Below are 278133 nucleotides of genomic sequence, written 5' to 3' on the forward strand. Positions count from 1 at the left end.
ATTTCACTGAATGCTTTTAAATAAAGGTAGATCTCACTTAACGACAGCTGCGCTTAGTGACTGTTTGAAGTTACAAAAACACTGAAAAAGTGACTTTACGACCCGTCCTTGCATTTATGACCGTCGTAGCATCCGATAGTCACATGATCAACATCTGGGGGCTTCCAATAAGCAGATTCAATGGAGAAGCTGGCAGTAAAATTACAAGTTGCGGTCATGTGAAGTTTTGCTTAGCGACCACAGGTGATTCGCTTAACAACTGAAGGGGAAGTGATGTAAGTCTGTTGTGGTCACGTTTCGTTTAGTGACCACTTTGTTTAGCGATGGAATTGCTGGTCCCAATTGTGGTTGCTAAGTGAGGACTACCTGCAGAGAGGCTGTGCTGTTTTCAAGAATGCCTTCTTCCTGTGCTGATTGAATGTTGCTGGTTGATGATCACGTTTTACAGTATTTTCAAAGCGTTGAGTTCTGGTGACTCCAAATGTTATAAATCAATAGTGGGATCAATCTATCTCTCACCTTTACTTCCCCCTCCCCAGTTTATTCCACAGAATCACAGAGTCCTGGGCTTGGAGGGGACTTTGGAGGTCTTCTAGTCCAGCCCCTTGCCCAGGGCAGGATCAGCGCAACACAGAGTGCAGTATCACTTCCTGCGATCTTGGCATTATCCTGCTGTTGACGTAGCCCCAAATTGCATTGGCCTTTTGGCCGATGGTGGAGGGAACTGGAGGAGACAGACACAGGCAGGAGACTCCAAAGCCAGACCTTAAATTAGGGGCACTCCAAAAAAGGTATTAACCATGTTTAGTTTATCTTCTGGGCCCAGACAGTGTCAGCCAAGTGCCACCCCAAGCAGAGGCTCAAAAGATGAGAGCAAAGCTGTTCTGAGCCACACCCAGAATGCTTATTGAAGTACAAGGTAGCATCCAAACGCCTGGATATGGACCCCAGGGGTTTGGCTTTGTCCCCCACCCAAACAGAAACCCTGGAATTTTATGGTAAACCATCTAATAAGAGCAACCCAATTTGGGATGTGAAATAAAACAAGGAGGCGATCAGGGAAAAAAGTCTATTTTTTTGATCACTGCTACCAAGAGCTTATAGCCTGTGGGAAATGATTCCCTCCTGCAAAAGCGTGCTCTCAGTTAACCAAGTTTGTTCCATGCTTGATTGTTCCATAATCCAAATTAAAAGCGTAAGCAAGAGGGTTTGGAAACTGTTATGAACCTTTTTCTGCATCGAAAAATAAACTTTTCATGGTCCCATATTTCATAAACAGTCCTGACCAGCTTTCCAAGCCACACACTGCAGAGGTCAGAGTTTTCAAAGAACATCAATCCTGGCTTTTCTCATAAATGGAAGGTATGACAGCCCTAGTGCTGAATTCTTGCCTACGGATTCAGGAAGCAACCTGCGTAACTTGCACCCAGAACCAAACCACTTTGGAAGGTTTATCTGTACAAGAAGAAATGCTGTCAATTAAAACACCCAACATTTCTGCTGCTCCTCTTTCTTCCACCTGCATGTCAAAAGTTCACCGCTGGTTAATGCAAAGTTGGAATGTTTATAATCATGCCATAACCTTGCAGTGGGAACGGGGCAATGGAAAAACGAGGGAGAAACAGAATCCACTAAGTCCAACCCCTTGCTCACTACGGGGATCCAAATTACGCATCCCGTTCAGATGACTCTCCATCCCCCTTTCAGATGCGCTCCACCACCTCCCAGGGTCACTGGTTCCAAACTAAACTCATCGTCCTATTAAGATTGTTCTAACTTTCAGCTGAAATCTGCCTTAGCTTCTGGTAACTATTCCTCCCTCCTTTTATCGTCTGATAATAACTTGTGAGGAAAGCCCTAGAGCCCTAAACTCAAACCCTTGAAGACATCTAAACCAGTGTTTCTCAACCTCAGCAATATTAAGATGTTTAGACTTCAATTCCCAGAATTCCCCAGCCAGCATGCTAAACATCTTAACGTTGCTAAGGTTGAGAAACACTGATCTAAACCAATCCAGTGTTCAGGATAGGAATCCAAGGTAAGGCAACCACAACAGATGGTTGACTGGCCTTCATTTGAACCCAGCCAATGAGGGGGACCTACTTGGGGGTTCCGTTGTGAGACTGTGTTGTAGGTCAGGATATTTTCCTAATATTCAAGCAGAATCTACCTTCCAAAATTCTATGCCGTGTGCTCTGGATGGAGAATGAAGAAGTCTTCACCATCTCTGCGTGACCTCCCACCAGGTATTTGAGAAGGACTATCATCTTCCCTCTTAGTCATCTTCTCTCAAGGCTAAACCTGTTCTTTGGGGGTCATTTTGAATCCTCCAATCCTCCTATTTGTCCTTCTCTGAACCTCTTCCAACTTCTTTGAATCCTTCTCAAGTCTGGGGCCCACAACTGGGCACACCTCTGGTTACAATGAACCCCATCTCAAAACCAACAGCCGATTCCTACCCCAGTTTCCAAATCCACAACCTGCATTGATCAGTAAGTTCTTGGGTCCTTGAGGCAAACGAGTAACTCTCTTGGCTCGCAAATCCATACATTCCAACTTTAATTTGATAACATGGTCAAGAGATGGGACCCAACCACTTTATCCCAAACTCACGTTGACTTTCACAAAGAGAGAAAGTGAGAGCCCAGACAGTTTGATGAACAATTAGCCTCTCTGGTGGCTCTTTTATAACCCTGATGGAAACAGGGCTGTTCTCTGCAAAGGAGTACCGAGATATTCCTGCTAGATGGCAAGAGAACGCAAAACTGCTTCAGTTGGTTTCATTTCACAAGGTCCTTGATGTATTTCCATCCTTGCTGTGTGAGGTCACAGCCCTTGGTGGGGGCTACTGAAAGAGCGTTTATGACAGTACGAACCCCTGTGAAAAAAGAAATAAATGTGAGAGTTCAACCAACACCCTCAGGAATCAGTGACCTGTTCCATGAACTTGTGATTTATGGGTCTGATGATTAGAAAGGGTAGAATATGGAAGAAAGGGAGCCGTGATGTAACCTTAGAGAGAAAGGATAAAATATAAATGCATTTATAACTGCTGTAAAGAAGATTGGAGGTCCCTTCCTTCCTTCCTTCCTTCCTTCCTTCCTTCCTTCCTTCCTTCCTTCCTTCCTCTTTCCTTCCTTCTTTCTCCATTTCCTTCCTCCCTCCCTTTCTCCATTTCCTTCCTTCCTTCTCTCTTTTCTCCATTTCCTCCCTCCCTCCCTTCCCTGCTCTTTCTCCATTTCCTTCCTTCCTTCCTTCCTTCCTTCCTTCCTTCCTTCCTTCCTTCCTTCCTCCCTCCCACCCTCCCTCCCTCCCTATCACTTTTCTTTTACTTTCTTTTCTTTTTTCTTTAAATGTGCATAGTTTTTATTTTGTAAAAAAACTTCTTTAATGAAAATTATTTTTTTTTTTCAAAAAAGGAATCAATGACCTGTTCCATTTCAACTCTGGATTTCTCCATATCATCAAAGACATTGCGTTTTTAAAATTCCGGCTCAACATCAGCCCCTTCCACTGACAGTATGAATCATAGACCTCAAATTCCAATTCTTAACAGTATTCTTTTCTTTTCCTTCCTCTTCATGCAGGCAAAAGCTTCATTCTCTTGGAGAACTTACCATATATACTCGGGGATAAGCCGACCCTTGAAATTTCAAGCGAAATACCATGAAAAATGGGTCACCTGCGGATAAACCGATCCTCGAATTTTTAACATCTTTTGTTCCTGCTAAACGTTTGGCTGGTGTATGCGTGGTTGAGCCATGATGAGTTTTAAAAATGTATTACTATATACACTCGTGGATAAGCTCCTCCACAGATAAGCCAAACCAATTTTGGGGGTGTATTTTGGAACCTAAAATCCTCGGCTTATCCACGAGTATGAACGGGAGCAGCTTCCGGCCACCTGATTCCACCACAGTGCTGTGCCTCTTCTTTCCAGCCTCCTGAGCAATGGGTCAGTTTCTTGTCCTTTTGGAAATAGGAAATGTGCCAAAAACTAACCGCTTAAAAAAACACAGTTTAAGAATAGTTAGAATTCTAACTCAAAGCCAGGAAAATAGAAGAACCTGGTTGCATGCGCACGTGTGACAAAGCACCATAGATTTGGTGCGACTGTCATATTCATTGCGCGTCTTGCTCCCCACAAAATGTTCAGTGGCAGCTGCTGGCCCCCAAAATATTGCTTGTCTTTGGTTTGTACCGAGAGGCAGCAGTGAGGAATGGATAACACTACGGGAAGACAGAATCGAGTCTGCCAGGAGCTGGAGAATGGCCCTGAAGGACAGGAGGAAGACAATGGACAGATAAGAGGGTTCTGAGCCCCGGCCAAGAAAGTAACTTGAGAAAACGTCTCAAACAAGCCCCTCCCTAGACAAAGGGAGGGAGGGGGAAGCCCATTCAGACTTGCAAGTTTCTGCTATTACAGCTGTTACAATAAAAGCAGTGCTGATTTACATGGCACTAACCCAGTTTCTGTACCTGGATTATAAATTTTGGGGAGTTCAGATTATGGGAAGTAATTGATCCCCTTTCCTTTGCCCTGATCTATCAGCCCCTCAAGGTAGACCAGACTAGGAAATCAAAGTTATGAATGCTAATACTACTTTTATTTTAAGGTTACAATAACAGAATCTTGCCAGTCTGAATACGCTTCTCCCATTCCCTCCTTTTATCTTCATGAGAACTAGGGAGGGTCAAGTTTGAGATGCTTTCTCACATTAGATTTTTGCCCTGGACTCAGATTTCTTTTATCTAACCACTGTCTTAGTTGCAGCTCTTCCTCCTGTTCCTCAAGGTTGTTCCTACCACCCATTACATGATCAGACCTCACTTGTATCCTTGTGTCCAGTTCTGGGCATCAGAATTCAGAAAGAACAGGGACAAATTGGAGCCAGTTCCGAGGAGATCTACCAAGAGGGTGAGAGGTCTGGAAACCTAAGAAGATCTGGGAATGTTTAGCCTAGAAAAGAGAACCATGGGGAATAATGAGTGTGGTACTGAAATATCAGAAGGACTTCTCTATTACTCCAAAGGGCAGAAGCAGAACCAATGGATGAAAACTCCAAGGAAGAACATTCAGGCTGGACATCAGGAGGAACTTCCTGACTGTAAGAGCTGCCAATGAGTAGAAAAGGTTAACCCATGAAGTGGTATGTTCCCAGAAGACTCCAGAGTCTGGATAGCCATCTCTCTAAAATCCTTTCCTAGACCCTGCACTAAGCAGGAGGTTGACGTAAATGGCTTCTATCATTTCTTTCAACTCCATGATGCTAAGAAGGATCTCTTGTGCTTTGTCTCAAGGAGCAAAAAGTCTCTGACTAGACTTGGTTGGGAGTTACCTTTGCCCTGCATGAACCAGTTGGTCCATACTAAATCGTGATTTGCTTAAGCATGGTTATGGAATAAGCCATAATTGGCTGCCTTCACACTCATCAAGCAATACATCATATTAGAGGTCATCACACCTGGCGGTTGGCTGCTAGGATAACACCAAACAAGGTGAATAACAGCGGTGCACGTGTGCAAGAACACTACCCTCACATCCTTGATCATCTTTCTCCAGCCGCACTTTTAACACAGTCCCCACTGTGGGCACACTTGCAAAGAAACCCAATTTTAAAAAGGCTGCAATCCAGATCAGAAAAGGATTGGTCCGAAAGGTCCATCGTACCTGAATTCCAGGCACTGCAGAGGGAAAATTCCGTTTTTGGAACCGCTGGAAGCTGCAGAACGAAAGACATAAATATATCGAGGTATTTACCGGAAAAGGGTTACGTCAGCAAAGAGCTAACTAAGGATGAGGGAAAGTCCTGTGTTCAAATTCCACTTCACCCACCAGTTGAACACAGGAAAAAATCAAAGTTCAGTGCAAAACATCCACACTGCTGGCACAAGATTCCACTAACAGAGAATCATAGCCTACAGGGTTAGAAGGGGTTTTCTAGCCCAACCCTCTGCCCAGTTCAAGAATCCTCCTGCCACCCTAGAGAAATGGCTTTCCCACCTTGACTTGAGAAGCTGCACGGATGGAGCCCCCGGGACTTCAGAAGGCAGGCCGCCCCGCTCCTTCATCGCTCTCAAGATCAGGAAGTTCCTCCTTACAGTATTTTGAATTTGGGCCTCTATCTGCCAAGCTTCCACCCGCTGGTTGTTCTTGTGCCACTGGGCACTACAGAGAATAACCCCACCTCCCCTGGGCAGCCCTTCAAGTATTGGAAGACTGTGATCCTCTCAACCTTGTCTTCTTCAGGCTAAACCAGTGTTTCTCAAGCTTGGCCACTTTAAGATGTGTGGACTTCAATTCCCAGAATTCCCCAGCCAGCATGGCTGGCTAGGGAATTCTGGGAATTGAAGTCCACACATCTTAAAGTGGCTAAGGTTGAGAAACACTGATGTAGAGTAAGGTGACGGAAATATGCAGGATCTGTTCCCTAGGCAAAAGGGGCTAGTTTGGTCCACCTAGTGGGGCTGACAGGGCATTACAGGGAGTCCTCGGTTAACAACCACTTGTTCAGCGACTGTTCAAACTTATGACGGCGCTGAACGAGGGGGACTTACAACCGGTCCTTGAAGTTCCAGCCAGCGCGGCATCCTTGCAGTCAAATGATTGCAATCAGGGTGACTCTGCAACCAGCCTGGATTTCCCACCGTCGCAGCATTCCACGATCACGTGAACATGGTTTGTGACTTTCCCTGCTGGCTTCCCACAAGTAAAATCCATGAGGAAGCCAGCAGGAAATCGCAAATGGTAACCACGTGACATCACACTTAAAGACGGCACAGGATCCGCTTAAGAACGGCAACCAGAAGTGCCAGAACTGCTGCTGCTAAGCGATGCAGTCACGTGACGTCCCACTTTATGACCGCATCGCTCAGCAACAGAAATGTTGGTCCCAACTGCCATTGTTAACTGAGGACTACCTGTATAACACCCTCCAAATTAAAAATTAAAGAAGGATGAGTTAAAGGGCAAAGGAACAATATTCTAATATTTTCTTCCTATACTCCAATGGATCATCTTGCAAACCCTGGCAGTGGGTACACCCCACTTTGAAGACCCCACTCCTAGATCAGCAGGCCCTGAGCTGATTCCACGACCTGTGTCAGGCCAGATGATGAACCGACGCGATGCTCTGGGCTCACCTGCCAGCCGAAATACGTTGTCCATTCTTCCACAGCTGGAGGAACAGCTGCTTTGACTTTACCGAGAGCTCGGGCACCCTGATCACTGCCGCTCAGCAGCCCCTGGGAGTAAACCACGTAAAGGGCACCGCCAGCCAAGCCTCCTTTGGCCATCCACCTGTGCAAGAAGAGAGAGAGGCCCCTTGGAAGTCCGCTCAGGCCTGGGCAGCGGCAAGGTGACCCCCTCCCAGACCCCCCTGTCCAAAGTTGCCAACCCGTTGAACCTTTTAATATGAAAGAAGGGGGGAATGATGTTGTAGCCGCCCAGAAACTTTTGGAGTAAGGCGACTATAACAAACATAATAAATAAGAATAACCACCACCACAATACCCAGGAGCGACAGACAGCTAGCCAGCCTTTGGCGGACTCTGAACAGAAGCTGAACTGCACCAGGCCTGGTTAATGGTTGGAAAGGAGACCACAAGGAAATCCCACAGCGTTTGGCTGACGGGGAATCTCAAAAGCAGCCCAGCTAAAGACAAGCACAAGCTAGTTTGAAATGGCTGCTGAGAAATCTCCACGGATGTTTGAAGTCAGGAGCGGAACTTGACTCCCAGGTAGGTTGATCTTTAGCTGATCTGTTTTCAAATAATTTAATTATAATGACATGCAAATTTGGAGGCTGGGGAGGGCCCTGCAATGTTTGGGATCCACATAGATGGGCAAAGACTATCAATACTGAAACTGCTGCCATCGTAGCATTGCTCCACAGGCTTTGGGAACAAGGCTGGCAGCATCGGTGCCCACCAGAAAGGAAAAGGGGCTACTTTGGGGGCCGTGATCGGTCGGAGAAGGCCGGAAGGCTGGAGGCATCGGGGGCAGACCCAAGGATGGCTGATAGAGCAGGGAAGGAAGGAGGGAAAAACACCCCTCCTGCCCCACTCACCGATGGCCCTCTCCCCCGCTCTGCCACGCATGCCCTGAGCTCTGCCAGGATTTGCAGCGATGGGTAACCGGGGCACTCCGGCAAAAAGAAAGCCTCCTTCAGTGTCAGTGGATCACCAGGATGCAAAATGCTGTTTGTCACATGCCAGGGCAAAAAAGGAATAAATCCACAACCGAAGCAAGAGGGAAGATAGGAAAAGCGGCCACAGTATTCCATCACTCACAAAACAGAAACAAGTCAGTCTAATTCAGTGTTTCTCAACCTTGGCAACCTTAAGACAGGTAGACTTCAACTCCCAGAATTCCCCAGCCAGCGGAGGAATTCTGGGAGTTAGAGTCCACACATCTTAAAATTGCCAAGGTTGAGAAACACTGAGCTAGCCCATCTTAAAAAGCTAAAGAAAGTCGGACTTGCATGGGGCACTACCAGGAAGCCTCAGGCTGGACTCAGCTTAAAAACTACCCTGGAAAATAACAACGGCAAACCACGTGCACGCAGCTGCTGAAAGTTCAAGGCAAGACCACCACGAGTCCCCCTGACTCAAAGGAGACATTTCTTGAGCAAGAGTGAGGAGGCAGGACCTAGCTGTTCTCAAAGAAATCTCAGCCACGTTGGTGGTTGGAGGGGGGACCACCAGGTGATCCCAAGGCTGTTGAGAAATGAAGAAAACCGTGCCAAGCCACTTCAGTGTTACTCCCATGAAAACTGTACGGCAGCGTCTTTGTGTATTTCACCCTGCAGGGTGCTTGTAAGGAGGACGCAAACCGGGAAGAAGGGATAACCGATGCAGACGGCTATGCTGGTCCATCCTGGCCCCAAATTAGGAGCCTGGTAGGATTAGGCTTTACCTGGTGTGGTTTAACACAGCCTGCGTCCTGGAAATTTCGTTAACGGAGGGCAGCAAACCCGCTTGGTGAGAAGCGGGCGCACATTCAACAGGGAAAGCTCTCCCCGCCTGCTAACGCAGCGCGACCTGAACCCGCTGGATCCTTCGCCCAGGCTCCGTCCCCGCCGGCTCTTCCCTGGCCAGGAGGAAGCTGCACCGGAGGAGCACATCCAGCCCGCAGCCCGGGCGCCCGGCCCGCGGCAGCCGCCGGCTGGGCACCGAACGGGCGCGGGGCCGCGCGAGGGGGGCATCTGCGCGCTGCCCTGCAGCCCGTCCTCCCGTGCATGGGGCGGGGGCGGGGGCGGGACTCAGCGCCGGTCTGCAGCAGGGGCCACTCGCAGGGCTCCCGGCACTTCCGCGCTCCGGATGAAGCGAGCCCGCGTTTGGAAGGCAGGGCGCCCTTCTGCCCAACAGCCGTGGACGGGATGGGGCGGAGGGGGCTCAGCCGAGCCCGGAGGGGCTTCCAGACCGAGGGCGCCCCCGGACCGACGCTGGGGAAGGGTCGGTCGCCTCGCGCCCCGCCCCGCCCCGCGCCCCGTCTGTCCCACTACAGGACCATCATCGGCCCGCCCGACTCACTTGACCAAAGGGAACGCGCGGGGCGCCATGACTGAGCGACGCCTCTCCCAAGGGCAGCCCTGCGCCCGACCGCGCCGCTTCCAGCGAGGGACCGCCTCCTCTCGCGGGACCTTTCGGGAATTGTAGGCTGAAGGGGCCGGCGGGCGGCGCGGCGGCCGCCGAGGTTGCCGGGGCAACGCTTTTGATTGCCCGCCCCTCCCCAACCTGGCGCCCGGGAGCTCACTCTCTCCAAACTGGAGATCCCTCTGCATTGCTCGTCTTCCTTTCTACCGCTCGCTAAGGAACACACCCTGGTTCATACGGCGCGTTTGACCTGGGTTGGGTCGGCTGGCGTTCAGGGTGTCGTGGGAACCCTGCCCAGGTGTTAGCACGGGTGAGCCAACGTGAAACTACCGTTGGCTGGCATGGTTGGCTCGCTTGCTGGGGTACAGCATGCAACGTTTAGTCCCCTTAACCATTTAAACGAGTAACATTTTGAAACGAAGAGACCAGCGTCCTTCGGATGCGGGCTCCCTCCCCTAACTCAGCTTCCCACCTCGACAGAGCATGCTCGGACTGCATTTCTGCAGGGGAAGTCAAAAAAGTCAGGATGGCGGCCACAAGCATGCAATCGAAGCCCCGCCCTTTTTAGGTATGTCAAAAAGGTCAAGGTGGCAGGGGCGACATCCGACTGAAGACCTGCCCTTTTTTACAGGCATTGTGACAAAATAGAAGTGGGGCTTCCGTTGCATGCGTGTGGCCGCCATCTTGACTTTTTTGACCCCCCGGAGCTCTTTGTTGCGCTTGGCTGATTGCGTGCCCGTTCCTCCCCCCACACCTTTGTTTCTGTCCTACTGCAGTCCTGAATTTCCCTAGATTTCCCTTGGGTGCCTGCGGGGGGGGGGGAGATGGCGGGGGGGAGGAAGAATGGGGCACGTGACATCACCCATGTCATGACATCATTGCGCACATGATGTAAATCAGTGTTTCTCCACCTTGGCAAATTTAAGATGCGCGGACTTCAACTCCCAGAATTCCCCAGCCAGCATGGCTGGCTGGGGAATTCTGGGAGTTGAAGTCCGCGCATCTTAAATTTGCCAAGGTGGAGAAACACTGGCATAAACTGCTGCACCCCTGTAAATTTGCACAGCCTGCAATCTCATCTTGGTTCCAGCCTCATCGTACGCACCTTCCCTAACCCCAAACTGTCATCACCAACATTTGGTGGCAAATCACAGATTTTGGGTGGCCCAATTCTTTGCCGCGTCTGGCCTAAAGTTGACGTGTTGAGCCTTGGAGACGCGTAATACGATTTTTTTTTTCCCAGTCTCTTGCCCCACAACCCTGGGGATATCCCTGGCTTCAGGTCCTGTCCTTGCAGGCTGGGAAAATCACAATTCAAAGGGCGCTAGCAGCAAAACACTTTTCACTTTTTAGACGGTCTTACCGGAGCTCCCTTTTGTATTACTCCCGTCTCAAATCCCAGGAAGCTTTGTGGTTTTTTAGCAGCTGAGCTAAGGGGCATCAAGGATTTACCAAAATAAAAAAATGAGTTAATCTCTGATCTAATCCAGGTTTTTGCTCTGTGGAAAATGCAATCTTAATCCAATACTTCTGACACGGAAAAATCTAGTCTTTGCTTGGATTCGGGACATGTGAAATTTATCCGTTTTTTAAAAAGCAATCTTTTCTACTAAGCATCAAATGATGTAATATGTCTCCCTTTGGCACAGATTTCTGGACATTTTACAAGAGTTTTTTTTTTTTAATCATTCTGGTTTTTTTTTTTACATTTTGTATCACTTGATCAACAGGTGATATGCTTCGATTGCTTATAATTTTCTTTTTTCTGTTTCGTTTGCTGTTGTGGGTCATTATATTTTTCTTTTCTCTATTTTTTGTTCGTTTATAGGGGGGTTTTTTGTTTTGTTTTTCTGCTGTGAGAAGCAGAGTCACCCATGGACTTTTATCTAAGACAATGTTGTCCAAACTTGGCCACTTTAAGATGAGTGGACTTCAACTCCCAGAATTCCCCAGCCAGCAGGGCTGGCTGGGGAATTCTGGGAGTTGAAGTCCACTCATCTTAAAGTGGCCAAGTTTGGACAACACTGATCTAAGATAATGTTTCTTCAACTTTTTGCTCTCAAGACCCCTTCCCACTTCTAAAAATTATGGAGGACCCAAAAGAGCTTTGGCTTGTATGGGTTATATTTATTGAGAGATTTACCATATTCAAAATGAAAATGGACTTATTCACTGCTGCTATTGCTTCTCACGATCATTGGATGGGATTTTAATACGGTTTTATTTTTCAACATAGGCTGGCAAATCATTTTGATTTTGCGGACCCCCGAGCGGGTCTTGAGGAACCCACGGGGGTCCTAGGACCGCCCTTTAAGAAACACTGATCTAAAACAAACTTGGAAATGTCATTTGCGGATAAAGCTGGGAACGTCCGTAACATCTGCAGGATTTGGACTGTCCAATGCACCCTTCTAATTTATTTTTATCATTCTCATCAGGTGGACACAAGTCCATTAACTTTAATCTCCCGTTACAGAGTTCGACTGATTTGGGGACAGAAGACCTTTTCTTTGGGATTTTCTTTGTGTGCTCTGGAATTCAAGCATTCGAAAGAAAATGGTAGCTGTCGGTTTTTCGACATTACTGGGTATTTACAGAAGCTGGAGAAGATCAGGAGTACGTGTACCGTTTAACTATCTTTATGACAGTTTCTGTAAACTGAGACTGCCTTCTTTTGCCCCCCAAAACAGAAGGTCACAAGCTGGTTTAGTTGGGAATAAATCTCATTAAATTCCTTTCAAGGCCCATCAGTTATGGGAGCACAGACGTGTCCCTGTATAATTAAAAAAAAAAAATTGGCCGTTCGTTTTGTGAGCTAACCAAATGAAACCTCTCTATTTAACGAAATAGGGTGAACCGGCACCCCGGTCCTAAATTTGGTGCAGCTTGAAGATTGGCCAGATGATAGAAAGAGAATCTGCATCATTGTCTTCTGAAAGTGCTTCTAGACAATTTCACACCTACAACGTCCATGCTGGTTCTTTGGGGCTATTATCATGCCTAGATAGGCTGTTTTTCTCAGGTTTTGCTCTTTTTCTTGTTTGCTAAAATGGATTTTTCAGTTTGGGTTTTCTAAACTGGGCACTGAATAATCTCAAAATAAAGAGAGACCCATTTCGAGTTGAACTTGGTCCCTGGTGCCTTCATGGACACATGCCTTTTTTTGGTAACAGTATGAGGGAGGCTTTCTTTTAGCTTCTTCTAGGACCGATTTCTCAACCTCGTCAACTTTAAGATGGGTGGACTTCAACTCCCAGAATTCCCCAGCCAGCTTAAGATGTGTGGACACCTTAAGCTGGCTAGGGAATTCTGGGAGTTGAGGTCCACCCATCTTAAAGTTGACGAGGTTGAGAAACGCGGTTCTAGGATATTTGTTCAACTTTTCAGCCTAGCCTACAATCCTGGGAATTCTGGTGGTCTCCCATCCAAGGACTAACCAGGTAACAGACGGTCTACCTTTCTGAGAGCAGCCAAGGTCAGCTAGATGTTGCCACCTCATTATTTTGCAAAAGGGAAAACTTCCTGGAGTCAACCTTGATTCTGGATGACTTCATGGAAAGATCTGCATCCTCTTGAACAACTATCATTTTGTGGTCTCCCATCCAAGCACGAATCTTGACCGCTTTTCAAGTACAACCAAGGTTAACCAGTGGTTGCTGCAGATACCCATAGAGCTTTGAAACACAAGGAAGGGGAAAAGTCACCACATCTCCAGAGGAATATCGTGGAGCTGATGAAGGGGCAGAAAGAGGCAATGAAGATGATCAAGGGGGCTTGGAGACCTTCTGTACGAGGAACAGGATGCATCCGTTGGGGCAGTTTTACTCAGAGAAAAGTTATTGACCAGGATATGATGAGGTTTATAAAAGGATGCATAGTAAAGAAGGAGTGAACAAGAAGAGTGAAAATTGATAATGGGGAATATTTCTTCATGTAATATATAATCTGCCTTTGGAACTTGCTACATCAAGGTGTAACTAGACCGTTATGCCTCTACAAACTAGGTGCGTGGAAGCAATAGAGGGAGAAGAGAGATGCCTTAAAGTCTGATTTGTGGACTTCCTAGATCAGTGTTTCTAGCCTTGGCCACTTTAAGATGGCTGGCTGGCATGGCTGGCTGGGGAATTCTGGGAGTTGAAGTCCACACATCTTAAAGTGGCCAAGGCTAGAAACACTGTCCTAGTTGCATCTGATGGGCCACCCTGTGTGATTGAATCCTGGCTAGATCCATCAGGGTTCTTCTCATGTTCTCAAGCTCTCCTCTTCCACTTAGAAGAAACTTTGAACTGGCTTCTAAAAAGATTATCCTTGTTGTTCTTCAAGGATGAGCTAGACTTTCTCAAAAGCAGGCGCTTTAATCAGTCCACCACTGTCATCAAAAAGAGGAGCCCATGTTTAGGCATTGCTGTCGCAATTAGTAGAAAAGAGAAAGCCACCCTTGAGCTGAAGTCACCTTCTGAGTCAAGCTTGACTCTGGGTGGCTACCTCAATATCTCCAAGGGTTTTCTCAGGAGCAACACAGAAGTAATTGGTCATGGCTGTCTTCTGAGATCCTAGCTAGCCTTCTGCCCTGGGCTTTTCTGGTGGATCCAAGGCTAATTAAGTTGGATTCTGCTGCAGGTAGTCCATGTTTAGCAACCACAATTGGGACCATCAACTTGGTAGTTAAGTGAAGTGACTATACTTATGATCTGACTTCAGCATTCCTTTGCTTTACAGACCTGCATAGGTCATACATGTGAGGACCAGTCACAAAGTTACTTTTTGGTCACTGTCATAACTGTGAACAGTCACTGTACGAGGCGGTCACTAAATGAGGACGACCTGTATTTAGCTTTTGAGGATCAGCCAAGATGCTACCACCTTATTGGGCTATTCCAGATTTAGTCTACCATTTCAACTGTAAGGTGGGGGCACTGAAAAACCCTTAAGCTTAGAGGCCGGTGAGGGCAGGGAATTTAAACTGAAGCAAATAAAATGTTTTACCAGTCTGGATTTATTCCAATAAGTTCCAGTTTATTCAATAAAAGTCATCAGATTGTTAAGACCACAGCAAGGAGCTGGACACCAGAGGGATTCTGGCATATTTCAACCTGCAAATATTTGAAACCATTGCAGTGATAAATTTAAATGGAAGCCGGAGGACAAGTCTGGGCAGTGAAATACCTCATCTCATCATGTGCTTACAGTATTTTCCTCTTCATTTCGTTCGGCAGTATTTGAAATGTCCTTTTAAGTCAGCAACGGGGAGGAAATTATAGGTGGATATATAGATATAGATATATATTTATTTTTCAAATTCAAAATTAAGGTTCGGCCATCATGAAAGTACTCCATAGCAGAATAGAACGACATTGTACAAATCACGTACGGAATTGACGGTTAAGTATAAAAGACCTGTATTTACAACTGTAAACGTGGACTTCAGGGAAGAAAAAAAAAAAAAAACAGGACTAAATAGCAGTCTCACGTCATTCATACTGTTCATACAGTTTCTCTCTTTCTGCCTTGTACTTCTGCAAAGCCGTAGTGCCAAATAGACGCATTCACCTCCAGGTGATCAATAAACGGGTGTAACAGAGCTGGTGGGCGCTGACTTGCAGTGTGCGTTCTCACTGAGATCTAGCAGCTTGGGAGATTTTAATCCTTTCTGAAATTTCCTTCGGCATGGCGCACGAAACCAACCATTTTTCTTTCGGCTAGACCTCACAAAGACCCGGTCTGGGCAATACACTAAGCTGCTACTTATCTGCTTAACCGTGGTTTAAAGAATCAGTCGCAATCAGTTGAATCTGAACAGCCCACTAACTAGAAATGATGGTTTGCAAGCCACCATGCTGGGTTCCATAAGTTACAACCACACAAACCTGTTGTGTGAACAGATCAAAATTTAACTGGCCTTGGGGTTTTTTTATTGGCATGTATTTTGACTCAGCATTGCCATTTTCCCCCCCCATTTTATGTACCCAAAGTCCCTCCCTGCTATCAGAGTGGGAGCAAAAATCTTCTTTTCAAGTTGATCCATACAAATTAAACGATTCACAATAGATCGACTATATTGATGCAAGCCTATCGACTCAGAAGTAGCTGCACGCCATTAGAATTTTCCCAAGCTTGTGTGCATAGACAGGCCTTTTTTTCTCACCATGGATCAGTGTTTGACACAAACCGAAATGCTTCTGTTCAAAATAATAATAATAATAATAATAATAATAATAATAATAATAATATCTGAAAACATTATCTCTTGCTTCCGGTGCCACAGGAACAATGGACTTGCTTGGTCCAGCCCCATCCCGTCTCACTAACTCTCCTGCCTAGGAAACGTTTGATAAAAAAGGCACTTCCAAAAACTGATTCTAGTGGGTGGGTGGAAAAAAGGCGCTTTAAAAAAATCCAAGTTGAGAATTCCACCAGATTGGTTCCTGGCAGAGATCAGTTTGGAGCCCAGCCCACCTCACAGGGTTGTTGTTGGGAAAATGGGAGGCAGGAGTATTACGTAGATTCACCATCTTGAGTTGACTCTATGTGTGTGTGTATGGAATTATTATTCTAATTAATAATTAATAATTAATAATTAATAATAATGCTAGCAATGAAAAATTGGTGGGAACGTAGAGTTGAAAAAGTAGTCGACAATCCCACAGAATTTTAACTTAGCCAGCCATGCTGGCTGGGGAATTCTGGGAGTTGAAGTCCACGCGTCTTAAAGCGGCCAAGGTTGAGAAACACTGACCTAGGTTTTTGAGAAGTTGATGTGAATGAAAGCCAACCCCAGCTAAGAACTGGTAGCTGTGATTTCACACTGTTGTGTATAGAAACAACAACGACGTTGCTGCAGAGCAGAGTTTTTCAAACTTTTTCAGGCCAAGGAACCCGTGAAAAATATTCCGGGACTTCTGATCCGGAGGCAAGATCTAGTGATAGAATCTTGCTCCTTAAACTTTCACCAAACCCCATCCCATTCTCGCAGCATCCTGTTTGAAACACCCTGTTCATCTCACTGATGGAAAAACTGGAACTGGGGCCCGTGTCCTGGGCTAAACTGGGGCTACCAAAGGTTGTAAGAATGAATAAGTTTGAACCAAGGGGGTGGAGGGGGGAACAATTTCACGCGGTGCAAGCCCCTCTGACAGATATTTTTTCCTCTTTTTTTTTTTTGCATAGTTTTTTTTTCTCCTGCCATTTAAAAATGATTTTGCACAATGTTATTAACCTAGGAGGAGAAAGGAGGCTAGAGCTGAAATCCTACATGCACCCTGATTTAGAAGGCAGTACCCCAAATGTTGTAGGTTTGTATCACTGAGTAAAATACAGAGGATTGTCCCAGAAAGGAGAACCTCAGTCAATCAAACTTTGCATGACAATGGTTCTGGCTTTTCCCATGGTCTTCCTCCTGCAAGTGTAAAATTTGCAATTGAAGGGCCAGAAACTTGCGTAACGTTGGATTTTTTTTTTTTTAACAGCATTTCATTTCCCACCACATTTTCTGCAGCTCCGCAGAACCGCCTTAAGCTCTAGGCTAGGACTGCGGCTTGCATTTATAGGGAAAAGCAGCCCTCCCAAAAACAATACCATCGCAGTCATGCGTAAGGCTGGTGCTAAAATGTAATGTGGACCCCAAACTCAGATGGCTTACCTACTCTGGGTCGGAAAAAAGGTCTCGTTGGGATACTACGATTGTTCAAGAGAGTGCCGAAACAGCCTGCCATCCTACTTCTGAACAGACGTGTGTAGGGGGCCCTGCCAGCTTCCCACTTGGGTCACAAGGTCCTGTTTTGAGATGCGAGTCTGCCTCACAGTTGGATGCCCGAGGAAGACAGAATTATTCTGAGTTACGTGTCCAGTACCTCTTGCTGAGCTATATGCGTGCAGTTACACCAGCAGGAGTCACATAACTCAGAGCACCATAAAGGGCCAACCACGTTCTACCCTAGTGTGTCTGGCAAACCCAGACGATCTGCTTAGTTTATGGTTAAATGTGCCGTGCGAACCCCAGCAACAGAACTGGTTACATCAGGGTTCAGTTACATTACGGGTAAGTGCATCATGGAAACACAACACCAGGTTTCCATCTTTTCCACCCTATCTAGAGATAACCAAGATTTCACTGGGGAGACCTTTTACCTGCCAAGCAGATCACCTATGCCCGAGCAACGCTCTTTTTCCCAAATTGAATTAAGCTTCCAGTCCTCCTGAAGTGGGAAAAACAGGGGTATGTGGTTAATATAGGGCCACTAAGCCTATCCTAGTGCAAGAGAGTCTAATTCTCAAACCCAGCACCAAAAGCAAAGAGGAGAAATGTTGCCCCCAGATCAGCTACTTGACTGAATCTGAACCATCAGCAGGGAAACCACGTGCCCTGCCAAAGACGAGATCGCCTTTCCTCTCTCAAGAGGGAGATGCGTTAGAAATAAGACAAAAGTACAGGTAGTCCTCGCTTAACAACCATTCCTTTAGTGACCGTTTGAAGTTACAACGGTGCTAAAAAAAGTGCCTGAAGTTACGACTGTCCCAGCAACCCCATGGTCATGTGATTGAGATCCAGGCGCTTGGCAACCAGCTTGCACTTATGACGATTGCAGTGTCCCAGGATCATGTGATCACCATTTGTGACCTTCCCAGGGGGCTTCCAACAAAGTCAATGGGAGAAGCTGGATTCACTTAATGACCACGTGATTTGCTTAATGACCACCATGACTCACTTAATGACCACCACAAAAAGGTTGTAAAATCAAATCCGATTCACTTAACAACCACCCCGCTTAACAACCAATTTTCCAGTCCTTATTGTGGTCATTAAGCGAGGACTACCTGTAATGCAGAATGTCCATTTCCCACTTCTGGCTTTGCAACCTTCCTTTCTAACAGTGGGCGAGATAGAGGAATTCAAGGCCATCACTGATGGGGTTCACCCCACCTGCTTGACTAGGCTAAAATGAGGGGGTTGACTTTGTGGTTCAACATCCCATAGGAACAGTTGTCAGAATGCAGCCACTGGTCGCTGGAGCTTGCTGGCAGAGCCTGTTTTCAAAGTGCTCAGTGCTCAGCTTCAGAATATATGCTCCAATACCTGTGGAATTTTTTTTTTTTCTTTTCCTGCAAGAGACCTCAAAAATAACACCTCCTAAAGCAGTGTTTCGCAACCTCAGCAACTTGAAGTTGTGAGGACTTCAGTGCCCAGAATGCTGGGAGTTGGAGTCCTCACATCTTCAAGTTGCTGAGGTTGAGATACACTGTGCTAAGGAAACCACCAGCTTCAGCTGGAGGGTTCTCCTTCTCTAAGGCGTTGCTGTCCAAACTGTGTCGGATTTCTGATGATGTTACCTAGTGGGGTCATGAAACGTCTGCAAACCACCGACCAAGCTCAGAGAGCACCAAAGACTCCACAGATCATTACATCATCCTCATCCTCATCGTCATCTGTTCCAATTCCCCACAGTGCTTTGCAGCCACCTTCCATCTGGGGCATTATGGGAAATGCAAGGCGGAGCTCGACTCCCACTCTTCAGAGGTAAGTGCCAGAGCTAAGGATTAGGGACCCTCCCTTGAGCCCCCTTGTCTCCCAAGCCGAACCTTGTCCAGTCCTGGATGCGAAACCCTCACCTACAGTTGGACTCGGAGCACCATTGCAAGTCAGCACACCAGACCCAACATCCAAATTTTGAAGCCAATCGCTTTGCAAGTCTTCTTTGCCCTCTACAGATCCTCGGAGCTTCCGAATGTGGCCTTTCATACTCAGCGATACCACCGTTATTCTCTCCCCTCCATGCAGACGTCCACCCAAACACACATATACACACCCAATATAACAGGAATGTCTTAAGTATATAGTTCAATTCTGGCATACTTCAGACCAGCTCAACAGGAGATCATGTATCGCAATTAAAGGAAGGAAGGAAGGAAGGAAGGAAGGAAGGAAGGAAGGAAGGAAGGAAGGAAGGAAGGAAGGAAGGAAGGAAGGAAGGAAGGAAGGAAGGAAGGAAAAAAGAAAGAGAAACTTTTTTTGGTCAAATGGCTCCCCTTGGTTTGTCAGATGAGATCTCCTGCAGTAGACGCTAAGTTCTATTTTTAATGTGCTTTACATCTGAAATCAGTCTTGGGGATGAGAAGTGAGGAGTGGGGGAGAGCTAGGGAGAGGAAAAATGGGTTCAGGTCTATTGTCCCCATAGAGCAGTGTTGTCCAAACTTGGCCACTTTAAGATGAGTGGACTTCAACTCCCAGAATTCTCCAGCCATAGAGAATTCTGGGAGTTGAAGTCCACTCATCTTAAAGTGGCCAAGTTTGGACAACACTGCCATAGAGGGAGAGAGGCCAATGGGAATAACAAGATAGCAAAAATGCATGCTTAGAGATGGGACAGGATGGAAAAACCCTCCGGGGAAGCAGCGGTGCGGATAAAAAAGAATCAACATTTCATCCATTTCTCTCACGTCCCTTTTAGGGTTAGCCAAACCCTTTACGTGATCCAGCTGATCATTTAGGCTGGCCACACTGCACAATTAGATTTAAGAGGTGGATCCAAGGGTTTAAAAAAAAAAAGGAGAAGAAGAAAAAGGATTGCAGAGTTGTTGTTTGCTTGGGAAAAAAAGGGATTGGGACATATTTACGGAAAAGGGGTGTTCACAGCTCTTGGGCCCGCCAGCTAAACAGAACCTCCAGGGCAGAGGCACTCTACCTCTGGGTAGCTGAGCCAGAAGGGAGGCCTCATCCTTTGGCGTCCTGCTGTTTGCGCACATCCCCAAAGTGGGCTTCGTTGGAAACTGGCTGGACCTTGGGACAATGGGATATTGAAGGAGGAGGGGGCCGGAATGAAAGCCAAAAGTGGGGAATGGGAATGGGGGGTAGAGCCAGAAGTGAGCAGGAAGAAGGTGCAGCGTGCAATTAAAATGGGGAGGAACATGGGGAGGGTGGGGGGAGTTTCTGTCATTTCAGTCCTCGATTTCCAAAGAACCTGTGCAAAGTCTCTATGCTGTGTTGTGTGGATAGATACATACGTACATATATCATCTGTTGCATACTGTTAACTCATCCGTTGAAGAGCAGAAGTGGTGTGTGGCCCTTTTGCTTGCATCTTCTCGGATTAAGGAGTTTGCACATGCGCACGCACACGCACCGGAAATGCGGGACGATCCGCGGAACAGTCCCCAAAGTTCAGCGCCTGTTCCTCGAGGCAGTGTTATGAGTCTTGAGAGTCTGGTTTGCGTTTGTTTCCTGTCGCGCTGAAAGAGTTTAGCGGTTAGCCCTCCATTTGGTCAGGAATATTTGGCTACTGAGAAAAACGGAGCCTTTTAAAAAAAAAAAAAATCTGTTTGGGCAAAGCCACAATTTTGCTGCCGCAAAGGCACTTTCTTCCCATCTGCAAAGCTTTTGAAACTACTAAGCCAGGCATCGTCCAATTTTCGTTGAGACAGAGAAAGCGATGCTGCGTTTGCCATGTCCTGGCCCCTGGCGAGATGCAAGGGCCTGGGGAAAGAGCTGGGGAAAGGGTTCCCCTCCGTTCTGAAGCTGCAGAAATATCCTTTTTCCAAGAACAGGCCAGCCTCGGTGTTGTGCAAAGGCTGAGCGCTAACCATGGTCCCATTTCCACCTTACCGGTCCTCAGCTGGCTGCTGAAGAAAAATGAAGTTTGGTCCCTGTGATGGTTGGTTTTTGTGTTTTTTTTTTTTTGTTTCCAACGTTTAAAAAAAATAGAGCGACTGTAATATATATTTATATATGCTATATATGTATATATATAATCTTTCTATTCCTATATACATTTGTTTTAAATTAATAGGCTGGCATTCAAGGACTGCTCAGATTGGTCCAGCAAAATGTCCGATTGGTCCAAACGCTTCGCTCCCGGCAGGGAGGAGCTCTTTGCAACGTCGAATGACCCTGTTTTCACGCCCCTGCGGATTGATTTACTTCTTTTATTTTCCCCAGTAGATGCTGGCGGTGGTGACTGGTGTGTTCTCGCCCTCCCTCCCTCCCACAGCCCCCCACACACCCCCCCCACTTGGCACAAAGAAGATGAGAAGCAACTCTTGAAAGCTCTTCTTGCAATCAAAAGAAAGAAAAGAACTGGAGGCCAGACCCCTGGAAAAGAAGAAGAGGAAACAAGGTTCAGGGCTGACCCTTGTGGGTTCAACACGGCCATCGTCGAGCGCAATGCTCGAGATCACAGCTTCTCTCGTGGATAAAGGTCCGATCGCTCCTTCGTCCCTGTGGCAGGGAGAAAATTCAGCAAGATCAGCCACATGCAGACCATCTGGGGCGGCTGGAGGCTTTGGGCCACAGCTCTAAGGGGGGGCCGTGGGGGCAGGGACTTGTGGGTGCTGAGTTATTCATGGGGGTGCCGGGGGGCCCTATTCCTGGGGCTGAGTTTCATTCATTCATTCATTCATTCATTCATTCATTCATTCATTCATCCATTCATTCATTGTGTTTATATAGCCGCCCATCTCACCTAAAACTGACTTCTTAAATAATATATGACATTTCTATCCCGCCTTTCATTCAGGCGTTCAAGGCGGTACATACCTAGTTCTGCCTCCTGCTCTTTTCCATCACCGTAACCATTTTGTGAGGTGGGCTGAGCTGAGAGGGAGGGGCTGGCCCAAAGTCTCCCAGGGGACCTCCTTGGCTGAGGATGGATTTGAACCTGGGTCCCCCTTGCTTCTTGTCCAGCACCTTCCCCAAGAATGGCTCTTGGGCCGAGAGGGAGGGACTGGCCCAGGATCCAGGTGAGGGCATATCCTTTGTGAATGGCAAGGTCTACCTGTATGGAAACGTCAACCGGCCTCCTGTCCCACGATGGCTTTATTTATTTGTTTATTTGTATTTCAAATTTAGATACCGCCCATCTCACCAAAAAGTGACTCTGATGGCTTTGATGGTGGTGCGTTGGAGCGATCGCAGCTCCTGTGTGCCGCTGATCACAGTGGGTTTAAAACTGTGATATTAACAGTGGCATTTCTGCCAGGCCATCAGCGCAAGGTGTGCGTTCTCAGAGAAGCAGGGGGAGTCGAGCTGAGGTTGAAGGGAACTGAAACTCACTAAAGGAGGCAGAAGGGGGACAAGATTTGCTTGGGAAACTGACGAAGGAGTGTGTAGGTAGGAGGAAGATGGAGGCGGACTGGTATTTAGGAATGTTTAAAAGAAAGAAAGAAAAACTGTGTAAAATGTACAGAAACAAATACAGATTAGCTTGACGCTTGCTTACATTTGCAGAAAACTGGAGTAAAAACTGAACACGTGCACCAGAGGCCAGGGCTATCAACCGCAAGGCGACTGGACTGCTAAAACATACAGCTGGGGGTTTTTTGCACCCAACGGCAATTGCACGCTCTAGGTGTGCCTCGCGCTCACTTTCAAAACAGCAGGTATTCAGCGGCATGGTTTGCCACAGACGGCCGCGCTCTGGACAACAACTGGCAAGGGAGGGTCAGAAGCACATTGAAGGGAGATCAGGGAAGACCGATCCCCATGTGGGTATAAATGTTCTTAAAATACGTGCACATCGCTGACAGCCACCAGAGGGGGCCGGGGTGAGAGGAATATGGGGGAGGAAGGAAAGAGCAGTGAACAAACAGGGGAGGGAGGGAGGGAAGGAAGGAAGGGGAGAGGGAGGGAGGACAGACGGCGGGAGGGAGGGAGGAAGGAAAGGAAGAAAGGAAGGACAGACGGACAGATGCAGGGAGGGAGGGAGGGATAAGGAAAGAGGGAGGGGGAGGGAGAGAGGGAGGAAGGAAGGACCGACGGAGGGGGAGGGAGGGAGGAAGGAGGGAGGGAGGAAGGAAGGAAAGAAGGAAGGACAGACGGACAGAGGGAGGGAGGGATAAGGAAAGAAGGAGGGAGGGGGAGGGAGGGAGGGAGGAAGGAAGGAGGGAGGGAGGAAGGAAGGACAGATGGAGGGGGAGGGAGGGAGGAAGGAAGGAGGGAGGGAGGGAGGGAGGGATAAGGAAAGAGGGAGGGGGAGGGAGGGAGGAAGGAAGGAGGGAGGGATAGGGAAAGAGGGAGGGGGAGGGAGGGAGGAAGGATGGAAGGAAGGAAGGAAGGAAGGAAAGAAGGACAGACGGAGGGGGAGGGAGGGAGGAAGGAGGGAGGGAGGAAGGAAGGAAGGACAGACGGACAGATGCAGGGAGGGAGGGAGGGATAAGGAAAGAGGGAGGGAGGGAGGGAGAGAGGGAGGAAGGAAGGACAGACGGAGGGGGGAGGGAGGAAGGAGGGAGGGAGGAAGGAAGGAAGGACAGACGGACAGAGGGAGGGAGGGAGGGATAAGGAAAGAAGGAGGGGAGGGAGGGAGGAGGGAGGAGGGAGGGAGGGAGGAGGAGGAAGGAAGGACAGACGGAGGGAGGGAGGGAGGGAGGGAGGAAGGAGGGAGGGAGGAAGGAAGGAGGGAGGAAGGAAGGAAGGAAGGACAGACGGACAGAGGGAGGGAGGGAGGAGGATAAGGAAAGAAGGAGGGGAGGGGGAGGGAGAGGGGGAGGGAGGGAGGAAGGACAGATGGAGGGGGAGGGAGGGAGGAGGAAGGAAGGGAGGGAGGGAGGGATAAGGAAAGAGGGAGGGAGGGAGGGAGGGAGGGAGGAAGGAAGGAAGGAAGGAAGGAAGGAAGGAAGGAAGGAAGGAAGGAAGGAAGGAAGGAAGGAAGGAAGGAAGGAAGGAAGGATGGAAGGAAGGAAGGAAGGAAGGAAAGAAGGACAGACGGAGGGGGGAGGGAGGGAGGAAGGAGGGAGGGAGGGAGGGAGGGAGGGAGGGAGGAAGGAAGGAAGGAAGGAAGGACAGACAGAGGGAGGGAGGGAGGGATAAGGAAAGAAGGAGGGGAGGGAGGGAGAGGGGAGGGAGGGAGGAAGGACAGATGGAGGGGGAGGGAGGGAGGAAGGAAGGAGGGAGGGAGGGAGGGATAAGGAAAGAGGGAGGGAGGGAGGGAGGAAGGAAGGAGGGAGGGAGGGAAGGAAAGAGGGAAGGAGGGAGGGAGGGAAGGAAGGAAGGAAGGAAGGAAGGAAGGACAGACGGAGGGAGGGAGGGAGGAAGGAGGGAGGGAGGAAGGAAGGAAGGACAGACGGATAAAGGGAGGGAGGGAAGGATAAGGAGGGAGGGAGGGAGGGAGGAAGCAAGCGAGCGAGCGAGCAAGCAATGTGACGTAAAGCTGGTTAGGTTAAGTAACTCAGAGTAGGATTCTCACCCAGGACTGCTAACGGCACAGACTGGGGAAAAGAGGTTCGACGTAAAAGGCAAGACTCTCTCCAGCTTTCCCCGGGAGGGGTGGGGAGCAACCAGCCATTCCGGCTGCAAAGGCACGCCAGCAGAGCCTGTGGAGGCTGGTGCAGGGAAGGCATCAGGGCAGAAGGAAAGCAACTGACCCGCAGAGAGGCCCTTTTCAGCACGGGGCTCCCTGGGAAAAGCACCGGCAATCACAGCGCCCGGATCCTGGGGCTCTGCCACCGCCTTCCTCGGGCTGGGACCGCCGTTCGGGTAAAGGGCACTGATGCGGCACTGCTCTGGTCCCGGGACTCAGGAAGGCACCGGAAGGACCAGGAAAAGTGCTGAGAAGAGCTGAAGCGTCAGAAGCAGCTGCTCCGTGCAAAGGAAGCGAGAGTGCTCGGGAGGTTTCGTCTTAAGGGGGAAAAAGGCATTTAAGGAAAGGCAGGATGGAGATTTGTGAAATCACAACGTGCACGGCCCGGGGAAAATGAGGACAGCAATGGAGCTGAGTGGCGAGCGGCTCAAGGAGCGCTTCGTCATCCTCGCTCAGGAATTGCAAACCCATTTACCCTCATTTATTCACGCTTATCTTCCATTTTGTACAACGTTCCAGTTTGTCTTATCCCAGTGTTGTCCAAACTTGGCCACTTTAAGATGAGTGGACTTCAACTCCCAGAATTCCCCAGCCAGCATGGCTGGCTGGGGAATTCTGGGAGTTGAAGTCCACTCATCTTAAAGTGGCCAAGTTTGGACAACACTGTCTTATCCTAACTGCCTTAAAACCGGACTCCGCGTCGGTCACTGAGCAGAATAACAAAGGAACAAAACCTGGCTTCGTCCTGAACGTAATTTTTTAACCACAATAGGTCTCAGCTGGTTGCAGCACTTGGATAACCTGGTCTAAGTGAATCCTACTTCCGAGCTGGAGAATTCACGAGAAAATCTCAAAACTGCAAATGAGACGGGGAAGTAAAAGCGTGGGAAGTCAAAAGGAGTCAAGGGTGACTCAAGAGGACGGTCGAGATAGCAACCAACAGAGAAGGTGGAACAGAGGCATCGATTTATTCTCAAGGAAGGTGCTAATGTATTGGAAATACATATGCATTTGAATAATATTTGCATTAGATAAATATAGATAGTTGTGTAACTATTTACTGTATAATAGTATACCGTACTACGCTAAGTTTTAATTTTTTAATTTTTTATTTTTTTGTTCTGGTACTTTTGCCACTTTTTTGTAATACCACCTTTTAATGTTTGCTTTCTCCTCTTCTCGTGTATTACTATTATTTCTCTGTTTTTTCCTTTTTGTTATTAATTAAGAAGCAATTTAAAATTGGTATATATAAAAAAGGAAGGTGCTGATGGCTAGGAGGAGGACATTTTAGATGTTAGGATGGTGTAGATGATCATAATTACTAAAGGCACTATTCATGGAAAAAATCTATGTCATTGTTTTTCAAACTTGGCCACTTTAAGGTGTGTGGACTTCAACTCCCAGAATTCTGAGAGTTGAAGTCCACACATCTTAAAGCACGCTGGCTGTGGAATTCTGGGAGTTGAAGTCCGCAAATGCTGGCTGGGGAATTCTGGGAGTTGAAGTCCACACATCTTAAAGTTGGCAACGTTGAGAAACACTCATAGGGTCATAGAATCATTGAGGTGGAAGGGACCCTGAGGATCATCTCATCCAACCCTCTGCAATGAGCAGGAAAGCTAATTGTGGGTTGCTAATCCAAGTATTTAAAAACAAGGCCTTCCAGTTCTTGGTGGATCTAGAGGGTTAGAGGCTGGTTTGGGAAGGAAACGCGTTATATTCAAGGAACAGGTTAACCGATTGCCTTCAAAGTCATAGGTCGCTCTCCAGAAGGTCATGCAACTGTTGAAAACCCATTTTTTAAGCCCCATTCCTTTGCTTCCCTTGTGTGCAAACGTTAGGGGCAGGGAAAAAAATTTCAGCAGCTTTGTCGGGGCATTAAAGCTCCTTGTTTTACCTGCAGGAGCACCGGTTTCCTTGCATATACCAACCCATTCACCTGTCAGTACGGCTGGCCGGCATCCTTCGGCCGTTTCAACTGCACCTTTAGCCTTTTCATACCAATCTGGAATCCGTTCATGGCCTGGATGGCTGTCTGGGCACTGGAGGGATTGTCGAAACTCACAAAGCCTTGAGAGAAGGAAAGGACCGGTTTAGCAACACCCTGGGGGCTTGTGTGTGTGTGCGTGTGTGCATGTGTGTCTGGGTGTTTGCAGGCATTCACCGGACGATTTCAAAAATGGCAAACCCCTTCTCTCCCAGGCAGGAGTGTTTGCAGGAGAAGGGGGGGGTGTCACAAAAGTCAAGACTGAATGCAATCTTGCAACCATGCAAGAGAACCCCTGCCCTATTTTTTCCATGCATCTTGACTTTTTTGACCCCACAGCAGACACCCCTGCTCCCAAGCCAGGTCTATTCTGAACGGGAATTTACTTTTTCTGTCTATTTCTACTCCAAACAAGGCCAAAATTTATATCCCGCTCCAATCTGGAAAACACTGGTGCGACTGAACAAGGGTGACACCTCCACCGACCCTCTTTTTCTGTTTTCGGTTTATATCCCATGTAATACTAAGGGTGGGATCTATTCTCCAAATATTATTCCTTAGCTGGGAGAAAGTGCAAAGTTTACGAAAATGCAAAATGCTGAAGGGGAGGAGGGGAATCTCTCTAAAGCCTTTAACATGCCCCAATATGGACAAAATATGGTTTGTGCGAGATTATTGCCTGGCTGTTGGGAAGCAATTGGAAAATGAATTGTGGGTACAGTAGAAAAATGCATGCTTGTCTAGCCAACTGATGGGATCCCTGAGTAGGAAAACTGAATACGCTCCTTATTCAGCACCTTTTTTGCATTTTACTATAGTATTTATGTGGTCACTAAGAGTCAGATCGACTCAACGGCACATAATCAATGTTTTACTCTGCTGGAGGTAGATCAAAGGAGAAGTGGCCCATTTTTAGCTAGGTTCCAACTAAGTTTTGTTTTGTTTCAAGAACCTGGCAAGCCCATTTTGAACAGGGGGGAGCGTAATGCATAAAAGAGGAGGAGTAGGCCGTAAATGAGAGGATTGGTTGTAAAGTTACTTTTTCATCACTGTCGTAACTATGAACGGTTGCTAAATGAGGACTGCCTGTATGGAATATGGTCAATCCTCATGGGAGGATTTTTTTCCTATCTGTGCACGGATCTAAAGGCTGCTCAGAGTTTTATTACCGGCCCTTATCACCGTCTTAATAGTGGAAATGATATTGTGGGTAGCAAAATCAGAATTTGAATGTATCCCCCTCTAATATTGCACTGCGATATAGTGCTAAGTCAAATGTTTTTCTACACAAGTCACCACAAAGCAAGCAACAAAATATAGTTTTCCTATGTTTTGATCTGGTACAAGTCAATTGTGTCTTGATTTCCAGAAACACATTTTTTGTTCAAAGAATTCACGTTAGAGACACGTAAAAGGTCGTTGAGGTGGGGACGTGACAACTCCAAGACATCCTGATCTGAACCCAACCCCGCTTCTCGTTCCAACTTCGTCAGAATGGATTTGTCTGATGGCAGGGTTTGGACTTCAGATGGGCCACTCCAACTGCGAGATGCAGGTTGGAGCAACTCATTTTGAGGCTGGGTGCTGCTAGATAGGTCAGAACCTCTGGATGGCTGTTCTGAAGCCAGAATAGGAGGTTCTTCAGAGGGCTGGTTGTGAAGCTGTGGAACTCACTGCCACAGGATATGGTGATGGTCACTAACTTGGATGGCTTTCAAAGGGCATTGGATAGATTCATGGAGGACAGGTCTGCCAAGGGCCATTGGTCTTGGAGAGTCAATATCATCTCAGAGTAGAAATCAACATACTTCCAGATACCAGTTGTAGGAGAACAGTGGTGGGAGCGGGATTAAGCTTCCATCCCTTGCTGGCAAGCACCCAGAGGGATCTGGTTGGCCCTTGGGATAAACAAAGCCGGAGTAAGATGGACCTTGGCCAACCCAACAGGGCTATGCTTATGTTCCAAAGTTGGACATTCTGACCTCAAAATACTTAGCACACCTCTAGTTTCATCTCTCTTTTTAATGGTATGCCCAGATTTTGTTTTTCAAAGCTACACAACACACCCTTAACGTTATTCCCCACAGAAGAACCCAGTTTCCTACTTTTCCCCCACAGCACCAAAGACCCTTCCCTCTTTTCTCGCGGCTCACTCACCGAAACATTTGCTCTGGTTCGTGGCCCGATCCATAAACACTTTGGAGGAGATGATGTTCCCAAAGGGAAGAAACATTTGCATCAGTTCATTGTCCCCAAACTCTTGAGGCAGATGGTAGATGAAGAGATTGCACCCTTCTGGACCTGTCGTTGGAAAGGCAGCATGGATTATTGGTTAGAATTGAGTAGGCTTAGCCTGGAGAGGAGAAGATGGCATCAAGATATGGTTTAAAGCAGTGTTTCTCAACCTTGGCCACTTTAAGATGTGTGGACTTCAACTCCCAGAATTCCCCAGCCAGCATGGTTCCAAGGGATGGTCAAAAAAGTCAAGATGGTGACTGCAGCAGTGCCATTGAAGCTCTGACTGGTTTTTATGTGCATTTCATCTGCAAAGTACATAAAAAAGCAGGTGGAGCTTTGATTGCACCACCGAGATCACCATCTTGACTTTTTTGACCATCCCTTGCAGACACACCTGTTAAAAATGATGGGTAAATGGTTATACAGGAATACTCTTAATTTAAAGAAAAGCCCCCTCCAACATACTCCCTAAAATCTAAGCTCCACCACTTTCATGATGCCACGGCATCTTTACCTTTGTAGCTTTTGGCCACCCAAATTATCAAACATAGAAAAGGCACGGGGAAGGGTGCCTTGTGCCCCTCAAAATATTAGCTAAACCCACAGGGGAACATTTTGATGTAAACTTCAACCATCAGTCCTATTTCTATGTTACTCGTTACCTGCCTTTGCACAACATTAAACCTGGATTGGCAAGACCTTCTGACTTCACATAACGTATTCTCCCCAGACAAACAAAACCATAACCGTAGCTTAATATGACAGCCTGGTTCCTTCAGCACACTAAGGTAAGAGCATGAATAACAATCTATCCACCTCCATTTTTACCTAGTCTACCTAATCTAGGAGTTGGGAGACTCAGGTTCAGATCCCTGTTTGCCCATTAAGATGAGAAGATGACTATGGATTGCCCTCTAAGATCTTCTTCAGAACTTAAAGTTCTGGAGAAATGTTGCCCAGATATATTGTTCAGTCATAACAACATGGCAATATGGAGTTGGAAGGGGGTACTGAGACCAACCCACTGGTCAGAGCAGAAATCCACACTGAAGCACCTGAGGCAGGTGTCTGTCCAGCCTCTGCTCAGACACATCCAAGACACAGGAGTCTACCCCCTCTCTGGATCACTGGTCTCACAGTCAAACCACTCTTACTGTGAGGAAGATCCTTCTTACAATCCAACAGGAATTTCCCAAATATATGGCACTCTCTTGCCTAGAGAGGGGCTAGCCCAAACTCATGCATCTGAGGACTTTGTCCTTGGCCCATCCATTTCTGGGAAAGGAAGGTATCTTGCCACCTCCAGATGCTCTGAACATTAACTCCCACCATCAGTCAATGCCATGGCGTCGTGGGAAATGTAGTTCAAAACATCTTAGAAACAGCACAAATTTAGGGGAATTATATCCAGTGGAGCTCTGCCATATAACTGCTCAGATTCAGATCACTTCCAGCAATCGCAGGAGTTGCAGTGGTCATCTAATAGAATCTGGTCATCTATCTTGAGTTCTACTCAAGGAATCTCTCTGCTGACCCAACAGAACCAGCTCAAAGTTGGCTCCGTTAGTGCCCAAAAGTTGCTGATGCAACAGCTCCAATCCCATATTTCTTTAAATCATCTTCCCCCAACTGGATGCCCTTCCTACTTGGTAGGACTTCCAATTCCATCATTATCAGTTGGGAAGGCTGCCTAGATAGGTCTCCTGCTTTGTAAGAGGCCTCAGTCCAGGACACCTCGCGGGCCACCCTTTTTCCATGAGTATTGAAGAGGTAGGTTGCCTGCTCTTCTTCTCCCATCATGTCCATGCAGGAGAAGACTTACTTACCCTCTCGCTGTTGCTGCTGAATTATTGGAAGAGGCTGAGGGATCGCCTGCGCAACTGGGGTGATGGCAGTGGTAGGATAGACAGCTGCAAGGGGTGAAAGGAACAGACTGAGGTCACAAAGTGAATATATTCCCATTTCCTTTTTAGCTCCATAAAGCTTCTTAATGAAGGCTGCATGAGAACCTTCATGAGAACCTTCATGAATCTTCAAGAACCTTCATGAGAATCTCCATCTTCATGGAGAAAATCTATCAATGGGGTCGCTACAGGTTGAAAACAACTTGATGGCACATAATCAATCATTCAATCAATGGGAATCCTTGCTGGAAGAGTCACTTTTGCTCCTGAGACAGAGCAGCAAAGTCTTCTACAAGCTAAGGTTTACAAACACGTCTCCCTTCCTTGCTGGCTTAGCAGAACATCTCGCCTATGCTCCAGATCTCAACTGTTTAGCTCCAGCGGGTATAAATGGGTAGGTGCTCTGGTTTTAGTGTCCGAGGAAGGTGTGCTAAAGTCTCTGGAGATCTGGCTAGCTGTTGGGAAAGTACCACTAGAAGAGAAAGTCTTCTTATTGGTCTTCTTTTGGGGAAAGTCTTGGGTTGATGGAAACCCAATCTACCTCTCTGGACCGGGTAGAGGTATTCCAGCCACTCTGATACCCTCACCTTGTTTGAACGGTTAGACTCAAGACACTGATATATTTTGGGCCTTCATGTTGGTTTTGACTCCTGGCAGCTGCCTGGAGAAGTCCCTGCAGTTTTCTTGGCGACATTTTTGGACATGATTTGCTTCTTCTTTGGGTTGCGACAGAGGGACTGGTCCAAATTCACCCAGCTAGCTTTGTGCCTAAGGCAGGACTAGAACTCACAGCCTTCTGGTTTCTAGTCCAGTGCCCTAATCTACTGCTCCAAACCAGCTCTCTTTATATAATGATGGAGCTGAATTGAAGAAATATGTTCCCTTTAATATCCTGCTTAAACCATGTTTTTCAGACTTGACAACATTAAGATGTGTGGACTTCAACTCCCAGAATTCCCCAGCCAGCCATGCTGGCTGGGGAATTCTGGGAGTTGAAGTCCACACATCTGAAAGTTGCCAACACAAAGAGTTGACTTGAACAGTAACTTCCAGGTATTTAAATTGCCTGCTCCCTGGATGTGCTTGAATCACAAAAACAGGACTCGTCCAACCTCCCTGCCATTGTTATGAAAGCTACATTTCCCCCCATAATATAAGTCTGTGAAAAGGGAAGCGCCTAGTCAACTTTAGCCGATGTTGAAAAAGCTAAACAGGGTCAAACTTGGCAAGACCTGGGATGGGAGACCACTAGGCAATCACAGGGTTAGACTGCGAGGTTGAAAAACTATTATGGAAGAAGGCAGTGACAAAGCCACTTCCATGTTGGGCCGAGAAAACCTCCAGGATGCATCCAGGGAGTCTCCAAGTATTGAGCTCAGCTGAAGGGAGTCTTTCTAAACACTCGGCGAGCTCAGATCTGCTTGGATGGGAGACCACCAGGAGACTCCTCCAGGGTCACAACCCAGGAAAAGGTTATGACCAGCGACGTCTGTACCATTGCCAAGATCAATGCCAGGGCAGGCCCCTATCCTTACCAGGGGTCAAACTCAACTTGAAGGGAACTCCACACAACCGCTTCTCATGCCTGCTCGCTCCCATTCTCGGCTGTCCATCTTGCCTTCCAGACTGTTGGTGAACATTCTGTGACACCCAGAGTTCAAGCAGCAGATTCAGTCCTCCACCAGATAATCGGGGTAGGGGTAGGCTCTTGTGTTTCAGCATAACGGAGCTCCCCCAAGCCTAGGATCGCCCCATCTTGCTTCTCAGAGGCCTCACGTTGTCTGTAATCCTGCCCTCTAAACCGTCTGAGTTTACCATTACGAAACGTTGCGCCACTCCTCTAAAAGTGATGCTCCCTCCAGGGTTGCATCCAACCTGCCCGGAGCTTTGGCCAAGACATTTCACACTTTCCCTTCATTTTCCTATTTCTTATTCCTTAACCATTCAGAAATGATCTAAATTCTCTGTGGGCTCCTTTTATGGTCATTCTTTAAAAAAGGGGCTTGCTCTTTCCTTAAACATTTCTGCCAATTCTGCAAATTTCCAAGTTCCCCCAGAAGAGCCTGAAATCCTCCCCTTGTTTCTTTGCAGACTGTTTTGATCCCATCCGACCGGTACTTGACCACTTACCCATCTCCCCCCACCCCAAAAAAAATTACAGCCAGAGGAAATCATCGGAGAGGATTACTTCAGCAAAGGTACCTGCATATTGTTGGACTCCAGTGAAAGTTGGGTGCAAGGTCTCTGCAACCGATGAGTTTTGGGCTAAAACAAGAGAGATTTTGTTTCTGTTTTTTTTTTCAAGGATTAGAGAAATGGCAAAAACAGGGGGAAGAAGAAAATGAAGGAGGGAAATCCAAACCAATGAGTTTGGAATTCCAACACTTTATGTTATTTTTTTTAAAGTCTTGAACAACAAAACACTGCAAATTAAAAATAACACAAACAAAACCAAAATAGAAATAGAAGCTAGGCGAAAACAAAAATGCACCCATCATTTGGGAGGATACAGAAATACCGTTGCTTTGTTAGGAACAGATACACAATTTTAAACATCCCTGTCTGATATTTCTCTCCAAAAGGATATTTGCAAAGATAGAGGTAATTACTATTCCTATTAGGAATTAACTTGTTGATACAATTTAAAACACTGAAGACCAAAGGTGAACAAAACAATCTTTAATTTAATTTTTTTTTCAAGATTATTTGCTACGCCGTTCATTTTTCAACCTGTACTTTAGCTTTATAGTGTTTTGCTATAGTCTAAAAGTGAACATTAACATTTTGATGCACTACACAGTTTTATGCATCTTGGGGAAAATGGACATTAAAGTGTATCCTGCCATTACTTATTAAAAAGACTGTTGTGTAATATTTCCAGTTTTTCCCAATCACTAACAACAAAAACAGGTAATTAAATGGAGACTCCCATCAAATGATGATTTGATTATTACCCCTCCAATACTTTTAAAAAGTCTTCGATTCGTATCATCCAATATCAAGGGGCAACGTTTTATGGCATCGCTCAAACTAACCTATGAGCCACACTTCTATTTAAAGACTTTTTGCTAAGAATAAAGGACAGGATTTATTGTCTTTGGACGCTATTTATCCCCTGTCCGGTCCGGTCCCCCTTAGCCGGCTCCCGCTTCATGGGCGCGAATGTCTGCGAACAAACATTCTCTGACCTCGCAGCGGCTCAGCCAATGGGATTCGCTCACCGGCTCGGTTCCGCCAACCCGCTTCTGCCTGGGCGCTCCCATCAGCCCTGCAGAGCCAGCCCGGCCCCCTCCAGACTCGGGACTCCGCTCTCCCGGATTCCCCGCAACAGCCGAGCTGGCCGAGTCCCCAGGCGGGAGCGGCTCTTCCCGGCCGGCTTAAGGGGGTTGCAGCTGGTGCAGCTGGAGAGGGCCCCGAAAAGTGGGTCCCCCTAGCAAGGGCTCTCCCCACATCTCCTCCCCACACTCTGCTCACGGATGCCCTGGCCCACGGGGTCTCGGGCACTCTCCTGCTCCGCTGCTTCTCCATCCCGGCTGGGCCAGAGGGGCACATTCCCAGGACACGGGGGGGGGGCGTCGGAGGAGGGCGGGACCTGCGAGTGACGGAGACCAGGACCGCCCTCCAGCAGCCAGGGAGCAAAGGGGGAAGGGGCCCTCCTGCCTGCTGGGCTGAGGGTCCACGGCAGCCCTGGGCAAGGAGTCTCCGCTCCCCTCAGGGCCAGGAGGGCCAGGCTGGCTGCGCCACGGAGGGGGCAGCAGAGAGACCAGGACCTCCTGCCTGTCTGCATCTTGGCAGAACGAAGAACCTGGCCCCAAATCCCACGCGTGTGGGTGTGCACGCACATGCGGAGAGAGGAGGCTGTGGGCATCAGAGACAGGCCTGTGGCTTGCTTTGATCAGGTGCCTTGAGGCGTTTTGCCCAGAGACCAAGGGGGACTCTCGCTGGGCACAGCCCTGGTTCCTCCAGAATGCAAAGCTCCGTCTGGTTCTGGGGGGTCAGCAGAGGAGAAAGGGCGTTGCTGTGATGCGCCAGGAGTGCCTGGGACCCACGGAGTGGCTCTTCTCCTTATTTCAATGGCCGCCTTGGCCCTGGGGCTGCTGCCAACCTGCCCAATGCCCAGCCGTGCCAAGTCACCCCAATGCCCAGACCAGACCCCTCTCACCATGATGCCCTGCGGCCCTGGGCCACCACCATTGCCCAAGGAAGGCTGCTACTAGCAAGCCCGCCATTCCCCGTGTGCTGTGAGGCCACAGAGGTGGGGAGGGCAGGCATTCAACATCTTTTCCCAGAATCCCCCTGCTTGTTAGTCCAGGGCTGCACATAAGCTCCAAACCTGTGCTGCATTGGGCCTCCAACTCCCTCATGTGAGAAGGCAGGGAGAAGTGAGGGCCTCAAACGAACCATGTTTGCTAAGGGAGAGCGCTGTGCACCATGGGGCAGCCTTGGGGGGACGGCAGGAGGGAGGATGGGCAGAAGGCACACTCGCATCAGAGTGGAGAAGGACGGCAGGAGGGAGGAAAGACTGCAGGCAAGAGGCACGTTCGCACCAGAGTGAAGAGAAACGGCAGGGGGCGGCTGTCGGGTCAAGTGGGGATTGGAATGTGTATTGCGCTGATTGGATTCGGAAAGTGGAATGTCTGCGGTTTTGCGGTTAATTAGCGGCGCTCCGGGGCGGTAAAAAAGGTGAGATTGTGAGCCAAGCCCTCGTAGGAGGGGGAGGACAGATAGGGGGTATAAAAACCTGTCAGACCTTGCTTCGGGGTTCCTCCATTGCTGCGGGAGGGACCCACCTTTGCAAACGTGCCCAATAAAAACTTCTGTCTACTGGATAACCGAACCCGTGTCTGTCGTTTTCTGACAAAATTGGCGAGCCAGCCAGGAGTCCTCGACGTGGACCGGACTGTGGGGAACCGGTGAGTAATCGGCCGTAACACCCCGTTGAGGTGTCTCCCGTTTTCCCCGGAGTCGGGTCCAGGACGGGACTCCAATCGCCAGTCAGACAGAAGTAAAGAGGAAGTCGGCCGACGAGGAGACCTCCGGGAGGTCTGGTGAGTACAGCCTACCCATAATCTCGGGGAGATTAGCGTGGTTACGAGGCGTTGGACGCCGCAAGGGGACAGAAGAGTCCGGGACCTTCTGTAAGGTGGGAAACGTAGTCAGGAAGGATGGGTAAGGCGCAGAGTAAGAGTGTAAGGCCAGGGGCCAGTGGGAAAAACGCAGTAGGGGAATCCCCACGGATTCTCCATTAGGACAATTGTTGCAACAATGGGAGACACCCTGGTTGTGTCCATTCACCAGGGGTCTGGAAAAACCAACCATGATAACTTTGTGCACTAAAGAATGGCCAAAATATCCACTAGTGGACCCCGAATTCCCCTACCATTGGGATACTCTTGGAATCCCCAGTAATTACTGGGTGACCCAACTAAAAAAAAAAAAAAAAAAACTACATTGTGGAGCATAAAATGTTAACACAGGAACCCTATGTGGAAGTCTGGTTCCATGTTCATTGGGAGGGGCCTCGACCCAAGTTAGCCAAAATTTTTGTCCAAAAAGAACAGGAAGATGAGGAGGACCTCTGGCTGACTGGACCTCAATGGGGGCCGCCACCTCCTCCTCCTCCTCCTCTTCCTACCGCTCCCCCTCCGGCGCCCCCACCCTATCCCGGGCTGCGGAAAGAGCTGGACCAGCTGAACCAAGACATTCAGAACTTGCCCTTTAGTCTAAGGTCGGCCAGTGCCTTCCCCGTCCGGGAAGTCCCGAACGGAACGAACGCACAGGGGGTGACCGTCACCAGTTACGTAACAGTTCCCATCAAACCCAGTGAGTTGAGGGAATTAAAAAAAAAAAGAAAAAAAAGACCCTCCCTCGTATGCAAGAGAACGCCCATACCACCGCCGAACAATTGGAACTTTTTCTCGGCCCGGTGGAATACTCCTGGGGGAACTGAATTACATTTTAGCCCACCTCTATACGCCAGAAGAGAGGGGCCAGATTTGGCGAGCTGCGCTCGGGGCTTGGGAGCGAAGGAATGCAAATGTCCCAAATGCCCCGGCCGCAGATACTAAATTCCCTCTGGCAGACCCAAATTGGGATCCCAATAATGCTGAACATCGGGAGAACATGAGAGGAGTTTCCCCCTGTACGACTAGGGGGGTCATGGTTCCCCAACCGGGACCCACGGGGAACCCTTGGTAAACATCACGGTGGGTCCCACTGGCGAGGAACAGCAGTTCCTCGTGGACACCGGAGCCTCTCGAACATCGCTGTGCCAACCAATCCCAGGGATTGCGAAATCCCGGGGCGCGTCGGTATCGGTGATGGGGGTGGGAGGTTCTCCGGTCAAGGCAGACGTACTGGAGGGAGTGAGACTGGAGTGGAATGGGAAGGAGGTAACTGCAGATGTGTTACTGATCCCACAGGCGAGAGTGAACTTGCTGGGAAGGGATCTAATGGGTAGTCTAGTAGTGGAGCTGTGGAATGTGGAACAGGCAGAAAGGATGTGTTTGTTGCGAGAGGCGGACGTGGAGGTTGTGAACCCTGAGGTATGGGCAGGGGAGGGGGGGGCGGGTCGGTTTCGCATCGCCCCAATTAGCATCCCCTTGAAACCAGGGGTGACGGGTTTGCGGCAAGCCCAATACCCGCTGTCCCGGGATGGGAGGCGTGGGCTGAAGCAACAACTGAGATGGACGGTGCTGCCCCAGAGGTACACCGAGAGCCCCTCTTGTTTGGACAGGCATTGGAAGAGAAACTCCAGGGGTTCCGGGCCCCTGGGGGTTCTCGGGTGCTGCAGTATGTGGATGATTTGTTGGTGTCTGGAGAGAAGGAAGTAAAGGTGAGAGAAGACTCAGTGGCTTTATTGAACTGGTTGGCTGAGGAAGGATTGAAGGTGTCAAAAGGGAAGGTCCAATTTGTGGAAAGGGAGGTCAAGTATTTAGAACATGTACTCCGGAAGGGCGAGAAGTTGATTGATCCTTCTCGGATACAGGGGATAATGCAGTTGAAGCCCCCTCATACTAAAACGGAGGTGCGGCGGTTTCTGGGTCTAGTAGGATATTGCAGGCTATGGATAGATGAGTACATGAGCAAGGCTCAGTTTCTGTATGAGAAGTTGAAAGGATCATCTGACAGGGTAGAATGGACAGACGGGGACACAGAGAAGTGGGGAGAATTACGAAGGAGCCTGGTGACGGCCCCGGCTCTGGCTCTACCGAACTTGGCCCCCCCTTTCACCTATACGTTACAGCCCATGGGGGAACTGCCATTGGAGTGCTGACTCAGAGATGGGCTGGGAAATATCAACCAGTGGCCTTCCTGAGCAAAGCCCTAGAACCAGTGGTGAGGGGATGGCCGACTTGTGTGCAGGCAGTGGCTGCCGCTGCTGTGCTAGTGACAGAAGGGAAAAAACTCACTTTTGGGAGCCCCGTGATTGTCCATTCAACCCATCAGATCTTAAGTGTGCTTAGTCAGCAGGCGGCTGCTTGGATGACAGAAGGAAGGATGTTGAAATATGAGACAGTTCTCCGGATAAGTCCTGATGTGGTGGTAGGAACAGACAGGAATTTGAACCCAGCGGAGTTTCTTGCGGGGGAGCGGAAAGAATGGGAGCCGGCGGAGCACGAGTGCTCCACCCTGTTGCAGCTGCAAACAAAGACCCGGGAGGACCTGCAGGAGGTCCCGCTGGAGGAGGGTGAGGTCTGGTTTGTGGATGGGTCTAGCCGAGTAGAGCAGGGACAAAGGAAGTCAGGATATGCGATAGTGACGGCGGAGGGAGAGACAATAGAGAAGGGGGCACTACCAGCGGACTGGTCGGCTCAGCTGTGTGAAGTGCACGCTTTGAAACGGGCACTAGAGTTGGGAAAGGGAGTGTCCCTCACTGTCTACACAGACTCGCGATACGCCTGGGGAGTAGTGCACACTTTCGGGAAAATTTGGCTGGAACGGGGTTTACTCACAGCTGCTGGAAAGGGAAGGTTGCAGGGAGGAAGCAGGTCATTGGGTTACAATTGAGGGGACCCCAGTAGTGAGCTGTGCTGACATGAGGGGGATGGTGGAGAAACTGCACGAAGGGTCTCACTGGGGGTGCAGGCTTTGATAGACACTGTAAAGCCGTGGTACTGGAGCCTGGGGGTTCGATGGGAACTCCACACCCCTTGGCATCCTGACTCCAGTGGGAAAGTGGGAAGGGCCAACGGGGTGTTGAAGCAACATCTCACCAAACTGGGATTGGAAACAGGGCTACCTTGGACAAAGACACTTCCGGTTGCCCTGCTTCGAATGCGGACAGCCCCTCGCAAGGATGTGGGGGTCTCCCCATTCGAGCTGATGATGGGAAGACCTTTCCTGGCTCCAATGGGAGAGCCTATCCCCGAGCTAAAGGATGCCTTCCTGAGAAAGTATCTCTTGGTACTGTCACAATCTCTCTTGTCTCTAAGAAAACAGGGACTCCTCGCTCAACGGCCCCCCTTGCTGAAAGACCAACACCCCCACAAGCCAGAGGATTGGGTCCTGATAAAGACGTGGAAGGATGAGAAGCTGAAGCCATCTTGGGAGGGACCATACCAAGTTCTCCTGACAACTGAATCAGCGGTTCGGACCTGACAGGGGGGTTGGACCCACTACCATCGGGTTAAGCGAGCTCCCGACCCCCGACCATGGACTGCCCAACCGGGAGACGGACTCAAAGTAAAACTTAAAAGGAACTGAACTAAGGGAGGGGAGGAGATGACCAACATAAAGGCGTAGAATTGGCACAGACAGCTTTGATCACTGGGGATGATCCCCGTGGGGGGGGGATGTTCTATCATTTTGGGTCTTCTCCCATACCAAGACCCTGGACTAATCAAAGGCAAATGGCTCTAAATCTCTTGGGGATAACCAATGCAACTCAATGTGTATATTTCAACAATACCCAGAACCGTACCCCCCCATTGCCCTCAAAAGGTCCTGCTTTCACTTGTGGAGGTGTCTATAATATCCCTTACGCCTCAACCCCTCTATACCTACCTAAAGGTTTCTTTTTGTTATGTGGACATGAAGCTTACACCTATGTTCCAGCCTATAGTTCAGGGGCCCTTGTGCCATAGGGCGCCTGACCTCTCTATATGCCCTGCCTCCAATACAAGCGCACCCATCAAAAGAAAAAGGGAGCTGCCATCTGATTGTGAGAGTGATGTGACACTCTTGTCCAAAACAGAAGCCATGGCTCTGGCCCTCTCCTTAGTAGGGGTTCCTGCACTAAGTGGAAGGGCTTACCTGGACCTAAGGAAGGTGGCCTGCCTCCTGGCTAAAAGTGTCAACCTTACATCCTCTCTCATTGCAGCCCTCACTGAAGAAGTCACTGAGATCAGGAGGGCGGTCATTCAAAATCGGATAGCTATAGACTATCTCCTATTAAGGGCAGGACAAGGCTGTGAATCTTTTCAAGGTCTTTGTTGCTTTAACCTAACCAACAATAAGAATTATGTTGAAGCAAAACTAGCCAAGTTGAAGACCTTAGCCTCTCGCATATCCGAGGATCCAGAGGGATGGAATTGGTCGTGGCTCACTAGTTGGTTACCTAACTTTGCTTGGTTAAAACAACTTTCTGTACTAGCCATTGGCTTCATTGCCTTACTGGTCCTAGTATGTTGCTTAATGCAATGCCTCCCTGCTTGTGGGAATTACCTGTCCCAGTGTGTGAAGCCCCGGGTCCGGGACGAGGGAGCAATCCTGTTAGCCAGGTTTGAGGCCCGACAGAGGCGTGAAAAGAAAAAGGGGGGATTGTGAGAAGGCAGGGAGAAGTGAGGGCCTCAAACGAACCATGTTTGCTAAGGGAGAGCGCTGTGCACCATGGGGCAGCCTTGGGGGGACGGCAGGAGGGAGGATGGGCAGAAGGCACACTCGCACCAGAGTGGAGAGGGACGGCAGGAGGGAGGAAAGACTGCAGGCAAGAGGCACGTTCGCACCAGAGTGAAGAGAAACGGCAGGGGGCGGCTGTCGGGTCAAGTGGGGATTGGAATGTGTATGGCGCTGATTGGATTCGGAAAGTGGAATGTCTGCGGTTTTGCGGTTAATTAGCGGCGCTCCGGGGCGGTAAAAAAGGTGAGATTGTGAGCCAAGCCCTCGCAGGAGGGGGAGGACAGATAGGGGGTATAAAAACCTGCCAGACCTTGCTTCGGGGTTCCTCCATTGCTGCGGGAGGGACCCACCTTTGCAAACGTGCCCAATAAAAACTTCTGTCTACTGGATAACCGAACCCGTGTCTGTCGTTTTCTGACACTCACATGTGGCCTTCTCCTTTTATGAAAAGCAGCTGTTCCAAAACTCCTCAGAGGGCTTCTGTGGCTGAGGGAGAACTAGAACCCAGGTCCCCCCACTCCTAGTCTGGCCCCTTCCCCATTTCACCACCCCATCGGTCAAGAAGCAAACACGCTGCGTTTGATGGGGCTTCTCCTTTATAAATACATTTAGGACCATCAAAGACGAAAACCTCCGGGGACCAGGTTAGCCACGACCCCCTGCCCAGAGCTGTACGCAAAAGGCCTTCGCAGCGGGCCCTCCGAGTGAAGCCAGGCTGGGGGAAACGCCCGGCAGCCTCTCCTGCTCGGCCATACCTGTGCAGGGGACAAGCCCGTTTGCATAGACCGTCTCCAGGGTCGGATGGCCGCTCGGAATGGCCACCATTCCTGCAAAGCTGTTGCTGAGGGGAGTGACCAGTCCGGGGACAGCAGCTGTGCCCAGCAGAGGAGGTGAGTGTAATCCTGCAGAACGGAGACAGAAAGGGAAAGGAGGAAGAGGAGGATCCTCTCTCTCTCTCTCTCTCCCCCTCCTTCCTCCCTCCCTCCCTCCCCTCCCCTTTCTTTCCTCTTTCTCTCCTTCCTTCCATCCTTCCTCTCTCCTTCCTTCCATCCTTCCTCTTTCCTTTCCTTTCCTTTCCTTTCCTTTCCTTTCCTTTCCTTTCCTTTCCTTTCCTTTCCTTTCCTTTTCTCTTTCTCTCCTCCCTCCCTCCCTCCCTCCTTCCTTCCCTTCCCTTCCCTTCCCTTCCCTTCCCTTCCCTTCCCTTCCCTTCCCTTCCCTTCCCTTCCGTTCTTCTCCTTCCCGTTCCTTCCTTCCTTCCATCCACCCCATCTCTATCTTCCCTGCCTGCCTGCCTGCCTGCCTGCCTGCCTGCCTTCCTTTTTCCCTCCCTCCCTCCTTCCCTTCCACCTGTGGGGCTGATCTGGAATCTGGCAAATGTCTCTTTCCTCCTTGGGGAGGCTCTTCTACCAGATGGAATCTCTCTCTCACCAAAGGGCAGGGAATCTTTTTACTTTTAAAAGCACACATCCCAGCCCACATGGGCATGCACACACACACACACACACACACACACACACACACACACACACAGAGGAGGAGAAGTGCAGAAAAGGCATCTAAGGGGGAAAAAACTTTTTAGTGGTCTCTCTGTTCTGCCCTTTTGGCCCTCCAAAAAATTATGCTTCACTTGCTTGGAGGGAGCCAACAGCCTTGCGCAAAGGCTTCCTGTATTCTTATTTATAGCAATAGTTTTCTTCTTCCAAAACCACAAGCATTAGAACCTGTGTTTTCTAAGGAAAGGCCCCTATCTGGGTGTCCTGCATACAGAAAAGCATCCATTTACTCCTGGCGGGCATGGAAGGGCCCTGCTCCAAAAGCCTAGAAAACACCTCCTCTGCTCTGCTCAAACAGAGGTTTCTAAATCAAATCAAATCAAATCAGTGAAATGAAAACCTGCCGCCTTCTTCCCCTGGGCAAGCCTATTTCAGCACCCGCCCACCCCTGAAGCCGCGTACCTGAGGTTGGAGCAATCGGAGTGGCCGGCAGGCCGTTCAAGCTGACGGTGCCAATTTGCTGGATGTGGCATGGTGAAAAGGTGAGGCTGGGGCTGAGGAAGCTGCCGTGGGATGCCGAGAGGACCGTCTGCTGCTGCATCAGCTGCCGGAGGGAGAAATAAGCCGTCCCAAAGCAAATGGTGAGCTTGGATCTGGGGGGCTGCTCTACCCACCAAGGGACTGGGAGAACTCAGCGGTGTGTAGAAATGAAAAACCAACTTTGCCAAGAAGATGCTAAGGGGGGGGCGGGGAAAGGAGTCGGCATAATACCATGAGGATGCAGCATGTTTGGGGGTGCAAAAGGGAGCAGAGGGGCAGTTTGGTGCAGTGGTGAAGGCCCCAGGCTAGAAACCGGGAGACCGTGAGTTTGAGTCCTGCCTTAGGTGCGAAGCCAGCTGGGTGACCTTGGGCCAGTCCCTCTCTCTCAGCTCTAGGAAGCAGGCGAGGGCAAACCGCTTCTGAAATCTTGCCAAGGAAACTGCAGGGACTTATCCAGGTAATCACCAGGAGTCAACACTGACTCGAAGGCACCAAAAAGAAAAAGAAAAAAGGGATTATGTCTGCTTGGCATGGCTGGCTGTGAACAGAATGGCGTTCAGGGCTACAATTGGGTTTGGTTTACCCCAGTGTTTCTCCACCTTGGGAACTTGAAGATGGGTGGACTTCAGCTCCCAGAATTCACAGCTTAAAGTGGCCAAGGTTGAGAAATGCTGCGGTAGAATTTGCGGAAAAAAAACCCCAAAAGAGGGGAAAGAATGCAATAAATGTGGCAGTCTTTAAAGCTCCTGTTTAGAATGCCAGCTTCACCCTCTTCCACAGTACACCTTTTGGCACCCGTTTCCACCATTTTGAAAATTTCAGAATTTCACAGTTTTGGAGTCCGCACAGCTTAAAGTGGCCGAGGTGGGGAAACGCCACTCTACAGTCTTGCTGCAAAGCCTCTTCTCACGCACCAAGCCGACACCGGCAGCCCGACAGGAGCCCCCGCTTCCCAGTTCCGACGGGAAGAAGGCTGGGCTGGCTTTCATCCCGTCGATACTCACCGCCTGAGCATATGCGCTGTACGGGCTGAACGGCAAGGCGAAGGAGGGGGTAAGGATGCCAAGCTGCCCCACCATCTGCTGCACGCGACGCAGCGTCCGCTCCTTGTCCGTGTCGGCGAATTTCACCACGAGGCTGGAAGAGGCACCCTGGTGGGCAGAAAGGCGAGCTTGGGGTGGGGAAAAAGAGGACCCTCTGGGGGCCGTTTGGTGCGCAGAATTCTGCAATCGTGTACACGTTTGTCCCTCCTTTGCCGCAGGGTGTGGTCAAAAAAGTCAAGATGGCAGCCCCGACTGTGGGATTGAAGGAACCTATGAAGCTGCGTTAGAACAAGGCAGACCATGGCATGGCTTCTTCCGGATTATTTATACGCAGGAAGCAATTTATGTTCCATGGAGACCTTGGGGGTTGAATCTGCAACCCTCTGCATGCCAAGGAGGTGTTTTCTCCTGGGCTTTTTTCCTTTCTCTTCAAGCAAGAGCAATGAGGGCTGGGGTGCCTGCAGGGTGTGGTCAAAAAAGTAAAGATGGTGGCCACCACGGTGGAATCAAAGTTCTGCCTCTTTTTTATGTGCAATGCACACAGTGCCCCCCCAAAAATTCACCCAATGCACATAGAAACCAGGGAGAGCTTTTATCACACTGTTGTGGCCGCCATTTTGACTCTTTTGACCACCCCTCGGGGACACCCCAGCCCTCATTGCCCTTGCTTGAAGAGAAAGGGAAAGAACCCAGGAGAAAACACCTCTTTGGCAGGGAGAGGGTTGCAGATTCAACCCCCAAGGTCCCAATGGAAGGCAAATTGCTTCCTGCATATAAATAATCCGGAACGAGACCGTCCAGGGGTCTGACTTGCTCTGATGCAGCCTCATAGGTTCCTGATTTTTTTAAAAAAATTATTCAACACACAAGGACAAGAATCTTAGTTTCTTCTCTCTGTCTTTTTTCTCTCAGTGCTATGTACCAACTTGCGCCTGCAGAAAGTCCCAGATTTTAAGGCTAACTTTGCTCCTTGTGGTTACAAAGAACAGGGTGAAGGAGAAGGAATTATTTCCATCAGCTCCAGATACTAATTCTCCTTTTAGGGAGTGAGTTCTATCCAGGGAGTCTGCAGGGTATGGTCAGAAAAGTCAAGATGGTGGCCCCAATGGTGGGACCACAGCTCCAATTGCAGGCAGTTCCTCCAATTTTTGACAACTTCCTACCCACATCCCTACTCTTACCCCACCCTCCATGGCCCCTCTGAGATTGGGGAAGGCCAGAGTGCACCTTGACCCAAAGCTCTCTGTCTAAACCCAAAGACAGAAAGGGACCTTTCAAGGAAAGAACAACGACAGCAGGAAAGTTACTGAGCAGAAATAAAGATTCCAAACAGGAGCAGCTGCCAAGGTGGGGTAGCCCCCCAGGGGTTTATTTGCCAAAATAAAAAAGTGAAGGTCTCTATTTAGACCAGGGGAGAAGGTTTTGATGGACTTCTGCTAGAGAACTGCTTGATGGCTGTTGATTTTCTCTTTTCGTTTAAAATTACAGCATGTCCCCAGAGTTTGCGTGACAGTTTAAAATGGAATTAAAAATCACACAATGTTTCACTGGATTTAATGTCAAGCAATTAAATCACTTGAAATGTATTAGGGTCCCATGATTTGGGCCCAGGTGGTTTGGTGTTAAATCTCTCTTCTCTGAGGTCTTTAAGCCCCCTAACCACAAAGTTTCAAGCCATGACTCCACTTTCAAATCGGGGGACAGGGCAGAATTGACTCAGCTACACCCACAGCCTGAGTTCCCCTTCCAAATTTCCTATGGTCTCCCTGCATTTTGAAGCCCAGAGCAAGCTATTGACATCCATCAATGACTGGAAACCCCTTAGGGGCTTTTTGCGTAAGAAAGAAAATGATTTTGTGACTTATGGTTTTGAAGATTGGAAAGAATAGGTTATAGAAAGAAGAGAATTATGATGAAATCTTAGAGGGAGAAGTTTCATTAGAACTGTATGTATAACTGGTGAAAGGAAGATCGGAAGCCAGATGTACTGTATGTATGTACATCTCTGTGTGTGTGTGTGTGTGTGTGTGTGTGTGTGCGTGTATAATCACAAGGACTGGATACGGATACAAGTTCAAGAGTGGAACAACCATCAGCCACCTCCTCTACATGGATGACATCAAGCTGTACGCAAAGAGCAAATGAGACATCAACTCACTGATCCACCTGACAAGGATCTACAGTGGACATTGGGATGTCATTCGGACTGGAAAAGTGTGATTGGATGGTAGTAAAGAGAGGGAAGGTAGTTAAGACTGATGGGGTGGAACTACTGGCGGGCCACATAGCAGACATACAGACCAGTTACAAGTACCTTGGTGTCCCACAGTCACATGGGAATCACGATGAGGAGGCAAGGAAGACAGCAACGTCCAAGTACCATCAAAGGATAAGGCAGATCCTGAAGAGCTACCTCAGTGGGAAGAACAAGATCCACGCCATCAACACGTACGCCCTGCCAGTCTTCAGATACCCTGCTGTATAGTGAGCTGGCCAAAGGAGGACTTGGAGGCTGTTGATGTGAAGACCTGGAAGCTCCCACAATGTATGGAGGTTTCCACCCCACGCCCAGCACCCAGAGACTGTACACCAGCTAAAAAGAGGGCAGGCAGGGTCTGGTGAGTGTCAAAGCCACTGTCCTGGATGAAACCCGGAGCATCCAGGAGTATACCAGTAAGATGGCAGCCAAAGATGAGCTGCTGAGATAATGCCTGAGGCAGCAGCAGACATGGAGGAAGTTCAAGCAGAGGAAGTGCCGTGGCAAGACGAGACCATCCATGGGACGGACCATCGGCAGATAGCTGAGGTGGCTGACACTGGGAAATCCTGCCAGTGGCTGGAAAGGGCTGGGCTGGAAGACAGCCCGGAGGCACTGATCATAGCCGCACAAGACCTGGCACTAAGCACCAGATCCATAGAAGCAGGGTCTGCCACACTAGGCAGCACCCAAGGGGCAGAGACAGCCCAACACAGAGTGGCAGGCTGTCAGATGCAGGCAGGAACAGCATACACTGAATGGCACAGCCAAGGAGCTAGCATTGTGTGCAGGAACATCTGCACGGTGTATGAGCTAGACCCTCCCAAGTCCAGATGGGAGACTCCACAGAAGGTGGTGGAGAATAACAGGGCTAAGATCCTGTGGGACTTCCAGACCCAGACGGACAGGCAGGTACTGGCCAATCCACCAGCCATTGTGGTAGTAGAGAAGGACCAGAAGACAGCGGTGGTGATAGAAGTAGCGGTGCCAACTGACAGCAACCTCAGGAAGAAGGAGAAGGACCAGGGCCTGAAGGAGGAACTGGAGAGGATGTGGAAAGTCAAGGGCAAAGGGGTCCCTGTGGTGGTGGGAGCACTGGGGGCTGTGACTCCTAAGCTGGGCGAGGAGCTCCCAGAGGTCCCAGGAGCAACCTCAGAGCTCTGTGCCGAGAAGAGCGCAGGGCTAGGAACCGCTCAGATCCTGCGCAGGACCCTCCAACTCCCAGGCCTCTGGTGGAGGACCCAGGATTGAGGAAGACACAGACCACCCATAGGAGGGTGAGAGGTGATTAGATAGATAGATAGATAGATAGATAGATAGATAGATAGATAGATAGATAGATAGATAGATAGATAGATAGATTTCTGTTCTGTTCTGTTCTGTTCTTTTCTTTTCTTTTTTCCCTTTATCTTCCTTTCTCTTCTTCTTTTCCTTTTTTTCTTTTTTCACATTTATGATGTATTTTTCTTTTCTTTGAATGTATTTCTTATTATCTATGTAACATCTTTTAATAAAAAATATTTTAAAAGAAGCAAGCACGGTTCCTACGTTGCGGCCACGATCCCACTCAGCTCCCTAGCTGGATGTTTGCCACTGTCCAATTTCAATTCTCCCAGATGGCAGAGAGGCTAAACGATCCATCTGGCACGCCAATTTCCCTTCTCTGACTTGTGACAACACCTTGGATTTTTACTCACGGGCATGGTTTGGCTGCCGTGGAGAGCATGGATCGCTGCTTGGGCCTCGTTGTGCGAGGAAAATTTAACAAAGGCACAACCTGGAAAGGGACAGAATTAAACAAGGATTAAGACAGAGAAGCAGCAAATGAAAAAGCGGAAGAGGATCCCAAATCTCCCTGTGCACTTTGACTTGGCAAGAATTTTCCCTCTGCACTTTTGTACACCTTCCCAATGTGAGAGCAGAGAGGGGCCATGGTGGGACATGAGAGGCAACAGGGGTCAAAAAAGTCAAAATGGCAGCCACAACTGTGCAATCAAAGCCTCGCCCCTTTTCTGGATGGGTCATGTACCCATAAAAAGAACCATCTTTATTTTTCAATAAGCTCACTGTTTCCACACTCGAAACAACCACAGAGTAGAATGTGGAACACCTGAGTGCAAATCTATGTGCTTCAAGTAAAACTCAAAGAAAAGAGGGGTTGTTGTTTTTAATCACCCGTAAGAGTTATCATTATGCAATATCGTTTTAAGCATAGAAAGAGAAGTCACTCGGCAATTGGCTGCCCCACCAATCACATCTGATTATGGATTATTCCTGTGCAACTGCAAAATGAAATAAGCCATTTGGTGGCCAAGAGGTGAGACCTTGAAAACGGCTGTGCTTGGGGTGAGGCCAACACTTCACACCAATTTCAGACCTGTTTAATTTTCTCCGTCTCCAACAAAGTAGCCTTGGGAATTGTTGGAAGGGCTGAACCAGGAACCTCTGAGTTAAGGAGAATAGAAAAACATAGCCCATGAATTCTGCAAGGTTTCTGAAGGATCTGTTAGTCTTGCTGCCTCCAGTAACCTTTTTCTGGATTTAGAAATTGTTTTCTTTTCCTCCTTCATCCCTTTATGTCTCTGAAGTAACGTGACTAGCTGAAACATGGGGAAGATACAGGACAGCACAGTCACTTGGTTAACAAACAGAAAAATGAAGGCTGATCCAATAACTTAAAAGGGGTTGTAAACAGAGTTGCTTAATATTAGAATGTAATAATACTAATAATAATAACATATAAAAATGCCAAATCCAGTCTAAACATCTGGCTGACTCTGTGACCAACAGCAACAATAATAACAGAAGCAGAACAACTGTGGCAAAAGAAAGCAAAGAGAGTCCCAATAGTCACAGGCACCTTGGGTGCCAGCCCAAAACATCTGGAGACCCTCGGCATTGGCAAAATCACCGTCAGTCAATTGCAAAAGGCAGCTTGACTTGGAACAGCTTCCATCCTGCGACGATCCCTTTAACCCCATCAGACACCAACATCTCCCTATCCCAGGTCCTTGGGAAGGACTCGATCGGTGGATCAAAATGCCAAATCCAGTCTAAACATCTGGCTGACTATGCAAATAACAACAATAATGTTGCTAACCCTTACTAAATATTCATAGACCAGCAGCTCTGACCAAGGGAGGTTTTCCTGGGGTTAGACCCTGCGGTCCCTCTAAGCCCTCCCTCCACTCAATATCCCAGATCCCCCACTCCTCAGTCTTCCCCACCCGCCCCCAGAACATAAACTGGGAGGAGGTGCCATGAATGGTCATGCTTTGATGGACAATCCCAATGCCCAATCATCCTAGATGGCTTGAGAATTAAACCACTTTGAAAAGGGATCGGATTTGCAGTGTAGACAGAAGCAGATTAAGTTGCTCCCAGGAAATGGCATCTAATGGGGGGGGGGGCAAGGGAAGACAGGCTGATAAAAGGAACTTCGCACCATTGCAATGCAAACCTCACTCCTTTTCTGTGTTGTTGCAGGACTGTACACACGCCCTAAAGTGACAAAGCTGACACACAACGGCAGGACACTACTTCCATCATGCCAATGCGATCAGCGTGGGCCTGGGGCAAGCCACTGGTCCCAGCTGCAGCGGGATCGAAGACATCAAACTGACCTTTGCTGTTGCCATCTGGACCTCTAAGCACTGTGCATTCATCGATGACCCCAAAAGGCTCAAAGAGGCAGAGAATGTCTTCTTCAGACTGCTGTTTATTCAACATGCCCACGAAGAGCTTCCTATCTCCTAGAAGAAAACAATGACACAGAACCATCAACTTTCTGTAGGTCACTGAAGGCTGGGAAAAACAGAAAGGGGAAAATCTAATCCTTAAATTAACTTAGGAGAGCCTGTCTGGTGCTGTGATGAAGGCCCCAGGCTAGAAACCAGGAGACTGTGAGTTCTAGTCCTGCCTTAGGTGCGAAGCCAGCTGGGTGACCTTGGGCCAGTCACTCTCTCTCAGCCCTAGGAAGGAAACAATGGCAAACCACTTCTGAAATCTTGCCAAGAAAACTTTGGGGACTGGTCCAGGCAGTTGCCAGGAGTCAACAAAAGAACGATTCCCAAGGTTCCTTCAGGCAATATAAAAGGAACCCAGGAGTAAATGACCTTTATATACACTAATGCAGACACCCAAGGGTGCCCTTAGCAGCGTGGTCTATTAACCCATGAAACCTCAGAGGAGAGATTATTGGATAAGGTTTGCGCTAGCTACAGTTTAGGGCTGCTTCCCACACCCTTTGCAATTGGAAGAAAAGAATTTCCTTCTTGCAATGTGCCCCGAAGAAGAAAGGATGCCAACGTGGTGATGCAAAAACTCACGGACGCATCACAGAGAACTGCTTCATTTCCACAATTCTTTGTCCTAAAAGTGAGGTTGCCTTTCCACCAGACTTTTAGAACCGTATTGGGCAGACTGGGCCAGAATGGCCTTTCCAGTGATAATATGTGGCTAGAAAAGATCAACACTGAGAAACAGTGAGGGAAAGATGATGTGGTACAGTGTGGGGTTCCTCAACCTTGGCAACGTTAAGACGGGTGGATTTCAACTCCCAGAATTCCCCAGCCAGCTGGCTGGGGAATTCTGGGAGTTGAAGTCCACCCGTCTTAACGTTGCCAAGGTTGAGGAACCCTGGTGTAGTGGGCCAGTCCCTCCCTCTCAGCCCAAGAGCCAATCAGATGCAGTGGGGAAGGGGCCAGATTAGGAGCAGGGAGACCCGGGTTCTAGTCCTCCCTCAGCCACAGAAGCTCTTTGGCTGAGTTTGGGCCAGTCCCTCCCTCTCAGCCTAAGAGCCAGGATGGTCCAGTGGTGAAGGTGCTGGACCAGGAATGGGAAGATCCAGATTCTAATCCTCCCTCAGCCACAACATGTCCCTTTTGGGTCCTTTGGATTATTCTGTCCTCACAGGGTTATACTTGAGAAAAATGAGCCGATGGAGTATTTTTATGGGTTCTCAATCTCACAAGTAAAAGTAAATGTTAAAAACTGGAGTTGGTTACTAAGTGGACCATAGACTGCAAGAAAGATCTCTGAAGTGAAGGTTGACTGTTTGCCTGAAGTGATCATCAGCAAACAGAAACTCACATACTTTGGGTTCGGGATGTTAGCAGCAAAAAATGACTGTGCTTGGCAAGCTTGAGGGAAGCAGAAGAAGGGGAAGACATCGGATAAGGTGGATGGACAGTTTCAAAGGACAGTTTCAAATCCTTGGAAGACCTCCAAGGAGACAGACTAAGACGGTGAGAATTTGTCCATGGGGTCACCAGGACTGGAAACCTGACTTGGTCGCCCTACAAAAAATATGATAGCTTAGCTTTTAGAGATCCCATGACAGTTTTATAGAATCACAGTTCCTTCCTAAGGTTTTGTAGGGGCCATAGGAATTAAATGGGTGGTGGCTGTCTTCGGATGACAACACTTTTTCATTGAAGTCCATGTTTCCAGCAAAGTTTTGGATTTACACCTCCATACAAACACCTCTGTCGTTCTCGACACATTTACATGAGACTAAGTGTTCAGCTGGAGTTTCATCTTGGTAAGCACTCACTGATTTACAAGGGGCCATATTGTCAGCCCTATGAGGTATACCAGACCAGAAAACCGATTCTACAGGAAGACTAGAACTCTACTTTATTGAAATAGGCTATAACAACTGTATCTTGCACATCTGAGGGGTCTTCCCTTCCCTCCCACTTCTACTCCAAGAAATATGCCACAGATTAGCATTTGGTGCTAGCAGCCATGAAGGCCTTGAAAAAGATATTCAAATGCCATGATGTGTCCGTACCTACAAAGATCAGAATCGTCTTTCTGGTAACCCTCTATGGAAGCAAAAGTTGGACTTTCTTTAAAAGAAGAAATCCTATCCTTTAAAAGCAGGATAGGAAGAATATTGACACCTTTGAACTTCAGCGTTGGAGAAGACTTCTGAGAATACCATGGACAGCCAAGAAAACAAACTGATGGATCATCAAACAAATCAACCCAGAGTACTTACTAGAGTCACAAACAACCAGGCTCAAATTATCCTACTTTGGACATGTTATGCAAAGATCCAGCTCTCTGGAGAAGGCTCTGATGCTGGGAAAGGTGGAAGGGAAAAGAAGAGGAGGGTGACCAGCAGCAAGGAGGATAGACTCAGTTACTGTAGTGATGGGGGCACCATTGGAAGACCTAAAGGACCAGGTTAAGAAGATCATCATAGAGAAAAGCTAAGATCATCATGGAGAAAATCTATCTGTGTGGTTGCTAAGAGTTGACAGTGACCTGATGGTACATAATCAATCAATCAATCAATCAGTCTACCCCAGGGAGTGAGGATGTGGGGGGAATAATCTATTTGTAACATTTTCCCACCACTCTGGACTTAACGTTACTTGTGCACCTGATGTTATCCTACAGCTGCTGGATTCCTCCTCCAAGATCATCTCCTGGCTCCCTACACATATGGACCCAAACTTTCAGTGGCTTACAGTCTCTCTATGAGACCAGTGAGAGCGACTACAGATTTCCCAACCTCTTGGAAGCTGCTATGACCCACCAAGGTAAAATGGGCACACTTAAATTCTGAACTTCCAACGCGTTTGTTTTCCTTGATGAATAAGAGCATGTTGCAAGGCAGTAACCTATCTTTGTACTATAGAATAAAGACTTTATTTCCTGAGTAAATTCTAGTGGAAACTAGCAGGGTTCACAGAGGTGTCGTGACCCACATAAAAAGGGGGCAGGGCTTTGATCATGTGATGGTGGACGCCACCTTGATTTTTTGACTTTCCCCTGCAGACCCTCCTGTTGAAACCTCCCTCTGAAACATACATTTTGATTCTTAGATTATAAGCAGATTTGGAGAAAGGACTTCTGTGTCTTTTGCTGGAATTATGGCACTCACTTTTCCCTGCAATAGTCAACGGCTTAACGCTTTGTAAAAGCCGAGTCTCCGATCAAACTACAGCTGCCTGCTAAATGTCCTCCGTGTTGTATTAATAAAGAGACTTTTGTTTTTGTAAGCCCTCTGGATTTCTGCTTTTGACTTTTTCCAAAAGGAGCTCCAACTGTTACTCCTAAGCAAGATTGAAGCCAAACGTCCTGAGATTTCAAGGCACGTGACAACCCACAAGGGAGGACCATTTTTTTCCAAATGGAGGGGTCATCTTAATGTGAAGGATTAAATGTGAAATGTCACAGACCTGAAAGGAGATCTCATAGGGCCCCTGGGTGGTGAGGATTGCCAAGACCGTGCCAATCCGTAGCTTTTAAATGGCTTCATGAGAAGCGTCCTTATTGTAAATGACAGGATCAGAGGGATTTGCTCACAAGGGAAAGTAATTTAACCTGACATGTCTCAGAAGCCGTTTGAGGATGGCATTATGTGCTGGAGAATGCAATCATCTGAAAATCCTTTCTCGGGAAGAAGACTACGAAAGACGAAAAACAGACAGTGGCCATTCCCAAATGTCATCCTGCAAGGAATGTAGTTTGCAAAAATTATAAAGCCTCTTTTGATCCAACAGGGCTGAATCACAGAAAAAGGTGCGTAGGATTCCTCTGTATGATTTCATCTACTGATTGTCCTACATTTGATGGTTTGGGTGGGACATGTTTGTGTCTGTCAATACAAAGGAATCGCCTAATTTCAATGTTTCTGTCATGTCAAAGCACCCCAAAAGCAACTTGGCACAACTTTTTACTATAAACTTGGGGGAGGCAGGCTGTTCTGCTGGATCTCCTTGCAGAACTGGAGTGGACCAAGTGAGTTGCTTTTCAAATGCAGTAGAATGATGTATCTTCAGAGAAGCTCATTTGAAACTCTTTTTCCGATCACGAGACACACCTTGGGTGATTTGTACCGAAAGATAGGGAAGCTGGTTCCATACTGGAAGGATAATTCTGTGTGACTGGTTTCTACTCTGGTGTCCCCCTATCTTTAATAGAGCAAATCTAGAGAAATGAGACACAGAAGAGCTTCAAGTCATGGAGCAGGCAGTGGGAAAGATGAATGCTAAAGTTCTCAGAGATCAATTCAGAAATGAGGGAATTTAATGATGGACTAACTCCTAAGGTATCATAAAAAGTAGCATCAAATGTATGTTTACCTTCCAGTAGGTGGACACCAAAAATTACATTGGTGGCCCTCCAATTATACACACCTTCTTGGACAACTTCCTACAAGATGGAGAGATGGACTATGAAATTATCTCGGTCCCAACTGAACATCACAGCAAAAGACTGAATGAACTAAAAGTATCTGTTGAAGTTGCCATTTTGGATATCCGCCCTATCCGGATGAATGTTTAGATCAGTGTTTTTCAAACTTGGCAACTGGATGGGGAATTCTGGGAGTTGAACTCCATACATCTTAAAGTTGCCAAGTTTGAAAAACACTGATCTAGAGCTTGCTATCTATGTCCTAATCCTACATAAGGTAAATATCTCCATCTTTTGGATGATGATGGGGTAAATCTGAAAGGATCACTTCTAGGGAATGGATTTCCTTTCCAAGTCTGCTCTTCTCTGCTTGAAGTCCCTTTGAATTAGGATCCCAAATTGCTGCCCCCCTGTAGGCTGAAGAGCTTGTTCAACCAACCTCTAAGAGAACCACGATTATCCTGCAACAAGGATAACTGCAGGAGACGGGCAGAGCTGACCTCAAAGCTGATCTCTGCTCAGAATTGCCTGTTGCTAAAGCAAGAATAGATCCTGCTTGTAGGACTCTCCAGCCTGAACTTCATATGGAGCTGTCCAGGGTGCTAGCTGATCACTGGCCTTCTGCAGCCAATCTTGTATAAGTAGTCCTCACTTACCAACCACTCATTTAGCAACCGTTCAAAGTTGTGACAGCACTGAACAATGGTACTTATGACCGGTCCTGAAAGTTCTGGCTGTCGCAGCACCCCGCGGTCATGTGATTGCGATTTGTGTGCTTGGCAACCGGCTCGCACTTATGACAGTTGCAGTGTCCCATGGTCACATGATCACTATTTGCAACCTTCCCTGCCAGTTTCCCACAAGCAAAGTCAATGGGGAAATGGCAGGGAAGGTTGCAAGTCATCTAGTAAGTCCCCCTGGCTTCCTTGTGTTTGCGCAAGGCCTCCCTCGACTCACACACAGCCTGCACCAGGCCTCCTACAGCACCTCTGCACTCCTTACCTGGGAATCCTACCGCTTCCTGCTTAATGACCCATGCATCTTGGGGCTATGACAGCAACTGGGACTGTCATCACTAAGCGATGCGGTCACATGATGTCAGGCTTTATGACTGCATCACTTAGCGACGGAAATCCTGGCCCCAATTGCAGTCGTAGCCCGAGGACTACCTGTATAAGCCCAAGACACTGTGACTACCTAGCCCTACCATGTCCACCTGGCAAAAACCTGGATGTTCACTAGAAAGCGCCAAAGAGTTACAGTATTCTATACTTCTTTATTGCCCTGTGGGATCCTAGAATCCTTGAATGGAAGCCTTGGAGACCATCTAGTCCAGTGTTGTCCAAACTTGGCCACTTTAAGATGAGTGGACTTCAACTCCCAGAATTCCCCAGCCAGCATGGCTGGCTGGGGAATTCTGGGAGTTGAAGTCCACTCATCTTAAAGTGGCCAAGTTTGGACGACACTGATCTAGTCCAACCCAGAGCAGAAATGTACCACTACAGCGCCTCCCAAGGCAGTCTGTTCCCCGCAGAACAGCTCATACTGCTAGGAAATTCTTCATAAAGTCCAACCAAAATCTATTTCCTTGTCATTTCATAGACTCCTAAGGTGTCAGGTTTGGAGAAACCTTGGAGGTCATCTAGTCTGACTTCCTAGTGCAGGAATCCACCACTCCAACTAAGGACTAGAACCTGGGTCTCCCCACTCCTAGTCTTGCACTTTCCCCACTACCCAACCCTGGGCTGAGAGGGAGAGACTGGTCCAAAGTCACCCAGCTGGCTTCTATGGCTGAGGGTGGACTAGAACCCGGCTCTCCCCCGTCTGAATGTAACAACAATCTTACAAGGTAGTCTGAGAGGGAGGGACTGAGAGGGAAGGAACTTGGGTTTCACTTCTTCTGGTCCAGCACCTTCACTAGGTGGTAGGATTGGAAAAGGTACAGTGGAAGGTCCCTTCTAACAACAGCTGGTGAAAAAAACCTGGAAGCATTGTGGTTTTATTTTCTATGCAAATAGAAATCTCCTCCATGAGAAAGTTGAGGGTAAGCCAGAAATAAGCCGTGTGGTGCCCAGAGTCCCTTAGATACCCCCAGACACTTCCCTTGGTGCCAATCAACTTCCTTGCCTGACAATTTTAATTAAAAACATGAAGATAGAAAGGAAGCTGGCATGCTGCAAGAGAAATATCAATCTTTATCTTCATATTTAGTTGCAGTGCTGGATCTCAGTAATAGCTACCTAAGAACTAATTTGCCTTCTAGCAAATGGGTATTTCTGTGCCTGGCCACACCATCCCCTGGCAGCCATTTTGTGAATGCACCCACTGCAGAATCTCAAAATTCCCCAACTATCTCATCTCAACACCCTCCCATAACATTTAGACCTTTAATATTCTGAACGGAATTGCCCGTGTTTCTACTTCGTATGTTTTACGTTGGATAGCAGGTCAGGTCAGTTAAACAGAACTGTGCCAGCCGTGTGTCGCCAACAGCGAGTTAAGACAGCCGGAAAGTGCCAGAAGCCAAAGAGAAAAAGGGAAAAAAAGCTTCAGAAAAGATGGTTCTAGTTGAACGCTGGCTTGTGGCTGGCGTGCCAGGAACAGGCAAGGCAGATCTGATGTAGGGGTGTGGGCGGCAGGCAGGCAGGCAGGGAGGAAGAACACCGTCTGTATCCTTCTTGGCAAGGCTGGGGTAGGGCTGAAGCACCAGGAGGAACTTAAAATCTCAAGTGAGATTTTCTTCTTTGAAAAGCCCCACGGGGGTGTTCGGTTTGGCTGGAAACACGAATGCTTTTTTCCTTAGCCCAATTGAAATGACTTCCTTCGCCTGTTTGAAGAACCAGGAGATTCCCATGATATTAAGCTGATAAGATTTGGCTTCTGGATAAAGGAATCTGAACCTTCTCTCTCCATCACCTCCCCCCTTCAATGTAATTTTTTTCCCCAGCTGGGTCTACATGCTGAATCAACCGTGATGGTTAAGAAACTGGGGAATTGCACTCCTGGATCCTCTGGAAACAGCCAAGGGAGTGACTTTGCCATGAATGAAATTTCTCACAGGCAGATGCTTTCAGAAGAAAAAAACACAGGGTGAATCTTTTGCACAACTCCCAAGCAGAAATCTTTCTAAGTAAAATGTAATCTGCAGCATGCTGGATCAGAGTGGATTCTTGATCTAGTTCTTGGTAAGACCGACCACGGGGAGCTTTAAGAAACAGGGATCCAGTGCTGTAAACAGTTTTATGAAGGTCAGGTCACACAGGAACCTAGGTCTGTTGCACTGCAGCCAGACTCTTTCTTGGACCCGTGTAAAATATTGGCACTAATCCACATTTTGACTACTTTGGATCCAAAGTTGCTATAGGAAAGCCTTCTTTTTATCTGCCTGCTCGTGTACTTGGGCTATTTTTGGACACTCTCCTCTGATGAACACCACTAAGAGAAGCAGGTAGACTAAGGAAAAGAATTTTCTCCGTTGCTATAGAGGAGTACAGAATTACCTTGAAGAAGGAATTCAAGATTTTTTTTAACTGATTATGTACCATCAAGTTGTTGTCAACTCTTAGCAACCACATAGATAGATCCATGAGGATCTGTCCCTAATCTGGTCCTTCAGGTCTTCCAAGGGTGCAACCATCATCACTATAACTGAATCCATCCCCCTTGTTGCTGGTCATCCTCTTCTTTTCTTTCATTCCACCTTTCCAATCATTATAGACTTCTCAACAGAGCGAGGTATTTATACTGATTGATTAGGTGCCATCAGGTTGGTGGTCATTCTTAGAGGCCACATAGATAGACCTTCTCCAAGGTTATCTGTCCCTTCAGATCTTGCTATAACTGAGTCCCTCCAACCAGCTGCTGGTCGTCCTCTTCTTCTCTTTCCTTCCACTTTTCCCAGCATCAGAGCTTCTCCGGAGAGCCCGGTCTTCACATCATATGTCCAAGATAGTACAATTTGAGCCCAGTCATTGGTGCCCCAAATGAGAACTTGAGTTCATTTGTTTGATGATCCATCGGGTTGTTTTCTTGGCTATTCATGGTCTTCTCAGGAGTCTTCTCCAACACCAAAGTTCAGAAGCATCAATACTTTCCTATCCTTTTTCTTCAAAGTCTCAAGGAATGCAAGAACTGTTAAGTAAATGTCAGCTAAGTCCTGGGAATTAACAAGGCGCGAGAAAGAAAGCGAAGAAAATCCCATCTTGATTCTGTATGATATAAGAGGGGGCATAGGAAAACTTTGACAGGCTTCCAAGTTTTGGTTATTATACCCTACAACAATGAAGTAGAGTTTCAGTAATGCTAGCCTCCTTCCTGGTCTGGTCTACCTCAACAGGCTGAGAGATGCAGGCCCTCCTCGTGGAACGTCCTCCCAGGATCTTCTGGGGATGGACAGGCTAAAAAACAAAGTCAAATCCACCACCCAGCAGGGCCATCCTCCGGTGGCAGAGGGGGGGGGGCTGGGAATATGTGTCAAAAAATTAAGATGGCAGCTATGGCCGTTATATTGTATTTTAATTGATTTTATCTCTTCTGTAAACCGCCCAGAGCCACTTTCAACGAGATGGGCAGTGACAAATTTGAGATATAGATACACGCACACACACATACTGGATATAAATGAATGAATGAATGAATGGCTGGGTATACACATGCCAGCTTCAAAGCACTTTTACAAACTTCTACAAAGCACTTTAACTTACAAACCCCGTAAGGTTAAATTCATTTAAATGAGAATTTTTTAAAACATGGTGAAAAGGAGACGAACCCCCAGAATTTTGGGAACTGCCCCGTTGCTCAAACGAACGCTTTGTTGTTTTTCTCTCTGATGAAGGCCAACCGCGGTGGGTGCTCGGCTGCTCCGTGCCCCGGGCTGAAAGGCCTGCCTGAAATGATCACCGTCACCCGATTTGACAACTAAGCTTCTTCCTGCAGGAGTTGCCAGGCTGATCCGTGCACCCATCAAGGGCACCCTCCCCTGGCCTCTTCCTTGATGGTTTAGGATTAGCACAATGCCCCTTGGCGAGGAGAGTCAGAGAGGGAGGTTGGATCCATATGGTCTAGGAACTCAGTGGGTGGTACATCTTTCTACAGGAAGGCACGAAGCTTCACCTCCAGGCTCCCCCAATTGGGGAGCAGACGTCTCCGGTGTAAAGCAACGGATGGCTTTCCTCCATAATAATGAAGGGGGGAGGATTTTTGTATAATCCACTTGATTGGGAATCATCCTTCTATCTCAGTGTTTCTCAACCCTGACCACTTGAAGATGGGTGGACTTCGACTCCCAGAATTCCCCAGCCAGCCATGCTGGCTGGGGAATTCTGGGAGTCGAAGTCCACCCATATTTAAGAGGCCAAGGTTGAGAAACACTATTCTATCTACTCCAGATGGATTAATTATGTGCCATGCTGTCGTTGCCAACAGCTAGCAACCCCATAGATAGATATTCCCCATGATGATCTGTCCCTAACCTGGTCTTTCAGGTCTTCCAGTGGTGCACAAGTACCCCAAAAAGTTATACCGTAAGTTTCAGCTTCTCTCTCTCCATTAGCCCGGGGGCGGTGGGGGGAGACTTCTGGGAGTTGTAGTTTCCCAGCCTTGCAGCAGATTCCTCCATTACAGGCTAGCCCAGGGTTTCTCAACCTTGGCCACTTTAAGATCAGGGGACTTCAACTCCCAGAATTCTCCAGCCAGCACTGAAGTTGTCAAGGTTGAGAAACACTGACCTAGCCACTGAGATGGGAGTCGATCCAATTTGCATAGCCCCGCCCCTTTTCCCCTGTTGTGTCCAGTCAGGGAGGTAGAATCCTCCCCCATTTGTCCTCTGATGTGGCGAGGTTGGGCAATCCCCCAAATAGGTGGAGACATGAGAAAAGTGGGCGGAGCTATTCCAGAAGCCAAGCTTGAATTTAGGAAGTTTGGTTTTTCAGTGTGTTTTAATTAATTAACTAATGTTTATCTATTTTGATTAAGGTTTGTCCTGTTTTTCCTGCAAAGAGCCCAGAGTCACTCCGCAGTAAGATGGGCGGTGGCAGATTTGAAATATAGATTAAATAAATAAATAAATTTTAGTTTATAATTATCACGGCTATTTCTCAAACATTTAGACAGGCTGGAAGATTTCAGAAGTTGTCACATCCCTTGTCACTGGGAGGGAAAACAATCTGGTTACAGAGAGGGAGGGGAAGCTACACAACACGCAAAAGGATGATTGTAAAATGATCACTAGCACCAATGAGAAGCACACCGTCAAGAAGATTGTACAAGAAAGAGCATGGGGTGGATTCTGGGGTTTCTAAGTTCAGTTGGAAGCTAATTTTGATCAGGCCTGGTTACTACTTGGATGGGAGGCCATCAGGAGATCCCAGTGTGGACAGCTAGACTGAGAAATTGAAGAAGACGAGGGAAAACTCCTTGCTTTCTGAAAATTAACGGATGGGTCCACAAAGTCACCAGGAGTCAAGAGTGACTAAAAGCGGGCTTTCCTCTCCTAGCTCACCTAAAAAAAACCCAAACAGTTTCAAACCTGGTTGGATAGGAGGTCACTAGGAGATCCCACGGAGTCTAGACTGAGAAGTCAGGGGAAAAAATCCTTTCAGGTAGGAGGCAAAGGCCAACCACTTCCATATTATTGCTGAATCAGCTGCACAGGTGCATCCGCGAAGGCTCCAGGGGAGTTACAGTTTCAGGATGGGAACTGAAAGCAAAACGCCTAATTCAAAACAGGCCCCGGAAGGACTCTCAACCACTGGTTCTCCACACTACTTTTTTTCCTGTTCTCGTTTCAAGATCCTCGGCTCCTTCGTTCTTCCACACCCTCCCTTCCGATTTCAGTCTGTCCATCTGGTCCTGAGTTAGAATCACCTCCGGGAAAGGGTGGGTTGCCATAGAAACGCTGCTCCGACCATCAGAGCAAGAGATATTTTATCCTTGGAGGAAAAGGATCAATTCACCTCCTTGGCGGAAGGAAGGAGCACCGTCTTGGACCTCCTGGCGATGTTCAAAGGTGCAGCTGGAGAGAAATCCAATCAAGGGCTTTTTTGGAATAGCCCGGAGATGATTTCTGGGGATGCTGGCACTCCTTTGGGGGTCCGGAGTTCGGGTGCTGGGGGCCGATCACAGCCTGAAATGCTCTCATGGGTGAACCAGGCAAGACCGTAGCCACCCTGCTGTTCGAAAGCTAGGGCTTCAGGGTCCTTGACACTGCTACGCTAGCTAGCTAGGTGCAAGGAGAGGTTTGAAAAATGGAAACAAACAAACATGGGCAAGGAGAGAGGGGAGCCTTGATAAGAAGGAAAGGAAGGACGAGGGTGCATCCACTCCAACCAGATGCTTTGGGAAGCCTCAAAAAATTGATATAGAGCAGCTATTTCCAAGCAACTAGTATTCAAACCTTTGACAGCAAAGCCCACTTTTAAAACCCTTTAAACTTGTCTTCTTCTTCTTCTTCTTCTTCTTCTTCTTCTTCTTCTTCTTCTTCTTCTTCTTCTTCTTCTTCTTCTTCTTCTTCCTCCTCCTCCTCCTCCTCCTCCTCCTCCTCCTCTTTTCCTCTTCTTCTTCCTCCTCCTCCTCTTCTTCTTCTTTTTCCTCTTCCTCCGCCTCTTATTCTTATTCTTCCTCTTCCTCCTCCTCCTCTTCTTCTTCTTCCTCCTCCTCCTCCTCTTCTTCTTCCTCTTCCTCTTTTTCCTCCTCCTCCTCCTCTTCCTCCTCCTCCTCTTCTTCTTTTTCTTCCTCTTCCTCTTCTTCCTCCTCCTATTCTTCTTCCTCCTCCTCCTCCTCTCCTCCTTCTCCTATTATTGTTGTTGTTGTTGTTGTTGTTGTTGTTGTTATTATTATTATTATTTCTTGCTTTTTCTTCAGGAGCCCTGAACAACTGACCTTGGGGTCTCTATTGTATCGCCACAGCCCTGTGAGGTAGGCAGGGCTTAGAGACCGTGACTAATCCAAGGTCACCCAGTGAATTTCCATGGTTGAGGGTGGGGGTGCATTTGAGCCTTGGTTCCGGGGCTGAGCGGGAGGGACTGGCCCAGAATCAGCCCATGAGCTTCTGGGGCTGAAGATGGACTAGACTCCGGGTCTCCCCCCTCCTAGTCCAGCCCCTTCCCCACGGGAGACGCACTGTCTCTCCTGATCTAAGGAACTCCAAAACCTTTCCGTGTCTAGGTTCAAGGGGTGGCCCCATGTTCAACTTCCATAAGAATTTTATCCACCCTCCTTTTCACACCTGGCAAGTCTTTGTGGATTTCCGTCACATCCCCCTTAACGTACAATCCAATATGCATTTGTGAACAGCTGTTTCAAAGTACCATGGGAGTTTGTCCACCTTCTAGAACAGCTACGGACAACGTGGGACGCCAAGGCTGCGTCAGATCTCTGGAGCTCCTTTTTTGCTCAACACTGGTGGCATATTTTCACCCCATTTTCAGACCGGGAGCTCATGAAAACAGGGGTGCCTTAAGTAGCCTTGACAGAATTTTTTAAAATAAATTTTATTAATTTTGCAAAAGGTTAAAAATACAGAAAAATAATTTTAAAAGGGAGGAGAGAGAGAGAGAGAGAGAGAGAGAGAGAGAAGGCATAGGAAAAAAAAGAGTAGCTTCCAACCTTCCTCGGTACAGGTATAAATATAAAATATATTCACCTCTTACTCTAGTATCTAATCTTAACAGAATTTTTAAAGCTGAGATCTCTCTCCCAAACCAGGGAAAAATTACCTCCACCCACTCAGCCTCAATGCCTCAACAACCTGTAGCCTTTGGCCACCAAAAACCAGAGAACAGTTTTACTAAAGGATCACCCCCAAGATAACAGTTTTTATGGAATTAGGAAGAACAGCTTTAAATGGACTCTGCCTGGCATCTTTTCTAGCATTTCAAGCAGCGGAAAAAAACTTTCCTGTTCATTTTCTGCTTTTTGATTTCATTTTTTTTTTAAAAATGGCAGGAAGTGATAGGATTAAACATGGAACTTTCCATTTGCAAAGCAGATGCCCCACACCTGTGCTGACTTCGGGCCTAAAAAAAAAGCCTGCTAAAAGACAGAATTTGCATTCTAATCTTTCTGTTTTTGCAGTCCCCGGAGCTCATTCAGAATTGCTGAAAAGGGGTTGCGTGGTGTGCAGTAAATAATAGTGTTGCTGCTAAAATAAACTCTTCCTGTTTTTTTAAAGAAATGAATGAAACACCAAACTTTTCCCCAACTAACAGAAAATGCCAGCTCTTCATCTAAATTCAGTTTATATCATGATCCTGAGAAACGTTAAGTGCAACCCCCCCAGTCCTAAATGATTGAATCCCCCCCACCAAAAAAACACAGAGTATTAACATCAGCTTTGCCAGTGTTTCTCAACCTTGGCAACTTGAAGATGGGTGGACTTCAACTCCCAAGATTCCCCAGCCAGCCTGGCTGGCTGGGGAATCTTGGGAGTTGAAGTCCACCCATCTTCAAGCTGCCAAGGTTGAGAAACATTGGCTTAGACAATAGCAATGGCGTTTTGGTAAGCTCAAGAATTCAGAGGAATACAATGCTTTGTAGCAGGTACAAAATGATGCCCAATAGACTGAGATGGCATTTTAAAAAAATCAAACAAATTGAGGGAAGAGAGGTCAACTTTCGAACGGTCACTCATGCCCTTGTTATCTCCCAGATAGACTACTGCAATGCGCTCTACGTGGGGCTACCCTTGAAGAGTATCCGGAAGCTTCAGCTGGTCCAGAATGCAGCCGCGCGAGCTATTTTTGGGGTCCGAAGAAGGACCCATATAACACCTTTGCTCCGTGAGCTGCATTGGGTATCAGTTTGCTTCCGGGTCCAATTCAAGGTGTTGGCTATCACCTTTAAAGCCCTACATGGCATGGGGCCAGGCTACCTGAGGGGCTGCCTCGCCCCCATGAGCTCATCCTGTCCCACCCGATCCCACAGAGAGGGCATGCTCCGGACCCCCTCAGCAAAAGAACTCCGACTGGCGGGGTCCAGAAGGCGGGCCTTCTCGGCTGTGGCCCCCGCCCTTTGGAACATATTGCCCCCGGAGGTGAGGCAGGCCCCCCCACTCCCGGCCTTTCGGAGGGATCTGAAGACCTGGCTCTGCCATCTGACCTGGGGCGGGGAGGGAGGTTGTCAGAAATGGGGTCGGCTAGCCCCATAGTGGCCTGGTGTGGCCTCCATCGGCCTCTTGGATTTTTTATCTTTTTTCTATCTGTGTAAGTGTGGTTCTTTTTTATAACTTTTAATTATGTATTTATGGTTTTAATTTGATGTAAACCACCCAGAGTCCCCCATTGCGTGGAGATGGGCAGGGATAAGCCTATGTATGTATGTATGTATGTATGTATGTATGTATGTATGTATGTATAAATAAATAAATACCCTGAGCTTATTCCAAGATGTCGTTTGGCAAGGATTTCCCCCTCCCCACCACTGCCCCAGCATTTTTCAAAGTAGAAAGTGATAAATGGCTTAGATATTTTTTTATTATTATTATTTTCGTCCCAAGACATGAAAAATTGAATGAACGTAAAGACTACTGCAATGACTGATGGACAAGGTTAGGGAAAAATTATGAGAAATAATTGCATTAAGAAAAATAGATGTGACTTATAATGCAGAATGAAGTGGGGCTTGGGGGGCTGTTCTGATTGTTTATAAATTCCAAATGTGCTTGGGCATTATACACATAATCATAAATATTCCATACATGGGCACATAGACATACACACACACACGCACACACAGAGGCAGGTAATTATGCATTAATTATATCTCCCCTCCCTCCTTTCTTCCATTCACATTTATTGCAATGTTCTGATTTTTCTCCCCATCCACATTTTCCCTTAAGAACAAATCTGTGAAGTAGGTCAAGCTGAGAGAAGGGAGGGGGTTGGTTTTGCACACCCAGACAAGCCATAATTTAACCATGGTTTATTGAATAAACCACATTAGGTGGCTGCAAACTGGCCAAATAAATGACACACCAGAATGCTTCGTTCATATCACACCCTCTGGGACAAATATACATCTAATATTTTGGCTTAGTGTGACATGTCCCTCTCTCTCTCTGCCCCTCCCATCGATTCCAGTATTTCAATTCAAGTTTGTTTGGAACTTATCTGTCCACTACCGGTCATTCTATCTTGGTCCATCCCAAATACTCTTGGATGCTCCATTGGGTCCTGAACTTTGCAAATCAGAGCTTAAGCAACCCTACAGAGCAGTGTTTCTCAACCTTGGCCGCTTGAAGATGTGTGGACTTCAACTCCCAGAATTCCCCAGCCAGCATGGCTGGCTGGGGAATTCTGGGAATTGAAGTCCTCACATCTTCAAGCAGCCAAGGTTGAGATGCACTGCTACAGAGGATTTTCCAACAGGAGGACCATCAAAAATAAGGAGAGATGACAACTACCTCCACGGCTCTCGCTGTCTGCAGGCTTCACCTGGATCGGCCGGGCCATCTGCAGGGAGCAAGAAAGAGAAATGCCAAAGGTTAGCCATGCTTTGGGCATTCTGCAACCTTACGGAAATGCTCAGAAAGTGATTGTGTTATTTATAATAAGTAGATCGCAGCAACTGGGGCCTGAAACAAAATGCTACGGTCAGAATTTCCTTGGTTCAGGCTTCCAGAACAGTGTTTCTCAACCTTGGCCACTTGGAGGGATGTGGACTTCCACTCCCAGAATTCCCCAGCCAGCCATGCTGGCTGGGGAATTCTGGGAGTTGAAGCCCACACATCTTCAAGCTGGGGAATTCTGGGAGCGGAAGTCCACATCTCTCCAAGTGGCCAAGGCTGAGGCACACTGTTTCAGAATGCCCCATCCCAGAATACTCCATTCCACCTCTCCCATCCGTTTCCTCCAGGTTTTTATTTACTTGATTGATGGATATGGCCACCCGTCTTATCAAAAACAGTTCAGGGCAGCTCACGAAATAATAAAAGCATAAACAAGAGAAACCAAGTGCGCGCTCCATCATCTCTGTCCATTCATCAGTGCCGTCCCCAGGTGCCAACCTTACTATTCCAGGGGCCTGGAGGAAAAGCCAGCTCTTTACCGCTTTCCAGGATGGGGGGCTGATGAATTTCAAGGGGAAGAGCAGGGGCTGCGTTGGAAAAGCTCCGTCCGAGGTCCCACGAGATGGCAACATTTAAGGGAAGGGAGCTGGAGCGTGCCCCCCATCCGATCCCTCCCAAGGGAAAGACGCTCCTGCAGATAACCTGGCCCTGTGCCATTCAGGTCTTTGAAAGTGATAACCAGCCCTCTGGATTGCCCCCCAAAAGAAACTAGATGCCAGCACAATTCATGCAGCAATCTTACTATTCTACCGTATAGAATAGTATATTCTATATAAACCTGGAGGAAACGGATGGGAGAGGTGGAATGGAGTATTCTGGGATGGGGCATTCTGGAACAGTGTGCCTCAACCGTGGCCACTTGAAGAGATGTGGACTTCCACTCCCAGAATTCCCCAGCTTGAAGATGTGTGGACTTCAACTCCCAGAATTCCCCAGCCAGCATGCCATTTCTATGTGGTGGTTTGGGGTCTTCTTCGGTAACAAACCCCTCATTCTTGGCACAGCCCAAGAGTGCCCCTTAAAAGGCATGGTGAGTTGGCTCCATACTTAGAGGTCTGAATAAATGGAGTTTTGTATGCTGGTCTACGACTGTAATAAGGACTGGTTTGATCTGAATGGAGTTTAACATCTCCTATATAATCCCATTTCTACAATAGGCCAGCTGAGGAATACTAAGTTGTGTATTTATCATTCGTCCGGAAGGCTTAGGAAGCTGGACTCAGGCACTAGATAATTTTTGATTTGCCAGCTAGACCCTGGTCATCAGCAAAGGAGCACCTTCCTTAATTGGGTAAAGCATCTTGCCATAGAGCAGTGTTTCTCAACCTTGACCACTTGAAGATGCGTGGACTTCAACTCCCAGAATTCCTCAGCCAGCATGGTTGGCTGGGGAATTCTGGGAGTTGAAGCCCACCCATCCTCAAGTGGTCAAGGTTGAGAAACACCGCCATAGAGTCTGGCTTTCACTTATCTTTCACATTTTATGAAACTAAATTTAGAGGAAGGAAGGAAGGAAGGAAGGAAGGAAGGAAGGAAGGAAGGAAGGAAGGAAGGAAGGAAGGAAGGAAGGAAGGAAGGAAGGAAGGAAGGAGAGAAAGAGGGAGCAAGGGAGGAAGGGAGGAGAAAAAGAGGAAGGAAGGAGGGAGGGAGGAAGGAAGGAGGGAGAGAAAGAGGAAGGAAGGAAGGAAGGCAGGAAGGAAGGAAGGAAGGAAGGAAGGAAGGAAGGAAGGGAGGGAGGGAGGGAGGGAGGGAGGGAGGGAGGGAGGGAGGGAGGAAGGAGAGAAAGAGGAAGGAGGGAGGGAGGAGGGAGGAAGGAAAGAGGAGGGAGGAAGGAAGGAAGGAAGGAAGGAAGGAAGGAAGGAGAGAAAGAGGGAGCAAGGGAGGAAGGGAGGAGAAAAGAAGAAGGAAGGAGGGAGGGAGGAGGGAGGGAGGAAGGAGGGAGAGAAAGAGGAAGGAAGGAAGGAGGGAGGGAGGGAGGGAGGAAGGAAGGAGAGAAAGAGGAAGGAGGGAGGGAGGAAGGAAAGAGGAGGGAGGGAGGGAGGGAGGGAGGGAGGGAGGGAGGGAGGAAGGAAGGAAGGAAGGAAGGAAGGAAGGAAGGAAGGAAGGAAGGAAGGAAGGAAAGGAGTGAGTGAGTGAGTGAGTGAGTGAGTGAGTGAGTGAGTGAGTGCCAAAGGAGTCTTATTGTGGCTTACTGGCATAGTTTGGCTCTAGCAAATCAAGAAAAGGAGGCGGTACCCTCCACTTTGGAGCAGCCATGGGAATTTTACTGGAGGGGGGAGAAAGAAGATATTTAATATTCATGTACAATCCAGATGTTAGGAGTTGGCAGAATCACCTCAACCATATTAAATTTTAAAATTTGGCAGTCAGGCCACATATAAGGAAGGTTGAGCAGTTCTGCCCTCACGTGATATGGGTGAGTTTTGACTACTCTCGCGGATGACCCTCCTCTGAGAGCTGAAAATGCAAACGAACTTTAAGCCGTACTTGTGAAAGTCAAGGAGCACAGTGAAAAAGTGGGATGGGTGACAACCAATACAGCAACCAGCCTTAGAAATGACAATGAAGATACCGAAGTGGTGGACAACTTCTGCCTTTTAGGATCAACCATCAAGAGTAAAGGAACCAGCAGTCAAGAAATATGCCGTAGATTAACACTTGGCAGAGCAGCCATGAATGGAAAAGATATTCAGATGCCAGCATGTGTCTCTACTTGCAAAGATCAGAATCACGCAAGCCGTAGTCTTCCCCGTGACCATCTATGGAAGCAAAAGTTGGACTCTGAACAAGCAGGATAGGAGGACCATTGATGGCTTTGAACTTTGGTGTTGGAGAAGACCCTGAGAATCCTGCGGATGGCCAAGAAAACAAGCCGATGGATCATCAAACAAACCAGCTCAGGGTTCTTACTCGAGGCACTGATGACCGGGCTCAAATTATCCTACTTCTGACACATGATGTGAAGACCCAGCTCTCTGGAGGGGGTTCAGATGCTGGGAAAGGTGGAAGGAAAAAGAAGAAGAGGATGACCAGCAGCAAGGTGGACGGACTCAGTTACAGCTGTGATGGGTGCATTGGTGGAAGGACCAAGCTGAAGAAGGTCTTAAATAGAGTTGACACCAACTTAATGGCACATAATAAATCGATCAAAAACTATATCTGTCCCCAAGCTATGTAAAAATTGTGCGCACAAATGAATGCAACTTCAGAAGATTTCAAACTACAGTACCCATCATCCCTAGCCACTGTCAGTGCTGGATCAGCCTGATAGGAATTGGAGTCCAAAACCTACCTGGAACGCAGGATGTCCCTCTGCATGCATGAGATATTCTTTTAGAGATTTTGATTCTAGAGAGAGCAAATCACAATGTTGCCACAATTCCACCACATCTCTCGGTGCGCAAGGACACCTTGTCAGCCATCCCCCCCCACAAGGGAGGGGCCACTTAACCAAATGTTGACCTCTATTTGTCAAGGCATTTTGAGGAGAGCTTGGAAATTTAGATTGGCAAAGTTGAATTCCGTTTGGCCAGTTTCTGGTCCAGCTGGTCTGCCCATTGCAATCTTTCCTGGACCTGGAGATGCTGAAGTCAATGATTTGCACCCTGGCCACCTTCCAGTTAGACTACTGCAATTGGCTGTATGTGGGGCTGCCCTTGGAGAGGACTCTAAAGCTGCGGCTGGCACAGAACGTGCCTTCTGTTCTGCTGAGTGACATTAGCTGTCTTAGGAGAACAACCCCTTCAGAGGGGGGCCTTTACTATGGTAGCCCCCTCCCCATTATGGAAGAGCTTGTCCTCTAAGTCAGCTGGGCACCCCTTGATATCCTTTAGAAGAAAACAGTCCTCCAGGAAGGGTTTTCTTCATGGAGACTGGCATAGGGGCTACCAAGTTTTAATTTAAATTTAATTCATCGTTGAGGTCAGTGTCTCTCAATCTCAGCCACTTTAAGACGGGTGGACTCCAACTCCCAGAATTCCCCCAGCTGGGGAATTCTGGGAGTTGGCGTCCACCCGTCTTAAAGTGGCTGAGATTGAGAAACCCTGATTTAGGTTGTTGCTACAATGCTACTCTTTTCTCTGTGCAAGCTGTGTAGAGTCAGGTGAATCAGGCCAGCTGCAAATCTTTGCCATCCATCAGTCGGGTTGCTGTGGTTTTAGGTCGCCTGGGTGCACGTTTTGGGTTTTAAGGCTTTCCCTGGTTTTGTTTGACGCGTGCCTATGTTTGGGGGTGCACGCAGCACCCGCAACATACACACACCAATGCGTTCATGTACAGTCCACAGGTCCCCGGGGTGTCTCTGGTGTCCAACACACTACATAGACACCCTACATAATAGCATTCTCTGCTATCATCCCAGAAGGAAAAAAAAGCGAGGATTTTTGCCAGGGACAAATTGTGGAAAATGGGGCTGGGGGGGAGGGAGCTCCCAGTTAAACAGAAACCCCTGGCAATAATGCTCCTGATTTTTTCTTTCTTCCTTTCTTTCTTTGCTAAAATGCATATGCCGTTCCATCATTTCCTTTTTCCCTGAACAAATTGCCGGACTCCCCCACCCCCCCCAAAAAACCTGAGCCCATCTCTGCCCTCTCTTCAAGAAGGCCTCTCTTTCTGCTGGGTAAAAACCCGAAAAGAGAAACGGTTTCCTTGGCAACAGCTATGCACCACATGGCGCTTGACATTTGTGGTTGCCGTGGCAACTGGATTTTCTTGGGGAGGGGGGAACCTTCCCCTCTGGAGCTGCGGGGGGAGCGATGGGGGGAAGGACCGAAGATGGGGTCAAATATTCAGGTTTGATCCAGGACGATGTCGGTTTGGAATCCCCTGGACTGTTTTTAAATTTCCGATTTTGCAATCCTTCCAATTTGCAAAGCGGTTTTCCCCGTGTGGGTTGCAACCCTTGTACGCGTCAGATCAAACAGGAGGCCTCCTCTGACTACCTGTGGTGCAAAAGTTGTGCATCCCACTAAGGCAGCTTTGGAATGTCCTAGACTACAACATCCATCACTCTTGGCTAGTGTCCAGGGAGAGGAAACGGAGTCCAAAAGGCTTATGGACATCAGGTTTGGCAAAGCTGATCTTCACCCACACAACTTGACTAGGTTTTGCCCAGTATGAGTTACTTTAAGTAGAGAAATCTCTCCAAGGCTGAAACAGACCCTGGATGGTAGACCACCAGGAGATCCAGGGGTCTGGAAACTGAAGACAAGAAAAAGACCGAAGAAGCCCACAAGAGAACCACTTCCTAAATCCAGATTAGCAAACTGCAACACATAACACCCAAGAAACCTATTGTGGTATTTGTCCTTCGCGGAAAACTTTTCCATGCCTTCTTGCCTGCTATAAAAACTTGAACAGCGGAGGATGGGGGGCATGGAAAACACGCCTAAAAATTACTTGTTCTCTTTTTTGTAATGACCCCCCCCCCCCCTTGCTGGATTCCTGGATTCTCCTCAAGGAACAGACCAACGCCAGACAAACAGAAGAAAAACAGAAAATGAAATATAAGGGCCATCTGTAGCCCCCAGCTCAAAAATTTAACTCCATCAAAACTCAACCAATCCCTTTTCCAAAGAAAACGTATTTAGGATGGGAATTATAACAGGAGAAACGACACGATGTCTATTTTGACATTCTAGCATCTGGGATAAAACTCATCCCTGTGGCCTTACATTTATCTGAGCCCCTCTAAGCCCCCCATTTTTTTTCTCCTGCCGGCACTGTTCACTTGCAAAAGAGGGAGAAAGAAAAGAAAAACAGCATTGCCGTAACTCACAAACTGCCCCTCGACCTCATGAGCCGTTTCGTACAACATGCGTGTTCACGGTCAGTTTAACCATCGTAACCTCAGCCCAGTTTTCTGGTTCACTCGATGCGCTTGAGCCATGAACTAACCTCATCTAACAAAGTGGGATCAAGGGTGGACACCAATCAGCCCTTCAGAGTAGGCCAGGTCAAGGAGCAGACACAGCAGGGACTCCGGAAAAGCTAGTTTTAGCTGTAGGGTAGAATAGCAGAATCTCGGAAGCCCATCCGAGTTTCTCTCTGTCCCATCTTATATTAAGCAAAATCAAGAAGGGATTATTCTAAGTTTCTTTCTCATGCTTGCTTCAATCCCTGGATGACGTAATCTCTTATCCAAGTCTGTCCTTAATGGCTCATTCATATCTTCCCCAACATCTGCTCTAAACGTCTACACCACCAGTCCAAAAAATATGGGTTGATCTCTTACAGGTGTAAATGGATCACACCAGCTATATCTGCCAAAGGAGATACATAACCATCACTTCAAATAACCATCACAAACACCTCTTTCTCCAGAAGCCCTTTTCTTTCCTGGCCACAAACCACATGTTTGGCCCTGAAGACTCCCAACCATCAATGATTTAAAGGAGAATTAAAGATTAAACTGGCTATTTATTCTATGGAGGCCCTTCAATGAGGATTTTCCTTGCCTATAGCTAGTGGAGAAGGCCATAATGCTGGGAAAGGTGGAAGGGAAGAGAAGAAGAAGAGGACGACCAGCAACAAGGAGGATGGACTCAGTGACAATGGTGATGGGGCACGTTGGAAGACCTGAAAGGCCAGGACGGGGGCAGATCATCCTGGAGAAAACCCATCTACGCGGTCGCTAAGAGTCAACAACAACTTGATAGCACGTCGTCATCATCATCATCATCATCGCTAGTAGAAGAAAGATACACCTCTCAGAACTTCTATCCCCGACTCCTCAGATTTTGGCCCTAACCACCTTGCCAAAGCCTGCCAGCCAGTAGCATTGGCAGAAGGAAGGGTAGACGTTTACATTTGAAGGTCACGTGTTTGCTAGTTTGAACCAGGGCCCTGATACCAGAGCTGTCACTCTCCAAATTCAAAAGGGGATTTGCAACCCTGGCGGAGGGGGGCATTCATCTACCATCTCTCTGCATCCCCTAAAACCAAATGCACCTTTTCCCAGGATGGCCATGATCCTCCCCACCCCCCCCAAAGGCACATTGGGTTTAAATGGTGGCTGACAGATACTACGTGAACTCCCGCGTGTGCTCCGTAGCATCCGAGAGTCCTTAACTGGATTACAGCAAGATGCAAATGTAATTACAACACAGGAGTATCTCCTGCTTAGCTCAGTAACTGTAAAATGATTTTTGCCTAATAATTTTGAAGCATATTATTTGAAAAGTTCTCTTCAGCTGTATCAGCCTCTCTGGGCTAAGATGTTTTTGCATATTTATCTTCAAGAAGTATTACGCTAAATTCGAAGCTTCGGACTTTGCTGTAATTGCACCCCTCTCAACATCCCCACCATATACCAGCCTGGCCTCCTATTTCTCCAAAACAGGCCTTAAAATTTTACTTACTCCAAGATTCTTTGGAAAAGTATTTATAGCTGGCATTTAGCAGCTGTTGGCTTTAATTGCTGATACTGGTAGGTTTTTTCCCTTTTATTTCCCAGTAACATATGTTTTACTTTGCTGCTATAATATTTTTAGATGTCCTAGTATATTTCAGATTATGGTTTTAATGTTTTAATAGTTTGTAATGTACATTGCCATAAATAGTTTTCATACGTTCTGAGGAATTTTCGATGTGGGACAAATTTGGGATAGATATTTATTCTTCAGAGGTGGGCTGGACAACTTACCTGTCCTACTGCAAAGGTGAGCCCCAGCTGGGTGACTTTGGGACCAACCAAGTAAAGGGATAAGGACTTAAAAAAAAAGCTTCTGTATTTGCTTGCATTAAATGCTTTGGAGGGGGAAGGAGGAGAAAGAAGGAGAGTATTGGATAATACATTGGACAGAATGACCCTTGTGATCAGACCACCATCGGTCTGAACAGTCACCTGACATCTGTCAGTCGTAATAGTCACCCCACTACCATTGGTCACCCCAATCACCCAACCATCAAACACAATGGTCATCCCACCGCCATTGGTCACTCTAGTCACCAACTATCAGTCATCCCAGTTCACCCAACCACCAGCCACTTCAGTCACCCACCATCAGATACAGCAGTCACCCTTGGTCACCCCAGTCACCCAACTTCCAGACAGAACAGTCCCCCCACCACCACTGATCACCTTAATCACCCAACCATCAAACACAACGGTCACCCCATCACCATTGATCACCCCAGTCACCCAACCATCAGTCATTCCAATCACCCAGACATCAAACACAGCAGTAATCTGACCACCACTGTCCCCCAGCTGTAGAGGGAAGAGGGAATGGCCTTGAGGGGTAGGAGGAAGAGATGCTGCCAAGACAATGGTCAGATAAAAGAAACCTGAGTCGGAAGCAGGACCGTAACCCGAGAAAGAGTCTCAGACAAGACCCTCCCTAGTTCTCATGAAGACAAAGGGAGGGATGGGGAAGGCACATTCAGTCCTGCAAGATTCTATGGCTACAACTTTACAATAAAGGTAATGTTAGTCTACATCAGTGTTTCTCAGCCTCAGCAACTTTCAGATGTGTGGACGTCAACTCCCAGAATTCCCCAGCCAGCTGGATGGAGGACTTGAAGACAAAAAGGACATCTCCTTTTGTTGGGCATCTGGTAACCCTAGTCCCGGGAAGAGTTTTTATTCTAAGTATTTTATCCCATGCTTACTCTGTTCCTCTTTCTTGGCATAATGTTTTAATTTATATATTTCATTTTTGTTTAATCGATTTATATAGCTTTGCCGCCAAGCGTTTGGGAAGGGGGAATAACGTCCCCAATTCTATCCTTGCACTGAAGACATCGCTGAATTAACTCTTACGTTCTGCTGAGTTGTCCATTGTTGTTGTAGTTGTTTAGTCGTTAAGTCGTGTCCGACTCTTTGTGATCCCATGAACCATATTGCGCCATCTGCAAATTAATTTCCCCCATCCTTGTAAATCGGTCCAACTCTACTATGGAAGAGAATACAATATTTTTTGCTGTTGGCAGGGAATTCCTTAGAAATCTCCAAAATATTGGCAAAATAGTGCTCGGTCATGATTGCTGCAGGGAAACTCTGGGTATAATGAAGTTCTAATAGATTGTTTCCCATCAGAAGACCATTCTCCCTCTCTTTTTAATATTCTAGTTTTATTGCATTGATTGTTTGCTGTTGGGTTTTTTAGAGAGGGAGAATTCTGGTCTGTAAATAAAATGTGACCGATTTCTAGGAAGCAGATAACAGACAGATACAGGCCAACGGTAATGTTCAAAATCCAAGCAGAGGATTAGAATAGCAGCAACATGAAGCCTATTTTAGGGTTCCCATTACCATTTGTATGACTTTTCATGTGAAAAAAAATGGTGCTGGCAATTTGAAGATAGAGGATGCTGGAATAGGGGGGAGAGAAAGTTTGTTGCCCAAACTGAGATCTAAAGGCCTGAATGCTTTTAATTTTATTCATTAGAGGTATATCTTGCCTTTCCTTCTGGAGTTCAAGGTCACATTCACCATATTTTAATATAGAAATTAATTAATAAATGAATGAATGAATTTCCTCACCAAAAAATCCCTCCGCAATTTTTCTCACCAAAAACAACCCTATTTTATTCATTTATCAAATCTGTATGTTGCCCGACTCCCCACATGGTTCTTCCATCCACCCCAGGAAACTCATGGCGAAGTGGTCATATGACACTAAATGACGGCTGTTCTCCCGCTCTCTTGGGGTTCTTTTAGGTTTTTATTCTTTTAGGTTTTTATGTTTGTTGTTATCGACGTTGGATGTTTTTTAGATGGCGATATGGTTTGAATTGCTATTCTGCTTGCAAAAAGTCACTTTTTGTGAGGTGGGTGGCTATATAAATTTGCTAAATAAATAAATTTTAAAAACCCTATCAGATAGGTTGGATTGAGAGAGAATAACTGCCCCTAAGTCACCCAGTAAATTTCCATGACTCATGGTAGAATTGAACCTGAGTCTTCATAGTCCTAGCATAACACCTTAACCACTATACCAGGATTTCTCAACCTTATCAACTTGAAGATGGGTGGACTTCAACTCCCAGAATTCCACAGCCAGCCATGTTGGCTGTGGAATTCTGGGAGTTGAAGTCCACCCATCTTCAAGTTGATAAGGTTGAGAAGCCCTGCGCTGTACTGTGCTGGCTTTACAAGACCTCCACCATCTCTTCCAACACTGACAATCCAGATACATCCACCACCAACTGATTTCACTCAATCCCTTAACCTTATTTCCTGCAACCACCATTTTCTGGCTTTGCAAAATATATAACTTACAGTAAACCACAAAACATTAACCTGGGTTGGTTTAACATCCTGTATGAACACCCTTGCTGAGTTCGCATCAGAGGAAGCCTGTTGGGGGAATGCAATTGATAGCTAAGATAGGCCCTCTCTTGCAGGACAAGCCAGCATGTGTGTATGGGCTACGCTGCTCCGGGATCACCCTGCCATTGCGCACAAAGTCACACAGGGCATGCTACGAAACATAGACCCCCTTCCCAGACCCCCTTCTCAGGCACATGGCCATGCTGTAACAACAACCTACGTTCTACTACGGCAAGTTCCAGTCACGATCTGGTATTTGCTTCCTCGTTACATAAGTTGGACTCTGACAATACAGGCAGACGCACTATTAAAAAACAGCCACCGTCTCTGTGCTGCCTTAAGGCTCACGCCAACACGCCAGCAAAATGCATGTTTGCTTTGCAGCTGCAGAATGCATGCATCTCTTCCCCTCCTTCTGTGTGGGTGTTTTTTTAATAGGTGATTAAGTTTAATAAGGTGACACCACATGGACAACACTTGGAAAAAATCGGCTGACTCTGTGCTGCTTTAACACCAGGTCAGAACTACAACAACACCCCAAATATAGAACATATAACATACAACATAAAATGCTGCTTGCTCTGTCTTTCTGTCTGTCTGTCTGTCTATGTCTGTCTGTCTGTCTATGTCTGTCTGTCTGTCTATGTCTGTCTGTCTGTCTTCCATCCATTCTATATCTATCTATCTATCTATCTATCTATCTATCTATCTATCTATCTATCTATCTATCTATCTATCTCTGTTATCTATTATCTACCATCCTTAACTATCCATCTCTCTCCCCATTATCCATCCATCCATCCATCCATCCATCCATCCATCCATCCATCCATCCATTAAATTTATAGACCACCCAATCCATATGAGTCCGGGCAGCTTACAGGATGGAACAATAAAGCCTTATAAAAACACAGAATATATAAGCCAAAAGAACATGTAGAACAGAGTTTCTTAAAGGGTGGTCTTAGGACCCCTGCAGTCCCCAAGACCCTCTCGGGGGTCCTCAAAATCAAAATTATTTGCCAGCCTATGTTGAAAAATAACACCATATTAAAATCCCGTCAAACAATCATGAGGAGTGGTAGCGCTAACGAACGCATCCATTTTAATTTTCAATATGGTAAAGACTGTACTGATAAATATGATCCGTGCAAAGGAACGCTCTTCTGGGGTCCTCCATGAGAACACGGGGCCAACCTTTCCTCTACCGTCCTCTTTGCTTCTTTCTCTGCACTGCCTTCCTTTCTCCAGCAAGTGATGCTCAGCGCATAAGCCAAGGCAACGCCCCATCCTTTGGGGTCCAACGCACCATTAGGAACGTGTGCAAGAGGTAGCCCTCTTGTTCTGTGTTTGTGCACTCAAACTGAGTGTGTAACGTCGGTGGCCGACGTCAGACGTTACACGTCACAATGTTTTGCACCAGCCCGATTCATCGATTCTGTTTTTCGTTCAGCATTCAGCAGCCGCAAGCGCTTTCGGGAAGCGAAGCAAAGTCGAGGATAAAAATTGGGCAAGCTGAAATATGTGCCCAGAGGCAACCCAGACCTTCACACACACACACACACACATGGATTCGCAGGGTGCCCTGAGAAAACCACTGCACCGTCACTCAGGCGGGGAGGGAAATGCAGGGTGCCGGGTTGCCATGAGAACCGTGGTGTGAATTAAGGGCCGTGCAAGGCCAAGCGGAGAATGCCAGCACCTTCCCTTCCCTTGACAAGAGAGAACATTCAATTAGCCGAGCCCCGTTTTGTCATCCCCAAATTACGGTAATTAAGCCAGAGAGGAGGCTGTTGCAAGCCTGCTTCCTTGCTCAGTGAGGAACCAGGAGCCTGAATCCCGGCTGACATCCGAAGAACTGTTCGGGGGGTGGGGGGGGCAAGGCAGTTCCTCCCCTCGGAAAAAGTGAATGACCCTAACTTATAAGCATGGGGGGTTATAATCTGGGGGCTTAGCTGGGCTCCCAGGGTTTTTAAGGAGTTGTCCGTGGTGTTTTTTTTACCTGCAAAAATAGCTCAGCTGCTTTATTTAGGGTTGTTTTCTGCCAAATCCCAGCCCAGCCTATAGGTCTAGGCTCTCCTGGTGGCCTCCTATCCACATACTAACCCATCCTGGCGCTGCTCAGCTTTTTGAGATCAGCCAAGACCGATTAGGGCCTGCCGCTTGTTTTACTGAAGTTAAAAATCCCCAAAGTCAAGCTTGTGACTGTCTGGAGAGATACAGACAATGTCCTTGGAAGTGGTTGGCCAATGTCTTCTTCTCCACTCCTGGTCTTACCTCCAGCCCTGATGGGACAGGCCATTTCAAATTCCTGAAGGAAAGATCATCACAAAGAGGGCAAAATATATATTTTTTTACTGCCCTAGGCAGCAGGCTCAGAGTGACTATAAGTCACAGGATGGCAGATTTGGGTTGAACATTAGGAGAAAACTCTTCAGTCGTTAGAGCAATTTGACAGGAGAGCCAATTATCTTGGGGAGGCTAGGCTTTTTTTCCTTGGGGGGGCCACTCGATGGCTGAGGTTGGGAGTTGGAAAGATGATCTCAAGGTACCTCCCTCTCGATGGTCCTTTGAGTGTCAAACTGGAGAAGCTCCAAGTTCTAATTACTCAGACACGATGTTCGCTAGGTGCCCTTTCATCCAGCTTCTCTTCATTTGCTTAACACTCCAGGCCGGGCCTAAAGGCCTTAAACTTAACCATTTTCTTAACATGTTGCATGAATCAAGCCAGCATGTTAAACCACATGCTTTGGGCATTGCGCAACACAGCAACCCAGGTTCAAGGTTAGCCACGATGGGTGAACCTGGCGAATCTCGCTCAGCTAAACCAGCATTTTTCAACCTCAGCAACTTGAAGATGGGCGGACTTCAACTCCCAGAATTCCCCAGCCAGCCATGCTGGCTGGGGAATTCTGGGAGTTGAAGTCCACCCATCTTCAAGTTGCTGAGGTTGAGAAGCCCTGCGCTAAACAACCTCACAGGGTCGTTGTGAAGTTAAAATGAGGACACAGGGAACAGGGGGCCTTGTGCAATTAGAGAAATAAACTCTCCGGGTTTCAAAAAGGATCCTTATCATTTGTGTGCCTGCGTGCATGGGAGTTGAAAAGAAGATGCACCCACACACACAAACTCAGAGGTTTTATTTTTAAAACCACGGAACGTGGATCTGACATTTTCCATGTCCCCGGTGCCCCCAGGGCTGGCATCTCCGCGAAGTTGCACTGATGATTTTCAATGGATACGGGAGAACGACGCCAGCAACGAAGTATTTAGAAACAGGGGAGGGGAAAGGTTAATTGTCTTCCTTCTTGTCTATTTTACCTGAACAAATAGCGGTGGATGGAACTGAACTTCAGAAGGAAAAAAATATATATATTTGATATTTCTGCATAAGGCGGAAGGAGTTTCTACGCAACTGTTGCAAGAAACAGCCAGCTGCTTTGGGACGGCCCTTCCCAGACCAGATCCTGGCCAAGTAGGTTGGACTACAATTCCCATCAGCTTTAGTTATCGCAATTACTGTAGTGGGTAAGGATGCTGAATTTGTGCCGCAGATCAGAACAGGGAAGGGGGTAGATTAGGAGGGGAATGCAAACTGCAGGGGAAAAGAAGGGCCAAATCCTCTTGCTAGATGACGATGATGATTAGATAAATGATCCACCTCCCGTACAGACTGAACAATTAGGAAAAAATGATCTTTACACAAACAGGAAATCAGGAACACAGTAATCTATGCCAGGAAGGCATCTAGTACAGGTAGCCCTCACTTAACAACCACAATTGGGACCAGCAACTTGTTGCTAAGCAACACCGTCACTAAGCAAAACATCACATAACCGTGCCCGACTTATGACATCATTCCCATCATGGTCGTTAAACGATTCACCTGTGGTCATTAAGCGAGACATCACATGACCATGACTTGCAATTTTACTACTGACATCTCCATTGACCCTGTTTATTGGAAGATGGCTGTGAAGTGCGGAAATGGCGATCACGTGACTGCAGGATGCTGTGACCGTCCTAAATGCGCGCCTGTTGTGAAGCACCCGAATCGCTATCACATGACCGCAGGGACACTGGGACAGTCGTAAGTGCAAGGACTGGTTGTAAAGTTACTTTTTCAGCACCACTGTAATTTTGAATGGTGGCTAAGCAGGGCAGTCATTAACCGAGGACCACCTGTAATTGTCCAGATGTTGTCATACTACAAACCCCATGCTCCTTAGGGCACTGGAAGATATGTTACTTTGAAGGTATGCAGCAGAAACTGGAAGCAGCCGCTCTCCCTCTCCCTCGCTGAAGGCCAGGATGAAGAGCTGGGTCTTCACAGCTCTTCTGAACAACAGCAGAGTGGGGGCTGTTTGGATCTTGGGGGGGAAACCTTGTCCCAGAGGGCAGGTGCTGCCACAGAGAAGGCACACTGCTGGGTTCCTGATAGATGGCCTTGTTTAATTGAAGCAACCTGGAGCGCACCAACCCTGCAGGGTTGAATCAGCTGAGGAGAATATTATGGAGGCAGGCGGTCCCACAAGGCCCTATGTCATGGAGAGCTTTATAGGTAACAACCAGCACCTTGAATCGCACCCAGAAGCAAACCGGCAACCAGTGCAGCTTGCGAAGCGGAGGTGTTACTGGCATGCCCATCACTGCCTGCACCACTGCATTCTGGACCTTCTGGGTAGTCTTCAAGGGCAGCCCCATGTAAAGCACATTGCAGTAGTCAAACCACAAGGGGACCAGGGCATGAGTGACTGTCCGAAGAGCCCCCCGATCTAGGAAAGAGCGCAACTGGTGCACCAGATGAAGCTGTGCAAAGGCCTTCCTGGCCACAGCTGCCACTTGCTCTTCAATCAAGAGCTGCGAGTCCAGGAAGACCCTCAGATTGCACACCAGCCTCGAGAAGGGAAGTGCAATGCCATCCGGCGTCAAAGACAGAATATCCTCAGATCTGGGTGGCCCAAACACCTACAGCCACTCCTTAGAAACCCAATTAGAAACGACCCTGTGTGGGCACAAGACTTCTTAGATTCTCCTTTGGACAGAAAACTGTCAGGAACTACAGTCTGGGGGCTCTGATCAACAGTCTTTATTCAAGGGAAGATAAAGATTGCCGTACAAGAATTCCAGCAAGTGTCTGCTTTCAAATGGGAAACCTATATATATACACAGTCAAGACCAGGCAGCCAAACTCTTATTAGTTCCTGCTTTTCCAATTTTCGGGGGAAAGAAGGTTGTCTCTTTTGTGAAAGAAAGGAGCTGATTCAATCTGTTGATCGTCCTTTCATCTGGATGAGAAGCAACTCTCACAACAGTTTTCTTCCACGCTTTCACTGAAAGCTGGGGCGCACACGCACACACACACACATTTTCACACTGCAGGAAGGTTTCTCCCATCCTGGTGGAGATCCATCCTGGCCTGTCCTCTGCACAGCTTTGAGAGGAGAAAGACAACCTGGTTCCTGGATCCCAGAAATGTTTCTTCATTGACTATTTCCATTAATAGCCTGTTTTTCTGTCCACCAGGGCTCTCATCACCTCTAACAATCAAAAACAAAGCAAAACTAAAATACTGTAAGACCATCCACACGGGGAAAAAAAAGCTAAAATCATGGCTGGGGAGGAATTCTGGATAAAAGCGGTTCTGTGGACTTGGTTTTATGTATCTGCTTTACTGTAAATCAGGTAAAACAAAGGTACGAGCAGGCTACACTCCAAAAAGTAGGTGGGTCCAAAAAAAGTGGGTGGGGCCAGGCTAAAACGAAATGACGCTATTAAAATTGAAACTGATTTAAGATAATTAAATTAAGTGATGAGAATCTAGCCTATAGCTGTAGGATCTCCTAGTGGTCTCCCTTCTAAATAACTGGCCCAATTTAACTTTATGAGCTCAACTAGGTGCTGTCACCAGCTGAGGCTTTATTCATTATTCATATTAAATATTACAATTGGGGGGGGGGAATTGGAGCAGTTCTTGGAAACAGACTAATCATTTGAGGGGAGGTGTACACACTCCTAAAATAAAGTTTGCTAAGTTCTTAATTTACATTGATTCAGTAGGCTTTCTACAACATTCCACTGGTCCTGAAGGCAGCCTCTGCTATGCAGTATTTATAAAGGAGGGGGAGGAGAGGGAAAGGAAAAATGAAGGAAGTGTGAAGGGTTTCTTTCTTGTTCCATCTGCTGAAAAAAGTGATATTCTTCTCAATCTACGTGCTTGAAAAAGAGGGCAAAAGAGGATACAGGACCAGTCTGACATTTATTTCTGGAAACATTATAAAGTGGGTCCAGAACAGATCTATAAGTACTTGAAAACAAGAATTTGTCAAGACTAAGAATTTAGTCTTACTAAATTAACCTTACCTCATTTTTTTAAAATAAAGTAACTTCCTAAGTAGATGGTGGGAATGCTGTTGATGTAATATATCTTGTCTTCAACAAAACAGCTGACACAGGACTTTTTGATTAGCAAGCTTGTTAAACAGAGCTGGATTATATCCACTGCAAACTTGAAAAACGCATTTAAAGAATGCTTATCAACTGTTCTTCATCCAATTGAAATGAGGTATCAATAAGGTTAGGGACAGATCATCACGGAGAAAACCCATCTATGTGGTCACTAAGAGTCAGCGCCAACTTTATCATAATCAACCAACCAACCTGAATAACACAGAATTTGTGTCTGATCCTTGAACTCTTTAACATTTTCATTAACGATGTGGATGAAGAGATGGTGAGAACTCTGACCAGATTTGCAGAAAAACAGGATAGGATAGAAAAGGCAGATACAAAATTCGAAATTACCTCTCTAGGCTGGAGGCACTGCCTGAAAATAACAGAATGAAACTGAACAGGGATAAATGCCAAGGCAGGAGAAATCAGAGGCATGCTGTGCATAGGAGATGCCTGGCTCAGTAACAGTGTGTGTAAAAAAGAATTTGGGATTGTACCTGATCACAAGCTGACCATGAGTCAGCAGTGTGACGAGGCTGCTAAAAACCAAATGCAGTTTTAGGCAGCATCAACAGTGGTTTCATTCCCAAATCATAGGAAGCAATAGGGCCACTCCATTCTGCATGGGTCAGGCCCCAATGTCTGGCCCGGGTCTGCAAAGGAATTTAGAGCTGACCATGAGGAAGGGATGGGAGAGACCTGTTAAGAAGGGGCTTGGAGGAAAGGTTACATCATCCAGGGGCTGAAGCACATGTGAGAAAGAAAGTCAAAATAACCCCTCCTTGACTTCCTTTTGTGTAAGATGGAACAGAGAAAAAGTTGGGCAGGCTTTCAAGATTCTGTTATTCTTTCTCAGCCCTTCAAGGTAGGCCAAGTCAGGAATGAGACTCCTCAAGGAATATTGGAATTCTGCTTTACTGATATAGGTCAGTGCTTCTCAACCTTGGCAACTTTAAGATGTGTGGACTTCAACTCCCAGAATTCCCCAGGCTGGCTGGGGAATTCTGGGAGTTGAAGTCCACAGAGTTGCTGAGGCTGAGAAACACTGATCTGTATCATTAGAGTTCCAATATTCCTTGAAAGCCTGACAGCATTTCCCCTTCCATCTCTCTTACGCCAAAGAGAGCCAAGGCCAGCCATCTTGAGTTTCTTTCTCACACTTTCTTCCATTCCTGAGCTTAATTTGTGTTTTGCTATTTCAACTCCCAGAATTCCCCAGGCTGGCTAGGGAATTCTGGGAGTTGAAGTCCACAGAGTTGCTGAGGTTGAGAAACACTGACCTATATCAATAAAGTAGAGTTCCAATATTCCTTGAAAGCCTGACAGCATTTCTCCTTCCATCTATCTTACGCCAAAGAGAGTCAAGGCCAGCCATCTTGAGTTTCTTTCTCACACTTTCTTCCATTCCTGAGCTTAATTTGTGTTTTGCTAACCATCTCAGTATTTGTTCTCCAAGGTCACCTCTGTATTTCTCCCTACAACAATACAGGAGCATTGCTGGAAACCCTGCACCGTCTCTTTCTTAGCTTGGCCTAATTTGAAGGGCTGACATCAATCTTAAAAGAGCAGAAGTCACCACCCTCCAGCTGAGCAAGAGAGATATTGCGTTACGAGTACGATTTCTAAATCTGCCTTTCGACATCTAAATTATCAGCTGGCGAAACAGAACCACAAAGACACCAAAGGGAAGATTTGGAAAACTCCAAGAAGTTTTCTTTGGCTGTGGGGGGCGGGCGGACGACAACAGGAGAAAATCTCACAGCAAAACAGCCCAAGAAAACCTGGGCATGCTCAGAGGGCCAGGGTGACAGAAGAGGATAATGGTCTGACTAGCTGGAATGGAGTGTCTTCAGAAAGGGCACGGATGGTGGACTCGAAATGCTTCAGAAAAGAAGGCTTTCAAGCCGTAACATCAACAGCCTACAAACATTATTCTGGAAGGAAATGAGCAAGTTGTAATGGTATGTGGGAATGACCTTGGGAGACAGGAGGAAGAGCTGCAGACGAGACAACCGGCGTGTAAAAGGTGTCTCAGCCCACAGAAGGAAAAGGGGCGTGGGAAGCATCTCAGAAGGGACCCTCCCGAGTTTTCCAGAGAGCAAAAAGAAAGGAGCGGAGAAATACTTTCAGTCTTGCAAGATTCTGTTAATGCAACCTTACAATAAAGGTAGAGCTAGGACTCCTGGCTGTGCTTGTTGCCTGGACTACCTCGCAGGGCTAACACAAAAAGCATCCCAGGGTCTTTCTTCTGTTCTCCCAGCACACTTTGGCACATGGCACAAAACAGAATCTTTCCAAGACGGGAGGGACCCCTTTGGCTTCAGCGCAAAGTTATCGGATGCCGACACTTACCCCTGGCAGCGTTTTCTGTTCATGTAAGGCTGTCTGAGCTTTGATAGCAGAATCTCGGGCGCAGTAAGTAAGAAAAGCACAGCCTGGAATGGAAGCAGAATGAACGTCAAGCGCATCATCTCGTCTCTATCTGCAGAAAGCATTTCACCCTGGCGGTGACTCTAAGGACCGTCCTCTGTTTTTAATCCCCTTCTCCACCAACCCAGGAGAATCTACGCGGTCTCTGCCTTGTAGGAAGAGACTCGTGTTAGCAAATATCAGGAGGAGCCTAGGAAGCCCTGTTCCAACCAAGGTGTTTTACTAAAAGGTACAAGCTTTCAGGACCCGCTGAAAGAAATCTACCTTCTTCAGAAGCCCCAATTGTCACCTTGTGTTACACCACCAAGCCCTAAAAAAAAACCCCTGGAAAGTCTCCAGGAGGATTCATCCTTGCACAGCCCCTCCATCCAAATTCCAAATCCTTCATCCCTCCATTAACCTGGCCTGGTAAAAACCTAGCAGACATCTATGTACGGTAAACCTCGGTTAGAGTTCATCCCGGTTAATTTTTATGCCTTCTGGAAGCCAGCCTGTTTTTTTTAAGCTTGTGGCTCAGTGTCTTGCAAAACTCAGAGAAAAGGTGACGTCCTCGGTGCTCTCTGAGCTTGGAGAGTTGCTTGTAGACGTTTCACGACCCGACTAGGTAACATCATCAGTGCCAGATGATGTTATCTAGTTCAATAACCATGAAATATGGTGGGGAAAGGGGAATAAATCTGGAGATGGAATGGACCTTCTATACAAAGGCCATATCTGACTGGCAATGATGATGTTAGCTAGTTGGGTCATGAAACGTCTGCAAGCAAGCCACCAAGCTCAGAGAGCACCGAGGACTCCACAGTCCAACCCTGAGTTATAAATCTTCTCTTTTATTTGAATTAGAAAAAAAGATTAACTCAATAGCCATGTTCAAGTGGGCGTTTAAAGGCAGCACCCAACGCTGTAGCCCAGTGTTCCTCAACCGTGTTGACTTTAAGACAGGTGGACTTCAACTCCCAGAATTCCCCAGCCAGCATAGCTGGCTGGGGAATTCTGGGAGTTGAAGTCCACCTGTCTTAAAGTCGACATGGTTGAGGAACACTGCTGTAGCTGAACAACCTGCTATAGATTTGATATTATTCCAACTGGGGAGCGCAACACCTCTTCCAATTTTTTGATGCTAGGACCCTTCCCACAGCCATCCGCTTAACTGCCCAACCCCAGAGATATTCGTGGCCCTCTGATTGAAATCCTGAACTCTGATTATTCCTAGGCCCCCTGACACCCTGGGCATTTCTAATTCAAGTTCCCCCACTGATCCTTTTAGCCATAAGCGAGACTGTTTTCGTGTGAAATCCCCGGGGCCTTGCAGAGGGCAAAGGAGATGTCTCCGTGAAGCCCCTTCTTGAGGTCTCCAGAACCTGACTTCCTCCTTTCCTGAAATCCACTTTGAACAGGCCCATTTTGATCATCCGACGTCTCCTGTCATAGAAAGCAGCCCATTTGCACACAACACAGCTCTGCTCGTTCCCCGTTTGCTGAACGGGCAATAGGTGCATGAACTCAAAGCAGCACCGTTGTCCTGCAGGCCAAGAATATCCCTATTTTTTATACTTGAATGTGGCCTCCTGGCTGAAGTGCAAGGAGCATTTGCAACAACATTCTTATGGGGTAGATGGTTTTACACACTGTGCCAGCCAGTCAGGTGTGCCCTTTTTATAGAAAGTCCATTCCATCTCCAATTTTTTCCCCTTCCCCCAACAGATACACTATTTTTCATGGTTACCGGGCAGGTTTACGCTTTATTTCCATGTCTGGCGAGCTTCATCTCCATCCCATTTGTTTACGTTTCCCTCGTTCTACCTAATACCTTCTCCGAGACAGAGGGAATATTTGCTCACAACAGAATCAAAGGAATTTCTCTATTAGAACGGAAAACAATTCATTACCGAAATAATTCCACGTCTACTCTTTTTTAACCGTTGAACTAATTCATGGACAGGCGTGACGATCAGTTTTTCCTGCACTGTTTTTTCCCATTACTTTTCATCCAATCTGAGGAGGAGAAATTTCTTCCCAACTTCCTGGCAGAGAGAACTTTGGTGACATTCTCACAGGTGACTGGGGTAGTGTCAGCCCTGCGAGGTAGGCCAGGTCAGGAAACAGGATGCACAAGGAACTCTATTGTTGGCGGGTATAATAACAGAAAGTCAAAAGCCTAGCACAGGGTCTTTATCCCCCTTCTTATACTAAAGAAAATCAAGATGGGACAATCTTGAGTTTCTTCCTCACTCCCTCCTCAGTGTTTCTCAACCTTAGGAACTTTAAGAGGTGTGGACTTCAACTCCCAGAATTCCCCAGCCAGCCATGCTGGCTGGGGAATTCTGGGAGTTGAAGTCCACATCTCTTAAAGTTCCCAAGGTTGAGAAACACTGGACTACTGAATACTTCTCCAAGGTCATCTCCTTACTTGTCTACAGGTAGGATGGTTAAATGGATGCCTTTGCATTGATTTAGCAATCACGTTGACCTGGCCCAAGGCCGGATATGAAGGCCCAGTTTTGGATTGCCCATGCTTCTTCGGATGGGGAAGCGTGACCAGGCAAGGAAGTTTCAGAGGGATGGGAAAAAAGTACAATAAAAGGCAAAAACATCAGCCCAGCGCACAAGGCAACTCCAAAACAACCTGGAGAGAAATGTGAAAGGAATTTTCAAGCTTCCCGAGAACAAAGCAGGAAAACAGAAACCTCTTGGGTAAGGGAAGAAAACGTCTGTGAAATTCAAGATGGATTTCTAGTCGTTGCACGAAACAAAAGGGACATTTTGCTGGCCGAGCTTAGGGCCCATGCGGATCTTAGCAATTTGTGCAGAAAGCAGGGAAATGTATTTTAAAAGCCAAACAGGTAAGCGCTGGAGTGAAACAAACATCCCTAAAATGGCACAGTACAGAATTGTGGACATCAGCTGATTTTCGTTCTTAAGTTTATAGGCTTATAGTTCAAGTATGCTCCATTCCAGCAAAGAATGCCTCCTTGGGGGGAAAAAAAACAGTTTGGCATGTGAAATTTGTTCCATTTTGGCTGTTAATATAAAACCCGATGGCAAGTGGCAGCAGGAATGCCGTCGACCAGCAAAAGAGAATTACCAACGTATCAAGAAGAAGGACAGGTGGAGGCATTGGCAACACGGTGCTCACGGGCCCCAGTTGGCCCCTAAATGCCTCCCTTGATGCCCCCAAAGAATCCTGCCCCCCACGACGGTTTAAAAAGATTTTGCACTAGCAACACTGTTCATTCCTAGATGAGAGCATCTTTCAGCAGGTTGACTTCGTAGATGGGCGCCATGCCCACCCCATCAGCTCTTTTGTGAAAAGGCAAAGGTGCCATTTTGTGAGTGCGCCCACGCCAGGCTGTCAGAATTTCACAAGGGACCCAAAGTGGTTGGCTTCCTCCGCTGTACAAAATAATATGCATTCTGGGAGCTGAAGCCCACAAATGGTAGCTCCAGAATTCTGGGAGGTAATGTCCAGAGATGCTGGCTGGGGCATTCTGGGAGTTGAAGTCCACCCATCTTAGAGTTGCCAAAGTTGAGAAACCCTGGTCCATGCTGACTGGGGAATTCTGGAAGTTGAAACCCACACATCTTAAAATTGCTGAGGTTGAGGAACCTTGGTCTCGATGCTGGCTGGGGAATTCTGGGAGTTGAAGTCCACACATCTTAGAGCCGCCAAAGTTGAGAAATACTGTCCTAGAGCACCCAGCCCACCTTGTCTGATTGCAGGAAGCTAAGCAGGGCCAGAAGCGCTCAGTGCTTGGAGGGGAGGCTGCGTCTGTTCCTTCCTTGCTCTCTCCCTGTTCCCCCTCCTGTTTCCTGAACGGGGACAGTTTACAGACATGAGAAATGGAACACACACTTTTTTTTCCCGCCTGTTGTTCCATGTGTTCGTTCGGCACCATCTGTGAAAAGTGGAACCTACTCATCAGCTGGAGCTGGGACCGCAGAGAGATATTGAAAATCGAAGGGGGAGAGAAAGGGCCAGGGATGCAGAGAATTTGGGGCGGGGGGGGGGAGAACAGACTGTTCTATGAGCTTCAGTTATGTTCTGGCGTGGGATAGCAATTGGCGTGGGGAGGCTGCAAGGAGGAGGGTCAAAAAAGTCAAGATGGCTGCCATGGCGATGCAGTCGGAGCCCTGCCCCTGTTTTATGTGGGTTGTGTGAGCAGGGCTCCGATTGCATGGCCGTGGCTGCCATTTTGACTTTTTTGACCCCCTCCCTGCACACACTCTGGCAGTTAGAGGATGCGTGGACAAGTAACTAGTCCATGTTCATTCACCTCTACCCCCTTCTCTTTACACTTACACACACAATTGCTGAAAATTGTCTGCCTGCTTTTCCAGGCTGCTTTAAGTCAGGAAAAGCACAGAACCCCAGGTCCAAATGCACCCAGAGCTTCCCAAACGTGGCTTAATTATCTCTCAGCCCATCCCGCCTCGCAGGGTTGTTGTGACGATCAACAGGGGAACCGCTTCATATTCTGCTTTAAATTTCTTCAAGGAAGAACAGGGTCCAAACGAAGCCTTTGCCATAATGGCTACGTTATCACAAACGTAGAAAGCTGCCTTCCCACATGCCTAAACAGCAGCCAGGTGCAAAAGGTGAGTTGTTATTGATTTATCTGACGTATCACACACAGTGCATATTTCAAAGCCAAAATATATTCCAGGAGCCTGTGAAACTCATTGCCACAAGATGTTATATTAGCCACTACTTTGGGGTTTCTTTAAGAGAAGGATGAACCAGCTTTAACACCGAGTTCATACAACACACTAAACTGCAAATCCGAGTAAATGAAAGAGCTCTGCTGTCTTCGTATCATATACTATCCCAAATGAAATAAACCCTGGCTTAATATGACTGCTTGTTTGATCTGACGTCTTAAGGTGATGGTTGGTTTCAGTAACATACGGGACCACAAATAATCCAATCCCATTTGAGTGTAGTCCACCCAGCTGGTATTGTCTATGCTTGGAAGTGAAGCAGGCTCAAGTCTGGTTAGGATTTGGATGAGGCACCACCAGGAAAGCTCAGGGTTGAGAGCTAGACTGGGAAATCTGAACTATTCCAGAAGAAAGCAATGGCAATGTACCTCTGTATAATGCCAAGAAAACTACATGGACATGTCCATGTTGTCAATGTGAGTCAACTCAACTCGAAGAGACTTGCTTAAGTGACAGTATCTCACCAACCTTGGCTGATCTTCAAAAGCTAAGTAGGGTCAAACCTGGTTAGGGCTTGGAAAGGATTTCCCAGGAAATCTGCCCCCTTTGTGTCAAAAGAGATACCACTCTTACAAATAGTTGGGGAGGGAGGGCCAACATGGAACTGCAAAAGCATCCAGATTTTTATTTTATCTATTGTGATTATTTTACACCGCTTATAACTCGCTCCTATCTCGAAGGAAAACCTGAAGGACCAAGTTGGGGATCGATCATCCTGGAGAAAATCTATTTGTGTGATTGATGGCAGATAATCAATCAGTCCCAAAGCAGTCTGGGTAGCATACAATAAAATAAAATAATTTTTAAAAAACACATAACCCCTCCTGCTTCCTTAATAAACAGCTACTCATATGAAGAGGAAAGTGTTAAGACAGTTGATTGGTGGAAGGTTAATAACTTGTTTAGATGGCAAGATTTAATTATCAATAAGAGAAAGATAAATCTTTCTTTGAGACTCTTAATTCACAGTGATCTACTTTACCTGACTGGTTTCAGTATCTTCAAATAAGTAACATGGTACTAGAAAAATTGCAGAAAGAAGGGGGAATTGACTGAATTAGAAAGTCTTATAATACACAGTTCAGAACTTTTGTTGGGTCTGATAACTGTTGGTGAAATATGACTCAGAATTTGTACAAGTCAATGATTGCAAGATTAAATGGATGCAGAAGTGGAATGTAGTAATAGCAATGCAACAATGGGAATTTCAATGAAAGAAAAATGTTATATTTACTTTGTCACACTTAGAATTGCTACAAGATGTTTTATCGTTGGTATATCACTCCAATCTTAATTACTAAAATAGATAATTCATTCTCTAAGGATTGCTGGAAATGTAACGAGCAGATTAGTCCATTTTTCACATCTGATGGCAATATTGTAAAGCTCAACAATTCTGGAAAATGATTCATACTAGAAGGAAAGGAATGTTAAAAGCTGAATTCCAAATTGTGGGAGCATTTTAAGTCATACCTTAAAAGTGAACCGGACATAGAATTTAATTCAAAGTGGAATTTGGACCAAACTGGACCATAATTTAATACATGGATTTGTATCCCGTCTAGAGTTTGTACCTCAGTCTCACGTAATATTTAAAGCAGAACAGATTCTCGGTGTTGATTCAATCTATTGCAGTTTATAATTATATATGGTGATTTATACTGTATTGACCCTGGTTCTTGATATTAATCCTTGCTTAAATCTCAGTCGTGATTTTTAGTCATTTAAAGCGATATATTCACTCGTAATTATTCATTCATTAGTAAATTCATCCATTTACTAATGATATGCCAGAAAACAATCACCTCCTTGGCATTTTTTAGATCTGTTGTTTATTCATATATACTTTCTTTTTTTATTTCCTTTATCTCTTTTCTATTTGTTTATACAGGTAGTCCTCAGTTAATGACCACTCATTCAGCAACCGTTCAAAGTTACAACAGCGCTGAACGAGTGGTGGTTACGATGGGTCCTCAAAGTTCCAGCCGTCCCAGAACCCCTGCAGTCACGTGACCGCAATCTGGGCACTTGGCAACTGACTCACACTTACGACGGTTGCAGTGTCCTGCGGTCACATGATTGCCATTTGTGACCTTCCTTGCCGGCTTCCCACAAGCAAAGTCAATGGGGAAGCTGGCAGGGAAGGTTGCAAGTCACTCTGATAAGTCTCTCCCACCTGTGCACCCTCCCCCAGCCTCACTACATTCATGCTGTGCCTCCCCAGACACTCACTTACCCTTCCCCCCGCAGCAGCTGCCCCAAGCCTCACTGTGCTCATGCTGCACCTCCACGGCCATCCGCACATCCCCTCACATCCTCTCCCACCCAGCAGCAGCCACTTACCCACCCACTGGCCTGCTTATGAGCTGTCTGGGATTTGTGACTTCCTGCCGGCTTTGCCACTGACTTTGGTTGTTGGAAACTGGCAGGAAGTTGCGAGGAGGTCCTCACTTAACAACCCACGATCCTCGCTTAACGACGGCAACCGGATTGCTGTCACTAAGCAACAAGGTCATGTGACATCGCACTTTACAACCGCATTGCTTAGCGACAGAAATTCCAGTCCCAGTTGCCGTCGTAACTTGAGGACTACCTGCACACTTTCTCTAAGAAGTTAAATTACAAAACAAATGCAGAAGATGCACACTCTCCCTCAAAGCCACTATAGGCCAAAGGTTTGCTGAAACAATACAGCCTTGGGTTAAGGAATATTAACAAGGTAGGCACCTGGCTAGAAACCAGGAGGCTGTGAGTTCAAGTCCTGCCTTAGGCACAAAACCAGCTGGGCGACTTTGGGCCAGTCCCTCCCTTGCATCCCTCAGAAGGCGCCATGGCAAACTTCTGAAAAAGATGGGCTAGATCAGGGGATTTCTCCCCCCTGTTTTTTTTTCTCCATAGCCCCTAGCTGGATCTGATCCATTTTCAACCCTAGTCTCTCTTTTGCTAGCTTCTTCCTACACACTAAATTGGGTCCCGTTGTGTTCAATTTGGGGGCAGCTGTCGTGCTGACTTTTAGACTTCTCACCCCGCTTTGTGTAATTTCCTTCCCATATTCTGTTGGGTTGGAAAGGATTAAAAGAAAGTCATGGATAGCAGACAGGAATTCTCCAGAGGAAAAATTACTCATGATTTCTCCTCCACACACACACGCACACACACACACACACACCAAGTCTGCAGAATTCTCACGCCCAAGTCGGCCCACCTGCCATACAGCTTCCCAGCTGTTCAACCCACTCTTGGGGGATTTATTGCGCCCAACTGGGACTGCTGAATAGGGTGTCAATGAACCAGGATGGTGGGCCAAAATTAGGATTTCAAGTGCTGGGGAAAGGTGATAAAATTAACAGCTGTAAAGCCAGCTTCCAAATACTCTCTCTTCCTATTCCTCTAAAACGTTCTAGTTGATGCGGGGCATAAAATTAGCTGTGGAATTCATTGCAGCAATAGCCAAGATGGTTAAGCCTACACCCAAGTTAGCAACACACAATGGTTGTGTCCATATAACACACTGATGTTCAAATAAGCAAACCACTTAAGGTTTAATGTGATGGTCTGATTCATACAACATGCTAAGACCAGCTGCATTCCCACAACTTCTTCTGGCCACAAATTATCTAACTCCATTATTTACTTATACATTTATTATATTTTTATGACATCTTCTCTCTAAGGAACTCAGGATGCCATAGATCAGTGTTTTTCAAGCGTGGCAACTTTAAGATGGGTGGACTTCAACTTCCAGAATTCCCCAGCCAGCATGCTGGCTGGGGAATTCTGGGAGTTGAAGTCCACCAAGCTGCCAAAATTGAAAAACACTGGCATAGATGGTGGCCACCTCCCATTTCATCCTCAACAAAAACCCTGTGAAGAAGATAGGGCTGAGAAAAAGTGACTGGCTCAAACTTAGCCAGGGAGCTACACAGTGAAGTGGGGATTTGAACCCAGGGTTCCCCAGCCCAACCTGACTCTCTTCCATCTTTCCATGCCCACCATGTTGCAAATTTTCCATCACTGGAAATCAGCATCTTTTCCCAAGAAAAGCACATAGCATCACATTCCTCTTCCTGTGGCACCTTCAGGAGCAGGGTGGCCATACACTCCAAACCCAGGGTTGCTCCTCCAGTCTTTCAACAGGTCAAAAGATATATTTATATAATGTGCAGCTGTCCAACAACCAAGCTCTCATCAGCTTCAGTCCCACCATTTCTGAGTGATCCTACCTCTGCAGCTTTTCTGTGGGACAATTTAAAGGCAGGGATTGGTACTCCTACTTAACATCACCAGCTGGCAGGTGAAACCACCACCATCGCTCTCCTTAAAGTGTGTTGGGTGAGCTTGGGCAAGAGTGGCAGATGCCTGGGTGGAAGGTCATTGGTGCCAAGTTCACGAAGTGCCGAGGCACTCCAAATCAGTAGCCTGTCACTTGATCTGATTCTAACATGGTCTATGGGTCTTCTGGAAGATTGTTGGAGTGAGCTCCTGTCAGCCCTCCCAGGTAAACCAGACAGGAAAAAAGACTACATGAACTAACTCTACTTTATTGTAAAGCTACATTGACAGAATCTTGAAAGTCTGAAAGTCCAGATCTCCCACTGCCTCTTTTACAGCCCGAGAAGTTAGGGAGGGTCCCTTCTGAGCCTCTTTCTTCTTCCATTATGCAGCTGCGGGCTGTGCTCCCTCTTATCTGACTGTTCCCCAGGCAGCATCTCTTCCCTCCACCTTCCAAGGCCACCCTCACCTTCCATCACAGCCCCCTTCCACTTCATCCCAGCCTGTCCACCATCCTGATGACTTCTCAGCCGGGCTATTTTTGAACACAGGTTTACCAGTCTTCTAGAAGATCCCTAGACAGATTTACCAGCCTTCCGGTCTCTTGGGCTAGAAGAGGAAACTGGCAGAACTCTTGTCAGTTTCACCCCATTGCCTTAATATCCCAAATCGATAAGGGCTGCAAGAGAATTGCCGAACTGGTAGCAAAGGGCCGCAGTTGGCAACACCCAGAAGTACCCTGGGGGACATAAAATGGTCCTACAGTGGGCAAAATGCATAAATAAATAAATATGTAACATAGATACATCTCTTTCCCAGTTTATATGGACACACACACTTTTTTTTGACAGGCAGATTTATTGGTCTTACAAAAGACCGCTGAACGCTTGCTTAATAACGAGTCTAGTGGTCTTCCAGAAGACCGGTCTTCCAGTGTAGATAAGGAACCAATGTCATGTCTGAAGGGGGCTTTGTTAACGCCATGTTCAGGCATTCCATTACATCAAATGGCTCTCCCAAAACCAGATGTCCCATTTCTCCTGCAGCAGAAGCCAAAATGGCCAGAGGCAATTAGGCATTGACCAAAAATATTACTTTAAAGTAGGAATAACTAATTATGGATGAGTTTAGGCTGTCTTTGGAGTGGCAAGGAATGAAACTCAGACTACGTCCAGGGGGACACGTCCTCTAAAAAGAGTTAGTGAGATATCTTCATTCCATGAACATAAGGATGAGCCACAGGGATGTGCAACTTTCAGCTCACCAGCAATTCCTTTCTTTTTTCTTTTTTTCAAAAATGCATATGCCACTCTTCAAACCCAAGTTCACCCAGGATGCCTTGCAATGCATTAACGGTGTGGCATAACAGTGTTGAATAAGAACTAAAATACATAATCAAATAAGCCTGCATTTCTGAGTGTGAGCCAGTATGTTGTCATTTAACATTAGGAAAAGATGAAGAACATGAATTCCTAAGTTATAAATAAAAGAAAGAGAAAGAGATGGGTGGGTCTATGAACCTAAGAGAAAGGGGATATAACCGATCTGAATAAAGGTAGCTTAACCTTGTGGAGTGGATGAATACCTGCAAGGAAGTGCAACGGTAGGCTGAATTATGAATGAAACAGCTAAGATGTATGTCCAAAAGCATGAATTGGTGTGATCTAGATTGTTATGGGGGGGATCAACATTGGAATCCATAGATTGCTGAGTGTTTCATGATACAATCCAGGGAATGGTGACAAATGGAAGAACCAAGGATGAGTTTGGGCAAAATTGGGTAACATTCTCCATGGATGTCATCCAGAAAAAAAAGTATGATGCTAGATGACATGCATGAATGTGTGGTAATAAGACAAAAAAGTGCAGAAAAGGGGATTGGGCCAGAGGCCAAGGAAAACATGACAATTACTATTTAGCTTAGGAAACGTTGGTTGGTTTCAAGCACATGGTTCCACTCTATTCATTGTACACAGGGCAAAGGAATGAAGATCAGTCTAAAGGCAGGATTGATTTGGTGGTTTACGATGAAAGATTGAGCCAAGGTTGCAAGGCTGACGAGAGGTTCTGAATGCTGGACTGACCATGTCTTGGGGGTGCCGGGGTGGATCTTGCGAAAAAATGGGCTTGGAGGAAAAAGATGTAAAAGAAACTACAGGGAAAGTAGAACATCCACAGGAAGAGAAAGTTTCAGTCTGTCTGGAACATATTATGAGATTATTAGTCTCCCAACAGAAGGAATGGGTGCAAAGAAAGAGGATGTGGAAGCTGCTTGGGTGTAATGGTCTGTGGGAATGACCTTGGGAGACAGGAGGAAGAGCCGCAGACTAGACAATGGTTAGATAAGGGGCGGCTGAGCCCACAGAAGGAATGGGGGCATGGGAAACATCTCAGAAGGGACCCTCCCTAGTTTCTTGGGCTGTAAAGGAGACAGGGGAGAATTGTACTTTCAGACTTGCAAGATTCTGTAATGCAGATAGAACTAGTACTCCTGGGTGTGCTTTGTGTCCGGACTACCTCGCAAGGCTGACGTTGGGACAGAGGGAAAAGAATGATCTCACAGTGGCATAAAAATAGGTGGGATTATGCTGAACAGGTGGGTGAAAATGTTTTGTGGAAAGAACAGGGGGAAAAGCCTGTGGATGAGGAAAAAAGGCCTTTAAGAGAGCCCTTGGGGCAAAAATGCAGATAAGAGAAAGGCATTATGTAATGTCTACTGTATATATAGAAAAAAGACCATTGCACTGGACTGTAATCAAAGAGAGCAAGGAACAGGTAAGATTAAAGGAGTCAGAGAAATTAAGTGCAGTTACAGCAGAAATAAAAACTTGTTTCGGAAGTGGGTAAACAGACCTGAACGAGGAGCTTCCATCAAAATAAATGGAATTTAAAAAGAAAAGCGATGACATGATTTGGGATGAAATGGGAGCATTTTAGGGATTTGCAAGGGAACGACAGTGATCTGTCAAAGGGTGGAATTCAAATGAACGCCCTCAGAGATGATGTCCGGGTAAAAACTGATGGAAAGGAAGTCATCAGTACTGTGAGAATGTGGGGAAAAATGGGGAGGCTGCGGGTTTAGATGGGGTCACTGGAGAAATGTTAAAATATGGATTGCATGTGGCTCTGAAGACTGCATCTGTGTCTGACAATTGGAAGAGCACCATTTATTACTGTCTTCTACAAAAGGGGAGTTTGCAAGAGTGAATACACAAAGGGGGGATTAGTTTGTTAAGTGTGCCTGGGAAGGTCTTTGGCAGAATGGTGATTGTGTCAATAAGCAAAATTTGCACAGGCCAATTTTTGGCTATTCTGCAGGTCATTAAGAAATGGATGAATGTGGGAAAGTTCATGTTATTTTTGTTGATTCAGAGCAGTGTTTCTCAAACTTGGCGACTTTAAGACATGTGGACTTCATGGCTGGCTGGGGAACTCTGGGAGTTGAAGTCCACATGTCTTAAAGTTGCCAAGTTTGAGAAACACTGATTTAGAGAAAGCATATATTAGTGAATAGTCTTGAATCATGGCTTGCTTGGGGCAAATCTGGGACTGAAGCTTAGTTGCTGAATGCTATAAGAGCCCTATATGTTGGAAATAAAGCATGAGTTAGTATAAATGCTTAGCAAATGGTTCGACATGGAGGAAGAGAAAGATGTCTGATTTCCCCTTACTTGTTTAAATGTATATATGGATAAATGCATAAGGAAAGCTTGTGGTGATGTTAGAGGCGTGTTGGTTGGAGGCAGAAACAAATGGGTATTTTCATAAGTTATACTATAGTGTGGTTGGCTGAGATCCTGAATGATTTGCATCGAACGTTTGGTAGATTGAAGCCTTATATGGATGTTTTGCTGACAGAAGGAAAAATGGCACTGATGATTTATGGAATTTGAAAAGTAAGAAAGATCAGGACTAAATTAAGGGGTGAAGAAACTTGTAAAATACTTAAGAGAGGGGAGGGACGATAAGAATGTCATTATCAGTTGAACAGAAGGTTGGAAGTCCTCTATATATTTCTTAACTTTGGTGTTTTTTTCTTTTTTCTTTTGGTTTATTATTATATGAACATTTTCAATAAATTCGAGTTAAAAAAATAGTTTGGCAGATTACACGATGCTGCGAGGAACATGAATCTGAAATTTAGTCTGTCTAAACCCCAAGGCGGTTATTTGGGGAGGTAAAAGGAAGGAAAGGATTACGCTTTGTATGTACATGGAAAAAAACGAGAGGCTTCTGTGGTTTGGAGCAAACTATGAAAGTTGCGTTGTGCTATTGTGGCATAAGCTCCATCCCTTTGGCCTCTGTGTCGTGACATGCCACACACGTCCCACAGGGTTGGCGCTTCCGACAAAATTGTTCAGTGCTGTGGACACCTCTGAGAACAAACGGGAAGCATTTGTGCATCTCGGTGGAATGTCTGCTAAAGATGGGAAGATGGGTGGAAAGATGCGAAGGTAGGAAGGTTGTGAGTCCTGTGTGGCCTGTTGTGGGAACAAGTGTGTATTGTTGCTCCTGGCCTTCCATATATTGAAGTGAGAGTTGGATATGTCAGGAGAAACCTAGACGGGAGCTGAATGCAACGGGAAAGGGGTGGATGGACATGACGGATGGAAGCAAGGATAGTTTGCAAGGAATTTCAGGGGTGTCTGCAGGGATGGGGTCAAAAAAGTCAAGATGGGGGCCACAACAGTGTCATCGAAGTTCCTCACGTCTGTGATGCACATAAAAAGCAGGCAGAGCTTCCATCGCACCGTTGGGCCTGCCATCTTGTTTCTCTGATCACACCTGTGGAAACCCCTGACCGGGACAGAAGGCCATGGAGATGGGTAACAAACGGTGCTGATGGAAGCTGATTCGAGCTCTATTTCCTTGCCCTTTCCTTGGGTCATATCTATCATTTTTGCATCATATACTGTCCTTTGCTGGATGTCTGAGCTTCACGTAAGACTGCTTAATGACGTGATGGGCATATGTGTTGATAAACCCAATACTTTAAAAGGAGATAATCCAATTAAAAAGCCACGGCTGAGGGAGTTTAAAAAACCTTCAACAAAGGCACACATTTAAAAATAAACTGATGTCAGCTGCCCCCTATTTTGGCCACTTTACCATTTCAGCCTTCTCCCTCCACTTTGGCTGTTCTTTAAAGTTTTGAAGATATATCTTAACTAGCCTCATCAGCTCTTTTTTACCTTGGTTCTTCTTCTCCCATTTTTGAAGGCATCCACAGGTGAAGGTGGGGGTCAAAGACAATCAGGCTGGCCACCAGACCTATGCATTCAAAACCTCACCCCCTTTTTCATGCACATGTTAATAAAATTCCTAGGATGTTTAGAAGGACATGAGGAGATCCTTCAGAATCCTATGAAGATTAGGACAAGGGGGTTCAATCACATGGCTGCCATCTTGACTTTTTTGACCCCCCTCCCTGCAGATGAAAAATGGATTATTATAGTAAGCAGGTTAAGGGTGTCATATAAGCCCAACCAAAGCCTGATGACTTTTTCAGATTTTTCATGCAAGCTACAACAGAAGCTTCATCTCCCCTGAAAATGAGCTCATTTCTTTCACAACAAAATGTTGAGTTCAAGACAAAACTCTAAAAAAAAATAATAATAATAATCCTGCATAGATTAATGCTATCAAAGTGCATTTAAAAAAAAAAAAGAGCTGTGATTTTGACGTCACTGGACACATTTAATGGAAAAACGATATTTAAAGAAGGGTCAGTAAAAAAAAACTGGGGGGTTAGACAATCATATATGGATGTTTCTGGCAGTTCCCTTCAGTGAGAAACTAGAAGTTGTGGGTTCTATATACACACGAGGCCCCATAAAAATCACTTCTTTTGGTGGGCAACATTCATAGAAACTTGGAGGGAGGGAGAGGAGAAGACCTTTAAAAGAGCTCTGGACTTGGGTCAGGCCAAAGGTCTCTCTAGCATTTTAGGTCGCACACCATGTCAGAAGTCTTACCAGCTTGGGACACCCACACAAGCATGGAAGGTGGGCCTCTTCATCGTCCCTCCACTATCAACAGTTGATACTCAAGGAGTTCAGCCTTTGATTCACGACTAGGAGCAGCATTCAGGAATTCAGGGTGGCTAACCTGCTGCAGGTGAGAAGTTGGCCAGGAGGCCATCTTCTTCTTTGGTGCTACCCCAACATCTGGAATTTAAGGCTTGCTCTCTGTGATTGAGGAGGGAGCAAGCAACCATCAAACTTGAAGCCGGTGATAACCCTATCTTTGTGTCTTTTTTGCAGTCAGTTTTAAAATTGCCTCCTTGGTGGCTATCTCCATATCTGATGGCAACCGGTACTAAAATCATCTAGGCCAGTGTTTCTCAACCTTGGCAACTTGAAGATGTGTGGACTTCAACTCCCAAGATTCCCCAGCCAGCCAGGGGAATCTTGGGAGTTGAAGTCCACCCATCTTCAAGTTGAGAAACACTGGTCTAGGCCAAGTTCACCTTCAAAGCATCAAAATAAAAAAAGCTAGCTTCTCAAACAGAAGGATATCCAACCTCTCTTGAAAGGCTTCTGCTAGAACAGGGTTTCTCAGCCTTGGCAACTTGGAGATGTGTGGGCTTCAACTCCCAGAAACCCCCAGCACAGCAAACACTATGCTAGACGATAGACCACCTTCCTTGCTGGTATTCAGCTCCATCTTCCAACTGATTCTGAAGGATCTCCCCACGTCCTTCTAAACATCCTAGGAATTTTACTCCCTTAACTCCTGCAGTCTATGGCAGCAGACAAACCACCTTTGCCTTGTTTTATGGGAAAATCCTACCAAGATCTGAAGAATGGTATCAGGTCCACCTTTCCACTATTAACTGGTCCCCCCAATCTTCTCTAGCACAAGCCCACCGTACCCAGTTTCTTCACCCTTTCATTGTCACTAGCAGGTTTAAACCCACACTAACACTCTTTTTCAGAACCATTTTCCTCTCTTTCTGGATGAAAATACCTATCTCAGTCACATCTGTCACACACATCATCTGTGCGTGTAAGTGTGCATGTCTCCACGCATGCCTACCGACACACAGACACTTCAGTGCAATGTTATGGGCCTGGCTGTTCATACGGTTGACCCAAAGACCTGATCCTCCTTTAGTATTTTTTTAAAGCTATTCTTTAAAAACACTTGCCCTTTGCTCTGATCAGCTGGGTTAGCTGCCAGGATCGCTTTCCCAAATTTGCATGTGTTTGTTTAACATAAAAATGTTTTTAAAATGCAACTGCAATCCCTCCGCTTTCACAGACCTCCAGCTCTTTTTGTCTATTATTATTATTATTATTATTATTATTATTATTACTATTATTACCACCACCACCACCACCACCTTTAAAAACAAATTGAACTAAAAGGGGAGGGTCAGAAGGGAGTTGCCTGCAGGCCAGAAAAAAATAAAATGAGACAGGTTGGCAGCAGCAGAGGGGTGGGGGGAGAGAGATGGAATTTCGGTGCAGGAAGAAAGGACAGGAGGAAGATGATGGGAAAGGTTGAGGCAGAGGTGCTGGGAAAAGGGCCTGTGGAGGGAACACCACAAGGAGATGGTTATGGGGTGAGGAACAAGAAAGCCCAGCTGATACTAGATCTAGGGCCTCCCCTCCCCCCATCTTTAATCTGCAAGAAGGCAAGCCCCCAGAGTGGAACTCCTTCTCCAGCCGCTTCCCAGCATCTTAAAAACACGGCAGAAAAAATCAGGGTGGTAGGCCTGGCGTGCAGGGTGCGTGGGGGGTCTGCACTTGGATTCTGTCCATGTCACGCGGCACCCCAGGAGCTGGCGATGGGGTGGAGAAAATCGGAAAGAAAATGGCTGGAAAGAAAAGGGGTCGGAGGTTGAATAAGGGAAGAGGGATGGGAGCACCTTTGAATAACAGTTGGATGGGCCCAAGAGAAGCAAAATGGGAAGGGCGCGATGTGTGTGTGTGTGTGAGAGAGAGAGAGAGAAAGAGAGGATGCACACACACACACATGCACGCACGTGTGTTGAGCCGGTGAGAAGCAAGCCGGGTGGCCAGAGTGAAAGGAAGGATGGGGAGAAAGAATCAGGGGGAAACGGAGAGATGTGAAAGGGAGGGTGGAGAAAAAGATGGAGAAACACCCCCGAAGGCACAAGGAAAGGAGTGAGGAAACCCAACTGGAAAGGGGAGGGGGGGCAGAGAGCACAGGGAGGGGAAGAGCCCCTGTTCTCCGACCTAGAGCTCCTCCCTCAATTGTCTCGGACTACAGCTCCCATCGCGATGGGAGTTGTAGTCCGGCCCGTCTGGCGGAGGAGGGAGGGCGCCAGATTTGGGGAGAAAGGCCGGGCTGGGGGAAACCCAGGCGAGGCAGAAGATGGGGGGGGGGAGTGCGATGGCGCGGGCGGGGGGGGGCGAGGGGGCCGGCGCCCTACCTTTGTGCATGCCGGTGTAGCGGTCCTTGAGCACGGTGAGCTCGTAGATCTGGCCGAACTGCTCGAAGAGGGGCTTGAGGTCCCTCTCCTCCAGGTTGCGGGGGATCTGGCCGACGAACAGCTTGATGGCATCCAGATCCTTCATGCCCTCCGGGTCGGAGCCGCCGCTCATGGGGGAGGCGCGGGGCGGCTGCTGCTGAGGCTGCGCCTGCCGCCTGGGCTCGCTCGCCGGCAGTCTGGCCATGCCCCGGGTCCCGACGCGGGCGGGCGGGCGGGCGCGCGGGCTACGCACGGGAGGATGCTGGCGGGAAGAAGGGAGCTGCGGGCGGCGACCAGAGATGGAGACGGAGGGAAAGTGGCGCTCGCAACATCAGGACCACAAAAGGCGGACGCTCGGCAGCGACGCCGCCCGGCCGGCCGCGGGACTGCAGCGCCGCGCAGCAGCGGAGAAGGGTGGGTTCCCCGGGGCAGCGAGAGCCGCCGCGGCTGCCGCGACGTTCACACGACCGGCGAGGCCGAGCTGGGCTTCGCGAAGGCTCCTAAGAGCCCGGGGAGCGGGGCACAGCTGCTCCCGTGGACGGGCAGCTGGTGAAAACCCAGCAAACGGAGCGCTGTCGGAAAGGAGGGCGGTTCCAAGACGTGCAAAGGGAGTCCCCAACACAGGCGCTTTTGCCTGTTAAAGGAGGCGCGGGGGGGGGGGGGGGCGAACACGGAGGGGGCACGTTTGGGGGTGACACCAAACACTTCCGGGTGGTAAAATGAAAAAAAAGAGAGAGAGAATAATTGCCAGGAGATCCAGCAGCCGTTCCCACCCTCCAAACCCCGCTTCCGAGAGCACAGGCGAAGTAAAGTGATGCCCCTTGGCCCAGACAATCCAAAAGTCATCGGTGGGATCCAGAAAAGGACTTTGGAATCTAGAAGGCGAACATCTGGAGGCAAAGGACGACCCAGGGATTGGCTGCTGGGGGAAAATACAGAGAATTTAAACGATATACCTTCATTCCGATCTATGGAGAAGCCCCACTTGGAGAATTGCTTGCTTTGGTCCCCGTGCCATCCAAAGGGCATTTTTAGAGCTGGAAAGGGTGTGAAAAAGGCAGCAGCAAATTCCGGGCATGGAATCACGAGGAGGAGAATTGAAAATAGAACTGCCACTATTAAGAAGGCCCTTTTGAAAATCTACGGCAGTGTTTCTCAACCTTGGCCACTTGAAGATGGGTGGACTTCAACTCCCAGAATTCCCCAGCCAGCCCTGCTGGCTGGGGAATTCTGGGAGTTGAAGTCCACCCATCTTCAAGTGGCCAAGGTTGAGAAACACTGATCTGTGGTGAGGCATTTCATAAAGCAGTTGGACCCATTTTATTTGGCGGGGCTTTTCATCTCGGTGGACGGGTTTGTGGTCTTCCTCTCAAGGAGGTTCCTTCATTCTGATCTTTCTACTCTGTGGCATCCTGGGAAAATGCCTTGGGTTGGGGCCAGCTCCAAAAAACGGTGAAATGAAAAAGTAAACGGTGGAGATCACAAGAAAAGGATGTTTCTCCCTCTTTCACAAGGTGAGAACCTGAGATCATCCTTTGAAAGCTTTCTCACCGAGAGAAGGAGAAGCTTTTTCACACTCAGCAGAGGGTGAAATGGTGGGATTTGCTGCTGTGGCTTCAGGGGTGCTTCAGGGCTCACACCTCTCCTGTTTAACATCTATTTGAGGCCACCGGTTGCGGTCGCCCATCAGTTGGGGGTCAGGTACCATCAATACGTTGATGATACCCAGCTGTATATCTTAACATTCGGGCTGACTCAGTGATGCTGTCAAGATCTTGTCTGAGGGTCTGGAGGCGGCGTGAGTCTGGAGGTCAACCCTGACAAGACCAAGCGCATGTGGGTGTTTGGACCACCCAGATCTGCAGATGCTCCCTATTTAGACCCGAATAGTCGCACTGCCCCCTTTGGGGCTGATGCATAATTTGGAGGTCATTTTGGACTCCAGGAGCAGGTGACGGCTGTGGCCAGGAGGGTCTTTGCACAAATCCATTTGGTGCACCTATTATGCTCATCCTTGGACCAGGCTACCCTTCAGACAATCACTCCTGCTTTGGTCGCCTCACGTTTGGACCCTCTGCATGGGGCTGCCCTTGAAGACCATCAGAAGCTACAGCTGGCCCAGAACGCAGCAGCAGAAGCAGAAATAAGCAGGCCTCGCTATGCCCATGTAAGACCATGGTTTCACGAGCAGCACTGAATACTAGTCGGCTTCCAGGTACAATTCTAGGTGCCAGTTATCACCTCTTCATTGCATAGGTCCCAGTTATGTAAGGGCCCATCTATCTCCCTGAAATTCATGGGGCTCCCACCCTATTGACATTCCATAAGGCCTTGGGTTGAAGTGGATGTAGTCCCTGGTTGGTTGTACAGGTAGTCCCCATTTAGCAACCACAATTGGGACCAGCAACTCAGTCGTCAAGTGATGCAGTGGCTAAGTGAAACCACGACTGTGCTGACGATCTAACTTCAGCTTTCCTTTGCTTTACAGACCTGCAGAGGTCATAAATGCGAGAACAGGTTGCAAAGTTACTTTTTCATCACCGTTGTAAGTGTGAACAGTCACTAAATGAGACAGTCGCTAAATGAGGATCACCTGTATTTATTTCTGTTTCTGCACTGAGTGATCAGAACCCATATTGCTTTATTTTGTATTGTGTTTTTACTGTTTGTTATATTGTGAACCGCCCAGAGTTGGTTTGTGTGTGTGTGTGTCTGTGTGTATCTCTCCTCAAAAGCAACAAATGTGAAATTGCTGAGTTTCAGAGTAGAAACTCAGCAGGAAAAAATTCAAAGAGTTCTATTTCAACAAGCAGTGCAGAGGAATTGAGGATAACAATCCAATAGTACAGAGAACAGCTTTATTTAAGAATACAGTGGTACCTCGGTTTACGAACTTAATTTGTTCCGTGACTCTGGTCGCACCCCGAATTGGTCACAACCCGAAGCAAATTTCCCCATAAGGTTCAATGTAATTACTGTTAATCCGTTCTGGCGTGGAGGACAGGGAGGCGGCTACTGCTTGGAGGGAGAGTCCCCCTCCCTACGACCACGTGTCAGGGGCAGAAAATGGCCGCGGACCACGTGTCAGGGGCGGAAAAATGGCCGCGGACCGTGTCACGGGAGGGAAAATGGCCGCGTATCCTGTTCGTACCCTGAGGCGGAGTTCACAAACCGAGGTAAATTTTTGCGGCCGGATCTGGTCGTAACCCAAAAAGTTCGTTAACAGAGGCGTTCGTAACCCGAGGTACCATTGTATTAGAGAAATTAAGGGAAACTTGGATGCAAGTATAGGCACTATAAAAATTAAAGACAACAAAAATCAGTTGAAGAAGAAGAATTGGCACAAAAGAGAAACGGAACAAATAGAATAACGACACAAAAAGTATCCTAGATCTATATATGATGATCTGATTGGCAGATATTCTGAAAAGTCGAGTTACGTGGGTCCTAGAAACATTGCTAAGAACACAGCTGCAGGACACATTTAAAGTGTGACTTGTGGTCTGTAAGCAGGCTAGAAAACACAACCGGGGCCAAGGGATTGGAAAAGATCCATTTATATTCCAGTGCCAGAAAGGCTGATGCTAAACAACGCTCCAACGCTCCAACCGTTGCACAATTCTTGCACGTTAGTTAGTGCTGAAGATTTTGGGATGCAAACTTAACAGTACACGAGAACAGCGGATGCTGTACAAAATGGATTCAGAAGGGGCAGGGGGCCCTAGATTGATTTAGCTAGGAACATTCATCCTTAAAAGCAGCAATAAACAGCAAAAAGTCAACTCAGTATGCATTTTTAAAAGGACAGCTGAAAAAACTTCAGCTCATCCCGAGGCATAATGTAAAAGCCAGAATGCAGATAAGCTGTCTGAAAATCCTTTTCTCCCCAAGGTGGGGTGGGAAATCTGTAGCCATTTTAGAGGCTTCATTCTTGGAAATTTCTGCATTCAGTCTAAAAGAATGAAAACATGTGTGTTAGTTTTCAAGATGCAGATTATTATCAATAGCCTATTGTATCATTGCCAACTGAACGGGAATTGAGAAAAGCTTTTATAATAAAAAAAAATCTATGAGAAGGGTTGCTCGGAAGAGAAGTTTGCAGAATGGTACAAAATAAATCTTCCAAGGCCTGTATAATACAAGCTGTCGCAGACTCTGCAAACTGGGTTTTGCAGCAGATTTAATAGCGCTACACTTTTAAAAATAAAATTATTTTGCTTCAGTTTCACTGATGCACCCAAAAGGGCTTCAGTGACCTTGTGAAATGTTCCCCGTTCATTTTATTTACAGTGGCATTTTTATTTCACCAAGATATGCAAGCCAGCATCATTGGATCCATTTGCAGAATTTTATCCTGATTCCCAAACTAGCCAGCTATATTTTGGCCCAAGGTGCTGCCATATCTGGTGTGTGTGGTCAGTTATAATCCGCTTTGTTGGAAGAAGTCTTCAGATGTTACACCATAGTCAATGGCTTCCCACCACACTCATTCTTGGTTTGATTAATTATGGTTTACTTCATAAATCTCCACTGGGTCAGTTCATACCTCAGTTATAAACCAGATAACGCACATTATGGTTTAATATGACAGAGAAGCCAGTTTTCTGGATTACGTTCACCTAGTGTGCTAAATAATGGTTTGTTGTATAAATCACAATGGCTGGCTGGTGCAACACATAACCGCGATGGTTTGGTTCACACCTTTATTTATTTATTTGTTTGTTTATTAAGCTTATAGGTTGCCCAACACCACCCAACCTTAAATGGCATATAAGACAATTAAAATAAAATAAAATAGAATAAAATAAAATAGTAAAGTAAAATAAAATAAAATAAAATAAAATAAAATAAAATAAAATAAAATAAAAAAGTAAAATAAAGTAAACAACAAAGATCCTTCAGGACCAATGTCTAGGAAAAAAACCTAACGCCATCAGCACAAACCCCCCACAAGGTTTCAACTCCCATAAAGTAAAAATTAAATCAATCTTTATGACAGTGAAAAAAAACGAGGTTGTGCTCTGATTGTGTAGCTGTGGCCACCATTTTGACTTTTTTGACTCCCTGCAGAGGCCCTGCTTTGTCCCAACCAACGAACCATGCACTAATCAATATTTTACCCACGTTGTGCAAAGTTGGCCCCTACCTGAGAATAAAAACAGCTGTTGCTTCCCCACTTCCTGCAAGGGCTGTGAATTATCAAAGTGCAAATCTGAGAACGTGGCTAACATTTCAGGGCTTCCTACTCCCCATCCCAGCGTTTCTCAACCTTGGCAACTTTAAGATGGGTGGACTTCAGCTCCCAGAATTGGGAACCACCAAGCACTCTAGCCCAAGGCCTTTGGGAGAAGGCAAGTTTTAAGGGGTGGTTTAAATATGGTTGGGGGTACACAAATTTTTTGGGGGGGACATCATTCAGAAGGCAGGCGCTGCATTTGAAGAGGCCCACTTCCTGGGTCCCTTCGGGTGAATCTGTCTAATTGATGGGACCTGAAGCATGCTGATTCTGCCCAATCGTATCGGAACCTGGTGCACGCCAACTCTGCCATCGTGTACCAGCCAGCAGAAAACCGCAGGAGCCCGAGGGTCTGTCAAATAGGTGACGATCGCCACCTTGAATCACACCTGGAAGCACACTGGCATCCAGGGCGGCTCACGAAGCGGGGGAGGGGGGGTCACGCGGGCACACCGAGTCACGCCCATCACTGCCCGCACTGCTGCATTCTGGACCAGCTGAAGCTTCTGAGCAGTCTCCAAGGGCAGCCCCATATAGAGGGTATTGCAGTAGTCAAGCCATGAGGGGACGAGGGTGTGAGTGATTGTCTGAAGGGCCTCCCGATCCAGTCAGGGCACGACTGACACACAACACCAGGTAGAGTTGTGCAAAGGTCCTCTTGGCCACAGCTGCCACCTGCTCTTTCAAGGGGAGCCCCAGAGTGTACAAACGTCAATGCCATTCAGATGTCCCTCTGCTCCACCCTGGCGGACGACTGGAGTTAATCGTCCAGTATTGTGTGAACAGGCCCTGGCTGGGAATTTCCACTTGGTCTCCTTGGAGTGTGTTACTGTTTCCTTCTCCAGAGGATGGTGTATAGATGAGTCCCCTTTACGATCTTCATGTTCTAGGTGACTCTTCTGGAAGACAGCAAGACGCAAGTCCCTTCAGCCCTCTAAGGTAACCACCCAGGAAGGCAAAAGGGTCTGGGGGGAGGGGGGGTCAAAAGAGTCAAGATGGCACCTGCAGCTTTGATTGCGTAGCTGTGGCCACCATTTTGACTTTTTTGACTCCCTCCAGAGGCCCTGCTTTGCCCAAACCAACAAACCATGCACTAGTCAATATTTTACCCATGTCGTGCAAAGGTTATTTTTATCTATTTATTTATTAAATGTGTATGCCGCCCATCTCCCCGGTGGGTGACCCTGGGCGTTGGCCCCTACCTGAGAATAAAAACAGCTGTTGCTTCCCCACTTCCTGCAAGGGCTGTGAATTATCAAAGTGCAAATCAGAGAACGTGGCTAACATTTCAGGGCTTCCTACTCCCTATCACAGTGTTCCTCAACCTCAGCAACTTTAAGATGGGTGGACTTCAACTCCCAGAATTCCCCAGCCAGCATGGCTGTCTGGGGAATTCTGGGAGTTGAAGTCCACCCATCTTAAAGTTGGCAAGGTTGAAAAACACTGCTCTATATCCTTGGCTGACATGACAACTTTGTGGTTTGTTAAACCACAGTCTGAGTGATATGCAAAGCCGGAAACTGTGGCTTAACCTCTCCTTCCAGCCAGCCACAGACCGTTTGAGGGTACACCTCTGCTAACAGCTGTATTTTTGCAGGATGCAGAGGCAGCCTGGAGCTAGCAGCTCGTATTTGGCAACCAACCGGTCATTTTTAGCAGCTTGATTTTTTCTTTTTGGGATAAAATCGCTGTGTTAATTCTTTCCTTTACCACTGGTTTTGCTTTTGGAAACGGCAGCATGTGAAACGGTGTGTGGCTGTGGTGGAAGCAAGGATGATCTGGAGTGATAGAAAGGTAGAATGATCAGTGTTGGTGTAAATTGGTTTTACCTTATTTCCTTTTCTCATATTTTTTCTCTATTTCAGATAATGTTACGGATCTCAGTGTGATAGGTACATTATCTATGCGCATATAATAGGGAGGGACAAAGGCAGATTTTATAATTATATGCTCTTCTTGGGACTGTGGCGTGCAATTCTGCTGAGAAACCATTTCCCTTTCTCTTTTAGCACAAGTGCAACCGGCAGGAAACAGGCCCTATTTATTGAACATAATCAAACAGCCGATCCACGAACACAAAAATACAAATGTCACACTTGCTTACTCTACACTTGCCTTCTCAATTTTTAGCCCGGCCCAGACAAAATGGAAGCCTGGGTCCTCAAATAGGCCATGATGCCAACTTTGGGGGAGCGTTTTCATCCGGCAAGAGGATGCAGAGCAGAATCCGGTTCTGAGAACTTGGAAGGCATCGTAATATGGATTTAGCAAGCAGAAGCTGGGGAAATATTTACACGCGGACTCGGCTGTTTGTTAGCCACAGGCTAAAGGCATCTTGATTGAGGAGATCAGTAGTCACTGGTTTTACTGGTGTCTTGTGCCCCCAATGCCTGTTCAAGCCACAGTTCAGAGTCTGTCCTGCAGCAAGGGGTTCCATTTGGGTTCTTCAGTAAAATCAGATTAGCCCCCCCAATGTTTTTATCCTGTGATCTTTCTTTCCATGCAACCAACTGACCTTTCTTCCACGTTCTGCACACACCTTGCACCCCACTACTAGAGGGGGAATGGTGTTTTCTGGATGGATGGTAGTTGGGAGAGATCCTTGAGGTCATCAAGACCAACCCCCGCAGGAACCCAAATAAAGCATTCCTGACAGAGGGCTATTGAACTTCTGAGTGACAGCAGGGCCCCTCACCTCTCTGGGTCGCAGGTTCCAGTGTCAATCTGCCCTTCCTGTCAGCAAACATTTTCTAACAACTGAAAAATCCCTCGCCCCATAACTAAAATGTTATTCCATGCCCTGAGTCTGGCACAGCAGCTCTTGACTTTCTGAGTAATATTCTTCCGGGTATTCAGCCTTCCGCTCCTCACTGCAGGCCTTAGAAGCCAAAACATTTTTTTTAAATGCAGCTTCTTGCCATGAAAACATCCCACTTGTTATAAGCCAGGGTTCCTCAACCTTGGCCGCTTTAAGACGGGTGGACTTCAACTCCCAGAATTCCCAAGGCTGGCTGGGGGATTCTGGGAATTGAAGACCACCCGTCTTAAAGCGGCCAAGGTTGAGGAACCCTGTTATAAGCAATGATTTATAAAAACAACACACTAAGCCAACACCAGAAGAAACTACTCCAAGCATTTGCTCTGACAAAGGCCAAACAAAAAACCTTTCCAAAAATTCGGTGGTCCCTTTTTCAGCTGCAAAAACACTGGTTCTTCTTTCACTAGCCGTAAGAATATTATTAAATTAATGGCAGTTAAGAAAACCCACAAAAATACATTGCTGAAGATCAAGTGTGCCAGTACCCTGGCCTCTTAAAAAAAAAAAAATTTTTTTTTTACCTACTTTGGTCTATACAACAGTGTCCTAAACACGAGGCAGTAGCGATAATGGGATGATCTTCAAATCCCATTAAAATGAAGAGGGGAGTATCTGCCTGCTGCCCCAGCTAGCTATCCCCAAATCTGGAGGCCCCCCTCCCCCATTTACACTATGCAATATTAGCATTTGAAAGATGGAAAGGTTTGGCTCAGTTCCATTTTTAACCAGAGCTAAGCCACCTTGTGCTGGTAACGTTTTGAGCATGCTAGCTTGGAATCATGGATGCTGAAGTCGAATGCATCGTGGGGGCGTCTGGTGGAGAAGGCTGGACTGGAAAGATGTGAATCTTTAAGCCACGTGGGCTTCAACTCCCAGAACTAGCCCTTTGTTTTTTCCCTTATTGGGAAAAACACCTTCCCCCCCATTCATTTCATTTTTTTCAGTCTGAGCTGGAAGTTAACATCAAAATCAGGCAGGCTCACGGACAATCGTTTTTGTAATAGTTTAATTTACATGTGCACATTAAAAAAAACAAAAACCAACCACTTCCCCTTCAAATTCTTCTGACGGGCAGGTCTGGAGCCCTCCCCAACCCAGATTTCTGCCCCCGGCTTAAAGTTATGGCACACGTTGTTTCTCGACCAGCAGCAACAGGTGGATGGAAAAGTCTTTTATCCGGAGAAGATTTCCATCTGTAGTGGGAGAAATTGTGTCCGAGGTTTGATCGGTCTGAAAGGAGTAGAGTCTTATCTGCAGTTCTGGCCGAGGGAAAAGGGTGGGAGAGGGAAGAAATGCCGCTTTGCAGAAGTGCAAGGATGTGGGAGAGTGTTGTTGTTGTCGTGGGTTTGGCTGTTTACCATCTCAGCTTTTGCATCCTGCCCCTGCAGGAAATGAGAGCAGGAAGAGGAGGAGAAGCCGTATCCAGTGGAAGGAGGAGAGACCTGTCCTGTGCGATCCTTTCACTGCTGCTTGGATTTCCGAGATAGCCTCTGGACCAGCTTGTAAAGGAGGCTGAAGTGCTAAAAAGGCAGCGAGAGAGACAGAGTGAGCGAGCACAGCCCCGGGTCTCAAATGTGGCAACTTTAAGCCACGTGGGCTTCAACTCCCAGAATTCCCCAGAGCTGCGTGGAGCAAAATCAGGAGTTGCTGTGGCCCTTCAAAGCATCCCAAGTTATCATAAAGGAAGTTTATGCCACAAGAAAACAGGTCAGTCTGGAACCAGCGTATAGATTTCTTTAATGTAGGTTGTCATTCCTCTTCACGCATGTTATTGATTGATGAAGCTATTGGATCAAGGGGTTTTAGGAAGAAAAAGGTACAAACACAGAACGTGAACTCTGGCAGGAAAGGGCCAGAGTAAGAATGTCTAGTCCCCTTTCAATACCAGTAAGCAGTAGGCATGAATTTAATTCACTGAATTAGCCTGGCATCCTCCAAGTGAGTTGGACTGCTATTCCCAGAATTCCCCAGCCAACATGGCCACTGGCTGGGGGTGCTCAGAGGATTCTGGGAGTTGCGTCCCGACAGATTTCGGGGGCATCCGTCTGGGAAGGCAGCTTTTCAGGACATCAACAGAATATAAAAACATTCACTACTAGACTCCTTTGCTAAGATCTACGGAAGTATAAAAACAAATCTAAAAATGCAATGGGAATTCTTTTTGTGTTTGTCTGCTAGAAATTGTACACAGACTACATTTGACGAGGAGGAATTTCCAAAGCATCAGAAAAATCAGCTCTTTCAAACTGAACACCCCACTAAGGAACTACTGTATCTTCTTAGCTATGAGGAAATGCCACCCGCGTCGGTGAAATGTGCACCCTGCCCTGATGTTTAATGTAGACTCCACTGGCAATCATATGAGAGGGGCAGAAAACAACAGAAACGATAGCTCTAAAATCACAAAAGGTCTTGGCAGACTAGCTACGTAGTTTCAACCATTTCTATAGTATGTAAAGATGAGAGTTTGGAGCACTAAAATTATTCCATGTAGAGAAACTGGATAACAACTGCTTGGGGGTAGCGGCAAAGGTGATGGACTAGGATGGGGGAGACCCAAATTCAAATCTACTGTCAGCCAATATACATTAATCAGGCCTGAACTGTCTGTCATTAACCAGGAAAACAATTATAATAGATAAACGTGGTTGGCACTCACCTGGACAGCGATGTAAGCTACTCCAAGGTAGGCTGCTATGCAGAGAGCCAGGAGGAGGTCGAAGATGGCCGGTTTGACCCTGAAGAACACAAGCCATGTTCTCACATGCAGCAATTAGACACCAGTGTCTCCCTTCCCTCCAAGCTGCTTGTTCACATGGCGGACCTCTCTCTTCCACCACTGCTTCCAGAGCGCCCTCCTCCCCAAAAGACAGCGGCAACTTTTGTTTGATTGTTGTGAGCCACTCAGTTGTTGAGAGATGGGTAGCATAGAAGTTTAATACTTTATGACACTTTTTAAACCGTATTTCCGTGTGTGTGTGTGTGTGTGGGTGGGTGGGTATTTGCATATGCACACATACACCCACATATAGATTCTCTCTAAGCCAAAAGCTGGTTAGCAAAATCTAGAGAAGTACAAAAATGCATTGGCTATAAAGCTAAGCCAAATATTAATTTCCCCCTTTTTCTTGACCTCCAACAACTGAGTGCTATGCTGGCAGAAGTATGGATTATCATATTATTATTATTGGCGGTGGCAGAGTCAGCCAGATGTTTAGACTGGGTTTGGCATTTTTGTCCACCTATCGAGTCCTTCCCAGGGACCTGGGATGGGCAGATGTGGCTGTCTGATGGGGTTAAAGGTGTCGTTGCAGGATGGAAGCTCTTCCAAGTGAAGCTGCCTTTTGTAATTGACTGACGGTGATTTAGTTAATGTTGATGGTCTCCAAGGGGTGCTCCAGATGTTTTGGAATGGCATACAAGGCCCCTATGACTATTGGGACTCTCTTGGTTTTCTTTTGCCACAGTCGTTCTACTTCTGTTCGCAGCTCTTTGTATCTTGTGATTTTCTCCAGTTCTTCCTCTTCTTTTCTCCTGTCTTATCATCATCATCATCATCTTATTCTTAGCATCCACCTCTAGATTTTACCCAGCGATTCTCCACTACGTTCAGGATCAAGACGGGCCACCTATCTCCTGCAGATGTCTGCTCCTTATTCTCTTTCAATAAGAGCCAGCATGGTATAGTGGTTACATGTTGGTACAGGCGCTGGGGAGACCCAGGTTTAAGTCTGCCCTTGGCCTCAGAAATGAATTGGGTATCTCAGCCCAGCCTACCTCACAGGGTTATTGTGTGCAAAACTGAGAGAAGGGCACACTATGTGTGTGACCCTGAGCTCCTGAACAAAAACTGAGAAACAACTCTAACAAACCATCAAATATAAGGTATAAAGGCAAGCCAACACATAGTCTGTTTGGTTTAGGCTTAGTACATTGTGTGAATCCAGCCTGGGTTTGCCCATCACCTCAAAACTAGGAAGAGCCCAAGAGAGTTTGCATCAACCTTGTCCCCACTCCGTCCTTGATCTATAGGTTTTAATTAATATGTCTTTTTTTCATCCCCCAAGTCTTGAAGGAACGGCCCAAGACTGGTCAAGCTCCAGAATAATATTGCTATTGCTTTACACTTACCTATAGGCGTTCATTACTTGCTTCAGCTGGTCATAGAAAACAAACTCAGGATCCCTATGGGTTTGTTTAAAGGGAAGGAAAATAACAAGAAAGACCTTAATGTTTAAAAGAGTTAAAGGCAGAACTGAAAACACAGGGACTACCTTATACCAAGTGAGAACACACACCTAGCCCAGGGGGCATTATCTCTCTTAGAAATTAGGGCTTTTTAAAAACCTGAGATCTTTTTAACTAAAGAGAAACTTGGGGTCAAATGCTTCCAAGGAGTCAAAGCACAGGAAGGAGAGGGTCTTCCTTCTCACTGCTTCCCCAAATGAGAGGGATCTCCTGCATATAATACCAGGGCTATATCATAACCTAAAGTCACTTTGTGTGAGATGGGAGGCCAGACAAATAGGATTAATCAATCAATCAATCAATCAATCACCTACAACTCCTACAAGAAGCTTGGACTTTGCCCAGTTCTGCCTGTCAGAAATTCTCCATCAGCACATAGTGGCCTTTTCCCAACACTACCCAGATCCAACTGGCAGGGATACGCAGATAGATGGTCCGTGACTGACCTACAAGCCTTCCTAAATCCTGGGGTTCATATTAACAGACAAGGGCATCCTGGCCCAAATTTATCAATTCTATCGTGTTGCAGTCCCCCGCCGAGTCCTGCTGGTCTGCCACGTTGCGGCCGAGAGGTATTCCTGGGCGGGATGAGCAAAGAATGCTGGGAGTGTATGGCAAGGGTATGTACGCCCCACGGGGTCACCAAGGTGTGACAGTCATCCCAGCTGTCCAGCTACAGCAAGCAGGCACCTCTGTTGGGCAGAAGTGATAGAGGAAGATGCAGGAGGCAGATGGCCACTTTAGTGCAGTGTTTGTCAACCTTGGCCGCTTGAAGATGGGTGGACTTCAACTCCCAGAATTCCCCAGCCAGCCATGCTGGCTGGGGAATTCTGGGAGTTGAAGTCCACCCATCTTCAAGCGGCCAAGGTTGACAAACACTGCTTTAGTGACAATGGCAAAACCACTACATCCCACAAACCTGTATCCGACGTCTTTCTTTAAAGTTTAAAGCGATCGTAATAACTCTGCCACCACCATTACCCCAAAGGAGCTACTGTTAAGTTCTCGAGAGGCAGCGCTGCGAGGAAGAGAAGTGCCTCCTTTAAAGGCCTCCCACCGATAATTGTGGCAAGAGACAGCGCTGCGTTGCTCAAGCTCCGAAGTGGGCAATGTTTTGGCTTGCTTGAAAGGCAAAAGTGCACGTTGCCAAGAGGCAGAGAAATCACAAAGGCCGGAACAGAACTTACGAATCAGTCTCTGTGTGTTCCTCGGCACCTCTCTCCCGACTGTCACAATCTTGGCCTCTGTCTTTTGGGCCAGTCCTCGCTTTTTGTGCCAAAAAGCAGGCAAGTAAGTGATAAGGGGAATATAATAGTTAAGTGGAAAAGAGCTACTTAACAGAGAAAAATAGCCTTAACAGGGAAATGGGTTGCCTGTTGAACACCTGGGAACGCTATCTTCATCCTTACCGCTTGTCCGCCTTCACGTAATGCTGCTTGACATCTTTCAGGTAGCGGCTCATGTAATATTCCAGGGTGTTGATAAAAGTGCTGTCTTTGTCAACCAGCTGGGCAGCCCGCGGTTGACTGCTGAGCCAGTCCATCACCGACTCCATCTGCTCCTGCTGAATCTGCTGCAGACACAGGGAAGGGAGGGAGAGGAAGTCGGCCAGTTCTGCAGATCAAAACCCCGAAGCATCCTTCGGGGTTTCCCCACATCCCCCACTGGCTAGGGGCTTACCATGTGTTCGGTGAAGATCTGGAGGTCAGCAGGCACACCCTAGTGAGGGAAGGAAGAAACAACAGAGCTGGCTGGAAACCCCATGACTATTTCTTTATTTATTTATATTTCAAATCTGGTCACCACCCATCTCACTGGGAAGTGACTGGGTGGTTTAAAGTAAAAACCAAAAAATAAATATTAATTAAACTACAGTAAAAATATAATAAAAATACCCTAGATACCATCACCCGATCAGACACCCTCTGATTTGGGGGAAGTGAACTGAGTGGTGGAGCACACTAGGCTGAGTAATTTCCTCCTTGCCAGGCGTTCCCAGCAGCCATTCTATCCACCCTAAGAAAAGACTCACCTTCTCCGTTAGGTTGTAGATCACCCGGGTCAGTGCCTCTACAATGATCCGGGTGTTGCGGGTTAGAATTTGGGGGTTAACCCGTGGCCTGTAAAAGGGAAAGCAATGGCTGTGTCAGAACTAGCTTTCCTAGGGAAAGTGAGATGTGGGTGTGATACTGACGTGATGCTCCTGCACCTACAGCATTTCACACGCTCACACACGCACGATCGATCGATCCCAGTTTAGGCAATCAGTTCAACATTTGGATGATCCCCCATCAGCCTGTCTGTATAACGTGCTTGTCTTGAAAATTGTTCAGAAGAGGTATTTTGGAACATGCAGGAAGACAGGTGCAGCAGCTCTTTAAAGCAGCCACCTTTTTTTTTTCAGGGTCGTATTTTCAAAGCATGCACAATCCTAATGCTCTTCCATATAAAGTACATTCTCCTCTGAATGAGTTCTTTCATCTTCCCAGCGTAATCCCCTATTCGATTAAATACATCTAAACAATATAGAAAGAACGGGCATTCGCATTCCTACCTGTTACCTACATGGCATTCTGTCTAGCATGCTCTCTTCTCCCCCCAGCTTTCCCCAAGGTTCATCACTATGCAGAAGTGTAAGGATCAAAATCTCTTTAGACCAAGGTTTGGAAACGATCTGCATGTTCTTTTGATGGAAGAGGCCTCACAAAATGAGAATATGGCACTGGTTTCCAGCCCCAGAAGATGGAGCACTTTGAAACTCCTGACCATCGTGTCCTTCCTACTCACCAAATGCTCCTCTGAATTTTTGTGCCAAAGGATGGAGAGATATAAAAGCAAGCTCTACACTGTTAACATGCTGTTTTTCTGAAGAACTTGTGCAGTTCATGGTCCCAAGAGCACCAGCTAACGGGCACACTGTTGTTTCTTTAGATGGCAATGCAAATTTGTCATTCTGTACGCCATTAGTCACAGCAGTTAAATTCAGAATCGGATCTGACTGCGTTCAGAATCAGAACGGCTCTGATTACCAAAAGCGGGTGGCCAAATAACTGGGGGGACGGGGGGGGACACAAAACTGTGGCCTCTGGGCTTCCTGGAGGTGTGCGATTCTGACTGGTCAGAAATGACTTTCTCTGATCCAAAAATCGCAATTCTGGTAGGACTGGGGAGATTCATGGGCAACACGGAGAGAAGTGAAAATGATGGTGGATTTTAGTAGGTGAAACTGGTGGAAACCCACAACTCTCCTTCTGCCACACGACGATTCAAGGCGCTAGCACTCTGTGCTCTTTGAACCAAGCTTCCCTGGGATCGGAGGCATCTCTGCAGGCAGCCCGCTTCTGAGGCCTGGACCCAGAGCGTTCAGTGGCTTTCATGCTCCTGTTTCCTGCGATAGTCCAGACGACCACTACAGGCACCCGAATGTTGAAATGGTGGGCTTTGGGAGCGAGACAGCATGGCTGCTCTCCCGATTTCTCCCAGCCTCCCATCTTGGGGAGATGAAAGAAAACAGAGGGAGTGAGCAACCAAATACAGGCCCTTTTTTGCCTGACATGCCTCAAGGGGAGAGTGCGTTTCTCAGGCCACGGGTGGAAAGAGGAGGGCGGCGCAAAGCCTCCCCACCACCCCCTGCCAGCCTCACCCCATGCAATGCCTCCTCACCCAGCGGCTGACCTGACGTCCATGATGCTGTTGCGCAGGCCATCACGGTGGCTCTCCAGGTGGGACACCGTGAAGGCAGGGAGGCGCCGGATGGCGAAGCGCTCGTGCTCCCAGGCCAGCATGTCTTCCGCAAGGTTGATTTTCTTGTGCACCATGGAGAACCTCACCTCCGGGAAATGGTGGGCGACAACCTGGAGAACGGAAGTGAGACAACAGGGTCAAGATAAGAGCAGCACGGCCCCACGTTCTTCCAGAGTTTTCATTTCAGTAGGAACTGGCTTTAAAAGCCCCCATGCACACAGCAGCTTTAACAAACTCGCCAGAGGAGGAGTCTGCATTTCCTTCTGTGTAAGAGAGCAATGTTCTGTGGGTTTGTGCACAGCGCTCACCGTCTGAACACCCGGTTATTACTTACCAGGTGGCTCAATTCTGTGCCACAGCCTGTGTGATTAGACCAAAAGGCAATCCGTGAACATGGCTTGATTGATTAGTCTGTACTTTCACTATCGGGTGACTGCTGTTGTTGAACAATTCAGGCTTATGGCACCATGAGAAAGTTTTATTGGTACAGCCTTGATTTACATATTTTTTATTTTTTACTCCACGACAATGTGTGCGGCCGATGTATACGTTTTTATTGGATGTGCTTATGCATTTGATGAACTTGGCCTATGACCATAATAAACATTAACAACCAACTACCTAGGTAATAATATTTAATATTAATACTGAAAGGACACAAATGTGAAAAGACTTAGACATCTCAAACATAGGTGAGGTCTTCTAGGGCACTGAGTCATCTTTTCAGCCCTCCGCCGCGTGCCCGTGCTAGCTGGAAGGAGCAAAGGGGCAGTCCAGAAACTGCCAGGTTGGAAAAGGCTGATCTTACAGGTCTAAGATCTATGAAGAGCTGCGCATCCTTTCTTCTTCATGCGGTCAGCAGATGGCGCTATTTGCTCTGGCATGACTGCTTTAAAGACCACACTGAGATCAGAGTTGGGAAAGGGAATTCCATGAACCCAGGCTGGGGAAGAAGGTGATCTTCTCTCCACCAGAGCAACCACCCCAAAGGGAATCCCAGCCCCCTTTTACCTGTTCCAGCTCCTTCAAAAAGGTATGCTGAAGGGTCCCATCTTTCGGAGGCTTTGACACGTGTAGGTGAAGGCTGTTCCCTCTTCCCAGAGTATCCAGGCAGAGAACAAAAGCCACATTATCCTGCAGCAGACTGAAATCTGGAATTAGACACAGGCTACACAATTATTAACATCTAGGGCAGTGTTTCTCAACCTTGGCCAACTGGAGATGGGTGGACTTCATGCTGGCTGGGGAATTCTGGGAGTTGAAGTCCACCCATCTCCAAGTGGCCAAGGTTGAGAAACACTGACCTAGGGGGATTAAAAAGGATTATGCAAGAGGTGGATACGCCCATACTGGTTACTTTTATCCTGCAGGAAAAGGGGCCTTTTCGGTTGCAGTGCCTGCCCTTTGGAACGCCATTCACCGCTGATATTGACTGATTCAACTGGCATGGCCGCCCATCTCAACAAGTGACTCTGGGCAGCAAACAAAATTAAAATAAAATAGAAGCCGTTGCAATAATACAAAAAGTAAAATACAAAACAGCCGAGAATAAGTCACCCATCGGGGTTTGTTTTTTATACTTGATTTTTAATGGATTAATTTATTTTAATTATTTAAGGGGTATTTTTAATTGTTGATGGGGTTTTTGATTTTAACTGTGACCCGCCCAGAGTCACCTGTTGGGGGGAGATGGGTGGCATACAAATTTAATAAATAAATAAATCATTGTTAAATTAGCCAAGAAACGGCCCCCTGCACACACTTGGGGCCCCAGGTCTGGGCACAGAGCCAGGTCTTTAAGGACTTAGGAAAAGCCAGCAGGGTCACGGCCATCCTGATCTCCGGAGGGAGAATGTTCCATAGGGTGGGCGCTACAGCAGAAAAGGCACGTCTTCTAGGCCCCACCAACCGGCATTCCTTAGCCAACGGGTCTCAAAGCCTGCCCATCCTGCCTGACTGGACCAGGCAGGTGGAAACAACCCAGTCCCAAACTATGAAGGGCTTTAAAGGGGACAAGCAGCACCTTGAATTGCACCTGGAAGCACAACAGCAACCGATGCAGCTCACGAAGTAATGGAATTACATGCGCTGAAAAACCAGCGCCATTTACCACCCATGCTGCTGCATCCTGCACCAGTTGAAACTTCTTCAAGGGCAGCTCCACAAGAGCACACTGCAGTAGTCCAGACAGGAGGGGCGCAAGGGCATAAGTGACAGTGAACAGGGTCGCTACAGGCTTTATATATTGGTTGTTTGGCATGGTGCTTTAATCTGTCAGCCAGCCAGAGTCGCAGGGTGAGATGGGCAGCCATATAAATCGAATTAAATAAATAACTGAAAAATGAATAGCAGGGAGTGTAGCCAGGCCCATAAAGAGCTAATATAGGCCAAGCTACACCCTCTTGCCACCTCCTGCTGCCCAAAGCAGATTGCCAGGCAGCTATCCAACAGCCCCCTTCCTCCCCTTGGCTACCTCATATGCAAGACCAAAACTTTCCCCATAAATCCAAACATATAAAGGAATACAATAAACCCCGTCACACCTGTGTGATCCAGGTTGTCTTCCAGCCACCGCTTGGTCCCTTGATAGTTAAACTTGCCACCTCCAGATGCAAAGAACAGCAGGTTGTATCTGTGCAGAGAACAGAGGCAATGGGTACATTTAAATTAGGGGATGCGCATCCACGATCCTGCCTCATTCCGATCTTCCCTACCCCAAAGCCGACCCCTTTCTTACGCAGCGTGGGTCCTCTTGTACGTGTAGAGCCGGGAGAATAACCTGGCAAGTTCTAAGAGCACGGCAACCCCGCTGCCATTGGAGTCAGCCCCGTGGGAGAGCCACTGGAAGATAAGAGAGGGTCTTTTGCCAAGGCTGATGAGGAAGATTTTGGAACTCAGAGCAGTGTTTTTCAGAAGTGGCAACTTTAAGATGTGTGGACTTCAACTCCCAGAATGCCCCAGCCAGTATTTGTAGACCTCAACTCCCAGATGCTGGCTGGGGAATTCTGGAGTTGAAGTCCGCAGATCTTAAAGTTGCCAAGTTTGAAAAACACTGGCTTAGCAGGAAGGGTTGGGAAGGGCAGGAAAGGAGATTGGGCAAAGCATGCTGCAGACAGCAAGTGAACAGACTGCAGGAAATCAGAGTCCTTCCACACAAGGGCACAAGAGCTACATTCATCCAGAGGTCTGCAGAGCACAGAAGCATTAGAAATCCAGAAAGGCTGGCTGGAGAATTCTGGGAGTTGAAGTCCACACACCTTAAAATGACCAAGGTTGAGAAACACTGCCCTAGACTGCAAATCATCCTAAAGTCTTCCTGATGTCTACAGACTATTTCCTCCCCTCTCTTGTTTAGGTCACTGGAGTTAAAGTGGTGGATTGGATCCAGCATTGGATTAGGGATGGCTGAGAGGCAGTTTGGTCTAGTGGTGAAGGCCCCAGGCTAGAAAGCAGGAGACGGTGAGTTTTAGTCCCGCCTGAGGCATGAAAGCTGGCTGGGTGACTTTGGGCCAACCCCACTCTCTCCGCCCATGACAACAGGCTCAGGTGACAAGCCGGTCAGTTAATTCCTGTCGCAACCAATGGATCAACATTTGGATGATACGGAAAAAAAATGGACCCTAGCAAGGAAAACGCTAGGAAGGAAAAAAAATGGATTAGGGACGGTTCCATCCATAAGACCGTCATTTTTATACTGTTGGAGGGAAGAAAGAGGGGAGACTGTTCTGGGAGGCTGAGAAATAGAAATGGAAAAAAAAAAACAGAGTAAAGAAGAAAGTGGTAAGATGCACTATGAAGCCTCAGAGCTCAGTAACTTCCCCTAAACATGAAGTCTCTCTCATGCTCTGGATTAAACTGCGTAGACCAGATTAAAGTAGATCCTCGGTGTAACAGATTTCTGGGGGAAGGGGTGCTGATTAAAGCAGAATGCTGATTAAATTTATCAGATTGTATACAGGCATACAATGCGAGTTGGGTTTACACAAGTTTAAAATGATGAACAGGGTTTTATGTGAGTACTGAAGCTTAGAGAATATGGTCAGAATCTGGTCCTTTGCATCCAAAGACTGCTGAACTAAGCTCTTTTAAATGGAGGGTTTTCTGTACAGAGCACTGGAAATAAAACAGTCCCTCGCATCCAGTATACATGTCTGCAGCAATGTAAACAGCAGTTACTATGAACATATAGGCAGCTCAAATCAGCGAGCCAAGGTGCATCACACTGAAAAAGCCAAAGCACAGACACTTGCCAGCAAGACCTTACCGGAGCGACTCCAAAAGAATCGTAATGAGCAACTAGTACAATGGTAGGCAGGTCTTCTCCTCCCAGGCCAGTCAGCCGCCCCTTGCGAGGAAAGAAGTCAAATAAGGTTTAGAACTGCTATTGCTAAACCATCCTGCCCACATCAGCAAGAGACACCTTTCCCTCTTTCAAATCTGCATCTATAACACTATAAAAGGCCTTAAACTTCCTGAAAAAGCGCTAAATGTTTTTAAACTCCAACACTGGCTCCTTCTCCTGATTCTGGCCTTCAAAACCCCTCCCCACGGTTCTCATATCTTCCCTCATAAAATCCCTAGCTGTGACCTTCGCTCTGGCAGCTCAGCCCCACAAGGCTGTTCAAAGAACGCCAGCCCTTCCACAGAAAGCCCTGATCCTCTGCTTCTTTGGCTTGAAAAGGAAACTCCTTCCATCCAACTGCTCCTTAAAACTCCACTGCCCTGGGAATGCATCATTCCCGCTAGCCTGCTTTTGAAGGATATCAGAGAAGCTTAGCAGGATATCGGGGCAGACGCTGGTTAGATCCTGGGCTTGCAAATCATCACAGGCAGGCCACCCGCCTACAGAAAAGCCACTGTGCCAAGAAACCTCCAAACTCACTTCTATGCTTGTGATGAGCCAATCATTGACTGCTTTACTCTGAGCCCCACTGGTCACCATCTGGAAGCCATTGGCCGTCGCTGTGTGCAAAAGAACTAGGAAGGAAAAACAGGGTTTAAAAGAAAGGAGTTAATGTTTACAACCCCGCAATCAGTACTCAGATTATGTCAAAGAAACCCAAGCACCAGATAACAGAAGTCCACCATGGGACTTTAGTTTAACGATTTGTCTGTTAACTCAACCAGAAACTAATCAGTTATTAGAAATATAGAGAGCTAATCAGTGTTTCGGTTGCTTCTAGAATTATTTGATATTAAAGCGAGGCAGTTTGATTCAAACAGGTAGCCTGATTGCTGGTTTATAATTTGGGGAGCCGGATTATTCTGGTTTTTAGAACTGCGCTTAAAAAAAAAAATTTGATTGCTAAAAAAGAACTCCTCAAACTGGTAAACACTCAAATGGCAAGTAAAGAATTGCCTCCAAGTGATCAGATGAAGAAAAATAATTAGAAAAGACATATTGCTAGATGGGTAAGAATTTGTAGCACTGAGACTTGGCATATGCTGGCTCTTTGACCTGAAATAAAAGAAATGAACTGAACGTAGACTTGGCAAAGGGTATACTTCGTGATCCATCGGATGCAAATAGTGGCTACAGTCCGTCCCCGGAAAGGTCATCTGACATTCAGGATCACATATACTTTGCGGCTGCATTGCCAACCTCCAGCAACATTTATTTTCAATATTTGTCTACCGCCTGAAATCTTAACCAGCCCGTAGGCAGCTTATAGGGTTCACATGTACAATACAATACAAAATCAATATAACAATTAAACAAGACATTTGAGCCTCTAAAAATACTTGCCAATATTTTTCAAACTTGGCAAGTTTAAGATGTATGGACTTCAACTCCCACAATTCTGGCAGTTGAAGTCCACAAATGCTGGCTGGGGCCTTCTGGGAGTTGAAGTCCACTCATCTTAAAGTGGCCAAGTTTGGACAACACTGCTCTATACCATATAGAGTACCCGGCTTCTGTTTTTAAGATAATTATATAAAACACAAAAGGAATTTGATAGACGTACTTGCACTTGGCGCCCTCAACCGTGCTCAAGAGAATCGGTAATCTTTCCTATGTGCTGATTTAATGTGCTGTTTGTCAAAGTATATATCCCAAGGGAGGTGCAATAAAAGCATCCAGGGAGCCATCAATTACAAATAATCAGTACAACAGAATCCAGCGTCAAAAGGATGAGTTACAATTGCTAACGCTGTATGGGATCCAGTCAGAAAGTATTAAAACAATTAAGCAGATGGATAGCCTGTGGGTTTGCTTCCAGTAAGTGCAGAATTGCAGCCACATGCAGTGAAGAGTCACGTGATTCTTCTGCTCAGAACGGCCATGGACAGACACCGAGAGCTTCTGTATGCGTTGCCAATGCCTCACCTCTGAGCTCCTGTTCCATTGGAACAATTAAAAAAGAAGCCCATTTTAAGAAGGACAGCCCTGAGCTGGAAGGCTCCCAATGAAAAGGTCCTTAGAAACGATCACAAGGTTCAGAGAGGTCCACACGGGGAAGGAGATCCTGGGAGGCAGAACGGGACTGCACAATGCGCTTACCTTCAGCAGCTGAAGCTGAGCCTTGCGATGCAGAGGCTGCCTGGGTCTGCTCGTAGATGGAGAGGAGCTCATCATCTTCCTTGGCAAAGTAGACCGGCACAATGGTCTCCATGGCCAACATTTCTGGCTCAATCTCCATGAATTGCTTAAGATGACAAGGACAGGGAGTCGACATCAGAGTTGCAAAGAAGGGCGTTGCTCATCATCAAATGATGGAGTGGGAAGAAGTCACCAAGTCCAACCCCCTGCACCCTGCAGATTCACTACACCATCCTCAAGAGATGACAATCCAGCCTGTTGGAAAACCTCCAGGGAAGGGGAAGAAACCACTCCGTGTAGTAGTAACCTATTCCACTGACCGGCAGCTCTTACTTATTGGCACCTTGCAAAGAATCAGCTACATTTACAGAGGAACTGTAGTGTAGCTTCATGTTAACCCTCTGGAAGACAGGATTGTATTATTGTTTCTGGGTGAATAAACGCGGGAGCAGGGCGATGCAGCCCTCTACAACTGGTCCATCTACCTTGCGGGACTTTGAGAGGTTTTTTTTAATATACTGTGAGCCCTTTTGCGCCTCAGTTCTCAGGGAAAAGTGGGCCACAAATTTAACAATGACCATAGCTGTCAATGAGGAGCCTTGCTTGCCATTACTGGTCTTCTGTTGGGGCACCTCTTGTTTCTCACTGAAGACCTGGTTGAAGAAAACCAGCATGGTTAGGTGGCTCCAATTTCAGGCAGAGTTCACAGGATGCTGCTCTAACAAAAGACGCAGCTGTTGGCTTTTTACACGGCAGAAGGCTATATTGCAGGGGGACACCAAAATCCAACTTAGATGCAGCCCTGCAACCCTAAGCATGAGTTCACCCACAAAAGGAGACTTACTCGGATGACATCCTGAGGCACCGATGCCATGCTCTGCGGCAAGATGATCACCACGGCACCGGCTGACTGGCGAAGAGCTTTCTGATACTGTTCGTAGGAGAAGTCCATCAGCCGCATCATCACACAGCGGCGGCTTAGCACATCTGCCTCTACTGTGCGCGCCTCGGTGTTTAACACGGCATTCCGAGTGCCTGTCGAAAGCAGAGGAGAGGCTCAGTGGCTCGTGATCTTGGAGGCACGGAAACTGGGGCCTTCATACAAGAAGACTACAACTCTTGGGGAACCTTACTGTAATTGATATACCTGCTCCCCAGTTTTTAGGATTCGCAAATACGGGCTTTGCATGGAACTGGATTCTCAATTATTCCAATGAGCTAGGGGTCTGTATAAATAGTTCTCTTCCTCACAGCTGTGTTAACGTGCTTTCCTCCAGCCCTTGAAGCAATGGGAAGGTATGCTGGGATACTAGGGTGTAATGGTATGTGGGAATGACCGTGGGAGACAGAAGAAAGAGCCACAGCCTAGACAATGGTCTGATCAATGAAATTTGAGGAGGAAGGGTAGAGAAAGCATCTCAGAAGAGACCCTTCCTAGTTTTCGGGTGAGTCAAAGTAAGGGACGGAGGGGTACTTCCAGACTTACAAGATTCTGTTAATGCAACCTTACAATAAAGTTAGAGCTTGTATTCACTGTCGTGCTTCTTATCTGGACTGCCTCGAAGGGCTGACATAGGCACTGTCCTCACTGCTGGGGCTTCACTTTTCCCCAGTTATAAAATCAGAAAGCAGCACCATCCTTTGTTCTCCCACCATTGGCCACCAGCCGGCAAGAAAAACGTATCATTCAACCTGGCTAGACCAGTTCCATCTGCCAAAACTTGCACAAGTGTTTTGAGGAATGCGTTCAAAGAGAGACCAACTATCAGCTGATAGGACAGTGTTCCTCAACCTTGGGAACTTTAAGAGGTGTGGACTTCAATTCCCAGAATCCCCAGCCAGCCATGCTGGCTGGGGAGTTCTGGGAGTTGAAGTCCACGCCTCTTAAAGTTCCCAAGATTGAGAAACACTGTGATAGGAAGTAATGCTATTCCAGAACTGCTCTATTTTGAACAGCGCTAAAACTGTGTTAAACAGGAGCTGCAAACTGGCTGACATGCAGAACAGCAAAGCTGCAAGGTAAAGCAGGAAAAATAATCAGGTGAGGCAGTGGAAGACTTATTTAGTACATTTCAGTGTGAAAAACTTCTGCCTTTGAAAAGAGGGAAAAAATGAGAGCTAGACAGCACGACAAGATATATGAAGCAGGTGTGGGGAGTGTGCAGGGGTGTGTGTGTGGTGTTCTGCATTTCAACATATATTGACTCCTCCTTTTCCCTTTGGAGTCAAAATCGCTGGAGGGAGGAGTTCACTAATGGATTTTAACTGGGGAGGAGATCTTTAGAGATTTCCCACGTTTAATTTATTACGGCAAGCGAGAGAGGGAGTGAGGTTGGCTGCGAATGGCAGTCTTTCCTCCACTATGTATTACAGCTCTTGTTACTTTCTAGAGTCAGTTTGCCCAGTTTGCTAATGACAAGGAAACACACATCCAAAAGATAATCCTTTAAAAAAAGATTTACTCTTTCAAAAGGCAGTAAATCTGCATTTATAACAAACCCACATCCCATTGGAAAAGCAATTCAGAAAGGACCAGAGTATCTAGTCTCTCCTGTGACCTGAGACTAAATGGCCATAAATGTATGGCCAAGACATTGGAAAAGGTGACATATGCCCACACCAATCTGAAGTCTCCAATAGGAACTGGGTATGTTCCACTCCCGAATATATCATTACCAACACTGTCAATGAGATATTGTGATGTGTGCCCGCAGGTCACCTGGTAACAGAAGAGGGAAAACATTGCTTTTAACTGACTACAGAGAAAGAGTAATACAAGCCACCTTTGTATTGGGCTGGATCTGAGATGAAGGCACTGTTATGATACCACATCTTTTAATAACAGTTAGTAAACTACAGGCAGAGAGGAAGAGGAGCCCTGAGTGATTGTCTTCTACCTCAGTTCTGAAGCTCCTTAACAGACATGGGACAGGGATCTTGCACAATGCCTGCAGAAGGGAATGCTTGGGGACACAACGTGCAACCCCCATCGCAGCTTGCATCAGGCCGCCTTTATCTTCCCTGTGCGACGCTGCAACAGCACCGATCACATCATAGTGTAATGCAGTATTGCAACATCATGCTACTGAAAGCTATTTCTTAATAATAAATAATTTCTTAATAATAAAACTTTCTCAGGCTAGCTACCTCTAACTGTACTAACTGCTCTGTAACTGCTCTGCTTTTTCTAATGTAATCTTAGGCAGCTTTTCTTGTTTATTTTGTGCCTATTTTTTTTTTTTTACAACAAATCTATCTATGGGGTCGCTAGGAGTTGAAAATCAATCAATTCTTGCAACAACAGGCCAGGATTAGTAGTTTTGCGTCTTTCACTTATCCCGAAAGAGCAAGCTTCTCTGTAAATCAGAGAAATGCCTCACAAAAGTATAGAAAAAAAAAATAATAATAAACCCAACATTCCAGTAGAAAAGAAGAGAAATAGAAGAGGAGTTCCAAGAAAGAAAGAAGTTCCAATGGAAGAGAAAACCAAGGTTGTAGCTTTACGGGGCACGTGGATTCCCTGATTGTGCCTGGAGAGATGACTTTAACCCTCCCCCCCCCCCCCACGATTTCCCTAGCTTCTCTGACAATCCCGCTCAAGAAGCAGAAGAGAGGTAAATTATTAACAAAACATGTCTTGCGCATTGATAAGATTGAATCCTGGCATGTCAGGTAGGCAGAATTAGACTCTGGGGAATTAGTCCAGACTCTGGGGAAAGGCCAGCCGAGGGATGGGCAGCGTACCCACCCAGATCGACCCAGATGGGCTGAACAGCCGCGTCATGCTCGCCCCCCCCCCGCGAAGGGCCCCTCCCCTTCCCCGGGGGCTCCTTGGCAGACCCTCGCCCAGCAGCCAGACCGTGCGGGGGTTTTGGGCTCCGTGGCCATTTGCCCCAAGGCGGGGGGGCCTCCTGGAAGCCCTTTTCGGGGGGTGGGGGTTGCCTCAAAACGAGGGGGCGCCTCCAGGCTGGGAAGAAGGGGCGCCCCTGAATCAGCCGCCCCCCCGCGAGGGCGAGGCTTCCACGGCAGCAAAGGCAAAGATGGACCGGGGGGGTCTTTATTGCAAGGCTTCTCCCCTCCCGCCGGCCGGCCCTCCGGCACCCGCCTCCCTCTCGCTTCTCAGGGGCCAGAGCCACCTCCGCCCCTCCCCGGCCGGACTCCAGCCCCCATGGTCCCCAGCCCTGGTGGGCAGGGAGGGGGGCGGGCTGGGGGCGGTGGGCGCTGAGGGCCGGCGCCGGGGGCGAAAGAGGGCAGCGTCCCCCGCGCTGCTGCCCCCACTGACCGTAGGGCTGCCCCCCGAGCTCGTACTGCTGCATGCGGTAGACGGTGAACTCGTGGGCGGCCGAGGCCGGCGGCGGGCCCAGCAGCAGCAGCAGGACGGCGGGCAGCACCAGCAGGAAGCTGAGCGGCAGGCACGAGGCCTTCAGCAGCACCGAGCCCAGCACCTCCTCGCCGGCCTCCTCCAGCATAACGACGACGGCGGCGGCGACTCCCGAGCGCGAAGGGACGAGAAAGAGCGCCTCAGCCGGACGGGGGCGCGGGGCACGCCGGGAAATGGAGTCCGCCGGCCTCTCGTCTCCTCCGCGAGGCCCTCTGGGAAGCGGGATCACGTGCCGCCCTCAACCGCCTTCCGCTCCCAGCAGGCAGCGGCGTAAGGCACGCTGGGCAAGGCAGCCTTTTTTCGAGGCCCCGGCTCCAGCCTGCAGCGCCTTTCGCCGTCTCGCGAAGGGAGCTGTTGTGGTTCCTCTTGTGACGTGCATTAGCCCGGGGGCGAATGGCGCGGTCTCCCTCAGCCCGAGAGGGGGAGACAAAGCGAGCGCACCCCTAAGGCATGCTGGGAAATGGAGTCTTCCTCTGCCCTGATTCTTTTGCCGTTGGCGTCTTTGAGACATGCTCGCGGCATGAGGTCGCCCGCGCAGGGCAAGCTGGGAAATGGACTGCCCCCTCTCGACTCGGGCCCTGCGTTTTCTTTCTCGGAGTGCGCAAAGCACGATGGGAAGTAAAACTCTCTTCTCCTTTAAGACGGCGTTCTCGCCTCTCAGTTGGGCCGCGCAAAGCATGCTGGGACCCTAGAGACATCCCTCGCGTTGATTGATGGGGAGAAAGGCTGTAGAGACAGGCGCAGTCAGTGGTTTAGGCGACTCCTCAATATTTCAAATTTGTGTACATGCAGTCGCTTAATTTGAACTCCTTGTGTCCATGAACGTGTAGCTTGTTACACTGCTAGCGTCTGACGATACTTGGTCAATAACGGCGCCTCAAGAGAAGTTAGAAAATAAAGTGATGGGGATTGCCGTCTTTGCGGCCATAGAGATAAGTAGAAGACCATAGAGATATGATAGTAGAGCGGTACACATCCTAAAGTTCCGGGCTTCTTTTCAGTCATTTTTTCCTATGACTTCTCAATTGTATCGTTTTATCCCAGTGTTTTTCAAACTTGGCAATTTTAAGATGAGTGGGCTTCAACTCCCAGGATTCCCCAGCATTTGTGAACCTACATCCAGAATTCCCCACCCAGCATTGCCAGGCTTGAAAACCACTGTGCCATCCATCTATCCAAGCTGCTGTGTAAAATCAGTACAGAAAATAACTCTAACTTTGGACCTTCAGTTAATATTCCAGTAACAGCCATGGCGGAGTATATAAGTGAGGGAATAAGATTTTTTTTTTTTAACGGATCCCACTGCTTTTTCACGCGTTCCTAAATACAGCGTGCAAAACTCTCCAAGAAAAATGTGTTTGGCCATACAGGACAAAAGAGAAGACATTGCCACGTGAAAATCAACCAGGTGGCTTGGCATGAAAGAGGAGTGTTAGAGATAAGGGGAGCCTTAGAGATGCAGCAAAGCTAGAGGCTCGACTGAGAGGTAACCTTTGCTTAATTAGCACAGCAAAACACACCCCCCAAAGGCGGGAATTTTAGAAAACATCGAACGTGCTAAGCTTATTATGGGATGTTCACATGTAACATGGAATCAGGTGCGTCTGCGCAACATTGCAACCAGTTATACCTATTTTCTTATCTCGATGTAACCAAAGCTGTGTATTCCCTTTTTTTTTTCAACAAGTATAAGAATAGATGCAAAAGTTTGCTGGGGGCTCCTCTTCCTTTAGGGAGTCGGGGTCCTTTTTCTTGAAGTGCTTCAGTAAAAAGAGGAACAGCCAGTTCTCGTCTTCGGGGTCTTATTGGGCAGGACCCGGGGGAAAGGGGTTCCGAGCTTTGTGGCAAACAGCCTCTCCCCAATCTCCTCGTCCCATCAGGTATGGCAGAGAAGGCAAGCTGCGGGTCCCGTCTCTCGGAGCTACGCCTGGCGGCCCCTAGGAGGTGGGCCTTCCCTGCCGCGGCACCTGCCTTGTGGAACATCCTCCCACCCACCCACCGAAGCGAGGTTAGCTCCATTCCTCCTTGTTATCTGGAAGCCCCTCAATGAGAGGGAAGGAGGAATCCAAAAGTTATTGTTGGCAGTTAAAAATGATTTGAAGTTGCCACACTCTCCTCTTAGGCAAAACTTCCCTTTTCTGACCATAGCTCCTGAGCATACCTAGATACACTATGCTATTGTTTTCTGAAACTAAGTCAAATTAGGGAGAGATCAGGAGGCATCGCCACGGTTACCAAGGGGCTCCAAGGAGCTGCAAGAAGCTGGGAGGGGGGAGATGTCTCTGGGATGAGGCAAGGTGAGATAAAACCAGTCTGGAGCAGTTTGACCTGTCGAAAGTGACACTTAGCAGAGATCTTTTAGGAATGCATGAACTCTTCCCCCCCATCCCTTATTAGCCTAATAAAAACCACACCCAGCATAGCTAATCACCTATTTACCATAAACATGTGATGTATGTAGTGTGTATGTAGTATGTAGTGGTCTGTAGAAGGGGGGTAATAGGAAGTAGGCGGGCAGCAAAGATTGTAACCTCAAAGTACCTCAGCCAATGGGGAAATGAAGAGGGATGGGCGTCGGCATAGGGTTGTATAAAATATGCTGAAATCTGTAAGAAGGTGGGGCTTCTTATTTGCAACGAAGCCCACCAGCCTTTGCAAACGCTTCAATAAACTTTACTTCTGACTAATCCAGAGAGCCATGTATGGCTGTGAGAGCTGAACCATAAAAAAGGCCGAGCGCCGAAGAATTGATGCCTTTGAACTGTGGTGCTGGAGAAGACTCTTGAGAGTCCCCTGGACTGCTAGGAGGTCCAACCAGTCAATCTTAAAGGAAATCAACCCTGATTGCTCATTGGAAGGATCGATAATGAAGCTCAAGCTCAGATATTTTGGTCACCTAATGCGAAGAGAGATCTCTTTGGAGAAGACCCTGATGCTGGGAAAGATTGAAGGCAAAAGGAGAAGAGGACGGCAGAGGATGAGATGGTTAGATAGCAGCACTGAAGCAATGAGCATGAAACTCAGCCAACTCAGGGAGGCAGTGAAGGACAGGAAGGCCTGGCGCAATATGGTTCATGGGGTCACGAAGAGTCGGACACGACTTAACGACTAAACAACAACAATCCAGAGAGAGACTCGTGAGTGCATTTCTCACATCAAGACCTGGCTGTGTCATCGGGCCTGGGGGTCTCAGGGGACCAGGGAGATCTTGAAGTGGCTCCGTTGCTGATCAAATCTCTTAGTATTTTGTTGTTGTTGTTGTTCATATGACAGTGTTTGAATGTTTATTGTACTAATAGAAGAGAATATCTGTAGCTCAGGGTTGAACTACTGGGGAGTCCTTGGTGTTCCCTGAGCTTGGTGGTTTCTTGCAGACGTTTCATTACCTGACTTTGTAATGTCATCAGTGCTAGTAAGTGTGGGGTTTGCTCCCTGTTTATATGCAGTAGCTCACCCTGCCAGTGTGGGGGAGGGTGTAGCTTTCTCCTTGGCAGTTCCTTGACTAGGGTACTGTTTTCTGTTTGATTGTTTGCCTGGTGTTAATCCCTGCTTATCTGGGTGTTGGCTGATGGAGTCCTTGGTGCTCTCTGAGCTTGGTGGTTTCTTGCAGACGTTTCATTACCTGACTTTGTAATGTCATCAGTGCGAGGGAGTGTGGGGTTTGCTCCCTGCTTATATACAGTAGCTTGCCCTGTCAGTGTTGGTGAAGATGTAGCTTTCTCCTTGGTAGTTCCTTGATTGGGATATTGTTTTCTGCTTGGTTGTTTGTCTGGTGTCAATCCCTGCTTATCTGGGTGTTGGTTGCTGGAGAGGAGGCGTTCTGGTCTTTTCACTTCCTTCTTAGCTTTCTTATTGTCTCTTAAATGATGTGTAAATGTTGTTTATCTCTATGTGCCTGTTGCTGACTGACATATAGAAGAGAATATATGCAGCTCAGGGCTGAACTGTCCTTGGAGTTCAGCTTCTCTGAGTCCTTGGGCTTCTCTGAGCTTGGTTGTTTTCTTGCAGACGTTTCATTACCCGTCTAGGTAACATCTTCAGTGCTAGACAGAATGGCTGACTTGTCTGAATACCAAGCTTCCAGGAATTCCCTCGCGTTTTTGGATTTAGCTTTATTGTTTTATTTATTTATTGTTTATTATTATTTAATGTTTATTGTTTTATACTGTTTTGCTGAACGCCACGCAGAGGCACTTCTTGTAAGATGAGCGGCCATATAAATTTGAAAAATAAATAAATAAAAGGCCACCTAAATCCCATCGTTGGGCGGGGGAAATGGCTGGTTCCGGGGTGATTGGAAGCAACTGTGTACGTTTCCAGCCCAAACAATCTGCCTGGGTCCAATGAGTAATTATGTATTGTAAATATTATAGGAGGAGACCTATGTTAGTCTAGGGCAGCGTTTCACAACCTCGGCAACTTTAAGATGTGTCGACTTCCACTCCCAGAAGTTGCTGGCTGGGGAATGCTGGGAGTTGAATTCCACACATCTTAAAGTTGCCAAGTTTGAAAAACATTGGAATAGAGCCGTCCCCTTTGAAATTTGCTTTTGGTTTTCATCCTTCTTCCCAATATACGAAACAGAAAATTGACTAACTCTGACCACACATAATATGTTTTGCTTATTTATTTAATTCTTATTGCCATCCCAAGAATAAACTTTCAAGGCAGGTAAAAAAGGAAGACAAATACATAGCACAGATTCCTGGGTGTATTGCTGTTTTGGTTACCATGGTCTGCGAGATAAATGAAGTTCAAGAATAAAGCGCGATTTGTAAAAAAACAACAAAAAAAACAGTACAGGAAGAATGTTCAATCTAAGATGAACAGCCTCTGTTGCAACTGTCTATGTGGGGCAAAAGGAAACCCATTTCAACAGATGGGCTCTGTGGAATATATACACAATGGAGAAACACTTCTGTGAAGCTCTGGCCTTTGCTGTAATTGCTGTAGCTTTTTAAAACAAGTGAGAAATAATCCCCTACCATTTCAATTTCCATCTGATCTCAGTTGATGAGTCTGTCTGTCTGTCTGTCTGTCTATCTATCTATCTGCCTGTGGAATGACTGGCTTCTTCTAGGAATCTGTGTACAAAGTTCTAAATGCAGATGCTTAACCATCTGTGAGAATAAGGATTAATAAAGTCATAATAAAATACAGCGATTGTCTCACTGGACTGCCTGATGTTTAAGTAAAATATCTATCTTGTTCGGATTCCTGTTAAAAAAAAAGCACATATACCAATCCGGTAAGAATGTTCAACACAGAATACTGTTTTCTTAACCGCGTTCTCTCATCTTTCTCAGTCTCATTAGATGGATTGTGGGTCAATACAGTGATATAGTGTGCTAGTCCAGCTTTTGAGATTCAATTTGTTTTGTTCAGAAGAATGAAGACTCTGGTCCTGCGAGAAATCAGTCAGTGGAAACTATGAGGTGTGTCAGAAGCCAAGACCAAACAGCACGATGAAAGGAAAGTCATGACATCAGCCAGAAGTCATGAATAAAGAATCTCTCCAGAACTCACGATATTGAGGTTGTCCGAGCAAGACTCAATTGGAACTGAACATCCTTTGCATCTCAGGCCCTGGTTGACCCACTGGTCAACCTGAGTGGGCAATGGACTGAGCAACTCCCATGTGCACTTCAGTCGTCAACCATGCCAGGTCTCAGAATGTTGTAGAAGAGCACCTTCTAACCCTGCGAGTAAGATTGGCCTGGACCATCATCGGCTACCAAAGCGTGCTAGAGTTGCTCAACACACTGGAGTTGCTGGAAAGAGGTTCTCTGTGGGACATCCGCTTCTGCATCACTGGACTGCGGAAGCTCTCGCGCATCTTCAGGGAACTCCCCATCCCTGTGGAAGAGCTCAGGGGGAGTTCGCTGGGGGCAAGACAGCCGCCTGGACCTTGCCACCCTGCCCAGATGCAGCAGCAGCAGAGAAGTTGCACCACGGCTCTCCTCACCTCTTTGCTTATCAAAGAGTAGATGATGGGGTTAATGAACGAGTTGATCACCGCCAAGGTCACAATCCAGCCAAAGACCTTCTGGAGCTTCAAGGCCTTGCTCCTGTCAAAGATGTCGATCAGCAGGAGGACAAACAGAGGGATCCAGCAAATGAGGAAGGTGCAAAGGATTAGTAGCACCGTCTTCAGCAGCCGAAGCGATCTGCTACGGCCTCCGTTGGAGAAACCTTGCTTAGTTCTTTTCACGACCCAGGAGTAGATGGAAATGTAGAAGCTCACCACGACCAGCAGGATGACGGTGAACATGATGACAGAGAAGAGGATGTAATTCTTGGTATAAAGAGGCAGCAACGTGGAACAGCGGGGCACGTCGCAAATACAGTTCCAGCCCAACAAGGGGAGCAGCCCAATCACAATGGCCAAGATCCAGAAAAAAACGATGAGACACCGGAGACGGGTGGTCTTGCTGGACTCGCTTTCGGCAATAGGCTTCACCATGGTGTTGTAGCGCTCGATCGCCGTCACCAGCAGGCTGAAGATGGAGGCTGCTAAGGCAATGAAAAGGATCCCTTCCCGGAGGAACCACATGTTGGGTGAGAGCTGGAAAGTCTTGCTTCCCGAGAAGCAGAGGTTGATCAAGTAGGCAATGCCAGCCAGCAGGTCGCTGAAGGAGATGCTGGCTAGGCAGGAGTAGATCCAGCGCTGGCTTTTCACTTTCCAGATGATGGCCAGCAGAACCACTAAGTTCTCCAAAATGATGAGGCAGCTGGCAGCAATGATGATGATTTTGAGGGCATCTAAGTGGTCTTCCTGGGGACGCCGGTTGCTCAGCCTCCCGGTGAGGTTATAATGATGCAAAATGATGTTGAAGTCCTTGGTGGCGGCCAAGAGGGAGCAGGGCTCTTGGCCACGGACTGAGCCAAGACGTGGCCCAAGGGCAGAAGTAGGGAATGAAGAAGGAGGGGAGGAGGAGGAGGAGGAGAAGGAGAAAAGGCTTTGTTCTGTCATGTTGTGGGGGAAAGAAAACCTAATTCAGAGCAGGAATTAGGCAATGCAGGTGGACCTGTGGTTGGAAAGTCGTGCCTGGGATGACACCAGATGCTTCCTCTGCCTTTTCAAGACTATGGCAGCCACACACGGGTTGCACACCAGATGTCCAAATTCTGCTTTAGGAGAAGCTGAATTTGACTAGCGGGGAGAAGCAGCAAAGGCTTGTCCAGCGTCTCCAGAGGAGAACTGATGCACAAGCGGCAGCCACATTCAACGTCTTCACCAAAGTTGCAAACGATTCCAGCAGAGGCGCCCGTGGGCCGCAGCCCGTCAGAAGGAAGCCTGGTGGAAACTGAAAAAAGAAAAGAGGTTCAAGAGTGTTGAAACACAATTGTTTCCTGTTGTTCAATGATATTTCCTGTCCTTTTCTAAAACCGTCACCGTGCTCCTTTCCAGTTTTTGGCTGGCATCATTTCATAGCACAATGCAATCAGTTTACCAGCTTATTCTTGCTCTGCGGGCACACGACCCGAAACATTAAACGAGACTTGAGAAACTTGTGGCACTGTTTCCTAGTATGGCACAATCAATTTACCGCTCTGCTTTGTTTAGTCAGTACATGACCATGAATATTAAAAGAGACTTGAGAAACTCAGAGCATCTTGGCTGCAGTATGTCTTTTTAGTGGGGAAAAGAGGAAAACAGTGATTTTCCTTTAGAATATCTGACAAGAAGAAAGGGAAGGAAAAACCACACCTGATTTTGTATCGCAAATGGTTTAAAGCTTGCTTACTACTTGCTTATAAGTTTGAGCATGTTTTTAGTTATCGATTATTTAAATTTATTACAGCCGTCCACATCCAATGGACTCTGGGCGACATACAAAACCAACCCACCCCGTAAAAACCGATAAAACCTAAAACCAATTAAGGACGTAGGAGAATTTTGGGCTTTGTTTCTTTTTTTTTAACCAATTCATGAACTGAAACTATTTCTTACTGTTTTGAATTTGGTAGTGTTGGTGACCCATAAAAAGGGAAGGGAAGGGATGAGAAAAGTCAGCGGGGAAAAGGCATATATTCATGGAAACAACGCACTGAAACAAAACGGCCAAAATCCAAAATAAATATATGTACGTTTGGAGACGTGTCGAAAAGTTCCTAAAACTTTCAAGGCCATCTGTTGAACTCCCCTTCTCCTCACCTCCGCAAACTTCAAACTACTGTCACCGGTGCTGGGTTAAGTTCAGTGGAAAATACAGATTGCTGGATCTAGTGACTTGGGTTAAATTGTATGATCTGTATTTTTTAGAAGAGGATGCAGCTAGAAAGGCAATGAAAAGAAAAGAACCCAGTTCCACCACCATCATTTGGAACTGTCAGGATGGGCAGGAGACAAAATAATTATTTGTCAGAATCCCATTTCCCGCGAAAGCTTGCAAGGGACCTCCTTGTGATTTCCGTTGCTGTTTTATCTTCGCAATAAACCCTTCAGTACGTTAGAAGATGTTTACGATCCGCTCAGGCTACCTATAATGGGGGTGTGGGTGGACATGGGTCCGCAGTAAACCAGTCCGAGGTTCTGCCTCCGAAATAATTATTTAATTATTAAATTAATTTCTAAGATTAAGTAACAATTTAATAATAATATTTATTATTATTCAACAATAGCAACTAAAACAAAGCACTTAAAAAAAAACTCTCTGTCATAGTGGGCTTGGCATGAAGCCCCTACTTCTTAGCCTCAGTGTTCCTCATCTGCAAAATGGGCGCATTCCCTGGCCTCCTTTGATTCCAGGTGTCGTGCAGCCCACCTGAAATGATTTCTCGAGGACTTTACAGATTCATGGGCTGGAGTGGGATATTTGTTGCACGCCATCCATCCTTCCCTCTGTTGGGTTTCAGCCGGACCCCCCTCTCTGCATCTCCCAGAATCCTTGCCATGTGCTGGGGCTTTGTGGTGCGCAAGGGCAATCTTTTTAGCCCCCAAAGCTGCATGTGGCATGAAGAATGCACCCCACCCATGCTGGACTGTAGGGGAGAGGCTGTGCAATGATGATTTCTGTGTATATGTGTCCTTTAGATTTATAATTATGATTATGATTATTAACATTTATAAAGCCACCAACCTCTGTAGCAGTGTTTCTCAACCTTGACCGCTTGAAGATGTGTGGACTTCAACTCCCAGAATTCCCCAGCCAGCACAGCTGGGTGGGGAATTCTGGGAGTTGAAGTCCACACATCTTCACGCGGCCAAGGTTGAGGAACACTGCTCTATCAGCAATTTCCTCTAGGACTTCAAAGCAACATACATAGTCCTCCCTCTTCCTGTTTCCCCCACAACAACCCTATAAGGTAGGCAGGGCGGACAGAGGGTGAGTGAATCAACATCCCCGGGGAGTTTCCAAGAATGGGGGGCAGATCAGAAACTGGTCTTCCAGGCTTAATCCAAGCCCTTAATCCAGTAGGAACACCATCACTGTTTGTTGCTGGCAAAGCAAGAACGAATTTTTAATGCCGCCCCTGCGTTGCCCACACGAGCAACGGGCAGCTGCAGTATTGCGAAGTTTGCAAACGGATTCCTCCAACCTGGATTTCCTTTTCTCCCAGCGGAGAGAAATAGTTAGAGAATTGGGGTAATTATGCATACACCTTGCATAAATAAATAAATGCCTTGCTTAAGTCAATAAAAATAATTTTAACTGCTGTTTTGTTATTATTCGTTAATTTTTATTGCGGTTGGATCGCACCTGGGTGGGGACATTATAAATAAAACATTTTAGGTGTGGTTTGTAAAACCAAGTGAGAGGGCCCTGGAAGAATTCTCTCTTTTGCTGTGTAATTTGCAGTCATGAATCTTGCTTAGTCATAATCTCGGGTTTTTTGCTTGGTTATAGGTTAGTGCGATGCTCTATTCCAGCCACCGGGTATGTAAATCTTGGTTTCGTATATTGTGTCACCCTAACCAGTTGTGGTTTAGACACTAAACCATGGATCAAGACCCATGAGTTAGCACAAAGAGATCTTAGTCCTTTATCCTAAATCACAAGCCTGCTGCAAGTAAAAAACTAGGGATTGGTATCTTAGATCCATGGAAGAAGATTCTCCCCAAAATGCAAAATCAACTTCCTAATCAAGCTACTTGCAGAAAACCATGTACGCTTCATAAATCACAATTTGACCACCAAAGGAACAACTTTAACAGTCTTAAACTCTTAAATAATAGCGTTGCAACAAAGAAAAAAAAGCATTTTTTTTAAAAAAAGATGGAACATGAGAAAATCGTCGTGTGCTGTAAAGCAAAAAGCAGCAGGAGCGGGTGCAGAAGAGGAAAAATACAGATTTGGTGTGTTAATTTCAAAAATAGAGATTCACGCAGCGGAAAAAAATGTCATTTAGACACAGTGCTCTATTTTTTTGACTGTAGATGCTTCAGAGTTAATCCACATCAAACATCGCTAGTAAATGAGGGCTTAGCATGCGAACATACCTGGTGGCTGCAATTGGGCATTATGCGAAGTCATGGTTTATTTTAGATATAGTTTCTTCAACAAACCATAATTCCTGGATCACACATCACACTAAGCCGAAAACAAAGAAATCATGGCGAGGTCAACTAGGAGGTGACCCTGCCATAGAGAGACAAATTGCAGAACAGCTAGGTTCACATAACACATTTAACCCAGTTACTAAACTAACCCATTTTCTGCGTTCACACAATACGTTGAACCGTAAATTCACCCATTGAGCTGAGGTGCAGAATATGCTGAGCGAGAAAAAAAAAATTAACCAAGGGAAACACTAATCAATCCATTTGCTAAGTCTTTACTTGACCTGGCGAAGCATGTTGTGTGAATGCAGCCAAGCTGTAACTCGCATGTCAACTTGTTACTAAATCTGAGGAAACTTCACTTCCAGAGAAACCTGTCCAGAAATTTTGCAGTCTTTCACCTGAACTGGCGCAAAGTTGCTTCCAGTCTTAAGATTTAAAGAAACCCATTCCACCCGCTCCAAAAGTGGAAGATCCCAAATTCAAAGCCAGAATCTTCAGGGAGGGGTAGGAAAAAGATCTGTCAGTGCGGACAGCACTGAGGTCGATGACTGGCGAATTAATCAAAGCTTTCTCTCTCTTCTTCCATAGCAGTGGGAACAGGATTTCCCCTCTGTTTTTGCTGCAGTAACTGGAGCAAACGAGAAAGCAAGGGAAAATCCCTTCTTAGCTGGAGAGATTCCGCTACTCAGAGTAGACAGCCCAACAGAGCGGGTGTCCACATTACCTTTGGCCCAGAAGTGGTCCTCTTTGGTTTCGGCATTAGATGCAGTGGGAACTGTCAGCCTTCCCAGGTAGACCAGACAGGAAACCCAACCAGATGAGCTAATTCTACTTTATTGTAACGCTATGCGAACAGAATTTTGCAAGTCTGAAAGTACAAATCTCCCGCTGTCTCTTTTTGCAGCCTGATAAGTTAAGGAGGTTCCTTTCTGAATTTTTTCCCGTGTCCGTTATGCAGCTGCGGGCTATGCCCTCTCTTATCTGACCATTCCCTACGCAGCATCTCTTCACCCCGTCTCCCAAGGTCATTCCCACATACCATCACAGGAACCCCTCTGTTCTGCAATATCAGTCTTGGTTCATGGTCTTAGCCTATGGGGTAACCCAGCCCAGTGTGGCTTGCCAGGCAAATCAGGATAAAGCCAATCATGGTCTAGGACAAAGTGCGAACACAGCTCCTCTCTGGACATCTGGCCGCTTGCTATCTCATGATCTTAAGAGCAGGAGAGAGGGAATAAAAAGAGACTTGCAAAGGAGGATGGCGAATGTGGAATGACTGAATGGGGAGAAGATGGAGAAGGGAAATATTTAAAAATATATATTTTTTCCTCCGTTTCTCCCCCCAGACTAACCTGCTCGGAATGAATCCACCAGTGCAGCTCAGTGCGGGGATGTGATTCACCTCATAACTCTCTCAAGGTTCATGTGTGATGATCAAAACGGCTGGGTTGTGCCTTAAACCAGAGTCTGGTATGTGTGTGTGTGTGTGTGAGAGAGAGAGAGAGCGTGCGCGTGTGTGCGTGTGTGTTGTTTTTTCCTTTTTCCTTGTTAAAAATAAAAAGGGGGTATGCACTTATACCTAACAAACAAGAGGAAGGAGATATTGCTACACCCTTAGCTGAAAAACCACAGGACGGACCCACCCAAGAAGTGGTTGACGGAGTGTCAAAAAATTCAAAAACAGCTATTTTACCTTCAAGTCCAACCCCACTCTACCACCTAGCATGTCAAGTTGGCCTACTTCATCAGGGATGAATCAACAACTGCCCTATCTTTTCAATTTCAGACGCACACACGCACCCAAAGAACTTAACAATTAATCCAAAGAATGAGTTTCAAAACGTGAACTGTATGTTCCTCAGGGCAAAGGACTTTTTGTCCTTTGTAAAGCACTTATGGACATAGAGGGTGCTGTAACAATGGTTGCTACACACTGTTTCTCCTATTTATTTCTCCCTCTGCTTCCTTCTGCTTCTCCACTGCTTCCTCTGCTCTCCCCACTGTTGGGTGGGGTCCTGCTAGGCTGGGTCTGGCCGCTTGTCTTCTGCAGACCCAAGCTGGACATTCTCACTGGTGGAGCACCCAGCTCCCAGGTTCATTTTCAGCCTTGCCAAGCTGAAGGGATCCGTTCAAGGTGGTGAGAAAGGGGACCGGGTTCCCCAAAATGTGGTCTAGGGGCTACTTTAAGCCCTCCAGTCTTCCCTTTTGGGTGGGTGAGACCAAACATTGGGTGAGACCAAACATGGTACCCTTTTTGCACTTTGGGGGGTTCTTAAGAAGGCAAGAACTGAAGCCCCCCAACTTCAAGAGGCTTCTCTAGTTATCAGACTTGGTTCAACCCCCTGGCTACCTGTCTGGATGAGATATCTGACCAGGGGTAGCTGTTGCACCCCCAAAGAGTGTCTAAGGCTCTAAATAACCACCTCTGGTTGACTTGGGCAGGTCAGCTGCCCAGCGTAGAGAGGGTTTTCCATGGTTAGAGAGTGGTGCAAACAAGGCCACTGAGCCTCAAGGCAACTAAATTGGGGGAGAGGGCGGGTGTGCACACAACACACTCAGGTCCCAAATGTTGTGGTGCCAAGGACCCACTAAACTGAGAAGTGACATGGGGTGAACGTTCCCCATGGATAACAGTCATGATTTGACTGGGGCTAGAGTTATTTCTAGAGTTATCAAGAAATAAACAACAGACTTGTAATGATTAAATGGCAATCTACATATCAATTACAACTCAGTTTGGACCCTGCAACTTAATGAAATCAAAGCTTTTCATTGACAATAAGCCCTCGATCCATCACATCTGAAACCACTTCACGGGAAGGATGATCTTGCTGAGTTTGGTGCGATTTCTCAAATCTGGGTTTTGTTTTCGAGTCACTCTCACTTCTCCTTCAACATTTGTTTTGGAACTAGATGTGCTCTTTGTAATAGCAATTGCAGAAAATCTCAGCTTGTCCACACAGAGCAAGAGAGAATTCTAACCACGAACCCTCTTTGGATTCACAGGCCACGATGGGGAGGGTTGAGCCCACAAAACCTGTACTGTGGCTTGTTCAGGAGAGCAGGAACACGTGAGAGGGCACCCTGGCCTGCATGTCCAAGCTCTCCAAATATGGTGACCCCCCTCAAATTTGCTTGCAACCCTCCCAGAGGGTCACAGCCCACACTTTAAGAAACCCTAGTGCCGCACACCTCACACCCACAGGTATCATGATGAATATTATCCAAGGTTAGCATACTTATTGTGACCATACTGTATGTCTATTATAAAGGACCGACCTTTATTTCAGAAAGTCCTTTAGATTTATTTATGGGGGGGGGGGGTTTAAACTGTGGCACATCCAGATCCTGAACTCCCAGAGCGATCTCTTTGAGTATGTCAGAATGTGGTAACCAGGAATAATCACATTAATGAACGAGTCACATCTCCACATGGTAGAAGTCAATGTATTTGTCACGGGCATATCACGCCAGTCAGCATACGGCCACAGTGTAGTGGTGACATGTGATTTTATGCTGGGTGTTTGTGTGTGAATGGCTGTGTCTGGAAGATGGAGTACGGGAGATCCATCGAAAGACAACACACACACACACACCCAGCAAAATAGAGAACCTTTGTTCCAGAAGATTTTAGCTTATGCAACCCATGGAGAAGTATGAGAATGAGAATGACAAGATGATCACAAAGGATAGTGTCCCCAACACCAGATAACTGCCACGTGAACTGAATGAGATTGGGATATTCTAACGGAAAAGGTCAAGACGGTATGTGTAGAGGGCGAAATGGTACCAATTAAGCCTTGTGGGATGTTATAACGATGTCCGAAACCAGTAATCCGGGCACCCTGAATGAGGTCCTGTGGGCAGTGAGCATCTCGCCTCAGTTCTTCTGGAGCTCTAACCTAGTCTAGCCAGCTAGACTTCGAGGTGAACAGGTCTACCTGGGCCTGTGTAAATAAATGTGTGAATGAAGAGAGATCTTGGATCAGGAGTGAACAATCACAAGTTGTAAACCTGCCTTTGTTTCTATGTGTCTGGATAAAAAGGACAAGTCACCCTGGAGATGTTTTCCAGCTCTCAGTGTGGAAAGGAGATATTTTTGCAGGCACATTCAAACCTTTGTGGTACATTAAAGGTGCTGGTACATCTTTAAGTGTGCGTGGAGATCCCAAATGCCATCTCTGCCACATTTAAGTGGCAGGTCCAGTCTCTTCCTTTGCCGATGCTTCACCACCAGAGGTGTGAGTGATAGTTATGAACTGATTCCAGGCCGGGGTGTTCCTTCCCTGGAAAGGAATGGAGAGACATCCCTGGAGCTCTTTAGAGTTCTTTGATACAAACATATATTTGAATAAGGAGCAAACATATAGCACTTTTTGGCCCAAAGTCAGCCAATGAGCTTCCATGGCGGAAGATGGACTAGAACCCAGGTCTCCCCGCTCCTAGTCCAGCCCCTTCCCCACTACACCAGATTGGCTCTTGGGCTGAGTGGAAGGGACTGGCCCAATGTTGGTCAATTAACTTCCGTGGCTATGCATGGACTAGAACCTGAGTCTTCCCATTCTTCAACCACTACACCACACTGGCTCTCAGACAGTTCTGGCCAGCTTTCAAACCAGCAACCTTCTGTTTACAAGGTAACTGCTCTAACCCTTCTGCTGTCACAACATTCCTTGATCTCCTTTAACCCTCCCCCCCCCCCAAAAAAGTTGGATTACGAAAAAAAGTTGGATCGGCCAGGTATGTAATATGAAAGTCTCCATATTACAAACCAGGCCGATCTCTAAATGTGTCAGGAGTTGTTGTCTAGCAATATTTGGAGGGCTACGAGGGCCCAAATGAGAAGAGAGGTAGGTGGTCAGTGTTGCACCAACAGGAAGGAATGGTATTCTGTGTGTTTTGAACAGGATCCGATTTCACCTAAAGTAGAAACGGTTTTGCAGCTGGGGCAGTGTAGCTAATGTTGTGGGGAAGGAGAGAAAGTTGCAACGGCAGGATTTGCCTGTGGTGAGGCTGAAATTCAGTGCTCCCCCCCTCAAGGTTTTGGGTTTGTTTTTTTTGGTGGATTTCTGTTTAAATTGGTACTACACCATTGTATGTACAACTCTAGGTCTGACACATAGAATATACCCTGGAATTTTTCTTCCCCAGAATGTACTGGGTGCTCCAGGGTGGTTCCTATTTTCCCATTATCATCATCTTCATCATCATCAGAGTCAGCTTTTACAAGAGGTGGTTGGAAAGGAAAATCAGTGGTCCAATCCAGCATATTTTGCTTGTGGCTTTCTTGGAGAAGATCCTGAAAAATCTATGGTCAGATTTCTGCATGTGGCCACTAAATTCCATCAGCATAATTTGGGGATGGAGCTTGGAGGAAGGTCCTTACAGCTGTACAGCATCCATAAATCACCACACTTGACTTCTGTGGACTCAGTGCTCTGCAGCGGGTTTGCTGCTGAAAAGTTAAACACAGGCACTGACAAATCTTTTTATTCATAGGAAAGGATCTTCTTAGAATTACTCAATACATGATTACCGCAGCAAGACTTCTTTATGCACAATTTTGGAAAACCCAGACACTACCAACAATACAAGAATGGTTGTTAAAACTGATGGAAATGGCAGAAAATGATAACTGACTTGCTTATTAAAAGAAAACTCAAATAACTATTACCTTAAAGAATGGAAACCGTTGATGGACTATTTGCAAAATGCAGGTGGGGTGAAGCTTACATGGGGATTTGAAGATTAGATTATAAATGTAATGGGATATAGTTAGACAAAGAATTATTCCTACTTAATGTATTAAAAACTAGCACCTATGATAGCCTTATTATTCCTAAGACCAGAGATAGATTGGAAGTTATCTATTTTTCATATCTATTTTTCTTTTTCTTTTACTTTATTTCACTTTTTCTTTTCTCTTTCTTTATATTTTGTATTTCCAATTTTCTTTTTCATTCCTAACTTTTAAATTTGTAACTTTAAAATTTCAATAAAATATTATTTTAAAAAAAATCTTTTTATTCGGAGTATGTAGAAAGACCCTAAAACATCTGAGAAGTTTTGGAGGAAACTGGAAGAGATTTTTCCATGAAAGGACTGTCGGCCTTTCCCTCAACCACTTCCGTACAGCTTGATAGAAGAGAATTTGCAAAGAAGAGAATCTCTAACATTTTCTTGCGGGGTTCTTATTTATTTGACCTTTTCGGGGAGGTCTATGACAACTGTCCAATGCCGTTCTCTGCACTATTTAGTGACAAGGGGACCAAGATTTAGCAACAAGGGGACCAAGATGAGTTGGCAAATGCCCTGCCTGTCATGGTACAGTCACTTCTCAAGCTTTCTGCAGCCTCCTTAACTTCCATTCCATCCCAAACGAAGACCTAATTGACAGGAGAAAAGTTCCTTCAGATTTCTTAAGATGGGAAGCGTGGAAAGCTTCAGTCAAGGGAAAGATAGTTCATGTTGATCATCATCAGGAACTACAAACACCTCACCCCCTCCAACTATCAAGGCGGCCCAAAACATCATGGAGAGGGATTGAAAACAAACTCTCAAATGCCCTGACAGTAAGGTTAAAATAAAACCCAGATGCTTCCTTCTCATTCACAGAGGAAAAATGTTTCTGAGAAATCGGAAGATAGATGTTGGCTTAGCATTCGTTCTGGATCAGGTTCCGCACTCCTGAATGCTGCGCGTGGTCAGAGACCGTCTGCTTGAGCTAGTGGCTGGCAGGTTTTAGTAATAAATATGAGTGTGCAAAACACACCATTCTAGAAGTGGAACCTTTCACAGATCATTGGAACCGTCTGTTTTTCTTCCAGAGGCACCGTTCTGGCTAACTCCAGAAATCTGCCCAACCCCATTCAGAATAACTGGATCGGCACATTCCAGAATTAAAATGGAGTGTTTTGGTGCCCCCCAGAAAACGCTATTCCTGAAATGTTCAGATTTGCCCCTGGAAGTGGGGGGTTGATTTGGCCAGGGGTGATGTGAGAATTGAATTGGTTAGTCCTTTGAAGGACACATTAACTCCTAAGGGAGGCCTCTGACCTGTGATGGTGATGTCATAAAAAGCAAGGGAGGACTCCAGGCTACCCACCCTCGTGGTCAAAGAGGGCCAGAATGAAACCAAGGAACATGATCCAGCAAGAATATCCTTTGCTGCTTTTGAATGTTTGTAGGTGGTTTTATTTTCTGTTCGCTTCACGCCTCTGTCTCCCCCAGTGCGTGAAGATTCCAAATTGAAAACGAATGATTATAAGGAGGAATCCAGGTAAGAAGAGATGTGGTGGTGGGATCCAAGTGTTGAGTCCATCTCTCCAAAACTTTCAGGGAATGCCAGAGATTCATCTGCTTTGACACATGTGTCTTATTAACAGAGCAGTTGGTATCTCTAATCCAGATTCCTGTCAGCCTTACCAGATAGATCAGGCAGAAAACAGAACCAGATGAGCTAATTCTACTTTATTGTGTACGTACATTGACAGAATCTTGCAAGGATGAAAGTACAATTCTCCCCTGTCTCCCCTACAGCCTGAGAAACTAGGGAGGGTCCCTTCTGAGCCTCTTTCTCCACCCATTATGCAGTTGTGGGCTATGCCCTCTCTTATCTGACTGTTCCCTAGGCAGCGTCTCTAGGCCCCGTCTCCCAAGGCCATTCTCACAAACTATTACAATCCCCCAGCAGCTCCAGATAGGGTTGGAGAAATTCCAGTCCATCCCCATGGGGAACTATGACTAATCTGGGTTGATGGTGGTAGGCTCTGTGTGGATTCACCCATGCCAAAACCCAGTGGTCTGCTTAACCATCATTTGTTGGATATACCATAGTGGTCTCACCTAGCATGCTGAACCAAAATCAAGCAAACCATTGGTTGGCTTACTTCAATTTATGTAAGGTTGTCACTGAGTCCTTTTTTACACGAACCACACAGGTTATATGTCTTGGATAGATTGCCTGCTGTGTTCCCCACCCTGCTTAGCAGTCATGGCCCTACGGCAGCTAGATTCGGTAGATTCAAGCAAGCTAGATTCCTACAGTCTTATTTATCAGACTTATCGAAGGAGTGGGGTGGGTGGGAAACAGGGCTAAGTTGCAGAAATCTTGAAACCTAAATAATTTATTTCAGCAACCCGTGTATCTTCAAGTTCACGTGACTCAAGACCTAGGATTCCTTGATCTTCTTCCTTACCCCCTACTGATACAGTGGGGAAGTGAATATCCATTTTCCTAGTAGAAGATAGATGTATAAATGTTCCAGGACATGCAATCTTTGGTAACCCACCAACCTCTTAGAAGCCCATTACAACTCTGTGGTTTGCTTGTCTCTTTTCCAGCATGATCTTGACCATCCTATTCCCTCTCCACTGGTGGTAAGGATCATTGCTCCCTGGAACTTCTCAGCGCCAAGAACATTTTCATCCATCAGAAGCAAACAGGAAGTGACCAGCTGGCCAGAGAAGGCAGAGACAAGGAGCTTTATGGATGACAAAGCAATGTACCAACGCACAGGTCCACCACCACTACCACCCCCTGTCCCCGGCCCATATCAAGCCTACCCACCAGGATATCCAGCCCCTTATGCAGCTTATCCACCACCTGCAGGAGGACCAGTCTATAACACAAGGCCGGTCCATGTAGTGTATGTGAGGGAACGCTATAACAAGGACGAGACATGCTTAGCTGCCTGTCTGCAAGGCTGTTGTGCGTTCCTCTGCTGTTGCTGGCTCTGTGATCTCTTGTCACGCCTCTCCCCGCCCCCCTGAGAAGATGCTTGGGGTCTCAGCGATCAAATGCCCAGCTAGGCATCTTCTTCTGACATGGCTTTCCAGGAGTGTAATAAACAATCAGCTTTGTGCCAGGGACAAGGACCTGTGTCTGTCCAGTTCCAATGTTAATTTGATGGCGGTCAATGACCAGCAAGGTTAAAAACCCAATATCATAAGCCAAGGCATTAAAATTGTGCCCTGGTCATATAAAGTCTAAATATGAAGACTTAAAAAGAAGAGAAAGGGGGAAATGGAGTAACACCCTAGGAAGCATAAGGTAAAACAGAAAGAGAATAGAATAAAAATATGTAAAATAAAAGGGAAAAGACTTCATCATGTCATCCTTCCCACATTAGGGCATTTTACGCTTCGTATGGACATAGGTGCAGATAGGAACTCAGTGACTAAACATTTGAATTTTGTGTCTGTCGAGAGATAGTTCTGGATAATGTTGATTCTGCGAGCTTCCAGAGAGGTTGGACTACAATGCTCATCATTCCCAGCCGGTCTGATTTCCAGAGATGAGACAGCCTACACCCTCATGGGCCTTTTTTTAATATCTCACCTCGCTCAGCTTCTATTTCTATTTCCTCTTTCCTTTTACACGGGTTACTTGTAGATCTTGAGCATCACCTGAATCCAAGTCATGTTAAAGCAGAGCGTCTTAATGCATACATTTTGCCCAAAAGTGGTCGCTGGTGCTCCACGTGATCTGGATCAGAACAAAAAGTCCACCTGCGCTTAACCCTCCAAACCATGAAGTTGGAGTGCTAGAGGGGTAATTTCAGCTGCACCCTCTTTTTTTTCAAATGTTCTCCTCCACAGAGCAGGAGCGATGGAGAGAAAGGGATGGACCAGACAGAGCCTTTTCTTCTGACATCTGTGGTGGTCCTGACCCAAATGGGGCTTATAGCAATATTTGAAACAACTGTTAAAAATCAATCCATCAAAAGAGCAGATGGGAGACTCCTACGCTACTGCAGAAGCAGCTGGCATTCTGGCCATGGTTTCCGGTCCTCTGCAAACTTGGTTTTCCAGATCATCTGATGCTGGACCAATGGCATGCAAATTCAGCAAACTCTGGAGTCTTTTTTTTTTTTTATTCAAACATCCAGCATAACCTTGGTCTCTCCAGAAATGACTTCCAGATAGCTTTCTTGAGGGAGATTCTCAACTTCATTAGTGTTCACTTTGCTGGGATACCTGAAGCTTCAGGGGCATCCACAGGGTGTGGTCCCAAAAGTCAGGACGGGGTCTGCAATGGTGCCATTGAAGTTCCACCTGTTTTTGATGTACCATGTAAAAAACAGGCAGAGCTTTGATGGCACTGCTGTAGCCACCACCTTGACCTTTTTTTGACCATGCACTGCCAATAGCCTTGTGCAGCTGATGTGATGACGCACAAACCCAGCCAGTGTGGTGAGGTGGGACTCCTCTGCTGGAGATACAAATGGAAGAGGTTTAACTGCATGGCCAGAAAGGGGCCAACTCCTTTGTATGTAGTCAGCTTTGATCATTGCACCAGGGTGAATAGTCTGTAAACCTCTAGAGCCATGTTTCCCAATCTTGGCCACTTTAAGATGGGTGGACTTCAACTCCCAGAATTCCCCAGCCAGCATGCCAGTAGCCTGTAGTAGGAGGGCTGATAATGAGGAGGGCTGGAAATTGTAGTCCAGCAGCATTTGCAAGGCCACAGAGCCAGGCCTGCTAGAGGGACACAAGATGGGAGATCTTCTACACATGGGGCAAGTCCACTCTTCCAGCGTGAGTGTGAGCCACCCATCACTTCTGGAGGACCGTAACACAGGATGGCAGCCTCACCCCACCACTGGCCAGCAGGGAATGCGACCTCCGCCTAGTTTTGTGGCCCTTTTCTGTCTTGCACTGGCTCAAGCCTTGCTGTCCAGGTGGTCTGCAGCATTTCAGATCTTTGCAAGCCTCCCCCCTCCAAAGGGCTCCTGGGCCTGCAGCCAGAAGGATCTCTCCCTTCCCATCATTAGTGACTGCCCTCCTCCTCCTCCCTCTCCCTCTCCCTTTCCTTCTTTTCTTCTCCTTCTCTTCTTTCCCTCCTTCTCCTTCTCCTTCTCCTTCTCCTTCTCCTTCTCCTTCTCCTTCTCCTTCTCCTCCTCCCTCCCTTATCCTTATTCTTATCCTTATCATCTCCTCCTTCTTCATCTCCTCCTCTTCCTCCTCCCCTCCTTCTCCTTCTCCTTCTCTTTTTTCTCCTTCTCTTCTATTTCATCTTCACCTCCTCCTCCTCTTTTCCTTCTCCTCCTCCTCGCCTCCTCCTCTTTCTCCTCCTCCCCCCTCCTTCTCCTCCTCTCCAACTAACCCACCCTTTCCTAAGCTTTGGGGCTGCTCCACATCCTTCCAAGAAGTTGTTTTGGCCACTGATTATTCAAGTTAGAGCTGAAAAGATGCAAGATATGGAAGCCGCAAAATCAGATGGCCCCAAGTCACAGTTTTCAACTGTCAGCAGAGGGACTATAAAAGAAGACAGCACTGCACAGAGGACAAGATTCCCAGTCTTCTTTCACTAGCTTTCCTAAATCTACTCTAGAGCCAAAATGGGTGATGCTTGGAGACTATGTTCCCTTTTGATTGTATTCTTGTCTACCTCCTTGGGCAGTGCTGGTAAGTAGCCTGAAACCCTATTTTCCCAGGGATTTCCATCTTGATTGGCTGAGGCAGGAAGAAATGAAAGCAGCTGCAAATCATAGAAATGTCCTTAGAGGTCATCGAGTCCAACCCCTGCTCAATGCAGGACCTCCTAGAACATGACAATGAACAGGCCAATGACCCTCCAGCCTATGTTTGAGGGCCTGTTCTGTTAACTGATAGCTCACATGGTCAGGAAGGTCCTCCTGATGTCTATCTTGAACGTGGGAAATGTCCATCAGTACATGGGCAACCTCACTCCTCATGGTGGTACCCAACCTTGAGCAAAGCAGCTGGGTTTTTCCAAGGGTGTATGGAGTCACTGAGAGTGGGAGGAAACAAAGGAAGCAACTCAAGTGATTTCTCCAGCTGTGGTCCTGATTTCCAGCCCTAGTTGGAGACTTCAAAGCATCTCCTCAGCTGTGGTCTTTCTGCAAGGAATATAAGTTGTAGCCTGCCAGCAAGCCCTATTCTGAAACCTATTCTGAAACAGGCTTCCCCAAGGCCCCATTTAGAGAGAGAGCCTTCATCTTCCCCTTGATTGTTTTACAAATGGATTTTAGGGACTGAACTGCAGATTTTCCGCAGAAGAGCAAAGACTGTTTTGCTCCTACTGTTGGGCCAAGAAATCATCTTGCGTTATCTTCTCACGTAGCTTGATAAAAGAGCATTTGCTTCTTTGCCCTTAATGATCAACACAGACTGGGGAGATTCATGGTAGAGGGACCTCCAGGGACATCCGTGGGGCTGTAGAATGTAGATCCCACCTCACCTACACCTCTTGGCAGGCCCCCCACGCAGCCGGATCGTTGGAGGACACGAAGCGAGGCCCCACTCAAAACCTTACGCAGCAGCTTTGAAAGTTGATGGAAGTTTTGGATGTGGGGGGTTCCTCATTGCCCCCCAGTGGGTGTTGACTGCAGCCCATTGCAACGGGTGAGTTTGTATTTTGGATGAACGGTTCCCTAATAGGGGGTGGCTGTCCCTAGTAAGGAGGCCGAGGGCTCTGGGAGAAGTGGATTTGATCTTCACAGGCGTGGAAGAGACAGCCGGGAGTCCAGCGTCCCACACCACGTGCTGAAATGTGGCACCCGATAATCTCGCTATGATTTGCAAGGGTGATTTTGGTTCTGAGTCTGTGGTGGATTTCTCTTTTTGGTTTTCATTTCAAGAGGGATTTCCGTCATTCTGGGGGCGCATGATCTGGACGCCGTTGAAAACACCCAGCAAGTGATCGGCGTTGAAAGATACTACCAGCATCCCAGTTACGCCATAGTGGGGGGCATTCCTTTCAACGACATCCTTTTGCTGAAGGTACGAGCAAAGTTCACCCTTGGCGCTCGGCATTTATGCCATCCCGATGTCAATACGAGCACCGTTCCTTTTTCCGACTTGAATCAGTATACAAAGTGAAAGAGCTGAGTGTGCAGTTTTCCATATTCGGGCACCCTCGAAACACACACCAAAATGCAGGCATCAGAATGCATGCAAACCGTACTTCGAACAAAGTTGCTCCAATGATTAAAAAAAAAATCTACTCAGATTTGCAGATTTAAGACACTGCAATTAACAGATTTATCTTCCATACTCTTTGGTGGGGTTTTCATAATATTTGTTGGTAGGACTTGCTAGAGAGAAACGCAGGAACTCTTCAAACAGTTAACCTTTGAGAATACTGGACTCTTTTTTCCTATGAATTAAAAAAATATCAGGATACGTTTCTCTTTGGCATAGGGACAAGAACAGACAAATGAATATGGGCAATTGGATAAGGCTGGTTATTTATTTGTTTGTTTGTTTGTTTGTTTATTTTCAAATTTAGTCACTGCCCATCTCACTCAGTTGTTGTTAAATATATTTAATTGTCATTAAATATATAGAATATAATGGTGATAGTTTTAAGTGACGTACATTAAGTCAATATGTCAATTTTAGGGTCTTTTTTTGTTTTGTTTATTCTTTTGATTTTTGCTTGTTTCGATAATAGAATTTAATATTTATTCATTCATTCATTCATTCATTCATTCATTCATTCATTCATTCATTTCGTATGGCAGTCCCTCTCATCATAGTGACTCCGGGTGGCTGACCATACAAAAATGCAATGCAAAATAAACATCAGAAAAACGTGTCTCCTCTAATAACAACCAATTAATGATATTATCCACTGAAGAGATATATACAGTATTACCTTTTTTTAAAAAAAAAAATGTTTGTGGGGTTTTTGAGTTGCTGTCAGCTGTTTTCTCTATATTTCCTTAACAATTGCAATAAAAATTAAGGAAAGAAAAGGAATGCCATAATTAGGAAGGGCTGTTAATGCTTACCGTATGAACATCACAGAAACCAGAAGGAAGAAAGGGCAAGATATTTTGGCCCCAGAGTTTGGAGAGGTGCAGCCTAACCACGAGGAGCATTACAGATGTGCACCCCTCTTGTTCACACCTGCGGGGCTAGTGTTGTGTTGCCATGAGGCTGCTTTCGCCATTGCCCGCCCTTGCCCTCCCCTGCCAACCCCCTGCCAACCCCCCCCTTTCAGTTGAAAAAAGGAGCAGAAACCAAGGAGACAATGGATTGGCCTGGGTTTTCAATCAGGGCTTTCCAAAAGTTTTAGACAAACGTGTTTGTCCCAAATTCTCCACCATTAGCTGTGATTCCTAAGAATTCTGGGACTTGCAATCCAGGATATCCTTGGGGAATTTTATCCATGGGGCAAGCAAGCAGGGATGTCCACAGTGGGGGTCAAAAAAGTCAAGATGGTGCCCACAGCCATTCAGCCAAAGCCTTGCCTTTTTTTACCTGAGCCATGACTTTTTTTTTTAGCGATTTTGTTTGACGCATCTACAAAAGCTTCAATTGCATCTTTGTGCCTGCCATCTTGACTTTTTTGACCCCCCCTCCCTGAGGACACCCCGCAAGTAATCTTTTTTCAGCGTATGGGTGAATTGTTCTAAGCGTTAGCATCATCTGAATCAAGGGCATCCACAGGGAAGGTTTCAAAAAAGTCAAGATGGCAGCCACGACCGCCTGATTGAAGCCCCGCCTCTTTTCCACATGCATCATATGAAAGGGGTGGAGTTTCAGTCAGGCAGTCGTGGCGGCCATACTGACTTTTTTGACCTCCCCTGTGGACACCCCTGATGGATAATTTTATCCTGGCATTGTGACGCCTGGTTCAGTCTTCTAATTCCATTCACCTTTTGTACAATTCCTTTTCTTGGAAGATTCCTGCACAGCGACTGCTACTTTCTTCTGTTCCCAAATGATGGGGGCCTCAATTTTGCAATAAAACAGCTTTTCCCCAGGAAAATAAATTTAAAGTTCTAGAAGCGACTGGCTGGCATCAAAGCGGTGCCTGCTTTTAGAGGCTGTTTTTCATTTCCCATCTGAACAACCACACAATCTCGAGGTTTAAACCATCATTCTTCTGCAGCTGCAACAGCTGGACTATTAAAGGAAGCAACACTCGTTTTTCTATTATGATTTCGAGACCTTGCTTGTCCAGCCTATAGTTTCAGCCCATTGCCCTATGTCAGTGTTTTTCAAACTTGGCGACTTTAAGATGTGTGGACTTCAACTCCCAGAATTCCCCAGCCAGCATGGCTGGCTGGGGAATTCTGGGAGTTGAAGTCCACACATCTTAAAGTCGCCAAGTTTGAAAAACCCTGCCCTATGTGATACTCTTGTATGTTTCTGTGGCATGCTGGAAAGACTATTTTAATTTAAGAGTCTATTTATTGTATTTTAATATTTATTGCTGTTTTATTGTGAATCGCCTAGAGTCGCTTTTTGTGAGAGGGGCAGTATCTAAATTTGAAATATAAATAAATAAAAATAAATAAAATACTTATGGATAAGCCCATCCACCGATCAGCCGACCCTCACATTTTTAACCACAGTGCCATGAAAAATGAAAATGCACCACCTGGGATAAGCCAATCGTGAACATTTCAAACAGAATCTTTTCCGGAACACAGCCCTGATCGATGCCAAATATGAAAACAAAGTGGTTAAGAATATATTGAAAGAATGTGAAAATTTAGAGGGTCGCCTGATCCGTGGATGGGGTTATCCGTGAGCGCAATGGTATTTTTAAAACGTATACCTATACACTTGGGGATAAGCCCATCGCGGATAAGCCGAACCCAATTTTGGGGGTGTACTGGGAACCTAAAGTTCTCGGCTTATCAGCCAGTATATTACGATAGGAGCGAAAGGTAGACCAGCTTAAATTCAGCTGGAATATTCCCCATCCTTTGTTTTTTACGGAAGCTGCGACGCGAAGCCGAACTGAACGAGTACGTCCAAGTGATTCCTGTTCCAAAGACCATGGACGACCTTCCCAAGAACACCAAATGCTTTGTGGCGGGATGGGGCCGGATCGATGCGACATACAACCCCACTCCGAAGCTGTTTGAGACCAACGTGACCGCCCTCGGACGCAGAAAGTGTCTCCAGTTTGACCCGGAGCTTACCGACGGGATGCTGTGTGCTGGCCGCCGGTCCGTCCTCTGCGACGTCAGTAATGTGAGTGCCACCCCCTTTGTCCTTCTTCTTTTTTCGCGATAAGAGCATACCTTTCTTCTTTGTTGAGCGATCACGGACATTTCTGTTCCTGGCGCTTTTTAAAGGCAGTGGAAAGGGGCAAGAGTCTACATCAGTGTTTTTCAAACTTAGCAACTTTAAGATGTGTGGACCAACTCCCAGATTTCCGCAGCCAGCATTTGTGGACTTCAGCTCCCAGAATTCCCCAGCCAGCATTTGTGGACTTCAGCTCCCAGAATTCCCCAGCCAGCATTTGTGGACTTCAGCTCCCAGAATTCCCCAGCCAGCATTTGTGGACTTCAGCTCCCAGAATTCCCCAGCCAGCATTTGTGGACTTCAGCTCCCAGAATTCCCCAGCCAGCATTTGTGGACTTCAGCTCCCAGAATTCCCCAGCCAGCATTTGTGGACTCCAACCTCAAAGCTGGCTGGGGAATTCTGGGAGTTGAAATCCACACATCTTAAAGTTGCCAAGTTTGAAAAACAGTGTTCTGCATCAACATCTGGATTCCAGTGTGGTCATCACGGAAGCCACATACCATATAGTTCTATTTACAGGGATGCACTTTATTCAGATTCTTTGAATTTTAAAAAAATGAGAAACTGGCATGCCACTTTGCAAATGCCATCCCCGAGGGCAGTTTTTATTTCTGAGAGTGCTTCTGCATCAACCCCACAAGCATTTGGGAGCGATGTGGAAGAGGACAGAGATGGCTTTGAAGAAAATAGGCAGCAAACATTTGGAAAACGCGAGGAAAACTCCCAAGTGTGAGAAAGAAGCTCAAGATTTTCCCATCTTGACTTTCTTTGGCCTAAGAGGGAGGGAAGGGAAACACTGTCAGGCTTTCAAGATTTCTTTATTAAAGCCTTTATCAATACAGAAGAGTTCGAATATTACCTGTGGTGCCTGCTTCCTGACCTGGCCTACCTCAAAGGGCTGGCGGATTTTTTTTTTCAAGCTGCCCCTCGATTTGGAACGGTGGCCACTCACCCACAAAAAAATTGAGGGGTCCCAGAGGTTGCTGAATCTGATCCAAATGACATCGCAGCCGTCATGACATCATGAGGCAAGCCCCGCCCCGATACACTTGCCTGCGGCGTCACAAGTCCATTTGCAAAAGGGGCGGGGCTTGCCTCATGACGTCACAACGCTCATTCCATTATCTGTCCCACCCTGCCCCCTCCAGTGATACCCATGTGAGGTGCAGAGAACATCCTTGAAGATGGTGAGCCCAGCCTGCCACTGCCAGTAACTACTCCGTAAACAGTAGGCCACACCCACCGTGACAGACATTTTGTGAAAGTGCTTAACATCCCACTCCATTCACCCAACCTCCAGTCACTGAATGTCTGTATTATAGTTTAGGACAGCGTTTCTCAATTTTGGCAACTTGAACATGTGGGGACTTCAACTCCCAGAATTCTCTAGCCAGCATGCTGGCTGGGGAATTCTGGGAGTTGAAGTCCACCCATCTTAAAGCATGCTGGCTGGGGAATTCTGGGAGTTGAAGTCCACCCATCTTAAAGCATGCTGGCTGGGGAATTCTGGGAGTTGAAGTCTGCAAATGCTGGCTGGGGCAATTCTGAGAGTTGAAGTTCACATCTTCAAGTTGCCAAGGTTGAGAAACTCTGCTTTAGAACCAAAGATGTAAAACATGGGGCATTTGCATTGCTTCGATCTTTTGATACAAACCCACCCTGCAGACCCCCTCCTGGTATCTCTGATCACTTTTAGACATCTTTGAAAGAGGAAACACTGAGACAGAAAGAGATCCCAAAGGAAAACTCGATTAAAAATCAATTCGCTTTGTCTGACTTTAATGATGTTCCTTATTCTCTTTTCCACGTGTTGCCAGGGGGATTCTGGGAGTGCCTTGGTCTGCAACGGGGTGGCCCACGGCATCGTCTCCTACGGTTTCCAGATCCCTCCTTCGATATACACTCGCGTTGCCGCCTACCTTCCTTGGATCCAAGAGACGATGGGGTGAAAGCTGATGACGAGAGAAAAATCCCTTGCAACTTTTCAAGCGTCTCCTTTTTGCTTTCCTGCGCTTTCCAGACGCCTGATAAAGAACAGTTTGCAATACAGAAAGTCTTGAGAGAGGTGCAATTTGATCAGGTGCATTAGGCATGTTATACCGCTGGCCTTTTGACTGGCACAAAATAGAATAACCCTTGTCAATTCCTGGACCAGATATTGGTCCCCCCCCCGCAACCCCCAGATTTCTGCCAGCTCTTTTCTTGTTTGCAAAACTGTGGGTCCATTTATACTGCAACACCACGCCCATTTTCCTGGCTGGCGAGTTCTGGGAGTTGAATCCCACGCCTCTTCGAGCTGCCAAGGTTGAGAAACACTGGGGAAGAGGGTTGGCGTAGATGCCCTTTTAGATCCCCTCCAACGCTTTATGGTGCCCCAGTGTCGAAATCGCTCTGCACGCAGGAATAACACTGTTCTTCCTGTGAATGAAAATCTGCAAGCCTCTTAAACCGTGTAACCACAACATCTGTGCGTATTTTCGTACGTCTGGCTCACAGCTAATGCCTTGGTGACGGTGCTGCGCCCTTCCTGAAATAAACAAACCTTTGCATTTCAAACCCCGAGTCTTCAGTATGGCCTCCTGCTTCACCAGTGGTTTCACGGCCCAGTAAAAACAGAGCCTGTACAGTGACTTACAAATCTGGCTTTTAATTAATTAATTAATTAATTTAAATTTACTTACAACTGGACGTCCCTAAGAACCACAGGACTCGGTGGGCAGGGCACGGAAAGGCAAGGGGGTCATCGCGCAGGCGATGAGATCAGCGCGCAAACAGTGCAGGTGACTTCATGAGCGATGCCAATGACGCGATCTGAGCTATGACATTGCCACGCAGGCGACGTCCTTGTGCGCGCTACCAGTCGTTGTGGCAGTCCTGTCTGTATGGGCGTGCATTTTACCAGGGTGTAGGAAAAAGTGTAATCCACATCTACCGTAAAGAAGTGGTTCTCTTCCAGGATGGAGATTTGAAAGATGACGACGGTTTTCCCAACCAAGTCAAAAATCCCTTTGAATGTAACTTTGGCTTATGAACAAAGCAGGCCATTTCAAGCACCGTCCACCCCCAGACAAAAGGGGATGTTTCTGGGAAAGATAATTTGCCAGGGATCTGGGCCTTTTCCAAGGAAGACAAATGGAAGCTTTAGGAGACTGGGACCTGGTTCACCCCGGTGCGAGACCATGGCTTACTGACTAAGCCACAAGTAGCTGAGATCCCGCCCCATGCTGTAACTATAAACCATGGTTTTTCATACATGGGGCCGCTGAGGACTGAGGTCCCCCTGTGGCTTACAGTAAGTCATGAGATCAAAACTGGAAACAGGTATGAAAAATAATGAACAGCAAGAAGTAGAGCTGGTTTTAAAAGGTGTGCTTCCTGAGCCTTTGCAAAGCCGAGGAAGGACTCGGGCCTCGCCACGCAGGAGACGGTTTCCAAAAAAGCAGAGTTCACAATTTTCAATTTGCAGGAGGCAAAGCGCAGTCAGTGAAGCTTTGCACTCGCCTTCCTCTATTATACCCAGCTAGAAAGACTTCCAGTTTCAAATGCTTGTTTCTTACTGGCATGTTTACCTTCAACATAACTTTCCTGGAACAAAAGAATGAAGTATCTGGCTGCCTAAATAATCTTAATTTGGGAAGAAGCCCTAAAAACCAAGTTGATTGTTTTGCTTCTAAGCAAACACCTTTAGAGCGGGGGAAAGGGGGTGAAAGCCCCCGTGATGGCTTTTTAACTAAGTTAACCATCTCTCCTACTTTGGGTGACACATACTGAGTTCTGGATTAGGCCTAAAGAACCTGCGACTCCCGGATCTTCCCAGTGGCCTTGGGCCACGGGGTATCTGCAGGGTGGGATCCAAAAAGTCAAGACGGCAGTGTTGCAATTGAAAACTCTGCCCATTTTTGTTCTCTGTGCCGCTGACTTCAGCTGACCTGGAGAAGCTACACAAGGGGGAACCTGCTCAGGCTTTGGATGGGAGACCACCAGGAAATCCCATGACTGTAGGCTAGCCTGGGAAGTTGAAAAAACACCAGCAAAGGGCTGTGCCCCGCTGCCAAGAAAACTTCATAGATGCGTAGCTCCAGTTTAGGAAGTCTTTACCTTGGCTAAACCTGCCTGGGGGTTGCATCGCTTCGAATTCTTTCATCCCTTGACCCATGACTGCTGGAAGCCCCTGCACACAACCCCCTCTAAAAACAGGAGAAAGACGAAAACGAAAACCTCGTCTTTGGTGGCTGTGCTCACTCAGCAGACTCAGCAACGGGGGAGTCCACCTTCGCTCGCAAGCCTTCCCAGAGTGTAGGGCTGAGTTGACTCAGCACCCGCCTCTCATTACCCTGCTCTCCCCGGCTTCTCATCTGATCCTAAAGCGAACAGAAAGTCCCAGGGTGACTTTGGGCCATCCGCTCCCACCGACCGTTAGAGGTTTGCGCAGGAAAAGATAGAGGCCAGAACACAACAGTCGACCACATGATGTTTGCAGAAATCAGTCAGTGCAAAAATAACCAGTTAACGGCTGAGATCTTTTCCCAAAGATAGGCGCCGCACTGAAAATTGAACTGGGGAGATGTTTGGAGGTTTATGAAGTCTTTAAAAAGAACCTTGGCAGTTGAGATCAAGGAGGACCTAAAGCCATGGACGCTTGGCTCAAAAAGGTGGCCTTCCCACAACGCACTCAGGCTAAAATGGAGCAAGTTCATTTGTAGTTAAAAGGTTGTGGGAATCCAGATGGGGTTCAGCACTTTGGGTGAACCCGGCTAGTCTAACTGGTTGATACGCAGTCCGCCTTCCACCCAGGTACTGGGTTTGCAAACCGGGTTGAGTACATTTTGGGAAGATCTCCAATATGAAATGGAATCAGCGTCTGCGTTTCCATTAATGCAATTAACCCAATATTCGCAAGGGACACCGAGCCCTAAACGAACCATGCAGGCTGGGTACATCCAGCTGTCTGGGAGAAAATGGGCTTGGCTGGTTTGTGGTCGAATATATTCTAAGAGGGATGAATACGCAGCCCTGAGTAACTGTTGTCACAGAACTGAGAACTGTCACAGAACTGAGCATGAAACTGAGCAAACTCAGGGAGGCAGTGAAGGACAGGAAGGCCTGGCGCAATATGGTTCATGGGGTCACGAAGAGTCGGACACGACTTAACGACTGAACAACAACAGCAAAGTTCAAAGGTGTCAATGCTCTTCCTATCCTGCTTCTTCAAAGTCCAACTTTTGCTTCCATAGATGGTCCATGGCTTGCATGATTCTGATCTTTGTAGGAACAGACACTTCCCAGCATCTGAATATCTCTTCCAAGGTCTTCATAGCTGCTCTACCAAGTGCTCGTCTGCAGCATATTTCTTGACTGCTGGTCCCTTGGCTCTTGATGGTTGATCCTAAAAGGCAGAAGCTATTTATACCATTTCGATATCTTCATTGCCAATTCTAAGGCTGGTTGTTGTACCTGTTATCAAAATGGGATTCCCATTTTTCCGATCACTTTCCACAGCTTGACGTGATCAACAAAATCAAAGGCCTTTCTATAATCAATGGAGCACATGCTGACTTCTTTTTGCCATTCCTTGGTTTTCTCAATTATCCGGCGAGCATCACAATTATGTCCCGTGTTCTCTGGACTTTTCTAAAGCCGGGTTGAACATCTGGCATCTCTTTTTCCCATGTAGGCCTCTAATTTGCGTTGGATGATCCTAAGCATTATTTGCTAGCATGTAAAATTAAGTATATTGTACAATGGTTTGCACACTTTAAGTCTCCTTGTTCTGGTATTGGAATGTAGTTTGGACCTCTTCTAATCTGTTGGCTTCTGTGTCATTTTCCAGTTGTGTAGCCATAGCTTGGTTAGAACCTTGACTGACTCTTCTTCTTTTGCTTGCCATATTTCAGTGGGTCTTCCATCAATTCCTGTAGCCTTCCAACTTGGTACAGGTCGTCCTCGTTTAGCAACCACAATTGGGACTGGCAACTCGGTTGTTAAGCGAAGCAGTTGCTAAGTGAAACCGCAACTGGGCTTATGATCTGACATCAGCTTCCCTTTGCTTTACAGACCTGCGAAGGTCATCAATGTGAGGATTGGTCACAAAGTTACTTTTTCATCACCGTCATAACTGCGAATAGATGCTAAATGAGGCAGTCGCTAAACGAGGACTATCTGTAATGACCAGAGTGCTGATCTAACTTCATCTTCTAGTACTAGAGGGTTCTTGTAGGTAGGGAATATCTTCTAAGGTATCTTGGATATTGACATCTCTTCTGTACGGTGTTTCAGTATACTCCTTCCATCTTCCTTTGATCTCCTTTGAATCGGTTACTATGTGTCCACTGGCATCCTTTAGCATGTCAATTTGAGGTTAGAACCTCCTTCTGAGTTCAGAGATCTTTTGAAAGACTTTCCTTGTTTTTCCATGTCTGCTTCCATCTTCAATATCTTTACCAATGTTGTTGTAATATTGCTTCTTGTCTCTTCTAACAACCCTCTGAAACTCTTTGTTAAGTTACTTTATAAGATTTTCCTCTTTTCTTGGCTTCGGCTTCGGCTTCTCTTCTTTTCTCTTCTTGGCAATTTCCACGGTTTGTTCTGACATCCAGTTTGCTTTCTTCTGTTTCTTCATTTTTGGCAGTCTCTTTTTACATTCATCCTTAATAATTTCTTTAAGTTCATTTCATAATTCCCCTGTCAGTGAGCTTCAGGACTTCAAAGTGCTTCCTGATGTTCTCCTTGAAAATGGTGGTTATATGTCCAAGATCATATCGTGGAAACTGATTGGTGCTCCTCCTCCTCCTCCTCCTCCTCCTCCTCCTCCTCCTTCTGCTTCTGCTTAACTTGGAGCTTGCACATGAGCAGTTTGTGATCTGTTTCACAGTCAGCACCTGGCCATGTCTTCGATGCCATAATTGAGCTCCTCCACCTCCTTTTAGCAATAATGTAATCAATTTGATTTCTGTATACTCCATCTGGTGAAGTCCACATATAGAGCCATCCTGTTGGTTGTTTGAAGGCAGTGTTAGTGATGCAGAAATGACTGGAGTGACAGGAGTTGGTCTCCTGCTTCAGCTACATGTTCCTCTTTCCAACTTTGTCATTCCAGTCTCCAATCACATCTGTTTGTGCTTGTATATTCTGTCGATTTCAAACTGAGATCATAAAAGTCATCAACCTCCGCTTCTTCTCCATCAGTGGTTGGAGCATAAACTTGAATGATCACCATATTAAAGGGTTGTCCACAAAGTCTACAGCATACACTCACGGAGAAGCATCCATGGGTAAGCTGAGAAGTGTAGGTGCCAAAATACACCCCGAAAATTGGATTCAGCTTATCCATGAATGCTTCTCCATGAGTGTATGCTGTAGACTTTGTGGACAACCCTTTAATATGGTGATATTATTCGGTCATTGATTGCATTGTAGCCAAGTCTTGTTCTTGCTAACTATAAAACCAACAGTGTTCCTTCTTGGTTTTTCACGTCCTGAGTAATAAACAGCGCGATCTTCTGACTGCAAGCGTCCAACCAGATCCATCTCAATTCGCTGATGCCGAAGATGTCAATTTGCAGTCGTTTCACTGCATCTTTCGCTGTGTTGAGCTTTCCCGTGTTCGTGCTTCTCACATTCCACGTTCCCACCATAATCCTATCTTTGCAGCTTCGGATTTTCTTTTGCTGTGTGGCAACATCAGCCCCTAGACGTCCCAAAGGCTTTAATCCACACACATCATAAGCACCATTAGTGGTCTGAAAGATGCTCAGCTGTTCCTCAGCAGCATGTCGAGCGCCATCTGACCTGAGGGGCCCATCATCTGGCACTATATCGTCAATTATTTTATATTTTCTATCCGTGCAATTTTCTTGGAAAAGTACAGGAGTGGTTCACCATTGTCTTCTCCCACGCAGTATGAATTGACGCCTTTGCCATTGTCACTAAAGCAGTGTTTCTCAACCTTGGCCGCTTGACGATGGGTGGACTCCAACTCCCAGAATTCCCTGGAAATAGACCTGGCAGCTGAGAATGGCAGGGACCCCATGAGTTTCAGACTAATTCATTATTTTTCTTTAGCCTTACACAAATACATGCTTGTTTAATCTTCAGGGCAATTGTAAAAGAGAGAGGGAAAGTGGAGAGCAGACCGAGGCAATATCACTTTATTGCAACCCTTCCCTATCTCTAATTCAACTTCAATTTCAGATCCCAGAAATCCAGCATTTGGTCATGCCCTTTGGAATTCTGGGAGCTGAAGTCCAACACCATTGGAGCAAACCAAATTGGGAAGGCTGCTGTGTGGAAAGAAAAGAGGAGCAGGACCAACGGTGTTGTCTGAACGAATGCTCCAAAAATCCTAATGTTGTTGCCTCCCTGTTCTTTCACAAGCTGAGCTCATAGAACCCCCCACCGCCCAAAAACTTGTAATAATCTTAGACTTCGACTCCCAGCATCCTTAGCTAGCAAACCCCATTGCTGCTATTTGTGACAGGTACCTGGTTGCAGAAGATAACGGTGGGAGGGGTTGATGCACCTCTGCTGTGGAGAGTGGTTGGAGAAGGTGGTCAGCCACAGGACCAGATCTGGGCCGCAAAACTCCAGACTAACAACTAGATGGCGATAGACTGACATGTCTTGCTGCCCCCTGGTGGGTGCCTGGAGTGGTGCAGCTCAGATCTGGTTCATTTTAAAACAGTCCTTTTAAAACTTGGCAACTTTAAGATGAGTGGACTTCAACTCCAGGGGCCCAGTTTTGATGGGGTTAAAGAGTAAAACCAACTGGAAGGCTTCTGGAGTGAAGCTTTCATTGTCACCAGCAGGCATTCTTCCAAAATGCAAAAAGAAAAGAAAAAAAGAAAAATCCACATTGTGCTCCTGATTTTCAGGGGTAAAAGGTCCCAAGTTGGCAACATGATTTGTCCCATCCCAACCCTTAATCTTGCCTCCCACTTGGAAAAATGTTGCATGGTGAAAAGGGGACTGTTCTGCTCCCAAATTTGGCAATGCCCTTGTGGGGCTCAAGGCCCAAAAATGGGGTGCTGGGCCATCCCTGCAGGCCATGGATTATGGGCTACTCCCCCACTACATTTGGCACATGACTGCCTTCCCCTCTACCCAACCGCAAAAAGATAAAACTTGTTTATCTGATGGCTGTTTTAGCGAGGTTCTGCTTCGTGAGCGCATGGGAGGACCATGGCTGTCTTTTGGCCAATGAGAGGCCAGCTTCTACAGCTTCTGGCGTGCAAGGATGAATATAAGGAGGACAAGATCCAACCAGCCAGCCATTTGGGTACCGCTTCCCCCTGAAGTGGCCCTCAAGATGGAAACCTTCTTGCAGCTTCTTCTCTTCCTGACGGTCTTCCCCCTGGCCCATCCAGGTAAGTAAAACCCTAAAGAAAAGGAAAATTATTTGGGTCCTTCTTACCATCTTTTGTCTGTGCTCAGTGAGGACTAGGTCCTCCTGTTTCCCATCTCCCTGCTGTGCGGGCCAATCATTAGCTAGCCAAAAATGGCACCAACCCAGCAGAAGCCAGGGTGGAAGCTGGAGGAGGAGCACCCGACATCTGCAAAATTAAGTAAATGAAATCTCTGCTGGATGGGGGCATCGTCCCCAAAATTCAAGGAGTTATAAGTGGGCATAGGATGCTGTGATCGCAGCGCAGCCAGATTCCACCAGCTTGTGGGGTGATGATGGCGGGAAATGAAGAGGCTCCTTGAACCAGCATGAGAAATTCTGCAGCCTGAGGTGTTGTAACAATTAATGCCCACTGCTCACCTCAGTTAATATACATGATCCTCCTATTATTTGGGGACATAAGTCAGACATTTTCCCAAATGTCTATTCCCCCCCACATGTAATGAGATACAGGTCGTCCTTGTTTAGTAACCACAGCTGGAACCGGCAACTCAGTCATTAAGCGAAGCGGTCACTAAGTCAAACCGCAACTGTGCTTACGATCTGACTTCGCTTTCCTTTGCTTTACAGACCTGCGAAGGTTGTAAATGTGAGGATTTTTTGTTATTTTTTCATCACCATCATAACTGCAAAAGGTCACTAAATGAGGCAGTTGCTAAATGAGGCAACCTGTAATAACAAAGTAACTAACAACAGTAGAGTTTTTCAAGTTGTCCAGAACCTACTGATCCTGCTTTACTTTGCTTAGTCATTTTGACTGATTTTGAAAAGATTGAGAAATAGGATTAAGCCTCCCACTTGCCCCTTAAAAGATGTCGATTTTATATTTTTGGATGACTGGGGGGGCAGTCAAGGAGCAAAATGGGCTCTTAAGTCTTCTTCCAGCTTACCACATCCATTTCAACTCTTAAAACTTCTGAAATCCCCTCTCAAAATGGGGCCTGGCCTCCCCTACTTGGCAAGTACGGCCTTCAATGCGTCCCAGAAACTCTGGAGTGAGTCCTAAGTGATGGAAGTTGTGTGTAGTTCACCAAGTTATCCAAGAGAGTTTCTCACCCATGGTTGTTCCTGATGCTCTTGCTGCCCATCAGATCTGCGCATTCATCTCCCCATGGCCCTGAGTTCTGGGATTTACAAAAAAACAATTTCTTAAGACATGCATCCTTGGGGTCAACCTTAACGTTATAGTCCTTGGCCGCATTCCTTCTGTTTCTTCTCTCAGAATTATGAGATAAGCAAACATTACAGACTTTTGTTGTTGTTGTTGTTAAGTCGTGTCTGACTCTTTGTGACCCCATCAGCCACATCGCGCCAGGCCTTCCAGTCCTTCACTGCCTCCCTGAGTTTGCTCAGTTTCATGCTCATTGCTTCGGTGATGCCATCTAACCATCTCATCCTCTGCTGTCCCCTTCTCCTTTTGCCTTCCATCTTTCCCACCATAAGGGTCTTCTCCAAAGAGTCCTCTCTTCACATTAGGTGACCAAAGTATCTGAGCTTGAGCTTCATTATCGATCCTTCCAATGAGCAATCAGGGTTCCTTTAGGATTGACTGGTTGGACCTCCTAGCAGTCCAGGGGACTCTGAAGAGTCTTCTCCAGCACCACAGTTCAAAGGCATCCATTCTTTGGCGCTCAGCCTTCCTTACAGCCTTCCTCATCCATCAAAAGCCCAACTCTCCAGTCTTGCAAGAAACTCAGTTTCAAGTCCACCCAGTGGAGCTTCTCCCTCTCAGCTGAAAAGCTCTCTCCTTCTCACCAGCCGCCCTCAGGCAGGAAGGACAGTGGCCCTGGAAAAGGAGCTAAGGAAGAGATGATGCTGTGACTGGACCAGGTGCCCCCTGTTTCTTTCAGTGCTTGTTAAATGCTGGCCACTATCCCATACGATGCTTGAATGTTTTAGAGGTGCACCTTTCCTCGGCTACCAGTTTCAACTGGATAAAATAAAAAATGAGGATGGAGAAGAGGCGGACACTACCACTGAACCCTCAGTCAGCTTTCTTCATGCTGTCTGGAAGATGTGCTGGACGCCAGTTTCCAGAAAAGCCGTTAGCATGGCCAGAAGGCATTCGACTGGAGAATCATGGTTTGCTTGTCCCTTTGGTCACATCCATGTCCACGCAAAGCTTCCTCTGAGCCCCCCTTTCTGATCATCAGTTTCTGCTACTTTGTAGGGACTTTAATAGCCCCCCGCAATTAAAAAAACACACTGGCCGCTGAGCATTCCTTAAATTCTCACAACAGGTCTGCTAAAGAGTCGAATTATCGGGGGTCATGAAGCTGTACCCCATTCTAGACCATACATGGCAGCCCTGAAGTCAGAAGGTTCTTTCATGTGTGGAGGGTTTCTAGTGGCTCCCCAGTGGGTAATGACCGCAGCGCACTGCATGGAGTGAGTAAACCCCATTTCTTGCTTAACGTGAGCAGCGCGGGATGCGGTGGCCCGAACAGGGCCCAGATGGGCGGTCGAAAGAAGTGAAAAGCAGCAGGTTGTCCACAGAGCGGAGGCAGGAAGAACTGTCACATTCCAGAAGTAGCCAAGGGAGAGAAATCATGGGATTTGTAGTTAGGATTTGGGATTAAGCAGGGAGTTGGGCTAAATGACCTCTCGGGGTTCCTTCCATCTCAGGCATTTGAGGAAGGAAGGAAGGAAGGAAGGAGAGAAAGAGAGGGAGGGAGGGAGGGAGGGAGGAAGGAAGGAAGGAAGGAAGGAAGGAAGGAAGGAAGGAAGGAAGGAAGGAAGGAAGGAAGGAAGGAAGGGGAGGGAGGGGAAGAGGGAAGGGAAGGGAAGGGAGGGAGGGGAGGGGAGGGGAGGGAGGGAGGGAGGAAGGAAGGAAGGAAGGAAGGAAGGAAGGGGATGGAGGGGAAGAGGGAAGGGAAGGGAAGGGAAGGGAAGGGAGGGGAGGGAGGGGAGGGAGGGAGGGAGGGAGGAAGGAAGGAAGGAAGGAAGGAAGGAAGGAAGGAAGGAAGGAAGGAAGGAAGGAAGGAAGGGGATGGAAGGGAAGGGAGGGAGGGAGGGAGGGAGGGGAGGGAGGAAGGAAGGAAGGAAGGAAGGAAGGAAGGAAGGAAGGAAGGAAGGAAGGAAGGAAGGAAGGAAGGAAGGGATGGAGGGGGAAGGGAAGGAAGGGAAGGGAAGGGAAGGGAGGGGAGGGGAGGGAGGGAGGGAGGAAGGAAGGAAGGAAGGAAGGAAGGAAGGAAGGAAGGAAGGAAGGAAGGAAGGAAGGAAAGGGATGGAGGGGAAGAGGGAAGGGAAGGGAAGGGGAGGGGAGGGAGGGGAGGGGAGGGAGGGGAAGGGAGGGAGGAAGGAAAGGGATGGAGGGGAAGAGAGAAGGAAAGGGGAGGGGAGGGGAGGGAAGCGGGAGGGAAGAAGGAAAGGGATGGAGGGGAAGAGGGAAGGGGAGGGGAGGGAGGGGAAGGGAAGGGAATAGTTTTTTAACACTGTCTGATGCCTTTTCCCCAGTGAATTTACTGTGGTGTTGGGGGCACATGACCTCTATGCTTTTGAGGAAAGTCAGCAAGTGCTGGGCGTCGAATCATACCATATTCATCCTGAGTATAATGACATGACAGCCACACACGATATCCTTTTGCTAAAGGTAATTTACGCCAGCCACTGTCCGCTCTCACAATTGCCCCAACGGATAAAGCTTAAATGGCTCCCTCTTCTCCCTGGGACAAAAAAGCACCATGGGCTAAGCCTGCCATTTGATTAACAAGTGGCCTCTTGAAGGCAACATTTGTACCATGTGGGATGTTTGACCCTCCACAGGGACTAGCGGCATGAACTTTGGAGGGAGGCTGAAAGTTCCCAGGGAGAAATGTTGATTTCAAAATGCGGAAGTGATTTTGGATGGGAGTTTCAAGGAGAGGGAAGTGAAATTCTCCAAAGGTTTGGTGTCCTTTACTGTTAGCGATGCAGCTGCAATGGCTATTTCTTGATTTTTGTTTTTTGTTTTTTTTACATTTTAATTAAAAACAATGAAATTGAGAGCAGGAATAGCAGCTGAACCAGGAGAGAAAACTTTAGCTGGCGCGAAAGGAGAAGCGAAAAGGGATGAGACTTTGATCAATGCCCACGGCTGCCATCTTGACTTTTTTGATGCCCCCTCTCCCCCAGATGCTCCTGACCCACTTTTGGGAGCCAGTGAAAAGAGCCCCCTTCTGCACCCCCATGAAAAAACCTTCAGATAGCCCAAGCTGTACCTTTCCAGTCTCATGAACAGCAGCTACGAGCTTTGGTTTTTCTTAACTTAAAGCTAACCCTCCAATCTCAGCTGCCCTGTTCTCCCCACAAAAGCCACTTTTTTAGGCAAACTTCCCACCACCGTCTTCTCCCAACAGCCACTGGGTGCAGCAGATGCTCATTCAACGGTCTTTTGTTTCCTCTTCTTCCTTTTTCCCCCTTCTCTTTCTTGCATCAGCTGAATCACCCAGCGAAGCTCAACAAATACGTCCAAGTCATCCCATTGCCTCGGTCAACGAGTGACCTCTCGGATGGGACCCTGTGCACTACTTCAGGCTGGGGAATGATTGACAGATTAGTCAGGTCATATAAACTCTACGAAACCAACATCACCATCTACAACCGCCGGAAATGCATGAAATTCTACCCAGAACTTGACAACGCCATGATCTGTGCTGGGAGCTTCAATCAGCTCCGAGATACGAGCCAGGTGGGGGAAGGAAGCAAAGTACGGTTGGGAGGTTCAGTTGTAGGGGGTGGGGGGAGTTTTCTTCCAGTCTGGGAAAATGCAACTGATTCATTTATTTGGGGGGGGGGGTCTCTGAGGGCCACTGAAGGGGCCACACCATGGGACATCAATATTTTTAGCCTGTTTGGGGTGGGTTCTACAAAATTGTCCCAGAGGCAGCATGTCAACCACTTTCTCTGGCCCCCCAAGCTAATCAGGGTTTGTTGGGGAAAATGCAAGGTTGCAAAAATACCCCGGGAGAAGGTGGTACGAGAGATATCTGTGGGCAGGAAGCAAGGGACAGGGGAGTGCCATGCGGTGACAAAGCAAGCCAGGCCCCCTTTGAAGGTGACCCAGGATGTTGTAGGCACCTACAGAAGGCCCAGCACTCATCTCTGAATGGCAGACCATGAGACTTCATAGACATGACTGTCCCCACAGTCATCGGGGTCGACCATCGCCCTTCCTGGCTATTTGAAGGCCCAGTTTAGCCTCAGCTGGTAGCTCTGTAAACCAGGTTCCCTTTTGTGTTATGCAGCTTCCCACCTCACCAGTGCATCACCCAATTAAAATAGCAAAAGGAAAAAAACCTGTCAAGTCATTACAACAAAACTGTTCAATTCGGACAGTTAAAAACGATAAGCAAAAAACACATCCAGAGTCTTTCCCACCATACAGCCGTTTCACAGGCTCTCTATTTCTGGGGGATCCCCAGGCCCCATGGCGCAACCAAGCTATGCCCACAGGCGCACACATGTTGTGTATCCTCCTGTGGCCCAAGAGAGAGAAGAGAGCCGAGAGCGAAGTGTGGCACTCAGACATCGCTAGCCATTCTGCAGTGCAGCAAACTCTGCGCGTGCTCTGGTTCTCTTTCCCCGGCAGGAATTTTCCTGGGTCAATGATCTTTTCTAGCAAAATATCTCCTCCCCAACCCACCTTAAAGTGAGACTGACTGAGGAATATGGCTGAAGCTCTTTGCACGCAGAGCAAACATTCCACCACTCGGCTGGCCCCTGATCCCTTAAAACTTCAGAAAGATGCTAGTCCTCATGGGGGTTAATAAAGTATGAATTTAGATATCAGACCCTATCAGATTCCATGGCTGATCTTGCTTAGCGCTGCCAGCCTCCTTTGTCCTTAACCTGTTGCCTTCCACAGGGAATGGACTACCCCTCCCATCACACGTCCTAAAGAACTGGCAGGAGATGATGGGAGTCCTGGTCCCTGATACCTGGGGAGGACCAGTTTTGTAGAGATCCATTCTACAGCTTCTCTTTCAGCTGTTTTTTTCCCTTTCCCCTTCCCCAGGGGGACTCCGGAGGCCCTATGGTGTGCAACGGCATCGTGCACGGCATCGTTTCCTTTGGCAATCGCTTCCCACCGGGTGTTTACTCCCGCATAGCCGACTTTCTTCCTTGGATCAGGCACGTTATGGGATCGGAGGCTTGAGACCAAGACGCCAGAGCTCTTCTTTCTCAAAAGCTTTCGCTTGCTGAGCGGCAGGCCTCGCGTTTTCTAGCCCTGCCCTTTTCCGCTTGCGCAAAAAATAAAGAAATGCAGCAACACATGTGACTGAATGGAATGGCTGGTGACCAGATGCCTTTTTCAAGTATAGATTCTGGAAGATTTTTCTCCACCTCCCATCATCCGTCTTCCTGTCTCCCCTTTGCATCCCCTCTCCGGCTTTGTCCTCTCATACCCGAAAGTCTCTTTCCAGAGCCCACAGCTGCCCCACCTATTTAAATTCCCTTTTAGGTCAAGACCTCTCTCCCAGTGTCCTTTCTTGGAGGGTCCCCTTCAGTGTCCCCTTGGAGGTCCTCCACAAGATGCTTCTCTGTATCTCCATTTTCGCCAACAAGATGCTCTGCAGATGTATGGGGGACTAGAATTCCCCAGCCACTGTACCTAGGCATTCTGGGAATCGTAGTTCTAAAATCTAGAGGGCATCAAGTTGCAGGAAGTTTGCTTCAGATGGTTCCTCCACACCCCAAACTGAAATGCATCTTAGCCCGTCAGGTAAAAACCTAGCAAAGATGTTCACACAACGTGCAAAACTCAGTCAAGGAGAACCATGGGGTGGTTTTGAGGCTTTGAGGCTGTTGGGTGGGCTACAGACAGCGCTTGAGAGGTACATACTGAAGGAGGCAACAGTTGGGAACACGCAATGGGGAAATTATTAAGTCTCTAGGGAGTGACCGTATTTGCAAAATTAAACCGAATGTTAGTTTTTTTCTTGGATGCTCCCCTTCCTGGATCATGATCACAATCTGATGACGTGTTCCCACAGATTTGGTACCCTGACATTAGAAAAATATCTAGGGCAGTGTTTGGCAACTTTTAAGATGTCTGGACTTCAACTCCCAGAATGCCCCAGCCAGCCTTAAAGTTGCCAAGGGTGAGAAACACTGATTTAGGGCTACCAGTGTTACACACGCTGCTCCCAGGTTCGGCATATGGCCACTCACTCACACGCTCACAGCCTGTTGAGGCACGCGGATCTTGTCAGCCCCCCTTGCTTTCTACCTGGGCTTTCCAGAGAGGTGCGGCTGGAGCAGACAGACACACAGCCCTGGTCAACAGCCGGGAAATAATTGGGGATACACACAAATCACTTCCAACCGAACCCTGAGGCACAAGAGGTTCTTCGGAATACACGGAGACCCAGTGAATTTTAGGTAACAGCAAAACTTTACTGGTTGCAAGGTACATTTGCTCTTTCTCATACACACACACACGTGCTCATCCACGCTTACCCACGTCCTTCCCAACTAGGCTGCCAGGCACTAGCTAGAGGGATGGAAGCCGCCAAGTCTGGATCCAAAGATGACTCAGATGACTCAGCTCAGATGACTCAGAGTGGGTGGGCTTTGGGACCCCTTTTATCCCCCAAAGTCCTTGCTTGGTTGATTCACAAGTTGATGGGATTGGGGGGAGGGTTTCCATGTGCTCAGGCCCAACTTCCTTTGTCTGGTTCAAGTCCTTTGTTTTTTTTCCTTAATGACTTGCTTCCTTCTTATCCACCTCCCTGAAGGGATCTCATAGATAAGTTTCCTGGCTTTTGTCCTCTCTGCTTATGTGCCTGCTTCATTTTTAGGTTATGGCAGCTTCAGCCTAGTCTCACACCAGATCACTAGAGGGCAGCAGTTACCTTTTGCGGGTGTCTCTCTGCTGCCCTCCTGTGGTCATCCTAATGCAGCAGAGATATGAGAACCCTCCTGAAATCCATAATAGGAAGGAACTGCCATTTTCCTTGTGAAATATGAACACGGAAGCTTTTTTTTAAAACATGGGGTGATGATCTCGCCTTTTTTTGTTGCGAAGTGGTCAATGCAGAGGTAGTCGGAGTAGAAAGAGGGCACCGGTCCAAGAAATAGTCTGCAGAGAGTTCAGAAGGCTGAATCTCTCTTCCAGCCCACTTTGTGCGATCGGGCCCTGTTGCAACAACTCATGAACTCGAGAAAGTGATCAAGGGATCAGCTTGCCCACAATTCTTTTGAAGAGTGCATTTCTTACAGATTTGAGCATTGGGTACTTAGGCAGCAATGAAACGCTTGAGGTAACACCCAAAGCACAGAGAGACTCTGTTAACCTACAAAAGCTTTATTAAATACAGTTGTGTAAGCATTACCCACACACACTCACACCCACACACACTCGTACCCACTTGCCCTGCTGCACCCTGGCCAAATGATGCACGGAGACTGGGGAAGACAGGAGCACATAACTGGTAGATTATGGTTGCATTTACATCAGGGTTCCTCAACCTTGACCCCTTGAAGATGTGTGGACTTCAACTCCCAGAATTCCCCAGCCAGCCATGCTGGCTGGGGAATTCTGGGAGTTGAAGTCCACACATCTTCAAGGGGCCAAGGTTGAGGAACTCTGATTTACATAACCTGTAGATACATTCATACATAATCATGGATACATGCATACCTGTACATAATCTACATTATGATGGTATCTACATATTCTGTAGATTATGGCTGGATCCACAAATAAGGGGTCTTCCAACCCACCCTCTGTCCAGCCTTCATTTTATCTTTTGACAGTTGCATTTTATCACACATTCCATCATGCATCACTCAGCTGCTGGGTTCAACACGAGTTGCTGCCTGGCAGTTCACTTTCTTATCTCCACTTGCTGTTTCCGAGTTGACTTCCTTATCTCTTCAGCTTGCTTGCTCCTGTACATGTTCTCATTCTTCTCCCGGGTCAAATATTAGTCATTTTGCCCTGTCTACTTCTCTCAGCGTTGTAGTTCACTGTCACACCCACTCGATGGTGCAGTGGCAATGTTATCTCAAAAAACCCTTCCCAGCGGTGAGTCTCCAGATTCACCTGGTACATCCAAGGTTCCCAAAGGAAGATGCTGTAAGACAAGTCCTAAAGGCTGGCCCACCCACCCCAGCACATCAACAGGATCTCAGGAGCCTGATTTTTCAAGACAGACACAACACCTGGACTGCACCTCCAGCAACACTGTGATATATCTGGTGCTGGCCTCTTCAGATCAGGTTGAATTCTTCTAGGTAGCCTGCCAGAACAGCATCCTTGATGTCCTCAAAAACCGTGCAGATGTTCTGGGTGTCGGTGGCACAGGTGTAATGGGGATACAGGATCCTGGGCCTGAAGACAGAAGGGGCTCCGCCACAAAAAGGGCCATCGATGGATGAGAACTGCTGGAAGATGTCGGTGTACATTTCCAGGATGAACCGCTTGGCTGCATGAACGTCTTGCTTGGGACCTGGGAAAGGAGAACCAGAGCAGGCGATTTGAGTCAGCTGGCCCCCACCTTAGGCTCATCCACTGCCAACCCAAAGCGCCACTGAGACCTGCAAGGTTGCAGGCATATTCTTTATTTTCAGAATATATCTTCCCGTGTCTCCCAAGCTGTTCTCAGAAAATCAGTCTCAAGAAAGTGTCAGCCTTGCGAGGTAGTCCAGACAAGAAGCATAGCCAGAAGTACTAGCTCTATTTTATTGTTAAGTTACATCTTGCAAGTCTGAAAGGACATCTCTCCCCCCTCGCCTTTACACTCCAAGAAACTGGGAGGGGGTCCCTTCCGAAATGTTTGCCACGTCCCCATTCCTTCTGTGGGCTCAGCTGATGCTTATCTGACCATTGCCTAGTCTGGAGCTCTTCCTCCTGTCTCCCAAGGTCATTCCCACATACCATTATGTCACCCTGATGCCTTGCACCATGCCTCATACAGATGATGTTACATAACTGGGTAATAAAATGTCTGCAAGCAAACAACCAAGCTTAGAGAGCCCCAAGGACTCCAGTTCAACCCTGAGCTACAGACGTTTCTTCTATTGGAATGGGGGAAATGCTAGAAGTGGCTGTGCACTGCCCTGCTTCCAGACTTGCAAGATTCTGTTCATATAACCTTACAATTGTTGTTGTTGTTGTTTAGTCGTTAAGTCGTGTCCGACTCTTCGTGACCCCATGAACCATATTGCGCCAGGCCTTCCTGTCCTTCACTGCCTCCCTGAGTTTGCTCAGTTTCATGCTCATTGCTTCAGTGATGCTATCTAACCATCTCATCCTCTGCCGTCCTCTTCTCCTTTTGCCTTACAATAAAGTAGAGCTAATACTTCTGGCTGTGCTTCTTGTCTGGACTACCTCGCAAGGCTGACATCAATCCTGCAAGTCTCAAAGTACATCTTTCCAGCCCAAGAAACTAGGGAGGGTCCTTTCTGAGAAGTTTGTCACACCCTCCTTCCTTCTGCGGGATCAACTGACGTTTATCTAACCATTGCCCTGGCTGCGGCTCTTTCCCCTGGCCCCAAGGTCAATCCCACATCCTGTACTATTGTAAAGAGATACGTGTGTTTTTCTCTCAGTTGGAGTGCAAGAAGGGGTAATAGAGAGCACACCCAGCAGCCTTTGCGGTGTCCCTTATTTGGCAACCAACAAACCAGCTAGAAACCTCTCGGCACTTTGGCAGCTGTCTAAACAGAAGCAGTTCATATAAATTTAATAAATAAATAAATAAAACCCTTTTCCAAACACAGTAATCACAGAGTTCTCTTTAGCAAGATTTATTAAGATGAAAGTTACAAGAATTCCAGCAACTGAACTATCTCCCCTGTAGAAACAAGCTTTCTCTGGGACCGTTGCAGAGGGGTGATTTTCTTTCTTACAGCTTTCTGTAATCCAGACAGGAAATGGCTCTTGTTACGACTAACAGGAAAATGTGCAGCTGCCTGTTTACACCAACATCACTTCAATCTTTATCAGTCTGGGAACCAACCATGATAGGACCCCACCTGTCATTTCCAATTGTGTTGATGGCCTTGCGATTTCCAGTGTGGGGTCCATGCACGGGGCCAACATGCTCAGGATCCCTTTCTCGGCACCCCCGAATCTTAGAAGCTGACTTTCATGTTATTTCAAAAAATAACACAACACGAGAAGCTGTTCTGCTGCACAGCAACTTCCTAATCTCAATTACATTCTTTATTTTCAGAGTATATCTTCGCTGTCTCCCAAGCTGTTCTTGGAAAATGAAAGCAGGAGAGGACTGCCAGCCCTCCAAGGGAGACCAAACTTGGAAACCAAAGACATGCAAGCTAATACTACTTTTATTATGTTACAGTAACAGAATCTTGCATGTCTGAATGTGCTTCCCCTCTTCCTGCCTTTATCTTCATGAGAACTAGGGAGGGTCTTGTCTGAGACGCTTCCTCAGGTTACAGTTCTGGCCTGGACTCAGGTTTCTTTTCTCTGGCCGTTGTCTTGGTTGCAGCTCTTCTTCCTGTTCCTCAAGGTTATCCTCGCAGCCCATTGCATCAAGTTTGAATGTGCTTCCCCCCTCCCTCCCTTTATCTAGGGAGAGTCTTGTCTGAGATGTTTTCTCAGGTTACAGTTCTGCCCTGGACTCCGGTTTCTTTTATCAGACCATTGTCTTCACTGCAGCTCTTTCTCCTGTTCCTCAAGGCTATCCCTTCTTCGCATTGCAAGGGCTGAAGCCCAGTTGTATGTTTGCGAAGGTGTCACCCACAGAGAAAGACAGAAATAACCTGGAGATTAAGAGAACTCCTCGAGAGGTGGGGAGAGGAGACCCCTCTCATGTTACCTCTTGGCGAATGGTCATGTTCTGCTGTGGCAGCCTTTTAGTGAAGGCGCCTGAGACATGCTCTCAACATTCGTAATGTACCCACTGATTCCCAAAGATTAGGGATCCTTGACATACACAGGACATCCCCAGCATGGAACCTGCTTGGGCCTGCAATTCCAGGGTAGACAAAGAAATTCCAGGAATTCCAGTGTTTTCCAAGGATTTGCGCTCTATTTTGTTTGCATCCATTCCTGAACCGAGAGGCCCCGCTCACGGCCACTCATGCCTCGGTTGCTTCCAGGCTGGATTTCTGCAACGGGCTCTATGTGGGCTGCCCTTGAAGATGACTCAGAAGCTGCAACTGGTCCAGAATGCAGAAGCCCAGGTTGGAATGGGGCACCATTCTAGGACACACCACTGCTCTGTGTGCTGCATCGGCTCCTGGTAGGCTTCTGGGTACAACTCAAGGTGCTGGCTATCACCTACAAAACCCTTCATGACACAGGGCTGAGTTATCTGTAGGAACTACCTATCTCCAATTATTTCTGCCTGCCTGTAAGGAGCCATGGAAGGCACCCAGGAGCATCCAGAAGGCGGTGGGAAGGGAAAACACAGATTTGCAAGAGTCTACTACTGAAGGCTGTCTCAGTAGAGTTCTAGTCTTCCTGTGAAGTCCAGTTCCTGGTCTGTCTACCTTGCAGGACTGGCACCAGCCCTCCTGGTCATGCAAGATGGTCATGCTCCAGGTCCCTTCACTGGGGCAGGGCCATCTGATGGGACCTCGAAGCTGTGCCTTCTCTGTGGTTGTGACCACCCCCAAATCAGGACCCTGTTAGCCTTTTGCAAAGCTTTGAAGACTGGTTCCCCCCCCCTGAACTTGTGCTTCTGAGAGTCAATGTTCTTCCCATATTGTGTGTGTGTGTGTTACTGTGCTTTATTATTATTTTATTGTTTTGGAGTTTTATTGATGGATGCCACCCCAATTCATAATTACCCATTGCACAGCCTTACACGTTCCATTAATTCCTAACGTTTTAAATCAAATTCATTCATTCATTCGACTGTTAAATTCATTCACATAACGAAGCGCCATCGTGAATGACATTTCCAAGGGCAGCCCCGGCTGCAAGCAGCCGGGCGGGACGCAGCTGGCCTCTACTCACCGACGTCCCGTTCTGACATTCCGCAAATCGGCTGTGATGGGGTGTCAGGAGGAGGGAGGCTAAGGAGTGCCCGGCTGGCATCAGCCGAAAGGAAAAGCCTCTTTCTCATCCAGAGACGGCCGGAAACAGCTTAAAACGACAGTCGCTTGAAGCTTGAAGGTGTTTGGCAATTCTGAGCAAAGGTGTGCCACGCCAGCATCGGTACAAAGCCAACGTGTTTTGCTCATTCAAACGGTGCAGGAAATAGCTTAGGGCAGGGACCCAGTTGCACCCTAACCACAGCCCCACTGTGTCCTGGCAATATTCTTCTTTAGCTGTATCCCCACAAAGTTGCCTTCCTCTCCTCCCCAGCCCTGGCATGAGATGGGCTTACTTCGTCCTTGGCTGGAGCGGCTTTCATGCTGTCTTTTCCCCTTTGCTCGGAAGCCCAGGGTGGCCTTGTCGCGGGCAAAGCTTGTGAGGCTGCATTGCACCCATTCCCTTGGAGGGAAGAGCGGGGACTGCAGAGATGGACTGCAAGAGAAGCCGTTGGGGAATCAGAAACGCCCGTCTAGCTTTCTGCAAACTCGATGGTGACTCGGTCTCAGGAGTGGGACAAACTGTCTAACAAGCAATGACATTCTGACACTGGAAGAAATGTTGCCTGGGTCTTTAGAGAGAGAGGTTAAAATATAATGGTCCTTATAACTGCTGTGAAGAATATCAGAAGCTACTTTTTTATATCTTTCTATTTTCTTTCTATTTCTTTCTATTTCTTTCTATTTTCCTGTTGCACTTTTAGCTGTTATTTTTCTCTTTCTTTTTCGTTTTCTCTGTTCTCATGTAGTCTGTATTAGTTCTTATTATTGCTCTTAAAACTTTTAATAAAAGTCACACATATATATGTATATCTCAATGAATGAATGAATGAATGAATGAACGAACGAACGAACGACAGAAATGTTGCCCAGGGGAGCCAAGGCGTGCCCCACCCAAATCAATGCAAACATAATGTCTTGGAGCTCCATTTTTTGATCTGCTGTCTTTTGCACACCAGCTCCATCTCTGACCCTTATAAAAAGGAATAACAAGCAAAGATGGAGGTCCTATTATCCTTGGATTTACACCCCACTTTTATGTCCGTGCAATTCAAGGTGGCATGCTTAAGGCTCCCGCCTCCTGTTTTCTCCACAAGAACAACCCCGTGAGGTGGGTCAGGTCTGCGAGACAGCAGCAGTCACCGAGTCAAAGGCTTTCAGCTTTAAGGGCAGACTAAAACTCAGAGTCCCCCAGTTTGTAACCCTTCCCTACTACGCCCAACTGGCTCTCTCTTTCAATCATGCATTGAGCAAAACTAAAATGGGGGACGAGGGATCTTGTAGTTCAATAGGTTGTGGGAACTCAGCCTTTGTCCCAGCATGTCAGAAGAATCAAGCAAGCATACTGGCCTTCTTACGATTCACGGTCTTGTGAATGCAGCAATTGTTCACCTGGGTTTAAGGCATATTGCTTTCTTTCATTTCTCACCTGCTCAAGGCAGCCTTAACAGGACGTCTCCCTTCAGTTTATTTGCACTATCCTTCCATGATTAGGTTACTTTAGTTTCTCCCGTGGCCCAATTGGAGTTTTTTTTTTTTTTTTAAGTTTCCACTAACGTTTCTGCGCACATTTTGCCCCATATTTTTGTTTGAAGGTTTGCCTAACATATACAGCGGCTGCAAATTATTATTCCTCCACTTTTTTTTCCATCTTATTCTCATAAATGTATGCACGTTTTGTGCACGTCCACCTTGCACAAATAAGTAGACTTATTTTTCTTTTCTCCCTCTCTTTGGGATTGGCAAAGTACAGGGGCAATTTTAGAGAAATCCTATTCTGAAGGATGTTGACACCTCGTGGACTGGGTTCAAAGTGCAAAATTAGTTCTTTTTGCATTCCAGCACAAATTAAGCCAATTCCTCTTTGATTCTACTAGATCAGTGTTGTCCAAACTTGGCCACTTTAAGATGAGTGGACTTCAACTCCCAGAATTCCCCAGCCAGCATGGGGGCTGGGGAATTCTGGGAGTTGAAGTCCACTCATCTTAAAGTGGCCAAGTTTGGACCACACTGTACTAGATTGATTGATTGATTGATTGATTGATTGATTGATTATGTGCCATCAAGTTATTTTCCACTCCTAGTAACTACATAGATAAATTCTAGGCAGGGAGATAAATGGTTGTGATCTAAACCATCTATGGATTTTCCTTAATCAAAAAGAAAATCCACCCTAAATTTATTAAATTTAAATTTGAAAAGATAAAAACTGGATTGATCTGCGTTTATTGCTATTTCTCAGCGAGTCTGTGACCTTCAATTTGAAAAGAACACGACTCTGCAGGGGGGAGCACTTGATTGACTTTATGTGGCCTCAGAAGCTAAGCAAGGGTAGACCTGGACAGTCAATGGATGGGGCACCACAAGGAAATCACAAAAGGTACCCTGGACTGGGAAGTTGGACATCCTGGGAGAAAACTACGGCAAAACACATTTGCAATTTTGCCCACAAAACTACATGGATCTTCAGTGAAGTCTCCAGAAGTTTTTGAAGGAAAAAAAATAAGACTTTACATTGTAGATAAATAGAGGGTGTCCCAAAAATCTTAGTGCAGTTTTAAGTTTTAACAAGTGCAATTTTAAGCTTTGATAATGAGATTTCCAGTGGTTCAAGCCAGTTTTCCAGCCCACAGTGCCTTAATAATCGAGGTAATGAAAGATCACCTTCAGTCAGAGTTAAGATTTGGGAAACAGACCCCGGTTTGCACCAATTTTGCAATCCGCCCCTTCCAGCACACTCCCCTTGGCAGACGAGCCCTCTAACCACTCCTCAACGCTACCCATCTGCACGAAGCAGGAAAGATTACCTGGGAAACTGGGGAAATAGGCAGCCAGGTCCGAGCTGAGGATCTTCTCCTCCAAGATATCCACTTTGTTGAGGAAGAGAATGATGGAGGTGTTCCAGAACCAGGGCAGCTCAAGAATCGTCCTGAAGAGGTCCAAACTCTCCCTCATTCGGTTCTGACGGGGGGGAGCGAAACGTGGGGAAGTAAAGAAGGAAAACACGCATGAAACCATGAGAGCAAGCCGCACGGCAGTTTGGGGGTGCTGGGGGCCCTGTTTGCAGCCCTTGACATCGGTTTCCCCAAAGGCACAACCGAAAGACCTTTCAGCTGGTTCTGGGGACCAGACAGATTATACATACATACATACATATATGTATATGTATATGTATACATATATGTATATATGCACCCCCAGATCTGACCAATGAAGCATGAAGACCTCAATGGCAAGAGGAGGAGGAGGAGGAAGAGGAAGGAAACCAGCTGTAATGAAGCAGAGCAGGGGGTTCAAACTTTGTCAGGTGGCAGGCGCATGTCCCGAAAAGCGATCTTCATGCAAAATGATTTTTGATTTTCATGCAAAAATCATTTCCCCAAACCCAGGATCAAACAGGAAAGCTCTAGCGAGAGACCCTGGCAACAAAGCTTGGGCTTGCCACAATTCATTTATGCCCATGTACATATGAAAGATATTTGGGGAGGGGAGTCACCCTTAATCTGTCAGGGACTCTGATCAAGTTCTCCCACTCTGAAAACCCCCGGATGAGAGTGTCCTGCCAGGCACAGCTGGTAGGAATCCTGCATGATCATCTCCCCAGTTGCCCCCCACCCCCCAAAAAATATTCCTATCTGAACACCGCTCCTTACTTCACTATTATTCTCCTCCAGGGACTGGTCATACTCGCTCAGAGAGGCCAAATAGATCAAGACAATCACATTTTCGAAACAGTGGATCCACTTCCGGCGTTCAGATTTCTGCCCGCCGACATCAACGATCCTGAAAAAAATAGAAATAAAAAAATTCTACAGGGAACTGCTTTGTAATGAACAAAGGCTAGCTAACTGAGGTTTAGCTAACTCAGGTCTGTCTCCCGAGATTAGAGTCAGCAATGTGGGTTTACCAGAGAGGATGTTCTGAGTTTAGTTTTATTTTTTACTTTTTGAGGTTCCAGGGAATTGAACCTAATTGCCCGGCCGGCAATGCCCAATTTCTATCCCTTAAAGTACAGCCAGAAAGGAGGTGGGTGTAGGAGCGTCAGAAACTCCAGAATGGGAAGGGACTCTTAAGATCATCCAGTCCATCCCTGGCTTGGTACTGGAATCCAGATTTGCGTAAAAATGAAAAAAACGAATGTATGATTTATAGTCTTGATGATTAGCAGGATAGATTACCAAAAGAAGAGTACTATAATGTACCATTAGAGAGAGAGCTTAAAGTATATTTGTACTTATAACCGCTGTGAAGAATATCTTTATTCTCTATGTCTTTCTTTCTTTTCTATTTTTCCTAACTTTTTTTCTTTTCTTGCACTTTTTGCTTTTCTCTGATTTCTTTCTTTCTTCTTCTTCCTTACTTTATATTCATTTGTGCTAGTTTTAGCTTCTGGTTTAAAAGCTTTAATAAAAATTATATTTAAAAAAAAAAAGGAATCCAGATTAAAGCATCCAGGATGGTGGGTTTGCATCTTCTGCTCAATCACATCCAGCAAAGGAAAGGTGAACATCTCAATGGACCATGAGTTTCGCTGCTGAATTGCTCTTACTGTTGAGAGAGTTTTTGTGCTATATCCTGAAATAATAAATTGCCAGAATAAATTCTACTCATCTGGTCCAGACTAAATGGGACTTCTTGAGGGTCATGGCAGGTGGACCAGATTTTAAAGCGATAACCTCTTATTTATTTATTTATTTATTTATTTATTTATCTATCTATCTATCTGATTTATTTATTTGATTTATAAGTCTTCAAAGTGATATCTATCTATCACCTATCTATCTAACTATCCATCTATCTTTATTGATTGAGATTTGATTTGATTTGATTTGATTTATAAGGCTGCCTGACATTCTCCTGGAGGTATGGCTGGCCCCGATCCAGCTTCTTCTCTGCAAACAAGCTCTATCTATTCTGTTGCAATTTGCTTTTGGCCCTTAGTTGTTTTTAAGTGCCTTGATTATGGGTTTGTAACTGCTCTTCTTTTTTATATATAGTATATTGTATGTTTTATTTTGCTGTTGCGCGTATTTTGCTGTATTTTACCTGCCTAGGTTGGGGTGGGATATAAATACTGTTAATATAAAAAATGCATCTGGAATCAGCCTTCCTGCATTTGAAGAGCATTCTATGGGGACAGAGAACAGAGCAGGTCTTGATCTGGGATCTTCCCTGGGATCTTCTTTTAGATATTTGTAAACTACCATGCTCAGTACACAAATTTAATCAATCAAGGACACAAATTTAATCAATCAGTCAATCAATTCAATAAATCCAATAAATCCATGTTATTGGATTGATTGATTGATTGATTGATTGATATTCCCTTCTCTGTATTCTAAAATCTAACTATTGCTAGTTCTCTCAACCTCTCTTCTTAGGATTTGTTTCCAGTCCTCTGATCATCTTTGATGTCCTTCTCTGAATCTTTGTGAGTTTGTCTCGCTCCTTAAAAAATGAGAAACCTGACTCATGAAAGCAAAGGAAACTTGTGGGTATGCCAAATCTCATAAACATAATTAAGTTATGCCTGTCACTTATTTACTGAATTTCTTCGCACTTGTTAACCCCAAAGGCCCCCAGGGTGGAATAGACAGGGGAGTCTGCAGGGTGAGGTCAAAAAAAGTCCACTTGATGGGCACGATGTGTGATCACACACCCTGGAGCCCTCTGGGGGACAGACTCACAGTCTGAAATCCATGATACAGGATGTGATGGAATGGTTTGGTGAAGGCTGCGCACGGGGAGATAAGCACTTCCTTAGCCCCCAGAAGGAGTGTGGGAAGGTGAAGAGGATGAGGCTGGCACCACCCTAAGGAATTAGCAGTGTTTGCTTGCTGGCTTGGGAAGTTTAGATTCAGTCTGGCGAGATTGATGTCAGGTTCAGCCCAAAGAACTCCACGAGACAGTACAGATTCAGTCCTACTGCATTTATTAGCTTCCATCTACGAGACAGAATCTCGTCAGACTGAATCTAAACTTCCCAAGCCAGCAAGCAAACACTGCGAATTCCTTAGGGTGGTGCCAGCCTCATCCTCTTCACCTTCTGGGGGCTAAGGAAATGCTTATCTCCCCGAGCGCGGCCTTCACCAAACCATTCCATCACACAGGAAGAGAGGAGGAGAAGGAGAGGAAGAAGACCGAGTCAGTTCAGGCAACCCTTCTATTCTCTTCTTAAAGGGGGACAATTCCTTTGAACCTCATCAGATTCACAGCATCATTTGTCACTTGATACGACGAAATGGATCAGCATTTTTTTTATTCCAGGCAGCAAAAGGAAGGAGTTGATACAAAATGGTTAGAAGATATATATGCAAACCCTACCATTCCCTTCCAGCTCAGGACCACCCTAATTCAACTATTCTGATTGTGGGGGGTGGGTGGGGGGACTGGTGGTTTTCCAAAGGCCAATCTTCCCAACCAGTAGACATCCATGATGTTCCAGGAATGGTCTGGTCACTCAAAAGGACTTGTCCCTCATCCAGAACATTAGGTTGAACCCAGTAACCTAAGCAATGAACACAACGATGCCAAGTACAGTACTTCCTTCTTCATGGCAAGAGTTTCTTTTTATCTCTTTGATTTATAAAAAGGGGAGTGATCCAGCTCACCCAAAGTCATAGGCCTCTCCCTTGATTGAATGAAGATTATAAGCTTTTTATGGATCTATTTGTGACAAGGTGAAAGGGTCTTCTAACTACTCTAATTCACCCTGACAAAAGTGGATTTGTCCTGAAGCGATATACTGCATAAGAAACAAAATTAAATAGATCTTGAATGACACTGATCCTACTGATTAATCAGATATTAATATTATTAATATAGAATAATGATATTAATCAGAAAAACAATAAAGGGGCTATAGTTTTTCTGGATGTGGAGAAAGCTTTTGATAATCTAGAATGGCCTTTTATAATCATGATTTTGAAGAAGATAAACTGCGGTTTGAATTTGCACACATGGATACAGCATATCTATAATTAACAAGAAGCCAAGATCATATTATTCTGAGAGAGTGGTATTTATACGGTGTTGATTAAAAGTCATTAACATTCTAACCTTGAAATAGTTTAAGCCCTTGAGGATACGATAAAAGAAAAAAATATTATATATCTTAACGAAGGTTTAAAATGTGATTTTAATTGGATTTTTATTACAAAAAATGTATGATAATGAAAGGGGCAAGATTGTCCCCCCACCCCCCGTACTTATTTTACTTGGCATTAGAACCACTGGCAAGAAAGCTATTGCAAGAGAATAAAATTTCAGGAATCAAATTGGCAAATCAAGAGCACACATTACAATAATATGCTGGTGATGTTGTACTTACAGTTACCCACCCAAATAACTCTTTAGGATCAAGAACGAACCTTGCACAGCAATATATGAAAAACACTGATTTACAGCCTGACTTCTAAGGAGTCAGGAGGCCCAACTGTTTATAAAAAGTGTGAATTAGCAGAAGCACAAAAAAGAAACCGAATATTCTTTTCCTTTTTTCTTTCCCTCCCTTTTTTTCTTAATCTATTGGTATTTCAATGGTTGCCAAATTTGCTTTTTTTTATCTTCTCTTTTCCTTTTCAATATGTACAAACAACATTAAGTAACAATACAGTGATATTAAGTAATTAGCTTAAAAATGAAACCTTTATTTTACAACAAATACTTTATTGTTATATTCAATTCTGGATGAAAAAGCCAAATATTCTTATGCTTATTTGCATTTTAAACCTTCCTTAAGATATATAATATTTTGTTCGTTTTTTTTGTATCCTCAATGGCTTAAACTATTTAAATGTTAGAATGTTAATAAGCTTTAATCAACACTGTATAAATACCATTCTGTCAGAATAATATAATGTATTAGGTACGTTAAATTACATATTTAAAAAAAATTTTTTTTAAACAAAAGAGCTGAGGAGAGAACGCAGACCTCCCAGGGAAGCTCAAATATTCAGCTTAGAGAATCACTTCAAAGGTGTTTCAACTGCATCTCAAACTCAGATGAATAATTGAAACAGAAAGCCCATTCAAACGGTTGAATTGTCCGACTCCAAATTGATTCAAATGATTCACATGGTTCCACGTGTGCACAGAAAAGGCCCTGCACATTTGACCCCGTAAGATGATCCGGTCTGAATGTCTGAATCGTATTGGGATCAATTTTCCAAACCAACTTAAATCACCAGATCCAATCCTATCAAACTGATGAAATGAATTATCTAGTGGTGTGCAAAACCTGTCAAGTTCAACTCATCCCCAAGGCAAAACATCCACGAATTTGATGGTGAAGCCCGTGGTTTTTGCAAGATCTCAGGCGTGAGACTCATCAGACTGGGAACTTTTTCTGTAATTTGTGCTCACACGTCGCTCTTGCACATTGACACAGGGACATTGACACAAAGATTACTGAATCCTTCCTGAATGTTTAATCTCCTGATTCTGTTATATCCTTGTTTTTAGGAATCCCTTATGAACCCTAAGCACCCAGGGATGAATCCAACGCGCCCTTTTTCTTTTACCTTAACATCACCTTTTTCACCGAGAAGCAGTATTCGTTAATGCCAGTCGTCGGCACCCGGGTCCTCAAGATATCCTGGGCGTTTGGCACATATCTTTCAGAAGCAATGCGGTCCAGGTTCGAAAGGAAGCTGAAACGCAGAGAGTCCTGTCATTCTGGGCAAATCATTGCACTTCGCTGACAGAGTAACTCAAAGTTAATGCACGCATCTCCCTAGTGCAGTGTTTCTCAAACTTGGCCACTTTAAGATGTGTGGACTTCAACTCCCAGAATTCCCCAGCCAGCCTTGCTGGGGAATTGCTGGCTGGGGAATTCCCTTGCTGGCTGGGGAATTCTGGGAGTTGAAGTCCACACATCTTAAAGTGGCCAAGTTTGAGAAACACTGCTCTAATGCTTAAGTCTCTGGTTCAACGCCTAGATTTCAAGGGGTCCGTGAATTTGGATGGGGAAAAAAAAGCAATTAATTTTTATGAATCTCTTTCAGATTTGCCCCTTTTTCCAGTTGGTCCTTTATTTTTTCCAAGAAAATAGGGTCACCATAGTTATGAACGATAGACTGCAGGATGTACCTTTCCAGAGGAGGGGCTGGTGACTTAAGGAGTTTGGGAGGTCCTTGGGCTTAAATTAGGGCTTCCAGCCTCTGGAGCACAGATTCCTGTCTTGAACAATGCTCGACAACCCAAGAGGGGAACAACTTTTTTCAGCCCAGAGCTGTGTTATCAGGCACGGAAGGCGTATATTGACATACTGATCCCTCTTCTATCTCTGATCTCTGACCCTCCATTTTTCCCCACCCCTGCCATTCTTCATAAGCCTCTGATATTGCAAGGACACATAACCCTTTTTGAGTCTCAAACTGATTGCTTGCTGTGCAATTTTCAAACAGAGATCTGATGTCGGCCCTTCAAGGTAGACCAGGCTAAGAAACCAACTCCATGTAGGTCAGCTCCACTTTTACTGTAATAGCGATCTTGCAAGTCTGAATGGGCTTCCCCCTCCCTCCCTTTGTCTTGGTGTGAACTAGGGCTTAGACGTTTTCCCAAGTTACTTTCTTCGCTGGGGCTCAAGATCCTCTTATCTGCCCACTGTCTTTGTGATGGAAAAATAATAAAATAAAGCTGGAAACTCTCCCCCACTCCCCCTTGCCTCTCCTGCAATCTCTCTTCTCCACTTCCTCCTGCCATTCTTTGCTCATGCAAAACTGGATTAGCTCCAAACGACTGCATGACCCAAGAGTGACCACATTCATATTGAAACAATGGGAGGGCCATCACCTGTCTGCTTAAGGGTTTGCCGTGGTTTTTATCTCATCATAGAAAAATCATTTATCCCCCATTTAACACCTATCCAAACCTATCCTCCAATCAGATGCCACAGATTCTCTGCCTCTCAACCTCAAAAGTGTATAAACTCTATGCTTTTCTATTGTTTAAGGTCCCTCTTTCTTGAAAGCAGGCACCCAACGATCATTGCAATAAGCATGGTTCTTCTCCTCAGCGTTGTGCTCCTGTCTTCGGCAAAAATTCCTTGACTCCTTGGGAGCAGTTCTTCCTCCTGCCTTCAAGGCCATTCCCTCTGCCCTCTACATCCAAGGGGGCAGATTTCAAGTTCTACTCTAACACTGTGCTAGACTCTCTAGCACTGTGCCACAAGTGGGGAGAGACCTTCCCCCATTTTCCTAACAAACGTTCCTGCCAAAATATTCACTCCCCCGCCCACCCATCTTTATTTATTCATGGATTACAAACTCTTCCACCCTTTTTTTCATGCTTCTAGGCAGTTCACAAGCAACAATAACAATGCAGCAGTAATTACCCAAGAACAAAAGACCATTGTCATGAAACATATCATACAGCATTCACCATCACAATTTCCCCTGTAATTATCATAAAAGAGACCATCAGAGATCATCAGGATTAAGGGTCACCCATTAGGCACGCCTCAGTCCCCAAATGCTCTTTTCAAAAGCTAGTGCTTCCGATTTTTTTTCTTTTTATTCTAATTTAAGCTTTTAAAGAAAACGTATAAACAAGTGTTTCTCAACCTTGGCCACATTAAGATGGGTGGACTTCAACTCCCAGAATTCCCCCAGCCAGCCATGCTGGCTGGGGAATTCTGGGAGTTGAAGTCCACCCATCTTAAAGTGGTCAAGGTTGAGAAACACTGGTATAAACCAATGCAAATAGGAAACAGAAAAAGAAAATAAAAGAATAAAGCACCAAGCAGTAAGCAAGGATTCTAAAAATGTCAAGGAGGGTATAGTTTTCCTGATATATCATTAGTAAATTACGAATGGTTGAATATATCACTTTAAATGACTAAAAATCGTCATGATGCTTTAAGCAATTTGATGCATATCACCCCATAAAATTATAAGCTACAGTAGATTGAGTCAAAACTGAAAATCTGTTCTGTCCTCACAGCCATGAGGTTGAGGTATGAAGTCGATGGATAAAAAAACCCAAATTTGGGATGGGTTTCATGTTTGTTTATTAAGTAAATATAGATGGCTGTCCATCTCGTAAGTTTTTTATCTGTTTTTATGGATTTTTTTTCTAGTTTTGTACACCGCCCACTGTAGTTGGGGGGCTAATAAATTCAAGCAAAGGAGTAAACAAATAAAATAGAGCCAACAATTAAAAACAATTTTTTTACATATAAACATATGTAACATATAAACATATAAAACATATAAACATATATGTAACATATAAACATATAAAACCACCCATTTTTTTTTAACAAAACCAATAACCTAGAGAACATTCAAAATCTCCTACATTCAAATCAACCATAAAATGGGCTCACCCGAACAGCCAGGGATCCAGGCTAGATGGCAAAGTCAGGTTTTTAATGCCTTGCGAAAATTAAATTCTGTTATAGTCCAGGGGAAAAAAAAAACTTCCAAAATCTCAAAGAGGGGGTGGGAAGGGTAGATCTTATATGGATTGGGTGTGTTTCCCGAGGTGTGGGGACTCTCAGCCCCCTTGCCATCCAACCCTAAAGCCATGTAGGACTTTAAAGATGTCAAGTAGCTGGGCAAGTTGGAGGAAGCAAAAATTGCACGATTTCTGGAAGGTATCTAAAGCGCCAATAATTGCAAAACCCCAGAAGTTGCAAGAAGAATTTCCACCCTCAGGTATAGTGGGTTCATTAAAGGGAATTCTTTGAAGGATCTGAAATTTTCTTCCCAGGTTTTGGGGGTGTTTTTTGGCCAGTTGGGCCGAGATCCTTTTAGGGGATCAGCTACCAGTGGATTTATCCATCTCCTAATTTCGTATATCTACTCCAGTGTTTCTCAATCTTGGCAGCTTGAAGCTGTGTGGACTTCAACACCCAGAATTCCCCAGCCAGCATGGCTGGCTGGGGAATTCTGGGAGTTGAAGTTCACACAGCTTCAAGTAGCCAAGGTTGAGAAACAACGATCTACTCTGTTTTCCATTTCTTTCCCAAAATCTCTCACAAAATATTAAAATGTAAAACCTTCACATGCACCCAGAAACAAACGTTCCTGCAAGTATATGACAGTATTGGGTTGGCCCCATTAGTACATGGGCCACTGTGTTTTGCACCAACTGTGGTTGCTGGATGGTCTTCAAGGGCAGCCCAAGCATCATGCATTACAGTAGTCCGTCTGGGGGAGGCCGAGGGAAGAGTGACTATTCCCAGCACCTTCTGTTCCAGGAAGAGTTGCAACCAACTGAAGCTGGGCGAAAACCTTCCTTGCCACAGTTTCCACCAGTTTCAGAGCCCAGAAGACCCCTACATTTTCTGGGGGAACACAGCCCCATCTAGAGCTAAAGTTGGTACTGCCCCACAGTTAGATGGCCACTTCTTGCCAGGCTTAACTCACAACCTGTTTCTCCCCACCCAGAACCTTACAGCCTCTAGACATGAGCCCATGACTTCCACCACATTGGGGCAGAGATGGACAGGTATCAGCTGTATAGTGATGGTCCCAAACCATCAGAGAACCTCCCTCAGTGGCTTCATGTAGAGTAGATGTTAGATAAGAAAGGGGAGAGGGTTGAGTACTGCAGCCAAGGGCTAGACCTTTCCTCCCCTGCATACACTGTCCACTCAGGAAGCAGTTGAATTGTTGCACCACCATGGTGCCAAGAGATCCAACAGGGCTGGTAGGATCATGGTCCCCCCCTTGGCCCTGTCATAGACCATCAACACAAGGTAAGAACATGCCATGGTGACCCCAAAACTGGAATTAGAGTGATCTGGAGCAAAAGGACTCACTAGGCAGTAGAATCAAGCAGGTGGAATTCACTTCTCCTCTTGTAACAGGTTCTGATTCCAGCATCCTTCCAGAGGCTTCCAATGATCTTTGCATGGCTGGGCTCCATGGTGACCACTTTATAGGCATCTACTTCCAGAAGCAGCTGCGCGTTTTGCTAGAGGCAGAAAAGGGCAGAACAGAAAACGCTGGTCTAGAGGCACACTTCAGAGGAGACTCATTTCACTGAATGCTGCCCACAGAAAGACAGTGGCCATGGAGGCGTGAAGTGATTTTGTGACAGCAGTGGTCTATTTGTCACTATTAACCAATATAGAAAAAAATGGAACCTCCATGTTCATAGGGAGTCTATCTCTGAATACTAGTCCCTAGGGGGCAACAACAAGGAAGGGCATATCTTTGCCATTCTTCTCGTTAGTCTTCTGGAGGAACCCAGTAGGCCACTGTGGGAAATAGGGTGTACACAAAGTGGAAAAAACAAATACAGGTAGTCCTCAACTTACGACCCCTTATTTAACAACCGTTCAAAGTTATGACAGCACTGAAAAAAGCGATTTACAACCAGTCCTCATACTTATGACCATTGCAGCGTCCCTCCAGTCATGTGATCAAAATTCAGGCACTTGACAACCAGCATGTATTTATGACGGTTGCAACTTCCCAGGGTCACATGATTGCTATTTGTGACCTTCCTAGGGGGCTTCCAATAAACAAAGTCAATGGGGGAAGCCGGATTTGCTTAATGACCACATGATTCACATAACAACCATGGTGATTTGCTTAATGACCATGGCAAAAAAGGTCATAAAATTGAGCATGACTCACTTAACGACTGCATCACTTAGCAACAGAAGGTCCAGTCCAAATTGTGGTTGTAAGTTGAGGACAACCTGTAATTCTAAGTTCTGAACAAAACAGCCCCATCTGGAATGGTCTATGGGAATAAAACTAAAAATATTTCAAGAATGCAGAGAACAATAGAAATTCAAAAAAGACCCATTCTCTCTTTTTCATTACAGAACAGCAAAATGTAAGTGTGATTGTAGTGCATGCTGAGTGCTATTGACCATCTGACCTACAGAAAAATTGGTAAATGACATTATTTTAAAATTAAAAAAACATAACGAACAACCCATTTGCTATGGGAACTTTAATTTAAAAACAAATAAAATAATCCTTTCACCAATGACTAAAAATCACCCTCTTAATCCATTTTTCTGTAAATTAAACAGTCAGTAGCACTCAACATGGATTATCTCCCCTACCTACTTTAGTTGCTCTAAAGCAAAATAATGATGGAGCACAGCCTTTTTTTTCTAATTACTATTGTTTCCTATAGTAGAACACTTAAAGTGGAACAAAACTCCTTGGATGCTCCTTGAGCGATCCCAGGCCAATTAGCTCAACCTACCTCACAGGGTTGTTGTAGGGATAAAAAGAAACCAGCCCCTTGTATAAGGCACCCTGAGCTCCTGGGGCAATGTTGGAATATAACTCCAACTAATAATAACACTCTCATCATAAGCTTGGAATAGTTGGAAAGGTTTTTTCAAGCCGTAAATATTTGAAGTGCCGAATGTTTTGTACACCTCTAATGGAAAACAGAGACTTGGCCAAGGAGATAGTGCACATATATGGCTACTCACGGCATTCTTCTCCTGGGCATAAGGAATCTGAAGGCTCTCCATGGCTTGGATCAAGGCCTGGATGGATGCAAAGATGTTCTGATACACGACTTTGGCATAGTCTTTGCGATCCTCTTCTGAGTATCCCACTCCGTGGATAATCCTCATCTGTTTGATGAAGGTACTCTTCCCGCTTTCCCCAGTGCCTGATCGGTAATGCATAAAAAACACACCCCAAGCTCTTGGTTTTCCATCGGAACGTCTGGGCTCAAAGTCTATTCCGACTTTTCCAGACTTTGCACGCAGGCCCAGATGCTGCTGCGTCATCATCACCCACAATTAAAATCAACAACAGTCTCATGAGAATGGGACTAGACTGTGAGCAAGGCCACCACAATCGCATTAGATTTCAGCATTCTAGGTGGGAACCCAGGAGTTGGTCAATTTCACAAAGGTTTCTGTTTATGCTACTTGGCCCTCCAAGGCAGTTTCGCAGCCGAGGGCACTGGGTTGCCAACCCCAGCATTAGGCTGTAGGTGATGGGAAAGACCATAGTGGAGCAAGGATCCATGCCAGAGGCCAAATTCTAGCTTTGGGGGAGGAAAGAATCAATGGTTCAGTGGCAAAGTTCTGATCTACATGGAGAAGTTAGCGGGTTTGATTCTTGGCAGCTCCAGTTTAAAAGGAGGAGGGAAGAAAAGAGAGGGAAGGTCCTTCTCTACCTCAGCAACTTTAAGATCTCTGGACTTCAACTCCCAGAATTCCCCAGCCAGTATCTAGACCAGCGTTGCTCAACCTTAGCAACTTTAGGGTATCTGGACTTCAACTCCCAGAATTCTCCAGCCAGCACCTAGACCAGTGTTTCTCAACCTCAGCAACTTTAAGGTGTGTGGACTTCAACTCCCAGAATTCCTCAGCCAGCATCTAGACCAGTGTTTCTCAACCTTGGCAATTTTAAGGTGTGTGGACTCCAACTCCCAGAATTCCCCAGCCAGCCATGGAGTTGAAGTCCACACACCTTAAAGTTGCCAAGGTTGAGAAACACTGATCTAGACCACATCTCCTCCACCAGACATCCAACTTCTGGTTAAAACATAAAACCGCTGCTTAAAAGGCCACTTTCCAAGGCGGATGGCTTTCCTGTCACCCAATCATTAATATGCAATTGGACCCCGCTTTTCATTGGGGTCACTTCCAAGTCAAATGTGGAAATCTGTGCCATTCCCTAACTAACTAACATCCAACTCCAGCTGTTGGAAGATGCCTTGGTCACTGTCTCATTCCTGAAACCGTCTCTGCTGCAGGTGACAGAGCCAAGAGCTCTTCCAAGGTTTCGTCTGCTGCTTTGATTTGGATGAACCAATAAAACGGGCATGCAGTTAACAATAATATTTGCAACTCCAGCAGTAGACTTCGTTTGCCTTTGGCATATATCACAGACATTCCTGGTAACAAGCATTAATCCTCGAAGAAACCTCTGACATCACTGTCAGATCTGGCTGATAAATTCCATAAACACTCGCCTTTTACAATACAAAGGAGAGGCGTGTTTTTGCTCCGAGGTCCAAAGAACACACAGGGACCTCACCAGCCTGGGATAGACAAGATTTTTGGCTTCTTTATTGCCATTTTTTTTTTTTTTTTGCAGTTTGGGAGGAAAAGAAAATAGCTTGTCTGCTTTAATGTTCCACATTAAAAACGGGCAAGGCTTCTATATACCATTGCAGCCGCCATCTTGACTTTTTGGACCATAATGTGTCTACAGGAGGCCTATGTCTTTTGATGGCTAAAACTAAAGCTAAGATTTAGCATTAAAACTAAGCCAGATTTAGCATTTGGCTGCCAATTTTCTACTTTGGACAACTGGAGGAGAATTGCCCCCAAAAAGGGGATCTGGAAGAATCAGAAGAGACCCTTCTTCCTTTTTTATAAGGAATTCATGAATGACACCGGAAACCATTATCCTCAGACTGTGACAGATAACGCTGCAGAGGATAGAAAAGGAGGAAAGATTACTCCGCCTGTGTGCTCTAATGAAAAGTATTCATGCCGATGGCTATCCAACCCATAATACCACATACTTTGGCCCCCTTCCTGCTTTCTTTGTTAAGGAACAGAAACACTCGTACAGAAAGGTAAAAGTTTCCTGCACTTCAAACTCAACTCCTGGTAACTTCATGGACAAGTTGGTATTTCCCGAAAGTGGAACCTCCCCACGTTATGGGGAGGAATGGTATGTTCCTTGAAACGTTCCAGATCAGAAATGTTCCAGATCAGAATCAGGTCCAAGCTGATCGTAGTAACTCCCTTAGAACACCTCTTATGACACTGCCTCCTTCTAAAGCAGTGCTTTTCAAACTTGGCCACTTTAAGCAGGGCTGGCCGGGGAATTCTGGGAGTCGAAGTCCACACATCTTAAAGTGGCCAAGTTTGAAAACACTGTTCGAAAGGAACAACGGTCTATGCCATTTGCTTAGCAACTGTGCAGACATGGTTTTCCCTTGCCTCCTCTGCCTGACTTTCCAGTCCACCCCATCATTTATTTATTTATTTATTAAATTTCTCCCCCACCCATCTCCCCCCAGTGGGGGACGCTGGGCGGCTCACACCAAACATTAAAACCATAAATACATCCAAGTACGTAAAACATAAAAATTTTAAAATCATTACTAAAAAAGAAGAGAGTCCAAGAAGATGAAGTATCTGGGGCTGAAGACAGCAGGCCTCTACAGGGATCTCCTGTTGGTCTCCCATCCCAGGGCTCACCAAGTCTGATTCTGCTGAGCTCCCGAGACCAAATCGAGCCCGGCAGGCGCTTCCAACTGTCAAGACAGGTGTGCGCCTCCATACCCACCATATAAATACAGTTATACACTCACCCAACAGCAGCAGCTTCAGTTCCCATCGATCCCGTTTCTTCTGTTCTTGAAGGAGCCGGCTGATTTCTTTATCTATCACAATGGCATTCTTCTCGTCTTCGGACAAGAAGCACAGGCACCAAACCATGATGCTTCCCGGACCGGTCCAGATTCTTCCAAAATCAGAGGGAGAACCCTGGAATCAGGATCGGAAACGGGAGCGCCGGCCGAGTCTTTCCACCCGTGTCCTGCCTGAGCCGACGGGCATCGATCCCTCCCTGGAAGTGGCGTCCAGAAGAAATGGTTTGGAGATCAAGTTTCAGCAGGGCAAAAAAACCGGGCTGGGATCCAACCGGTGCCAGCAATGTCAGCTGGGATGTTTCCACCGTCAACATGCATGGGAAGCTGTCAATGAAGTTTCCAGCCCCATTTCTGGTCCTTATCCCTTGGGGTTTGGATCCAGCAAGAGGTCACTGCAGGCTCCTTCCAGGACGCCTCCCCTGCAATCAGACGCTTAGCTCCTTTCCATGTTTTAAGAAGTATATGTAATCAGCTGAGGGTGAGAGAAAGAGAGAAGTGACACAAATCAGGGTGAAAACTGCACGTTCATTCTCCCCGCCAAGTTTCATTTCCTTGTTCCCGCTCGAAGCTTTCTTTCCGTAGTCTGGGGACAAGGAGAGCAAGTAAGTTCCTCGGCTAATCGGCATCTCTTTTCGCGTGGGTCAAGCCAGTCTGCTCTGATTTCAGAGCGTGGGGGAAACCGTCGCCCTGGCGAGAGCGGGTCCTTAGCAGAAACTGCCCTCTTTTGTGTGAATCACCCTCTCCTTAAGTTGCTAAAATATATTTCACGCTTCCCACCTGGATAATCGGGGACCACCTTGGAACAAAGCCACCTGCGTCCAGAACTCCAAAATGAATTTCCCAGCTCAGAAGAACTTCTGGACTGAAGTTGGCCTCGTTTCTCTTCCCTCCTCTCCCCCCAGCTGCCTCTCTGTGTCTGGATGCCCTCCCTGGAAGCTGCTGCCCCCTCCTTACATTCTACTGTAAGGGTGCCAAGCAAAGCCTTCTTTAAGTCGAGCACGGTTCCTACCGATGGTGCAAGCGGGCACGTCCGTACTGCTCACGGAACAGCAGAACAGAAGTGGTTTGCCATTGGTTTCTTCTGTGATGTGATTTTTTTCCCTGTTTCCCAGTTTAATCAATATTCCTGGGGTTTCCTGTGGCCTCCCCTCCCAGGATTAACCAGGCTCACCCTTGCTTAGCTTTTGAGTCCAGGAAAAGTCAGCCAGGGGCTAACAGCTGCTGAGACAATTCTATCATTAAGCCTACATTCATTGGTTTGACCTTAACCCTAGTCTACCTTCCAGGCCTTCAGTTTCTCAGGGCCCAAGGATTAACCAGATCCTTACAATCCTTTACAACTCTACAGTTCTGATTAGTTTTCCTGCACATTGCAGAGGGTTGGGCTAGATGATCCTTGGGGTCCCTTCCAACTCTGCAGTTCTATGATTCTATAAATTTTGGGATAGGTAATGTGGGGCCGAAGAACTTCTCCATTTGTCCTAGTCCCATTAGTTTGCCCCCCCCCCAATTTCCAGATCTTTATTATCATGCAAAGAATTCTATCTTTTCTTCAGAAAGGAAGCAAGTTTCTAGTCCTCAGCTCACAGAAGACTGACTTAACTAGGAATCAGCCCTACATAATACGTTGGCCATTCTAACTGGCATCGGGGCTTCCCAGAAAATAATTTTTCTTAGCTCCACACGGCAGCGCCAAGGACTGACCTTCTCTGTGGTGAACTGATTAAGGTACCGGACCAGGACACAAAGAGCTGAGTTCAAGTCCACACCCAGCCAGAAAAGCTGCCTGGGAATGATTTTAAGCCAGTCACTATTTCCTGATCCAAACCTACCTTGCAGGGCTGTTGTTGGGAAAATGGAGGAGTGAGAGTGTTCTGGGACAGTGTCTTCAGGCCTAAGAGGAAAGTCAGAATATCAGCTAACAAATTAATAAAGAAGAACAAATGCAAGGCGAGCCCCAGGCCACTTGGCCACCATTTTCTAAGTCTGTCCAATGTTCCAAAATTCCTCTCCCGGAAACCAGGTGAGGAAGATGCGAGAAGAAAGATGGATTAGAGCAGTGTTTTTCAAACTTGACAGCTTTAAGGTGGGTGGACTTCAACTCCCAGAATTCTGGGAGTTAAAGTCCTCCCATCTTCAAGTTGCCAAGCTGGTTGGGGAATTCTGGGAGTTGAAGTCCTCCCATCTTAAAGTGGTCAAGGCTGAGAAACACTGGTATAAACCAATGCAAATAGAAAATAGAAAACAGATAAAGAAAATAAAATAAAAGAATAAAGCACCAAGCGGTAAGCAAGGAAGATGGGAGAAGAAAGATGGATTAGAGCAGTGTTCTTCAAACTTGGCAACTTGAAGATGGGAGGACTTTAACTCCTGGAATTCCCCAGCCAGCATGCTAGTTGGGGAATTCTGGGAGTTGAAGTCCTCCCATCTTCAAGTTGCCAAGCTGGCTGGGGAATTCTGGGAGTTGAAGGCCTCCCATCTTAAAGTTGCCAAATCTGAAAAACAGTGGCTTAGAGGAAGCAAAGCAGGGGCGTTCCAGGGTGTGGTCCAAAAAGTCACATGACACAAAAAATGGGTCGAGCTTCGGTTGCACCATCACAGCCACCATACTGACTTTTCTGACCCTATGCTGCAGAGATCCTTGCAAGCAAAGCAAGGCAGATGGCTTATCCCGACCACAAGTACCTCAAATGAGGAAGCTCTCCGGGGGTGATGCCTGCAGCTCTCCCGATGCTCGCAATTTCTCAGAGGCGAGGATTCCATGTGGCTGAAGTAAAGGAGCGGAAATTCAGGAATCCTCCCAAGCCCCGCTGGGCAATGGGGATACCGCACAACGGTTGCTTTCTCACACGTCCCCAGAAGCGCTTCCGTTCCTTCGGGAAGACCCTTGCCCCCCTTCCACGTGCTCGGCCACCCACGAGCCCACCGTCCCCATAAAGCTGCCACCGGCTGAAAGGCCACCACGCAGGGACAGACACCTCCCCCGGCCCCGAAACTCCCCCAACTCACGACCCCTTTGCACGCGTTTGTTCTCCCTCCCTGCGGAACCCCAGACCCGCCTTGCACCGAAGGCCAACCGAGGAAGGGAGAGAAGAGGAGGGCAGCCCCGAGATCTCCCCCCAAAGGGGAGTCTCTCCTCCCCGGAGAGAAGCCCCGAACGATGGGCTACCGAACTCCTCTTGAGATCTGCGGCCGCCGTCCAAGCCCGCTTGGATCTCGGGGGAAGAGGCAGGGTCGCGCGCCGCAGAGGAGGGGGAGGACTCCGCCGGACCCCGCTTTGGGTGGCTCTCTGCTCCCCAGGGCCCATCCCGTTTGCTCACCCAGGCAGCGGAGATCTACAGCCAGCCCCCCAACCCGCCGCTTCCCGCTTACGAAGCAAGCAGACGTTCGCATCAGCACCACTTAAAACAAAACTTTGAAGGGACGCGCCGCTTCCTCCTTTCTCTTCGTGGGAACCTCCAGCGCAGAGTTGCGCCTTTCTGCGCCCGGCGCGGTCCGGCTCTCCTGGCTGGCGCCCGGCTGCGTGGGTGCCCTTCCCGATCGGCCCTCTCGACTCCGGTATCTTGCGTGAGAGCCTCTGAACGCGGGAGAATCCCAAAGCCGTTGAGATTTACGATCCAGTTCCAAACGCCGACAGGCCGCTCATTGCAGGAAATCCAAATTACCAAATATACCAGTTGCGTAAAATCGTAAATCGTCTGTCCAATCAAAAGAGAGAAGGAGAAAGAGAAGGAGAAAGAGGAGAAGGAGAAGGAGAAGGAGAAGAAGGAGGAGAAGCAGCAGCAGCAAATTAAAATATCATGGTAGCATTGATGTGTTATATGGTGGCATTAATGTGTTATTGAAAAGCCTGGGAAAATAAGCATGTCTCTGCCAGGCACTGCAAAAAAATAAAGGTGGCACCAAGGGTGAATTTCTCCAGAAATGGTATTCCAGTCTGGAGATCTGAATTCAGCAGCATCTCTTGCTAGGGGATGTGTCCCAGAGCATGTGCAGAGGGCTTAAAGAATTCCAAGTCACTAAGTAGCAGCAGATCCCACTGAAAAAAGAATGAATAAAATGCTCAGAGTAGAGTTGTTTGGTGTGCAGGGCTATTGACAAAGGTAGATCTTCATTACAGTTGAACTAGGAGCTAGGTTTATTAAGATAGGATAGAAAGAAGGGCATCTGTGGAGGAAGTCAGAAAAGTCAAGATGGCATTGCAGCCCTGCAGTTGAAGCCCTGCGCCTTTGGGACACGTGCACGTGTACAGAGAGGGTGGGCTTCGACTGTGTGGTGGTGATCACCCTCTTGACTTTTTTGACCCCTCCCTCAAGACCCTCTTGGAAAGGAAAGCCTCCTTTCCACTTAAGCTCCATCGCAAAGAGAGAGAAGCAAAGAAAACACGGAGAACAGAAGACCCCTTTTCGTCTTTTTAAGTAACCAAGTGAGAACCAGACCTGGAGGGGGGTGTGTGTGGAGACCTTCCCTTTTATCCATTGCTGGCCTTAAGCTCTAGTGGTCAGAACAGCTCCTAGGTACAGAAAGGGAATGCCCCCTCCAACAGGGGGGCTACCACTGAAAAGGCCCTCTCCTGGCCCTAGTTTTGCATGGGAAGACACCTAGACCAGGCCCTGTAAAGTTGTTCTTAGGGACTGAGCTAGGATTTTACAGGGAGAGACAGTCCTCCAGAGGTTGTACTCCTAAACTGCAGTTGATTGATTCACCCACCATGAGCCATCAAGTCAGTCTCGACTCTTAACCAGCATTGCTGGCTGGGGAATTCTAGGAGTGGAAAGTTAGAGTTGCTGAGGTTGGAAAACACTGATGTAAACCTTCTCCAGAAGGATCTGGCCCCAACTTGGTCTTTCAGATCTTCCAAAAGTGCACCCATCACTGCTGTAAATGAGTCTATCCCCTCTTGCTGCTGGTCGTCCTCTTCTTCTCTTTCCTTCCACCTTTCCAATCATTATCGACTTCTCAACAAAGCGAGGTATTCATACTGATTGATTATGTGCCATCCAGTTGGTGAAGGTTCTCGGAGGCCACATAGACAGACCTTCTCCAGGATGATCTGTCCCAACTTGGCCCTTCAGGTCTTGCTGTAACTGAGTCCATCCCCCTTGCTGCCAGTCATCCTCTTCTTCTCTTTCCTTCCACTTTTCCCACCATCAGAGCTTCTGCAGAGAGCTGGGTCTTCATATAATTGTGTCCAAAGTAGGATCAGTTGAGCCTGGTCATTGGTGCTTGAGTGAGAACTCTGGGTTGATTTGTTCAAAGATCCATCGGTTTGTTTTCTTGGCTGTCCACAGTCTTCTCAGGTGTCTTCTCCAACACCAAAGTTCAAAAGCGTCAAACTCTTCCTATCCTGCTTCTTCAAATTTCACTTCCATACAAGGTTATCTAAGATGCAAAGGAATCTTTTAAATCTGTATCTTAAATGGGGGACTTGGCAAGTAAAGGTACATTTTCTTAACTAAGGATTGATTGATTGATTGATTGATTATATGCCATCCAGTTGTGGCCAACCCTTAGCAACCACATAGACAGATTTTCTCCGTGACAATAATTAATGATTAGTTTCCTGAAAGAAAAAAAAAAGGAAAGAATACATTCAAAAGGATCAAATGTTTGTTGGCAGCTGTGAATGTCCCCCCCGCCCCAAAAAAGGCTTACAGCATGACTTAGACTGCATAGATGACATTAGTGTCGATCAAAAATTTATCAAAAATTTCAGGTATGTTTTTTGCCCAGGCAGAGATTCAGTTGCACCATTGTGGCTGTCATCTTAATTTTTTTGACCCTGCAGACATCCCTGAAAATCATATAACAACAACAACAACAACAACAATAATAAATACTACTGATATAAATTCAACATACTACTGACAAAAGTAACATTACAAAACCATGACTGCTTTTAACTGTGCTTTGATTTCAGTGATGGGTTTTAATTTTGGTTTTGCTTCTAATTGCCTTATTTTTTGTTATGTTTTATATATATTCTCTCTCTACATACATACATACATACATACATGCATACATGTATTGTTGTTGTTGTTGTTGTTTAGTCGTTAAGTCGTGTCCGACTCTTCGTGACCCCATGAACCATATTGTGCCAGGCCTTCCTGTCCTTCACTGCCTTATATATATATATATATATATATATATATATATTTGAAAACTGCCTTGACTGTTGCAATAAGTAAACCAGTGGGGTATAAATTCAACAAACAAACAGACAAACAGTCCAGTTCCATTCCAGGCCTGGTTACCAAACCAGTTAAATGTTGATCACTTCCTAAAGCAGAATTAAAATATTAAATCTACTATTGCGACAAAGTCATTAAAAAGTAAAGTCTCTTTGCAGATGAGCAAAACTCCTAGTGACCTCACGTACTCATCCATAAACTTACTTTGGCAACAATAGCAATGTGGCTTCCCTTTGTCTTCTTCCATGATTTTTTTCCATTTCCCACAGGGATCGCCTGGTGGTCTCCCATCCACCTCTGCTTAGTTCCTGATCCCAGACAAAGGGCTGAGACAATCCTATCATTAAGTCTGCATCAATTGGTTTCCCCTTTTGTGCCTCATTCTCGCTTGTCATATTTTTAGATGAATTGTCCTCCTGCGTTCAGATTTCGTTTTTTTTTAAACGCTGTCAAAGCAGGTTGAACGTTACACATCGATCCATCCATAAGATAAGAATCATTCCAGCAAACCGGGGATGTCACAAGTCCTGAAAGTAATTAGCTGAACTGGTTGCTATGGAACTGAAGTCACGTCGTGGGGCAGCCGTGCAATATGGATAAAGGGGGAAAGTGGAGGGACACACGGTTGATGGCGGTTTGGACATGCTATGGAGAAAGGCAGCTGATACAGGATGAAACTGGAGTGAACTTCTTGCCAGCTAAAGATCTTGCCCTGCCTGCACGTAACCACAGCACAAACGTGTCCGACTGTGTTCCTATGAGGTTACCTTATCTCCATCTTAAAAGTGACATGGGGTTACGTGGTGCGTACAGGACCTGTTAAGGGCATCTTTCTCCCTTATTCCAACCCCGTCTGAGGGTAACCTCAAGGTACGGAAAACCGGCTGGGCTTCGTTGCGCCCATTTCCTTGGAGGGAAGACGGGGGTCTGGCCTCAGCTGGGAACGAGGGGAGGAGAGGGATCAGCGATGGCGTCAGCTAATTCCAGGCTGGTCGAGGATGGCTGGAGGGTACCTCCGTGCAGCGGTGGGCAAAGGCCTTGAGAAAGGGATGCTCAAGGAAGGGGTGGGCCACAGACCCTTTGGAGAAAAAGCTGGTAGGAGTGGGCAGCGGAGACCAAAATGCAGCTGGAAGAGCACGGCAGGAAAGCCGAAGGAACCAGTGGGGGTTTTGCACATCGATACTGCTGAGAAGTTGCTCATGACAAGTTGAAAAATGGGTGCATTGAGTTTTGCTCACTGGACAAACCTAGAGTTCGCCGCATATTTCCCCAAGGAGTTTTTTCCCCCTCCAAACAGTGTAAAATATTCATGTATAGCAGTGTTTCTCAACCTTGGCAACTTTAAGATGTGTGGACTTCAAGTCCCAGAATTCCCCAGCCAGCTGGCTGAGGAATCCTGGGAGTCGAAGTCCACAAATCCTGGCTGGGGAATTCTAGGAGTTGAAGTCCAAAAATGCTGGCTGGGGAATTCTGGGACTTGAAGTCCCCACATCTTAAAGTTGCCAAGGTTGAGAAACCCTGGTGTACAGAAGTAAGTAACCTTGGAAGATCTCGAACATAAACTTGATATGAGCTGGCATCAAAATCTAATATTCAGATTTTCCATTTTCCATAGCTATGGAGAACTATTTTGGCTCGCTGCTGTTTTTGAGGCCCCGAACCAAAGAAGCAGCTTGGGCTTGGAAGATACAAAAACTCTCCAGTGGCCACACAAGCGATTCCACCTAAGGGACAATTTCCTTGGACAGAAAAAAAAAGGTGAGAGCGACCATCCTCTGCCGCCAGGAAACCGTCAAAACTCCTCTCCACAACCGAAAGTGGACAGCATCTTCTCGAAGCAGCAGCAGGTGAAAGCAGAGCGAAAGATATTTCTCCTCGCTGCAGGAAAGGAGTGGAAACAGAAAACACCCACAAAACCTTCACGTGGGCTGTTTGCCTCCTCACCCCGGGATGTTTATAAAGGGAATGTTTAGAGAACTGGCATTCCTGGTGGACAACGCAAAGCAGGGAACGGAAGACAGAAGAAACCCAGATCTGCAATTTATCATGTTTCACAAGCGGCTGGTTTCCAGAAAGCGGGGCTGGCAACCAGCCCCAGATCTGGCCACCCACATCTTGATCTAGGAAAGGCTCAACGCCTTAGAATTATGCCACAAGCGAAGGGGCCCTGGGTTTCCCCTGCCTTTCCTACCGACCAGGTTTGTCAGATGACTCCAACTTTTAGCACCAAACCAGAACCGTCTCCTCCCTCCTTCTGTACTGTACCATTTATTATGCTATAAACTTCGACGATGACAACGTACTTCAAACATTCCTTTTCAGCCCTCAATTCATCTTAGAGCATTTACAGATCCAATCACCGCTGGTAACCCTAGCTTGTAACCCCGGGACGACTTGTAACTTTTTGCCTATATATGTCCAGGTCCTATTGTTCCCCTCCACCCTAAATACGTGTGTGTGTGTGTGCATCTGCTATGCAGATCAGCTACAAGTACCTTGGTGTCCCACAGTCACACAGGAACCACGATGAGGAAGCAAGGAAGACAGCAACGTCCAAGTACCACCAAAGGAAAAGAGAGGTCCTGAAGAGCTACCCCAGTAGGAAGAACAAGATCCACGCCATCAACACGTACGCCCTGCCAGTCTTCAGATACCCTGCTGTATAGTGAGCTGGCCAAAGGAGGACATGGCGGCTGTTGATGTGAAGACTTGGAATCTCCCACAATGTATGGAGGTTTCCACCCCACGTCCAGCACCCAGAGACTGTACACCAGCTGGAAAGAGGGCGGGCGGGGTCTGGTGAGTGTCAAAGCCACTGTCCTGGATGAAACCCGGAGCATCCAGGAGTATACCAGTAAGATGGCAGCCAAAGATGAGCTGCTGAGAGAACGCCTGAGGCAGCAGCAGACATGGAGGAAGTTCAAGCGGAGGAAGCGCTGTGGCAAGACGAGACCCTGCGTGGGATGGACCATCGGCAGATAGCTGAGGTGGCTGACACTGGGAAATCTCTCAGTGGCTGGAAAGGGCTGGGCTGGAAGACAGCCCAGAGGCACTGATCATAGCCGCACAAGACCTGGCACTAAGCACCAGATCCATCGAAGCAGGGTCTGCCACACTAGGCAGCACCCAAGGGGCAGAGGCAGCCCAACACAGAGTGGCAGGGTGTCAGATGCAGGCAGGAACAGCATACACTGAACGGCACACCCAAGGAGCTGGTACTGTGTGCAGGAACATCTGCATGGTGTATGGGCTAGACCCTCCCAAGTCCAGATGGGAGACTCCACAGAAGGTGGTGGAGAATAACAGGGCTAAGATCCTGTGGGACTTCCAGACCCAGACGGACAGGCAGGTACTGGCCAATCCACCAGCCATCGTGGTAGTCGAGAAGGACCAGAAGACAGCGGTGGTGATAGAAGTAGCGGTGCCAACTGACAGCAACCTCAGGAAGAAGGAGAAGGACCAGGGCCTGAAGGAGGAACTGGAGAGGATGTGGAAAGTCAAGGGCAAAGGGGTCCCTGTGGTGGTGGGAGCACTCGGGGCTGTGACTCCTAAGCTGGGCGAGGGGCTCCCACAGACCCCAGGAGCAACCTCAGAGCTCCCCCGTGTATATATCTGTACAATGGAACTTGGAGTCACAGCTCCCCCATGGAGAAACCAACTGCCTAAAGATGTGCAGCAGGAAAACATGAGCATTTTGGAGTCTGAGAACTGTAGCCCATCAGGCCACTTGATGCAAAGTTTGCAGGGCAGGACCAATACATAATTTGCTTTAAATAATGTAGATCTATTTAAATACACTAAACAAATATAATCTGCTTTATTAATCACTCCCTTTTTAAAATCTGTTTATTTCTTAGATTTAGTTCTGCCTATCCTCCAGACAGTATTATTATCATTATTTATTATTATTTATTGGATTTCTCCCCCGCCCATCTCCCCCACAATAGGGGACTCTGGGCGACTTACAGGAAACATTAAAACTATAAATATGTCTAAAACACATCATACATCCAAAATTTAAAACAATATTAAAAAAGGAAGATCCAAGAAGATGGAAAATCAGGCTGCGGAGAGCTGGCCACTATGGGGCTAGCCATCCCCCTGCTTGAAGTATTCCCTCCCCACCCCAGGCCAGGTGGCAGAACCAGGTCTTCAAGGCCCTTCGGAAGGCCAGGAGTGAGGGGGCCGATCGCACCTCCGGGGGCAGGATGTTCCAAAGGGCGGGGCTACCGCAGAGAAGGCCCGCCTTCTGGACCCCGCTAGATGGAGTTCTTTTACTGAGGGTGTCCGAAGCATGCCCTCTCTGTGCGATCGGGTGGGACGGGTTGAAGACATAGTGGAGAGGCGGTCCCTTAGGTACCCTGGCCCCATGCCATGTAGGGCTTTCAAGGTGATAACCAACACCTTGAATTGGACCCGGAAGCAAACTGGTACCCAATGCAGCTTGCGGAGCAACGGTGTTACATGGGCCCTTCTTGGGGCTCCAAAAATAGCCCGTGCAGCCGCAATCTGGACCAGCTGTAGCTTCCAGATACTCTTCAAGGGTAGCCCCATGTAGAGCGCATTGCAGTAGTCTATCTGCAGTCTATCTGCATACACCATGCAGAATGCCAAAGTGCTTCTCTCCTTCAGTTTTCTCCATAAAAACAGCCCTGTGAGGTAGGCTGGGCCGAGAGAGAGCAACTAGGCTGAACTCCCGCAGTGAGCTTCCATGGCTGAGGGAGAAGTCAAACCTGGGTTTTCCTGTTCCTAGCCAAACACTGGTTTTCTGTCACATAAAAAAAAAAAAAAAAGCGACAATTTTTGAGAGGTTTCCTGAAGCTTGAAGCTCTTGTGATCTCAGTTCGGGAACCTTTGTTGTAGAATATGAATTGCTGGAGGAATAAGGGAGCAGGAACAGTCCAGGTATTGCAGTGATGTTGACTTAGGATGTACCATCAAGTCAATGTCAACTCTTAGCAACCACATAGATAGATCTTCTTGAGGATGACCTGTCCCCAACCCGGTCCTTCAGGTCTTCCAATGGTGCACCCATTGATGATATAACTGAGTCCATCCCCCTGGCTGCTGGTTGGCCTCTTCATCTCTTCTTCACCTTTCCCAGCATTATGGACTTCTTAAGGGAGCTGGGTCTTTGCATTGATTGACTGATTGACTGATTAGGTATCATTAAATTGGTGTCATAGTGACCACAATGATAGATTTCCTCCAGGAGGATCTGTCCCTTACCCTTCACATCTTCCAATGGTGCCCTCATCACCGCTGTAACCAAGTCCATCCCCCTTGCTGTTGGCCATCCTCTTCTTCTCTTCCCTTCCACCTTTACCAGCGTTATGGGCTTCTCAAGAGAGGGAGCTGTGACCCCTGAGACACCAGCCTTTCTTCCCTCCCTGGTTATTGTGGTCATCTGGGGGAGGGGGGAGGCAAGGAGGCAACTGATGCAATATGCATCACAACATTGCACCACAAACCACATAAAAGACTGCTTCTGTGCAACATCAGGACTCCCAAAGGGCAGGGCTCACATGGCGATGTCACGTCAGGCCGCTCCTTACTTTCGCAATATCATGTGATATATTCAGCGTCCATACCAGTTCCTCCGAAGCTTTCATCATTTTGACAAAGAGATGAGTGACCGCAGAGCCTCGTATTGACTTAAAGCCTTTTTTAATGTCCCTCTGGCTCTGCTGCCTAGCCAAAGCTCAGTGGCACAGATGCCCAAAAATCAAGGGTGGGCTATCGCAGACCCTCGGGTGAATGGTCCAAGCAGACTTCACAGGGCTGGAGAAAGAACAAAACCCCACAACCGCGTTGTAGGGACTCATGGAGATGACCTTGGGGAAGCTAGGATGGTTATGGGTTATTTGAGGGACCACCTCTGCCCCATGATGTCTGCACATCCCATTAGGTCCAGCAGAAGAGCCTATGTTCCATGTCCCACCTATTAGGGAATGTCACCTGGTGGGCCAGGAGGACAGACCTTTCTCTCGTGGTGCCCACCCTTGTGCGTTGTTTATATAGTTATATCCTTGATGATGTTTTTAATTATCGTTAGCCGCCCAGAGTCATGAATCTGAGATGGGCGGCCATACAAACTTAATGACTGAATTAATTAATTAATGCATGCTTTAAGCTTGGGCAACAGCAATAGCAAGAGAAAGTAGTTCAGATGGACTCTTCCCTAATTCACTAGCAGAGTGTTTCTCAATCTCAGCATCTTTAAGATGTGTGGGCTTCAACTCCCAGAATTCCCTAGCCAGCAAAGCTGGCTGGGGAATTCTGGGAGTTGAAGCCCACACATCTTAAAGTGACTGAGGTTGAGAAACACGGCACTAGCATATAAGAGGGAGGGAAGGAAAAACACAGGCAGAGTTACAAGATTCTGTTACTATAGCTTGTCTCAATAAAGTAGAGTTCCAGTATCCTTTGTGGTGTGTTTTCCCTGAGCTGGCCTACCTTGGAGGGCTGAAAGCCTCTTACTCTCCATTAAGAGAGGTCAAGAACCTTATCTTGGCTCAAAGAGTTGGGATCCAACTCACAGGACACGCTACTCTGTGGAGCACCCGGCTGCTCCATTATTGCCACGTTCACAAGTGGAGTTACATATAACTAATTTGCAGAACGCCTGGATGCAATTTACACAACATTTAAGACAAGGTTTGCCTCTGCCTAACCTAGCTTCCCCAAGGCCATCTCTGGGGGCCTGTACACCCCTGGCCAAAATAGTCTGCTTATTCCCATCTTTGCCTCCTTCCCAAATTAATATATCAATGTGTCCCAGCTATCAAAATGTGCCAGTCCATTTTGTCGAACACAGTTCTGAGAAATTTCTCTGCTGCTTCAATTATTCCATTACCGTTGCAAAGGGTGAGGCTGTGACAATGTTTTGTGCCTAGTTTATAGTTACTGAGGGTTTACGGTGATCATACTTTCCACACTTCAGGTGGCAAACTGGTCAAATGCTGAGATGATGTTATTATGATGGGACATCATGGCACAAACCTCCGTTTTCTATTTATATTACTTCATTTGCAGTCCACAGCCTCAACAAGGAATACAAAACAGGGCATTGGATCTGGCCATCAAATTGCTGAATTCACTCCTTACAAAGCTAGGATTTTTGTAAAACCTTGGTTAGTTGACTAAGCCATGATACTTGGCCTGATTCACACCTGATCCTAGCCACAATCACTAAGCCTGCATCTTGCACTTACCCTATAAAAGAGCTGAATTACATTAGGGCTTAATGCAAGACCAAGTCAGTTTCAGATGCCTTCATTTTTGCCTGTTCATCTTTTTAAATAAAGAATTTAAATCCATATTTCCATAAGTGTGTGTCTGTGTCTGTGTATGCACACATACACCCATAAATAGATTCTCTCTAAGCCAAAAGCTGGTTAGCAAAATCTAGAGAAGTACAAAAATGCGTTGGCTATAAAGCTAAGCCAAATATTAATTTCTCCCTTTTTCTTGACCTCCAACAACTGAGTGCTGTACCAGCAGAAGTATGGATTATCTTCCTTTTCCTCTTCTTCTCCTCCTCCTCCTTCTCATAGTAGTAGTAGTAGTAATCTACAATTCAATTCACAGTCAAAGACTGGTGGAAACTTAAAAATTCAAGCCCTAACCAAGGACCTAAGAATGATTAAGGTAGCATCTGGGGATATAGGCAGTTCCAAGCAAGGTATTTTTTTGTAAAATTAGGATGTTTGGGTCCGATAAATTCAAAATTTCCAAATATCAAGGGAGTCCTTTAGGTGTTGCTCCAAGGGCTCCAGTCACGACTGGATGGCGATGATGATTCAGACTTCCAAGATTCTGTTACTGTAACCTTACAATAAAAGTAGTATTAACATTCATAACTCTGGTGTCCTACTCTGGTCTACACTGAAGGGCTGACATCATTCTTGCAAGCCTGAATGTGCCTCCCCCCTGCCCCATATCTGCATAAGAACTAGGGAGGGTCTTGCCTGAGACACTTTCTCAGGTTACAGTTCTGGCCCAGACTCAGGTTTCCCTTATCTGACTGTTACCCTGGTTGCGGCTCTTCCTCCTCTCCCTCAAGATTATTCCTACTGCCCATTACACACCATCACGACCACATCTTGCCTTTTTGACCACACCCTGTGGACACCCCTGGCTGCTCCCTGCTTTCTTCATGCAAATCAAGAGAGCAAGAACAGGGAACAGAGTTGGAGCCGTAATTCCATTTGGTTTCAGGAGTATTGTTTTCACAGCTGTTCCTCAGGAACATCATTCATTGCATTCCAGCCGATCCAGGGTTTGGATTTAGATCAAAACGCAGCACCGACCCCTGAAGCGACTTCACAATTTTTGGGGCCGCTTTTTACAATGACAGATCTTTAGTGACATCTGGTGGCTAATTCAAAACCACCATTCCAAAGTGAAACCGATGGCAAGCTGTACTGTGCGACAATGGCTTTTGGCTCTGCTGTCCAGCAGGTGTCAGCTTTGACTCCTATTATCCTTAACTGTTAGCCAGGTCCACCGACTGGTTGATGAAAAGGGAAACCGAAACTGAACGGGATCTTGGCTTCGGAAAAAGGGAATTTTACTAAACGCAGGGCAGAGGAAGAGTTGGACACGACTTAACGACTGAACAACAACAAGCCGGTTGAGATGGGTTGGGTGAGAGTTCCTAGAAGAGGAACTACACAAATGCAAAAAAATAAATAAATGCACAACTGCAAGCAATTCCAATGGGGAAGAAAAGAGAGAGCAGCAGAGGGCACCCTTGTGTTTACGCAAAGAGAGAGAGAGTCCCGAACTCAAGACCTGATGTCGGAAAGATGAGGTTAGCAAAGGATGCAAATGACCATTTTGAAAGGGCTTCTTTCAATATCTTCAAAATAACAGAAAAAGAAAGGAATCAGTATTCCACCTTCTCATAGCAAAAATGCTAACAGGCCAAACAATAATAAAAAAGCAGATTGGTCTATTATCAATACTTGGGAAGATTTTAGAACAGACCATACAGAGTTCAAACTACAGGCACCTTGAAAACGATGCAGAAATTCCCAGAAGGCAGCATGGATTTTCCAAGAGCAAAGCTCATCTTAATTTTTGACTGGGTAACTTCTTTAATAGATTGGGGAAATGCTGTAAACATAATATATCTTAGGTTCTCTTGCTGGAACAGTGTACATAAGGGCCCTTGAAGACCAGTCCAAATCAGAGGTCTCCATTTTTAAATTGGATGTTCAGGATTGTTTTTCCATTATTAAGAATGGATTTTTGGTTAAAACTTAATCTTGAAACAATTTGGAATGCACTCATTTGCAGCAATAGTAACCCTGGCATGAACTTAGTGTCTCCTTCCCTTCCCAAGCTTGTGTTCTGAACTCCCACTTTTGCAAAAAGTTACATCGTTGCATTTACAGAGGCGGTCAGAGCAATTGTTCATTCTTTCTTTCTGAACATTTAACTGCCTGTGCCAGAAATCTTGATGCTGTGGGAGGAAGAGATAATTCTGGGAACATGGAAAAAGTCAACAGATCCTACTTAAGAAGAGGTGGTAGGTGCAAAGTATTCCTGCTCTTGCAACACATCCCTGTCTTGATGGCACATAATCAATCAATCAATCAATATGAATAACTCGCCTGTTGAGAAGTCTATAGTGATTGGAAAGGTGGAAGGGAAGAGAAGAAGAGGAGGACCAGCAGCAAGGGGGATGGACTCAGTTACAGCAAGACCTGAAGGGCCAAGTTGGGACAGATCCTCCTGGAGAAGGTCTATCTTGGGGCCTCTAAGAATCACCACCAACTGGATGGCACATAATCAATCAATCAATCAATAAATCAATCAATCAATCATTATGAATACCTTGCTCTGTTGAGAAGTCTATAATGATTGGAGAGGTAGAAGGAAAGAGAAGAGGACAACCAGCAACAAGGGGGATGGACTTGGTTACACTGGCCATGGGTGCACTGATGGAAGACCTGAAAAACCAGTTTAGGGACAGATCCTCAGAGAGAAAATCTACCTACGTGGTCGCTAGGAGTCAAAAACGACTTCATGACACATAATCAATCGCATAATCAAAATGCATTGTTGGTTAGCTGCCCAGACTTACTTTTTTCAGGTGGACAGCCATATAATTTTCCCAATCAGTTAATCAGTAAAGAAACATCTCCTAATCCAGCAGTTTTCAAACTTCCAGGCCATGGAAATTGCTCGCTTAAAAAAAAAAAAAATCCAGGAAACTGATCAAGAGGCAAAGCTCAAATGATAGAACACTGGCAGTAACACAATGATTTTGTTTATTTTCAGGGCTGTCCACGAGAGGGATTCAAAAAAGTCAAGAGACCCCATGACTGTGGCTGGTGTCTTGACTTTTTTGACCCCCCCTCCTTGCAGACAGTTCTGTTTATTGCCATTTTTCAAATGCACATTTATATATTAAAGCTTTTTTCCCCTTCTTGGGGGGAAGCGGGGTGCCTTTAGCCTCTCACAGCATCCCATTAAGTCATTATCGAACCCGATTTGAAAAACCGTGTTCTAATTAATTCTCACCTTGATGGCTGGAGAGCTGGCAATTCTTAAACCTACATTGGGGGTGATCCTTGTTCATTTGACCATTCAGAAGTAAGGTCAATTGGACAGAGGCTTTACTCTTGTCAGGGTGATTATATGTCTGTCCATGTGACCTGTAAATGCCAGGAAAGGAAAAAGAATGTTTTAAGAATTGCTACTGTGGGTGATGCACGCAATACATGAGAATCAGAACAAGGGAAGGGAACCATAGACCCAGATTGCGAAGAAAAATCATCCCCCCCCCCATTCTTCTATTAGCTAAATGCAAAAAAAAAAAAAAAAACCCAAGAAAAAGAACACACAAATGTATAAAAGAAAAAAAAAACGAAAGAAGAAACGAAAAATACAGAGCATACATTCACAGACATACCTACATATATACAGTTGTACTGGAAACCTCTCAGTGAATAGAAGCCATACTTTGTTATAGCCATCCATAGCTAATCTCTGTTGATACGTTATTGATCCATAAATTGCTGTTGACCTCTGTTCTGCCAACCACTGAATTGTTGATTATGTTGGGCTTTCCAGTGCTGAACAATACATCTCTTAGCTGGAAGTAGGGTACAGAAAAATCCACTTTCTTTGTCCAGATGTCAACTCCCGTGTCATAGGAACGAACTTCAAAAGAATACGAACATCTAAAAATATTAAATCTCAAAGTTGACCATGCACGTAATAACTTCTTTCCCAAATGCAACACTTGTTGGACACTGTGCAAACATACAAAGAATGTGCCAAGAATAAACACGAATGGTAAATTATGTTCACTCCAACGCGACGGGAGCAGCAGAAGCACGTATGGGGAGAGGATGAGTGAATGAACGAATGAATGAATGAACGAATGAATAAAAAATGCTGTTGCTTTGAGCGAGTTGCTTGAGATTTTTTTTCCAGGCCCATCTAATCTAACCTGGGCAGGTAGCCCTCTTAGAACAGGACAAAATTCCCTAGAAACTTTCACTAATTAGGGTATCACCTCTCTCAGGGTGATCACCTGTAGGCGGTCTCTGATCACCTGTAGGTGGCATCCATGGATTGTCTGTGCTGGAACTGAGGAGCACACAAAAGTGTGCAAGGTATATGCCACATTGGAAATTACTCCTATGTATAGTTGCTGACATCTTGACACTCAGGTTTGGTGTGCTTCCTGAAGACATCAGACTTTACAGACCAAAAGCTAACCGGTCTATCAGATCTCAGTAGACAGCATTCACCTCCTTGTATGGACAACAGTATGTTGGCTTGTGAAATAATCTCTAGATCAGTGTTTCTTAACCTCAGCAACTTTAAGATGTGTGGACTTCAACTCCCAGAATTCCCCAGCCAGCATGGCTGGCTGGGGAATTCTGGGAGTTGAAGTCCACTCATCTTAAAGTTGCTGAGGTTGAGAAATACCGCTTTAGATAGAGATTTTTTGTTGTTGTTCAGTCATTAAGTCGTGTCCGACTCTTCGTGACCCCATGAACCATATTGCCCCAGGCCTTCCTGTCCTTCACTGCCTCCCTGAGTTTGCTCAGTTTCATGCTCATTGCTTCCGTGATGCTCTCTAACCATCTTGTCCTCTGCCGTCTTCTTCTCCTTTTGCCTTCCATCTTTCCCAGCATCAGGGTCTTCTCCAAAGAGTCCTCTCTTCGCATTAGGTGACCAAAGAATCTGAGCTTGAGCTTCATTATCGATCCTTCCAATGAGCAATCAGGGTTGATTTCCTTTAAGATTGACTGGTTTGACCTCCTAGCAGTCCAGGGGACTCTGAAGAGTCTTCTCCAGCACCACAGTTCAAAGGCATTAGATAGAGATACCAGCCTGCATAAAACACAAGCATGCTTGAAGTTAAACTGAGTGGTGGTCGTGCTCCTGGACTACTCACAAAACCAAACCAAACCAAATTGTGCTATTACTATGCTGCGTGTGGCATATGGGTAGATCCAAGGGGATTAACCCCATCTCCTCTTCCTCTGCCTTACTACAAAAATGTATGGAAAAGTCCCCGTGGTCCATAGCCACAAGGAGTCACGGAGGTTAATCCGTACCACGGCATATGAACTACGGCATATAGAAAATGGTGATTTGGAATACAAAAGGAAGAAGTAGCCAAAGGCATGAAATAATCAATTAAAAAAGAAAAAAAAAACTGTTGTGTCTGAGCAACAAAGAAAATAGCATTAGAAGGGAACGGAATGGAACAGAGTGCAAAGAAATTTGTTACCAAGGTTTGTGGCATTACGCTAATGGGAAGTATGAAACAGGATACGGAGCGAAATGAGCAGGTGAAAGAGGCTGGAAGAAAACACTTAAGAGACTGATTACTACAGGAAATGAGAATGAAGGCAAGATATTGCATAGGCCGAAAAAATATATTTGCCAAGAATGAAGCCAAATTGATTACAGAAGTGTTAGGATTCAAACAAGCTGGGGGACAAAGAGCAAAGCATCATTGGTGGAAATAAATTGTTCTGAGACTGGCGAAGAGGGCTGAACAAGGAACCTCCAGCAGAATGAACAGCATTAAATATAAAAGAGGTGACATGATTTGGAATGCAACTGAACTGAGAGAATATTAGAAGGACAATTTTAGAGATCCGTATGGGCATGGAAGTAATATTTCAATGGGTGGAATTTAAATGAATGCTATCTAATTCCAGTGTAGGTTTTCTCACATTTGTACTTAAGCGTTCTTAATTTTCTAACTTTTCTTAGTTTTTTTTTTTCTTTTTCCATGCCCCATACACAATAACGGAAGCATGACTCTATGCCTTAAAAACATCCCAAGGAACCATTACATTTTTACAATGTCTGCAAAGGTTCAAATGTCAGGCTTTAAACTGCTGAATTTTGTAACTCTCGCTCTTCTTAGAATGATGTCTGAGTGCTTTAAAATTACTAAAGGTGACATTTAAAAAAAAAACAACAACTGAATAAGAAAACTAATATTTCTGGGGATCCAGAAAAAATAGGGGGGAAAAAATCATTTAACGGAGATACCTTTTTTTTCAGAGGGGGAAAAACACAAATATAAGCCCACCCACACCCATTCAAGATTAAATAAGAACATTAAAAATTACTTTTTGAAATGACCTCATAATGCAGAGTAGAACTACAAAAGAAAATTTTTTTTTTTAAAAGACCTTAAATGAACGCTACCCAGAGATTTCAGAAAGGAAGATATTACAATGAATATTACGCACGTCAGTTTCAAAGACAAGACAGATAAAAAAAGAGGTCATTAATGCTGTAGGAATTTTGAAAAATGATAAGGGCGCAGGTATAGGTGGTGTGAGTGGAGAAATGTTAAAACATGGGTGTGGTTTATAGAAAAAGAGTGCCAGTTTGGGGAATGCTTAAAGGCACCGGGCTAGAAACCAGGAGCCCATGAATTCTATTATTTATTGGTTTATTTGTTAAAATTTATTATAGTTGCCCACCCCCATACCACAACCCACTGTTTTCAAACCTGGCAACTTTAAGATATGTGGACTTCAACTTCCAGAATTCCCTAGCCAGCATTTGTGGACTCTCAACTCCCAGAATTCCCCAGCCAGCATTTGTGGACTGCAACTCCCAGAATTCCCCAGCCAGCCATGCTTTCATTTCTCTGCTGGAGCAGCTGAAAGTTTTTACAGGATCTCCCAATTTTTCAGCCCTATTTACATTTTAACCTCATTGCACCAGGACAGTATACCGCTCAGATCCTTATGAGCAAACCACGGAGCAAATAAATGCATGAGTAATAAAATTAAATCATGCTGAGTGTTAGTCCTGTGGGATCCAGTTTTCTTTTCAATTGCACCAGCCCCCATATCCTGGACTAGGAATCATCATTCACACGACCATGATCTGAAGCTGGGAGCATGGCTGGCTGGGGAATTCTGGGAGTTGAAGTCCACACTTCTTAAAGTTGCCAAGTTTGAGGAACGCTGCCATAGACTCTAGTCCCGTCTTAGGCACAAAGCCAGCTGGGTGACTTTGAACCAGTCCCTCTCTCTCAACCCTAGGGAGAAGGCGGGCATGGCAAACCACTTCCAAAAATTTTGCCAAGAAAATTGCAGGGCCTTGTCTAGGCTGTTGCCAAGAGTCAAGGCCCCTTGAAGGCCCACAAGCACACAAACCCACTGCTTATGGAGTGGCTGTGCAACCTGTGGGATCGTGCGTCCATGCCTGTTGACTGGAAGCATGCTGTCCCTGCACCCTGGTGCAAAGAGAAAAGCAGCCAGGGTGGATCCTGGGGGATGAGTTTCTTCAATGTGCCTGGGATGAGCTCTGGTGGGTCCAAGGGGTGTGAACGAGCAGAGGTTGGGAAGGGCAGTGCAGTTTTATGCTGGGCAAGGGGCGTGCAGACCCAGTGTTTGGCCTGCAGCTGCTCCCTGAGAAAGGTTTGAATGTCAGAACGTTCGCCTGCTGCCTATTTGTGGCTTTAGGCAAGGGTATAGTCGAGGTAGAGATGGTAGCCCTCTTAGGGCCCATGCACCCAACAGGCTGCGACGGGCCTTCAGTTCTCAAAAACAAAGCAAACCTGCCATGCTCTGCATTGGCTAAGGACGGCTGGATGGGCAGCCAGGTGGGAGAGGGATGCAGAAAATACACCAGCCAACCTGAGAGTTTACTAACTAAGGCAGGCAGATACAAAGATAGACCAAAAGTCGTTTGGATGTTTTGGTAGCCAAACCCGGTAATTCTGGGCCGAGGTAAGCTGCAGGCCCTGCCCCACACCTGATAAGAGCATCCGAAGCTGCCGCCATTCTCCCCAAAATTGGCTTATGGGTGCAAGACACAGACAACGGGACTGGCTTGCTCCCTCAAATGTAGCACCCAGCTCTTTTATCTGATGACAACTTTTGGGCTGGGTCTCCACATTTTATTAGTCAAATGACGCCATATTGTTTGGGGAGAACCTGAATGATTTGCAGTGAATGTTAGCTAGATTATACGATGCAACAGAGTCTTGAAAATGCATGTATCGAAGGGCGAGAAAAAATGGAGCAAATGCCATTGGTATGTATAAATGGGGGGAAATGAGAACCAACAGATGAACTTCTGCACCTTGGTGGAATGTTTATTAAAGACAAGGAAATGAAGAACATTTAAGACATACGAAGGCTGCCACAAAGGTAAATAGAATGCGGTCTGTTGAAAGGAATCAACATTTGCCGAAAGAAGGGAAGATAGCCATGTATAAGATCGTGCTTCTGGCCACTTGAGAAGTGAGAATCGGTATGTCAAGAGAAACATAAAAATACGTTGAACGCAGTTAAAGTGGGATACAATACTTTAGAAGTTTGTGTAGGTGGGGAAACAAAAAAAAAAAAAATCCAGATGAGACTTAATGTGGATTGAATAGAAAAAGAATCGGCTAGCAGAAGCGTGTAGAGGTATGAGGATGGTATGAATGAGGATTGCATCACAACCAAAAACTAGTCTCCTGTATGCAGGAAGAGGGAACGGGCTGAAAGAAAGAGGACAATTGAGAAAATCAAGGTTTGATGAGGTTGATGAGATCTTCAAAGAGGGGGCGGACGTTAAAAGGAAAGAAAATGCATATGAGGTCATGCATGGACGTGATAGAAACAAAGACAGAAAAGTAGAGTGAACGGTGTCGTATAACCTAGATTCAGTTAATTTCCTTTTCTCCTAGCTCCCACTTTTGTTATTGCTACTGCTTATCTCAAAAGGAAAGTGTGTGATGGGCGGGTAGGTGGGCATGAATACCTGTATAATAATACATCCTGACTCCTGTACAGCAAAGCATTTGATGAAATATAGACAGACATTTTTAGGAAGCTGTTTAATTGTGGGCTGGAGAGGACAATGAAGGAGAGACACAGCTGACTCAAGAATCGTGGTCAAAAGGGGTTTATCCGTTGTTCCTCCTCAAATTGGAGAGAGGTGTCATGGATCAGTCTTGGTCTACTTTCCATTCTTTTAGACAATATTAATGACTCAAAGTCCTGGAGGGAAAGCTTATCGAACTGGCAGACCAAAAAAGAAAAGAAAAAAAAAGGGGAGGGGCGACATAGCTAATACCCTAAGACACCAAACCAAAATTCAGAATTAACACGGTAGAATGTGCCGAAAGGAAGAGCGTGAAACTGCAAAAAGCACAAATGCAATTTTGAGTATTGTGGTAAATTAATTGCTTCCCTTTAGTCTGGTTCAGTCAGGCCCCACTTAGAGCACGGTGTCCATTTCGAGGCATCGCATCGGGAGGAATTGGAACAGGTTTCAAGAAGAGCAACCAGCATTATCAGGGGACTAGAAGCCAAGTTCTGTGAAGACTGAAGCTGGAGGTTTAGGTCTGGGAAAAAAATGACAGCTCTCTTCAAATGCCTGGAACAGTACTGCATAGCTCATGACCTCTCCTCCACCATTCCAGAGTGGGGGAACACAGAAAAATGATGGAAATTTTCAGGAATGCAAATTCCAATAGGTTGTTTGGGGAGGAGGGGGACTCTTTAACAGAAAGACCAGTTCAGCAGTGGAACCAATGACCTGGAATAGTCATGGGCTCCCCAGAAGCTGGAGAACCATCTAAGTCAGCATTTCTCAATGTTGGCAACTTTAAGATGTGTGGACTTCAACTCCCAGAATTCCCCAGCCAGTTGAAGTCCACACATCTTAAAGTTGCCAACATTGAGAAACACTGGTCTAAGTGCCCTATTTAGGATTCTGGGACTGAACAGGATTTCATTGCATGTTCCAACCCTATGATGGGTCTCATCACACACTTGAAGTTTGCTACCTAACTCCTATAAGTTGCTCAGCCGTTCTGCCTTCTTCATACGTAGGACTTGCTCAGAATGTCTTATCAATGAGGGATTCTACTTCGATTTCCTGCCCAAACCAATACTTCTGTTAGGCCAAGAGACAGCAGAGGGCCACCGACACCCATGTGGGTTAAGACCAGATGGGTCTACACGACTCTCCTAAGCCAAGTCTTGGGAATCACCAGGACCCCGTACAACTGGTCGCAGGATCACTTTTAACTCTGCCAGCGACAAGCCGCACATTACTTTCAAGGGATTTGCACAGAATGGTGAATTAATCCTGCCTTACAGCTTAAGTCTAACTTTCTCCAATTCTGTGTGCTCCATAAATATTGGGAACGTAAGTCCAAAAGTTCAAAACCAGCAATGGGAACACTTTTGGCATGATTTGGCCTATTGTGGTAAAAGCCAACTGAATATTCTATAAAACGTGCTTTGAATAGCCATTCGCCTGAGCTTTTGGAACAAGCCTCTCTCCCACCGCAATACAAGAGAATGCCTTTTCTTCAGCCAATTGTACATCAAAACGCCTCTCAACAATACATATTGGGGCAAATAAGCTACTTGCCAACTTGGTTTGCATCCAATTTAATTGCTTAATTTAAAAAAGCACACACAGGGAACAAGGAACACAGAGAACGATTTTTGTAAGGAATGAATTTTATTCCAATTTCAAACAATTTATTCAGGAGAAAGCTATGAAAATCAATTTCCATCAGGTACTTCTAAAATAAGGAGGGTCAGCACCCAGCAGATGAAAGAATTCAAGTGTTCCGAGAAACCCGGTTTCTGCCTTCTCGCCGTTGGAGAGCAAGACAGGAACGTGGGTAAAAAAAACCAATCCCGGGCCACGTTAATTCCAAATCCCCTCCTTTGCCCACCCCCACCCCCACGTGTTAACACCACATGCAAGTTCAAAATGACAAAAAAGGTTTTAAAAACAGCATTTTTATATAGTAGTTTGTTTTCTTTTAAATAGGATGTTTAAATGTTATTCTTTTAAATCAGGTTCTCTTATTATAATAATATACTAGTATAACCAAATAATTTTTCACCACACTGGTACTTGTAAAAGAGTCTCTGGTACTAAAGAAAGAATGGGGCATTGGCACAAAACCATGTAATGCTTTAAAAAAAAAAAGTATACAACGTACGCACACGCACACACAGAGTACTGAATTACAGACTTGGAACCTCAGATGGTGGACTCATCCTTCCTTTCCGGTGAAGCGCAATCCAGTGGCCAGCACACCCACCCTCCCCAAAGTAGCAATAAAACATGTGGGTGGGGGGAACACGCAATAGAAGGCAAAAGCAGATGAATAATTCGATTCAAGGGAAGGGAGGCGAGGGGAGGGGAGGGGAGGGGGGCAGCTGCTAGTCTGGTGGCCAATCGTTGCAAAGTTCCAGAAGGAAATGGAATGATGCGTTTTGCAATCCTCTTCCCGCATACAGTCAGATGAAGTGTGCGAGCAGGTTAGTGCGTCTTCAGTAGGACTCTTCATATAAAGTGCACTGTGAACAGAACTTGGTCAGACTGCTCCCTCGTCTTAACTTTGGCTCCCTCCACCATGCACAGGCCCGATTTCGAAAACTCTGCATCTTTCTTTTGGGGTCATCTGGAACCTTGACCAGCTCCCATCAGCCCAACCGAGGGGGGGAGGAACAAAACGATGGCCGAGGGGGGTTGGCACATTCAGGAGCAGAAACTGGGGTGGGGCGTCCATCCCAACGGCTGGTCCGTGCAAAGCGGCTTCACAAGAACAGAAGAGGTCGCTCACAAATCTCCACTCGGCCCCCAGCTGCCCCTCCCGCCCCATTTGCCCAAAGGTTAATGGCCTGCACAGGACTAAAAGCCCCCTTGGCACATGTGGAGGACCCCGGCCCCGATTCAGGCAGGGAGGCCTGGAAAGACGATGCAGGAGAGGTGGCCAAGCAGTCCCTTTCCCGGCTCCCCATCTCAGAGCTGCAGGCCCAAGGGTCGCCATGAACCAAGCCGCAGAGGCAGAGGCTCACTCTGCGCAAGAGAACGCTTCCGGCGAGAGGCTTCAAGAGCAGGCCATGGCACCTTTGCAAGAACAGAACTCCTCTTGCAGAAGAAAATCCGGGTCTTTGGGCGAAAACACAGATTCAACACATAGCTATTCCTCTGCCTACCAGGGGATCCATTTGCCCCCTCGACATGATCCCCAAAACATTTAGACCAGAACAATAAGTCAGGAATGTTGGTGACGCTGGAAAACAGCAACTGCTCCATTCTCCCCTCTCATCAACCCAACAAGCCCTTTTGTGTAGTTACTCTTTATCTGTCTCCCAATTTAACAACTTCTCACTCACGGCGTGTTGTCGGAAATCATGCAACAGCAAGCGGGAGCCCCTCCCAAACGCAGCTCCCCGGCTTTCTTCCGTAGTGTTCCACAATATGGGGCAGTCCCAGAAAGCTGAAGGCAGCACCCTCTTCCACCCCTCCCACCCCACCCGGAACGCTGCAAATGTCCATGTGAAATTAGTGTTTTTGTGTTGAACCAAAACACGTCCCCAAACCCTTCATTACGTCACGTGCAAGGAAGTTCAACTAGTGTTGCCCGTTGCAACGTAAAAGCATATTTGACACTCCCATCCTTTGCCACCCCGCATTACGGGGGTTGGGCTGTTGTCCTTTTCATGAAAAAGGCTGATTCTTGTGGCATCTGTAAATTTGGTGGTTAGCAGTTCCGAGTCACTTATACTGTTGATGCTACACATTACATCCAGGGGACATATTCAGAAACCCCATCTATTCTCTAGTGTCACTTGTTGGGTACTGTGGCAATCTGCCTTCCAGAAAGACCAGCAAAGTTGGGGGTTTGGCACTGGCTTCAAGCAGGTTTTACGGGAACACATTTGGCACTGAGAATCCAAAAGTGGAAACCTCTCACCTTGCCCACTTCAGACCTTAACCTCTACCATCTCCATTCCACAGGCCCTTCTGCTGGTTCTGGCCCGGGCTTCTTTCACGCGTGCGCACGGGCACTCCCGGAGTGAGTTTGCTTCCGACAGAACAAAGCCATCCAGGGTCAGGAGATGGGAAGAGGGGTGGCAGCAGCCGCCGATCACACCAGCCTTGGCAATGTCATTCAAATTGGCCCCCTTCGAGGCTGCAACAACTCAAAGAACTTGCAAGCCCTTCCAACACTTTTAGGAGAGGCAAAAGGCTGCCTCAGCATGACTCAGAATGCAGACACCGCCTCCAACCCTCCCCACGAAGGTTCTTCCTCCAAACCTGCCACATTGGGTCAGGACTCTTACTAACCCAAAGGGTTATTGGCAGAACACACACACAAAAAGGATCCAAGAGAATGAGTCAGAACCTCAAACCTTCCTTCTGATCCAAAATCTGGTGCAGATTTCGGGCTTCACCAGAGGGACATCACCCTCTCAGAATACCTTTGCCTCTAGCTCTGGGCGAGAAGCAAGTTTACTTTTTTTCTTAAATGCTAAAACCGAAAACAAAAACAGAACAAAACAAAACAAAACAAAAAATAACAAAACAAAAACCGCAATCAGGCACTTCCCCCAGGCTTGATAGCTATTGCTTGGTTGGTAGTCAATGAACAAAAGTATAGCACGTGTAGCAAACTATGTATAGAACAATAATTTAAAAAAAAAAATCACAGTCTCAATATAACTTTCATAATTGGTAAGAGGAAAAAAGCTAGAGTAAAACGGCACAAAGAAATGCAGGAACCAAAGGATGGCTTGTTTTGCGCTACTGCAAAATAAAGTGGGCTTTTCCTCTTGTGATGTCATCTAGATATACCCTTTCGGCACATATCCCTTTGGTCAGGATGTGCGGGGGGGGAGGAGTTACACCAGAGGCATTATATGGCACAAGCTGAAGGTCCTAGCTGCATTTCATACTCCCACAGCCAAATAAGATCCTTATTTTGGCTTGATAGTCTGGGATTCATTTATCGCCAGATCAGACAGGAAAAGAATTTACTAATGCAACAGACAGAGTCTGAGAGGAAACTGCCTTGACTGCTGGCAACAAAGCAGGAAATTAACAAGGTGCCAGAGAGAAAGAGTGAAACACGTCCCCCATTGTTTTTAAACTGAAATAAAAGCAATTTTTTTAAAAAAATCAGCTTTTCTGTGGGGCAGACATGAGACTGAAGGTAACAGTGAGCTAAAAAAAAAAATTGCCATTCCACAGATCAGACAATTTGCAATCATTACATCATTAAAAATCAAGATTGTTTTCCTGTACATTTTTTGTTTGTTTAAATTCATGGGATTCGTTTGTCTTACTTTCTTCACGACAAAAGGTCTCCCAAGGAGATTAAGGGAGGGGCAGATGGGAGGGTGGGAGAAGAGGGCAGACGATTCAAGGTCAGACTAGGTTATATTCCTTCAAGTTGAGTTGCAGGATGGTGTCCTTGACGGCAGCAAAGACAAACCGGATATTTTCCGTATCTGTGGCACATGTGAAGTGAGAGTAGATAATTTTATCACTGTCGGGGTTTAGATCCACAAACATTTTGAGGATAAATTCCCGGGCTGCCTGGGCATCTCTCTGGGGGCCTGGAGACAGAATGGAGAGAACCATGATTATAATGAGGATATTCTCACCAGGAGAAGGCTATCTGGATGTTGACAGAAAGGAGAAGCTGCTCTGATCAAGAGCAGCTGTTGCTCAGTTCTTGTCCCCAAGAGGATGGATCTCATCAACTTCCAGTTGTTCTGCAGCCTCTGGGAAGAGAGGTAAATCACCTCTCCTTGACTAGAACTGGGTGGGACACTACCAACAAAGGAGTCACAAGAACCTCTGACAAGCAGCCTAACTCTCCATTTGTAAAAATTTAAACTTTAGCCTCTTGTGAACTGCCTGTCCAGAGACCAAGCTGCCTCCTGCCTGTCCAGCCTAAATGCCAGCTCCCAGAGTTGGGAGGAAAGGGTCAGAACCATACAGGCGTCAGCCATATTTCCTGCTACTCTGTCCCCTTCCCAGGCTCAGGGAAACACTCAGAAAAAGTAGATTTCTACTGCGTCAGACTTGGATCCACCTCTACAGACTAGCAGGCCAAGGTAGCATTTAAGGCAGAGGTCTTTCCCACACCTTGCTGAAGCTGCCCTGGACAAAGCCCAGACCTTCTGCAGGGAAAACACTCCACCTGTGCACTGCAGCCCTTCCTTGCAGTTTTCAAGCCTCTGGCCACAAGAACAAAAGTGGATGCAACTGCTGGACATGCTGCCTTACAAGCAGCGGAACTAATCCCGTTTTAATTCTTGAAAAGTAACTTCTTACCATCAAACTCTGGAAAATAATCCACAAGGTGAGAGTACATTATCTTGTCTTCCAGCAGATCTTTCTTATTGAGAAAGAGGATGACAGAAGAATTCTGGAACCAGGGGTAGGTGATTATGGTCCGGAAAAGGGCTTTGCTCTCCTCCATGCGGTTCTTTAAGGGAAAAAAGCTTTTAGATCCATGGATGAAATAAACACGTAAACAAGGAGTTCATAGTTTTTGACAAGCCTTGTATATAGGCTAACAGAAGTGTTTGCCGTGTCCACTTTCAGCCATTCCTTAATCTCTTGCCAGTGGCTTTCTATCGATTTGGATAAAGTTAAGGAAACCCACCCCTCCTAGTTCATGTAAGAAGCATGTCAGAACCAGATGCTGCTTTGCAACAAGAACAACAACAATCCCTAAAGCAGTTTAACATGAATTTCCATAACTCTGCTAAATTTGGAAGAGATACCATTTCCCTCAACCCTGGCATCATCTAACTCTTGAAGGGTGCTGTTTCTTTGTAAGGCTGCAAAAGTTCATCCTAGGCTGCTACTGAAGGAAGGGGAATGACAACTGGGAGAAAACACCTGAATATAGGCGAAACAGGCAACTACGTAATATCCCCTTTCATAATGATAAAACTACTTTAGCAGAAGCTGTATGTAGGATTGTGGTTCTAGGGTCTGGCTGTTTCCAATAGAGTTTAATTAGCTGTCCCTAGTTCGTCGTTCTGTTCAAGCAGAGGGAAAACACACTAATATATTCCATTCTATCAGCAGCCAGCCTTCCTTCATTCCTATGGTTTTATCTATAGCAGGAACTCCACCAAAAACTAAAGAGCCAACTGGATGCCCTAGAAAGCTCAATACGTTTATTGGCACTAAGCTGTACTACTTCTTAAATGTGGCTGCATATGCCCTGTATTCTCTTTTTTCCCTGTTTGTCAAGGTTTGGTTTCCTCCTGATTTTACTGCACTCTTTTCAACAAGATATCTAGAAAACCTGAAAAAGGTTAAAATATGCAAACAGTTGACCACAGGGAGAAAAAAGCAGGGCAACAACTCCAAGCCTGCCTGCTTGCCAGAACTGTGTTATAAATGTGTACACAGGGCTGGCTCCTTGTTCTTTCATGTGAAGGGAGCGTGGACTGCAAGGCTCAGAAAAAACAAGCCAAACGTTTGTTGATTTTCTGTATATTCAGGAAAAAGAGAACCTCGGCATCCTCTGGGCCCTCAAGGCCCAACACCCAGAGAAGAACCCTGCGGGGCACAAATGATCAGTTTGAAAGCCAAGTAGCAATCTTTGATCCCCACCCATATTTTATGGGTCATTCTCTGCAAAGAGAGGCAGCAAGCTGCTATTCCACCTAACTGAGAACTGAAGGAGCATCTCCATTTTAGCTCTGAGGCATGCCTTCTAAGCCCCCCGTTTTTAAATCTTGGGCCTAGAAATAGTGCTTGAAAAGGACAGAGGCTTCACTTTCTACAAAACAGTATCATTGTTGAGGAGATGAAGGTGCTATTCTCTTCAGGCCGGGAGACCGGACTTCATGGACAAAGCTCCTCAGGGACAGGGCCATCTATAAAAAGCTTCTCTGCTCAACCATTCCTCCCTGAAGATGACCTGAGACAAATCTGTCAGCCCAGGATGAAGGTGGCTGCAGGGAAGCTTTTCAGCAACTGACCGACTGAACTATATTTTGCTTATATCTTTTTGCTCACTCTGATGTTCCAGACAGATGAAAGATTACAAATGCTGAAAATATGGGAGAGGAGTGGAGAGAAGAAGGCACATTTGCTAGTATGTCCCGATTCACCTCCTTAAAAAGATTTAAGTTTGACAAGGTAGCTTTTCAGCCACTTCGCCATCAGTGGGACAGCAATAACCGCACGCCAATGCCAGCTGCTAGCAATCTTGCTTACCTCATTATCAGATTCCACCAGTACTTGGTCATATTCACTAAGAGCTACTAAGAACATGATGGAGGTTACATTTTCAAAGCAGTGTATCCACTTCCTCCTTTCTGACCTCTGGCCACCAACATCCACCATTCTGAAGGGAGGGGAAAAAAATCAGGCCTTGATTATTCACTGATCAGTCAACATTCCCAATCCCCAAGTTAAAAAAAAATGGCATATCCAGTATGTGTGCAACAGCAGAATTGTTCGGGGACAGCAAGGCTGGTGTGAGAAAGGTAATCTGTATAGTGGTTTTCCATGAAGCTGAAATGAAAATCTTCATTATTTCCTTAAAGTTCTCTGCTACAATCCATCTTTTTTGTGAAGCCTTCAGATCACTGCTCTAGCATGATATTTCATTGTCACTAGGTGAAAGAACATGCAACTGATCACGTTTTGAGTACTGTGTCCAGCTCTAGACATGACACTTTAGATAAAAGCACTTCCCAAATACCATTGTATCAAAGAGTCATGAAGTTCTTATTCTGCTCTACTCTGCATCAGTGAGACCACACCTGAAGTGCTGTATATGACTTTAAGTACATTTGCAGAAGGCTATTGACAAGTTGGAACAGGTCCACAGGAGAGCAACAAATATGATATGAGGGCTTGAGGACCTGCTCTAGAAAGACAGGCTGAAGGAACTGAGGATGTTCAGGCTATGTGTTCAAGTACATGAAGGGAAGCTACAAGGAAAATGGACAGGAACTCTTTTTCATGGCCACAAGAACTACAACCAGAAACAATAGGTACAAGCTGCAAGTACCCAGACTTTGTTTAATATAAGGAGAGACTTCCTGATGGCAAGATCTCTACAATAGTGGAACAATCTACCTACAGGGTGGGTTCATCATCTGTGGAAGATTTTAAGAAGAGGCTGGAAGCCACTTCTCAATGGTTTAACTGGTTTTCCTGCAGGGTTTTAAAGATGTGACTTTCAGTGATCAAACTCAAGACCAGGGGTGTGTATATCTACTGCTACCATGACCGGCTGCAGCTTTTCAGGCTCAGGAGCATGGGTATTTCTGCTGCTGCCGCCTCCTCCTCCTCTTCCTAATCTATCACTTGCTCTTGCATAACATGTCAAAGCATGTGAGTTTTTATTTAGTAATATAAGTCTTTATTATTGCCATAGTTAATGCCACCCATTCAGTTTGGACCTGTCATGAAAGACTGCAGGGAGCCTCTTCTCCTTGCAAGATTCATGGAACTTGGATGAAGCAGCAGTCCTCATGTTATCAAATACTTTACCCCCTGAGGCTCAGAGAGTGCCAGTTTGGTGTAGTGGGTTAAAAGCATTGGGCTAGAAACCAGGAAACCATGAGTTCTAGTCCCACCTTAGGCATGAAGTCAGCTGTGTGACTTTGGGCCAGTCCATCTCTCTTAGCATTAGAAAGAAGGCACTGGCAAACCACTTCCAAAAATCTTGCCAAGAAAACGGTAAGGACTAGTCCAAGCAGTCACAAGGAGTCAACTGACTTGAAGTCACCTCCCAAAAAGAGGCTCAGAAGACACCTTCACTTCTATTCAGAAAAATTATGAAAATCTTCCTTTTTCAATGAGCTTTTAGCTCCAGCTGATTGGCCCAAGGCACTTCTACACATGTATATTTTTGTTTTATCTTTAACTAATTATTTTATTAGTTGCAAATCTCTGGTTTGCTGTTACTCTGTAGTACATTGCCCAGAATTTTATGACTGAGGAGTTTAACAAATATAAGGGAGAGACAGACAGACAGGCAGGCTCAGGACTGAATGATTAGTTCTTGCTATTCAAAATTGAACACTACTGCACATTCAGTAACCCTCTCAAAATCTTTAATTCAGAGGCATCTCTTTGCTTTCTCCTGCTCTTTTTAAAACTCCAGCTTTAATAGCCATGTATTACCATTGGGAAAACTGCTGCTTTATTGTTATGATCTTTGTTGTCATAGAACCCCTTCATAATCTTATCTAAGTTTGTCATTGCTTTCCTTCCTAAGATTGATCTCCTCTTTATTTCTCCAGCACACACTACCATTTTTATCTATTCTTGAACCCAAGAAAACAAATACATTTCTTCATTGTCAACAGCAAATTTACATTAGTTTTATCTTTTTAATATTTAACATGAACTCAAATTAGTCACTTCCCATTGTGTTTATAATTAGGTTTTCTAGCTCTTCTTTACTTTCTGTGAGTATAACCTGCATATCTTAAAACAATGCTGCAACAATGATTTTGATTCCAACTCTCTCTTCTAATCCTGCCATTTTTGTAATATATTCACTGTATAAGTTACTCCCTTTTGTGTTCTGAAATACTCCAAATTCAGCAGCTTCTAGTTCCTCTAATGGTTCTTCAATAACCAAGTGTTCTGATTCACAATTAGCCTTAATATAGTCCACATTCTGGCATAAGCTATGCAATCATATAATCAATAAACAAAAGTAAACCATTCTATATTGCACCGTTTCTCAATCTTGGCAACTTTAAGCTATGTGGACTTCATCTGGCTGGCTGGGGAATTCTGGAAGTTGAAGTCCACATAGCTTAAAGTTGCTAAGGTTGAGAAATGCCGCTAAATTGTCTATCTTTTGTTAACTAGCTGGTCTTGGCTGTTCATCTGACATTTCTCCCTCCTTGTTTGACTCTATTCTTCTTGTAAGATCTTAGTACTAATTCCTCACACAAGCAATGGTTCAGAAATCTGCACTGTCTCTTTCATCTCCCTTTTTCAATAGAGATATATACATCCTTTCCAAACTCTATGGCCATGCCATTGTGTTCCATGTTTGTTGGATAGCACTTGACAACTTGTTCAGTTGTTTCCACTTTAACTCTACTCCTAACATTAAAATGGGCATTACAGCTGCACCTGTATTTTCTTATTCTATTGCCTGTCATATCTCATTTTCTAGTGAGCTTTCTAGCTTCTCTATAAAGGTTTGTTATTCTATAATCTTGTTTCCCATTAAAGGTTTCTGTATAGTTTCTCTGTCTCCCTTTAACCTAATTTGCCTGTATTAGATCCCTTCCCTGATTATTATTGAGTTTCATTCAATGTGAGCTGCACATTTTCCTGATTTCTCTTATTTTATATTGCTTTTCTTAAAATGTCTTTATATTTCTGCCACTCTTCTAGTTGCTCAAGGCCTACATCCTTTGTACAGATGTGCAAAATGTCTTGTATACGGAACAGCGGATTTCAGAAGGCATATCCACAAATTAAATCATGTGCATTTTAGATGTTTTAGTCTATATATGGAACAACACTATATACTTCTTAAATGCTGCATGTAGCACTGCTTGCTCTTTGCCACGAAATTCCTCAGGATCTTCCACTACTGAGTGTGTAATGAAAACTTGCACTTGTGTAACATGGGCATTTACTGGATAACCAGTAATTCTAATAGATATGATGCTACTATCTATTGCGTTACAGCCAATGAGTTACTCATGCTTGGTAATGTCATTTTTGCCACTCCATTCCTTCCTACTGTCTCACAGCCTGAATAGCACACCACGTAATTATCTGAAGTCACACTGGCCATTCAGGACCACCTACATTCACTTACTTCTAGAACACCCAATTCAGTATGTTTCATTTCTGTTTTCACAATTTTAAGTTCTCTTTGGTTCGTGCATCTCACATTCTGAGTCCCAATTCTTATGTCCTTGCAAAACGAGGGATTCCTCTTTCACTACTGACCCTAGCAGTGACCAGACTCCTTTATTCTACGGGTCTGTGCGTCATCACCTCCAGAGCTACTCAGGGGAAAATAACTAGAGGAGTGCCTTCTGACAGAGGTGGAGGTGGGATGACAGCTCCCAGCATCTGGCGCCAGATTCATCTAAAAGTTACAGCCTTACATTCAATCTTCTTGGCAACAAGACAGAAGCACTGGCCATTGCTGCCTTCTGTATTTCATTCTGGAGTTACTTTTCTAAGGTGGTTGGCTTCCCCCGTGCCTCCAGAGCCCCACCTGCCAGCATTTTGTGGTGATTCTTAGCTTCATCTCTCTCCTTTTGACCTTAACTGACAGAGATGATGTTATCAAGGGTTCGTGCTCCTGCTGACATTGTGGTCAGGGTCATGAAAGCTAGTGAGTTCTTCCACCACATTAAAGTGGTAGTCTCTTGGAAAGGCTGGATTTATCAACAAGACACGGAGAAGCATGCTGGGAAAAGGCACTGGTTTACCCACCTGCTAAAGCCCAAACTCCACAGACTGAAGTTATATTATTATGCTTTTATATAAGTTGGTTTTGAACATACGGAAAATCACCCTGTAAATATCAGATATCCATAAAAGAAAGCTGTGAACATTACCTGAATATAATGTTCTCGAGGTCAAAGGGGTATTCTATGATCCCAGTTGTTGGAACTCTGACCCGCAGAACGTCTTGTTGGGTTGGGAGGTACCCTGGGGTGGCAATACGATCCACATCAGTAAGGTAGCTGCAAAAAGTATGTGTGAGGGAAAGATTAAAGTGGCTTGAGTTTGCCTGCCACATTAAATGCCTGAAGAGAGAACCCTTATAATGGAAAAAGATAAAAAGCTCTGTCACAGAAGTACTGCTCAGTTGCTCTGACTTTCAAGATTCGTTTCTAACAATATCACAGATCTAAGAATACGAAATTTATATCCTCTGCAAATGCTCCCAGCTTCCAAAAGAGCTGTTTGTAGTCTTCATCCCTATCTTTATTCCCCTACCCCTTTTATCCGACTTCTTATCACCTGCTAAGATATGCACTTCGCAGTTACAATTCACCAAAGAGAAAACACAAGACAAAGGGCAAAGGATATAGCTGTGAATTACAGCATCAGCCACTTCCTTCTGAAGAGACACAGAGGAGATTTAACATCCCTATCCCTATTTTAATCTGGACAAATGTTCACTAAATTGGTGGGGCTGGAAGAAAAGGGGCTGAGAGTTGCAATTCTATACAATGTGTGAATGAGGAGGCTTTCCTCCTCCAGTGGCCTATTCCGTTGGTGTGCAGGGAAGGGAGGGTAGAACACTTGACATCTTTTTCACCAGCCAAATGTCTCCACTCCAGGGGTAATAGGAATTGCACACAGATGGGCATCCCACCCAACTCAATTGATGCGTGGACCAAGGAATCTAACATGGATACTACTCAGAGGCACAACATGAAAACACCAATGGGGGAATGCACATGAAATGAGATCCTGAGGCTCGTCAGATTTCAGAAGAAATCCTGGTGCAAACAGCAAAACTATGTCCTCACTTGGACCACAACATGAGATCAAGAGGGAAGACTGTTACCACAGAGGCATATGGCTAGACAACAAGAGGAACTTCCTGATTGTATGAGCTGTCAGCCAGTGGAACAGGATACTTCATCACGTACTGAGTTCTCCTTCACTAGAGATCTTCAGATTGAATCTGGATGGTCATCTGCCAGAGAGGCTGTAGGGGATCCTGCACTGAGCATGGGGTGGACTAAGGTGGCCTCTAACATCCTTCCCAACTTTATCATTCATTCATTCATTCATTCATTCATTCATTCATTCATTCATTCATTCATTCATTCATTCATTCATTTTATACAGCCACCCATCTCAGGCTAGTGACTCTGGGCAGCTAACAATAAAAACAATCAATATTAAAAACAGTACAAAAAATAAATATAATATAGATGCAGCCAAGAGATCTTAAAAAAACCATTGATGTCAACACAACCATGAAACGGGGCCCTTCACACACTCGGGGCCCCAGTCCAGGCACAAAGCCAGGTCTTCAAGGCCTTCTGAAAAGCCGAAAGGATGGGGGCCATCCTAATCTCAGGAGGGAAGATGTTCCAGAGGGCAGGCACCACAGCAGAAGAGGCACGTCTCCTGGTCCCTGCCAGCCGACATTCCTTGGCTGACAGGACCCGGAGCGTGCCCAGCCTGCCGGACTGGATTGGATGGGTGGAAAGACACTCAATCAAAAAAACTTTGATTGTAAGATACTAAGACCCTTCAGTTCCTGAATTTCAATTCCCATCAACTCCAGAGAGCATGGCCAACATTCAGGAATGAGAGGAGTTGTGATCAGATTCTCCAACCCTGATCTTTCTTCACTGCATTAGTATTCCTGAGGGGAAAAACCAGACACGCAATTTGTTACTTTCAGATCCCTGTGTGAATTTAAAATTTCTGTACAGCCATTCTGTAAGTTCAGGGAAGGCATTATATAAAAGTATTAACTTCATTCATACAGTATCTATTGACTCAATTAAAACGGCGAGAATTAATACCTAAGTGACAATCCAAACCACACCCTTTTCTCACAAGTCCACTTCCCTTTAAGTTTTCAGGAAGTGAAGCCCACCAAGCAAAAAGGATATAAAAAAGTGAAGGTAGGTTGGCTTACTATTTAGCGGAGTCGGAGAGCTGATATTCTCGCCGCCGGTCGTAACATTCTTGGATTCCTGGGTCATTCCACAATGTTTTAATGGCACTTACATAGGGTTGTTCGAAGGATGAAACCTTTTCTACGTCCACCTCCCGGATCAGTAGTGCATTGGCCTTCATTCAGGATGAGAGGAGAAAGCAAATTTGGTGTCAAAGGCGTACCGAGATCTTACTCCCCTCCCTCAGCAGGAATTGCCTTTTCCCATCCTGCTGGAGCTGCATTCTAACAACAGGAACAGAGCAGGAGGAGCCAGAGCAAAATTCAACTGGCAGTCAATCATTTCTGTCCATAAAAAATACCCTTTCCCCTAGACCCGTGAGGTATTCACCACCCAATAATGTACTACACTAGCACCCAACAAGGTGGGATAAAAGAGATAAAATAACTGTGGTACGCTGCCCAGAGTCGCTTTGTGTGAGATGGGTGGCTATATAAATGTGACATATAAACAAACAAACAAACAAACAAACAAGGTTTCTGTCTCACTACCTAGGGACAGATATATTTTGGTTCCTACAAAACAAAAGCCAACTTCTGAGTCTAGTTTGCACTGTACAACTCTGCCCCTTGAGGTCTCTGAATTATGGAATCTGCACAGCACACCTCTGTAGTCAGGACAGAGAAATGCAGAAGGCCCTGTAGAGATAGGCCTCACCTTATTTTGCTCATACTTGTATAGGATCTTTAAGGTCTCCATAGCCCTGATCATTGACTGCATGGCAGTGAAGATATTCTGGTACACCAGTTTGGTGAAACCCTTTTTATCCTCTTCAGAATAGCCCGAGCCATGGATTATCCGCATCTGTTTAATGAACGTGCTTTTCCCACTCTCTCCTGTGCCTGAAAAAGAAATATGGGACAGGACAGGATAAAATAGGTTTTTCTTTAAAAAAAAAAAAACTTTAAATGGATGTTTTATTTCCTCTTCCTTTATTTTCTGGCAAGAATTTTCATGTTACAATTTGTTTTAAAAGCCAGCCAGATAACACAGTTATAAAGCAGCCTACAAATCCTTGTAAATAAAATGGTAAGCTTATAGTAGAAGCTGGCACTTCTTTAGAAAACAGGAGAAAAGTTAATTCTATGTTACATTTCTAACAGTAAAAGAGACACAGAGTAGACCCTTCAGTGGATGGACTAACAACTTCTGTCACCTTTCAAATTGCCCCACCCTGTAGTGAAAAGCTGCTGTTATGCATTTTCTTCATTGAGAGAAGAGAGTGAGAATGAAAAAGCAAAACAACATTTGTAAGCGATCACGGAGACATGATCAGTTTTTATATTACTTCTGTGATAGAAGAAAGGCATTTTGCACATGCACTGAGGCACAATGGGATCTTGGGATCAAGTGCTGCCACTGAAACTAGTTCGGGGACCTAGAACTAATGTTTCACTTGTTTGATTCCTGGATGCATTTATAAAACTTGGGCAAATTACGGGCTCTCACACATCATTAATATGATAAATGATAAGTAATCAAATCACTTGATCACTTTTCCCAGTTGCTCAGTTCAAAATATACTTAAAACAACTTTCTTCCAAACCACCTGACTGACCTGTCAAAAATCAGCTCTTCCTGGCTAATTCAAAGATTTGAGTTTCTTTTGGTTTCTCAAAGATGGAAACCATATTTTAATTGAGATTAACAGCGCAGTGGAACATCTGAAATACACTATGTGACAATTTTTTCTTCAAAATGGAAGCTTTTAAGAAGCATGCTTATTATATTTCTGGCATGATCCAGGGCTGTTAATTGCTGTTAAAAAGGCCAGCTTAAATAAGTGTGCAGAAAATGATTTGATATACTGGCTAACAGTGCAATCCTCAATTTTAATTTCATCTCAAAGTTTATCCAGAAAGGCATAGCCATTGTACACATCAGAGATTAGTCATCTGGGGGAGGGAGGGAGGGAGACTCTTCCAAGCCTCTTGCCTAGAATCCCCTCCTTTGGAATATTTTATTTTTCTCTAGCTATTTGCAAAAGACCCAACATCACCTGGCACCTTCACTCTGGCATGTTTTGGCTCCTAGTCACACCTTATTCCCTGAGTCAGTCAGGTGACAAGTCTACCTATAAGGCCTGGAAAATTAGCCTGCCTTGGGCCAGCCTTCTAATTGTGCTTGCCGTAAGAAAGGAGGGGCTGCAACATTCTACTGATTCACGTATCTAATTCTTTACTCAAACATTTTTGACACTGATTTTTCTTCTTCTCATTCAGACAGTGGGTGTTTTGGATGAAACTCTAAACCATAGTTTAGCATTACAAGAATTTTGTGAAGAACATGCACACTTATTTTCAGGTGCTAATGTGAGTAGTTTAAATGAAGTCAGTATGCTCTCATTTTATTTTAGGTATTTATATTTTGCTTCTCAATAATACTCTGAATATTTAAAGCATTTCTTTCACATCCAGCTTACACTCCCTGACCTTATTATTTAAGCTCTGCATTGCTGGCCTATCTTTCAGAATTTTCTCTTTCTTTCCTGATCAAAACCTCTGCTCTTCCAACTTTACTATGCTACACAAAGCCTGGGTAGCCTTCAATCCCATGCTAAAAAGGAAGGTTTGGCAGCATGCCTACTTCAGCATTATCATGGCCTACTCAAAACCTTTTCTAACAGTGAGGCAGAATGAGAGAATGATAGAGAGATTCTGTATTATCTGAACTGAAACCCTTTGAAAACAGCTGTGTCCTTTCACGTATAAAGATATTTCTATTCCACCTCAGTCAAAAGCTCCTGGTTGGCTAATAAATACGTTCACAAATTTTACTAGAATGGCAAGGCTTTGAGTGGCCCAGTAAATCCAATATATATATGTATGTATGGCTGGAAAATATTTTCAAATCCCATGATCCAGTATTAAAATTTTAGGAGGCAGTATCTTCTTCCCCATATCTCTCCTCACAACTATACATTCTTGTGTAAGATTGAATAATTTTGAATAACCACTAGATGCCAGCACCAAACCTTATGAAGGCTGTTCTCTCCAGGGCAGTATTAAATTGGCAAGATACCTAGAACTCCTGCCACTAATTTCAGTTACTACATTATGACAGGACAAATATGGCCAAAGTAAATGGTAACAAACAAGGCCTGTAGATGCACAGTCTTTAGACTTTTCCTCAGGTACAAGAGGAGCCATAATGCTCAGCATTGGCCTCTGACTGGCAGGAAATATGAGGTTTCTGGACTATCTAGATCTGGTATAAATACTAGGAACCCAGCTTTTAATCCCACTGTGATTAATAGAGCAATTCTTCCTGCCTCACCCAACTAAAACACCAGCCAGCAACTGATTGCATGGATCCTGGACTGGACAAGATCCACACCAGGTTCCCTCTGCCAACCTGCTTCCTCTCTAGAAAATAGAGCCAACAACTTTGGGATATGTTTACATGACTTCACCAATTTTCTTCCTATGCAAATAGAAGATAACGCTTCTAAAGGAAACACACCAACACTACTTTATATGAGTACTCAGTTTTTTGGCAGGGCAAGAGTGAATGGTAAGAATTAGAAGCATACACTGCATTAAAAAAAATTGCTCACAGAATAATGAGCAAATTTTTGCTTTGGCAAACAGAAGACAGCCCAATTAGAAAGGCCTATTCATTTCCTTCTCACGCACACACATTCAACAGTGACAAGTCAGGACTTGGGAAAAAGATTTCTTTTAAAAAAATGATGACATTTTAAGGATTCCCCAGCAGACTGTAGCTGGGGAGGGAATCCATGCACATCATTACTTCCTCCAGATGATGCTACTGCTCAGATAGTGATAGAGTGGCACCACCGAGAGATTTACTCATAAGCATAAAAATTTGGACACATTCAATAGAGTGACCAGCAGCATGGAGTTTTGAATGTTTTTCATAACCATAATGAGTCTAATATCTGACTTCTTATATTCAGTAAACAAAGCCAAGATAGTGTAGTATATTTTATTAACAATTCTCAATAGTTAAATGTAATTATTTTTAAATAATTAGAAATAAAGCAGATTTTATCAATATGGCTTAAGCGTTATATGCAAAAATCATTTTTTTAAAAATTAGAAATAATTTCTATTGGAATATTTACAAACTCAATCATCGGTGCCCAAAAATTAAAAAAGAAAATTGCCCAAATCTTGCCAAGATTTTAGCAATTTCACTCCTGGTTTCACAACATTTCAGAGTTCTTGCCTGAAGTTTTGTGAGATTTCAGTCAAGAAAACCAAAACTACGCAACTCTTCAGCCACTTTTAAAAGTAATTTATGGATGTCTCCTAAAGGTGTTGCAGGTACTACATTGCCTAACCAATTTTTTATTTTATTTAGAACTTAAAACACTGAAAATAGTTGAAAACAGATTTTGTATAACATTTCTCCTGAAGGTAACCTAAATAAGGCTTTTTTTAATTAACTGGACAAGACATACCATCTTACAAGAAATGCTTCACTCAGCCAACCTAGAAATTCCATGTAGAGATGAACATCCTAACAAATGGGGACCACAGTGCTCTACCTCCCGTTTGGGTAGTTAGAAGCCTTGTTTTAGCTCACTCGCTAAGAATCCAGCAGCCTGCATTTCCATGTCACTATCTCTGAGGATTCACATAAACAATTCTTAAGGCCAGTAATCATTGTAAACTTACTTATAAGGATTTAATCATATATCCATTCTAATTGTCAGATCAGAATATTTCCAGTATATTACTAGCTTTATGAAAAAAATGCATTTTTTAAAACATGGACATTATTCCCTAACAAAACAGAACCATGTTTTCTATCACAACTGAGCAAAGATACTTTCCTTTCCATCTAAGGGTTACTATCAACTAAATGCAATCATGGGGATAAGGAGGAAGAAGAAAAAAAAAAAAAGGAGTGCCAGAGACCACAGAATATTCTAACACAATATGGGTGCAAGAAATCATGTACACTCAGAAGACAAGTCTGAGGGGACTTCCGTGGCTAGCAATAGCAACAAAGTAGTAGTACAGGGATTTACAGTTACTGTCAAAGTTTTAGAGAAACACCTAACAGTATCCACCCATCAGTGTGTCTATGTAATCTTAAGAAATGCAAACAAACATCATACAGAAAAAAGATCCACTTTATGGAGTATTTAAGACAACAGGGTATTCAATTAACCTTTTGCCAGCTTGCTTCCAATTAGCCCTCCTCCATAATCTAACAAGCTACTCCAAAAAATATTCTCTGCAAAACTGTTTTGTAGCCAGCTGCCTTGATTATATGGGACCAATTTTTTAATAAAGTGCCCTTGCCTTGGAGGCTGCAAGGAATTCCTATATCTCCGAGGTGATGGAGAAGGGATTATTCACTGCCTGCTACTTCATATTCCACTGTTTATGTTGCTTGCCATAAAACCCAAGCTGAATTCAGCATACCAATAACTATGTCTACAACTTATAGTACACACACAGAATCAGATACTTATCAAAGTAAGTATATTTCAAAAGTAATGTTCATTATTGGTATTCCTTTTTTTTAACTGAACATTTCCTCTGAATCCATCCATATAAAATAACACAGTAATAGGAATGCTACATCATACTACATAGCAATAACTAATTCCAAAAGATTTTCTTTAATGGTTATTACTAGAGGTAGAAGAAACACCACAACCATTTGGATGAGGGCGGATGTCTAGCAAGAAACAGTGTGGAACCAAAGAAATAAGAACTCAAAGTTTAGTTGGTGGGGAAGATTGATTAATAATGATATAAAAGATGTGTACTATATCTGGAGGTCCCCGACCATATCATTCATAATACAACCAAGACCCACATTTCAAAATCTCTCTTTTCATAAGAAAAATTACCATGCAAAATTGTTCATGAGATTTTGAAAAAGTGTAAAATATTTAAATATATATCCACTGATAGGTTTTTTCCCCTTAGCTCTGGGCTACATAAAGAGAACACCAATTTAGCTGAAAATTAATTTCTGGAATTCCAGGACGGATGAACCGCATCCCTAATTCAAAACAGGAAACCAGTCTGAGTTAAACTTGAATCCAAGACTCTTAGGAGCAACTGAGATTTACAAATCAGTTCTGCACATGTTCTTTTTTTTAAAAAAATGTTCTACTAACACCAACCCCTCCGAGCTGGCCCTATAAGATCAGAAGTGACAGAGGTTTATTTCCCCCAAAGGATTATTTCAAGCTAAGAAATGGATTAATAGTACAGCTGAAAGAAAATTCACCATTCTGTGAACCTAGAATGAAGGCTAGATGAATAAAATTAAGCAAGTCACTTTTCACCCAACAAAGGGCTTAAAAGGCTTACTTAAAAACCAAACACCCAGGGCAGAAGCTCCTGCAGACAAGAACATAACCCTTGTCAGACCTATTTTCAGCCTTATTCAGAATTGACAGCTAAAGTTTAAAACCACCTCCTTAAAAAAATGTTGCTGAGGCTTAAGGTTCATAAATACTTTTCCTCACCTGAGTATGTTTCATTTGGAACACAAGGGAGGCAGGCAGAAGAGAAGCCAAAGAAATATAGGAGGACTCACATCACTGCAAATATCAGTGATGAAGCTGTCAAAAATGACATACAGGAGAAAGAATAGCTCACCAGACAAGAAAGGAGAGCAAATTCTGGGAAAGCATGGAAGACTGAAAATAAGGTTGCTAGGTATGAGGAAGTCATGTATCTAAACAGCACTGGCAGGTATCAAAAGGAAGAGAAAAGTCACCAGAAAGGGTGGAGAGGAGAAGAAGATAGATGCTTTATACTTCATGCTTTTGAGAGGAAGGCAAACATTCCACACACACACAGATGGAGACAATTATGAAGGAGGTGACTTTGGAACAGGGGGAGGGAAAAACACTATTAAGATCCGTTTAGCTAGGAAGCAGGATATAAATTATAGAAAAACAACACGGAAGGAATCTAAAGGGTTGCAAACAAAACCGTAAAGGAGGATGGGCAGGACTGGTATCTTATATTCTATGTCTGCCGAAGGAGAGGGTTTTTTTTTCGCAGAATACAACAATTATATAAAAGGAAGACAGCCAGTAGTCAGGAAGAGTCCCTTACCAGAGGCTTATTGGCTAGGGAATACAGATCCCAGAACAGCTACACTGTACAAGATAGCTCACTCCATTGAAATTATAGCCCACTCCATCAAGATTCTGATTGTACTGGCTCTTCCTCGTACCCGGTTCCTCTCCCACCATGATTAGCCAATTCCCATTACTTTAGATCATATATCTAATAATTACCACAGCTACTTCAAAACTTCTCTCATTTCTTAATCATACTGGTTCTACTTGAGAAATGCCATCCTCAACCTGTATGAAGCATATCAACCAGTCCTCCGTGCCTTATCAAACTATACACTTTGCACTTCTTACCATTCCTTCTCTGGGAAGAAGGGACAGAATGATCCGCAAGGACAGAAAATTATAAGTTCAAATATGAAGAAGTGTTCCTAACATGTACAAGGATAGTGGAATATTAATCCCAGAAAGAAATGCGTAATAACCAAACTCCAGCAAAATATTTTACAAATTTGATTGCAATACCTTACTCTCTAATATAAAACTTCTGCCCAGATTGCAAATGAACCAAGCAGAGGTTCCTCTCTCTATATATACATCAGAACTGTAAGGAGTCTGATGTAAATCAATGTAACCTACTCCCCCCTCCTCTCATACTTCTTTTCTAAACAAGCTCAATAGTCTGACATTTGAGATATTACTAAGTATGTATACCCAACAGGGGCCAGGTAAAGCAAAATGCAAAACATAGAAACAAACTGTCCATAATGAACATTATTTTTAAAAAAGCTGAACAGTACAGAATTGGAGTAGGGAAAGCACTTGGGAAAGTGACAGAAATAAAGGTCTTGTTTAGTTTTTAAATAAGCAATGAGTGGTTGGAATAGGATGCAAAGTCTTACAAATAATATCAAAAGAAACTGGGTGGCAGTGAATGAAAGTTACAGAGTCCAGATAGAAAGGAAGATTGGAATGAGGATGTAAAAATCAACAAGTAAATGCACACAAATCCTAGAAAATTATTCCTGCTGCCAATTATGACTGCTTCAGTAAAACATGAGGCACTACATGTCACTCAATCAATGATCCAACAGGGCCAGCAATGATATGCCCAGTGTTGAGTTGATCTGTCAGGAAATGAAGGTGAGGTGGAAATGGAAGCCAAATGAAACCCACCCTAGCATCACATGGGATTCAGAGGATGGAGGACTGACAAATGCAGGAAGAAAAGGGCGCTTGCACAGATTTCCATTTCAAGAAATTTCTGAGAAAGATTTGGGGAGCAAATTAAACTCTCTCACTTTCTTCCTTGACCTACCTCACAGGGCTGCTGTGAGGATTAAAGACACACAGAGAATGGAGGATATTGCCTAAAGGAAACCAACCATTCCCTATATAGGAGAGTAAAAGTTCCCATTAAGAAAAGGAGCACCTGAACTGCCCTCCTGGAAAAGCAAAGAAGCCTTGAACCCCTCCTGGGGCCAGTCCTACCTCTCCTTCTCCTTGTGAGGATGAGAAAGCAGAGAGAGGAGAGCAGAAGAGGACCCTGGGTGCCCCCTTGAGACACTCAGCCTGAGCAGGGAGGTGGCAGGGCGGGGTAGATGGAAGCAGAGAGAGAGGCAGGCAGGGCATCCACCCTGGAGAGAAAAGCATCTCTCATAAATACCATTAAGGAAGGAGAAAAGCAGAAAGGCCACCTGAAACAAGCTGGACCCAGAGAAACTGAGGAAGACAAACATCTACCAGAAAAGAAGTAGCAGGTAATGTAATAAAGAAGAAAAGCTGGTGCACAGAGATGCATGCACACAATTGCAGGTGTGTGTGTGTGTGTGTGTGTGAATAAAAATAGTACATATATACCTCATATATATAATTGCATATATATCTCATATATACATATAAGTGCACACACACATATATGTATATAAATGATTGCACACACATATATAAAATAATTGCATATATATCTCACATACATTTGTGTGTGTATACGTATCTCTCTCTCACACACACACACACACACACATATACATATGATTGCACACACACACACCCCTCACATATAACGCATTTAAATCACTCGGACATGTATCCATCCATATACATAGACACACGTGCCTGTCTATATGGATGTACAGACGTATCCCTCAAGGGACCCACCCCAAGAGGTGTCCTCCTCCCCCCAGGAAAGCGAAACGCCGCCCGATGCCACGGAGGAGGAGGAGGAGGAGGAGGAGGAGGAGGAGGAGCGGGGACTGCGGGCCTCCGGAGGGAAGCGGGGAAGGAGGACCCTCCAGCCGGGCGTCGCTCGAGGCGGGGAAATGCGCAGCAGAAATACGCCCGGCCGAGGATCCGCGGGGGGAGCCGGCCTTTCCGGGCGCCGCGAGCGAGCGAGCGTGGGGGGCAGGGACGGGGCCTTCCCGCCCCAGCCGAGGCGGCGTCGCCTCCGCGCCTCCTCCCCGGGAGCGCCCTCCCGCCGCCCGGCCTCCCCCGCCCGCCGGACTGACCGAGCAGGAGCAGCTTGAGCTCCCGGCGGGCGTCGCGCTTGTCTCGCCGCAGCTGCTTCTCGATCTCGGCGTTGATGCGCTTCGACTCCTTCACCTCGTCGCTGAGGCAACAGGCCATCATGGACTCCAGCGTCATGGCTGCTGCTGCCGCCGCCGCTGCTGCTGCTGCCACCGGCACGGGCGGAGCCGCCGCAGCCGCCACCACAGGAGGCGGCGGGCGAGGAGGAGGCGGACGAGGAAGGGAAGGGAAGGGAAGGGAAGGGAAGGCGGCCTCCCGCGACTCGGCCTGCTCAGGCGGTGGCGGCGGCGGCGGCTTCGCGCTCCCGGCCGCCCGGCCGCGGCGGCGGCGGCTCCGGCTGCTGCTGCTGCTCCGCCGCCCCCTCAGCGACGGCGACCCAGCCCCGCGACGCCAACCCAACTTCCCAGCTCGCCTCACAACACGCGCTCAACCGAACCTCCCTGCGAGCTCCAGCGGGACGGACGGCGGCCGCGCCCAATAGGAAGGCGGGCGCGCGCGCGGGCGGGTGCGTAACGGCTCCCCCCACCTCTCCCTCCAACCACCACACAGTGACTGACAGAAAACACCGGGCAGGCCGGATTGGCCGCGCGGGAGAGCGACGCGACGGGGTCTGGCCAATGGGCAAGCGAGCTCCCACAGGCGGGAGGCGGGGGCAGCGGGGCGCCGCCGCTGAGCAGCGCACGGATTGGTCCCGCCGGCCGCACGCCGACCAATCCGAGAGGGGAGGAGGGGTGGGAAGAAGTCCGAGAGGTTTTGCTGGCGTGTGAGGAGGGAGAGAGGGTTTTTTAATTATTATGTGAGACCCGCCCTTTTCCCTTTTTTTTTTTTTAGCAAGGTTGGTTGTTAGATAAGAGATGGCGGGGAATATACGGTCTGGGAAATTGGCTAGACGGGGAATGCGCATGCGCGGGGCGAGTGTGGCCGCGCAGCATTATGGGCCGGTGGAGGACTCGGAGGAGTGAGGAGAAAGGGCTAGAGGAGCCCAAGCTTTTTGTTTTTAACTTTTTTTTTAATGTTGCCTCTGTGCATGTGCCGAGTGACGTTCCCTCTCTTCCTTGACTTTTCACTGTCCCGTTTGCCAGTGTGTTTATGTATGCCGATGCAAATGGGCAAACAGCTCCAGGTTTAAATAGAATCACCACAAGGCTTAGCTGACACGTTTGCACAACGGCCTAATTTGGATTGCAGTTAACCTTGGTTTGCTTTTTTTGCGCCTAAGGGTGTTGTGCGAACCCCGCCTAGTTGGTGAGTGTAGGATTCAAGGGCGCATCCTTGGCCGGGGCCTTGATTTAAGCCGTTTTCGCAAGACTGGAAACAACAAGCTAAAAAGCTGACCCGGTTGTGTCTGAGGAACCTTATGTGTCGTGTGAACGCAACTTCAAGAACTGGACCGGACCTGCATGATGTTCTGTAAATCCCGTGGCTGTATTGCATGAAGCCCCCAAATGGGTTTGTCCTCGTTTCCCTGCCAAAGCGGAGACAGAAGTAGCAAAGCTGGGTTCATGCCACTGAGGTGTTTGTGTTGAGCCCCAGTTACCCAACTCAGGGTCTGCCCAACACCCTGAAGCATAAGCGGCCCCCATGGGCTGGATTTATACAACACAAGGGAAGATATCTGAAATAAAATTTGGTGATGGAGAGGACTCCTGAGAATACCATGGACAGCCAAGGAAATGGATGATCATCAACCAAATCAACTCAGAATTCTCACTTGAGGCACCGATGACCAGGCTCAAATGGTCCTACTTCAGACACATGATGCGAAGACCCAGCTCTCTGGAGGAGGCTCTCATGCTGGGAGGGGTGGAAGGAAAGAGGAGAAGAGGACGACCAGCAGCCAGGGGGATGGACTCAGTTATAGTGGTGATGTGATGGAATGGAATTATGAAGGCCGACTCAGGGAGAAAAACATTTTCTTTCATCTCCTGAGGCGGGAGGGAAAGATAAGAGGATGACACTGGCACCTCCCTGAGGAATTCACAATGTGGCTGGCATTACTTGGGTGCTGGGGTTTCAGTCTGGGAAGATTCTTGCTAGAGGTTGTAGCTAATAAACATAGCTGGCCTGAATTTACATGGTCTCTTGGAGTTTCTTGGGCTAGGCCTGACAGGTAATGAGTGCACCATTGGGAGACCTGAAGGACCAGGCTGGAGACAGCTCATCCTGCAGAAAATCAACTTATGTGCTTGCTAATAGTCAACACTGATGTGATGGCCCATAATCAGTCAGTCAACCTGAAGGCTTAGCTCTCTGAAGAATTACATAATGCCGGGATAGATGGAATATCTTCAGTGGTGTTGGAAAGACTCCTGAGAATATCATGGACAGCCAAGAAAACAAACCGATGGATCTTTGAATGAATCAACCCAGAATTCTCACTCGAGGCACAAATGACCAGGCTCCAGTGATCCTACTTTGGACACACGATGCGAAGATGCAGCTCTCTGGAGAAGGCTCTCATGCTGGGAAAGGTGGAAGGAAAGAGGAGAAGAGGATGACCAGCAGCAAGGGGGCTGGACTTGGCTTCAGTGGTGATGGGTGCATCTTTGGAAGACCAGGTTTGGAGCAAATCCTCCTAGAGGACTCTCTGTCACTAACAATCACCACCAACTTGATGGCACAGAATCAGTCAATCAATACTATGTTCAAGCATTGTGCTAAACTATCATATGATTCATGAGCCACCATTTATAGCTTAGACTGACTTTGCACATCACACTTGCTATGGTTTGCTTAACCATTCTTTAATGAATGAGCTCCAATTTGTTGGATTCATGCAAAGCTAACCATGGCTTAGTGTGATGTGTAAACCCAACCTTTGTTTTGCTCAGTGTGTTTTTATACCACCCTTCAAATAAGGTTTCTGGTCGATGTACCTCCTATGCAGTCATTATTCGGTAAAACAAATAAACTGAACATTGATATTGTATATGGCATTATACACAGTGAAAGGCTGCAATTTACTTTTGGCATTTTCTTATCTCTGGTGTGTTTTGCTCAAATTTGTGCAAATCTCCCTGAAATGTAATGCATCCACTTTGGGACTTAAGTTGGCTTAAGAAAAGAAAAAAGAAAAAAAGCCAGCACCAAAATTGGTTTTTCTTTATCTGTTTCATCATGCTTCTAGTGCTCCCCAAATTCTCAGAGTAGAAGACCAATTTACTGAAGACACTGAAATTTGCTAAAACCTTTTTCAGCACCCTAAGCAACTGGATAAAACCACAAATCCAACAGATGTGCAGGGAGTAAAGAAATCATTTTGCAGTCCAGCAGAACACTCTTGGGGGGCTCTATGTGCCCCCAAACATGGGATTAATTGGCCTGGGGTTGCCCATCCCAACATACATTGTCCAAGCTGTCAGCAAGCCGGAAGTCTTGGCGCTGGTAAAGCAATTCCAGGCCCAGCAGTCGTACAGATGCTATTCTATCATTCTGGGGCTATGGACTGGCAAAGGAAGTGATGCTGCTCCTGGTATTTGAGGCATATTAAAAGATCAATGTGATTGGCTCCAATGCAGTTTTTTTTCTTAACACCACATTGCTTTTTTCCCCTTCCTGTTGCTATCAGGTTCTCATGACATTGCAACTAGACACTTGTAGTTCACATAACCTGAGTGGACTAAGGCCAAGGGATGATCTTTCCAACAACAACCCCCCCCCCCCCCCGGAGAGACCCACTTCTTCAGCAATCCCACCCACCATCATCAACCTCCTCTCTCCTAGCTTTTTCCAGGATCACATTTTTCTCTCAGCAGAGGTCGCTGTAGCTCTTCTGCAAAGCAGCCCTTCTTAAACCAGGGTCTGTTTAAGCTTTCCCAGTGAATGTCAAGGAATAGAATTGCCTGTTGGAACATTTCCCTGTGTTCTGTTCTGGGACATAGTTATCCTGCAAGGATCCAAATTCAAGTGGTTGTCCAGCCTCTGCTTGAACACACCAGAAGGGAGACCACCCCCTCTCTGACTCATTGGTCCCTTGGTTTACCTGCTCTTACTGTTAGAACAATGTTAGAACAGCATTTCTCAACCTTGGCAACATTAAGAGGTGTGGACTGCAACTCCCAGGATTCCCCAGCCAGCATGGGGAATCCTGGGAGTTGCAGTCCACACCTCTTAATGTTGCCAAGGTTGAGAAACACTGTGTTAGAAGATTTCCCAATCTTCAACCCGACTCTGCAGTCTGCGAATGGTATCGCTCAGAACTTGCTACCATAAGACATCCTCTCAGTTGACACACTGTACTAAACCATGCTGTTCTCAACCATGATGGCTTGAACAAGCCACAATCGGATGCATTTGCACAATCCTCAAAACCAAAGTAGTTGATACAGGAGAACACCCCAAACAAGCTAAGGCAGGATTGTTGTGTTTAGTGTGGCTTTGCATGTTGGGTGAACTGGGGCCCTCACATTAAGCCATCTATGGTTTGTTGTTTTTGTTGGGGCACAGCATATGTGATGTGAACATAGCAACTGTTCGATTATCTCATTTGGGGGGGTTAGTTTCTCGTTTGGACCCAGCCAGTTCAACAGCTGCCAAGTTGGATGGTTTAAACATGGGTTCCGATTAATTCATGCCACGAGTCCCGATGGCTATTGCTTGGTTCATAGGTAGTCTCCAAACTGGGGGGTGGGGGTGGGAGATGGAAATAAGCCTGGAGCTACCCTCTTATTCTTCTTTCCAACCCAACAGAATGTTGTTTGCGGCTTCTGAATCAGAGAGTTGTGAGACATTTGTGGTGACTCCGTTCCAGGCATGCGGAACCTCCCATTTTACCTCTCTCCCTATAGCTCCTCATCTGTACTGCATCCCTCATCTCAACATCATTTTAGAAGTTTTTAGACTGGGCTTATGTGCACATATTGTAAAGCAAATACACATTAGTAATGTTTGGTATCAGTTTTAAACCTGTCTGTCCGTCCTGAACAGAACAGAACACCTGTGGTGTGGGGGAAGAAACCGGTGGGGAAAAAAATTGTGCTTGCAGAGGGGCCAGATCCAGCCAGGGCCTGCAGAGAAATCTATTCCAGGAAACACCCCCTAAGACTTCCTGATGGGAGAAGCAGCAGGGCAGCGACACAGGGCGTTGGCAACTGCTCCATTCTCAGCTGCTTTCCTTCCAGTCACCAGACCCAGAACCAAACTGCTGTGAAGACACAGGAGGAAACTTCAGGAGCCGGGCTCTGCATGTTTTCCTGGCATCCTTTTTCCAAGGGCACAAGGTGTGGGGCATTTGTGCCATCCTGTCCCAAGAGAGGACTTTTTCTTCCTTGCATTTTGCACCCTTGGGAGTAAAATAAGCACGATAAACCTCTTAGAGGTCTGATGCTCCGATTTTAATTGTGATGTTTCTCAGGCCCAAGCGAGAGACTTGCGCTACCCAATTTTGTCAATTTGGTGCCAAGGTTAGTGGCTGGTTTAAAGAAACCATAGTTTAAAAGAAGTAGCATCTGAAGACTTTAACCTCTTGTATGAGCCAAAAGGCACCGGGGGGCGGCTTCCCTGTTTCACTCCTCCAAACACTGTATCAAGAAGATGCAATGCACCCTTATCTTCACATATTAGTCCACTTTTAATCATCAAGGAAAGTTAAAACATGACAGGACAATCCAGGCATATTATGCTTCCACGCCCACTCAAGCAAGGCAAATTCCTTGCTTCGCATCAGCTCAGGCCGGCCCAGCCTCATCAAACAATCTCCAAGTCCAAATTGTCCCTTTCCAAAGCTGCTGAAAGAACAATTACTGAGGGGAAGAATCATAAACCTCCAAGGAGCAGAGGAATGGTCAGTCAAATGCCAAACGTCATCTCAGCTTCCCCCGACAACAAGCAGCTTCCAGGGATCGCCCACTGAAGAGAGATCTTCTGCTACAGGTGAGAGGGAGGATTTATGGCCAGTTCTTAAAGGAGACCTGCTGGATGGAAGCTACCCTTGTTATTCCATACACCTCTTCAACTGAAACTCTACAACAGTGTTTTTCCAACTTGGCAACTTTAAGAAAGGTGGACTTCAACTCCCAGAATTCTGGGTGTTGACGTTCACGCATCTTAAAGTTGGCTGGGGAATTCTGGGAGTTGAAATCCATGCATCTTAAAGTTGGCTGGGGAATTCTGGGAGTTGAAATCCATGCATCTTAAAGTTGGCTGGGGAATTCTGGGAGTTGAAGTCCATGCATCTTAAAGTTGCCAAGGTGGAAAAACAGCGCTGTACAATTTTCAGTCATTTTTACCACAGCTTCCTGTGTTCACTGGGGACCAAAGGAATCCAAGAATTAGATATGTGGGACTTCACACACACACACCCCATAATTCCCAGCCAAGCACACTTAGTGGCATTGATTGATTTGTCCGATTTGCCTCCTACTTTTCATTCAGGAACACAAGGTGGCACGCGTGATGCTCCATCCTCCTCTTTTTCCCCACAACAACAGTCCTGTAAGGTAGGTTAGGCTAAGAGAAAGGCAATGCCCCAAAGTCTCCCACCCATACCGGGGGGAAACTGCCCCCCCTGCAATTTAGCTCCATCAGAGTATCAACCCAACACTTCCCATCTTCTGTTTTCCCCCACCCCATAGCTAGAAGCATGACCCTCCAAAACATACATTCATTCATTCATTCATTCATTCATTCATTCATTCATTCATTCATTCATTTATAATACTTGTAACATGAAGGCATTTTTAATTGTAATTTATTTCATCTTTTGATGTATATATCCTGCAGTATCTTTCCCCCAGGAGGAAAAGGCCACGCCAACCTCCACTTTTATCCCTAACAGAAGAGAATACCTGCAGCCCAGGGTTGGACTGGGGAGCCCTCGGTGCTCTCTAAGCTTGGTGGTTTCTTGCAGACGTTTCATTACCTGCCTAGGTAACGTAATCAGGGCAAGGGAGTGTGGGGCTTGCTCCCTGTTTATATATAGTGGCTAAGGTACTATATATAAATAGGGAGCAAACCCCACACTCCCTTGCCCTGATGACATTACCTAGGCAGGTAATGAAACGTCTGCAAGGAACCACCAAGCTCAGAGAGCACCGAGGGCTCCCCAGTTTTATCCCCACAGTTCTTGGGCTGAGGGGGAGGGACTGGGTCAAAGCCCCCCCAGGGAACTACCATGGCTGGGGTAGGGAACTAGAAGCTGGGTCTCCCCCTCCTGGTCCAGCCCCTTCCCCACTGAACCACACTAGCAAATGTAATCCCATTCTCAGGAGGAGGAACAAAAGAGAAACTCTTAATCAAGTCAGCAGTTCAAACCCACAGTGCACACTCCTTATTCTCTCATTCTCTGGGTGCTTGAGAATTTATTTCAAATAAATTATTTGGGGAGTGAAGGGTGATCGTTTTGCCTTATCGTTTTACAGTATCTTGGTGTTTGTACTGGTTTCTGTGCTTTTATGTGTGATGCTGTAAATTGCCGGGAATCATTTTTTAAAGTCCAGCAGCGTATAAACGCAGTACATAACTAAAGAGCGTGGTGGGCTTTTTGAGCTGGCTCGAGGGCTGCGGGTGGCAAAAGGCTGCCCGTGTTCACTTGTGCAGCACATCTTCCCCCCAAAGCCGCCTTGGCTGCCCCCGTCCCGAAGTCGGAAGGCCCTCTCCGCCAGGCGTTTCCCTCCTGTGATCTTTGCTTGGGACCAAATGGAAGCCAAGGAGGTGCAAAATCACAGAGCAAGCATGTAGGAGCAAGAGACGGGCCCATTCAGACATGCTGGTAGCCACACCTGTTCCATCAAAGCGTACCCAGCCCACCTTCCGGGGGATGAACAAGCATCAAATAGCATTTAACTGAATCCCTCAGGGAAGCTCCCATCTCTGTCCTCTCTGCTCCTGAGCGTTGGGGCTGAGAAGCAAAAGGAAAGGCTCTTTTTTTGATAAGACACAGTTCTCACACTGCTGCCAGATTTGCATCTTAAAAAAGCCACGGATGAAGCAGGGAAGGGGTTGAACACACACCCATCTCTTTGGAGCACCGCGGCGGGGTTTTGTCTCTTCAGTGCCAGAAGGGAAGCATGTGGCGCGAGGAATATTTCAAAGGGAGGGGGCTTTTTTTTTTCCTTCTGGCCCACAATCAAGGCTTGCCAGCGACCCAGAGAAAAGAAGAAGCTGGTTTCAAGGTGGCTCCCACGGACCTGCTTCCGGCAGAGGCCCCCTTATTTGTATTTCTGCTCAGCGTTAGGAAGAAGAAGACAAAAAGAGCTGTTCTTGAAGGCTTCGTGGAAATGATCGTGCATGGAATTTGCAACCAGCTGCAGTTCAGGCCTGGATCCCAAACATCTCACAGCCTCTGTTACAGGGCTGTTGTGATCAGGGTTAATTCTCAGTTGCGCCACCATGAACATCCTACTCCATCCATGGGTCCTGAGGGCTGAATAGGGAGGCAATAACAGTGCGCTTGCTGACCCATGGGAGGTTTGGGACAGCCATTGAGATATTCCCATAATGCCCTAGTACTGGATTGCTCCAAGGCAGTGTTTCTCAACTTTGCCGACTTGAAGATGCATGGACTTCAACTCCCAGAATTCCCCAGCCAGCCATGCTGTTGAAGTTGAAGTTCACGCATCTTCAAGCCACCAAGGTTGAGAAACACGGCTCTGAGGCATTGTGGGAAATCTGGGACTGGCAAGACTGATTCCCATTGCTGGGAGAAACATTCCTGAGTAGAGTGGTCCGCGTTAGTTGTACGTGACATTGCAATTGTTTCCTCGCTCTGGGTCTGAGTTGTCGGCAGGAGCAGAATCTGGAGTTAAAAGGGACTCGTCCAAACTTGTACAGATGCCAGAAATCAGCTGTGACAACTTCCCAGCAACTCAATTAACTTTGAACCAAGGGTTTTCCCCCCACCTCTTCCGCGACCGACTTCCCTGCAGTTGATCCGCTTGTATCATCAGAAGCAGCCCAGTGGCCCCATTTCCGATTAACCCGTTTTATTTAAAGGTGCAAGCGCTGGGAAGTCGCCGCTCGCTCCATCAGATGCACAACGGGACGGAGGATTCTTCTGTGACCTCCAGGGTAGTCACGCTCCCTTTCTTCCGCCCTTTTTTCCTAGAACTTGGGACGCTTCGACTCCCCCCCACCCCCATTTTCATTTCTCAAGTCCTCGGACGTGCCCCAGAGCCCATCCTGCAATTATTTTCACGATCCACAGAGAGCTGGTTGGAAAGTGCAAATCACAGCCCCCTCCGTGACCTATTTCATGCATTGGATGACGTGTAAGAAATCCTCCCGATGGCTTTTGGCGAGCTGACAAGCCACCATTTATTTTTATTTTATTTTATTTTATTTTATTTTATTTAAGCGACTGATACGACCACCCGTCTCACAGCACCATACCTCCCCCCCAGCGCCTTCGTCCAAAACTTTCAGAATGCCAGGAGGTGGGGAAGGAGAAGATCCCAGGAACCAGGAGATGTATAATCACCGGGACACAGTTCCAATCTGGGAGCAGTGCCCAGCCTCTGCCTGGAAAAGCTCTTGCCTTCCAGGCCTCTGATGGGTTTTATCACCTCCCGCTGGATATATCTTCTTCGACGGGGTGCCCAGGAGTGGGATTAGAGCTGTGTGCCCATCCCTTTTGAAACCCTCCCCTCAATCAGCAGGCAGAGGAAACGCGTGGGAGATTTCTCCAAATGTCTCGAGGAGAAGGAGACCTCCAATCATTTATCCATTCTCAATTCCTTTCCTTCTTCAGGGTGACGGACACACCGCTAAGGAAATTGTCCCCTTGCCAGGCAACTGAGGTCTTCATTTGGGATTGAATGGAAGTGGGGGGTGGGGGGGAAGCCACAGGCTGCTGGTGAGGGTGAAATCAAAGACCAAATCCATACCCATCCTTGGGCCACCTTGTCTCCAAAATAAGCATAGCGCCTCCCCCCCTTGATGAAACCACGCTTAAAGGAGGAGAAGTTTCAGTACAATTCAGTTCTCTTTGGCAACAGGTTTCAAAAGCCAGGGAGGTGAGATCCTCCCGATCCAGGAACAGATGCAATTGGCACCCAAGGTGGAGCTGTGCCAAAGGCCCTCTGAGCCAGCAGGGGTGACACCCGCTTCTTCGAGCAGGAGCCGTGTAACACCACTGCTTTGCAACCAGTGCTGGGACCCAGCAGGTTTCTGGATGCCATGCAAAGTGCTGGTTGTCCCCTACAAAGCCCCTTCGTGGCCCAGGGCCTGATTATGTGTGTGACCGCCTGTCTTTGATTACTTCAGCCCAGCCCCTGAAATCCAACAGGATAGTCCTGCTCCAGGCCCCTTCCATTAAACCTTGCTTAGCTTATGTTGAGCTTAACAAAGAGGAGACGGAGGGGAGACCTGATTGCAGTCTTCCAATCCTTGAAGGGCTGCCCCAGGGAAGAGGGCGTTGATTGATTCTCCACAGCTCCTGAGGGTAGGACAAGAAGCAATGGGTGGAAGCTTGTCCGAGGGAGATCCCACCTGGAAATAAGGAGGAATTTCCTGACAGTGAGAACGATTAAGCAGTGGAAGAGCTGGCCTCCTGGAGTTGTGGTGCTCCATCGCTGGAGGTTTTCAAGAAAAGATCGGGCAACCATTTGTCCGAGATGGTGTGAGGACTTCTGCCTGGGCAGGGGTTGGACTAGAAGACCACTAAGATCCCTTCCAACTCTGTGATGCTGTGGTTCTGTGCCATCTGATGGGACCCAGTAGACCTGCCTTCTCTGTCCCAGCACCTGCCTGGTGGAACAACATCCCCTTCCCGAGATGCAGATGGCCCAGTCGTGCCAGCCTTTGACAAGACGCTAAAGCCTTGCTTTTCTGCTCGGTCATGGCCAGGACCTACCTCTAAGGGGCATCTTCACTCCATAGCCACGCGAATCGCCTTGGACACAATGTGCTTTTAGATTTCTAATGCTTGTTGCTTTTAACCTGATGTCAACCACCCCAAGTTGCATTGGCGAGTTGGGCTGCCGCAGTATCAGTTGAACACACACACACGCCCCGCTCAAGGCCTTTCAGGAACCGGGAACGGCTCCCTAGGTGGTGAGCTTCTGGCTTTTCCCCAGCTTTCCACCACGGTGGCGAAAAAATCCCTTGTCAGGACGCGGATCAACTCTTGTCCGTAGGAGAGAAAATAGTGGGAACTGCCAAGACAGGGGAGGCCTCCCAGTTCTTGCTGACAGGAGTGAGAGATGTTTCTTGCATCTCAGGCGGTAAACGGTGATAATTACAGCTTAATCAGCCTGTAATGCAAATACTGTGGAGGAGGTGAAGGAGCCGAGAAAAATGGAAGGGGCAGGGGTGGGGGCAATTCCCGCCACGCAAGACTTATGGGGTTTAATTAGTTTGAGTCACTGATAAAGCCGGAAACGGGGGGGGGGAGTTGGCAGAAATGATTTATGGTGATGTTCCATCTCTGCCCCAATCCTATCTTCGCCTCTTAACCAGAACATCTTTCTCTTTCTCTTTCTCTTTCTCTCGCCCAGGTTCATGTTTTGAAACCGAATAAGCTAAAGCCAGCATGACTCTTTTCTTGCACCTAATCCCAGCACGGGGGGGGGGGGGGGGGGGGGTTTGCAGGGTATGGTCAAAAAGGTCAAGATGGTGGCCCGCGCAGCACAAGCAAAGCTCTCCCTGCTTTTTATGTGCGCCTGCTGTGCAGTTCTGGGGTGGGGTGGGGACGTGTAGGCAGCAGGATGTTGGCTTGCAAAGCTGTCTCTAGCTTAGAGATCCTGGCTTGCATAGAAGAATAGGAATGTGTTTGGGGAATAGCTGGGCTTTGGAAGGGCTTGAGGCACTCTGGCCAAAACGTGCCCAAACTGACTGGTACTTTCCTGATCCTTAGCAAATAAAACAGCATGTGGCACAGGTGAAACTAAAGCTGGTGACCTTGTCTACATTTTTTAAAAATCTCATTAAAAAGCATCATATGTAATCATCACTTGATCAAAGCTTTGATGGGTGGCGGAGGCCAGTATCTCTGGGCCCAACCCATGATGACTGTGGCTTGTGAAAGATTGTGGCTTGGAAGGTAAGATTAGTAAACGAGAGAGCGTGGCGTGGTGGTGGAAGTTCTGGACTAGCAACCCAAAAGACCGTGAGTTCTAGTCCTCTCTTAGGCACGGAAGCCAGCTGGGTGATTTGAACCCATCACTCTGTCTCAGCCCACCCCACCTCACAGGTTGTTGTTGTGGGGGAAATAGGAGGCGAAACAGAATGGATGCAAGTTATATAAGCATGGTGAAAAATGAGACTAAGTTAATGAGTCTGGGAAGCCTGGCGCAAAGGTTACTAAAGGTGGGGAGATGATGGAGAAATGACAAGACGTACAAATTCTGGCAGAAAAGTGGGGGGTGGTCTGTTGGGAGGAAGGACTTTCAAAGGCAGCCAACTGGGCATGCACGAGACCGCAATGCTGCCCACTTTGTTATGCAGGAGTGAGAATTCGATCTCTCAGAAGAAGCATAAAAGTAGATTGAATGCAGTGGGAATGGGAGGCAGGAAAGAAATCTCTGGATGTGGTTGGATCCCACAGGGAGACAATTGCAAAACACAGACATATATAAAAGGAGAGTAAGTGGGTGGCAAAGAAGGGAACACCAAGGAAATGGGGATTGGGTGGGGGTGCTGAGATCCTGAAAAAGAGAGAAATATAAGAAAGGGGGAAGGTCATTTAGGAAGCAGCGTATGGAGAGCCATGAACTAGATTTAGCTACAATTCCTGTTCTTTCCCTTATCTCATTCCTTTAATTTCTTTGCCTTAGAACTTCCTACTCTTTTTTAATGCGTTGGAAAAGAGAAAGAACGGGATGGGGGTGTTTGTCGGCATGGCACATGACTACGTCTAAGGATGATTGGAGGGTGCTTCAACTCAACAGTGGGGAAAAGGCCCCAAACGGGCAATATTAAGATAAGGATCCAGATGGATTCTTTCCATTTTTTAAAAAAATCTCAAATTAACCCCTTTTGAATAACGGCAGCTAAACAAGGTTCTTATTTCTTTAGCCATCTGCAACAATAAAATGCTACCTGGGCCTGAAGGTTTTATTAGAATGAAGGCCATCTCGGAATATTTTCCATCAATTATTAATTCATTAAGGATGGAGAGAAGTGATTAAAAAATAATTCTGGCCTTTTGCTCTGCTGCTCTCTCTTAAAGGATGGGAACCTTTAGTAGCGTTATGATTATTCAGAACTGGTATTATTCAAATCTATGGGAATCTGTATTTTGGGCTTTTTTTTTCATAGTCAATAGGGCTACACATAGAGTTTTTTGGGGGGGGGTTGGCCGTTATTTATTTTTTTTGGTTTTTTTGTCATTTTTTATTTTGTTCTTGAATTGTTCTTGTTTATTGATTGTTGTTACTGTATTGGCTATTCCTCGGATATTTGTGCTCCCCACCCACCAGGGGGCAGCAGACATTTAAAACAATGTGTTTCTTTTACATGTAAAATGAATATCCCATATATTGAATATCCTTATTCTCCTACTTATGCCTCCCCCGTGAGTTTTTTCTGTTCCTCCTCAAGATTTTCCAAAATTATGCAAACCCTACAATTTTCTCAAAGTCTTCTGTACCAAGGATGCCATTTTGATGGTGGAAGGAAAGAGAGGTGTACATGTATCTGTGCACGTATCTATGTATGTATGTGTGTCTGTACCTGTGTACACACATAAGCAAACCTGTCTGACATCCATCTTTGTTATGGTTTATCCACTCTTAAAATAAAAAACATAATGGGGCATTTGAGACCTCCAACTAAATGTTGAAGTGTTAAAGGTTTGGGGGGGACCCCGCACCGTTTTGCAGAATATTCCAGTGCATTTCCCAGACATGCCCCCCCCCCATTGCAATCTGGATCAATTCAGCGGTTTCAGTCCGCTTGGCTTGGGCTAAGTAGAAATTATCTGTGAATATGGGCAGAGTGTGGTCAAAAAAGTCAAGATGGCGGCTATGATCCAAGCTTTGATTGTTTTTCTCTGCACAGCGCTGGTGTGTGGTGTCTCAGGTACACTTAATGTGCCTTGAAAAGTGGAAGAGGAATGGATATCTGAAGTGAGGGGGAAATTAGGGTGAAAATCTCCACCGCCAGGTCTCTATCTCATTCTCTATCAGCCTGGACACGTGGACGATGTTTTTTGCAGCACTAAAGCACTTCATTGTGGGATTTTTTTTCTTTTTTAATTCCCAGCCTGGACAGTACCCTGGAATTCCCTAGAGGCAACGTTTTCCTGCTGAGGCATTCAATTTATGGACCATTTTCCTCCCCAGACCCCATGGCAGGAAATCTCTAAAGGGCAAAGACAGGAGACCCCCAGCAAGCTTTATTATCTTCCCCTGTGGGCCAAGAAAGAATGATTTTCCACTATTTGCAAAGCAAAGCTCTTTTTTTCCTCCCCAACCTGCCTCCCCGACTAGCAGTCGGTAGTGAAGGAGAGGGAGAAAACTGAATAATTTACTATGGCTCTTCATTAAAATGGCTATATTTTTGGCAGCTTCCTCGGCTTTTCCCTTCAGCAAGAAAGAGCTGAGCCCCCTAAAGGGGCTTCATTAGGAGTGCCTAGGCATTCAGCCCTTTTCCAAGATGGGCTTCAGTCTCTTAAATTCAAGGACAAGAGGGGGATTTCGTGCTCCAGTTCACTCGCCTTGCCCTCCTTACTCCAGAAAGGTCCTTCTGGGTGCTGAAGAAAGAGCCCCCGGGCTTCCCGTAGTGGGTGAGACAGGATAAAGCGAGAGTTGATGGCATTTAGGGAAATCAAATTTGGGTCTGCAAATATCCTCATGATCACAAAATGGCATACAGGGATATAGAATACACTAACTTGTTGTCACCATCTAGACCAGTGATTCTCAATCGTAGGAACTCTAAGTTGTGTGGACTTCAACTCCCAGAATTCCCCAGCCAGCAATGCTGGCTGGGGAATTCTGGGAGTTGAAGTCCATACATCTTAGAGTTGTCAAGGGTGAGAAACACTGATCTAGACGTTCTCAGATTTTTGCAGCCCAGATACATTAATGAAATGCACTGGATCCCTTTGATTGATTGATTGATTGATTGATTGATTGATTGATTGATTATGTGCCATCAAGTTGTTGTCAGCTCTTAGGGACCACATAGATGGATCTTCTCCACGACATCTGTCCCTAACCTGGTCCTTCAGGCCTTCAAACAGTGCACCCATCACTGTTGTAACTGAGTCCATCCCCCTTGCTGCTGGTCGTCCTCTGCTTCTCTTTCCTTCCACCTTTCCCAGCATCAGAGCCTCCTCCAGAGAGCTGCGTCTTCGCATCATGTGTCCAAAGTAGGATAATTTAAGCCTGGTCGTTGATGCCTCAAGTGAGAACTCTGGGTTGATTCATTCAATGATCCACCAATTTGTTTTCTTGGCTGTCCATGGGATTCTCAGGAGTCTTCTGCAACTCCAAAGTTCAAAACCATCGATGGTCCTCCTATCCTGCTTCTTCAGAGTCCAACTTCTGCATCCATAGAGGGCCACAGGGAAGACCATGGTTTGCACGATTCCGATCACTGTAGGAATGGACACATCACGGCATCTGAATATCTTTTCCAGGGCCTTGGCTGCTCTATGGTGGCACCTTTTCTGACTACCAAATTTTATTATGAATCATAATTTTTATTACGAATGGAATTTGTTAGCCAGAAAAGGCGCTACCAGACTCATTTTTTGCCACCATAGATGGCCCTCCTTCTACACTGTCCCCATGTATTTAAAATCCCCCCCCCATCTTAAAAATTGCAGCTTGGCAGCAACCTTTGGCCTCCGGAGGCAAAATCCAGGGACTCTGGGCCAAAAGACCTTAATCTTCTCCTTCCTCTTATTTCTCTTTTTCTTGAAAAACCCTAAAATTGAGGCCAGACACATTGCTGTGTAAAACAACTGTCAACAGTTGGAGTTATGGTTTTTCATTCCCGCTCCCCACAAAATATGAGGGGACAAGAGTATTTCTGAGCCCCTACAGTGTGCATTTGCTTTGCTTATCAACTGGGATGCTCCAATTATTGTTCTCCAAGAGACAAGGCTGTCAGGGTTAAATGTGAGGTGCAACTTTAACTGCATGCAAAATCACTGAGGTTTTAAGGCTCTGGACTGGAGCAGCAACCAGAGAAATGTATTAATTCCAAGCAAGAAAAGTGGGTCTGCTAGGGGAATTCCTTTCAATGTGGTCTGATGAGGAAGGAAGCTTAACCCATCATTTTTCAGCTACAAACTCAGAGTAAGTTATATCAGCTGAACAGCTAATGAACATCCCATTTACCCCTTTTTAACCCTGATGTTATTCTTGTTTACCCCTTTTGACAGACAAGACTAAAAGGGAAATAATAATAATAATAATAATAATAATAATAATAATAATACCACCACCACCATGAAATACAAAGACCTGCAAAATAGAAATAAGACAACTGTGGCAAAAGAAAGCCAAGAGAGTCCCAATAGCAATAGGCGCCGTGGGTGCCATCCCAAAACATCTGGCGCACCCTTGAAGACCCTCGGCATTGGCAAAATCACCGTCAGTCAATTGCAAAAGGCAGCTTGACTTGGAACAGCTTCCATCCTGCGACGATCCCTTTAACCCCATCAGACACCAACATCTGCCCATCCCAGGTCCTTGGGAAGGACTCGATCGGTGGACAAAAATGCCAAATCCAGTCTAAACCTCTGGCTGACTGTGCGACCAACCATAATAATTTGCTCTTTCTCCACTTATTTCCTGCATCAGATTTCCAGCCATAAACATTGAACAGAGTGCCATCCTCTTAAACTCCACAAAGCTCTGGGCAAATTATTTATTAACATGAGCACAGTAATAGCAGCAGCAGCAGCATTTGTTTGTAAGTTTGATAAAAATAGAATGATGGGTTAAATATACCATCCCGGGGCTCATTGGGCAAAACGAACAGAGTGCTAAGGGAAACCTCCATGGGCCAAGGCAGTTTACCAGAGTCCCAGCAGGGGAAGATGTTCGGCTGCCTCTCTTACAGTCCGCTGAACATTAAAAGGAAGCCAAAGCAATTAAAGGTTTGGAATCTGTAAGAGGCCCAAACTGGTTCAACGGGTTTAGCCAGACAGATCCCTCTTCTGTTTGCCCGAGCAGCTCATTCCTAGAAGAATAGCCCCTTCCCCATTTTCTGGGCCCGGCCCTTCCCTGGGAATGCGGTTCCTGGCTGCAGAGCAAACTGCTTCTGCCCAACTGAGGCTGGGCAGAGAATTAGATGGCCGAGGCGTTTAAAAATCTGTTGGAGTGCTAAAACCACGCATTCACTTTACAGGCCTTCACCCTCCTTATAAACCGGGTTTGTAACAAGCAGCCTGCTTCTACGCCTGCAGTGGCCACCTTCCAAGCAACCACACCCTCCTGCTTTTGTTGCACAGGGGAGTGGCGAGCCTGGCACACGCACAGACTCACTCTCTTTCTGTGTCTCCAGGGTTATTAAGCACACCAACAATTGCCCGGCTGGGTTCGTACAACCCACCGAATCTGGGTTCACGAGACATGATCGCTGCAGGAACCTGGGATGGTGCCCGACGCGTCACGCCGCCCTCCGCTTTGTGAGGCAGCCCGGTTTCAGTTCATCGTGGCCGGATTCCCACGGCGTGTGGAACCACAGACCGGCCAACCCCGTTTCAATCTAGCCCGGATTTACGCCTAAATCGAGTCCCACGTTGCGCCGCTGCGAGGGCAAATCTCTTTCAGCCCGTTGCCCAACTTCCGGCGAGAGGTTTCCCTCCCTTAGTCTCAGCACTTCCTTTGGTGAGCTCGCTTCCCCCGTGCAAAGAAGCAGCGGGGGACCTGCACGGTGGCTGCCCTTCTCCCCTTGGGGACACCCCCTTCCTGCCCCCCCGGAGGACCTCCTCCCCGCCATCTTCCCCTGGGAACGTGGGACTGCAAGCTGCTGGAGAGAAGATGCGGAAAGGACACAGGGCGTGCCCACCCGCGCGTGCACCGCCCCACACAGCTGGGGCCTTAAACCCCCCTACCCATGTCTTCTTCTCCAGGCAGAAAACAAGGCAGGGAAGGCCTTCAGGGGACTGGCCTCTCGAGGTCTTTCCAGCCTCTTTACCCGCAGTAGCCTTAGGAGGGTTGTTTATTTCTAATCTCCCCATCTTGCACTTGTGTGTGCTGGTGTGTAAGTGTGAACTGGAAATGTGGGGTGGGCTTCATGCACTCCACTCTGGGTCACATGACCAGGAGGCAAGGGGAGGGAGGTTTAGAATGGAGCAGTCACCAACACTCCGAGCCGCTGCCCCGGGGAATATTTTCTGATTTTTTTTTCCTCTCCGCAGCCCCTGGATGGATCTGGCCACTTTCAAGCTCCATCTTTCTTTTGCAGGCTTCTCCCCCCACACCAGATTTGCTCCCCTTCATCATTTCAGAGAGGTATAAGCGGACAGATGAGTCCCAAGCCCTTTTGCGGTACCTAATTTATTTCCATCGTTCTGTTGGGTTGGAAAGAATAAAAAGGAAGCAAACTTTTTTTTCCCAGCAGATTGAATGAGTTTGAAACAAACGTAGAATTTTCAGTCCATTATTTGAAAAATACATGATCAGTTTGCTGTGTGACACAAAGTATTTTGAGGTTTGTGTTTCTTACAATAGGTGGGATTGGGGGTCAAATTCAGAATTATGCATCCTCAGCTTAAGCTGTTTCTTTTCACACTTATCCTTTCTCTCACATTTTTCTAATAACTAAACATCAAGCCACTGACCCAACAGGAAAGTTGTTCATAGACCTAGCTGCAAAAGGGGTTAAAAGATGCATTTATGGACCATAAGCCAGTAGTTAAATGGAACCTCCATGTTTCAAAGCAGTCTAACTGAACACCAGGGGCTAGAGGACCAACAAGTGGGGGAGATGGGGGCCCCCTTATGACTTTTCCAAAAGCATCTCTGGACTGGAAACACAGTAAAACCTCAACTTAATAGATCATTCAGGGAGAAAGGATGTCCATTAAATCCAAAGGTCTGTTAAATCCAAAGGTCTGTAATTTGCATCAGTTTACCCAATTTGCATCCTGTTATGCCATTTGCGTAATTACCCAGTTGATATATATGGCATCATCCGTAGTAAGCCCTCAGTTTAATGGACATCAGTTCATTAAATGGGAATATGGTTTGAACAAAAAACATGTCCATTGTATGTGAAATCCACTGAACTGAGGTGAAGTAAACCAAAGATTTACAGGTAGTCCTCACTTAACAATGCTAACTGGAACTGGAAACTCCGTAATTAAGTGATGCAGTCGTAAGGTGAAAAGCCACATGACTGCACTGCTTAGCGACAGCGGTTCCAGCAGTCCCAGTTGCTGTTGTTAAGTGAGGACCTCACATGACCGCGACTTGCAACTTCTTGCCAGCTTCCCCATTGACTTTGCTTGTGGGAAGCTGGCAGGGAAGGTCGCAAATGACAATCACGTGACTGCAGGACGTTGCAATGGCTGTAATTACAAGAACCGGTTGTAACTATCACTCATTTGGTGCCGTCGTAAGTTTGAATAGTCGCTGAACGAGTGGTCGTTAAACGAGGACCACCTGTGCTATACTGTTTTATATAAGCAGAAGGGGCATATTAAAATAATAAGATAAAATAAAATCTAAAGTACAGTGTGCCTTTCATCAACCTGATGATCTCAGCCAACCAAAGACCTCTTGGTGATTGGCCAAGCACGTGAGCAACTTGCTGATCCTTTCGTTAACAGTAAAAGCTGCACAGGAGACAAAAGCCTCGTCCTTAAGAAAACATCTTCTTTGGGGTATTTTCACCAACGCAGATCTGCAGCTTTACAGACATCAGTTTAGAAGAAGCCTTGTTGCGTCCTTCTCTCTGCCTGTCTCCTAGGAAGATGCGCCTCTTCTCGCTGGTCCCAATGTCGTCTGACGGTGGGCACCCGTGTCCCAGGAAGCATCATTTTCGGACGAGACACTCACCCTCCTTTTTTGCGCAATCCAGAACACATCTGCTTACCCGCAGTGTTCACACTACTGTTATTATTTCTATTTACACTCGGTCTAGCAGATACTGTCGTTCTGTCTGTGGCGTCCTTGGGGTTCTCTGAGCTTAGTTTTCTCTTGCAAACGTCTCGTTACCCGGCTAGGTAACATCTTCAGTGCTGAGCACAGCGTTGAGCACATTTGCAGAGCAAACCCCATCCCATTCTAGCACAGAAGATGTTACCTAGCCAGGTAATGAGATGTTTGCAAGAAAACAACCAAGCTCAGAGAGCACCAAGGACTCCACAGCTCCACCCTGAGCTGCGCATATTCGCTTCTATTGATAGTTCTGTCCGTCTGGATTGGGTACTTTTGACTGCGGGATCTCTCCCGAGGAGCTAAGAGAGTTCAAGATATACCGTAATTGTAATATATCCGTTGTTCCAAGCAAAGCCGCCTTCTGTAGCTGACGAGCTGAGATTCCGTCGGCTCCTACTATGATCAAGGGTTTTCCCAGAGTTTGGGGGGTTGGCACCAAGGGCCCCCAACAACTGTTAGCGTCACTGCAACTTCCTTTTTTCACATGTGCTCGATCTCTATTTGAAGGTCTTCATATTTCCATTTTTTTCTAGTTCTTTGTCACTGACCCACCTATCTCCAGCTACTGCAGCATCAATTATCCATACAGTATGTGTTTCTTCATGTCTGACTTATTATGGGCTAAAAGTTTTATTGGTCTGTTGTCACTGTTGTTTTTATTAGCCCCCTTTTTCTCTAATGGCTTACATAATGAAACCCATTCATTTTATCCACACATCAGCCCTGTGAGGCAGGCCAGGTGAGGGAAAACGGCTGGCTGAAAGGATATTTTTTGGCTACTGGGCTTTTCTTACTGTTTAACCACAGCAGGTAGACCAACCCCTCGCTTAAAGCATTCCTCAATGAGGGCTGTCCAGCCTCTGCTTGAAAACATCCAGCTCAGGGAACCCCACCATATCTCTTGATCTCTGGTCCTATAGTGACTTAGCTCTTTCCATTAGTTTTTTTTTGCTCCTAACCCTCACTCGGAACCAATGTTCTTGTAACTTAAATTTATTATTCCATGTCCTGCACTCTGGAATAATGGAGAACACAGTGCAGAACTGAAGATGGAGTCTGGCCGATGCTGAATACAGGTAGTCCTTGCTTAATGACCACAATAGGGACTGGGAAATTCGTTCAGTGGGGCAGTTGTTAAGCGAGTCGTGCCCGATTTTACGACCTTTTTTGCAGCGGTCATTAAGCGAATCACCGCGGCCGTTAAGCAAATCACCCAGTTCCCCATTGATTTTGCTTGCTGGAAGCCGGGTGGGAAGGTCACAAATGGCAATCCTGTGATCCTGGGACGCTGCAACTGTCGTAAGTGCAAGCTGGTTGCCAAGCACCCGGATCGCGATCACGTGGCCCCAGGGGTGTTGCGACGATTGTGTGAGGACCAGTTGTAAGTCCCTTTGTTTAGCACCATTGTAACTTCAAACAGTCACTAAATGAATGGTTGTTAAGTGAGGACTACCTGTATAGCGGACCTATTACACCCCACAGCTTGAAAACAACTTGATGCATCCTAAAATTGCTTGTGCCTTTTTTGCAGCCACATCACATCACTTGCTCTGCCTCATTTTATAATCAACTATTATTTCAAAATCCTTTTCCCACATCCTATTACCAAGCCAGGTACTCCCTTTCTTTTATTTATTTTTTCCTAAGAGTGAGGAACCGTGTATTGATCTCTATTAAATTTCCTTCTGTTCTTTTCAGTCCATATTTCCCATCAAAATCATGTTGAATTTTATTTTGGCCTTCAAAAAGATTAGCTACCCATCGCACTTTTTATGACCTGCAGATTTAATAGAACGTTCCTTCCACCTCTGCATCTGAGGCCTTAAGGAAAATAACGGGGGGGGACCCCAGATTGATCCTTGGAGCACCCCACTCAATACCTCCCTCCAGTTTAATGAGTGTTTTGTATGATTTCAGAACCAGTGGACCATCTACCTGCTAGAAACACAGTTCAGCCACATTAATTCTGATTATAGCAGGAAAGTGTGAACAAGGTAATTTATCAGGCAGGTGGGATTTCTATAACCACCCCCCCCTTGGTTTTGGGAAGCCCATACAATAAGTGTGAAAGTGTGAAAAGTCAGGCTGAAGAGAGCAGAATGCTCCGTAGGAAAATTGGGGAAATCTTTTGCAAAATAACAATGGAGGTTTGTGAATGAAACAAAAAAAAGTTACAAAAATAGCTATGCTTGTAGTTAGCAGGTACCAGTGGGAGAGTCCTGATATATTTTTATTTAATAGAGTACAAACTGTAAATGAAGAAATATGTCTCTGTGTGTATGTGTCTGTGTGTGCGCAAGCATGTGTATATATATTTCTAGTATTATATATAAGCGGTGTATGCCGCCCTGCTCTCTGGGCAGCCCACAACCATGAAAGAAATTACAGTAAAATCAATAAAACATAAAAAATGAAGATAAAAGAAAAAAAAGATGGTGAGCACCAGCAAACAGCAAAAGTGAATTGAACTTTGGCAAAAGGGAACAGAGGTGTTTTTGCGTCAAGGTTTATTAAAACGGTTGCCCGCCACGGTTAAATAGCCACGGCTATTTCTCAGATTAATGTTTCATCTTTTTTTCCCGGTGTTCAAGGCAGCTTACATGTGGATCTCTCTTTTTATCCCCCCCAACAACAACCCTGTGGGGTAGGCTCAGTTGCCCGAGAGTTACTTAGATTTCCAGAGCTGAGGGTGGATTCGAACCTGGGTCTCCCCAGTCCTCACGGTTTGCTTGTCTTAGTGTGTGTGCCGTGCACACCTAGCTCGCGGTGAACGGTAAATCACGTTGGTGGCTCAGCCGGCCAAGAGAGCACACTCAGTGGCGGAGTATCCGGGGGTTTGGGGTTCAGCAAAGCAAGGTTTGGTGGGGTGGCTGGACCCAGACGGTAGTAGTGGAAGTTAAAAGGGGGCAAAACGGGGGCCGAACCGAAAAATGTAGGGAAAATTCTATTGAACCAGATCCAAAAAACCCACATATGACTATAGGGAAGGTTTCTTGCTAGAGCACCGCTGCTCAACCTTGGCGGCTTGAAGATGGGTGGACTTCAACTCCCAGAATTCCCCAGCCAGCTTTGCTGGCTGGGGAATTCTGGGAGTTGAAGTCCACCCATCTTCAAGCCGCCAAGGCTGAGCAGCGCTGCTCTAGAGGCTTTGGCTACGAGTTTATCTCAGGTTGCCCTCCACTTTGAATAAAGATAAAGATAAAGATAAAATAAAGATCGCCCTGCTTTGAATCCCGCCCCCCCGGCATGAATTTTACGCTTGCTTTGGAAGCAAAGGAGCTTCCCTGCAACCGCCCGTGCGCGACAACCGATCCAACCGAGCCGCGCTCCGTCCCGCCATCCGCGGGCCTCGCTCGTTTATCGCTTCCACTCCCCACCCCCGGCGGCCTGCAGGGCAGATCCAAGGCGGCCTCCACGGCGTCACTCCCTCCCACCCCCCGGTGACGCAGGGCCCGGCCCTACGTCACCCAAGGGCGAGCCCCGGGGGTCTCCCCCCTGCAGCTGCCCTGCCCTGCCAGACCTCAAATTGCAAGCCGGCAGGCAGGAGCCCCCCGCCCCGTCCTTCCAGCCCCGCGCTGCCGCCCCCAGGCGACGCCCCACCCCGGCTGAAAAGGGGGGACAAGCCAAGTCACCCCCAGCGAGTGCTTCGCCACCCAAGCGAGCGTGCACGGTTGCGCGGGGAGGGGACGGGAGGGAAACATCTGGCGCGCCCCGGCCGGCCAGGGCGCCCCCTTCCGCGATCTCGGAGCGACCCCCCCACACGCCGGTTAAGGGGGCGGAGGGGGCGGCCTGTCCCCCCGCGGGCGGGGCGCGGGGCCGGGCCACGCGGCGGCGGCGGGGGCGGCGCTGCGCTCCCCCGCCGAGGGCTGGCCCGCCGGAGCGCGCGCGGACCCCGGGCGGGGGCGGGGCCTGGGGCGCGCGCGCGCGCGCGGCGGGCGGGCGGGGGGCGTGCCAGGCGCGAGCCGGGGAGGGGGCTCGGAAATGCAGCGGCGGAGCAGCAGGTGGTGCTGCCGCTCAGCCGCAGGAGCGAGCGCGGGGGTCCGCAGCCGCCATTGAACAATAGGCGAAGAAGCCGCGGCGCGGGCGAGGCCGAGCGCGCCCGGGGACTGCGCCGCCGTCCTCCCTGCCGCCGCAGCCCGGCCAGGCCCGCAGCCCCGGCGCGGCTCTCCCCGGAGGAGGCCGCCGCCGCCGCCGCCGCCGCCGCGCGAGAGACGCCCGCGGGGCCTCCCCGCCTGCAGCGCCGCGGCTCTGCTGCCCGGCGCGCGCCTGCCTCTCCGCCGGCCGCCGGGGCGACGCGAGCGGGCGCAGCGGCCCGGGGGGCTCCGTCTCGGGGCGGGCGCGCGGGAGCCGGGGCTGCGCCGGCCCGGCCCGCGGCAGCAGCAGGAGCCGCCCACAAAGGCCGCCGCCGCCGCCGCCTGGTGCAAAGTCGCCGCCTCCGCCCGCCTGCGCCCGGGCCGCCTTTCCCCGGCTGGTGGCGGCGGCGGCGGGCGCAGCAGCTGGCGGGCCGGCCGGAGCCGGAGTCGGAGCCGGAGCCGGTTGCGTCCCGCCCGGGGGCCGGACTGGCATGATGTTTCCGCAAAGCCGGCACTCGGTAAGGGGGCTGGAGCGGGCGCCCGGGCCCGGGAGAGGCGCCGGGGAAGGGGGCCGAAGTGCCGCGGGGTGCGCTGGGGATCGGGGCCCCCGGGGAGACGCCGGTGCCGTGGGGGGGAACGATCTGGGGCAAGGGGGGGAAGAACTCGCGGAGGGGGGGCCGAGGGCGCAAGGAAGCGGGGGTGGGAGGAGAAGATGGGGGAGCACTGGCGTCAGGGTGCCAAGAGTGCAGGAGAGGCGGAGGAGCCCAGATATTAGGGGGGTGCGTTGCAAGGCAGGAGCCCCCCTCCAGTTTTGCGAAGGGGTCTTCGGTAGGGTTAGTGGAAAGGGGGGCGCCCGGGGAGGAGGGAGGGAGAAGTTGGATTTGGGGAACGAGGTGTGGGTGGTGCAGCGAGAGGGGAGGAGGCGGTGGGGGCTGGGCTGCGGTGAATAATGGGGGGCGTGAAAGAGTAGCCTGCAGGAGGTATTGCCCCCCCCCGGAAGAAGCTTTTTCTTAAGGGGGAGGAGCCGAGGCATGGGCAGAAACCGGGCATAGAAGGCAGGGTGTGGGTATGGATCTGGGGGTGGAGGAAAGGACATATGGGCCTCGGGGGGACGGAGACTTGGGGGGTGCCCCCAAGAGATGAGGGGCACAGGCCTGGCTGAGCACCAGCCAGGTGGGAGCAGCCAAGAAGTTGCTGGAGCCCCGTGGTGGTAGAGGGTCCGGAGCACTGCTGGGCAGTGAGAAGATGCCTGTGGATTAAGAAGCAGGTCCTCATTGAGGAGGGTGGAAGGTGGCCCTCTCCAGTTGGGAGTTGCAATGGGGGGGGTTTGGGGGGTGAGTGAGAAGCCCATTAAGGGCAAGAATAGGAAGAGGTGTGATGGCTTGGCCTGTGGCTGGGAAAAGGAGGATTTGATTGGAAGATATGGTGGAATTTGCAAAACCTGGGGGTGGGGGTGGGGGTGGGAGCTATAAATAAACTCAGGAGCTCGGCATCCCCCCCCCCCATTGCACTTTGATATCTATAGGTTGAAACAGAGGAAAGGAAACAGCACCGGTGTTTCCATTTCCCTGAAAATGCTGGAAACAGGCCGCCTGTGCGGTGCTTGGTCAGAAATGGCCCTTTAAGCATCTGCAGAAAGAAAAGACCTCGTTTCATACCATGTGAAGAATACAGGATTATAAAGGGAAGAATATGAAAGGCAAGGAGAGTCACGTGAGCAGCGTTAAATTTAAATGACAGGAAAGCAGGTTTAGTTTTACTCTTCGCCCTGCACATTTTGCAATCTGGGCCTTCTCCTTTTGGAGGTGGAGGAGATTGTGTCTCCCTCCCCCCTCCGAATTCCTTGCCAAGGCCAAGGCCAGACCTGGAAAAAGTTGTGTGTCCCCAGATTGTGTCACAGCCGTAAAGCTGTTCAGGATCCCTTCATGGGGTATGTTTGCAGCAAAAGCCACCGAGCCCTAAAATAAAACCCAGCTCTTTCCATGTAGAAAAGTCACAAAGGAAGTTTCAAGGTTTACGCTGATGAGCTACTTTTCCAGGGGACTGGATTTGTAGAAATTATTGGGGAATGCCAAAAAGCGGACCTTCCTGGCACAAAAGAAAAATGAATGTATCTAGCATTGCACAATGCTTAAGATATCTTTGCTCGGTGCTCACATCCAGCTAAGCCATGATGTGCTTTTCCCCTAGAATGATCTCTGAACCCAGCCATTGCGACTTGCACTCTGTGCTTTACAGCTTAACTGTGATGTTTGGACTCAGCAGTGGTGGCTTATTTAATAAATTTGTAGTTCAAGCAAGCAAGCAGGATGCATTCAACAACAAACGGGGATTGGTGAAATAAAAACCCAGGTGCTCACCATCCAAAACAGGACAGGCACCCCTTTTCTCCCCCACCAAAATATTTAATTCTTGCAACTGCTAATGGCAGAGAGAATTGCTGGATTGGTGAAATCAGATGCTTCCTGCAAACCATCTGTTTCTAGCTGTCCAGATATGAAACGGATATAACCAGCCAGACCTAGATTATCTTGAAACAAGTCAAATCAAAGGGTCTTTAAATGCTTTAAACCAGCGTTTCCCAGCCTGAGCAATTTGCAGAGGTGAGGGCTTCAGTTCCCCTAATTCCCTACCCAGCGTGGCCACGGTTGAGAATGATGGGAGTTGAAGCCCACCTGTCTGGAAATTGGGAAACATTGCTTTAAAAGTATTGAAGGACTTGGCTGGGCCGTGCCCTGACAAATTCACATAGCCGCTCTTTGGATAGACAGCCAGCTGTAAAAAAATGGATTTAATAATAAATCAGTAAAAGCCAGGTCTTGGGCTGCCAGATCTGTACTGCCACCAAGAGTCTATTGGAGTTGAGCAGCCCATAAATTAAAAAACAATACAGTACTGCAAACCTCCAACACCAGTTGAGGGCAGCAAATAGATGTTTCTGGATCCCTTTGCTGCCTCCTGCTGGCTGTAGAGATGTTTGCAGCCTGGATACGGTAAACCAAAAACTGCACAGAAATGAAAATGCGTGGCTTTCCATAGCGGGTGAGCCAGTCTGATTGTGAGTGTGTCTGATTAGATGCACTCAAACCTGCACGTAGAAGGTGTGACTTTTTAGGGTTCCCCTACACGTAAAAAGTTAATTCCTTAGGAGTAAAAGGCTGGTCAGAGAATTGCTGGATTAGCTCTGGCGAGCTGACTGTTTATGAAGAGGGGGGGGAAGAAGGCAGTATTCAGAAACAGAGTTTTCTCTTCCTGACCTTGCAGACACTTGGAAGTGGTACATCCCATAGTTTTGGAACATTCACCTACATGCAGAACAGGCCAGGGATCGGTTGTAGCATCTGTGATATTGTACTTTTTATTTTGAGCATGAAACTGAGCCAACTCAGGGAGGCAGTGAAGGACAGGGAGGCCTGGCGCAATATGGTTCATGGGGTCACGAAGAGTCGGACACGACTTAACGATTGAACAACAACAACTTTTTATTTATTTGCTCGCTTGCTTTGCAGTTGGCCAAAACTTTCTATTTATTTATTATTAGACTTATCTCCCACCTTTATTTGTACAATTCAAGGCAGCTCCCACCTCCTATTTTCCCCATAACAACAGCCCTGTGAGGTAGGTTGGACTGAGAAAGGGACTGGCCCAAAGTCCCCCAGCCATGGCTAAGGCAGGACTAGAACTCACCGTCTTCTGGTTTCTAGTTCAACATCTTCAGGACTACTCTGCACTGGGTCTCAAAATATTGCTGTCTAAAACATATTGAGGATTGATTGATTGATTGATTGATTATGTGCCCTTGTAACTGATAGTTTGAGTGGTTTTATTAAGCTAAAACCAGGTGAACCATATCAACTTAGGGTGGGGGATAAACACTATCACTGTAGCTCCTAAATCATAGTTTATGTCTTTTGCTCGACGGGGCAATGCAAGTTTTCTTCTGTGAGCCTTGAGGACTAGCATCCTGAGCAGGCAGCTTAGCAATATATCGAATCAAACATAATGAAAGCTGGCTTCTGGGGTGATCTTTCAGCTGTGGCTAACAGATATCCCCCCCACCCCCACCCCATGCTGTTTCAGGCCTCTTCTCATCTGCCTCAGCAGTTGAAGTTCACAACATCCGATTCCTGTGACCGGATTAAAGATGAATTCCAGTTGCTCCAGGCACAGTATCACAGGTAAATTGGTCAGTTTTCTCCAGACCCTGGTTTCCCACTGTGCTCCCAGCTTCAGACCATGGTTGTGTGAATGATGATTCGTAGTCCAGGATGTGGGGACTGGTGGAATCGAAAAGAAGGTTGGATCCCACAGGACAAACACTCAGCGTGATTTGGTTTTATTACTCGTGTATTTATTTCCTCGACGTTTGCTCATGAGGATCTGAGCAATGGGGTTAAAATGTAATAGGCCTGAAAAATTGGGGGATCCTGTAAAAGCTTTTGGCTGCTCCAGCAGAGAAATGAAAGCATGGCTGGCTGGGGAATTCTGGGAGTTGAAGTTCACACATGCTGGCTGGGGAATTCTGGGAGTTGAAGTCCACCCAACTTAAAGTTGCCAGGTTTGAAAAACACTGGTCTAGACTCACGCGTCTTATTTAGGTATTTATTTTCTATGAGGGAGTGGAGAAGCTATCTAAATGAACGATGTCATTAGATCAAATGACTCTAAACTGGTTTAGACAGGTTCGTGGAAGTTAAAAGTAGAATAATTATGCATACAGCTGGCTTTATGAAACCTCCAGAATTAGAAGCAGTCTACCTTTGAAGATCAGCTGCTGGGGTAGAACAGTAGAAGAGGACTAGGATGCAACTGGCTTGAATTCCTAGATGGGTATGCAAGGTTATTTTGGCAGGGGATTGATCCTGCAATTTTAAGGGCGTGCTTCTTGGAAGCTGGGCTTTCATCATGAGGTTTGGCTCCTTGGCAAGTGCATGATTAAAAAAAAAAAAAATTTTAGAAAAGAGAAACAATACAGATTTAAAGGAAATAGAGTAAGAAAGTAAAGCATGAATGAGTAAACAAGGGGTCCCAAAAGCCAAGGAGGTTGTAATTTTCCATTTTATTTATTTATTCAATCAATTTATATTGCTGCCCACGGGCAACTCTGGGCGGGGTGCAACAAAGGTGTACAACAAATCATTAAAGGATTGTGAACAACAGAACATAATATAATTGCTTTAAGAAACTAAAAATAAAACTCCAAGCAAGGCTAAATTTCAAGAATCACGATCAACATGGTAAAAAGGCCATAAAGGGCAACAGAGGAAGTCAAAACGGAAAACCTGACCTGATTAAATTCTCCCCTGAAATTGAAATACGGACTCTTTATCTACTGAAAAATCCAGAAACGACAACTGTGTTTTAAGACAGTAGCGGGAGACTTCAGTAGCTTTGGTTATCCATTTGGAAGGGAGGTGGGCAAAGTTCAGTTTTGCAAACCCTTTGAACAGTGTTTCTCAGCCTTGGCAACTTTAAGATGTTTGGACTTCAACTCCCAGAATTCCCCAGCCAGCATGGCTGGCTGGGGAATTCTGGGAGTTGAAGTCCAAACATCTTAAAGTTGCCAAGGCTGAGAAACAAATCCACCGTTGTGTGATCTGAAACAAAGTTGTATTCCCGGATCAATACATTTTAAAAGACTGGATGCGATTGGAGATGGGGGTATATTTGATAAGGGGCATTCAGTTTTTAGAAACCAAACTTAAAAAAAAAAAAATCTAGAGGATTCCCGGAGGAATTCAATAATCTTGAGTCTTTCATCCTACGTAAAAATATGGAGAGAATGCCTCTTGAGAAGAAGTACAGAGGAAGAGATATTAGTGCCTCTTTAAAAGAGGTTTTCCATCCAGCCTATTGGAAAAGAGAGAATGCTGCTTTTCCAGTGAAGCTGAGATGAGCCGTCAGCAGAAATAATATAAAAATAACCCTTCCTTCCTGAATAAGAGAGGAACACAAAGATTTCTTCCGAGATACGTTTTGCCTTGCAAATATATAAGGCTATTATTTGAGTCTTTCCCATTACACTTGCTTTTATCCAAATTGTACTCAAACAGCTCAAGATAGCATACGTCATTTTCCTCCATTTGGTTCCCCCCCCACAACAGCCCTGTGAGGTAGATTAGGCCAAGAGATTGTGACAGACCCAAGAATCACCTAGTGAAGTCCCCCAAGTAGGGGGGTGAGCCTAGGCTGGCGGTCCTTAGCCTTATTTTCCTGCTCTTGGAAAAGCTAAGCAAGTTTGGGTCTGTTGGGTTTGGACGGGAGACCACCAGGTAATGCCACGTCTGTAGACTTGAGTAGAAAGCTCAAGGATTGTTCCAGGAGACGGCAGAAGCAGTTCACTTCTGCACCGTTGCCACGAGAACGACGTGGGCACCTCCATAAAGTCACCAGGAGTTCCTCCAGCTGCAATCTGTCAGGTGTAGCTACTGTACCAGGCTGGTTCTTGGTCATGCAAAAATTTGCTCAGGAGGGTCCCATTTTGTTCTCGTTTAACCAACTTGCCCTTCTGTTCTTCTAGAAGGCAGGGCCAGTGTGCCCCTTGGCAAAGGTAGATACTTGAAAAGTGCTTTCGAAATGAAGCGCGCCAATGTTCAGCTGTGCGAAAACTACTTTTGAAAAAGTCCCCAGCGCTAGTAGGCAATTCTTGCAAACATTCCCAAGGGGGCAGCCTTTCCTATGGCAGTGAAGCCCCCCCCTTCTTCCCCTGTGCCCACCTCCCCAATTTCCCTCTTTCTTGCAGCCTGAAGTTGGAATGCGACAAGCTGGCCAGCGAAAAATCGGAGATGCAGCGCCATTACGTGATGGTAAGTTTCGCACTCGCGATAGACAGGTCCCGCAGAGAAAAGCTCCACATCCTGCAGGTGCCCCCCACCCTCCAGTTTGCCCCATAGAAAGGGGCAGGGGGAACCGCACTCTTGGTCCTGGTCCCCTGCAGGCCACAGCACGTGGAGGGTCTCCCCTTCCAATGCAAGGGATAGAGAGGTTGGAGAGCACCGTGGGGGGGGGTCAAGGCCCCCATGGGCCAGATAGCCTCCCAGGAGGAATCAAACCTGTGAGCCAAAGACCCCCATTACAGCCTTAAGAGCAGCTCCGAATTGGCTTCTTGTTCTGGATTCCTCCCCATCAACCTGAGTCCATTTTTAATCCCTTTCTCGGATGTGGTTCATAACAGGAATTTGGCACCAAGATTTTCTCCCCAACTTTGCCTCCCGTTTTGCTTTGAAAGGGAAGAGAAAACGAGGTCACCCCTCTTTCGCTTGTCAATGGCAGGGAGAGGTTTTCCAGAGTTCTGCCTTTCCCCTTTTAATTAAATTTGGGGGGTTATTTCAGCCCCCCCGCCCCCTTCATCTGCTCCATTTGTCTTAATATCATTTTCATGACGTTGAGATCATGTTTCATATGTCCAGCTGGTTTTTTTAGTTCCTTAAGGCAGTGTTTCTCAACCTCTACAACTGAAAGATGTGTGGACTTCAACTCCCAGAATGCCTCAGCCAGCATTTGTGGACTTCACCTCCCAGAACTGGAGCATTCTGGGAGCTGAAGTCCACAAATGCTGGCTGGGGAATTCTGGGAATTGAAATCCACACATCTTAAAGTTACTGAGATTGAGAAACGTTGCCTTAAGAAATGACTTCTGGGGGGGGGCTCTTTAAGCACCATCTAAAGTACATTTTGGAAGGCTTCAAAAAGCTCTTTTTAAGGGATTACAGTGTTTGTCAGGAAGAAGCAATGGATGAAGGTGTGTGGCAGTCGCTGGGGTTGGGGTAAACCATGGTTTGACATTCCTTGCTGAATGAGCTGGTTGCCATTTAGATCCTAGGCAAGTTGACGGGCCACAAGTTTTGTTATCCAGCCTGGGAATTTAAAGAAATACCCAGGAGGAAGACAATAGCAACTTCCTTTTTGAGTCAAAGAAAACTGGATGGACGTCTCTGTTTAGTCCAGCGGGAGCCAAGCTTGAGGAGAGGGAATCTTTCCCATTTTGTTTTTTCAACTTGAGGACTAGAAACTTAAGGAGGCGCTGGAGAGACCCAGAGAGCGAGAACAAGGATTCTGCTGCCAGGTGGAATCAACTCCTTTTGTGTCGTCTGTTCCGCCTCCCTCACCTTTGCAGAAGGGACCGACCATTTGCATAAGTCACGCAGGACGCCGCGGCACGAGGCTTGGCTCGTTTTTTATTTTTATTTTTTTTTTAGCTTTTAAATCAGCCCCGTGCGCTGCCGCCCTGACACAGTTAGCTGGTTCTCCTTGACGCGCCTGCTTGGAGGCGGCCAGCTGCGCGGGTTGCGGCTGCCAAGATTCAAGGTGATGGATTTTTATTTTCCACCATCAAGGCGTTGTCGTTAGCATTGATTGAAATGAGTTCTCAGGCCCTCCAGAAAAAGACAGCCGCACCTTCCCTGGAGCGGAGAGATAAGGGCCGCGGAATGACTGCTTTGTATTTCCCAGGAAATTCAATTAAAAAAAGGAGAAAAAAACACAAGCTGGAAGAGGACAGCTTTGCCCTGTCCTCCGGGGTAAGTGAGGTGGCGTAAGCACACGCTGTCCTTGCGTGAGAGTCGAGAAAAGCCGCAAAACTCAGGGGACGTTGCAGAACCACATCTTGCTCCTGCGGCTTCCGTTTAGACAGCAGAACGGCCATTGGCCAAACCCCCTGCCTTGCCAAGTTCCTAGTCCTTAACGCTGAGCGTCTGCATTCTACGTAGCCCTGCAAGATCCATTATGCAGAACAGAAGACTGAACTGGGTTTGTTTTTTCCCCTTCCTCAGATAATTCCTGAGGCCCCAAATCAGCTCTTGGCAACTGAAATAAATGGGCACGGTCCATGTTTCTGAGACTTTTTGCTCTCAGGACCCCTTCCCACTTTTAAAAATTGCAGAGGGCCCCAAAAGAGTTTTTGTTTGCATGGGTGAGGTTTATCAATATTTACCACGTTAAAAATGAAAATCAAAGCATTGGTAGAATATTTAATTATGGAATCTGGTAAAAATAACACTATTCAACCCATTCGATATTAGCATCAATAAAATATTTTTCATGAAAAAACCCTGTTTTTTTTAAACAAATAAAAAATAGCAATGAGAAGAGTGACCTTGTTTTATGTTTTTGCAAATGTCTTCAATATCTAGCAAATGATTTTGATTTTGCAGGCCCCTGAGAGGGTCTTGGGGGACCCCCAGGGGTCCTCAGACTACACTTTAAGAAACACTGTTCTAGTGATCTGGCATGAGATTTTGGAACTTCTCCGTGTGACACTTAGCCATATAGGTTTTGATCACCTGTTGTAGGTTTTTTCCTGCTTAAATATGTAGGTTGCACAAGGAACCTTTTTAATGAAAAACGGTGAAAATGGTTCCCAGTAAATAAATGGGCACAAGCACAATTTTGGGGGGAGGAGAGATTTTTTTTAATGCATTGAGTTATTTTTAGGTTTGCTTTGGAAGGCAGGGAACGGCTCGTGATCAAACCGAGTTCATCCTGGTTGTGTCTAAAATCGTGGCTTGGCCTTAGCTTGGTTGGAAGAGTTTTGGCGTGGTCTGAGTTCGCTGCAGTCGAACCTTAATTCCGTGTGAAGGATGCCAAGCGGGGGGAACGGAATTGCCTGCTGTTAAGCAAAAGCTGGTGGTGGGTGGGACCAAAGTTGATGTGGGCGGGGATAGAACCAGGATGGGTGGGGCCAGAATGGCTGTGGGTGGGGCCAAAATCAATGGGAGCATACCAGCAAATTTTTTCTTAGCTCATCCATTTTCTTTCTTTCTTTCTCATCTTTTTCCCCTTTCTCCCCTTCCTTACCCTCTTTCACCCTGACACACTGTACAGTAAAGCTATTTAAATGATAATAATAATTTGCTGGCCACAGTGGGGAGCTTTGAGTCAAGTCCTGTACCAGGAAGGAATGTTGTGGGCATGGCCAAGTTGCAGGCGCGTGGGAAGGGCGAGGAGTGTATTAACTTCCAGGCTGTTGCCCTTCCAAAAATGAAAATGTGTTTTTGTTTTCTATGCTTAGAAGCATAGAATTGTAGAGTAGAAAGGGGTCCCCAAGGGTCATCTAGTCCCGCCCTTTGCAGTGGGCAGGAAAAGCGGTCAGGGTCAGATTTGTGGAGTGGGAAGGGACCCCAAGGGTCATCTAGTCCTGGCCTTTGCAGTGGGCAGGAAAAGCGGTCAGGGTCAGATTTGTGGAGTGGGAAGGGACCCCAAAGGTCATCTAGTCCCGCCCTTTGCAGTGGGCAGGAAAAGCAGTCAGGGTCAGATTTGTGGAGTGGGAAGGGACCCCAAAGGTCATCTAGTCCCGCCCTTTGCAGTGGGCAGGGAAGCCAGTTAGAACCACAGAACCTTAAAAACCTCCAGAGATGGAGAATCCACAACCTCGCCTGTTTCTAATCTAGTTGTGTGTGGGCAGGGCGTGCCTTAGAGGCCATGACTGGCCATGATCAGAATACAGAGCTTCCACAGGCAGGGAGTGTATACCTCTTCGTAAAATTGGGAAATGAGCTGTGTCCAAATCCTGTGCAGACAACTCTAGAACTTAGGAGGCAGAAAACAGGCATAGATTGGATGTAGCAAGCCGGTGTTTTAACTGTCTCTTTCTTCCTCCCTCCCTCCCTTCCAGTATTACGAGATGTCCTATGGCCTCAACATTGAAATGCATAAGCAGGTGAGATTTTAATATTGTTCTGCTCTCGGCAAGGGACTTTTCAGGCCGCCTGGTGCAGACCACCGAATCAAGGGTGGGTTTCTCTTAGGTTCTCTGAGGCTGCCTCCTCCTCCCTCGTATTTGATTTGGGATTGCAGTATTGCCTGGCGGGCATTATGGACCACATGAACTACGTGCTGCCTTGGATGACATGCAGGGCCACCCTCCCCACCCCAAACAGGCAGAGCCTTTGCAAACAGCTGGGCGGGTCGCAGACAAAAGCTAAATATAATTGAAATTGCATTTAAATGACATTTAAATTCAATTGCGGCTAATCAGATTTGTTCCTCGTGCGTGTAATCATCTTCCCGTTCTGACTTATTCTGCCTTTGGCAAGGCTCTGCAGACCACACCCGGTCTTTGAAGGTACCGGGGGAAACCAAATTGAATTTCAAAACACGGATTCGCTCCACCCGGCCTGTTTCTTTATCCTCGTCTCCTTCTACACTGAGATCTGCTTTTCGGCTGCTCTGTGGCCCGGTGGACCTCTGCCAATTCTTCCAGCACCCATTGTTAGCCCGGATTTGAACTACAAAGCCGCCCTCTGCATTTTTGGGAACAGGGCCACAAATAGGAGCTGGGCTTGTTTTATTCAAGACAAGAGGCCGATCTCTTGGTTCTCTTGCCTGGCCCTGATCAGTGGTGTGAAATTGCAATTACAATTCTCATCTCCCTTTGTTTGAAGCCAAAAATCAAGAGGACACAAAGATTTGTCTCCCCTTTTCAATGGTGACGTTGGGAAACTCCACTCAACCACTACCTACATCAGTGTTTCTCAAATTGACGACTTTAAGATGTGTGGACTTCAATTCCCAGAATTCCCCAGCCAGCCATGCTGGGGAATTCTGGGAGTTGAAGTCCACACATCTTAAAGTCGCCAAGTTTGAGAAACACTGATCTACATAGCTCCCATCTTCTTTTCCTTTGCTCACTTTTACCCCTCTCAGTTCTCATTCCATATAAACTGGCATGGTT

At 46.5% G+C, this 278133-nt stretch overlaps 9 protein-coding genes across 17 annotated transcripts in view; 3 read left to right on the forward strand and 6 right to left on the reverse strand.

The window, feature by feature from the left end:
- Nucleotides 1–2542: 2542 nt before the first annotated feature.
- MICOS13 (mitochondrial contact site and cristae organizing system subunit 13) lies at nt 2543–9658 on the reverse strand. 2 transcript variants are annotated; one of them, XM_007441114.4, is made up of 4 exons: nt 9535–9658; nt 7144–7300; nt 5672–5723; nt 2543–2878 (listed from the first exon to the last, which is right to left on the reverse strand). In XM_007441114.4, exons 1-4 carry the CDS (start codon nt 9561–9563, stop codon nt 2781–2783), a joined length of 336 nt encoding a protein of 111 aa, XP_007441176.1. In that variant the 5' UTR covers nt 9564–9658; the 3' UTR covers nt 2543–2780. The 2 variants fall into 2 exon arrangements, with proteins under 2 accessions (XP_007441176.1, XP_088005480.1); XM_088149354.1 differs by lacking the exon at nt 9535–9658 and adding an exon at nt 8918–9469.
- Nucleotides 9659–26713: 17055 nt separating this feature from the next.
- On the reverse strand, nt 26714–102692 carry CELF5 (CUGBP Elav-like family member 5). Of its 2 annotated transcripts, none has more exons than XM_088149356.1 (12): nt 102449–102692; nt 84979–85061; nt 65736–65784; nt 49810–49938; nt 47884–47963; nt 43891–44037; nt 42809–42950; nt 41609–41755; nt 33216–33278; nt 30936–31019; nt 29029–29172; nt 26714–26954 (listed from the first exon to the last, which is right to left on the reverse strand). In XM_088149356.1, exons 1-12 carry the CDS (start codon nt 102690–102692, stop codon nt 26827–26829), a joined length of 1440 nt encoding a protein of 479 aa, XP_088005482.1. In that variant the 3' UTR covers nt 26714–26826. The 2 variants fall into 2 exon arrangements, with proteins under 2 accessions (XP_088005482.1, XP_088005481.1); XM_088149355.1 differs by having other exon boundaries at nt 65733–65784.
- Nucleotides 102693–111530: 8838 nt separating this feature from the next.
- Nucleotides 111531–129854, reverse strand: NCLN (nicalin). 6 transcript variants are annotated; one of them, XM_088149358.1, is made up of 15 exons: nt 129357–129851; nt 125919–126109; nt 125036–125180; nt 123416–123510; nt 122798–122878; nt 121271–121374; nt 121077–121165; nt 119545–119684; nt 118453–118643; nt 116822–116909; nt 116470–116508; nt 116199–116359; nt 114673–114726; nt 113201–113279; nt 111531–112061 (listed from the first exon to the last, which is right to left on the reverse strand). In XM_088149358.1, exons 1-15 carry the CDS (start codon nt 129541–129543, stop codon nt 112002–112004), a joined length of 1704 nt encoding a protein of 567 aa, XP_088005484.1. In that variant the 5' UTR covers nt 129544–129851; the 3' UTR covers nt 111531–112001. The 6 variants fall into 6 exon arrangements, with proteins under 6 accessions (XP_088005484.1, XP_088005483.1, XP_088005487.1 ...); XM_088149357.1 differs by having other exon boundaries at nt 116199–116362; nt 129357–129849; XM_088149361.1 differs by having other exon boundaries at nt 118465–118643; nt 129357–129847.
- Nucleotides 129855–134082: 4228 nt separating this feature from the next.
- S1PR4 (sphingosine-1-phosphate receptor 4) lies at nt 134083–141439 on the reverse strand. Its single transcript, XM_007442369.4, has 2 exons — nt 141315–141439; nt 134083–136762 (listed from the first exon to the last, which is right to left on the reverse strand). Exon 2 carries the CDS (start codon nt 136426–136428, stop codon nt 135187–135189), a length of 1242 nt encoding a protein of 413 aa, XP_007442431.1. The 5' UTR covers nt 136429–136762; nt 141315–141439; the 3' UTR covers nt 134083–135186.
- Nucleotides 141440–151267: 9828 nt separating this feature from the next.
- Nucleotides 151268–158530, forward strand: LOC103067502 (mast cell protease 1A-like). The gene is made up of 5 exons (XM_007442367.3): nt 151268–151371; nt 152184–152331; nt 152568–152709; nt 155668–155922; nt 157795–158530. Exons 1-5 carry the CDS (start codon nt 151305–151307, stop codon nt 157924–157926), a joined length of 744 nt encoding a protein of 247 aa, XP_007442429.1. The 5' UTR covers nt 151268–151304; the 3' UTR covers nt 157927–158530.
- Nucleotides 158531–165209: 6679 nt separating this feature from the next.
- LOC103062353 (mast cell protease 1A-like) lies at nt 165210–171646 on the forward strand. Its single transcript, XM_088149918.1, has 5 exons — nt 165210–165339; nt 167618–167765; nt 168834–168969; nt 169795–170046; nt 171373–171646. The coding sequence occupies exons 1-5, from the start codon at nt 165210–165212 to the stop codon at nt 171511–171513; spliced, it is 807 nt and encodes a 268-aa protein (XP_088006044.1). The 3' UTR covers nt 171514–171646.
- Nucleotides 171647–173916: 2270 nt separating this feature from the next.
- Nucleotides 173917–201206, reverse strand: GNA15 (G protein subunit alpha 15). Its single transcript, XM_088149364.1, has 10 exons — nt 199074–201206; nt 198387–198468; nt 197534–197595; nt 195642–196173; nt 192784–192968; nt 191140–191294; nt 186893–187021; nt 182024–182153; nt 181178–181331; nt 173917–174811 (listed from the first exon to the last, which is right to left on the reverse strand). Exons 4-10 carry the CDS (start codon nt 195766–195768, stop codon nt 174573–174575), a joined length of 1119 nt encoding a protein of 372 aa, XP_088005490.1. The 5' UTR covers nt 195769–196173; nt 197534–197595; nt 198387–198468; nt 199074–201206; the 3' UTR covers nt 173917–174572.
- Nucleotides 201207–220334: 19128 nt separating this feature from the next.
- Nucleotides 220335–242933, reverse strand: GNA11 (G protein subunit alpha 11). Its single transcript, XM_088149365.1, has 7 exons — nt 242371–242933; nt 233500–233684; nt 232803–232957; nt 230749–230877; nt 226403–226532; nt 224495–224648; nt 220335–223770 (listed from the first exon to the last, which is right to left on the reverse strand). Exons 1-7 carry the CDS (start codon nt 242504–242506, stop codon nt 223580–223582), a joined length of 1080 nt encoding a protein of 359 aa, XP_088005491.1. The 5' UTR covers nt 242507–242933; the 3' UTR covers nt 220335–223579.
- A 23452-nt stretch (nt 242934–266385) lies between these two features.
- TLE5 (TLE family member 5, transcriptional modulator) overlaps nt 266386–278133 on the forward strand; it is a 19563-nt gene continuing 7815 nt past the window's right edge. Inside the window, exons 1-4 of one of the 2 annotated variants that reach the window (XM_088149373.1) lie at nt 266386–266980; nt 270543–270640; nt 273205–273268; nt 277075–277119. In XM_088149373.1, coding sequence (XP_088005499.1) covers nt 266954–266980; nt 270543–270640; nt 273205–273268; nt 277075–277119 — 234 coding nt within the window. In that variant the 5' untranslated portion in view covers nt 266386–266953. The remainder of the gene's footprint in view (nt 266981–270542; nt 270641–273204; nt 273269–277074; nt 277120–278133) is intronic. The other variant, XM_088149372.1, reaches the window with a different exon arrangement.

The sequence above is a fragment of the Python bivittatus genome, unplaced genomic scaffold (assembly GCF_059951505.1).
Source record: "Python bivittatus isolate LINGU-HERP-01145 unplaced genomic scaffold, Pbiv_v1 ctg000580_np1212, whole genome shotgun sequence".
NCBI classification, from domain to species: domain Eukaryota; kingdom Metazoa; phylum Chordata; class Lepidosauria; order Squamata; family Pythonidae; genus Python; species Python bivittatus.

Bases quoted from the DNA above. Each gene is read 5' to 3' on its own strand.
- NCLN (XM_088149357.1), bottom strand. From the start codon at position 129,543: ATGCTGGAGGAGGCCGGCGAGGAGGTGCTGGGCTCGGTGCTGCTGAAG. The intron at 116,509-116,821 runs GTGAGTCTTTTC...TTCCCTCACTAG, and splicing joins TCTACAACCTAACGGAGAAG to GGTGTGCCTGCTGACCTCCA. The intron at 114,727-116,198 runs GTAAGGATGAAG...ACAAACCCATAG, and splicing joins TACGTGAAGGCGGACAAGCG to GGATCCTGAGTTTGTTTTCT.
- GNA11 (XM_088149365.1), bottom strand. From the start codon at position 242,506: ATGACGCTGGAGTCCATGATGGCCTGTTGCCTCAGCGACGAGGTGAAG. The intron at 230,878-232,802 runs GTAAGCCAACCT...TACTTTTTGCAG, and splicing joins CTCTCCGACTCCGCTAAATA to CTACCTTACTGATGTGGATC. The intron at 223,771-224,494 runs GTAAGAAGTTAC...TTCTGTCTCCAG, and splicing joins TTATTTTCCAGAGTTTGATG to GCCCCCAGAGAGATGCCCAG.
- S1PR4 (XM_007442369.4), bottom strand. From the start codon at position 136,428: ATGACAGAACAAAGCCTTTTCTCCTTCTCCTCCTCCTCCTCCTCCCCT.
- LOC103067502 (XM_007442367.3), top strand. From the start codon at position 151,305: ATGGGTGATGCTTGGAGACTATGTTCCCTTTTGATTGTATTCTTGTCT. The intron at 152,710-155,667 runs GTACGAGCAAAG...TTTTTACGGAAG, and splicing joins ACGACATCCTTTTGCTGAAG to CTGCGACGCGAAGCCGAACT. The intron at 155,923-157,794 runs GTGAGTGCCACC...ACGTGTTGCCAG, and splicing joins TCCTCTGCGACGTCAGTAAT to GGGGATTCTGGGAGTGCCTT.
- CELF5 (XM_088149355.1), bottom strand. From the start codon at position 102,692: ATGGCCAGACTGCCGGCGAGCGAGCCCAGGCGGCAGGCGCAGCCTCAG. The intron at 41,756-42,808 runs GTACGCGGCTTC...TCCGTTCTGCAG, and splicing joins TCCGATTGCTCCAACCTCAG to GATTACACTCACCTCCTCTG. The intron at 29,173-30,935 runs GTAAGTAAGTCT...TTCCAACGACAG, and splicing joins TCAGCAGCAACAGCGAGAGG to GTCCAGAAGGGTGCAATCTC.
- MICOS13 (XM_007441114.4), bottom strand. From the start codon at position 9,563: ATGGCGCCCCGCGCGTTCCCTTTGGTCAA. The intron at 7,301-9,534 runs GTGAGTCGGGCG...CTTCTTGCACAG, and splicing joins CGCGCGTTCCCTTTGGTCAA to GTGGATGGCCAAAGGAGGCT. The intron at 2,879-5,671 runs GTACGATGGACC...CTTTTTTCACAG, and splicing joins CTGCAGTGCCTGGAATTCAG to GGGTTCGTACTGTCATAAAC.
- GNA15 (XM_088149364.1), bottom strand. From the start codon at position 195,768: ATGGTTTGGTGCCTGTGCTTCTTGTCCGAAGACGAGAAGAATGCCATT. The intron at 191,295-192,783 runs GTGAGTAGCCAT...TTCTGCCTCTAG, and splicing joins ATGCCCAGGAGAAGAATGCC to CAAAACGCGCAGCTGCTTCT. The intron at 174,812-181,177 runs GTAATCTTTCCT...CTCCTTTCCCAG, and splicing joins CTATTTCCCCAGTTTCCCAG to GTCCCAAGCAAGACGTTCAT.
- LOC103062353 (XM_088149918.1), top strand. From the start codon at position 165,210: ATGAATATAAGGAGGACAAGATCCAACCAGCCAGCCATTTGGGTACCG. The intron at 165,340-167,617 runs GTAAGTAAAACC...TTCTCACAACAG, and splicing joins CTTCCCCCTGGCCCATCCAG to GTCTGCTAAAGAGTCGAATT. The intron at 167,766-168,833 runs GTGAGTAAACCC...CCTTTTCCCCAG, and splicing joins ACCGCAGCGCACTGCATGGA to TGAATTTACTGTGGTGTTGG.